This window comes from Sorex fumeus, unplaced genomic scaffold, assembly GCF_029834395.1.
Source record: "Sorex fumeus unplaced genomic scaffold, SorFum_2.1 ptg000024l, whole genome shotgun sequence".
NCBI classification, from domain to species: domain Eukaryota; kingdom Metazoa; phylum Chordata; class Mammalia; order Eulipotyphla; family Soricidae; genus Sorex; species Sorex fumeus.
Genome location: NW_026606081.1, coordinates 49,112,538 through 49,378,190, shown reverse-complemented (window position 1 = coordinate 49,378,190; position 265,653 = coordinate 49,112,538). Strand labels below are relative to the sequence as shown.

At 47.6% G+C, this 265,653-nt stretch overlaps 1 protein-coding gene and 1 long non-coding RNA gene across 6 annotated transcripts; both read right to left on the bottom strand.

Moving 5' to 3' along the window:
* Positions 1–18,053: 18,053 nt before the first annotated feature.
* On the bottom strand, positions 18,054–29,355 carry LOC130023793 (uncharacterized). Its single transcript, XR_008792489.1, has 3 exons — positions 29,229–29,355; positions 25,191–25,366; positions 18,054–18,140 (listed from the first exon to the last, which is right to left on the bottom strand). It is a non-coding gene; the product is annotated as an uncharacterized LOC130023793 (long non-coding RNA).
* A 22,173-nt stretch (positions 29,356–51,528) lies between these two features.
* On the bottom strand, positions 51,529–259,653 carry STOX2 (storkhead box 2). 5 transcript variants are annotated; one of them, XM_056114374.1, is made up of 6 exons: positions 164,423–164,561; positions 82,181–82,273; positions 81,955–82,074; positions 70,385–70,537; positions 59,028–61,296; positions 51,529–53,540 (listed from the first exon to the last, which is right to left on the bottom strand). In XM_056114374.1, the coding sequence occupies exons 3-6, from the start codon at positions 81,977–81,979 to the stop codon at positions 53,345–53,347; spliced, it is 2,643 nt and encodes an 880-aa protein (XP_055970349.1). In that variant the 5' UTR covers positions 81,980–82,074; positions 82,181–82,273; positions 164,423–164,561; the 3' UTR covers positions 51,529–53,344. The 5 variants fall into 5 exon arrangements, with proteins under 5 accessions (XP_055970349.1, XP_055970347.1, XP_055970350.1 ...); XM_056114372.1 differs by lacking the exons at positions 81,955–82,074; positions 82,181–82,273; positions 164,423–164,561 and adding exons at positions 258,590–259,017; positions 259,196–259,653; XM_056114375.1 differs by lacking the exon at positions 82,181–82,273.
* Positions 259,654–265,653: the final 6,000 nt, after the last annotated feature.

Sequence of the window (265,653 nt, the reverse complement as noted above, 5' to 3'; positions counted from 1 at the left end):
AAAAATTTCTAAGTCTACAACGGTACTTCATGGTGTTTACCTAATAAAAATTAAAAAAAGAGAGAGACTGTAGGCCTTCCCTCAGAACAGAGATTCTTCCCCCCCCAAAAAATGTGCTAAACATACTTTCATTTAAAAAGTACAGATGAAATGTTTTTTTGGGATTTATGACACAATTAATCTAGCTGAACTATACAACTCAAATGATTTTAGCATACTTACTTCATCACAATCAATTTTATATTAATTCTTTCTTCCCCACCCCCACCAAAGAACTCTATAGCCACATGTACATCGTCTGAACAGCCTCTCCCCATTTCATTCAGCATCACCCCAACTCCCTTTGCCCTCCGCAGACTAAACTACATCTTATCTTTACAGCTGTGCCTATCTGGGATATTTCATAAAACCAGAAAAACAGAGGGGACCAGGAAGATGGTTCAGTGGTCAGGGGCACAGGCTTGACGTGTGTCAAAATCCAACAAATTTTACAATCCTGGCATCACATGCACCACCCATCCAGCCACTCTAATCCTACCCCTGCATTCCCAGCATTGCTAGGTGTAGAGCTGGTGGTTTGGGGCATTGCAAGACCATCACATTCATCACATTCATCACATTGTCACCTCTACTCTCCATACCCAGTTGGGCAGGCATCACAGAAAGTAGCCACAACACCCAGGGCACTGCTTGGGACTCCCCACAAAAGAAAGAATCCAAGATTGTTTTTGTGTGTGGCTAGTTCTTTAGCTCAGCCTAGTGCTCACATGGTGGTTGTATAAACCACGACTTCACTCCTTGTATTTCCAAACAATATTCCATTTTATTTCTCCATTTTCAGCTGATGGACATATGCTTTGTTTCGGTTTGGGGACATTGTGGAAAAGGCTGCTCTGAAGGTCCAGCACACATAACTGGGGCTTGCTTCCTTTTCTCTTGGGAATGCACCTGGAGGGGAACCACTGAGCCCAATGGGAACTCTTGACTACACATTGGAGAAGCTTCCAGATTGCTTTTCAAATTGGCTGACCATTTCCCACTCACACCCACCATGTCAGAGAAGTGACCATTCAGCAACACTTCGTGTTTTCTGTCTTTTTAGATAACAGTAGATGTGGGGTGCTTCTTACTGGGGTCTTGGCTCTTATTTTCCCCTTCCACTCCCTCAACAGTTCAGTCACACCTTATTTCCTCCCCTATGACGCTCTCCAAGTGTCCCTTTACTTGATGCTGAGGATAAATGCTGTTTCCTTATACACTCCTTGACTAGGTTAGAATCCTTGGCTCTGGCAACACCAATATCTACTTCCATCCACCCAAACTCTGGCACTCACCAATAAAACTTGTAATTGTGTCATTAAGTTATTGTTAAATACTGTCATTTTTGTCACCAAAAGCTCCATTGAGAAGAGTTGTTCATATCTGGATTCACCTTGCCAACACCTATCACATTGTAAGTACTCAGGGGACATTTGTCATAGGTATGAGTGACTTTTCATTTCCTTGCTTTGCCGACCGATTTTTAGAAAATTTCCCCAGACACACTTTTCAAAATTCCCTCCTCACTATTTTACTTTCCCCACATTTAAAAAAATCTAAACACTGCGATTTACAAATCTGTCCATAACAAAACAGTTATGGGCATTCAGAATTCCAACATCAATCCTACCACCAGAGTCACCATTTTCCCCATTTTCCCAACTACCCTTCAAGCCTGTCCTCGTAGCAGGCACAAAATAATTTCATTTATATTGCTCGTTGCAACTAAGTGGCTAAGTTACTAAGAGTCATCAAAAAACTCAGTTACTTAATGTCTACAACTAAGGATCATCAAAAAATACTTCAGTAAAAGAAAATTTGTGAAGATTGCTGTATCTCCCTATGGGGGTTATTAAGTCCTTACCTGAGGGTTTACTAAGCTGTTTGTTGCTATTTGAGCCTTCTGTGTCACTGTTTTTGTTTATTGAGCTTAGTCTACTTCTATGCACTTTCCCAACAAATTTATTGTTCTCCTACCGGGATGTCAGTATTGTGGTATTTGGAGGTGGCACGTGGCCTGCTGAACTGTTTTAATATTACCACAGATCTTATTTAATCCTAGCCCTGCTTTTCCTACTAAAATAACTCACTTTGATTTCCTTTTAGTACAAAACAAATGTAGCTCACACTTACCTGTGTTTCTACCTCCGTTAATTCATACATATTCTACTTTGCATGAGTTGTTTTGCCTGCTAAATATGGATGCAATGACATTTCTCTTCTTTGTCTCATTAGATTATAGTTTCTTAGAGGTCAAGAAATTTCCTGACTTTCTATCTTTTCTGTCTCCCTCCCTCCTTCACTCACTCTCCTTCTTTCTTTCCTTCCTTCCTTCTTTCCTTCTTTTCTTCTTTCTTCCTTTGTTCCTTCCTGCTTCCCTCCATCCCTTCCTTTCTTTTTCTTCCTTCTTTCCTTCTTTCTTCTCTCCCTTACTTCTTCCTTCCCTTACTCCCGCTCTCCTTCCCTCCTTTCCTTCCCTCCTTCCTTCTTCCCTTCCTTTCTACCTCCCTCTCTTCCTTCTTCCCTCCTTCCATCTCTCTTCTCTTCCTCTTTCCCTCCCTTCCTTCCTATTTCACTCCTTCCCTCTCTTCCTTTCTTCCTTCATGCATGCCTGCCTGCCCACCGCTTATAACTTTCTTTCTTCCTTTATTCTTTCCTCCGTCTCTTTCTTTTCTTTCTTCTTTTCTCTCTGTTATCATTTGTCAATTATTTTATCACTCATTGATATTTCTGCTCACACACTCTGTCTAGCAAATGTGTGCATATACAAATAGATCAGATTCTCTGTGAAGTTTTGGTGCCTCTTTGTACTTTTATTCTTCCATTTATGACAAAATAAGCCACATGGTATTGCCACCACTTGTTTGAAAGTCTTCTCCAGTTAGGATGCCATATAAATCAAGCAATTGGTTAATCAATCAACAAAGGGTCAGTGAATGAATAAAGTGAAAAGACTAAAATCCTCTGGTTTTCAGATGTCACCTGAGTTTGCACAGAGCTCCTCATCACAGTGCTGAGTCAGAAAAACCAGGTGAAGAAAGGTATAGTAGAAAGATGCAGGTTTGACAGATGACCTACAGGGTGACCCAGAACCCAGGGGCAAGCTTTCTCTTCTAGCATTTCAACAGGCCAGCATGCTTCACCATGAGCCAGAGGAAGTGGAACAGACGTGAAGAAAGGGGTAAAAAAGATAAATTAGCTCTGTTTTCGCCATGCTTCATTTGACTTCTCAACAAGACTGGAACTCAAGCTTGTATTGTCATCTCCCCTCAGCCTGGATGAGACAGAGGGAGTTGGGTTTCAATGCCGAAGACAGAGAAACAGGAAAAACTCACATTCTCTGAGAATAATTCACCCTCCTTCGGACCCTCCTGCAGATTATTTGCAATGGATCCTGATCAGAAATATTCAGGGGTGAAGCAGCACTAAATAACCATTGGTGAGACCAATGGAGGAAATTATTTGGAAGAGTATTGATAGGAAGGCAATAGGTTTTCAGAGTCAAAAATACCCTGCTGGGCCACGAGTCATGAATTTTTGTGGAGAAGGAATTCTTTTTGTCTTAGGGAAAATCTGACTTACTCCTCAGTTAAAACTAAAGCCAAATCTAGCAATTAAATTAGCCCTAACTGGTTCACTGGAGATCAGACAACCTTGGGATCTATGAAGAGATCATTCATCACTATGTAGATATTTAAGGACAGGTTTCTTTTGGTTATAAAATGTAAGCCCATGGCTTACCAGGGAGAGCTTTCAGATGCCCAGTGTGGTGTCTAACACACAGCCCGTCTCTGAAAGATGGAGAAGCCAACAAAGCCACAGAGAAATGAGCACATCAGGGTAAAGGGACCCTAGTCGGATTCCCTCTTAGAGACCAGGAAGGTCACCCACAGAACCTGCACAGGCCCCGTGGACATGGTACAAGCATCTCTATTCCTTCCTCTGTAAATATAGAACATCCTTATCTCAGTGAGAGGCTGCTCCCCCGAGCACATGTAAGCAATGAAGTGTTAGTCATCAAATCCTTGGACTCTGGTGTGGGCGGTGGGTGGGGGAAGATGAACTTTTAAAACTTCAGAACAGTGACAGCCACCATAAAGGGAAGCATAAAAGGGGTAAACGCGAAGCAAAATTAAGTTAAATGAATTCCCCAACAACAAAAGGGCATGCTGAAAAGAACTGCAGTCAACATGCTACATGGTGAAGATCCTTAATTTTTAACCAAAGGGAAAACAACAACAACAAAAACAACAACAACATGAAACAACACCCCACCTCACCCTGTAACTCTATGGCTTAAGGGTACAGATTACCATGACACATGTTTCAGAAAACAGAAAGCTTTCTGTAACTTCATATGGGTTAATAATGATAAGGGAAGTGAAGTGAATTTTGTCTCTGCAGTCAATGAAGGTTCTTTCTATAACAGGGTTCTTTCTATAACAAGGTTCTTTCTGTAACAGGGAGATGTTGGTTGGTGGGGGTGTGCAGATGGAAAGACAAGTATTGAACAAGATATATCCCGCAGGGTTACAGGATCCCCACCATGTTCAATGAGTGTGCCTTCAGAGAACAATCTGGAATTTCCTGTAAGAATCTTGAACAATATGCCACCTAACATTCAGCATGTTTTAATTTTTTTCAAACACTTAAGGTGTTTGCCTTGCATCCCTCCTCCCACCCCATCATGACCCCCACCCCCAGCCCTGGTTCAAATCCGTAGCATCATATACAGTCCCCTGAGTACCTCCAGAGTCATCATGTTTAAGCACAGAGCTAGGGGTGAACTGTGGTCACCATACCAGGTGTGGCCCATAAACAGAAAAAAAATCGAAGAGTCAAAGTGATTAGAATGAAAAACAGCAATAGAGTGAATTTGCTAGGCTGATGCAGGCTTTTCCTTCTTAACTGCATCCTGGGGCAGTTTCATGCCTGCTGGAAGCTACCTCCCTCTAATGTTCAAGGCCTATGAAGCTTACACTTTGGACACTGCCTACTAGAGTCATTGGCCCCTGCACCCACTGTCTCCCCTCACTGTGGAGTTCCCAGAGTGGGGCTGGAGTGATTATGCTGGAGTCTTGAGTATTATGCTGGAGTCCACAATATTTGCATTTTCCCTAAGCTAATGATTATTTTATTTTCTAACATTTTTCTACACATAGATCCTTTATTACTTTTCAAACATGCTTTGTTTTGTGCATCCTAACATAACATAAGCAATATTTCCTTGATGATATGGAGTATCACGGTCCGGTCACCATCCTCCCGTTGTTCATCGATTTGCTTGAGCGGGCCCAGTAACGTCTCCATCATGAGACTTGTTGCTACTGTGTTTGGCATATCGAATATATCACGGGTAGCTTGCCAGGCTCTGCCGTGCAGGCGAGATACTCTCAGTAGCTTGTCAGGCTCTCTGAGAGAGGCAGAGGAATCAAACTCGGGTCGGCCATGTTGGCCCCTTGTTAGGCAAACACCTTACCACTGTGCTATTGCTCCAGCCCGATATGGAGTATGCTTTATTTTATTGATTTGTTTGTCTGGGGGCCACAACTGGCTGTGCCTGATTTACTCCTGGTTTTGTGCTCAGGGATCCCTCCTGATGGGGTTTGAGGAACCATTTGTAGTGCCGGGGAACAAATCCGGGTTGGCCACATACAAAGCAAGCATCCTGCCTGCTGTGCTATCTCTCTGGCTCCAAATGAAGTATGTTTTTCTGAAATTTCGCCTTCCTTATGGACTCTAAATGTCACAGAACTTGTGGGAAGAAGTAGAATAAAAGTTGGATTCTCAAAACACAAATGACCTTGCACTCAAAGTGCTGTGGAAACTATCATGGGGAACTTGAACCTCCCCCCCCCAAAAAAGGGCTGATTTCATATCCCTCCCCCAAAGAAAAAGAGCAAGGAGCAATCTAACAAAGCCATACCCAAAGAATAGTAGTTGTCAGTGGGGGTGGTAAGATTGCAGCTGTGTTCAATTTTCTTCCTTACACATTTTGTACATAGTCTATAAAGACCTATCATTGAAAAATATGGCCTTTAATTGAATGTAAATATAATCAAATAACAATGACAGAGAATAAAATTGTCATTAAAATGAACATAAATCAATATACTAAAATGTTTGGAAGGGAAATCATTCATCAGCCCAAAGATAGCAATTCAACATCTATTAGGAAGAGTTTCCTCTATAGCATACATTTTTCTCTATAAGTAGATGGATCCCTCAGGTTTTGAGGGACCGATGTCCTGGTGGTCTCATTAAGAGTGTCTCAGCCCAGAGAGGCAGATGTGTTCCACCATGCTCCCGGAGTCCACTACCCAGATCTAGGCTATGCTGTCAACACTTCTGTGGAGAAAGAGCAGATGGAAAGGACCAGACATCCACTCTCATCTCTAATGCTCATTGGTTGCTTCCAGGAATCTGGGATCAGTAGACAATATCTTTCCAGAATAGAGAGTATTCCGAGCCAAGAAGAAATGAAAAAAACAACATTCTCCCACCCAGAAGTGCCCAACACATAAAATAATCTCATCTTCTGCCCCTGAGTTGGCGCATTAAATACTTCAGGAAAAAGCTTTTAGCAGACAGTTCCCAACAGGTTTCTCAGACCACTGAAGGTCTGTGTAGTGACAAAAGTGAGGACAGCGAGGTGGCCCTGGAGCCAGAGGAATGTCATCATCTACCTTGGACTCACACTTTTCAATGCAGACTGACTACTCAGCTGCCTTGATTTCCCTCCTTCCAAAGGCAGGCAACCTCACCTGTTCTTTCTCCTTCAGGGGTGCAACGAAGGTGCATGAGAAAAGGTTTATAAATACCTTCTGAGCCTAGGAGAAGTGTGGTTGTGTAAGCTCAGGGCATGGCACGTGCCGCTGTCTCTGCAAACGTAAAAATAGAAGAAGTTCAAAAGGAGAGCCGAGTCTTAAAAACACTCCTCGCTCCCAGCAGTTTCTCAGTTGTGGTGGGTGCTATATAGGTCTCTCAATCCTACTGGCTGTGAGTGAGGTGAGGAGAAATATAGGGCAGACTCACTGCCCTCTTTTAAGGAGGCTCGTTCCATGAAGCTGGGTAAAGGCCACATGAGAACAACCCACAAGTTCAGAGAGAAACCTTCCCAGATGGGTTGAGGGTTGTTGGTCGTGTTCACAGATGGAGGGCATGTTAGATGATAGGGGTAAAAGACAGTTTTCTGTCCTTGAACCTCAGTATGTATCTCGGGTGGTTTGATAGAATCCACATTTCATTTGCGATTGGGTTGGGAAGGTAGCTGAGAGGTTTGGAAGAGGCCTGGCAGTGCTCAGATTTACTCCTGAAACTGCGCTCAGGAATGACCCCTGCTAATGCTCAGGGATCACATGCAAGGCAAGTGCCTTATCTTTTTTACTATCTCTCTAGACCCAGAACCTGCATTTCAATAAACTGCATGCATCCCAGATTTGATAATCGGTGCTTAAAATTTATATCTTAACACTAGTAGTGAATGGATACAACCTTTTCTGAAGGTAGAAATAGGTTGACTGCAGGATGGTTGGTCAAGAAAATAGGGAAACCAATTTGTGAAGAGTAGACTACACTATTACTAAATGAAGTCACTCTGCTTTTGAGACAGCAAATGGTAACTGAGGTTTTGTAGTTAATTGGGGTAGATATATGTTCTAGATTCATGCTAATCTGGTAGCCAGCCATCTGTAACTGGTCCCAAGATTTAATGTAAATATAAAATTTGCTTCAGATTTCAAACAAGTAATTTCCCCCCCTGCAAAAAAGAGATGCAAAATATTTTTTGAAATAAAAAGTATCCCAAATTTCTTTTCTTTTCTCCTTCCTTCCTTCCTTCCTTCCTTCCTTCCTTCCTTCCTTCATTTCTTCCTCACTCACTACCTCCTTCCCTTTCTTCCTTCTTTCATTCTTTTCTTTCTTTTTTTGTGAAGCAAGGTAGTTTTTATTGAAACTTATTTAGAATGGTGTGAGGGGAGAGAAAGGGAGAATGTGTTCAAGAGAGAACAAGGGTTTTTCCAGAGTGGAAATAAACAAGCAAAGAAACATTGAGACAAGCAATTGAAATTTGTGTTCAAGGGACAACATGGGCTTGAAGAGCAAACCTATTCTAAATTTCAAGAACGTGATAATTTAAACACAATAAAAATACTTTTGTTGATAAAATCATATTTTATTTTATTAATTACACATTGAAAAAATGACACAGAAGTACCTTGTTAAATGAAATCTGTTATTAAAATAATGTCTTAGAAATATTGTGTTGAGGGGCCAAAAGCATAAGAAATTACTGTTCTAGATCAATATAGTCCCTGGGTCAAAAGGAGAGAGAGAAAACAGGGGATTGCCCTGCCACAGAGGCTGGGGGGGATGGGGGTGGGAGGGATATTATTCATGGTAGTGGAAAATGGGCACTGGTGGAGGGATGGGTATCTGATCATTGTATAATCGAAACCCAAGCACAACAACTGTACCTCATGGTATTTCACTAAAAAAAAAAAAAAAAAAAAAAAAAGAAGCCTGGAAAAAAAAATTATTCTATGTAAGAGTTACTTGAAAAAGAAATCTTGGGGGTTCACAAAAGTTTGAGAATAAATTTATATCATTTATTACATAAGAAAAAAATATAGTCCCTGGGTCTTAATTTGCTGAAGTCTTTGACTTGAGAGGGGCTCCTTCTGGAGAATTCTGGGGTACCAAGAGCCCATGTTTTTTGCCTTGTAAACAGAGTGGCTATAGCATAAAGTTCCCTCCAGATAGAAAAAGAGAAGCGAGGCCGAACCACTGCCACAGTCTGTCCAAAGAACCCACCAAACACAGACTGCTATGACATAAACAGTCAAAGGATATTATTTAACTAATAACATAAAATAAAATGACTCCCTCAGCTGTGTAATTAGTGGTGTGCCAGAGGGTAGGTTTATTTCCTGGTGTCTTGTTCCACCCATTTCCCAAGGGAAAGAGAGGGGTGAAGGGTTGAAGTGATGGACTTGGTACTCTAGTGCTAAAGAAGATAAGAGCAAACTTGGTTCATCTGACCTTCGCCTGAAAATTGTGTGTTCTCAAAAGACTATCCCATCTTATCTGCAATGATTTGAAAATGCATCTCAGAAGAGCATTTATTTCACTGTTATTCAGATGCCAATAAAGATATGATTAAAGCAAAAGCAAAATTCTCTTCAAGTCACAGAACAAACAAAGATTTGTTTTTAGGTTATTTGAGAGCATGACAAATTTTACACCTAGACAAAGGTGTAAGAAAAAGACATTCTCACCTTGTTAACTAAACGAGAACTGAAAATAAAGATTCAGATGTGCTCTAACTTCTTGATTTCATTGGGTTTGGTGGCACCCTAAATTCTCAAAGTGATCCTTAAATGCTCACCAGCCTCCAACTTTCCAGAGAGCTTGTTGGGGTTCCTCAGACTTCAGTCCAAGAGACCCATAATGGCCCCATCAGATTACACTCCTTGAATTTAACAATTTGGGGGTTTGTGGTCGGGGCATCCCTTGCTATGTCTTGAATCAATGGTCACGGCAAACTGGGACCCAAAATGCAGCACATTTAGGGTCAAGGCTATGATTCACAGCAAAAACAAACCAAACCAATTGCTCACATCGCAAACTTAATAATTTATAGCCTCAGCTAGGATTTCAGAGGTGAACTCATTTGGTAGAAAGAACAGAACCAGACTAGAAACCTAATCACAAGGGAACTGTCATACCTTTTGCCCCAACTGGCCAGGTCCCCAGGACACTGGTCAGGAGAACCTTTACATCTTGGCCAACTTTCACTGAGTTCTAGTCCCTTGAAGATGGTAATCTAGTTTTAGCAGATATGCAAAGGAGATCACAGGTATGCTTCCTGGTCACAGGTAAGAGTTCAGAAGGTCTCCTACTTCCACCATTTTTTCCCATTCTTTTTGTGGATTTTCTGACAGGAAATGGAAATTTGGTGGATAATTACTAGGCATACAGATAGAGTTTCCTCATTAAAGTCTCATAAAAGCATGAAAATAAATCACCCCAGGTGGAGAAAGAAAGAAAATCTTCTGTTTAGACGTTTCTATGGCCATGGAGGCCAATTATTTCTCCTCTTCCAGTTGACAACTTTATTTCAACTCGCAAAGGGCCTTGATAGTTGGAGGAAGGAATTTAGAGACCTCACAGAACTTTTCTGATTTCAAGTTAATGACTTGGTATGTCAAGGACAGGACAAGCCTGGCAGAATAAATTATGAAGGTGCAGCTGAGGAGGCCCAGAGGAGGAAAGTCATGTAGCACATTTGCAGAGCTGATATAAACAAAAATAAATGCTATAATTTCAGGAGATCTTAGGGGCTCCTTTAACCTTTCCAGAGATCAAAGTAAAGATGCTCAGTGCCAGTGAAATTTCCATATGAGACTGCTAGAAATGAAGTTTATATCCTGTCTATATTCTCCACACCCTGTGTCCCTCTCACCCAATAGTGCTCCTTTCTTTTCTAAGCAGCTACTGCTGGCATTGGGGATGCTTATGCAATTATTCTTCTCTTAGAACTTTTCTCCAGGCATTTCCTAATGCAGCCAGGAGCTTTTCCATTTTTCTAATGTGATTTTTCTGGCCTCAAGTCCTACCTGTTCCAGAATTTATCTCCCCTGGAACTGGCCTGATCAGTCTCTATCTGGCATCAGAACAGAGATATGAGTGGATCAATATAAGCTAACAATGGACTTCAAGGTTTCACCCAGGGATCCTGAAAATGCCTGCCCTGTGACATTCAAGACCTTAGCTAAGAGAGAAGTGTCGCAGCATTAAATCTTACTAGATTGCCCTAGCAGAGCCAGGAAAAGAACTTGCTCTAAAGTTGGGGAATAAAGTCATGTGTCCCCCCCCACACACACTGAAAAGGGAAATGTTGAGATATGTGCTCTTAATTCCTTTCTTCACTGGACAAATGTCAAAGAGAGCAATGACACAAATCTGGGCATGAACACCTACCACGCACATAGACTCCACATAGGGACAATTATCATGGCTCTCCTACATAAGGAGAATTTTTTTTCTCTTCTGGAAGACCATATTACTTTCTTATCAATAAGAACAAAGTTCAGACAAGGCTATGGTACTAACTTGCCAAGGGGTTAGTTAATATCACTGTGTGTGACCCCAAAAACCAATAATAATTATGATAATAGTAATATAATAATAATAATACTCCATGATCATGAATTCTATCAAGGTCACGCTTTTTATTTGGCTGCTATTTTTCCTCTGTTACAGTGTTGAATAGTTCACTTAGCATCCTGGTAAAATATGTCCTAACAGTAAAAAGGAAAACTCACGGCCAGAAAGATAGTAGAGGCGTTAAGGCACTTGCCCTGTATCTAGCCAACCACCACATATGGCCCCCCAGAGTTCCACTGGGGGTGATTCCTGAACACAGAGCCAGATGTAAGCCTAGAACACCACCTGGCATGACTTCAAAACCAAACCAATAATAATAATATTTTTAAAGAGACAAAAAAATTAAAGCTTGAGCACAGTGATAAGTCCAAAACTGGGGGTGGGTTCTGAAGTTGGACACCTTTAGTGGTGAGGAGGCCATGAAGGGTGGACACAAGTTCCCTACTCTGACTCTCATCGCTCAGTCAGGTGAGGCACTCAGCAATAATTTGAATGTGGAGGCTCTCGTGGTTTGACACTGAGAGAAAGCCAGGGTCAAGATGTAAAGACTCCACTAGGGGAAGAAAAATATTCCTGAGCTAACTCTTGCACTATGGCTATTAGGGGGTGGTGGCGGTTTGGAGCAGGATGCTCAGGGGTGAGGGGAAGGACCACAGGCAGGAAGCCAGTTGGTCTTGGGGTGGGGGGGTGAACACTGAACAGCAGTAGCATGTCTGAGGGGAAGGAGCACAGGCCAGAAGTACAGATCTGAGGGGTAGGCACACAGGCTGTCTGAGGAGGAGGTGCACAGGCTGAGGGGGAGGAGCACAGGCCGGAAGTACAGATCTGAGGAAGAGGAACTGAGGATGGAAGTAGCGGGTCTGAAGGGGAGGAGCACAGGCTGGAAGTAGCAGGTGTGAGAGGGAGGAGCACAGACTGACTAATGAGGAGGAGCACAGGCCGGAAGTACAGATATGAGTGGGAGGGGCACAGGCTCTCTGAGGGGAAGTGTACAGGCTCTCTGAGGTGGAGTAGAATAGGTTGTCTGAAATGAGGAGCACAAGCTGGAAGTACAGATCTGACGGGGAGGAGCACCCACTGGAAGTAGCAAGTCTGAGGGGAAGGAGCACAGTTAGGAAACCAGGAGACAACGGATGGCAATGCTGATTGCCTTGACCCAACGTGCCACTAGCAGGGTCTTCCTGTCCTCCCTGCAGGGAGTTTAGCAAGGTCCAGCACAGGCCTTCAGAGCCACCAGCTACCTTTCATCACGTCTGGAAGACACTTCAGTAGCGCTAGTTGGGCTGTGGGCCATGGCTGGTTTTAGCAAAGGAGGTGGGCACGCCTGGTAGCTGGCTCTGAGGCCCCTGGTACTCTTTCTCACAGAGTCCTCCACATCAGCATTTTAGGCTGTGGTCAGAATGGGGTCCAGCTCTGCCTCTTTGCAGCACCCCGGAAGCTGCACAATGTGAGAAAGGCTGAGTGCAGAGGCTGGGGTGTACTGGAGTCAGTGGGTCCCCCTTTCTCTGCCCTCCACACTCTTTCTGAGGCCCTCTTTGCATGGTAAGGGAGGGGAGGAAAACCCACAGAAAGGGACTTGGAAGCCAGAGACAGGTGCAGAGCATGGGGGTGGTATGTTGGAGCAGGTCAGGGGAGCTAGACAGTGCTGGTCACCTGCCACAGAACCAGGGGGCAAGAGGCTGGGGCCCAGAGTGCATCCTGGCTACCCTGTGTGGGATGGCACAGGCTAATAGCCCCCAATAACTTACCTCAGAGCTCCCTCTTCTGTCCTTCCTCCTGAGCATCAGCTGGGGAAGGGGAAGATGCAATCATCATTCTCAGGCTGGGCGTAAGAAACCGAAAATGGACACAGCAGTGAAGAAACCTGGCCGGCGGGCACCACAACACCCAGAGAATTCTCCAGGCCCCATACTGAGCCAATATCACCAGGAGGTCCCAGATGGGACAGGTGCAGTCTCCCCGCCTTCTCCAGATGGAATCCCAGCAACCATGAGCTTCTACAAGCATGGCTCCGATATGTGGGCACCAGGAGTATTCTTCTGAACCATGCAGCTGCTTATGCGGCCGTACGACCTTTCCTGGTATGCACAGTGAGCAGTGGAAAGTAAATGATCTAGCATCTGTCCCTGGAAGGCAGACTTGAATGGTAGTGGGAAAATTCGAGCAAAATATAACGCACAACTGAAATGCAGAATATAATGCCCAACCAAAATGCATGTGCATTAAACAATGGCACATTGCCGCCCATGGAGGGGGAGGGTATTTGTCCTTCCACCTTTTCCCCCTGGTGGTGGTGGTGGCACGGTGGCCACCATCTTTCAGAGCCTAATGGACAGCCAGGTATGAGACTACAGTGACGAGGCATGTGGGACCTCATGGGATGGGGGTCGGAACCAGCCCTTCTCCCCACCCTGACGAGGCCCCAAGCTGCCACCCATAAATGCCTCCTTCAGCTCCTGAATGGCCATGATCCCTGAGGCACAGAAACCAATCTCAGATACCACCAGCTTTTGGCAGAAATGCATCTGGACTGTACATTAAACTATGCACTGTGCCATCCCCGGAGTGGATGGGTGTTTGTTCCTCCGCCTTTTCCCCCTGGCAGCAGCGGCATGGTGGCCACCATCTTTCAGAGCCTAACGAACAGCCAGGTATGAGACTGTAGCGATGAGGCAAGTGGGGCCTCATGAGATAGGGGGTGGAACCAGCCCTGCTTCCCACCCTGACAAAGCCCCGAGTTGCCACCCACGAATGCCTCCTCCAGCTCCTGAACGACCATGATCCCAGAGGCATACAAACCAATCTCAGAACCCAGCGGCTTTTGGCAGTAATCGCTCTATAGTTATTACTAAAATATCAGAAATCCCAAATCCCATGGCCACGATAGTGGCCGCGCAACATCATATGCCCTTCATAATCAGCAATAGAAAATAAATTATCTAATGATGTCTTTTTGCAGGTCTGATTGTTGCGGAAAATTCCAAATAATAATTGTGGTCTTTTGTTGTAATATTGAATATGATCAATGTAGAAAGAGAGTAAAGTGGAAATCTGCCACACAGGCAGGGGGAGGTGTGGGAGGGGAATATACTGAGGTTCTTGGTGGTGGAAAATGTGCACTGATGAAGGGATGGGTGTTTGATCATGGTATGACCGACCAAGAGTTAAACTGAGAGGCTTTGTGACTGTTCTCCTGGTGATTCAATCAATAAAAAAATTTAAGAAAAAAAAAAAAAGAACAGGTAACTAAGGTCCTTGTATGTATACAAACTATATTAAAAAAAAAAGAAACTGAAAATGTACCCACTTTGGTGGGGAATAAAAAAATCACCCAGAAATCAGTCATCTTAAGACGCCCACAACCCGCCCCCCAGCGCCATCTTTACAGTACACAGCAACAGAAAAGAAAGGCCGCTGGGAGGCTCCACAGCTCCCAGAGAATGCTCCAGGTCCCAAACAGAGCCGAGATCACCGGGAAGTCCCAGATGCGGTAGGTGCTGCATCCCGCCTTCTCCAGATGGAACCCCAGTGACCATGAGCCTCTACAAGCATAGCTCGGGCATGCGGGAACCAGGACTTTTACTCCATCTCCTTATACACAAAGTGATCAATGGAAAGTAAATCATCCAACGTTTCTCCCTGAAAATCAGGTTTAACTCTTTTACAAACCACAATCACGGCAGAGCCTGGCAAGCTACCCGTGATGTATTCAATATGTCAAACACGGTAACAACAAGCCTCACGAAGGAGACGTTACTGGGCCTGCTCGAGCAAATCGATGACCAACGGGAGGATCGTGACCGTGACAAATCACAGGAGAGAGAGAACAAAAGGGAATGCCCTGCCACAAAGGCAGGGTGGGATGGGGGGTGGGGGGGGAGGGATACTGGGATCCGTGGTGGTGGGAAATGGTCACTGATGGAGGAATGGGTATTCAAAATAAATAAATAAATAAAAATTAAATAAAAAGAAATCAGTCATCTTAAGAGAACACGATTGGGGATGAAACGGATAGGAATCAACAGAAATAGTGTGTGTGGCACATTTCCAGATCTCTGCTATCTTTGCCACAACAGTGAACACTGATGGAGACTATGGCAGAGGCTGGGTCTGGCACCTCCGGGCGACACTGAACAAGTAACTATTTATATTTCACCTTCTGAAATGTGCTACTGGGGAGGGGGGCGGTGGTGATGGGCAACCAAGAAAGCTGGTAGGGCCTACTTCAGACTGAAAACTGCTTCAGATGGTGCAGAAATAAGCTTTCAGCCCTTGAACAAAACTGTAGCTCAAGAAAGTTCAAGAAAGAACTTGACCTCTGCCCTTTCTCCTCAGGATGGCATAATAATGAGGATGAGGGAGCACATTTATTGCAACATTCTGGGTGAGAGGTTTGGGATGAGACCTTTCAAACCCACTAGAAAGGACACACTATGGCAGAGCTGAGAAGACCCAGAATGTTCCCAGGAGAGGAGGCCCCACCTCCGGTAGCAGCAAAGAAGGCACCAGCAGCCTGGGGTTCGGCCACACCTCTGGGGACCCAGCACAGTCAACTCCAGGAGCCTTTGTGACTCAGTTGGGTTGTCTTGAAGATTTGACTGAATTTTTCAAGAACAGTGTGGCACCCAGATAGTTGCGTAGGTCTAAGGGCAAATACCAATACTGTCAGTAGCCCTCACCCTCACACTCCCTCAATCCCCCGCTGTGGAAAACTGCTGAGAACCAGTGTCAACAGTGTTGACTTAGTGTTAACAGTGCCCACAGCTGTCAAGGACCAAACACAGCGTCTGAGCTCTTCTGAGAAACTCTCAGAACACCCGCCATTTTCTCCTGGCTCTTACTTTAGGAGCCCCAGTCTCAGTGATTCAACTCATTAGGCCAAGAACTCAGAAGACACGCAGCTGACTAGGAAAGGCTGAGGAGACTGTTGGAAAAGACATGATTGGAGCAGGTGGGGGCATTTAATGCTTTGCTTTTTGTTGGTCTCTTTTTGTTTGTTTTGTTTTGGGAGTTACACCCAGCTATGTTTGGGGATTACTCCTGACAGTGCTTGGGGGTCCTATGCAGTGCAAGGGTCAAACTGGGGTCATCTACCTACAAGGCAGGCACCTTATCCTTCAGATCTTTTGATTTTTATTTTGAACAGTTATTGGTTGGGAAAATCTCCGAGTCTGGGTGATCACAATCCTGGCCCTCTGGGTGTAGAGAAATGGGTGACGTTCCCATTTGCTTTCAGCGATGGCCCAAAGTCAGTCAGGCCTCTGGTTAGGTCCCGAGCCACTTACATGCATTCCCACGGGTGGTGATGACACTGGCAGGGGCCATGCTAGTATAACACACTAGGCCCCAAATCTCAGAAGCTTAAAGCAAGCAACAACTTGTTTCTTCCTCATATTACCTGCCCAGCACGGGCCAATGAGGGGCTTTATGTACCTTGAAATGCAGGGTGCCAGGAGGATGGCGGCACCACAATTTGTGCTGCAGCTTGTGAAATGAGCAGGACTGTGAAGGACAGACCAGAGAGCTTCCCCAGGGCTCTGACTTGCATGCTTATGGTGTGTGTGTGTGTGTGTGTGTGTGTTGTGTGTGTGTGTGTGTGTAGGTGTTGCTCATATCTCTTTGACAGATCTCAGTCACCTAGAACTAGTTGGACAGGGGGAGGGTAAGGAAAGACAGAGCCCCTGGACTTTCAGAAACACTGAACAACTCTGCCCATCTGAACTGCAATGGGAGGGAGCCATTGATTGGGTCAAGACAGCCAAGCATTTTGATTCCCATGCTTAAATACCAACAGCCTTTTCTATTTTCTCCAAAACGAAGCTAACACACCTTTGGTAGTGCTATTGGTTTGAAAAAGTGAACAAGAAAAAAGTCCAAGGGGAAGCAAGTTTCTTTTTCAGAACTTGTAAAACCATTGCAGTGCCCTGAAAACTACAAGCACCTAGCTCCTGGAATCCTGTCAGACACATGTGTTCCCGGGAACTGAAGGCATCAGTTACATAGGGATGACTACATGATAGCATGCACATGTGCATACACATACTGTCATGAGCAATACAGCCATTCTGTAAATCATTACCCAATCATTCTCTCAGCCCAGCGATCACTTTTTTTGCTTTTTGGGTCACACCTGGTGATGCACAGGGGTTACTCCTGGCTCTGCACTCAGGAATTACCCCTGACGGTGCTCAGGGGACCATATGGGATGCTGGGAATCGAACCCGGGTTGGCTGCGTGCAAGGCAAGTGCCCTATGCGCTGAGCTATTGCTCCAGCCCCCCAGCGATCACTTTTGAAGTAAAGGCCCTCCCGTTGATCGTCGATTTGCTCGAGCGGGCCCAGTAACGTCTCCATTGGAGACTTTGTTGTTACTGTGTCTGGCATATCCAATACTCTCGGTAGCTTGCCGGGCTCTCCGAGAGGGGCGGAGGAATCGAACTCGGGTCGGCCATGTTGGCCGCTTGTAAGGCGAACGCCCTACCCGCTGTGCTATCGCTCCAGCTGAATATAGAGTAGTTAGGCTTTACTTGAATTTTGTTTTGATAATTTTCTTATAGAGGTATAATAGTAGACATGCTTTGAAACAAAAATGAGCACATTCACTGGATGGTCTCAGACTTTTTTGTTTGTTTCCTCATCTTCCTCCACTCTTCTGTACAACCTGCCCTCAGCTCTAAACTCTAAACTTCACAAAGCGACACTTCCAAACACCCCGTTTGGCACAAGAAGGACTGTTGTACACAAGACACTCAAAACTCACTCTAAGTGGAGATGAATAAGCACAATTTCCCTTCCGGTAGAAGAAATCAATCAAAGCTCCGAGTGGGCTCTGCTCCTGCACCTGTCCGTCTTGTCTCCTGAGAGGGAGGATGTACTTAAGCCTCTGTTTGACAGACTCGGCCCAGTGATCACTTTTGAAGTGTCCTCTCTCATCACCTACAACGATAAACATAACTGATTTGAGAAGAATAAGAGCACAGAGTAACCAGGCATCACAATTACAAATACTCTCTTTGGTGTTTAGCCATGGCTCTTGATTTAGGATCTCCTGACCCTGCCACTCACGCCAAAGCAACTTTGGCCAAGTTCCTGAGCACCTTGATCTCTCCTGGCCTGTGGGGTGTCACGCTGTTCCCACTGCACAGGGATCCTGCCATGAGTGGACAAAGTCAGTCACTGGTGGAGTGAGCTCCCCCCATTGAGGAGTCCTCCTTCCAAACCCCACCTTGGAGGGGAGCAAAGGAAGCGTCAATGTTTCAGTGACTTCAGCATTTCAGCCCAGACAAAGGCCGTTTACCTAGTGCCCAAATGCCCGAAAGCTGAAGCATTTGCTGGCTCACACTCGCTCCTCCACAGAACAGGGAGGAGAGCACACAGATGCCCTCTGCCTTCGACATTTGGTTTGGGAGAGCCGGAAACCAGTAGCACTTGCCCAGCTACACTGTAACCCCAATTTTCAGGAGGTGAGTTTTGGTCCCTGGCATGAGTTTGCCCCCTACACTAGGATCCTATCATCTGGGGGTGAGGGGGGCTCAGTCTTTCCAAGACCCCATGGAACAGCCCAGTCTAGTGCCTCTTCTTATCCAAGCTTTCACCCCTTAACTGTCTGCTCACTGTCTTTCTCCACACCTCTCAACTCTCCGGAAGGGGCCAACAGGCACCATAGCCATGTGCAAGTATGGACTTCAAGTACACGTAGGAACTGAGCAACACCAGGATTTTTTAGTAAGCATTTTATTTTGTTTTTTAAGATATTTTATTTTTCATATAAGTTTAAGATGTTTAAGATGATTTGTTACATTCAATATTCCAACACCAATCCTTCCACCATTGCACCTTCCCACCACCACTATTTCCAATTTTCCCAACTACCCCTCAAGCCTGCCTCTATAGCAGGCCCTGAGTAATTCATTTTATATTGCTTGTTATAAATAATAATTTGCTAAAAAGTATCAAAAATGTTTTCTTAGAAGATTGTTGTATCACACCATGGAGCCCTTAAGCCCTTGCATAAGAGATTACTAACATGTTGTTACCAGTAAACCTTGTGCGTTTATATCTTGTTAATCGAGAATGGTTGCCTTCCACTTTATATCCCATCCAATCTGGTGTGCTACTCGTGGTTTATAAATGATGTATAGTTTGAGATGTTGCACAGTCACAAGTGTGACTGTGCTCCAGGAATTTAAAAATTTTGAATGGGGTGATACAATAGAAGTCAAAGTTTTAACTGGATGGGAACTTCGGGTACCCTGAATGACTCAGTTTGGTATTGGGTCCAGAAGCATCTCTGCAACTTGTTAATCTCTTTCAAGATTTTATATATGAGTCTCAGAATCATGGCCGGTTAATGAGCATATTTGGTGCTAGAGGCAGTTCATGGGAGGCTTCCGGAAGAATAGGGATATGGGAGGAGGTTGCCCATCCCTGATTCCTTGAGAGCCTGAAGATTTCAGTCACAAAAACTGCATACCTGTGTTTTTAGCAGATTAATTTCTGGATGAGGCTCATCTCGAGCAGTGGGGTCTGGCTGTGAGCATGGCAGCGACTGTGGGGTGTGAAGGTTTTCAGCTTCCAGGGTTGTGTTTGGGCGGGTGTTAATCTCACATCCTCCCCCCACCCCCCCCCCGCTCCCAGGAGTGATTCTTGAGTCTGCACTTGAGCCAGGAGTAATCCCTGAGCACCGCTGGTGGGGCCCAAATACAAAATAAAACAGAATATCCACACATTTCACCGTTCCAGCAGAGGAATATGCAGGGACAAAGCATACAATGCAATGATTTGATGTCAGGCTCCACTGCAAACACATTCCTCTCATTGGGTTCAGCAACACACTCATCAGCCTCCATGCTTGCTGTATTATTTTGGCAAGAACACTGAAGTGCATCTGGGAAAAATTTCAACACAGTATTATCGACTAGACATGATCTATTCGAGCCCAGAATATACTCATACTCTCATCAAAGTTGGGGCTTTCAGAGACCCGACATTGCCGAGTCACTTCAGACCTTATCACTGCCCGACGCCAGAACCCCCTCACCCCTCTGCCTTCGAGAGCCAAGCCAGGCTGCGTAATATAAATCAGAGTCCTTATAGGACTCCATTACCCCTTCCTCCTGCCTGCACTAGGGCTCGCTGTCCTTTGAAAAGATTCAGAAAAGGCATTTGCTTCCTGCCCCCTTCCAACCCAGTCTGCGAGTTTGTATATGTCGTGTTAAGAGTTTGTATAAGTCGTGTAAACTTCCCTTCCATAAACGAGACTGGGTTTGGAGATTAGTCATGCAATTAAAGTCAACCTGGGGCAGTTACGAGAGGAAAGAGAGGAAGGCATGACTTCCAAAAAGCAACTGAGTGGTGGGATCGGTATTCCAATATTGTAGGTCTAAAGTGCAGCTATGAATAACTTCGAAAATCATGGTGCTTTAATTAAATCTTGAAAATGTGAAAAACAGAACCAAACACAAAAGCAACTGATGATAGATGGCATTCATGGAGAGAGGACTTGACAAAGTTTGGCATGGGGCAGGCTGGCGCTTCAGAGGTAACTTGATGGGCATGACTTGACCATTGAGTAAAAATAGGATCCAGAACTGAGAAACAGGTGGGGGGGATATGGTTAAGAAAGCAGCAAATCAGGACCAGGTGGGTAGCAATCGGGGCCCAAAGGATGTTGAATGCAGAGCATTGCTCAATGCAGACGTGAGTGGCGGGCATGGTGCCCTCCAGTTGGAGGCAGGATCTCCTGAGATTGTTGACTTGCCTTGAGAGAAGTTGCAAATGGAAAAAAGGTTGGATGTGTTAGCTTTCCATCTCTGGAAAGGCCTACCTGTTGCAGAAACCCTGAAAACCAGTGTCTAAGACTCCACCTGAGAGTCTGGATTGACAGTCTGGTCCCCCTCCTCTGCTCCTTCTCTGCCTCTCAGAGGACAACATGTGCACATGCGTTTCTATTCTGTGCGCTGCCCTCAATGACCAAGCCAGACACACACTCTGAGAGGCAATTTGTAGGAAGATGAACAGCGACAACAACAACTTCTAACTCTAAGCTCCAAATGGTTCTCTTCTAACCATTGGTGCCGGCCGCTGATTTCCTTTATAGCATAAACAGTCTTAATCCGATTTAAAGCCCTGGTTTCTGCTCACTCTTGAAAAATGGTGTAGAACAAACCTCAAGACATGGTTGGCTGTTCGCTTTGGTCCTCTACTGGGGAGAGGACTCTCTGCCTATCTGCTGTGTCTTGGTGTGACCGTTAATCCCCAAATCCTGGGGCGTGGCGGGGGGGGGCGGTGTTGTGGAATGGCAGAGCCCATATTTGAACCCATGTGTGCAGAGTGGAACATTTTTCACTGGCAGCCCCCACTTGGGCCCCGCAAGAAGATAGCAATATTAATGGCCTTGCTCCTGGCTGGAAGAAGATTCACATGAACAGCGACAATGAGGATGCCAAAGCATCTTCTGGAGTCTGACACTTGTGTTGGAAGTACTGAGGTATCAGTGACACCATTAAATACCAAAGATGCCAGATACAAGTTTAGACAGGGCCAGGTTGGAAATGATTGTGAAGACTCACCGGGGAACTGTCATCACTGGAAAGAAACACACACACACACACACACACACACATACACATACAGATGGCTTAAAGGCTTGAACACATGTTCTGTAGGCAGGCGGTTCGGGTTCGATCCCCAGCACCACAGGGTGCCCTGAGCATTGCCAGGAGCCACTCCTGAGCACCACTGTGGAGCCCAAATATCTTTAAAAAAAAATTTTGTTTTTTGGCACAACCAGTGGGTGCTTAGAACTTAGTCCTGGCTCTATGCTCAGGAATCACTCCCTAATAATGGTAGAACCACTATAGAAAAGGGGTAGAGTGGGGAGGGGGGGTCAGCCACAATACAAGGCAATTGCCTTATAACTCTGTACTATATCTTACCTTCCCCATTTAAAAAAAAAATAGCAAAAATCCCTACGAAGGGCCTTGTCGTTGGTTTCCCCATGTAGAAATTAAACATAGAGTCAAAGACCTTTGTTTGTTTGGACAAAAAGACACAAAGATGAAAAAAGACACGTGGGGTTAAGAGTCTGTTGTGGGTGCTCCTGAAGAGCCACTCTTTCTAGGAAGAAAGAGAAGAAAACTCTGAATCCAGGACCTCCCTTCATTCCCACGGACAGACAAGTCACCTCTGATGAATGTTTTGTGCTACGCTGACTTCTCGTTTGAGGGTCAGGTGGCCATTTCCATTGCCCCGCCCCCTCCCTCCCCACCCCCACCCCCAAATAAATCTGAAACAGGAAATGGTACAAGAGAAAAGTGTCAGAGGAAACCGAGATTGATCCTCAGTCATACTCAAACACCCAAGAAGACTTAAGGTTCTCCTTTAAAAAAGAGAAGATGAAAAAAATCCAACAGAGATGGATTTTTTTTTTTCACTTAGAAATGACGAGAAGATGGGTTCTATTCCTTCCCCTGCTGGGTCAAGCGTAAATTCTGGGTCCCGTTCACTTCCAAGGGATGGTCTGGGTCTGCTTTAAGGTTGGAGCAATGGGACAAGGTCCCACCAGCATGACCTGAACGCCCAAGCAAAAGCTTTGGGAGTGAGAAGGAAGGTTCGCCAAAGACCAAGCGGTGCTGCTTGCTGACACGTGAGAGCCCATCAGCTCTCTGGTGCTGGGGGAAAAATATCATGTTGGGTACAGCAGTGAGAAAGCTGCGTGTTGGGTTCTGGAGCTTCTGTTCGGATGATGGCAAGTTTAGGCACGGGTGGGTGTGGTGCTGAAGGGATGGGGTGGAGGGGGATTAGAATATGATACCTCTTGGCATGGGCTCCAGAAAGCCAACGACAACAGATAGGCTGAGATGTGAAGGGCCGGGCCCAGCACAAATCTCCAGCAAGAAAGAAGGAACCGACCCCCCCCCATGCCCACCCCACTGGCTCTAGGGCCAGTGTGGGCTTTTTCTACCCCAATGAGAGCCCTGGCTCGGATTGGGGAGTGGAGGGTCACTGGGTCACGTGGAGATGGGGGTGCTGCCTCGCCAGATGCCCTACTTCCCCCCAAGAAAACCCATTCAAAACCAAATGCCCAGTTTCCCTCAACATTTCTGCAAGAAGGCCACTGAGTTTCAGGGTCAAATTACCAGCTCAAGGATCAAAATGCAGAAAGAGGGCAGGTAGGGGAAGAACAGGCAGAGCTCCTCTCTGGGGCGGCCCCAGGGGTCTGTATCCCAGAGCTCTTCTCACCATACTTTTTCCTTCCTGACCTCCAGATCGATTGATGGGTGTCTGTGAGCCCGGGCCCTCAGATGCTGAGCCACGGAGTGGGTGAGCCAAGCTTTCCAGGATGCTGTCAATGGACAGGCTCCAGTCTGGGATCAAATGGCGCCAGTCTATTCTGGAGGAAGTGATTGTTTTATTTGGAGAGGGGGCAGGGGAGAACACCTGTCAGCTGGAACCTGGGAATTGGAGGGTGTGGTTTATGAGGCAGAAAGGGGCTGGGGTCTTGCCTTGCTGGATCTTCCTTTCTCGGAGAACTGAAGCCCCCCGCCTCCAATAAATAAATAAGGTAAAAGGTAAAGGCCCTCCCGTTGTTCGTCGATTTGCTCGAGCGGGCCCTGTAACGTCTCCATTGGAGACTTTGTTGTTACTGTGTTTGGCATATCGAATACGTCACGGGGAGCTTGCCAGGCTCTGCCGTGCGGGCGAGATACTCTCGGTAGCTTGCCGGGCTTTCCGAGAGGGGCGGAGGAATCGAACTTGGGTCGGCCATGTTGGCTGCGTGCAAGGCAAACGCCCTACCATGTGCTATCGCTCCAGCCCAATAAATAAATACAATAATAAAATAGAGCTGAATGCAAAAACAAAAAACAAAACAGGGTTTTGTTTTGGGAAAAAACCAAAAGCCCTGATGTGTCCAGTTCTCATGGGTTCCGGGGAAAGTTCTAGTCCCAGGAGCTGAGACTTCACTGGTGAGTCCTACCACCTCTGACCCCTCAACACAAACACCTTCTTCCTTTCTCAACCTGATCTCTGGGTGAGGATGGAAACTTTACATATTTATTTAGTCTTAGGGCTGGGGTGATAGCACAGCGGTAGGGCATTTGCCTTGCGCGCAGCCAGGCCAGCTGAGCCGGGTTTGATTCCTCCATCCCTCTCGGAGAGCCTGGCAAGCTACCGAGAGTATCTTGTCTGTGCGGCAAAACCTGGCAAGCTACCCATGACGTATTTTATATGCCAAACAGTAACAACAAGTTAAAAAAAAAAATGGAGACGTTACTGGGCCCACTCGAACAAATCGATGAACAACGGGAGGACAGTGTTTGTTTGTTTGCTTGTTTGTTTGTTAGTTTTGGGGCCGTACATAGCAGTGTTCAAGGTATACTGTGCTCGGGGTACCCTACGAAATGATGGAGATCAAACCAGGGTCAGTCGCATGCAAGACAAGTAGCTTACCCATTGTACTCTCTCTTTGTCCCCTTTTCATCTTTATTTAAAGGACTATCCCATGTTGCCGCTTTTCTGGACCCTCAGATCCTTGCATGTCCATTCTGGGGCTCAGATCCCAGCTGACCACACACCGTCTCATTGTTCTCCAACACTGAATGAATGGCTCAGGTTTACTGTAAGGAATTAACAGACAGAAACTTGCCCCCACCTCCCTATTCCCAGGGCAGGGAAGCCTAATTGTACCACATGAGACCTACTGTTGGTGCAGTGCCTTGCTGCTCCCCAGTTTAAATCCACGGGGGCACACAGTCCATTGGGGGGTCATAAATGATATTTGATGCCACTGATGATTTTTTTAAGCCTCAGGTTAAAAGACCACAAACCAAAACCATGCCAATTGCACCTTACTCTCAAAGCGATGGAGCTTTCATTGTCTGGGCTGGCGCTCTCTCTCTCTCTCTCTCTCTCTCTCTCTCTCTCTCTCTCTCTCTCTCTCTCTGAAAGCCAACACCCATACAGGATGAAAGTGAACAGGCGGACCTTGAAAACATGAAGGTCTTGTCGCTTCAGATATGCATCAATCCAGGATGTTCCATTCTCTTGGGAGGACAGAGTATACTTCTGGCCTTGTGTACAAACCTTCTTTCAGTTATCAAACCATCAGCGCCCTTTCAGCCTCAGACACCAGACCCAGGCTGGCTATTTTTCACCAAACACTGAGAAGTGAGGAGGAAAAACCATGACCAGAAACATAAAAAACAAAATGATATGACTGTACTGAATTCAGGTCACTGACAGAGCTTCTGGATTCGTTCACTCATCCCTGACAAAGAATCACGGATTGGGTAGCAGAAGTGCAGGGAAGAGTGTTTTCCCTTCTCTGCAGGCTCCGAGTTCAAGGTGAAGCGGCCAGCAGGTTGGGTTTCCTCTGAAACTTTCTCCTTGACCTACAGATGACCGTTTCTGCCCTGGGTCTTCCTTAGTCTTCCCTGTATACATACCTGTGTCCAGTGTCTTCTGAAAAGCACCCTGACTGGCTGCCTCATTCGATCTTATTTGGCCTTAATTTCCTGTGTAAAATCCCCATCCCTAAAGAATCACATTACGAAATGTTAGGCGTTCTAATTTCAACGTGTGACTTTTTCCAGAGACACAATCCAGCCCATCATAGTTATAACAACTAGCACTATGTCCATGTTCAGTGCGGAATTCACAAATCATTTATCCACTTGAAATAGTTTATAGGTGAAAGTGTCTCACATTGTAAGAATTCTTGAGTATTTCTCATGATTGTTTAAACATTTTCCCTACTTATAAATTAGATAAACGACTTGTATACACTGCCGAAGCCATGTTTCTTTCTACACCCCTGTCCCCTCTAAGCTCTACACTGACAGCTCATTTGACCCCTGAATGTCACTCAGATGACATCTTAACCTCCACATGTACCAACCCTTCCGCTGCTCAGCTCCAAAACCATGGAGTCCAATTCTGGATCTGGTGTTTTCTCAACATCAACCTCTAAGGAGATGACCCTTTCACCTCAAAATACATTCATATCTGAGCCTCAAGTTTGTTGGTCTTTATTAAAGAACCAAGTTTTGGTTTCATGGATTGATTCTCTTATTTTTCTTTCCTCCACTCCATGTTTTCCCTCTCAACCTCATTATTCCTTCCTTCTTCTAGCTATAGTTTTGGTGCAATGTCTCAAAGTCAGTTCATTGATTTGAGATGGCTATTCTTTTTAAATGCATATCTGTGCTGCTACAGTCTACCCTGAGTACTGCTTTCATTGCATCCCATGAAATGTCATTTTCTGGGGTTTCACTTTCATTTGCTTAACATTTTTTTTCTAATTTTCTTTGTGATTTTGTCTTTCAGTGATAGGCTGCATTTATCCATTATATGTTTAATCATGCTATAACACAGGCTATATTATAGCTACAGGCTTCAATTGTATATTGTTTAATTTTAATGTATTTGTGAATTTTTAAATTTTCCTCTGTGACTGATTTCTAGTTGTAGTCTATGGTACATTGTTGTGTGGCTTTAATTATCAAATCAAAATTTCTTCACTAATTTTTAAAAATATAAATAAAACATAGTCGAGCCCTGTTTTGCGGCCTATTGTGGGAAATGTTCCACATGCACTGGAGAAGAACATGTCTCCTACAGTTGTTGGTGAAGCATCCTGTGCGTACCTGTCAGGTTGGTTAATTTACAGAATCATGTAAGAGAATTTTCAAGGCTGTAGTAACAATATCACATACCCAACAATAAAAACAGAGTCTCCTGCCCCTGCGCCTGGCTGTCCTCGCCGGGGGCCCCTTGGAGGGGAGCCGGTTGAGTTTTCCTTCCCGCCCCAACCAGGGCTCCAGCAGCCGAAGACCTTCAGAACCAGCCACCACCATGCTGAGACCACTCTCCGCACACATGAAGGTACTGGCAGAGGGACAAAGCCACGCGGGTTCTGGGGCCGAGATCTCCAAGCCTACTCGGATTGGGGCTGAGCATCCTCCACCCAGATCCTCCAAATTCCAGTAGGTGGGGGTCACACCCACCAACTGGCCCCCTGGCGCCATGTAATCCCATCAACGGCTAAGATTCAGGGACTATAAAACCCAGCTCCCGCAAGCACGTGGCTGCATTCGCGGCCGCACGACATCTTATCATCTCATTCCTACTTTAGACAAACTGGCAGGCTACCGAAAGTAACCTGCCCACATGGCAGAGTCTGGCAAACTCCCCGTGGCGTACCCAATATGCCAAATACCAGTAACAATGAAGGGGCTCATTCTCCTAACTCTGAAAGAGCCTTGAATATGGCACTTTCTAAAAAAAAATCTCAGGGCTAGGACGAAGAGACGTTATTGGGGCCTGCTCGAGGCAATCGACGAATAACAGGATGATTGTGATTGTGAACAATAAAAACACTTGTACATTTGAACTCTAGCTATCTTGAAGTGATTTTCTTTAGCCAAATTTAGGACAATCTGGACATCAAATTAAAGTAATAATCTCTAAATATTTTTGAAAAATAAGATAACATTAGATGTGGATCAATGAGAGGAGATAGATAAGATAGGTAAGTAGCAGAGGAACTTTTTAGCAGATGCTGTGCTAACTAGTATGTGGAGAGAGGGTGCTAGAGATATAAAATTGGTGTTTTAATCATCAGGGAGATGCAGATCAAAATAACAATGAAATATCATCTCACACCACAGAGACTGGCCCACATCCAAAAGAACAAATGCAACTGGTGTTGGTGTGGATGTGGCAAAAAGGGGACCCTCCTTCACTGCTGGTGGGAATGCCAACTGGTTCAGCCCTTTTGGAAAACAGTGTGGATGATTCTCCAAAAATTAGAAATTGAGCTCCCATTTGCCCCAGCAATACCACTCCTGGGAATATATCCCAGAGAGGCAAAAAAAATACAGTTGAAATGACATCTGCACTTCTATGTTCATTGCTGCACTGTTCACAATAGCCAAAATTTGGAAAAAAACCCGAGTGCCCGAGAACAGATGACTGGGTAAAGAAACTTTGGGACATCTACACAATGGAATATTATGCAGCTGTTAGAAAAGATGAAGTCATTAAATTTACATACAAGTGGTTCTACATGGAAAATATCATGCTAAGTGAAATGAGCCAGAAAAAAGAGGGACAGACATAGAAAGACTGCACTCATCTGGGGAATATAAAGTAACAGAATGGGAGTCAAACACCCAAGAATAGTTGAGATAAGTACCAGGAGGTCTGCTCCATGGCTTGGAAGCCAGAAGCACATGCTGGGGGGAAAAGCAGCTCAGATATAGAAGGGAACACCAAGTAAAGGATGTTTGGAGGACTCGCTCGGGATGTGAGATATGTGCTGAAAGTAGACTATAAACAGAACACAATGGCCACTCAATACCTCTATTGCAAACTACAACACCGTAAAGGAAAGAGTGGGCAAAGAGAATGCCCTGACACAGAGGTGGGGTGGGGGGAATGGGGTAGAGGGTGGGATCATTGGTGGTGGAGAATGGGCACTGGTAGAGGGATGGGTACTTGATCATTGTATAACTGAAACCCAAGCACGAAAGTTTGTAAGTCTACAACTGTACCTCATGGTTTTTCACTAAAAATAAATAAATAAATAAATAAATAAATAAATAAAATGAGTGTTTTTCAAATAGTACAGTGGGTAAGGCGCTTGCCTTGCACGTGGCTGACATGGCTGACCCAGGTTCAATTCCTTCGCACCTCTCAGAGAGCCCAGCAAGATAGTATCTTGCCCGCACAGCAAAATACTATCCCATGACATATTTAATATGCCAAAAACAGTAACAACAAGTCTCACAATTTGTTGTGAGACGTTACGGGTACCCGCTCGAGCAAATCAATGAACAATGGGAGGACAGTGCTACAGTACTACAGTAAAGACTATTTCAGGCAGGAATCACATATGGGGGGTAGGACTGGGGGGTGTTTATGAGAACTAAGAAATCTATATAGCTTAAATTGGCTGTGTACTAACTGTTTATGAGTAACAAGGGGAAATTTTCATTAAGCATTGAAAAAAATAGATAGCACCTTGACCGGGTGATTAAAATTAGCATCACCACTAAAGGGTGGGAGCCGTATGTCTCTAAGTGAGCTGCCTTAAAAGGACACAAATCATACATGCAGTCATCTGGGCAGTCCTAGAGAAGTTAAATCTGATCACGAGAAGACATCAGAAAATCCTGAGTGAGGGGTTGTCCATTATAAAGGGGGGCACGATATATGTTTGAAATATGTATTTCACAACAGAGATGCAAGGCTATGGAAATAGCCCAGATTTAAGCAGGTAGAAGAGAACCAGTAACTAGACTGATTATTTGATGTTGCCCGGAGACCAGGCTGTAGAAAAACATTGGTAGAGCTGTAGAGGAAATGCAGTGGGTAGGGCACTTGCCTTACGTGTGGCCAATCCAAGTTCGATTCCCAGTACCCCCTCTGGCCCCATGAGCACCACCAGAAGCGATTTATGAGCATGGAGCCAGAAGTAATCCCCAGACACCACTGGGTGTGGACAAAAAAACAAAAGAAAAAAATTTAAAAGAAACAATACAGGCTATAAAGGACATACATGGACCAACTAACAATATAGGGAAAGATTTAAAAAGATTATTTTTAGGGTTGAAAATTAATCGATGTTGGAAACAAACTCTCCCTCATCCTACTAAATCTGCACCTAAGCATTTAGGAATAAAAAGTAAATAACTTGGTCTTGGACAGATCGGAAAGTTGTATGTGTAGATGGATTCGTGCTCATGTATGTATGTATGTATATATGTGTGTGGGGTGTGTGTGTGTGTGTGTGTGTGTTGAGACCAAAGACAAAAAAAGGATCAAACATCAGTGATCCAACAGTCTGCAAAATGTGCATGGATGAGAGCCAGAGAGATAGTACAGAGACACTTGCCTCGATGTGACTGCCCCATAGCGATGGTCCAAATCCTGGAACTGTACTTAGTCCTCCAGAACTGCCAGGTGTGGTCTCTGCATACTGCTAGGTGTGCCCAATCCCTGCCAAAGTTGTACATGAATGTTGGCTGCATTAATATCATTTTTCCAACTTCCTCGTAATTTTGAAATATCCTTTAAAAGATAAGAGATATTTGTAAAAGTCTTCCAACAGATGACAGAACAATTCTACATACACACACACACACACACACACACACACACACACACACACAAACAAAGAGCTTCCTTTGAACAAAGGATAAAAAGGCAAATGGAACTAGTAAACTGGACTTAGTTTTTTGAGTTACATTATCTACTGGGAGAAATTATAGATATTTGGAGTAATAAACTTTCAGTGTACTATTTTTATCCTCAGTCAAAAAGCTATTTTTCTTTTATGGTGGCATCAGAAAAACAAAATATGTACCTTCAGGGACTCACAAAACATATATCATGTGTGTGACCTTCTTAAAAATGTATCTGAAGATGCACTGCAATTGACTGAAAGGTAATTATTATTCCAGTTCTAGCTTCAATGCACTATTGAATTTGAGAACGAGCACTAGTCGTTAAAATCAATTGATAGCATCAAATCTCAAAAAAAAAAATACCACAAAGAACATTGTAAATAAGTACAAATCAAATTTAGTTTCTTCACAGCTGGAGAAGATATACAATGCAGAATGATGTAAGAAACAGCAGGTCATATTTTTATGAACAAAGTGGTAATGGAATTATGGGCATGAGAAACCATTATTATTAGTATTGTAAACCACAGAATCTCAATCAATAACTTAACAAAGTCTGTTAAGAGGGGACCTATGAGTGGCAGTCCTGGTTCTATATGGGGGAATCAGATGGTAATCACTCACCTTGATTTTGATCATCTGTGAAAAGCAGGAGAGAAAAACAGGTGAAGACAGGTAAACGAGGAAAAACACATGTTGACAAATGAAGCAACTGCTCTCCTTGTCTGATTCTTGGGCCCAGAAAAAAGATGGCCTGGGTGGGTATGTAGAGCTGTGGGTGTTGTTTCTAGGAACTTGTGGCTGAAGAAATTCAGGGTGCTTGAAGCCCAAGATGATTCAGGAGACTGTTGGGAGTCCGTTGAACACCTTGGCAGGAGCAACAAACAGGAAGCTGAGTGACCCACAGATCACCAAGAGGGCACCGGCTCCTGGCTTGCCACTGCACCTGGGTTAGGGAACACAACTGATGCGGTTGGGGAAACAGAAGTGTGTGTGTGTGTGTGTGTGTGTGTGTGTGTGTGTGTGTTGGGGGGGCATGAAACAACCAGACATGTCGCACAGGAGGTGGCTGTTACCTGATCTACTTGGTCCTAAGATTGGAATTCCAAGAAGTGCCCAGCCATTACAGAAGGATAATCTGGAAGGTTCCATGCCTAAGAGTTCCTGAAGCATAAATAAATCACAGGAGTCCACACAACTATCCCACGTACACAGGTCACAAGGGTCACTTCCGCCTCTCCCCAGGGTTGCTGGCAGGCCTGATGAGCAGCTGACAAAGGGAGAAAAACATCCCAGCTGGACTCATCGATGGCTTTGGACCATCTGCTAGACCAGCCCAGAGGGGACTGGGAGTGTCATTTCAGTCCACTCAGGGGTGACCCTGAATTGTGTGGAAAGGAAAGCCTCCCAGTGGATAGCCCTTTGCCTGTAAGATAAGACAGCCTAGAAGAAGGCCTGCATTGACCCATGGCATCGATGATGGTTGACCAGATGGTCTGAGTGAGTGTCCTGCTTTAAAGAACCCACACCACCTGATAAAAAATATTGTTTGGTTTGAGTAAAATAGCATTAGCAAACTTTTGTGATTTTGTTAAAATAAATGTATTATTTACGTATAAGTGTACATATATATATCTACATGTAGATTTCACAGTCACATGAAATCTATCTATGCCCTAAGAGTCCCTTAATGGTTGGTTTTTATTTTCTTATGTTTTTATAGATTTTTTTCTCAACTAGTGCATATTATTTCTATAAAAGGCAGGGAGTTAAACAGTGCTTTTTGGGTTTGTTTTAAGCCTTTTGTGGTGGGCTGGCATCCCAGAGGTGCGGCTGGCATATCGTGACATTGGTTCTTCTCTGAAGCCATTTTATGGAAGCTACATTGGGGTCATCTGCGGCCACGTTTGTCCTCATCCTTTATGAGTCTGGACAGGCTTGCTCCCTACCAGAGACTGTGGGACTGGAATTCTCATAACTTGCAACTTTGTAAGTCATAATCCAAAGAGCAAATGAGAGGCTTTCTGCAGTTCTAGAGCCCATGAGACAGCTTGGTGACTCCAAGAACTCTGGCTTTTGAGGTGAGACTGACCGACTCCACTGTTCAGGCCCAGCATGACCTTGGCTGTCACAACTGACCCCCCAAACCAAAGGTCCTCTTCACCAAATAGAAAGGATGTCAACCACTTCTGGGATCAAGCTAGTGGGAGCAGGAATTAGGAGTTGGGTGCCTCAGAGCTTCTGCTGGTGGGACCAAGCTGGTGGCAGGGCCCAGGTCACTCTTCAGGGAACTGCGACCAGTTGGAGCCGACATGAAACTGGCTCCATCATGAGCTCAGAACAGCTGCTTATTTGTCTGTGCAGGACAGTCAAAGTCTCCTCTTCTGCCTCAAGACTGGCTCAATCATGAGCTGTAAGAGAAGGGCCAGCAGGGTCCTTCTAAGGCATCTCTCTTGGTGTTCCGATTCACACACAGCTCTGGCTGAGAAAGGCCCTGTCCCCTCATGCACATTCTGTCTGAGGGGAGAGCAGCGTCTGTGCAGCTTCCTCACATGAAACAGAGGGCAGGAGCACCATTTGGCTTCTCCTCTCTGCTCTTGACCTCCCCCAGGAAATGCCATGGAGTGTGTGTGTGTGTGTGTGTGTGTGTGTGTGTGTGTGTGTAAGAGAGAGAGAGAGAGAGAGAGAGAGAGAGAGAGAGAGAGAGAGAGAGAGAGAGAGAGAGAGAGAATGTTCCTCCAGCATGCCCCAGGGGAATGAGGATTGAGAGGGGATGAGAAAGGCAGGGAGAAGGATTTCCTAAATCCGTGACTGCAGGAGGGCCTGGGAGAGCCCCCTGCCCCATTCTCGGTCTTCCCTTGAAGAAAGGAGACTGGTGGGACCCAAAGTCACAGAGACACAGGCAGAGGGTACTGAAGCCCACGTCCACCGTGTGAGTCTCTTCCCAGCCTGGTCAGGCAATGAGGAATTTTGGAGAGCCTGCAATCAGCCAGGCTAGCAATTCTAGCAGGCCTTCCGGCCAGTCGCCACCACACATGTGCTTGGCACTGGGCAGATATGAGTTTGTGGCCCGAATTCCCAGTCTTGACCACTTTGTCACTCACACAGAGAGGCAGACAGATAGAGACAAAAGAGAGGGTGGGGAAGAATAAGAACAGGAGATAAAGAAGAGAAGAAGAGGAAGAGAAAAAAGAAGGAAGGAGGAAGGACAAGAGGAAATGGGGGGGAAAAGGAAGGAAGGAGGAAGAAGTGGGAAAGGAACGACGAGGGAAGGAGGAACAAAAAGTATACAATTCTTTCATTGGTTTTCCTGATACAATCTATTATTTCTGGGAATGACGGTCTTGCAGAAACATCTGGGACTCATCATGTACCTTCTGCTACAGCAGAGCAGAGACGATTTCTGGATATTAATCTAACATGGGGGCAATTCTCTAAGCCAAGCGAAGGGAGAGCGGGCCTTTCTAATTTACAGAGCCAGATGGGAGAATTTAGAGATTTGAGGGAAAGTTTTTACTGCCATGTCTAGGTGGGAGTCCTGAGGACCCTCCCATCCAGAACAGCACAGCCCTGTCTGTTCTTGGGGGAGACAAGCAAGGGGAAAAGCTCCCGTTCTTTCCTCTGTGCAATTCCTTGAAGGAAAAAGATAAAATTTCAGGACCTTTGAGACTGATCAGCAAAGGGGAAACAAGGTTGTATACACTACACTTTTACATCTGAGATCCTCTTCCGTAGTTATTAATGATTATTAATCGTGTGGAAAGGGTCCCCTGTGGGACAGGCTGACATTCAATTCACCTCTCTCAGAAACAAGTTTCAGCTTGAACGTCACAGCCTACTCTCACGGATGGATCAGTGAGAGCTCATCTTGGGGAACCTGATAGATCTTGGGAAATTTCAGAGTTATTTCTGCAAAGTGTTGATTTCCTTTCACTTCTTTTTCAAGGAAGAGAACTGAAGGAGTCAGAGGGACTCTAAGGATATACAGCCAATGAAATGCAGAAACAGAAGAACTAATAGGAATGTATGTTCCTCTGTGCTCTCTGTGTTCCTATGAGGTTCTTGTTCTTAGATGTTCCTAGAATAACTGGTTTTAAGTCAAGAATTATTTTATTCCAGTGACTTCAAAAAGGAAGTATTGGGCATTTGGTGATGGGTTCCCCAGTGTCTCACATGTGCTAAGTGTTATCCTGGAAGCTCTCTCATCTGTGATCTCCAGCACAGCAAGAGATTTCTAGTCACACAACAGTCACATGTATGCAAACATCAAAAAAGGGGTCGGGGTGACCTCCCCCATACCAATGCCAGGAAATAACACTTTTGATGAGCACTACAACCATTTTTTAAAGAAAAGGCATATTTATAAGATTTTTAAAAATCAAGACTTTGCTTATTGCCAAGAAATTCATTTGACTGTTATTTTAAATTGGAGGTGGGAAAGGTTTCTAGCTTTCATATGTTAAAAAATTGTAACTATTTATTGAGGCCAAGGGACCCCAAAAGTTTATTTTTATTGACTCTCATGACCTATATTCAGCTATTATTCTTTCACAGTGAAACTAGAACATTCTAAGTTCTAGAATTCAGTGAGAATCGAAGTATTTCCCCCTCCCCAATATTTTTTTTTATTAGAGACAATTTCTGGTTCAATGAAAGTACACTTCTTTACAATACAACATTTAAAGCTCTGGGGAGAAATATTTTTAAACTATTTATCATCCTACAGGGTTTTAATTTTCTGCTGACTGCTACAAATTGAGAAGAGAAGGCCTTGCTTTAGGGATGGGAAAGCTATTTATGAATAGTCTGTGATTTGGAGCAGCTGTTCTTCACTATATATCATCTTTTCAAAAAAAAAAAAACCATAGAACCACATTTTCACAAAAAGCTACCACTAATAAGCCAGTGCATACTAAGCAAACAACAGTAGCAGTGTTACCTTGAAAGAAAGATGTCAAATAAAAAGCTCCTCTAGGCTTAAGTATCCTTGAGTTTCATTATGATAGGAGAATAATAAATTCAAAAACCTGTTGCATCTTGGGAATCTAATGTTGCCAACAGAAAATCATACTGTCAGGTGTTTGTGTTTTATCTTGGGATAGAATGAAATACATCCTCTAGGAGAGCCTTTCTCCTGGGAATTAGAAGTGCTGTCATTCAGCCCCTTCAAACACGATTGGAATATCTGGGCTGTATTAAATATGTTTCTTCATCACACTGGAGACCAAGTCACACTTGAATTGTGCTGGAGTACTTGAAAATGAGAAAGTCAAAACAGGGTTTTGGTTTTTGGATTTTTAGCCACACCTGGTGGTACATGGGAATCACTTCTGGCTCTGCACTCAGGGAAAATTCTTGGCAAGCTGGGTGGGGGGATCATGTTCAGTGCCAGGGATGAAACCTGGGTTGGCTGCATGCAGGCAAGTGCTCTATCCGCTGTACTGTCACTCTGGCTCCAAGAGAGTTTTGAATTATAATGCATTGTTCTGGGCTGGACTTATGAAAAAGCCACACCAGCACAAACGGTTTCTTGCTCCGGAAATACTTTCACAATTGGAAATGACAGATTTATTTTCCCATGATGTCCTCCGAAAACCCTCTGTCATAATACGGTTTTATGGACACGTGCTTAGGAGATGTTTGCTGTCTTACCTGCTAGACTTGACCAGTAAGCAGAAGGACTTTGTTGACTTTTATATCGGAATCCAGGAATGCAAATGGCAGTGGAAGGAAAACAGTTGCAAAAGTACCAGAATGAACATGACCTTTAAATGTGCTGGAAAATAAATTTCACAGCTGCTGGTGGGAGTGGAACTGGACCCAACTAATTGGGAAGGGTAATTTGACAACCTATTTTAAAAACCTGAAACATGTACAGAGCTTTTGACCCAGCAATTCTAATTCCAGGAAACAGTCCTATTTCTTCAAGGATGTTCATGGCGGCCCCCAAATTCAACATCAGGAAACTGTTTAAAGAAATGTCTGACAATGAGAAACAGAAGGAAAATGATTCAAGGAAAGTGCCAGGATATAAGCATTTAGAGCTGAACTGCAGAAGAATATTGAAAGGCCCGTGAAAACGCGGTAATGTGGAGTTTATACTGTAGGGCTTGTATTTTGTTTAAGACATATAAAAATGTTAAGAGGAAACAGTCCAGTGAAATAATACTGGAGATCATTGTTGGGGGTTTGAAGACGGCTTGTTTGCATTTGCTTCTTTTCAGCTATCCCGGGTTTTTCGGATTTCCTATAATAAACATAGATTCATTTTAACACCCAAATCAGGATAGATGGGCAGTCAGAGAAGCATGGCTGTGTTTATCTGTTCGCTTTCTAAGACCAGCTCCTATTCCCTTGCCCTATCGACAGCCATACTGCACTGTGCTGAGAGCTTCCTTTGCATCAAGGTGGCCTTCAGAAAAGAGACTTTCCTACTTCCTGGCTCCTGGGACAGGCTGGAGAAAGGGCTGGCACGTTGGACATGCAAGTCTGCCTCCAGGCCAATTTTCTTGCTGCCTGTTCTTGCAAAGGGCACGGCTTTCTCGTCCACATATAAGCAAGTGGAAGCGGGCAGCTGCAGCAGATCCAGAATCGAGGGTTCAGAAGGAATCCAGAGTTGGTCTGGAGGTCTTAAGAATCTGGAGAGGCTGTAGAATTCCTAAGAAGTTTTCTATTTAAACAGGATTCTTGTCTTAGGAAGGAATTATGTTTAAGCTTTTCTTTTATTTCCCCATGCGCTTTAATAATTTTTTTTAAAAGATGCTGTTCTGCAGATTGTGAGAGGGTGGGGAGCTGGAGTCGGGGGAAGCTGGACAGAGAAGGGACCAGCCAAGGCTGGTGGGGAGGACGGGTTGAAGAGCCAGTGTCATTAGGCAGACACAAAGCACGTCCCACTCAGCTGCAGCAGGAGGGAGGCAAAAAGGTAGAGGACGCCCAGGGTCTGTCTGTCAGAATCCCAACTCCAGCCTCCGGAGGCTCTGCCCAGCTGTTCTTGGAAAATAGCAGTGGTGGTATTCAAGATCTCAGTGGGATGCTTCGCAACCCAAGACCTTACAACTTGGCAGGAATAACATTTTTGGTTTGGCTTTTTTAAAAAAATAAATAAATAAAGTCTGAGGAGAGGGTGGAAGGAGTGGGGCACAAAATAAAAGCAAGAAATGTTCCCTGGTCATTTTAAGAAATTGCCAACAAAACCCAAACTATATTTTCTCTGTATTTTTCTTTTGAAAATTGGAAAAGGGCCGGTGAATCTTCCAGAATTTTCCAGAAAGATCCAGCGCTAGGCACCACTCTGGACTTAGTGAGTGGGACTGTCAGATAAAAGGTGGAAAAGGATTCTTTGGGAAGTGATTCACACCACTGAGAATGCTCTGAGAACAATTGCTCTAGAACCTGCAGATCTTCTGACTTACTTGATCTATAGTTCCCTTTTCAGAAAAAGACAAAGAAAGTCACCCAGCAGGGTCCCAGAAGTAGGGCAGTAACTATTTGGAGCCTAAGCATCAATTAGTGTTCAAATATTACATACAGGAATATCTGTGTATCTTTTGACTTAGGTTCTTTAAGCAAATTATATATAACAGGTTTCTGAGTTTAGAACAGCACTGTTCAGAATACTGCCAAATTTAATCACTCATTGATTGAATTACTTATTGATCTGGCTTTGCAAAAACACAGTCTACAGAAATAGGGCTCTAAATCTTAAAAATGCATCCCCTGTTTGGAGATGTGTGCTGAAAGTAGATGAAGAACCAAACGTGATAGCCTCTCAGTAGTTGTACTGCAAACCATAATTCCCAAAAGGAGAAAGAGAGTATGGGAGAAAATGTCTACCATAGAGGCAGGGGGAGGTTTGGAATGGGGGTGGGAGGAGGATACTGGGGACACTGGTGGTGGAAAATGTGCACTGGTGGAGGATGGGTGTGCGATCATTATATGATTGAAACTCAAACACGAAAGCTTTGTAACTGTATCTAACAGTGATTCAATAAAACAAACAAAATGCATCACCTTTAAGACAACTATGATCCATAAACAAAAACAATAACACAAAAGACTCAACTAGCAACAAACGGCTTGCTAAACTCTCAGACAAGGACTTAATGAACCCATGGGAAGATGCAAAAATTTTTTCACAAAATTTCTTTTCCTGAAGTATTTTTTGATAATTCCACTAATCACTTAATTCTAACAAGTAATATCAAATAAATTATTTGGTGCTTACTAAGGGAGCTTGCAGGATGGAGAAAATGGGAACAGTGGTGGGGGAAGGTCACTCTGGTATGGGATTGGTGCTGGAATATTCAAAACCGGTAACAACTGTATTATGAACATTGTCAACCAGGCTGTTTAAATAAAGTTTAAAAAATGCATCCCCAAGAAGGAAAAAATGGGAAAATGCAACTTCTTTCATACTAGGCTACTACCCTTATGGAGTGATATGTGTCTATAACTTTAGGATCACCAAGTAACTAGCTTCCTGGATAGAGTTGGACATTCCAACTGAGGTGCTCAGAGGAAACGAGTTAGTTGTGCCACAATGTTTGGGAACAATGCTTAAGAACAAAATAAGGGGAACAAATTAAGAACCATCTCATACAGACCACAGAAGATTCATTTGTCTCCTTAGGTAACGAATTTTCCTCTGTGTCCAAAGGAAGCGAGACCTTACCTGCAATCCTGCTTTCCTCTTTTTCCTTTCTTGGTCCTGCCTTCCGATGAAGAAATTCTCGACCGCACTTGATTGTGATTGGAGACTGTCCTTGCTCTGGAAATCAGGAGACAGGTGGATCTGAAACTTGTAGAAGTTTATAGGGCTTTTTTTTTTTTAACACAGGGGAAGCCTACAAGGTGGGGTGTAGCCTGAGGTGTAGCGGATGCAGCATGGAGAAGGGGGAAGTAAAAGCGAGCAGAGTGGATGGGACTAGAGCATGCATCCGAGGCCTGTGAACAACCTTTCTCTGTTGATTATATTCTGGGAAGTCTTATTCCTTTATTAAAAAAATTTTTGGTCTTATTCCTTTCTAAAACACAAAAAGACTAAGACAAAGAGGAGCAAAGTCACAAAGGCAAGACTTTCAGGAAATTTAGGTTTGGAAACATCAATTCAAATTCACTGCAAGGCCCAGCCTCCCAGTGGAAACTTGACTTTGGAGGCCTTTGACTCACCCTAACCCATGACCACACCAGGGGCCCACTTCCCATCCGTCAGCATTGATGCCACAGGAGTAACTGTCTGAGCACCTCATCCAATGTGCCCATCTTCAGCACCTCAGATCAACTAATGCTTGGGAATTTTTGTTTTATTGGTCAGCCAAGATCAAGGCTTTTGTTTATATGTCTGTGTATCAATCTGTCATCTATCATTCTTCTATGATCTATCCATCTATCCAACCATCATCCATCATCACCTATTGATAATCTATTCACTCTTCCAGCCATCATCTGTTACCTATCAATAATCTATATCCATTTATCTATCCATCTGTCCACACATTTGTGTATCTAACCACCTATCCCACCATCCATCCTCTGTTAGATATTTATTATCTATGTAGCCTGCATATTTGGGGGTAACCAGAAAGTAATTTGCTAGTAGAACTCCCCAGTTAAGTTCTAAAATAACCACATTCCAGCTACAAAATAAATTAGTCAGGGCTAGGGACAGTGTTGCAGGAAGACATGAAAAAAGGTTATCAAGCCTTCAGAATCAGGGGCTCGTTTTCAGAGTGTGTGACAAGGCCAGAGGAGAGAAATGAGGACATTAAAATGAAAAATTAGCATGTCAAAATCACAGATGCCGAAAGAGAAAGAGCTGGAGTTTGGGAGGAAAGAAATGACAAGAAACAGCAAGAAAAACATGTGGTAGGATGGCCGGGGCGGGGGGAGGAACACCAAAATTAAGACAGCAAGTCCTTTTTTATATACTTTTATGGAAAGTTTGCATAAACAATAGTCAACTGTCTTCAGATTTAAGATATGGTTAAAAGGAAACACATCAAGACCACAGCCATAAATACTCCCAGCATGTTGGGAGGACTCAGCCTGCAGCTGCCCTGCCCAGGAGCACAGGCAGCTTCTTCCTCCCCCGCTGGAAGTGTCCACATATGGGATCCGACTGGGAGCTCTGCCTGGTTCACACTGACCTGCACATTCAGTGGCTTTTTACAAATTACGAATTCTTTGACTTTCAGTGGTTTTTTAGCACCTCAATGAACCCCTCTTCGTTCTTCTATGGGCTGATGGGAGAAACAGGCCAAGAGCTAGATGGGACCCCACAATCCCCACTTCAACTTTGAGTCTTCCTTTTACTTCCCGTTTCCTGATCTTCCAAGGCCAGAGCATAGTGACTGGGTTTCCATTGTCGCAGGAAGGACACTGGAACCAAGCAGTGAATGGCCATCACTGCCATCACTGCCTGTCAGAAGGTGACAGGCAGGAGCCGGGACTCACGGTTCCTGCTCCGTCATCACTTGCCCATTTTTCTTCCAAGCTCATTCGGTCCACTTAGAAATCAGGATAAGATCTGGAGTGATAGCACAGCAGGAGAGGATTTGCTATGCATGCAACTGACCCAGGTTCAATTCCCATATGGTCCCCTGAGCATCGCCAGGAGTAATTCCTGAGTGCATGAGCCAGGAGTAACCCCTGTGCATCGCTGGGTGTGATGCGAAGAGAGAGAAAAAAAAAAAAGAAAGAAATCAGATCCTGCAGAGAAATAAAGGGACCTACCTGGTTTAGTTGGGATTCTGCCCTTGGGGAAAAGTCTGGAGCTCAGATCTTCAGGTGATGGTGTGAGAACGCGTAGTTGGGCGTGAATAATAGGGTGGAAGTAATCAGAGCTGTCCCAGGAAACAAGAAAAGCAGGGAGCAGGGAGGAGTGTCAAGAGAAGCCTTTGTGGACTCAACTGCATTTGATGTGGACCTTGAAACATGGCTGCTATTAGCACATGGCAGACAGGAAGCAGGAGAACGAAGTTGTGGCTTATGGAACATCCGGTTTATGACCATTAAGTCAACAAAACACTCTTTCCAAGCACTGACACATGACAAATAGGACAGGCACACATTAAATAACACCAACAGGGACTCATTTGATTCCTCTGAACTCAAGAGTTTTTTAAAACAATCCCCCGAGGACCGAAATACCATGGCCAAATTTATAATATCCATGGTGCCACCACATCAAGTGGCCAACTGCTTAGATAGAAGTTGAAAAGGCCGTTCAGGGATTTCCACTTCCCTATTATCCCTACTTCTCACACTGATTTCATAGACTGGAGGAGATGAATTACTATCTACATAGTTTTCAACTGAATGATTAATTTTAAGTCAAGGGAGACGAGGCAGAGGGAGTCAAAGTTCTCAGTTCTGGCGGGAGGGGTTCAGCTAGGTGTGTGGTGGGGGGAGATGCTGGCACACTCTTCACTCATGGATACTTCACGATAAACTCACATTTCTCTTACTAAAGTTCCAGATAGTTACATAGGAGAACATTTATAGACACATCTATATACACTTTGACCAGCTGGCATATATGTAGCCCTGCTGTGCCGGCTGAGAAGGCCAAAATATAAATGACTCTCCATGGTCAGAGGACATACCTAGCATGGTATCTGGGTCTCGACCACCTTATTCCAGTGAAAGAAACCACTGGAGAAATGGCTGGTCCTCAGGATGGGCCAGCGAACGCAGCTCCCATCATCTTACAGTGCCAGAAAGTTACAAATAGCTCAAAGACAACTAACCAGGCCAGAGAGAAAGTACAGGCATGCAACAAATCTTGGTTCGGTCCCCAGAACCGCATATGGTCTCCAGCATGGCCAGGATTGACCCCTGAGCATAGAGCCAGGAGTACATGGTGTGTGGCCCAAACACAAAAACAAACAAACAAACAATAACCAGATAAACACACCAATGAGGAATGTCTAAAGGAGATGGTGGCCGAAAGTAAGCTGGAGCAGAAATTAGAGGAATAAATTTCATGAAAAAGTAGACAATAAATATCCAGCCATTTGTGGGACTGTGAGTCATACAACTGAACACATAAATAAAAGAGAGGGGACAAGTGTCCTTCAGAGAAGTAGAAATCACGGAGCTAGACACCTCATCCTAGAAAAGGTGGAGCAGAACTCATTGCTGGAGTGAGAGCTACACGTGGCAACTGAAGACAAACTCAAGTTTTATCTTTAAACAAAATGGGGTTGGAGCAATAGAGGGTAGGATGCTTGCCTTGTACATGCCCATCCAGGTTCAATCCTCAGCATCTCATGTTTCCCCAAACACTGCCTGAAGTAATTCCTGACTGCAGAGCCAGGAGGAACCCCTAAATATTGCTGGGCATGGCCCAGAAACCAAAAAATAAAATAAATATTAAATGGAATTGCTTTTCTCCCACTAAACTCCACAAAATAGACTAACTCTTGAAACATTCATAAAGCATTGGTGGTTTTGCCCATGGACTAAGCTAAAAGCCAGTTGTGAAAGCTGACTTCTGTTTTGCTCCTTCGCCTGACTTACCTGGAATCAGCAGAGCCCCCAACCCACTTCACTAAAGACAGCAGGGGCCTGGGAGGGGAATAAGGATACAAACAGCATATTCTGTTTGCAAGGCCAGAGCTGGGTCCTGGGAATCCTGGAAGTCTCCCAGGTGAGCCAGCTAATCTTTGACCTTTGACATGTTGTTTTATGATAAAAGTAAAGTAAAGTAAAGGCCCTCCCGTTGATCGTCGATTTGCTCGAGCGGGCCCAGTAACGTCTCCATTGGAGACTTTGTTGTTACTGTGTCTGGCATATCGAATACTCTCGGTAGCTTGCCGGGCTCTCCGATAGGGGCAGAGGAATCGAACTCGGGTCGGCCATGTTGGCCGCTTGTAAGGCGAACGCCCTACCCGCTGTGCTATCGCTCCAATTGTTAACATACAATAACTCGAGTAACACACAAAGGTAAAATTGAGAACCCCAAGTTCCCCAGTCATTTAAGATCCATTCGCCTGCCATGTCTTGTTGACCATGACAGACACTTCGAAAGTGTGTGCACAGACAGAACACAGACACTAGCTAAGCCAACAGGATGAAAATGGGGAACTGTCTTAAGAAAGAGATTTAAAGACTTGGACCATGGACCTGTCCCCTTGCGAATAAACGCTTTCATGGGGTAAATTCTCCCCACAAGATAAAGAAGGGCAGACATTGACTTGATGTGGATAGAAAAAGGGCAACCATCATTTCCCAGGCTAGCAACTCTGCAGCATGTGATTCACAGGGAGCCACCCACAGGGAAAGTGTTGAGTAGGATATCTCTTATTACTTTGTCACTTGTGAATGTAAGAATACTGCAATTTTTTGTCTATTCCATGATCAACTCTCTCTCTCTCCCCATCTCTCTTTTTTGGGACTTCAAGCAGTGCTCAGGAGGCCCTCAGAAGGCTCAGGAACTCTGCCTAGCCAGAGGATAATGCAAGGGCCTGAGGATGTGGTACCCTTGGTTTCTGTAATGCCGGGATCGTCTGGCCCAACTCTGATGATCAGTGGCCTTCAGGACTAATCCTGGAGATGGCCCTGGGGGAAGAACCAGGGTCAGCTGCTTGTAAGGCACACACCTTAACACCTTAACCTGTACTATCTCTCAGACCCCTCTTCTTTTGTCCTCTTTTAACTCTCCCTCTTACTACCCCCCCCCCCACTATCTTTCTCTCAGTTGCCTTCTTTCCCTCCCTTCCTGTATCTTTGCTGGGATATTATCAATGATCTCTCAGGCTTTCGATAAGTCAGTTGCTGGTAGATTTTTTTATACAAATAATAAGGACTATAGACTTTTAATGCAAAGGTGAGTGGAAGTGAGTCCAGGGAAAACAATGGACCCCAAGAAAGTAAGGAAATATTAATATCAATGTCAAACAACATTCATCAATAGAAGTTATCAATAGATCAAGGAGAAATTCAGACCATAGATACAACTGTGCAATACACCAAACTCTTTGATTTTAGATACTGAAAAAAAGAACAAGGGCAGCATAAACTCAAGGCAATACAAAGGCAGAATGGGTGGGGCTTCAAATAGAAATCAAAGACAGGAAGGAAGGTAATCTTAGAGGGAAAGGTTGGATGGATGTGTGGGGCTCCATAAATCTCCCTTCTGGATGTTCACCCAAATGCACCCAACCTGGCCCCTGTATAGGATGTCTCCTTCCTCTGAGCTCTACCAGAGATGCCAGTTCCGCAGACCTAGATCTTGCTGAAAAGCTGAGCATTTGCTCTTCATCAAACACCAATAGTTCAGTTTCACCTTTTGAACCCCAAACTTCCCTCTTGGACCTGTCCTCTCTTACCTAAACATGTGATCTGACAATCTCCCTCTCACACTTGGTACCATACTTCTGATCCAGTTCTTTTCATTATTGCTTTTTGGTCTGGGGGCTATACTCAAGGGTTCCTAGTGGCTGTTCCTGGTTCTGAAGGTACCCAGGGGCCCCATGTGTGGTGCCAGGGATGTGAATCAGGCTGGCTGTGTGCAAGGCACGCTTCTTAATCCCAGAACCCTCTCTCTAGCCCCCATTCTTTTAAGACAAGTCATCAAACAAACCCAAAACCAGCACCCCCAATCCCTGCCTCATCATATCTTGACATGCCTGGGAATCTCCATGGAGTGCACAGTTTCCTGTGAATACTCATCACACACACTTACTCCGTGTACTACCTGAGGAATGACTTGCTTTACAGGAAAAGTCTGGAGCTGCCAGGCCCAAAGAGGGAGAATATCAGTAAACCCAAGTATTCCCACAGCCGGGTTAAGATTTCACAGTGAAATGAATTATTAAAGGCAGGTGAATAACTTCTTTTTATTATTCGGTGGTTCTCGATTTCACAGCTGCAACAGAGGCGGCGGCAAAGTGTGAGTGTTCAGTTTTTATGGAGGAAAAAAAAAAAACAACCCAAAAAACCCAACTCCAAAACTCAAACCCCACCCTTGGAAGCTCTTAAACATAAGTTAAAACCATACCGTTTCCTTTGGAAAGAAAGGGTTTTTATGAACTGTGACCGTTCTCTCCCGGGAGCCAGAACTCTGCCTCCCGGCACATTATCAACTCAATCCACAACTTTCCTCCATGTGCCTCATTCTTGGGCTTTTACTAGAAGGTATATCCAGCAGCTTTGGGCCCCGGGACCCCAAACTAAATTACATATACTTCATACATAAACTCCATGTAAGTTCATGCAACATACAGTAGGGTTGCCGAATTCTCCTTCTCCCCAACTTCCAGCTTGAAAAAGGAAGTGTCTGTATTGAGAAAGTTTAAAAACACAGAGGAGAGCCTGTGGGCCCAGGTTGCCACTTTGGGGTCTCCACAGGACACAGCACAGTTGGGCCTGCGAGTCTGCTCTGGACGTTGTCTCAATAAGAACATCAGGCCTGGCTTTACAGCTCCTTCCTGCTTCTCACTCAATGTTTTGTTCGCTCCATTGTTCATCTCACAGTAGGTCACTGTAGCTTCAAAATAAGAAATCATTTCTCCAAGGATCAAGATCTGCCATCCAGAAGGGTCAAACGTGGACCCGATGGGCTGGAGAGGTGGCTCAGGGGAGCACACATTCCTAGCAGACAGGAAGTGCTAGATTTAATCCCCAAGGCCCAGAAAGCCACAGACAGGAACACACGAGGCCAGATTAGAAACCAATGTTCCTGCAATAAAATTTAGAGAGAGAATGGAGATTCCCAAGGCCACGAAAGCTGGAGGCACAGTAAGCTGGAGCAAATACATCAGGGAAATTTGTGAATAGCCTCTGAGTGTTTCATGGGAAGGTGATCGTGTTCGTGTGGGGACAGAAGTTGCAAAGTTATGTTTATTACAAAGCCACCGGAAAAGCTATCACATTATTTTATAATGTCATTGAGAAAACTTAGCCCCATTTACCCCTAAGCCTTGCTGTTTAAAATCTGAATCAGGGGCTGGACTGATAATACAGAGGGTAGAGTGCTTGCCTTGCATGCAGCTGATGTGGGTTCCATCCCCGGCACCCTATATTGTCCTCTGAGCTTGCTGAAAGTGCTCTCTGAGCACACAGACAGGAGTAAACACTAAGCACTACTGGGTGTGGCCCCAGTTCCCAAAATTTGAATCACCAAAAAGGTGGATTATCCCTAACTTTCTGGGTGTGGAAATGTTTATTTTCCACTGTTTGAAGAAAAAACTCATAATAACAGATTGTGCAATGAAAATGGGCTCAGGGCTCAAAGTGATAGGACAGCGGGGAGGTTGTTTGGCTTGCACATGACTGAACCAGGTTCAATCCCCAGCATCCCATGGAGTCCCCTGAGCACCACCAGGAGTAATTACTGAGTGCAGAGCCAAGAGTAACCCCTGAGCATCGCTGGGTGTGACCCAAAAAGATAAGAAAGAAAGGAAGGAAGATAGGAAGGAAGGAAAGAAGAAAGAAAGAAAGAAAGAAAGAAAGAAAGAAAGAAAGAAAGAAAGAAAGGGCTAAATAGCCATATTCATTCTAAGACCTCAATCTCACAGCCTTTACTCTCAAGTACCAAAAAGAAATTCACTTAGACATATAACGAAATGTTATTTAATATCTTAAAAAGTAACACAATCCAAAATGGATATTTCACACAACACTACATAAACAACATGAACACAATATTACCATATGGAGGGACTTTCAAATATAGACTTACAAAAATCCCTGTGCTTTTTTTCTTTTAAGTTATTATACTAAGCATGACAAGTAATCATCATTTACAATATGGTACACCGACGATAAAAACCAGGTTACAAATGTGCTGTTATAAATCAGTAACATTAGGGAAGACATTTCATGAACTGTAATTATTTCATATGAAATACTATACAATATAAACAGAACATCCATCTTGGATGGCCTTTACAGCAACCAGAGACCAAGTAATTTAAATTTTTTTTCAGTGCAAACACATTTGATTCAAGGCAGTCTTGGCTGCAAAACCCCTTTCTAACATACAGCAAATTCCACTTGCACTTCTGAATTCATTTACTCCGATGCAATAGTCACATTCAGTCACTCAGAGAAAGATACCTGCAGAATTGTGATCACTTGAAACTGATAGTTGGAAGTGAATTTTTTTCTGGAAAGTAGTATCTGTCAACCACTCGTTAGGACCTTAATTAGTAGCTGTTGTCAAGACGTCTGTGAAGGGGACCCGAGAGCAACTCGAGGCCACGGTGTGTGCCAGACCATGCACCATTGTGCCCCTCCAAGGTGGCACATCGATATCTCTGCGGGGCGGGGTTGGGGGTGGGGGAGGGAAGGGAGCACCTCAGAAGGCGAGGGGCTGCTGGGGGTGTCTATTTCATGATTCGTTTCCTGTAACTGCAGAGACAGAGGCGGGAGAGCTCAGATCTGAGATCTGCTGGCAGCCGGGCTGCCAAGATCAGCCTTAGGACAGGGAGGTAGGCGGCTGGACACAGACCAGCCGAGCGTCTAGCCTTCCACTGGGCTTCTGGAACCACTGCTGCCTCACGGGGTCCACCCTGCTAGCATCCAGGTGGGGCCTGTGTGCGTTCGCCTGGGAAGCCGGCTGAACCACAAAAGCCCCGTCCCTGCTAACGGGCATCCCTAAGAAGACCGAATCCCTCTTGAGCCTTGGAGAATGTGCCTTCTACATCCTCAAAACAAGGGCAAAAAAGGCAAAAATCGGACTCGGTTGAAGCCCCCATAAACTCTCTCTCTCTGAAATGCCCAAGACACGAGATGAACTCTAGCACGAAGGTGCCAATGCTTCTTGCAAACATGCCAGGAGATTGCTATGATGGGTGTTTCTTTTCTCTTCTTTCTTTCTTTTTAAAAAATCTCTATCACTCATGAAATGTGTCCTAGATACAAATATCTATGGCTGGATTTTATAATCCTGTAAAATCTCCTGGCAGAGGGACATGGCCTCGTAGCTGGTTCTTTCACATTACTGGGCAAAGAGCGGGCATGAGGCAACCACTTTGCTGGCCCTATTATAAGAACCTAAAGCCTAACCAGGTTCTCCACGGTTTGGAAAACCATGAGGCTTGTAGTGTTCATGTTCCCCGTGTTCTGACTTTCCCAAGCCCTGAACACGTGCAGAGGAGTCGCTCCCAAGTAGAATTCTGGGTGCCTCAACAGGAGGTAAGAGGACTGTACAGACTTCAAGAGGGGCGAGGGAAAGCTCACTCTGCAGGGGGTGGGGGGGCACATCACCCAGCAGCAAGCTGCCAGAGTGAGGCCTGGGCCGTGGAGAAGGTGCCCTTGAAGGGCCTTCCGTCTCCAACTCTGAGGAAACCCTAAGAACAAGGAGCTCCCTCAGAAATCCAGATCCTACCCAGCAGGGCTCAACAATGCACACAGGGTTCTGGGTTTCGGTTGTGCTCAGGAGCACTGTAGAGAGGTCTGGATTAAGTGGTCAGTGAGGATTTCTGCTTCAGCACCTTCTACTGTCAGAAGTAGTCGCGCTCCTGACAGGCGGTGTTTCAAGCACGGGAAATCTAAGAAACCCAACAGGAAACGTCACCAATGGCCGAATTAGAGCTGAGCTCCGCTGGCCACAGAATTTGGGTGGATTGGGCTCGGGTGTCACTGCCGGAGGGGGAGGCAGTGAGCCGTGCTGAGGGACAGCACAGACCTTCCCAATGAAAACGGGTAAAGGTGCCGAGATGCATTTGTTTTCTTTGACTTTATTAGCACACATCGGAAAAACAGTTACGTGTGTGTAGGAATTTCCCAGAGGGTCTATCTAAGAGATAGACCCGTGGTAGCTGCCACTGGCATTACTGGGTAACTTAAAGTCACTCCTTCCGCTTGTTCATGTCAAGTATGGGTATTAGAGATAGGATCTGCTTCAGGAATTGTCCATGACTCTGAATGCATTGAAAACACTCGGAGATCCCCAAATGAGCTAGCCAAGCCATGACTGGTGGCTGGTTTTCAATCAAGAACCTAATACTGCCCCTGGTACAAATGGCGAGGCTTTTGAGACTCGAGCACTGCTATAAGCAATAGGCCTCTTGCTCCAGTTACAAACTTTATTTTCAAGTACACTTTATGGTGATCAGTGGTTTATCCTGGGTAGAATTTTTACAAAGCAGTGCCAACCTACAAACAAGGAGCAATGCCTCCGTGTTCGTTGAACATGGTTTTGTTTTTCCTTTTCTCCCCATGGTGCATGCAATAGCATTTAAATGTATGTTTCTGAAATGCTGGCTGGCTTATGGAAAGGGGCGATTTGGGAACAGCTGGTGTTCTGAGCATTGTTACTTCCAAATTAACTTTCAATTTCTGCTTCCTGAACTTGGGTTGCACCAAAATTAGAGAAGCAGGGTTTTGTAATTATTACTATTTTTTTTTTGAGAATTGGGGTCCAGCTAGTTCCCCTCCGCCTCTATTATGGGTTTTCTCTATTTGGTAAACTTCCCCTTTCCAGATGCTCATTGAGGTCCCCTGAGAGGTGTCACAGAAATAAAATGGAATACCCATTACTTTCAAAGTGGTGAACGCATCACACGGTGCTTGCAACTAGAATCAAGTTTGGACTCAAGAAAGTGGTGTAAGGAAGGGGGCTGAGAGACCCAACGTGGTCTCGACCTGGCAGTCCCCATTTCTCTAGTCTTTTGGGACTGAAAACCTAGAATCTGAATCTGAGTTTCCTGAGGAGCAGCTCACTCAAGACTGTTTCCCAATTGGGCTCTTGGCTAGGGAGACCTTCTAGCAGAAATGGGGGAGACGGGGGAAGAAAATGAAGTTTGCTTTCATTTGTCATGAGATCAAGCACAATTCTGTGGGGATGAGAGGAGAGAGAGCTTGACGTCTGAAGAGAGCAGAAGGCTGGCAAAGAAAAACGATGGGAGCACCCAAGTCAGGAGTCCACATCGACACCTGCAGACACAGACACACACGCTCGAGCACACACAGGACATCATGGCCTAAATTCGGTGGAGAAAGGTTGCAACTTCGTTCTGCTGAACAATACACTGCAAGCAGGGCTGCTGCTTCATCAAATTTATGGAGGTAGTTATATGCAAAAATAAAAGTTACAGAAAGGAACAGGCTGTATCATACTAATACATAAGTGCAAAAGGCAGACAGTTGGCTGCCCCTCGGAAGTGGAATGCTCTCCACCGGCTGAGTTCTACCCGCCTTTCCCGGGGGTGGGGGGTGGGGGGGGACACTCTCCAAGCCAAGACTGGGGTCCAACCCCTTCACACAGAGCTTCCGTGTCCTTGAAGGAAAAGGGTGGTGGAAAAGCTAGGGCAGGTCCCAATGTTGGGTCGCTGAGAACCTCGCCTTCGGGACACATGTGTCACATGCTTCTGGTCACACCTCCCCTCTCCCAGGCAAGAATCTCCACGGGCCACCAGCCTAAGAACGTAAGAAGATCTGTGGGCCTCGGAGCACCTTCAAGTCCATCATTTCTATGCAAATGGCTGTTTCTTTAAGGGAGTTTTTGGATCATGGAGCCCAGGACCCCCAGAATTTGAAGAATGTCTTCTGTAAACCTAGTTTTTGGGAAATCGTGACAAATTCCTATTTCAAAGTTCACGTTTTCCTTTCCCACAGCAGCAGACTATGAGAATGGCTCACCCAGAGACTGACGTATGGTTTCTGGGTTGTAAATATTTAGGAACTGGTAAGATGATGAACATATGAGAACAGTTTTGAGGGTGGGGGAGATAATTGAGCCGGAAGCAGTGAGGAACCACCTGGTAGCCAGCTCCCTCTGGAAAGACATGGGGTTCCCAGTCTCTCTCTCCACTCTGCACCGACTGTTTCCTCTGGAGATAATTAAGCAACAAGGCCAGGAGTGTATTTCTGAGCAACTGAGGCATGCCACGAAAGTCCATTTCAGTGCTGTAGGAGTGACCAAGATTCTGGCGCTTTCACGCTAAGCACCACAAAGAAGGAAGCGGTAGTAAAACTGATGGTCCACTTGGACCCAAACCAACTTCCATTTTTCAAGACTGAACAGCACTCTGGACACGAGAACAAGAATTGCAGCCTTCCAGCAGAATGCTAGCTAGCTACGACACCCGGGCTGACACACAAGGGTCCCACTGCTTTTCTGCCAGTGGCTGAATCCCGGATGTTCAAAATATTTTTTATTTTCTTTTTCTTTTTTCGGATCTCTATGTTCTGGTATATGGCTCCAAATATCACATTCCACTGAATGAAATAAAACCACGTGTCAGGCCATTTGCTTATATTATATGCAACCCTTTTGCAAATCATTTTTCATTTTGTAGTAATTTGTTCTACTGTTCTCATAAAATGTGACCACTTTTTAACTATTTTGTTGTGGTGGTGGTTTTGGTTTTGGGGCCACACACAGCTATGCTCAGGCCTTACTCCTCGCTCTGTGCTCAGGGATCACTCCTGGCTGTGCTTCAGGACAGCCTGCAGTGCTGGAGATCAAACCTGGGTTGGTTCCATGCAAAGCAGGGCTCTTAATCCCTGCCTTTATTATCTCTCCAACCTGCAAACATGGGAACTTGAAAAAGTCTCTTTCTTATAAAGTTGAAGCTTAATTTTTTTTGTATTTTTTTTTTTTTGCTGCTGAGAATCTCTGTATCCAACGTGACTTCATAAACCAAACCAAAATGTTAACAAACCCTTTAGAAATAACTTGGGCTAAGAACTACCTATCTGATGTAAAAATCCCTCCTGAAATTGGTTACAAAGTAGTTGTAAACATTCTTCTGGCATAGTTAGGTATGCATAATTGTTATTTTGATCAATTTTAGAGGAGTGCAAGTTAGAATTATACTATTCTTGCAGAATGAGCACAATTCTGCTGTTAATTACATGGGCACATGTATATTTCTAATCAAAAATTATTTTAAAGTTTTCTCTATAGATATCTTCCCAGGAATAAAAGGCCTGAAGTTCAACTCCCTAATTTTGCTCTTTCCTAGAACCACTAAAAATTATTTCCCATAGCCTAATTTAGGCATTCTATTTAAAACTACATAAAATAGATTTATGTCCTTCCATTAGAAAGAATAACATCCTCAGCCCATACTCTTCATTTGTATCACAAAGAACATGTTGCTTTTTAACAAACTAATTATCATATTTATTATAGGAAGAGAGGATCATCCTAAATATTATAAGGAGGAAATTTCCTTCCTGACATATCTGATTGACACCTTTTAAAATTCCACTTTACCTCTCCATCTCTCAGTGGTGGGCTCCCGGCCAGGCTGGGCCTGTCTTTCCTCTGTCCACTTCAGATTCAAAGGCCTATATTCCTGTTGGTGATTATGGAAGGTTAAAAATCAGACATGTAAGCATCTGGTACACGTAAGACAAGAATCCTGAAAACAAACACTCCCATACTCCGATCGCGACCCCTTCTCACACACTTCCACGGGCTCCTGGGAAACCCGGGTCACGAGAACTCACAGTGAAAAATGACTGATGTCCCAATGACTCAGACACATAACGGGCTGGGTTCCTTCTGTCAGTTTGACATTGATTTCCCCCACAGTGGACCCTTGCATGTGACATTTTGTAGTGGCTTTCGTTATTTGTTTGGGAAGTGTCAAGGATCAGTTCTGCGGTACCGTCCAACCAGAGGTTGGTAGCAACACGCACCTGTGGCATTTGAAAAAGAAATTGGCGACAGCATGACATTGAAAATGCATATCACACATACAGTGTGTCGACTTCCCTATGTGTGCTCAGTTACAATTAGTGAAGCAAAAGTATACATATCACCCTACTGCTAGTCAGTTGCTACAGAGCCATAAATTGAAAAGCAATACTCTGAAATAAAGATTTTTGTGTTTCTGTTTTGTTTTTGCCTTAGCCTACTTAGCAGCACAGTTTAGGTGAACACGAAAACTGTGGTTGAGATGCTTGTCTTTCCAAAGATGTAAACATCAGTCCCAGTGTCGTAAACTTGGCTGGTTCGAATGAGACAGGAGATCGGAGGCAGAAGGACCATCACACGCTAGTCACAGAAGCCTGCAAGCAGTTGGAAGGTTTCTGTAATTTCTCGGCTTCGTTGGTGGGGGCGTCTGTGCTCGCTCGGAAGCTGAAGGCTGGCCCGCCTCCGCCATGGGCTGGGCTCAGGGTCGGGTTCTGGCGGCGGTTACTCTCCACGATGCTCGACGTGTTGGAAGCCAGGCTCTCCCGAGTGCTACAAGAGTAAAGAGGGTTTGTTGTGTTGGGGAGAGAAATCTTGGGAGCTCCAGTGATGGAGCTATCAGGTCTCCTCCTCGGTGGGTCCCTCTCAGGCTGACGGCTCACTCCCGCGCCTCCATGATAGGGCTCCCAACCACCCCCGAGACTGGAGGCAAGATTTCCTACGGGGACATGCTCTTCACATGCCTTCCCCTTCCTTGGTCGCAAGAACAGCATCCAGCACTGGACACTGGTCACATCCAATTCATGAACAGACTCCTTGGAAATAGACGTAAGTAAAAAATGATTTCTTTCTGCACTGGAACTGTGTGAGTCTAACTCTCCTCCAAAATGCCCAGTCATTCTACCTTTGAGTGATCTGGAGTTTGTTCTCACTCAGATTTTGATTCTGGCATACCAATAGCTAATTTCCCACCTTGGTTTCCCAGCATTCCACCCCTCTGCTTCTAATGCTCACCCTTTAATTAAAACACTCTGTATTTTCAGATAAAGAATCTACCCTCTCCCACCACCCCACTGCATCATTCATTTGCGAAGGCTATGTCTAACTTCTTCCTGCTCCCCCTGCAAGTCCCAGTTCTGATAGAAATATTTTATTTTTTAAAGACTTCTTCTAAAGTTGAGGTGGTGAAAGAGAGTCAGGCTTTCAATTTCCTTCTGCATTTTCCCAAATTAGAAATATGGGAGTTGACTCTGTTGTTCCAAAGGTTAGACCCCTTCTTCATTGCTCAGACGTGTAGGGGTGACAGGAAGAAGCTTTCATAACTAATTAATGGGAACCAGGCTGGTTTCACGTTCAAGGAGTTTAAAATGGTAGAAAGAAACTTATCCGCTTCTAAGGACACTGAAGAAACCATAATCATGCTCAGAACATCCCCCAGGGGCCCGAGCAATAGGATAGCGGGTAGGGTACTTGCCTTGCACACGGCCAGACAGGTTTGACCCATATGGTCCCCTGAGCACCACCGGGAGTAATTATTGAGTGCTGAGTCAAGAAAAACCCCTAAGCATCACCAGGTGTGGCCCAAAAACCAAGTTAAAAACAAACAACATTCATCAGATTGAATAGGTGCAAGGCTTATTAAACAGTCTCTGGAGGGAATGGGTCCCATACAACCAACTTCCTGCCGGGACTGGTGGACAGGTCTGACAATACTATAAGCCCCCAGTTCTCTGCCTCTCTCTCCTTGCCCTCCTCAACACACAGCAGTTCATTCTCAATGCCAGATCTTAGCCGTTTCCCTAACTGGTCACTTCATTCAAAGCTCCTTTAATCTTAAGTTTGCTTCACATCAAGGAGTCAAATTTTATTCACTGATTCACAGGAAATTTTCCACCAATTATGAAACAGATAACCAGACCTTTCTGGAAGCCAGAGGGCACCTCCCGAAGTTGTCTAGAAATAAGTGTAGCTCTTCCATTGTTCTTAGGGAAAAGCTGGATCTCCCCCAAGCATACTCCAGAACATCCTTCCAGGAGGGCTGGGAAAGGCCAGATTTGACCCACTTTCCTGCCTTCCTCCTCCCCTAAAGAAACACGTGTTAGCACGTGAGCAGAGGGACAGGCTCGGGACAGGAGGTAGAGGGGAGCATTCAGACAGACTCTTGGCCCTCATCTGTAAGCTGGGAGGGTTTAAGGATGGACTCTCCAATAAGCAGCCATCGTGCGAACGTGGGCACTAGAAAGTCAGCCAGCTGGCCCCTCTGGCGTCTAAGGGCCGTCACTCCTGTGGGTGGCTGTGAGGTCCTCTAGCTCATGAGCGACACCTTTTCTACAGATTGCTGCATTTTCGTGGCTAAAGAGCTCATTTTGAAAGCAGCCCTCAAGGCCCGGTTCAGGTTCCCTCCCTCGAACTAGGTGCCTGCTGGTCCCGGATACCCTAATACAAAGCTTTGCAGCTGATCATCGAGCTGGGAGCTGTGTGCACTTCCCGGGACTCTCACCTCTGTGAGCATTGCGGGCATGTTGTGTGTGTGCGGGTGCATGTGTGCATGTGTGTCTGCGTGCATGTGCATGTGTGTGCGAGAGTGTGCATGTGCATGTTTGTGTATGTGTGCATGTGTGTGTGTGTGGGCATGTGCATGTGTGTGCGTGGGGGGCATGTGCGTGTGTGTGTGTGTGTTGGCAGGGGGTCACACCCAGTAGTGCTCAGGGGTTACTTTTGGATCTGCACTCAGATGGCCCATATGGGTGCCAGGGATCAAACCCAGGTTGGCTGTATTATCGCTCCAACCCCATACTCATGTTCGCTGTACTATAAGCCTCTCGGTTCTTCCTAACATATATTGCATTAGTATTGTACTCACAGGGAGAGAATGTGCTAGTCATGGAGGGTTCTTAATGGGAAGATGCAAACATTCACGAAGCTGGTGTGTGAGTGATGAATAGTCCCCAAATCAAAAAGTTTTGTCTTGGATCTTTCTTTCTTCTTTTGTGTGAAGGATGGGCAAGGTTCAAAATAAGATTTCCAGACCAGGGATATAGCTTAGTGGTAAAGCACTTGCCTTGCAAGTGTAAGGCCCTATGTTTGACCACCGACACCAAAATGGACACCAGGGTTCATGAGGGTTGAGGGAGATTTCCAAAATGGGTGAGCAGGGGTCAAGTATATGGCAATGGATGGAAATTAAACTTTTAGTAGAGATGATAGACATATGCATATGGGTTTATTATACTTTATGGAATACAATGCATGTGAGACTGACATAATGTCATAAACCATGTTATGTCTGCAGCAGCTAGAGCAATAGTACAGTGGGTGGGGTGTCTGCCTTGCATGTGACTGACCTAGGTTTGATCCCCAGCATCCCATATTCCCCCCAACCACCTACCCCAACCCCAAGCCTGCCAAGAGTGATCCTAGAGCCCTGAGCCAGATGTAAGCCTTGAGTACTGCTGGGTGTGACCTCCCAAAACAAACAAACAAACAAACAAGCAAACAAAGATTTTCTAGGGTGATAGGACTGCTGGAGTTTAGAGGCAGAAGACCCAGAGGATCCTTCCATAGATGTGGTCTTCTCTGGGTCCACCGAGTCCTGCAGTCTTGCACCCCACCATTTCCACTGGTTTAGGGCCTCAGTTTGGAAACAAAATCAGGTTTTTCTGGCAAGGCCCTGAAGGACTGTGGCTGAGAAATCCTAGTGTGGATAAGCTCACCATTTTTGTCCGCCTGTCAGATCTCAGCAGCTCAGTGAATGATTGAAGATCTGAATAAATGGCACCCCAAAGATCTGTGGGTCCTCCCAGCCCCGGAGAAATATAATTTTGATTATGCTTTTTGGCTATGAAACTCTCCATGCTGGGGAGAAAAAGTCTAAGTCAAATCTTTCTAAAACTATCCTCAGGCTTCAGAAAAGTTGAATAACAGCTAGTGTCTAGCTAAACAATTCTCTACAAAAGGGGTCCCATGAGGAATGATTCTGGAACTTCTCTAACTGCATGGGTGACATATTCATCCCGAATAGGTTCTATGTAATAACAATAGCCAGGCCCAGAGTGGAAGGAAGAGGTCATTGTCCCCTTCAAGGTCCTTCAGTTCCACCACGACGAAGCATTTGATGCATGGCCCAGGAGGAAGGAAACATAAAGACACTTACTTCAGGAAATACTGAATTTCAATAATTCATCAATTCTCGGTGCGACAGCCCTACATCGAAGATCATCGTACACTCTGTGGAGACGCCGGTTTACCAATTATGTAATTTTTTTTCATAAACTTTCAAAACTATGCAGGGGTGAGGCCTTGAGTTGGAACGCATGAAACTCCCCTCAGTACCTTCTCAGCCCTGGAGGGCAAAGCCGGGGGCTGGAAGCTACTGGGGGAAAGTGTGAAACCAGGGGAGATCTGGAGACAGGAGTAGAGACGGGTGCAGATCAGGCTTTCCACTGTCATCATGGGTGTTCCCATGACCAGACTATAAGTCTGGAATCCACAGCCATATGGTCATGAGGAGGGAAAGGAAGAGGAAGAGAGGGCAGCAGGAAAAAACTCATCGATAACATAATTGCTTAATCGAAATTTGAATAGGGATAGAAAAACACTCAGCAAAAATGATTCCTTAGAAATGTCAGGAGTAAGTCAGCCAGTAGTTTTCAGCTGGAGCCCATAATTCCCTGAAGTTCCTTAGGGGGTCCCCCAGGGACAGATAAGAGACCTAGGGTTCTGGTCGCCTACTCACTGTACCCAGAGTGTCATCTTTGTGGCCTGCCGAGGCACTGGGCTTCCACATATATGTTAACTTGGAACAAAGGTTATAGCCCACTAATATTAGTAACAGTGATAACAACAAACAACCATAAAGAAGTAGCTTGAAAAAATAACAAAAACCTCACATGGGACATGCAGATTAATTCCCAACTCTGCTTTTGGAATATTCTGCCTCCAAAGTATTCACAGATACAGTGAAATGGTCATAAAAGAACTTATTCTGACCCTTTGTAATGAAAATAAATAAATGGCAGACACAAGCCTATCTGGGTACCAGTTAAGATTATTAAACGTGGTAAAATCCTGTGAATCACAGCAAGTGAGAAACGCCTATGTCCCAACAGCATTTCTGCGTCTCAGAGTCACCAATCTGGAGTAGAATTCAGAAGGAGAATTAGGTCCCAAGTTGGTCTTTGAGGAGAAGGAAGAGTGAAGGAGAGAAAACAGGAAGTAGTTCAGGCTGGTTTTTGCACTGGGAGCCCCTGAGCCCGTGACCTCGGGGGTGGGGAAGGCACATTCCCCGCCTGTCATCTTTGTTGGGTCACCCACGAAAAAGAAGAAACGGGTTATGGGGTTGCCATGGATCCTTATGAATTTGGCTGGGGGAGAAAGAGCAAGGCTGGTCCATGCTAGCAGAGCAAAGGGCACTAATCTCTCCAGGTGAGAATAAGGTTATATTTCTTTGGGCCCTGGAGAGGTGAAACATAGGTGAAGCAGGGGGGTGTGAGGACGAGAACGGCCAAAGCCGCACATCCGCTGGACAGGGGTTGAGGCTAGTATCTTCTCACTAGTGGGACCCTCCATCAATAATAACCTCCATCGACTCCATGCTAGAGTCAATCAAATTCCCCCTAGCATCCGCAATTCTCCCCTTCCTGCCAATGATTACTCATTCTCTTCCCAAAGTTACTATGAAAAAAAAAATGTAAGAACCAGAGCAAAAAAAAAAAAAATCCGTTCTTTGATTAACACGGTGGCACTAACAATACAGAAACCAAACGAATGGGCATGTTGTGGGTCTTAAAAGCATCTAGATGGGGCCGGGGCCACTTTGAGGGATGGGGGCCAACCCACCAGTCCAGATTGGTGACCTCTACAGCTGCAGAAACCTGGTTTCTCAATTCCTGAAAAAGAAGTCAGAAACAGAGCGTTAACCGGGAGAGCTCCCCCGCGTGTCCCCACACACACAGCCCCGAGACTGTGAGACCAGAACCACCTGGGGAAGGGGCTGGGCTTGGTGAAGAAGGCCCAGAAGTGGGCATCGGGGCTCCCTACCGTGGCGAGTTGAAGCCACTGTCCACGGTGATGCTGCTGCTGTCCATGCTGTCCAGGCGGGCTGAGTGCGTGGCCCTCTGGCTGCTGTTGCTGTCTGTTTCTTTGGGGGCCACGAGCGTGAGGTTCTTCTCAAACTTCCTCTGCAAGTCCCTCTCCTTCTCCCGCTCTAGAAGCCACTGCATGGTACCCACGGCATCTCTGTTCTTCTCCTCCTCTGCATTTTTGTTGGCCCCTTCCTCCGAGTCATCATCATCGGAGACGTTGTAATAGTCGAACGAGGCCTCCTGGTTCCCCCCGGGCTCCTGTTGGCGCTGGGAGGCCGGCCCAGCTTGCGCCCCCGTGGACCCCACCAGTGAGGCTTCCAGCTTCTCGCCCCGTCCAGACAGCGGGTCGCCCGGGGCCTTGGGGTGGGATTTGAGGAGGGACAGGCTTGACTTGTGGTAGCTGTTGACAGACAAGGTGCTGTGAAGGGGTTTGAACAGGGTGTCTTTGCTGAAAATCTCTTTCCTCTTGTCCAGGCTGCTGGACTCGGTGCCATGGTGCGGGACCAGGCGCCCATTGACCAGTCCATCAGCCCCCGTGCCCGACGCAACCGGGCCCCCTCCTGGCCCTTTGGGAGACTCCTCCTTATGTCCCACAGGCTCCCTGGAGGAGTGGGGGGTCTGCCTCTCAGACAGAGGCAGCTTTTTCACCCCTTCCGTTAAAGTCAGCGTGTCGTGGTCCTCTTTGTTCTTGCCCAGAGGGGACGGCGCCGTGAGCACGGTCTCACTGGAGGTATTGCACTGGAAGTAGTCGTCCGTGCTCGCTTTCGCGGGACAGGGGCTGAGCTCGCCATAGGAAGGCAAAGCTTCGACGGTGGGCTTGCCTGGCTCCAAGAGGCTGCAGCTTCCGGAAGGTTCCTTGCTGCCACCGACTAATTCCGGAAGACACACCTCTTTGTAGCCCGTGGACAGCACGTGCACCCTGGGGAGGGAGACCGTCTGTGCGGGCCTCAAAGTACTGTCGTCGACGTACGACTGGCCGGGGGTCGGGTCGTCCTGGCTGCAGCCTTCCGCCAGCTCTTCAGGTGTCCCCAGGGAAGACGTGCCCAGAGGCCCTTTGGAGTTGTCCATGGATCTGGATCGCTCCTTGGCTTTGCTGGACCGCTCGTTCCGCGACCTCCGGTCCTGCGTGTGGCTGTGGCTCCGGTGCACTCTGGAGTGGGCGCTGCCCCTGGAAGGTTCCGGAAACGGCATCTCCGTTCTCCTTTTGGCCAGCTCCCCGGACACGTCCCACTCGGGGGTCATGGGGAAATGGGACTCGAGGATGGTGTTGCTGTGCATGATGAAGCTGTCGCCTTTGTGCTCGATGATAAAGCAGCCCTCCCGCGGCGCCCGGGTCACCGGGTCGCAGAAGTCGTACTCGCGGTCCCCGGGGATCTCCAGGTGGGAGCCCTCGGACGGGTCCCCTTTGGACACCCGCGTCTTGCTGTGGGACCTCGACTTGCCATGCGACTTGCGGTGCGTCCGGCTCTTTTTGCTGCGGCCGCTGTGGTGGGCGGACGAGCCCGCCTTGCTGCGATGCGCCTTCTCCTCCTCCAGCTTCTTCATGAGGGCCGTGTGCCGCATGACGTTCTCCACCGTCAGGTCGGGGTTGATGCGCCGGATGATTTCCATTTCCACCTCCCGGGGGATGGTGGTGGGCGTGTCCTCATCCCGCAGGGGCCACTCCTCAGGGGGGAACTGTGCCGAGAAGTTGGCAAGCTGCTTGGTCTTGTCCTTCTTGAAACTCAGCCGGAACAACTTGAGCCCGAACTTCTTGGACTGCTTCTCGCCCTCCTTGGGTTTGGAGAGGGTCTCGGCCTTGTAGGAGAAGTTCACTGTGCTTTTGCTCTTCTCGGGGGGCGGCACCTGGCAGAGGGGCGGTGGGCCGTAGGGGTCCTTGCAGTCCTTGGCGAACTTCCTCTGCAGCGTGGAGGCGTGCATGCTGTGCGCGTCCTCTCGGCAGCAGTGACAGGAGTCGCAGTGGTTGCGGGGCAAGGTCCTCTCCCGGATGCAGCCCGAGGCCGAGGGCGTGAGGGTGCTGGGTTGTGGGGAGGTGCACTGGGAGGGGTCTGGGATCCTCTCGTCCAAATGGTACCATTTACTGTTAGTTCTTATGAGGGAGGGAGTGATGAAGTAAGTCTGCGGAGTCACGATGAAGTAGCCCTCGGGGGTCGGGTAGATCTTCCGCTCCCGCACCAGAGTGTTCAGTGTGTGTCGGAGAATCTCTTGGCTTGGGGTGGGAACACCTAAATCCCAAAAAGTCGGGGAGGCAAGAAAAAAAGAGAAGTCACAGGAAAGAAGTGGGAACGGGCTGTGGGTGGCCAGTGTTTCAGACGTTGCGGGGGAACTGAGGGTGGAGGGTCCCCACACCACCACCTCCTCCTCCCCACTCCTATCCCTACATCCCAACCCTAAACCCTCCCGGAATAGTCTGTGGAGGTGGGAAGAGGTGATAAGCCAAAAGGGTCCCCCAACTCCTCAGCAACGTGCCTGTAGAAGACAAGGACGAGCCCAGACATAGTCCCTCTCCCTGTTGCAAAGCCTGGAAGCAAACCCTACCCTAGGTATCTCATCTATGGGCGCTGCCATGTTGGATTTCCCACCTCAGGTCTGAAGCAGACCCTCCCCCAGATACCACATCTATAGGTACTTCCACGTTGAATCTCCTGCCTCGCATCTGAAGAGGACCCTCCTCCAGACAACCATATCCATGGGCGCGCCACCATGTTGAATTTCCTGCCTTAGATCTGAAGTGGACCCTTTCCCGAACAACACATCTATGGGTACTGCCACATTGAATATCCTGCCTCAGATCTGAAGAGGACCCTCCCCCATACAATACATCTATGGGTGCCGCCATGTTGACTCTCCCTTCTCAGATCAGAAGAGGACTCCCCCTCCCCCCAGACACCACATGTATGGGCACTGTCACATTAAACCTCCCGCCTCAGACCTGAGGAATCTCACTGGGCACCTCAGCCCCTCAGACAGTGTTATTTTTTTACTGTGCCCCGAAAGCAGACTCTGATTCATTTTCCAAAGCCACAGTGTTATCACATGACATGTAAGCCTTATTCATGATTTAGAGTTCTTTAGGGAAGGTGGTTCCCTGGAGCATGGGGTATTGCGGGCCAGAGCTGGGCCTCAGAAAGGTGTTGGCTGCTTCAGCAGCCACCATTACTCACCAGAGTTTTGAAAGACCCAGCAAGGGAGGGGAAAAGAGAAAGCGCTAGACAGGGTATGGTAATAAATGGGCAGAAATAGGCATTTCCCATCAAAACAACCAGGAGCTCAAGATTGAAAGTGTCCCTTTGTAATTGAAAACCCTATAATGCATCTTCCAGAGTCTTCCCTGTCTATGGAGGTGACTTTAGACACCCCTTTTGTAAGGTAGTTTTTTAGACTGTACATGTAGGTACAGTCTAAAAAGGTAGTTTTTTAGACTGTACTACGTGAAGTTTTTTAGTCTAAAAAAGTTTTTTAGTCTATAAAACTTCACAAAGTTTTTTAGGCTGCAGAAGGAACCAGATGGGACCATTGTATACAATTTCCCATCTCATTCTGGAACCACTGCCTGCAGTTACAAAGGTGACCCCCGCACAGAGAGATTCTGGTGAGAAAAATCCCACTTCTTGGCATCAGTCACAGGTCAGAGCTAGTTTTGCTCGTTTGTTATCAGAGTCCTAACAAAGACACTGGTGGGATCTCAGCTATGTGTCTGGTCTTTGAATCTAAATCCACCATATTTGTGAGACTAAAAATCCCAATTAAAAAGTATGGTATTTCTCTGTACAGTGGGTGATGCTATTTTCAAGGACTTCTGTGTGCCTGTCTATGCCTGTCTACAGAGAGACAGTGTAACTTCCTAGAGAATAGAGGTTTCTCCAGGTTGAGGTACCTTGACTATTTTCTGGGTAGTCTCCATTCAGGAAGCCCGGCAAACTGAGGGTGATAACACATCCAAGACTGATCTGAATGATGTCATTGGAAATAGGTCTCGTGGGATCAAATGCCTTCTATATAACCATGTCTGAGCCACAAAAATGGCAATTGCATCACAGAATGTAGGTGTGGGTTCTAGGGTGAGATTATAGTACTGCACTCTCCAAACCTCCAATGCCACTACTGTTGGTTAATGTTATAGGTTGAGTTATTCCCCCGCCCCTCAGGTACATTTTGGAAGTTCTAATCACCGATACCTCTGTGAGACCGAATACAGAGATCAGGTCTTCACAGAAGTAAGGAACTTAAAAATAATGTGATTGGGAAGGTTCCTAATCCCAGGTGACTGGCATATTTTTACAAGGGAGAAATTCGAATGTCAAGTCAGGCACGGACAACAAAATAGAGGGGTTGGAGCAACAGAACAGCAGGTAGAACATCTGCCTTGTATGTGGAAGACCCAGGTTCAAACCCGGGCATACCAGATTGTCCCATGAGCCCACCAGGAGTGATTCCTGAGCACAGAGCCAAGGGGAAGCCCTAAGCACTTCTGAGTATGTCCCAGAAATCAAAAGCAAAACCAACAAATAAAAAAAGACAAAGTAGAAACCCTGGCTGAATGTTCTGGATCAGGGTCTTCCTGCCAGAACCTGGTAAAGAAATAACCAACCAACTCTATTGATACCTTCATCTTCAGACTAGTAGGCTCCAGAGCTACATAACTCTGGTTCTGACAGTTAAGCCTCCTGGGCTGTGCTGTGGGTAGCCAAGAGAGAATGAACACAGCTGCGATGGCCCTCCATTTCTTGTCATCAAATGTAGCTAATCAAGTACCTTCCTTCTCAGGTTGCAGTGACTCTAAACAAGCTTAACTTCTTGAGGACAGCGCCTCACAAAGTGTGAGTGCTCTGAGCTTGAGCTTGGCTTACCAATGACTCATGGTTCTCCACAGAAACCCAGAGGACCTTCAGGGAACATGAGGTAACTGTCTAGGGCAGCTGAGCAGGTCGAGATGTTGAGGATTCCCTAACCCTTCCAAAACATGGAGGAAGGAAATAGACATACTGGAAACGGCCAACAGTTTTCCAGGGGACTGAGAGTAGGAGCAGAAAGTCAGGCACACAAGTGTTCTACCTGAGCAGTCACCCATAGTACCCATAAGTGATGACATAACTGTGTGAGGTTTCTTGAGTCAAACAGCTTCCTTTTATTCCTGTGTTCTGCTCTGGAGACTCACACGGGTTTTAATGACAATGATTTCAAGGTCAGCTTGATAACTTCTTTTAATTTCTTCTTTATTTTTATTTATTTCTTGGTTTAGGGGCCAACACCTGGTGATGCTAGGGAGTTACTCCTGGCTCGGCACTCAGGAATTACTCCTGGTGGTGATCAGGAGACCAGATGGAATGCCAAGACTGAATCTGGGTCGGCCTCCTGCCAGGCAAATGCCCTGCTTACTGTGCTCTCTCTCTCAAGTCCTTGATAACTTCTTTTTATTCTGTGACAATTTCTGCACAAAATAAGTAGTAAAGTCTGTTGAATGTGTGACACAATCTGAGCCATAGAAATGTTGTTCTTGGGAGTCAACAAGAAAATGTTTGTGTGTATAAGATACATCTTGGAAGAAGCATCTAGAAGGGTCTACATCCTACTAACCATCAGAGTCTTCTACTGAACAACTAAAGGGGGCACCCATCACATAGAAAACAGTTCCTACCGTGAAAGTCATTCACATAATGATGCCCTGGGTTGTGTAGCATGAAAATCCAGACAACAATGCTTTTTATTTTATTTTTGTGGTATTGTCACTGTATCTGTCATCCCGTTGTTCATCAATTTACTCAAGCAGGTGCCAGTAACGTCTCCATTTGTCCCAGTCCTGAGATTTTAGCAGCCTCTCCTTACTCGTGGTAGTAGGGATGGAAAGCGGGGCCTCACACACGCAGGGCAAGGGCTGTACCACAGACCTGCATCCCTATCTTTAAAACGAAGTCTGTCTTACTTCATTTAGCATAGGATCACTGATCAGAGAAAGAAGTTTCTTCCCCACAAATGGAACAGTTTATAAGACTTCGTGACCAAACCACTGACCAAGTTGCTATGATAAAGCAAAGCGAAGGTCTAATTCAAAAAAATTGCTGACACTGATATTACATTTCTATTTTATAGAAAACAGAAACTTAACTGTCTTATAGAACTTTCTGAGTGGAGCCTTCCAGTGATGGTCTCGCAAGCTTACAAAACTATAGTCAACGGTGTTTATTTATCGCTAAGAAAAATTATTTGGGGATCAGAGAGATAATACAGCAGTAAGTGCTTGCCTTGCATAGCACTTATAGCATACCCAACCTGGGTTCAATCCTTAGCATCACATAGGGTCCTCTGAATACCACCTGGAATAATCCCTGAGCATAGAGCCAGGAATAATCCTTAAGCACTTCAGGGTATGCACACCATCCCTGCCTCTAACCCCCCACACACAAAAATTTCTCTGTTCCCAAATGAAGGAATAATTATGTTTCCATAGAGAATTTACATCTAAAGTTTCCAAGTCTCAGAGTTTTCAACTATATCAATCAAATAATGTTTAATTTGAAACCACAAACTAAAATATTCCCTGTCCAACCTGCTTCCTGTACTTCTGCCAAAGCTTGAACCAAAAGTTACTGATTTTTTTAATGATTATTTATTACTCGTCTCTTGAAGGATGATGGATATTTTCAACTGTATAAAGTCCAGGGGTCCCCTGGAAATATGTAGGGCTCATCTGAAAAGAGCCAATTGTGGTGGGTATTTCTAACATTTTCCAATGCTACCACTTCTACAGCCAATTCCCAAGACATCACAAATTTGGAATTTGGAGGTTTAAAAAAAAGACCCCCAAAAGCCAAGCTTTAAAAAAAAACTACTCAAGCTCTATGAGCTGGAGCACATGCTTTGAACACGGTCTCCTGAGCACAGCCAGAAGCAACCCCTGGGCACCGAGAGGTGACCCCTTAGTACCCCCGGGTATGACACCAAACCGAATCCATCAATAAAAAAGCAAAGACCTGGCATGCCCCAGGTGCTCCATAAAGACTTGCTGAGTGGAACTCCATAACTAAACACAGAGCAAAGCCAGGCTTTTCTGCTCTGTTGTCTTCACACCACCCAAAGCAAGTACAAATTGTCCCAAACACTGCCTGAAAGTGCAGCGAAGGAGAATGACCACTGCTCCATTCTGCAAATGAGACAAGGGGCATGTTCTTCACATCCTCGTGGAAGAGCAAAAAAATCTTTTAGCAGGTAGGAGTCTCTCAGGGGTACTTGGAGGATGTGTGTGTGTGGGGGTGGGCTCTTAGGGATTCTGGACCAATTGGGTTGATGGTTCATTGTGTGGGCTTTAGAGGCAGTGCAACTGAACTCTGTGGACCAGGGAATTACCCAGGCCACACGAGAAGTGCCTGGGGAATCCAGGGTTGTGCCCAGTGATGTTTGGGGATGGGGGTAGGGGTCTCCAGGGCCATTCCCAGCAGTCATGGAGGGGAGGGCTGCTAGGAATCACACAGGGTTCAGGTCCATGCAAGGCATATGTCCACCTCAGTCCTATCTCCTGGGCTCCAGAACAGACACTTTCAATGGATTTCTTCAGATTCCTTCACCTACCATGAAGGGCAAGTGAGGGATACTTCCATGGGGACTGGGCAGGGGACAGAGTACAGTGACTGTCATCTGAATATTCTAGGGAAGTCGAACTTCAATATCCACCTCATGAGCAGACTCAGTCAAGGCTCTAAAAGTGCCCTGAACATCTGCTTCTGCACAGAAGGACCAGAGAGAGAGGGCTGGAGGGAGACACAGAGAGATAAGGGGAGAAAGAGACAGAGACAGGGACACAGAGAGACAGGCACAGAGACACAGAGACAAAGAGAGACAGAAACAGACAGAGAGAGACAGAGACAGAGAGAAACAGAGAGACGGAGACAGAGATAGACAGGGAGACAGAGACAGAGTGAGACAGAGACATAGAGATAGAGAGAGCAAGAGAGACAGAGAGTGAGAGTGAGAGAGAGGGAGACAGAGAGAGTGTGTGTATCACACTCTCCTTGACCTGAGCTTGCTCCTTAAAGCTGTGGGAAATGATTCCTGCATCATTTCCAACAGCTTTACAGTAATGGAAATTGGTATAGAAAATCTGTTTCCAGGCCAGAGAGACAGGATTAGATAAGGCCTTGCACATGACGGACCCTGGTTTCATGTCCAAGCACAGCACAGGGCAAGCATCTCCAGAAGTGACTCCTGAGTCCAGAGCCAGGAAGAAGCCCTGAGAGTTGCTGGGTGTGACCCATCTCTCCCCTCAGAAAATCTGTCTTCAAAAATTCCATCCATAAAGGATGATAAAGCTGATTAAGTTCCAGAGACCAGAGAGATAGTACAGTGGGTAGGGCTCTTGCTTTGCATATAGTTGGTCCAGATTCACTCCCCGGCACCCTATATGGTCCCATGAGCACTGCCAGGAATGATTCCTGAGTCCAGAGCTAGAAGTAACCCCTGAGCACTGCTTGGTATGTTCCCCAAACCAAAAAACAAGCCCAAACCAAACAAAAACAAACCCCCAAACAGCTTACTTTTACAATGATGTTGATGTTGATGTTGTTAAAAATGAGAGAATGAGACCCACCATGACTCATTCTCCTAAAGAGCCTTGAATATGGCACTTTCTTAAAAATCTCAGGGCTAGGATGAAGGAGACGTTACTGGGGCCTGCTCGAGGCAATCGATGAATAACAGGATGGTCGTGATCATCGTGATCGTGATCGTTGATTAAAACCTGATTAGAATATGGGGCTCCCCAGAAAGGAGAAGAGCCCAGCCTGGGCCCCTCTCAGTGCTTTGGACAAGAGTATTAAGTGGGACAGTCCTCACAGTTAACAGTATTCAGAGTAAAAAGTTTATCTTGAAATAGCACTGTAGCACTGTCCTCCCGTTGTTCATCGATTTGCTCGAGCAGGCACCAGTAACGTCTCACAACAAACTGTGAGACTTGTTATTGTTTTTGGCATACTGAATATGTCATGGGGAGCTTGCGAGGCTTTGCTATGTGGGTGAGATACTCTCAGTAGCTTGCTGGGCCCTCCGAGAGGGGCGGAGGAATCGAACCCAGATCAGCCATGTCGGCCATGTGCAAGGCAAACGCCTTACCCACTGTATTATCACTCCAGCCCATCTTGAAATGAGTAAGGTATTAAAATAGCAAATACTTTCACCTTATGGAATTTTAGCATTGTCACTGAATAATTTTTCAGGCTTTTTCCCCTGTGGAGAAGCCCATGTTCTCTCTTGAAATCATATTTCTCTCTCCCTTTATATTTCTCACATTTTTTGGATAAAAATAATTTTGTTCTATGGGGGGAAGGGGAAGAATTTTTGTGTCACATGTTAAGCAACATGTTGCAAGAACACGTTACATGTTATAGACATGTTAAATAACAAATATGTGATATGTTATAAATACATTAAATAACAAACATGTCAAATATCATAGACATATGTTAAATAACAACCATGTCACATACATGTGTTAAATAACAAACATGTCACATGCACATATTAAATAACGAACACGTCACATATCACATAAAAATGTTAAATAACGAATGTAACATGTCATATATGAGAACATGTCACACGTCACATATCACATAAAAATGTTAAATAACGAATGTAACATGTCATATATGAGAACATGTCACACGTCACATACATGTGTTAGTTAATGAACATGTCACATGTCACACACATGTTAAATAGCGAACAAGTCACATGTCATAGACATATGTTAAATAACACTATTCTAACAGAGTCCAGACTCTGAGTCCCCTGGCTAAGTTTGGATTTGGGGGAACCCCCAGAGAAGGGGGCTTAAAAACACACCAAGTGACGGCTGGGAGATGGGATAGCAGCCAGGGCAGTTCGTAGCATGCAGCTAACCTAGGTTCGATTCCCAGAACCACATGCTCCCCCAAATCTGGAGGCTCCCAAATCACGGATGGCCCAGGTAATCCCCAGCACTTCAGAGCTAAAGTAGGGTCATATCCTGGGGACTCACACTGAGTCCTGGTCCAACTGGCTGAGACCAGTGGTGGGGCTCCCAGGCCTCAGAAGCAATACTTGGGAGGCCCCCACAGACCAAAACCAGACCCGAAACCAAAGCTATAAGCATCTGGTGTTCTGCAAGGGTTTCTTAACAGCACATTAGAACCGACAGAGTCAACAGCAGATATACACTATAAGCTTCTTGGTTAAATGATAAAATATGCATGGTATCTCTCTGTTTCTCTCTCTCTATCTCCCCCTCTACCCCTCTCTCTCCCTCTCTCTCTCCCCCTCTTTCCTTTCCTCCCTCTCCCTCCCTCTCTCCCTTTCTTTCCCTCTCTCCCTCCTCCCTTTCATCTCCTCACCTCTCCTCTCCTCTCCCCCCCACCTTCTCTGCCAGGGATCAAATCCAGGCTGTCACACCTGCAAGACAAGCCCCACCACAAGGTTACATCCTTGGACCTCCAGTGTTCTCCTTTAGTGTAAATGTCACCTCGATCCAGGTGAAGGACACATCTAAACTAAACTGACAATCTGGGAATCTATAAACAAAGTGTTATGTTTGACTTGCATGCCACTGGCATGCATGTGATAGAATGTGTACACACCCTTGTACCCCCACACAACCCAGACACACCACTGCCACTATTAAAGGAAATCCAGAGATCTCACATACAATGAATTTTCTGACCCTCTTGAAAATATCCGAAGATTTGGCAACTCCACTCTGGAGGGAAGCCGAGAGTGGGCAGTTTCTAAAAATACAGATTCTTTAGCTTCTTCCTATCATTGATCACTGGAAACACCCAGCATCCAGGCTATTATAGTCTTCTTTCTATCCTATTCAAGACAATAGGAAACACTTGTTTTCTATCTTCTTTTAAAATGGTATCTTTACTAATTTTCCAAACACCCTTTCCTCCAAATCTCTTCATGCATGACGTATGTTTATTTCGAACATTATTCACCCTGGAGGGTTTCTTAGGACCAACATGCTCTCTACCTGGCCCCCCATCAAAGACAAGACTTGACTAAAGAAAACAGAGTTGCACAGACTGAAGGGACTGTTGGCACCAGACAGCCCCATGGATCTGGATTTTTCTCTGTGCCACACAAGCATTCTAGCTGAAGAAGGCAGATGAGTTTACAGTAACCTAGGTGCCTTGCCTTTTAACAGAATGAAGGGAAGTTTCTGGACAGTTTGGATCAAAAAGTCCCCACGCTGATTCTAGGTAAACTGAAAAGAGGGCATGCATTTCTGGGCCCAGAATCCCCAGTGCGCATGGCTGGCCGTCAGCACTGCCTGCCCTCCCTTACCTGGGAAACAGGTGGTCAGGTGTTCCGTGAGTGCTTCGTGGGTGACAGGTTTTCTTGCCGAGTTCATTGCTGAGATGGCCAAGCAAAGAATTTCCCCGAGTGGAATGAACTGAGATTGGCTGATGGGAGACATACTGATTGGTGAGACATCACCTGCAGAGAGACAAAACTAGGTAAGCAGCTCGTTCAAACCCCAGCTTTTGTCAGAACCTCCCCCTTCCCCACCCCACACCCCACACCCCTGCCTTATGATTACAATCAAACTTGAGACCTGAAATCTGTGACCAGAGGCAAGGTCACTGGGGGGAATGATGCCCCACAGGACAGTGGCCATGCCAATCACCTGACAAGTCACATAAGCCCCAGGGGGTGGACTGAAGCCAGGGGAGCAGCCTGGAGGCTTTGAAAGATGAGCTGTGTCTTTATTAACTCACAGCGGATGCAGTTCATGCATTTCATAAGAGCCACTCACATCACCAAGGAGGGAGGCCTGAATGGGAACCTAATTCATTCATTCAAGAGCTGCAAATGCTTCTGTGTCAGGGGCATGGAGTCTGGAGACAGAGGGAACATATTCTCCTTCCCCACGGAGCAGCACTGCCTCCAGGAGTCCCCCATGAAAATGGGGTTGGGGACAGGCAAGTCCAGAAATCCCCCAGAGCCTTCCAGAAGCCTCCAGCCCAGAGAAGAGGGAAGTCTAGTGCCTCCTGGGTGTGATGGTGGGACTAGCAGCAGAAAGTGAGAAGAAGCTGCTTGGATGCAGAGCTGGAGAGTTTCTGGGGGTTGGGAGGTGGAGGGGTGACATCAAGGTGGGAGGTCCCCTACCCAGGAGCAGGTGTTTGGGGGAGAGTAACAGAGAAGGAGGCTGGAATGGGGGGGGCGGGCAATCACGAGGATGAGCCAAGTGTCCTCGGCACTCATCCTAAAGAGATGATAAACTGAGGAGGGGAGGGGAGGGGAGGGGGGAGAGAGGAGCATGAGAAGATGGTGTCAGGCTACGTGGACAATGGCAGCAGAAGGTCGATGGTCCTGTGACCATTCCCATATATCCTGGGCCCACACAGGCAGCAGAGAATTGTAGGCGTGTGGGTAGAGCCACAAAGAGGGTTTGGGTGACACAACTGTGAACCACACAAACATCTGTCTTCCTATCTCCCATCTTCACATCACTGGGTCAAGCCCACAGTCAAGCCCTCACCCCCTTTCTTTTTCTCATGCATTCCCTGGGACTCCCACCGCTGTCTGGTGGATCCGTTGTCTGCAAGATGAATCTCTAAGGAAAAGGCATTTTCCTGAATGCCATGCTGGGGGGGGGGGGGGGGGGGAGGGAGGTTCATTCGGAACAGAAGGAGGCCAGCAGCAAGAAACAGTCAGGATGAAAATGGGATGGATCTAATTTACAATCCACACTCGCTGGGTCCAGGAGTCATAAACAGGATCAAGCAAAGCCTTCTGGGAGATTCTAGCTCACGTGTTGGGGGGGCAGAGGGGTAGAACTGCGCAGAAGCCCGAGCAGGCAAGTTTGAACTGCTGTGTTGTGGGTTGCATCTGCTCAGTTTTCAGTGACTGAGGACAGAACGCCATGAGCTGGAGCCACCCAAGTGAGGAAGTCTGCTATGGCCTACACCAGTCTCTTCAAAATCTTCAACAAAACAAATATGATTATACCCTTTTTCTGTTTTATTTTGTGTCCACACCCAGCTACGAGTGTTGCTTGCGGGTCACTCCAGGGTCACTGGCCAGGGGCCACTCCCAAAGGTGTTTACAGGACCATGTGGATCAGGTGCTCTACTAATGAGCCATATTTCTGCCTCACTCCTGGAATTGTTCTCTTAGGGGCCACAACAAGTGGGCCTCCTTTCTTAAGACTCAGAGGTTGTTCCCACTGGTACCCTAAAGACCATGCAATGCCAGGGATCAAATTCAGATCTCCTGCAAGCAAAGCAGAAGTTCCAACCGAATGAGCTATCTCTTTAGTCCATAAATCCCCCTGCCCTTTTTCTTCATTTCTTCAGTTCTAGGCATCAAACCCAGGCCTGCACACATTCAAAGCAAGTGTTCTACTGCTAAGCTACATCCCAATTCCAGCCATCCCCTTAATCCCAACAAAAAATTTTACTTTAAAGCCTAATGCCCAGGTGATGATCTGGCTGGCGGGGGGAAGACGCAATAGAAAAGGGAGTTTGGGGAAGAGTTGGATCCACCCTTCTATCCACCTTATGGTCCCCATGGGGCAGCCAAAGCCCTTCTAAAGATTCTTCCCCTCCTGTTCCACCTTTACTGGGAGAGGACAGAGGCACCTTTAGTTTCTAAAGGAAGTGGTTAGCTCAGCTAAATGGGCCTCAGAGCCACCTGGAATGACTTTACAAATGCAAAAATAAATCATGTTCTCGCACCTTTGTGCTTAAGGGGAATTTAGGAGATCAACACCTAATATTTGCCTATCTTAATGAAGGAACTCCTAGAAGGCTAAGAAGACATTAAAGTCTAAAAATTAGTTTTTGAAACTACAGGTCTGACTCCATTTTCATCTCTGCACGGGTTGTAAGAGATATCCTGAACTCACAACAGGAAAAAAAAATGACTCAGCAACATGCATACTTTAGGTCATGCTCGCTCCTCTGTATGCTTTTAGCTGAAATTATGTGTCTGGTTTAACTGCCATCTTCTAAGTTAATTTCTTTGCATTCAAGGCAGCCAACGTTGAGAGGCAGCAGACTTTAAATTGCAGTTGCTTAAGGGAAAGCTTTTGTTTTGCTATAATAAGGAATGTGGGTAATAACTTTTAACTCAGGGCACAGAATAAAATGTTATTTGGAGACCCTAAGTGACTATCACCCTGTTGGCTGATTTTTACATGAATGAGAGAAAACAATTTTCACCCCTTTCCCAGTGCCACCCTCACGGTCATCTGGTCTACCTCCATCCAAATAATTTCTGGATCATTTTCTTCCAACCTATCTCCAACACCTCTCACAGCTGCAAGTGACTGGCACCTCTCATCTGTCCACGAACTGACTTTGTACTCTTCCTTCTGCCCCACACACTCAATGATCCACAGAACCTCCAGGGTTTTTTTTTACAGAAAAATATAAAACACGACCCTTCTCCCCATCCAGGTCTCCCACAACTGCCTTCAGCACCTCACAGGAAACTAGAACTCCTGGTCAGGCCTGTCCACCTGTCTCCAGAATCATCTTGCTTTCCAACCCACACCCCCTCCTCTGCTCTTTGAACATTCCGCCCCCCAAGTCTCCCCGCCTTTGATGTCAAGTACAGCCTCTGCCTTTGTTAAGCCTTACCAGTGGGCTTGGCTATAGACCTGGCTGTCCTATAATCTCCACATAGGGGTTCTTGCATGGCTCAGTTTACTGTGGATGCCACTCCTTGGGTTCCCTAACAGAAGGAGACATTCTCTCTATACTTCTAATACCCGTCATAGGTCAGAGTTCACACCAGATACCCAATCCATATGTGTTGAATGAATGAATATCCACTGACAACATCATGAACCAAGGAATTCCTGGGGTATTTAGAAAACTGAGGATATATTTATAATTTTTGATAAATAACTGCAAAATGATCACCCCTCCAAATTAACAAGAGACCAAATACAGTCAAGCATGCAATTTCTAAGGCTCCCTCTGTTAAATTCACAAACAACAGTCTCCCACATTATAGCAGTTTCCATACAAAGAGAATTGTATATGAAGTGAGGCTTAAGATGTGTACTTAAGATCACTGTTAAAGGAATTGAAGTTAGTAGTCCTCAATATAAGAGAACACATATTTCTAGCTTACCATGAATTTATATGGCTCTTATTTCAGACTTACTTAATGAGATGACTAGTAACTATTATTTATCTATTTATTCATTTATTTTGGTTCTGAGGCCACACCCAACAATGCTCAGGAGGTACTCCTGGCTCTGTGCTCAGGAATCACTCCTGGCAGTGCTCAGGGACCCTAGGGAATGCCAGGGATTAAATCCCAGGTCAGTTGTGTGCAAGGCAAATGCCTTACTCACTATAATATCCTCCCAGCGCCAGTGACTAGTCATTCTTAAAATACACTACTAGAATCTTCTTTCAACAACTGGCCCACATTTATGGTCAAACAAGGAAACAAGAAAATATAAATACTGCTAAAATATTGTCAGTCTCTATAATCTAATGAAACTACCACATCTGGCATAAAGCATGAGTTGCAACTTGTCTAATTGACAGGGCAGATTTTTCTAGACACATGCTTAAAGACGACTCATTGAAACCCTTGTAGCTAGTTGGTGAGCTAACAAATTATTTCTAAACTGCTGTAATTTTGTCCTCTGGTTCTAAAAAGGAGTAAACAGGTTTGCTTTCAGCTTACTTTCTTATAAACATTCATTCAAGTGCCTCCTCAGGGAACATCTGTCAAATCCACAAGAATTCTGACAGAACCAAGCCCAGTGCCTCAGACAGAGTAAGCTCAGAATAAGTTTCTAAGCAAATTCAATACATTAACTAGAAGACATTAAAATAGTGCCAGTGTAGCCGACTTCTCTGATTTGAAGGGCATGTAACATTGGACTAAAACACCTCTGAGAGCATTTGGACACTATTTTCACTCAAAATCCTTGTCTACTGAGAAGCTTGAGGAGAACATTCATTTTGCCAAGGGTACTGATGGGCATGGAGAATCGAGATACTAATCTGAAGAGGAGCGGGGATGTAGAGCAGGAAGAAGCAGACTGAGCCTGGGGATCCAGGGTGGGGTATAATGTAGGAAGCTGAAGTAGATTGGGGGAGGGAGGGAAAGAAAAGAAACCAGGTCTTGATTGACTAGAAGTCTCAGAGCTTCTGAGAGCTCTGGCATGTGTTTACACAGAGAAATCACAGGACAAATGTGTGTCAGAATGTCCCTCTTGTAGGAAGAATCACCTAGTAACGCTTACAATCACCCAGGTAATTGCAAATAAGAAGAACTGGACAAAGAGGTGGAAATGAGGCATGGGCTCACTTTCTTTTTTCTTTTATTGCTGGTGGATCCTTAATTCCCACTCTAGAGATTGCTTCATCAGGCATGTTATTTGTTTTTTAACTCTTGAACTCCTTTATCCTTATTCCCACCCAGTTTTTGCAAGTTGGAGTTAGTTCAAAACCTTTTCTCTCAAATAATTTCTCTCTCTCTTTTTTAATAAAAGCATTTGAGTGCCTATTATTACCCAATGTCATTAGGCACTTGAGTTTCAAAATTGTTCCCATCTTGGTGCTATTTTTTTCCCCATCCCCACCATAAATCCTACAATAAAGCATTGTCCTTTACAACTGCCATTTCGCTTTTTTAAGTCATTGGTTTATGTTCTGTTTTCCCCAACCTTTGCACAAGAGGGGGACCACACAGCCCCTAAGACACAACTTTCATAACAATTTACATTCATCACTTCCCAGATGCTATCCATAGCTTTCCCAGAGATACCTATGAAAAGCAAACATAAGACTCTTTCCTTTCATCTTAAAGAACCCATCTTCATCTAACTGTATAAGAAAAGGAAAACCATCATTTCCTTTGGCTCAACCACATAATAAACGACGCTCCTGAAAGGACCTTTAAAATCCATCTTTTATCTCAGACTGGTTTATATAAGCCAGTCTCCTGCCCCCCTCTAAACACCACAGTCTGTTTGAATTTCCCTGTTTTCCTGTTTATTTTTAAATATTCTTTTTCATTGTAAATGTCTATTTAATCTGCACTCTGAGTTGAAGAGTTGCCTTGGAGTCTGGTCAAACTCAGGAGCCAAAACAACCTACTTAGGAAGTAGATTCTGAGATGGGACTCATTTATAAGTGGGAAATTTCCAATATTAAAAAAAAAGCATTCAGGAGATTTTAACTTAGCTTTAAGTGTCTGGTCTCATCGCCAAATACAGTAACCCACTCTACTTCTCATTTGCCAAATGAGGTTTTGGTGAAATGATTTCAAAGATCCTCCAGGCTCTCATGTTCTATGATTCTATGGCAACCAGGAGGATTCACACACACTCACATCTAGCTCTGCTTCCGGCTTGTTGAGGAAACTATTTTAATGTGCCTCCAATCTGAAAAAAAAGTCGGCTTGAATTTTTGAAAGCATAGAAAAACTGATCAGCAATTTTTTTTCCTTTGACAATCAAAGCTTCATCATTTAATCAGATTCACTCTTCTTCAGCTTTGCTGCTCGGGATAAAAGAATGTCTATTTTTGTCCTCTGTACTACCAAAATTAACACTGAAGATAAAATTATAGATGCCCATAAAAGACCACGAGCAGTAGATACTGTGACTCATAAAAACGGTTCGACATGCCCGTAAAATGTACAGTGGGTACAGTGACAATACCATCTTGGTTCTTTCAACAAATTATTCCGAGAACAACTAATGCTATGAGGTGCCAAGTTCTATCGCACATACCCTTGGGCTCCGGGAATTCATAAGCTCTCTGAGGTTAAGTGAACGCCTTCTCCTATGCACAGCATCAGAGAAACCTTGACTTTCACAAGGCAGTTCAATTCATGTCTCCATTTTATGTAAAAATGCTGTGTGGTTCCTTTTAACAGACCGTGTCCTGCAATGCCATTTTTAAAAGCTGTTCTTAACACACACACACACACACACACACACACACACACACACACACACATTCCCTTTCCTTTCCTCTACCCTCTGGGGAAGATGCCAACAAGCCTTATAGGAGCGAGCTGGCTGCTCCCAATGGTGCATGCCACACACTGTAAGCAGCTTTCTTTTGAAACCAACCAAGTGCCGGTGCCTGACATTCAAATGTTTGGATCTGAAATCTAAAAAAGAAAACCAGCATTTTTTAAAAGGGTTCTTTTACTCATTGACTTTATGTTTGGTTAAATGCCACTGGTTTCAGAAAATTTTGGCTGAGCCTTAATCCCAATAGTCAACAGAATCTGACATGAGAAAAAAAAATTGGGGTGGGGGTGAGGGGGCAGAGATATAGCTCAGTGGTGAAAGCACAGTCCTTGCATGTGTGAGGTCCGGGGTTGGATCCCTGGCACAGAAAACAAATCTTAAAACAAAAACTTTTACAAAGAATTCCATAGTGAAATTTTCGTTGAGTTTCTACTTGCTTTATTTCAACAGTTGGTGAATCTCTAAAAGAGGGTTCAGTTCCTAAAGTTACTGCTTGAAATCAAAAGATGTGCCCAAGAGCTCCCTTAAGGAACGGTGTCCATTAGCTATGACTAAGAAACCGCTGAGAGCAGAGTTCAAGATCCACCTTGGTGCATGAGGCTGCTGCAACCCAGAGCATACCCACCACAGCACCTCAATCTTTCTGCTTAGAATTCTGCCTATGAGTCAATCGACAGTGAGAAGGACACCTTGGGTCATTGACCGACCAATTCGTTCATGGGTTTAAACCAGAAACTCATCACCTCCCATATCAACCTTCTTTAGTCATATTAACTATCATTCTGATGAATCAGCTAACCATTGATTTTTAAAAAAATAGGTCATTGGGAGAGATGACAAGGCAGAAAGGGTTGAGATTGTCTAATGGCCAATGATTGTCCAATCAACACCCACCCAGGAGCTGTCCTACCACCCCAGGGGTGATTCCCAATTTGCTTACTAATCATTAAATACCTAACATGCTTTGGAACATTTCAAAATCTACAATATACCATAGCTGAGAACCTAAGGTGGGAACAAGGAGCCATCAGACCAATGACATACTTCAGAACATGGCACTTTTGCTAAGGCTCCCAACCGTGTCCCAAGTGGGGTTAGTTGGGGGCATTCTGATCATTCCATAACTCACAGCAGCTCTTCTTCACATAGCAGGCACCCCAAGGCTTGCTGAATAAACTAGGGCACTACCCATAGACAAGACCAGGCACCTTCCACCACTATGGCAATAGCTGCCACCCTGCTCTTGCTAATCCTTTAACCAGGACCAAGTACAAGGCGTTTACCACTGGGGATAAAATCAGGATGATAAAGCAGTTCTGGTACCCAACCATCCATAAAAGCATTCAGATACCTGGAATTCTGTAAAGGTGCTGGCCCCCAGGCTCTGAGGTAAGAGCAAGTCTAGCATCTCACCAAGAACACAACCCAACTCCTGGTCTCCCATATCTCTGTCTCAGGAAGAATACTAACTTCCCATCTCACACCACGTACTGTTCTCTCCTTTCTCTCTGAGAACCTCGCCTAATTCCTGAGCTACAGTGCATGCCTGATTTCCTGTGAGCACTCTTCTCAACTCTCCAATAACTCAGTCTAAGAACCCCAGAGTCATCTCTTCCACTCTTTCTAAAGTAGAACAGCTGCTTCTCAACTGCTGTCTTCTCCGCTTCATTGGTTTAGGTATTACAACTGTACTGGGACTGAGTTCTGGAAAATATAATCATAACAGAATGGGAAGGCCTAATTAAATATGGTCCAGGTATGGATGTTATTGGTCCAGGTATTGACAGTTTTCCTGTTCTGACCAAAGGATACTGCTTGCTCGTTCCCCAACATGGTAACAAACACTTTCCACCATCCCGCCAACACTCCCAATAGCCATGGATGTTGTTAAGAAAGAACTGCCTATGCTTCTAGGGACAGAAGAATCCAGAGTGTCTGAAAAGACACACAGAGAATTGTCCCCAACCCACAGTATCAAGAAGGAACATTTTCCTCTGAAGATCAAGTTCAGCATTACAGGAGGTGGAAAGGTCACTGCTTTGTAGTCAAAAGTTTAGGTTAGAAACCCACTTCTTGTTTTATTAAGCATGTGACTGGGGGACAGGTTGTTAAATTTTTTGAGACTCAACTTCTTCTTTTGTAATATGTACATAGGGTTATTAACTGCCCAGAGTTATTGAGATGAAGTGAGTTTGCACTAACCCTGAGATCTAATAAATATTTAAACAACAGAATGTAAAAGATCTTCCTCGAGCTAATGCATTCAATTAATACTGTTTTTATGAGTTTTGGGTTTCTACCAATAGAAAATCATTGGATCATAAAAAGACATTGTGTGTGTGTGTGTGTGTGTGTGTGTGTGTGTGTATGTGTGTGTGTGTAAGAAGACATAAGATTAAAGGACAGGGGTCTTTTTTACTTTGGTTCGAAGTAATTTTTCACATTTTTTTCTTTCTGCTTTTAAGTTCTGATCAGATATACTGAGCAAATGGGAGTATTTTGACTGGAAGCAGAGAAATTCGCAGACACAAAACCTATAGAATTTGGGATGGACTCTGGTAGTCGGAAGGGAAGGGTCTTAAAACAAATGAGAAACATACAGTCAAATGGGAAACATACATTATGTAGGTGCTTTGGAGAAAGAAGGATTTTGGAAGATTGGAAACAGTATGAATGGAGAGCACAGAAAACTAGCCTGTTTCAAACATTAGGCTGGGCCAATCTTTAACCTAAGCTAGTGAAAAGGAACTGACATTTATGATCTCTTGTTACTAAAGCTCAGGAAGTGGAACCCGAGAAGGAGCTCTAGCTGAGGAAAACGTCCCATAGGATTCAAAATGGGGATATTTTTACCCAAACTTCCAGAATTCAGCATAGTCTTTCATGAAGAATGACTTATCTAATAGTGCTCGTCTTTCTAATCAAATAAATCATGATTCTAGTGTGTCTTCACCTTCACACTCGTCCTGAACAATGACAAGTCTCACTGGACAGGGTAAAGCACTGCCTGAACCCACACCCCAGGGGAAGATTCACTGCATCTAGAGTTGCATGCATCGTTCCTGAGCTGAGCTGTTGGAACTGTTCAAAAACAAACATGACAGGTCGCCGTGAAGCCCTGATAAATGAAGGCTTCATATTGGGGAGGGGGGATGTTTTTGCTTTGTTGTTGTTTGGGGACCACACCCAGCTCTTCTCAGGGATTACTCCTGGCTCTGCACTCAGGAATCATTCCTAAGGGTGCTCAAGGAACCATATGGGATGCCGGGAATTGAACTGGGTCAGCCGTGTGCAAAGCAAGCACCCCACCCGCAGTACTATCGCTCCAGTCCCATAAATGAAGACTTTGGAAACTGCATCTCTTTGTAATCAACTGTTCCTTGAGCGATTTCCATGTGAGGCATGTGAGTAATAGGAAAAGGCATAAACCTCGATGCCTCTCCTCAGAGCTGACCTATAATTTGCGTGGCGTAACATGAATCTCAACTGAACATATTTAAATGACTGTTTCAATTAGACACAGAAGAGATACAAGAAAATACGTGAGTGATAAGGAAATTAATTGTCTAACAGGAATTTATTAATATGCATTTACCTTCATATTTCATTTATCTATGTATCTATGTATGTATATATGGGTCAATGTATGTACACACGTGTACTTCTATGTACTGTTCACCTAGAGAGAATAATTCAATAAAAGAGAACTAAGAAATGACCTCTGTGGAAGAAATCAGGAAAAGTTCTATATGGGAAGGAGGTTGCATAAGGTCTTTTGAATATTGAGGCCCAAACATACCACCAGTGACTCAATGAATACAAACTGCAGTGCCTGTTTCAAAGTGAGGATGAGGAGAACGGATGAGTTGTAGGACGCTCAGAGTTCTTTTCTCAATTTACCCCGCTCGCATCTTCCCTGACCAAACATCCTTTAAGCCTGACTCAACACCTTCAACTTTGCCTTGGAGATGCAAAGTCCTATGTACGTACAGAGGGCTGTCTTTGAGCACGAAGAAAAGGAAACCTACTTTCTTTCCCCAGATTCAAGCCAAGGGCTCAGCTCTGCAGGGGGACGAGAGCCAGGAGAGTTGGAGATGATTCCAACTGGCCTTCTTTTAAAACGTGCTCAGGATTATGACAAGGCACGTGAGGAACTTGACACGCTCCAAAATATCTTTAATAACAAAGTGCTAACACGGTCCATGGGATGAGGTGGTAAACCCAGGCCTGTACATCAGCCAAGTCGCTGGCAATGGAGCACGTAGTGTACATGTGAGAACCAAATTTTACCATCTCTCACTTAAACAACGAAAAGCTTTCGTAGGAAAAGCATGTGGATATTGAATGACAAGAACTCAATCGCATCGGGGTCCTGCTGGAGCCGTCAGGGAAGGTCCAGGCCTCTGTTCTCCATACCCTCAGTGGGCCCAGCACCACTTATACTGGCTGGAAAGAGGCCCAGCCGCACAGGCATGGACCTCGGGGCCTTTCTTCTTGATCATGCCCGGGAAACAGGGCAAACACACAATAATTCAGGGGCTCTATTAATCAGAAAGGGGGAATCTCCCAGCATTTACTGAGTGCCTCCATCAGAGGAGGGGGCCAGCAGATGGTGCATAGAAGCCGGAAGTGGTGCCCTGCAAACGCCCAGTTGCGATGAGCCTCTCTCTCGGGGCTGCTGTGCGGTTTGAGCACCTCTGGGGGAGGTGGTCCCCACAACATCACCCAGCTGCTCACTGGCGCCCCCCAGAGGCAAAGGGGAGGGGGGAGGTACTTCAACCACAACACCCCTGTCCCGGGGGGGCCAGTGCACCCTTACCAAAAGGGCCAAAGACATTTCACCATTATTTCTTTGCACACAACAACCCTGAAAAGAAAAGCAGGGGCGACCTACCTGACCCTTTCTGGACTGGCTCCATCCCCCAGGCAGCTTTGGCGCTAAAGCCTGGAGCATGCTAGAGGGTTGCATCCAGGGACAAAAAGGAGCCAGTAACAGAAACGGACGTCCTAGAATCTGGAATAAGAAGAAAAAGTAAACTTTGGCGTCATCACAGCGACAAGGCGCATTTCAGACTGGCGACTGCGGGCAACGTGGACGCGACGGGAATCTGGTACTTTACCTTGGTAGATCTACTTTTTAAAAATGAGTCCCAGAAGAACTCTCGGCTCTTCTTTACGGGGCTTGGCATACGGGGACGAGTTCAGTTCAAAAGCTGGCAAGAAAAAAGCACCTTTCAAAGGCTCTGCGCAGTGAACTTGGCTGCCCCCCAGCTTGGGGGTGGGGTGGGGGAGGGGGTGCTCTGTCTGGATTCTTTCATCCTATTTGCAGGAGGGGAGCGGCTGACTTCCTGTCCTGGGTCTCCCCGTGAGATCCCGGCCACCTGCTCTCAGCCACCAGCCCCCAGCCGGACCTCGGGAATCCGCAGCGTCCCTGGTCCTCAGCTGTGCTCTCTGCAGAGTGAAGTCACAGCCACGGCGCAGCCAACCTGACTCCTCATCCCTGCCCAGAATCCTTTGTGAACTGAAATGAGTCATCACTCCAAGAAAAGCTTCAGCTTCTGTTTGTGCCGGCGCCTTTGTCTGGGCAATGCGGAGGCTCTGGCTTGGGGACAGTCTGCAGGGCCCCCTCCTCCTCTCCCTGGGGCCCCGGTCCCCTGACATGCATTAGCACCAACTGGGGGTTTTCATTGTTTGTGTGTTTTTAGATTTTTTTTCATCATTAAAACAGTTTTTTTTTAAAAGAAAAAAACAAAAAGCACATACTCGGCTGCTTGAAGAAAAAACAACAACCCCAAAAAAAAAAAACGCACATTAAAATTGATCTCGTATTAGATACTCACCAGTCTGTCATGATAAACCTAACACATGCTCTTTCTCTGGCTTTCACTCTCTTTTCTGTCTGTCTGTCTGTCTGTCTGTCTGTCTGTCCCTAAGGCTGGCTCTTCGTGGTGGGAAATGATTCCTCTCCCTCCTGCATGCACCCTGGGATCAGAGTCGCCCCAGCGCGCTCTGCATGCATTCCAGGGGCCGAGCGAGTGCGTGCAAGCCCGGGTCGCCCGGCGGACACGTCCCCGCGGGCGGGCAGCAGAAGCAGCCGCCTGGCCAGCCTGTGCGGCTCTGGGCAGCAGCGGCAGCGTGAGGAATGAGGTCACTATGTCAGGAACTCATTCTTAGCGGGCGCGTGCCCGAGAGCTCTGGAGGACTCCGGGGTGGGGGTGGGGGTGGGCTCCCCAAATCTGCCTGCCCTTGAACTGCTGCCTCTGTGGCTGGGAGCGAGGCAAAAACTCTGGGGAACCTTCTAGGTAGCTATGCCCACTGCACCGAGCACTGGGTGTCCTGCATTCACAACCTCCCCCAGAGTGAATAGTACACACACACACACACACACACACACACACACACACACACACACTCACCTCACTCACACTCACACCCAGAGGAGTGGCCTCTATCCACCACCACAGAGATGCATGAGGATGCATCTTTTTTTTTTTTTTAGGTGCAGGAAACAAGACGTAAACATCTCAAAAGGAAAATGGAGGGGACCACCTCTGGGAGAGAGGGGTGCTGCTGAGATTATCGGCAATTACATGCAACCAGGGCAGATGGGGTTTAAGAGAGAGGCCAATTTTTTTTTAAATGAATTCAGTTGTGTTGGCCATCCCATTACCCAGATAAATACCAAATCAGACGTCCCGGGAAAGGAGCCTGGGGAGCTAAAGGAGATGTGGGGAGCAGAGAATGTCTGCAGGGCGCATTTTCCCACCTTCTCCCAAGCACGTGAGCACACGAGAGGTGCACTCAGCAATGGAAGCCCCAGGATGCTGGATCTCATGAGAGCAGCCCACAGCCCGGCTGAGAGCGGGCCCCAAAACCCCTGGGATGGGATCATGGCTCAGTTCTGGTTGCTGGGGATCTCAGCTCACCCAGTCTCCCAGCTCGGCTTCCCTCTGCATCTCCATGCAGTTGGGGACAGGAAGGAGGCCCCCGCTTCTGGAAGTCAACCCGTGGTCCCAACCCTGCCCCAACCCAGAAATGAAGCCTGGGCACCACCCCCTTCTTCCCGGTGGCTCCCCCACCACCTACAAAATAATCATCTCACCCCTCTTCCACCCCAAATCATCTCTTCTCCATTGCCCAGGGTGTGAGGTGTTGGCTAGCAAGCGCATTGTCCAGTTGCTTATTGGTCAACGGAGGCATCTCATTTAAAGAGGATTCAGTGAAATGCCTTCTGCTCCTCTGCCCACCTGACACTTTTCACCTTCTCTCTGTTCAGTATTTTGTTTTCTGTGTGTACCAGACATCCTGACTGGACAGGTCTGAGGCCAGCATGCACCTAGCAAGGGGCACCTGGATTAGGCCACCTTCTCTTTACTATGTGACCAGTTTAGGGGTCCCAATTCACATCTTCAACCCCAGGGAACTTCTGCAGAACATAAGCCATTAAATCTGCTTTGGCGCTGGTGAAAAACCTCCAGGATTTCAGAGCAACACTGGGTCTTGATTTTTCTCTTCCAACATCTCTCTACTCTCCTTATCTCAGAGATCACAAAAAGGTCTCACATCCGGACCGATAGAACCCCAGGGCCACAGCCAAGGGTCTCTTCCTGAGCAGCTTACCTCGAGTCAGCTCTGGGTTTGGCTGTGCGCTTAACGATAAACCTACTGAACTCAACCAGGTACAGTCTGATCCGGATTAAGTCAGACACAGAATGCACAGTTACAGCAAATGCAATTTCACATCCCCACAAAACAAAGGCATTAGAAAGTGTAAGCAGAAACAACAGTGGCTTGGGGCACTGAGATTCCGGGGGGGTCCCCAAAACAAGGTCACCTATAAGATGTCCAATCTCAATTCCTTCTACCTCAAGGAAAAGCAAGTGGATAAGAAAAACAAGTGGATGAGGCTAAGCAAGTGGATAAGAAAAGTCAAATATCTGGTGGAAAAGGGATATGAAACTGCAACCAAAAATGCCTTTAAATTTTCTCATCTCCAAACACACATTTCCTAATTAGGTGTGAGCTTGTTCACTTTATCAAAGCAAATGAGTTTTAGCTCTATAAGGAGCCAAGGAGGCAAAAATCTGAAATGAGAATCTCCCATTTAAAAAAGAGGTAGGGGGCTGGAGAGATAGCACAGCAGGTAGGACATTTGCCTTGCACGTGGCTGACCCAGGTTCGATTCCCAGCATCCCATATGGTCCCCTGAACACCGCCAGGGGTAATTCCTGAGTGCAGACCCAGGAGTGATCCCTGTGCATAGCTAGGTGTGACCCAAAAATCAATAAACAAATAAATAATAAATAAGAGGTAAACAGCCTCCCTCCAGAATACCCGGCTGGCAAAATGTCAGAGGCAGAATTTTAACCAGGGCAGGAGACTACCCAGAGATTGCGTCTTTAATCACCACATATCCTGTCTCACAACTCTCATAATCAAAAACAACCACTGGACCTTGCATAGGCAAAGCCCTGGGTGCTGTTCCTGGCAACACACACACACACACACACACACACACACACACACACATTAAAATAATAATCACCACTGGAAATAAAATTTTTCCAAACCCCTCTACCTCAATTTTCACATTCCGATGGAAGCCAGTCCACGTGGTCAGCACTGAAATCCACGGTAGGTCCCTTTAGTGGCAGCTGCTCGGCTCAGTTCTGTAACTATAGTCCCAACTGGACCCCTTCAGCCTCAGTGGGCATTCTGCTCCCAACTGACCAGGTCACAAGCAGCAACTGGCCCTCATACCCATCTCCAGAGGCTCCCTGCACTACCTACCGAGAGCCAGACGGGTTCCCCGCTGGACACCCATTAGTCTAGACTGGAAAAAAAAGGTGAGGGAGGACCCTTATCTGTAGATCCTGGTCTCTGATGGCCCAAGAATCTAGACTTAGCTCCAGACCTAATTAGCCGTCGGCCTCCTCCGCCCCCAGAGCCTCCGGCTCCCTGAGGAACATGGACAAACATTCCCTAGGAGATGGCAGGTGGATGAGGGGAGGGCAGGGGCTGAGCCTGGCACCTGACTGGCTCCATGACTGAAGATGAAATCGCAGCTCCACACCAACTCATCTAGGATCTTAGAAAATGCTTCTGTGACTCATGGTGGATGCACAGGATTATGAGTCCCAGCTCCCGATAACAGTGAGCACAGCAGACCTTTCAGGCTATTAAAAGCACAGACTGGGAAGCCTAATGGGAGAGCCCGGTAGGCCGCATAGCCATGTGAAGAGGTTTCAGATGGTGCGGATAATGCGGGCGCGGCTTTCTGGGCATCACTCGGTGGCGGTGATTCTGTACCTAGAAACTCACCCTTACGGGACTTCACAGTGCACACACCAGAGTGTCCCCTTGCACCTCCTCCAGGGGATAGTGACCACATGCCCTGATGCAACTATCTAAATCAGAAGGTCCCAAACTTATTTGACCTACTACGCCTTTTTAGAAAAAAAAATTTCCAGCACTGCTTCCCCAAAATCTACCGTCTTTAAGCAAAGTGCCCTTCAATGGCACTAGAGGCTAACTACCACCACCACTCCCCCCACTCCAAATCATTAAGATGCCTCCCAAGGGGCAGAAATGCCCTCCTGAGTAACAAGAACCAAATGTGACTCCATATTCCCATCAACCAATCTCATGGCGTTTACTCTGCATGAGCTCTTCACGAACGGGGTAAGACATGTGAAAAGGCACCCACAATGGGAGACAGTGGGACCCAGAGGGAGGAAAGGTAACAGGGTCCCCTAGGAAATCAGCAAAAAATTCAGCCATGGGCTGAGGCAGTTACTTCAAGGGAATAAGGATAAGAGGGAGAAAAGAGAAAGGCTAGAACACAAATCAGAATAGAGACTCCATAGAGATGGGGAGGGGCTTTCTTTGTGTTTACAAATGTATTCCTGGGAGGTCCAAGACAAAGTCAGGCACTAAAACAGTGCATGCAGGGTGGATGGATGCATGAGTCCAGATATACAGGGATGAACTAAGATCGAGGATGAGAAGGTGAGCCTGCCTGATGCTTGGGAGAGCACACAAAATGGGAGGAGGCAGATTCAGAACACTCTTAATTATTTTATTTATTTATTGGTAATCATCTTGTGTCATAGAATAAACCTTTCTCTTACCACTTTCTTTCCATCAAAATAACATAGGGGGGCGGTGTTACCAACAGGTTTACAATATATACATTAGTGGTTTGTCCCTTGTATAGATCTGAGTCCTATTTATTAATATGAATGGCTTATTTTAATGCTGAGAAATATACGGGTGTCACTTTAGGTTTGGCACTAGTATAAAAACTGTCATATGCACATATTCAAATTTTTTTCTGAGCATTTGTTTTCATTTTTTCAAGTAAAATCATTTGAGATTACATGCTGGATCATAGGAATTAATATATATATACATATGCTTAATTTTTGTGATTCCATAAAATAAAAAATTAAGAAAAAAACAGAACACTCTTTAATGGGAGGCATTGAATTTGTCATTTGCTGGAGCATCATTAAACCACCTCCCTAAGAAGCATTACCCCTACACTAAGCCCCATTTCCCTTAAACAGGTATTAATAAATTGATCTGTGCAATCTGAGAGAGAGAGAGAGAGAGAGAGAGAGAGAGAGAAACTGACAATACAGTCAGATGTTGCTCTCCCCAAGAACGTCTCTACCTCCCATCACCAGGCTGAAGTCTGTGATGCCAAAACCATCTTGCCTTTGCCAGAGGGTGCCAACAGAAAGAGGAAATTCCTACTCTGTAGCAATATCCCACTAACCCTTTCCTGATTCACTGCCATCCAGGTCAGCAAACATTCATCAATTACAACACGCCAGATACTCAGCTTGCTGAGTAGTTACAAGCCATTCAGCTTTGAGTCCACATCAGACTCATTCAGGACAAAGAGGAAAAGAGAACTGTGAGACCCAAGAAACGTGGTTGGTATGGACATGAAAAATATCCAGAGAGATTCTGGGCAGAACTGTAGACAAGACACGAAGAGGCTGCTGAGGACACCAAAGACAGCTGCAGAGAACGGGTAGGAGAGAGAACAGCATAGTGGGCAAGTGGCGGGGTGAAGGGGCCTATCCAGCCTCACCAAGCTGGCAGAATCTGGAAGTAGACTAGGGCAACTAGTCAAGAGAGAGTTTCTGAGATTAGTACTGAGAGGATGTTCAGCTGAGGAGAAAGGCCTACAGGTGTTTGCAGGGAAGGGATGTTATTGATGCTCAATGTTCTAGTTCCTCTGGCAAAAGGCACATTGAAAGAAAGAAGATAATGGCGGTGAACACGGAAAGACCATTGGTGAGTGACCGAATGTAGCACTGCATTGCACTGTCCTCCCGTTGTTCACTGATTTGCTCGAGTGGGCATCTGTAACGTCTCCATTGTGAGACTTGTTACTGTTTTTGGCATATCGAATATGCCATGGGGAGCTTGCCAGGCTCTGCCATGTGGGCAGGATACTCCAGTAGCTTGCCAGGCTCTCCAAGAGGGACAGGGAAATAGAACTCCGGTCAACCACATGCCAGGCAAACGCCTCACCCGCTGTGCGTGACCAAATAGCAAAGATTATTTCCATAGCTAACAGAGAAGGAGAGAAACCACAGGGATCAGCCTCAAGCTCCTGGGTATGTCAGATCAAAGGCTCTATGGGCACCATGAGAAATATCTTTCTAGAACTTTTGTGGACACCAGAATCTATCCCAAAAGACTAAGCTATGAGAAGGTGATAGTCTGACACTGAGGTTGGGAATGTCCAAGGAAATAAAGAGCAGAGTCAGGTTTCTCTCAATAGAAATTCTTGGCACCAGAAAGAGTTCAGGTTCACTTGATTGAATAAAAACTTATTTATTTTTTTTTTCAAAAGAGCCAGCGGTTGGAGCAATAATACAGCACATAAGGCGCTTGCCTTGCATGTAGCCGACCCAGATTCAATCCCCAGCACCCCATATGGTACCCCTGAACCCTGCTACCACTGATTCCTGAGTGCAGAGCTAGGAGTAAGACCTGAGCATCTCATGTACCCTCCAGCCCCCACCAAGGGACACAAATTAAAAAGTAAAACAAGTGGTTAAGAGAAAGTTCCAACATTTCTAGGCCTTTCCAGCTGAGGGTTCAAAGTTCTTGCTTCTTTGTTATGGTGACAGTAACTATTCCAATAATAGTGAGCCAGATGCAAGGAAGCATTGAGAAGGGAAGGAAATACTGAAGAAGACACAGGTTGAGTATCACAGGGAGTATAGATAATAGTATGAATGAAAAACTGGAGCGATAATAGAGGTTAAGACAGTTCCCTTGCTATCACTAAGTCAATGATGCTTGGAGGGATTGTTCAGGATGGGAGATGTGTGCTGAAAGTAGATAAAGGACCAAACATGATGGCCTCTCAGTCTCTGTACTGCGAACCATAATGCCCAAAAGTAGAGAGAGAGTATGGGGCAAACTGTCTGCCATGGAAGAGTGGGATGGGGGATACTGGGGACATTGGTGGTGGAAAATGTGCACTGGTGGAGGGATAGATGTTCAATCATTGTATGACTGAAACTCAAACATGAAAGCTTTGTAACTGTATCTCATGGTGACTCAATGATAATAATAATGAAAAAGACAGTTCCCTTGCATGCAGCCAATCCCAGTTCAATCCTAGGCATAACCAACCATCCCCCTGAGCACCATGGGACTGACCCCTGAACACAGAGCCAAGAGTAGAGCCCCTGAACAATTTCAGTGTGATCCCCAAAACTAAAAGAAAGAAAACAATAGGAACTAAAAGTCTGAAAGATGCTTAGACGTGTTGCTCACTAAAATTCTCCAAAATCCTTGAGTCAGATGAACCATCCGGGAATTAAGAACATGGAATACTGGCAACTCAGAACAGACAGAGACAGCCTCTGATATGCGACCATCGATTATAACTGACTCAGATTCCAGGCGGTGGGCCTGGACAAGCAGAAGAAAGCACTCACTCCAGACCTTTGCTTCTCACACAGAAATGCCCCACGTTACCATGTCACTTCATCCAACCACACTCAAATAAAGTGGAAACGTTCCCAGTGACACTCGGGAAGGTGCTTCCGTATGCGAGATTCCCACGAGAAGGAAGGTATCGATTCTATCTCTGCCCTCAGTTCTTTTGATCAATGGTCTTCCCCCCACCCCACCCCCCCACACACACACACCAGACAGGAAAAGATCAAAGGAAAATAAGGAATACGGAGAACATGGGAGTCTTCCGTGGGGAAAGATGGGTAAGAAACTTGATGTTTTAATATTAAGGCATGAGAAAACTATGGGAGACTAAATGAGATGCATGGCCTTCTCCCCAATAATGGCAGAGTAACAGCATCTGGTTCCATTGGCTACTCATTTCCCACCTGCTGAAGGGACACAGACCGAGTAGGCCTCAGGCACGTTCACTGCCATGTTTACCAAGATAAGGGATGTGATGGCAGGCCCCAAGAAACCTGCGTCCAGCAGCATCTCCAGTGCATCAGATTTGCTCGAAAGAGAACAATTTTCAAAACAGGCCTACACTGACCACCATCTGGCACTACTTTCCAAAATGACAAGTGAATTGACCTCTGGGGAAAGGGTCAAGATGTTTATCTGGAGGTTGGATAAATCTGCCATGTGGGGGTTCCCACCCAGGAGGAAAGTACACCCTCCATTTTAGAAGCAGAAGACACAGGAAAATACACTGGATGGGGCTGGAGCGATAGCACAGCAGGTAGGGCGTTTGCCTTGGACGCGGCCAACCTAGGTTTGATTCCCAGCATCCCATATGGTCCCCTGAGAACCTGAGCACATGAATGAGGAATAACCCCTGTGCATCGCTGGGTGTGACCCAAAAAGCAAAAAAAAAAAAAGAGGAAAAAAGGAAAGAAAGAAAATACACTGGAATATGGCGATTCACTGCATGTTTCCACAGTGATCCCCAGTGCTCTGGTCGCTCTAAAGAGGCAACATTTCTTGAATTCAACTGCTCCGTCTGGTTGGAATTAGTTAGAAGGTCAAAGAGCTGAGGAACAAAATCACTTTATCGCTGCTTGATTTAATTACGACCAAGTTGTCCTGTCTGTGCACACATTCCTCCATGGTAAGACCACATCAAAAAAAAAAAAAGAAAGAAAGAAAGAAACTATTTATGAAAGACTGCCATATTCTCTTATAGGAGACAAAACTATAGAACTAATCTCTGACCTCAAGGTGCTTCCAATTACCCGAGCCATGCAAAGTAAACACACATGAAAAGAAAGTTTCATAATACTCTTTCCCCAAAACCATGAGGAAGAGGGGAACAATTACTACAAACGAAGTCCAGACGAAGCATGCGGTAAAGAATACGGGTCAAATGTTCCCATCACCAAGTTGAATTTGGCTGCCTCACTTGTATTCAAATTTCTTTTTTTTTGTGTGTGGGGTGGGATGCTTCCCACCAGTGCTCAGGGGCCTGAAGGTTACTCGCTCCAATGTGCAGGTCTGACTGATGCTAGGGTCCAGTGCTATCGGGGACTACCAGGTTCACACCAGGATTGGGGCACAAGTGGGGTAGTATAAGGAGTCTGATGAAATCAGAGGCTCTGCATATAAGCTAGTGTTTGGGCCTCAGCACCATCCTGCTGGTTCTATATTTGGATTTCTTACAAGTCGCAGTAGAACCCAAGAGGATGGATATAAACTACCGCCAACACACATTTTAGGGTCCTTTGGAGATTCAGTGTGCTGCTTTCCTGCCATCTCAGAGTCCACTATGCTGATACTTTAAGTCCTACATCTTTTCAGCACCCAAACAGCAGCAGAAAACCGTGGTTTGGAGCACCTAATAACCTAATACAGCCAAATATGGGTTGATTATAAACACATGATCTGGGTTCTGGTTTCCTTTGCACATTCTTTGTCACCCCTGTCTACAGTGAAGTGAGGCCAGTTCTTAGTAGCAACTCCAAGATCATCAGAGAAACAACACTTTTCTTCAAATTTATTAACTCTTTTTAAACAACTCGAGAAAAGTCATTAAGACACTGATATTGGAAAATATAAACCACTCTCAGTTCCACTACAAAGAATCAAATGGATCAAAATAATAGAAAGGATCAAATGAATGAGAGGATCAAAATAACAGAATTTCTCCTCTGCCTGGGATCATGGGGATTATGCGACCAACCGTATTTGCTCTGCCCGACCCGTAGCTGTTAGCCACATGTGACTGTTTGACTTCACATTCACGTCAATGAAAGTAAATTACATTTCAGACACTCTCTATCAAGTGCTCAATCGCGGCATAGGGCCTGTACGCACTATACGATCAGAGCATGGACACAACATTTCCATCATCCCGAGGAGTTCCACTGAACAGTACTGGGCTGGCTAATCAATAAGCAATCACAAGAGCAAAAAGCACCATTTACTGGTACCCCCAAGAAAACCTATACTTATTTTAAACTTAATTTGACCCATTAACCCCTGAGCATTGTTGGTGAGTTTTAACATAGTTTTAACAAGTTTCATGAGTTTTAACATATATGTAGATTTGTTTAACCAACAAAATCAGGATAAAATGAGATACCAGACAGTTTTTTTTTGTTTGGTTGGTTTTGGGGCCACACCCAGCTTACTCGGCAGTTACTCCTGGCTCTGTGCTCAGGGGTGACTCCTGGCAGTGCTTAGAGAATCGTATAGGATGCCAGGGGTCTAACCCAAGTCTGCTACATGCAAGACAAGCGCCCTACCTGCTGTACTATCTCTTCAGCCCCAATATAAAACAACTCCAAAACCTTCCTCCTACTGCCCCTTATACATCCCTAGTCTCTGGATACAGTCCCTTTTTTTTGTTTTATTTCGTCTTTTCCAGAATGTCATACAAATGGACCATACCACTTGTAATTTTTGTGTGTGCATAAGAGAGATGTATTTATTCCATGATGTACATAAGGTGAGCTTCCTTCAGAGCATAAAGTACTGAAATTCATCCAGTATCACTGCATGCTATAGGAGCAAGATTTCAGGGCACAAGTAAGGGTGTACTTATTTACCTTTATAAATAAGGCTCTACCGTCTTCGTCCCCAACGCTCTGCTCGTCTTCTTCCCCACCCAGGTCAGTTTGCCCACCAGTATTCGAACCCGGGACTTGGCTTTCGCCTTGCAAAGCCCCAGGCGTCCTCTAGGACCCTGGGACAAAAGCGGACCTGAGCCTCTTCCTTTTCATCCCCAATGCTCAGCCTTTATTCCCCCCGCCCCAACACACACACCAGGTTCCTGTGGGGGGGGGGGGTGTATTCAAAAGTGGGTGTGGCTTCCTCAGAAGTGGGTGTGGACTATTTGAGAGGTCGCAGGTAGTTTACTCATACCAAGAAATCTAGTGTAACATCACAATTTACATACCTACACACCAACATGAAGAGACAACGCAAATCCCCATCACGTGGGGATGAAGATGAAAAGAGTCCAGAAGTCTCAGTAGGTGCTACTCACCTAAAGGACCTCTCTGACAAAGAATTCAGATATGAAGTCATGAAGATGTTCAATGATCTCAATGAAACAGACAGATATCCAGTAACATCACAGAAAAAATCAACAAATTACGGGAAGAAATGAGAGCAGAAATGTCACGAATGAAAGATTTTGTAGATGAAATATAAATAAGGGTGTACTCATTTACCTTTATAATCTACCAAACCTCTTCCAATCTGGCCAAGTTCCAATCAACCAGCCATGTGACTTCAGGAGACAGGTGTTTTTAAAAGATTTTCTGGGATGTCCTACATGGTCACTCATGTTGTCTACATATAGGGACAGTCTTATTGCAACAGATAAATCTTTTATTTCTTTTTCTTGCCTTATTTCCATACAGATGTTAAGTAGAAACCATCTAAGAGGACATCCTTACCGTATTCCCCACCTTAGGGGAAAGTGTTCAGCATTTCCTATTTAAGTAGAATATGTGTGTGGCCTGCTGGTTTTTCTAAATACTTTTTTATCAGATTAAGAAAACTGCCTTGAACTCTGCCTAACACCATGTACAAAAGTAAGATCAAAATGGATTAAAGACCTCAACATCAAACCAGAAACCATAAGGTACATCGAAGACAAAGTTGGCAAAACCCTCCATGACATTGAAGCTAATGGTATCTTCAAAGATGCCACGCCACTGACTGAGCAAGTGAAAACAGAGATAGATAAATGGGACTATCTTAAACTAAGAAGCTTCTGCACCTTCAAAGAAACAGTGACCAAAATACAAAGACAGTCTACAGAATGGGAAAGGATATTCGCCAAATACACATCTGACAAGGGGTTGATATCCAGGATATACAAAATACTGGTTAAAATCCACAAGAAGAAAACATCCAACCCCATCCAAAAATGGGGCAATGAAATGAACAGAAACTTTCTTAAAGAAGAAATCCGAATGGCAAAAAAGCACATGAGAAAATGCTCTACATCATTAATCATCAGGGAGATGCAGATCAAAATCACAATGAGATACCATCTCACACCTCAGAGACTGGCCCACATTCAAAAGAACATAAGCAACCGATGCTGGCCCGGATGTGGCGAGAAAGGGACACTCCTTCAATTTGGTGGGAATATTGACTGGTTCAGCCCTTCTGGAAAACAGTATGGACGATTCTCAAAAAATTAGAAATTGAGCTCCCATTTGACCCAGAAATACCACTCCTGGGAATATATCCCAGAGAGGCAAAAATGTATAGTCGAAGTGACATCTGCACTTGTTTGTTCATTGCAGCACTCTTTACAATAGCCAGAAACTGGAAGAAACCTGAATGCCCAAGAACAGATGACTGGTTAAAGAAACTTTGGTACATCTACACAATGGAGTACTATGTAGCTCTTAGAGAAGATGAAGTCATGAAATTTACATACAAGTGGTACAATATGGAAAGTATCATGTTAAGGGCAATGAGTCAGAAAGATAGGGATAGACATAGAAAGATTGCATTCATCTGGGGGATATAAAGTAACAAAATATGAGATTAATACCCAAGAATAGCTGAGATCAGCACCAGGAGGATTACTCCATAGCTTAGTGGCCAGTCGGGCATTCTAGAGGAAAGGGCAGCTCAGATAGAGAAGGGAACACCAAATAAAGGGTGTTTGGAGGATCCTCCCAGGAGGGGAGATGCATGTCGAAAGTAGACTATGGACTGAACATGTTTGCCACTCAATGCCTCTTTTGCAGACCACAACACCCAAAAGGAGAGAGAGAACACAGGGGATTGCCCTGCCACAGAGACAGGGGGGATGGGGGGATGGGGGTGGGGGGGATATTATCCATGGTGGTGGAAAATGGGCACTGGTGGAGGGATGGGTATCTGATCATTGTATAATCAAACCCAAGAACAAAAAATTGTAAATCTGCAACTGTACCTCATGGTGTTTCACTAATAAAAAAAGAAAAAAAAAAAGAAAACTGCCTTGTGGGGCTGGAGCAATAGTGCAGTGGGTAGGGCATTTGCCTTGCACACAGTCGACCCAGGTTCGATTCCCAGCGTCCCATATGGTCCCATGAGCACTGCCATGAGTGATTCCTAAGTGCAGAGCCAGGAGTAAGCCCTGTGCATCACTGAGTATGACCCCCCCCAAAAAAAATATCCAGGGGCTGGAGTGATAGATAGCACAGCAGGTAGGGCACACAGTCGACCCAGTCGACCCAGGTTCGATTCCCAGCGTCCCATATGGTTCCCCCGAGCACTGCCAGAAGTATTCCTGAGTAAAAGCCAGGAGTAACCCCTGTGCATCGCCAGATATGACCCAAAAAACAAACAAAAAACTGCCTTCTATTCCTAGGTTAAGAGTTTTTGTCATGAATGTGTCTTGGATTTTGTCACCTACTTTTCCTCAAAGAAGCCAAATGATATTATCACATGTTTTTTCTCTATTGAGTTAATATGATGGATGACATTGATTGATTTTCAATTCTGAATTAGCTTTGCATTCCAGGACTACCTCCTACTTAGTTTGGTATACATTTTATACTTTGCTGAATTCAAACTACCTATATTTTATCAAATATTTTTGCATTTGTATTTATACCATACATTGTTTGAGGTGTTTCATATGAATTAGGGTATGCTATGCCTTCAATTTTCTTTCTCTCAAAATAACTTTCCACTTTCCCTCTCACTTGATCTTTGGCCCATGGGTTAAGCAGAACGATGCTTCACTTCCTGGTATCTGGAGGCCTTTATCTTTCTGACATCATAACAAGGATATAATGTACGTGATTTCAACTCTTTCAATGGATCTTAGTTTTGTTTTGTACATCAGGATAGCATGCATCTTTATAGAAGTTCTCCGAGGATTGGACAAGAATCTATATTCAGATATTTTGAGCAGCAATGTATTATAAACACCAACTTGATTTAGTTGGTTAATGGTATTGTTCAGTTTTTCTTCATCCTTAATGGCTTTCTCTAGATATTCTAGTTAAAAGAGCCATGCCAAAGTCTCCAATTATCATCCCATGTCAAGTTTACAATTCACAAACATCTCCTCTCACACGGTATGACTGAAACCAAGTCATGAACAGCTCTGTAAAGATCTATCTCACAGTGATTTTTTAAAAAAAGATAATAAAATCTTTATTAAAAAAACTATAATATGGGAGATCAATACAAAGAACAGTAGAAACAAAGGCTGGGAGAATGGACCATGGTTGGAAGCCTGCCTCAAGTGCTGGGTGGAGAAGGCAGCTGGGATAGAGGAAGGGGCCACCGTGACAAAGATCATTGGAAATAATCACTTTGGATAAGAACTGCGTGCTGAAAATAGTTAAAGGAACAAACATGCAAACATGATAACCTCTCAGTACCTGTATTACAAACTATAATGCCCCAAAGGGGAGAGGGCGAAAAGAGAAAGAGAGACAGAGGGAGAGAGAGACACAGAGAGAGAGAGAGAGAGAGAGAGAGAGATGCATGTCATAGAGGCCAGCTGGGGGTGGGGGGCAGGAGGGAAACCGGACACTGGTGCTGGTAAATGTGCCCTGGTGGAGGGATGGGTGTTGGAACATTGTATGACTGAAACCTAATCATGAACAACTTTATAATTGTGCATCTCATGGTGACTCAATAAAAAATAAATTTAAAAAAATCAAAAGATTTAAATAGAAAAGAAAACATCTCCTCTCCTCTCCTCTCATTCTCATGTCATCTTTGCTGGTCGCTTCCTTGGCCGCACCAAAGGAACTCTTGCTTGCTTGGGAGTTGTTTGTCTGAACAACTTATCTGCAGCTGCTTGTCTGATTTGCCTTAACTGAGGGGCTTCTGGTGCTGCATCCATTAAATAATCACCAAGACCAATGTCATCAGGCTTCTCCCATTTTCTTTTAGATGTTTGATCATTTCAGGTTTTGTTTTCAAGTCGAGTCTTTATCCATTTGAGTTGGGCTGGAGCGACAGCACAGCGGTAGGGTGTTTGCCTTACAAGTGGCCAACATGGCCGACCTGAGTTCGATTCCTCCGCCCCTCTCGGAGAGCCTGGCAAGCTACCGAGAGTATTCGATATGCCAGACACAGTAACAACAAAGTCTCCAATGGAGACGTTACTGGGCCTGCTCGAGCAAATCGATGATCAACGGGAGGGCCTTTATCTTTTTACCTTTATCCATTTGAGTTTATTTTTGTAGTGGTACAAGAGGTATATACACTTAAAAAAAATACATCTCCTTGATGAATTTGTCAACTTATTTTAATGTAATGTATTCCTATATACCTGATCACTTTCCCTGAATTTCAGTCTGATTTTTCTAACACTGATGTGGCCACCCTAAACTTCTTTTCATTACTGTTTTCCTGGTACATCTTTTTCTCTTTTAATTTAATTTTTAATTCTCTTTAACCTACTCATATCATTATATTTTGAAATGCATTATCTGCAAAGTTTAGTTCCATGATCAGTGTCTTAGAGTCATGATTTAGGAGATAGAACAATCAAATATTTGTTGATTTAAGAGAACATTTGGGCCTTGGTTTCCTCTGCACAAACATCTACTTACTTACTCATTAACACTATTCTTCATTAAAAACAAAAAGCAAAATCATTCTGGACCAAAGAGTCAGCAAAGCTGGAAGGGCACTTGCCTTGCAAATGGCTGGCCAGGGTTTGATCCCAGCACCTCATACGGTGAGGTGAGCACAGAACCAGGAGTAAGCTGGATGTGGGCCCCACCCAAAAAGTAAACCCCCCCCCAAAAAAAAACTATTCTCAGTCATTCATTATGTATAAATCAGTAGCTTCCAACTTTTTTATTCCTCAGAGGGCAGAGATTGAAAAACCACTGATTGTCAAGTAGAAACAGCCTTTCTTGCAGACCAGCAGGAAATTTCTGTGGACTGGCTCCATTCCGAAGACCTGTGGCTGGAATCCACTGAGTTAGACTAGATTGAGTATGGTTATTTTTACATTAGGATTGAGAGCCACCATTTTATTATGTGTCTTGTGTTTCCTCGCTCATTTCATGCTTCTGTTTTCCTTCTTGCTTTCATTTGGATAATTTCAGTAGTTTCAGTGTTCTATTTGAATATATCTATTGAGTTTTCTCCATCATTTGTGTAAGAGTGTTCTCAGTCATTGCACCAGGGATTTCAGTATACAAACTTAACATCTTACAGTCTACCCAATTAATATTCCAGTGTTTCAAGTTAGTTTCATTTAGTCCCTTTACTGGCTCCCTTTGTTATAGTTCTTATATGTATATGATATGGGAATACAATAATTTCACAATTTTTTCCACTACACATATTTTAAAGAACTTAAAAGAGAAGTGATTAAGCATGTTTTAACCCATTTACCATTTTTTATATTTACCATTTTTGCTTTTCCTTCATTCCTAACGTTCCAAGTTTTCTTCTGGCATCATTTTCCTGCCCATCAGCATTTCTTTGGCAGCCTCTCTTCTGCTAGTAAATTATTTCCTTTAATTTGAAAGTATCATTATTTCACCTTCAGATCAGAAGGATGGAGCCACTGGCTACTTTAAAAATATTATTTCACACAGGGGCCCAAAAGGTAGCAGGGGCATTAGGCCCTTGTTTTCCATAGAGTCAATTCTGACACTATACAATTCCCTGAGAACTGCCAGGAGTAACCCCAGAGCACCAATATTATTCCACTTCATTTTCATTAGATGGTTTCTCATGAAAAAATATTAGGTTGATTAACCTCTTTTGCCATTACATATTAGATGCCACTTTTCTCTCTGTGTTTTACCCTTTTGTCTCTGTTTAGTTTTTAGCAGTTAATGGTGTGTCTGGCAGTGATATTTTCACCTTTTTATTTTGGAGACAGCATGAGGGATCAAACCCAGAACCTCACACATGTTAGGCATGTGCCAAAACCTACATTTTTTTTTACCAGTTTTAGGATGTTTTAGCCATTTCTTCAGATATTTTCAAACTCCATCAGAACTTTGTTGATATCAAAGTTAGCAGTTTTGAATGTTTGCCATTCATTCCTCTGGGCTGTTTTTCTTCTTTCCCCCTCTGTTGTTGAGATTTAATAATTCTATTTGTCTGTCTTCAAGTCTATTGACTTTTTATTCTGGCATATCCTTTCTGTTACTTATTTATTCAGTTATCCAATTAATTATTATCAATTATTCAATTAATTATTGCCATGTAGTACAGTTTTTAAATCTCCACTTGGTTCTGCATCAAGCTTGGATCCCCTCCCTCCCATCTTTCCATTCTTTTCGAAAGTGTTCATCGAGGGACTGGAGACATAGTTCAGAGGGTAAGGAGCTGGTATTGAATGCGGTCGATCCAGGTTCGATCCCTGGCATCCCATAATGGTCTCTGAGCACTGGCAGGAGTTATCCCTGAGCACAGAGCCAGGAGTAACCCCTGAGCATAGCCAGGTGTGCCCACCCCCCAAATGGCATTCTTCCATACTTCTTGGTCAATGACTGTAACAGGTGATGGGGCTTAAAGTTTTAGATCATTCCAACAGGTACCATATCTCTGTTGGAAAGCATTAACTGTCTTTCCCCTCATAAGTGAGATGATTCTGGCTCTTCCTATGCTGAAAAGCTTTGAGCAACTGATGTGTTGAGACAATGAACCTTAAAATCCTAAGGAAGACAGTAAATTCTTTCCAACAAGTGCTCAGCTTGGTTAGTTCAGCAGCAATTTCCAAACCACCTCTGTCTGAGTGGGCGGGGGAGGGAGGGGACACGTGACGGTTGGTATCTCAGGCTCAATCCAGATATGTACCCAGAAGTGGTCATCCAGATCTGTGTGTCATCTGCTTTGTATTCCAGGTGTCAAAACATCTGGATGGCTGCTCTGAGTCAGAGTCAAAGCACTCAGCTCAGTATTGTGCCCAGGAGTTCGTACAAGATCTGACGTGACTGCACTAGATTAGGTGCGTCCCCTCCTCTCTCTGTTCCCTCAGGCGCCTTTCACTGTCATTCTACAAGAAGTCTGGGACTTTGGTTTCCTTGTTTGACTGCACCTCTAGCAACCGGCACTCAGTCTGGTGCTTGTTGGTGGGAAGTCAGAGAGAGGGAGGGTAGGGGGAGGGAGAGACAGAAAGAGAGAAAGGGAAAGAGACAGAGGGAGGGAGGGAGAGAAAGAGAGAGGAAGAGGGAGAGGGAGACAGGAAGGGTGGGAGAGAGAAGCAATGGGAATTGAATCCACACTCTCGAGTCCACTATCCCTCTCCCCAGAGAAAATTTTAAGGCAACTGGGCAGCTTCTACTGCTACCAGACTCTACTGTGTGTCCAAAAGACTCTATGGATTGGGGAAAACGAAGGTGAAAAAAAACAAGAGTGACTCATCAGGCACTCGGCTGTAGGCGCTCTGGGTGTAGGTGGTCCCTTTGCTGTCACTGGGGCCAGAAAGCAAGCAGGGCTTAATCTCGAAGCTCTTTGATCCACATCACTGTGCCCTGCTGAGATTGGGGCAACCGCTGGGTGTTTGTCAGAAGAGGGCAGAAGGGGATGGAGCAGAAAACTCACATTCTGTCTGCGACAACTTTGGATTCAGGTCTCTGTCCCCCTCTGCCTGCTACCCTTTTCTTCCTAGGGATCCTCTAGAGCTCTTTGGTCCAAGGAGGACAGCTATGTTCAGGAAGAAGGACAGGGTGGCCTGACCTCATTCCTTCCCACTCAGAAGCAGAATCTCCTTCCTACGGTAATGTCTCTTATTCATCAGATAAACCCAGTAACAAAGAACGAATATGTGCTGTCAACACGAGAAGCAAATATGTTCAATGTTGGTGTTTGTTTTCCTTTAATAAAGACTTACTTATTGGAGGAAGGATTAGTCAAAATTTGGGAGGAAGGGAAAGTTTTACTGCAGCCTCAAAAGGATCTCATTTCAGCTCGTGCAGTTCCCACACACCTAACACCTCCTCAGATCTCTGCCCTAATGGGCAATACATATGGGCAACTAAGATTTACTTCCTCCTCCCCCCTCCCTCCCCCCACTTTTTTTGCTACGGTGTCCTCTTTGGTATAACACTGTTTTTGTTTCTTCTTATTTTTTACTGGAAAGACTTTTGTTGCCTACATGAAGCGCTGCTAAAATCTGAAGAGCCTGGGCTGGCTCTTCAAGTCCATGTTCTCCCTTGAACACGAATCTCACCAGCTTATCCCTGTTTCTTTGCTTGCCTATTTCCATTCTAGAGATCTGTGTTCTCTCTTGAACACATACTTCTCTCTTTCTCTCCCATCTCATCTTTCTAAATAAATTTTAATAAAAATATCGTTTTACACACCCAAATCTGGAAACCTTAATACAGGCCTAATTACAGTAGGCTTACAATTATGTTTAAGTTTATAGTATTGATGTACAAGGTCGTTATTGCATTAACCATCACCCCTTAACTCCCTAACCCCTCCACTGGAGTGCCCCCAATCTTCTTCCCATCTCTGTCTTTAAGTCACCTCTGGTCCAACCTTCTCTCCTGCCCACCTATCCCCCCATCATCTGCTGACCGACAGCTATGGTTTTGGTCCATACTAATTCCTCCCTTAGCCACCACCCAGGAGCTCCAGAGCCTCCAGTTTCTGAGACAGGTTTAGTAATTCCGAATAAGAAGCCAAAGTGACTGTCACACTGCTGTCCCCCTATATTCATGCTCTAGCAAGGACTAATGCGCCTTGCTTTGTCCTCAGTGTTAGGACAAGGAGAAAGGAGTGAAACTCAACTTTCATGATTCTCCACTATTACTGAATTCACTGCTTCATCTACAATTCAGAGAGAGAGAGAGAGAGAGAAGGCGTGTTCCCAATGTCACAAAGTGTCACGGAAGAGTCACGAAGTGTCCCCAATGCCTCTTTGATAAAGTAAAGTAAAAGTAAAGGCCCTCCCGTTGATCATCGATTTGCTCGAGTGGGCCCAGTAACGTCTCCATTGGAGACTTTGTTGTTACTGTGTTTGGCATATCGAATACATCACGGGTAGCTTGCCAGGCTCTGCTGTGCGGGTGAGATACTCTCGGCAGCTTGCCGGGCTCTCCGAGAGGGGCGGAGGAATTGAACTTGGGTCGGCCATGTTGGCTGCGTGCAAGGCAAACGCCCTACCGCTGTGCTATCGTGACCTGATCCTTTCACCCAAGCACCTTTGGTTCCTCTACGGTAGCATCAAACTCTTGGTAGACAAGCACGACAAGCCACTATACACTGTCAACTCAAACTCAAACCAAAAAAAGCCACCCAAGACCAGTCTCACATGCTCCATCTGCACCATTCTACTCTCATCCATGGGCCTTGAGACGTAACGGCCTTGTCGCGTGTGCGTGTGGAGGGCTGTTTCTGAGCTAACTCTGGTGCTGAAACAGCTTCATTCAGTTTGCAGCGGCTGAGTCCACAGAAGAGGTGAAACCATCTGGAGCAGCAGCTCACATGGGGGACAGTGTCCAGGACGTACTGGTAAGTCTCACCAACTGCAGAGTGCCATCTCACGGTCCCCTCCAAAGCCTGCACTGATCCATTTCACAGCACGGAGATGCTCAGTCCCGGGTGTGTGTGTGTGTGTGTGTGTGTGTGTGTGTGTGTGTGTGTGGTGGGGAATGAGAGGATCTTAATTCAGCTCCCAGTCCAGCACTTTGATGGTTGAAAGGACACAGGGAAAGAATAAGGCCGCTCAGTTCAAACTGCCTTGCGTGGATGTCCCTGCTATTTGCAGAGTGTGACCCAAACTCCACGGGACTCTCTGTAAGGAGGCCGCTGAAGGGGACTGGGAGACAGCCGTCAGGAGGGGCATATACCCCAGGGAGGGGGCTGCCACCAGCATGCTGGTTCACTTCTGCACAGTAAGGTTCCAGAATAATCCCCCTACCAAGTGAAAAAACTCTGCTTTTCATGATTTGCACTGGATTGTGGGTGTCAGTGTGAGGGCAAAGACCACGAAAGATGCTGAACCACCGCACACAACCCCACGGCCAGTGGGAAATTAGAAATCTGATTTCCCAGTGGGCTGGAGAGACAATCCAATGGGTAGGGGTGCTTGCCTTGCATGTGGTCAACCCAGGTTTCACCCCCAGCATCCCCAAATGGTCCCCTGAGCAATGCTAGGAGTAATTCTGAATACAAATCCAGGACTCACCCTGGAATATCACTAGATATGGCCCTAAAAAAAAAAGGAAAAAAATTTGATTGTTCACTAAAATGCGAGCAGAAATTCAGCTAAAATATCACATACATGCGCACACACGCGCGCGCGCGCGCACACACGCACGCGCGCACACACACACACACACACACACACACACACACCAGGGGCCAGAGAGTTAGTGCTGGGGTTATGGTGCTGGCCTTGCATAAATCAACACTGGTTGGATCTCGGTACAACAAAGCCCACTGAGCATCACTGGCTTTAGCCCTAGAGCTTCCCAAGCACCTCCAGATGTGAACCTGGAACCGCAGGTTGACACCAGTAATCCCCAACACTATGAGGACTAGTCAGTGTTGCGTTCAACCCAATCCCCAGCACATATAGCATATGATCTCCCCAAGCCCTATCAGGAGTGACTCCTGAGCTCTGAGCCAGGAATCATCCACAATATCACCAAGAACCCCCCCAAAAATTATGACATTAGATACTATTATCTCTATCTCATGGATAAAATCCAGTCGAGGTATCTTGCCCAAGGTCACAGCTAATAAGCTGCCTGAATGACACGTAATCGTAGTAACTGATATATGGAACTGAGACCAGGACAAAGTTTCAGGTGCCAACACTGATGGAGTGAAGAACGGTTTGCTCACTTTAATAGCGCTCCAAAATACTTAGCCAACCAAGTCTCCCGCTCCACCCATCTCTCACTAAAAACTTATTTACGCATTCATGGAGAAAATGGCTTTAAAATCATTTTTTGATTCTCGATTTCGGCTTTAGTGCTTAGTATCTTCTATTCCCCATGGCCATCTGTAGTACTTTTGTTTCATGAAAGTGGATGTGTGGTTTGGCCTGCGTACATAACCACCACGGAGCACAGCTTCTGCAGAAGCACGTGGCCAGGGGGCCCTGCGAGCCCCAATGCCAGGCCTCCGACTCGGGGGGCCCATTGGCCTGCCAGTCACACGCAGGAGAATGGAATGCAACTGTGGGGCTGGTTTCCAGCTTTGCATTTTCTGGTTACAAACAGTTGACGGGTGCATTTCTTGGGGGGGAAACCAGTCATGTGTAAATCATTAAAAGGAAATCTGGATTCCAAGTTCACATCTCGTGGCTGAGATCCTGCCCCGTCTCAGTGGTTTCCGCCAGTTGCTTCTTAGAAAGGAATGCTCCCAGGCTTCGCCCTCCTCTCCTCTCCTGCCCCGCGCCCAGCCCAGGCGCACATCCATTCTCCCAGCTGGGACTCTCCGATGGTGTCAGCCAGGGGCAGCAAACCTCCATCCCTGGTCTTCCAACTCTCCCCTGGCTTACAGGCACTGCTTCCTTCCCTCCGTACTACCAACATGGCCCCGTAGCCCCATAAAACCTCTTTCCTTTCCTGTTCCTATGGCTACTTCCTGTACTTCCTCATTGAGGTGATGCCTTTGACAGGCACATGTGACTTGAAATAATGGTTGATCTCCACTTTCTCCCCCCATAAACTGTTCTTCTCCCTGACTGCTGGCTGTCTTCAAGTCTGTTCCTTTGTTTCTGCTTTGCTGTTAGCTCTCTCTCTCTCTCTCCCTCTCTCTCTCTTTCTCTCCCTCCCTCTCTCTCCCTCCATCTCTCTTCTCTCTCTCTCTTTCTCTCTCTCTCTCTCTCTCTTCCTTTTGGGCATTGTGGTTCACAATACAGATACTGAAATTGAAGTGTTTTTTTTTTTAATTTTGGGTCATATGCAGCTGTTCTCAGGTCTTACTCATGGTTCTGAGCTCAGGAGAACCACATGGGGTGCTAGGATCAAAGGGAGATGCATGCTGAAAGTAGACTATAGACCGAACATGATTGCCACTCAATGCCTCTTTTGCAAACCACAGCACCCAAAAGGAGAGAGAAAACAAAAGGAAGGCGCGGGGGGGGGGGGGGGGGGGGGGATGGGGGGGAAGGGATACTGGGATCAGTGGTGGTGAAGAACGGGAACTGGTGGAGAGATGGGTACTCGATCATTGTATGACTGAAACCCAAACACAAAGATTTGTAAGTCTACAACTGTACCTCATGGTGTTTCACTAATAAAAATTAAAAAAAAAAACAGTTCAGCCACAGGTAAGACATGTGCTCTACCTGCTGTACTCTCTCTCCAGTCCCGTGGTGAAATTTTCTCACCATATCAGAAGGATACTCCTCTAGATCAGAGCTTTCTTGTAAACTTTTCACTCACAACATTTTTCTACCAAGGATTCTTTTTCTCCAATTGTGTGTATAGCAATAGAAAATGGGTATATATGTTAAATTTTGATCGTAAACCATCAAATTTCTTGTTAGTCAACTTTTTATCATTTTCCTCAACCCCCTGTCCAGTGTGTTACATGACTCCACAGTGGGCTGTGTTTCCCAGTTGAAGAATCTAGGCTCGAGCTATTCCTCTAGACTTAATTATCAGTGGGTAAGAACAAATCCTTTCCCTCCTAGTACAGCAAGAGGGGCATCTAACTGAACTTTTTTTTTTTCATTTAGACAATTGAATGCAAGCAGAAGTTAAAGAGTATGAACATTTATGAATCACATACCACTGGCAGTGGTATATGTCAAGTATGTTACGTAGGTTATCTAAACTGGCACAACCCGTGGTGGAGGGATAACCCTTATCTGATGAGTTCAGTCACCGTCATATATTCTGTCTTCCTTCAGTGAAGCGGGAAGCTCTAGAACTCAAAAGTGATTCGGTGCCAAGTCCCAATCCTGAACACCTGTCTACAAGCCATGTTCTTTCCCTGAAAGCATTCTGAAATTACAAGTGGCACAAAGATTTTTACCCAGTCTATGTCTCATCACTTAGATTTCATTCGATCCTCAGGATTTCTTTGTAGGGATTTCAAATTTCAAGGAGATTGGCATTTGTGTTGACTCAGAGAGGAACCTGGCAAAGAGGAAAAGAAGCATCCCAATGAGAGAACATTCATCCATCAACCCAGCCAGGAGCTGATGGAACCCTTCCATTTCCTGTGGCTGAGGTCAAGAATAACTTGTTCTAACTATTCCATGTAAGAACCTGCCAAATTTTTAACAACTTGTATATAGCAACTAGATAAGACAATATGTGTTAGGTGTGGGAGAAAGAGGCGCCCATTCACTGCTGGTGAGAATGTCTACTATTGTAAAGTCCATTTTTGGAAAACAATATGGACATTCCTCCAAAAAAAAACCTAGGAATTGAGTTTCCATATGACCCGGTAATACTGGTCCTGGGAAGATACCCTAGGGGCCCAAAAACACACTGCAGGAAAGACACTGCACTTCTATGTTCACTGCAGCACTATTCACAATTGCCAGCATCTGGAAACAACCCGAGTACCCAAGAACAGATGGGTGGATAAAGAAATGATGGTACATCTACACGATGGAATACTACACAACCATTAGGAAAAAAGGAAGTCATGAAATTGCCTATACATGAATGGACATGAAGAATATCATGCTGAGTGAAATGAGTTGGAAAGGAATAGACATAGAATGAATTACTACGTTCATTTGCAGGACATAAAAAACACAGTATGAGACTAATACCCAAAGACAGTAGAAACAGGGCCAGGAGGATTGACCCATGGTTGGAGTTTGTCACAAGGTGTTAGGTGAAGTTAGGACAGATAAGGGACCACTATGACTTTGATTGTTGGAAGTAATTACTCTGGACAAGAACTGAGTGTTGAAAGGAGGTAGAGGGATAGCATGATACCCTTTCAGTAACAGCACTGCCAACTTCGGTGCCCAAAAGGAGAGAGAGAGAGTGAGAGAGAGAGAGAATAAAAGTGTCTGCCACTGGAGGGAAACTGAGGACCTTGGTGGCAGGAAATGTGCACTGATGAAGGGAGGGGTGTTGGAACAACATATGTCTGAAAGTCAACCATGAACAACTTTGTAACTGTGTGTCTCTGGGTGATTCAATTAAAAAAATAAATAAACGAAGACATCTGTGTTATGACGTTACTGGGCCCGCTCGAGCAAATCGACGATCAACGGGAGGGCCTTTTCCTTACCTTTACCTATCTGTGTTATATGTTATACTGGCCTACAAACTATGAGGACAAAAGAATGACAGCACAGAAAACAATTCAGAAATGCCAATGTAAACCTGCAATAACTGATAAAGCTGGGCTTCACATTCTAGCATGGACATTTTCTCTCTTACACACCACCTGACCATATATTTAACGCACACAATGCCAGCTTCAGAAACAAAAGAGTTCGACAAATTCAAACTACACACGTGTGTAAATGACTTCAGAGTGAGGGAAATTCTAAACAACAGGATCTCGGCAGTAGTTCTCTCAAAACAACAACTGAACACTAAGTAATAAGCAAACATCATCCTCATTAACCAACACTAATAACAAAACTGAGGAGCCACGAAAACTTATTCTCTTATCTTTCCACTATTTTTTAGAGCTATCAATGCAGCTAGAAAATCCTTTCTTCGTGAACAGAATGTCCATTTCACACCAGTTCCTCTAGTAGTGATTAGACTCTGCGTGGTCTGCAACTTTGTAAAATGCTTTCTTCACAGTCCAAATAATAGAAGTTTAAAATGGGTTAATTCAATATGCAAAATGGAGTTCCCTACTACATTAAAATAAGGCTGCTTACAAAATTTCAACGGCACACTACCAATGAACTTAAATGTGATACAAATGCACCTTTTTTTTTTAATTGCTTTTGGGTATGGGGCCACATTCGGCAGTTGTTCTCAGGAGTCACTCCTGGCAGAGTACAGGAACCAGGCGGTCCTGGGGATTGGACCTGGGACTCCTTGCAAGCAAAGTGTTTGCTCCAGCCCTTTGAGTAACCTCCTCCTCCCCAAATGAAACTTAACTTTTTTTTTTCTTTTTGGGTCACACCAGGCGGTGTTCAGGATTACTCCTGGCTCTGCACTCAGGAATTGCTCCTGGTGGTGCTCAGGGGACCATATGGGATGCTGGGGATCAGACCCGGTTGACCGTGTGCAAGACAAACACCCTACCCGCTGTACTATAGCTCCAGCCCTGAGAGGACACTTCTTGGAAGTCATAATACAGACCATGAGAACCAAGGTGACAATTTTCCCTTCATATTCCCAGGTGGAAAAATTTTCCTTCAGTTGAAGACGGGTATAAACATCTGCCTGCCCCCACCTGAGGGAGGCATTGACTTTGGTGACAGGTGAGTTTGGGGAAAAGTTTAACTTGGATAAGTGACAAAAAGTTCTACTGAAAGTAACAGAGAATAATTAGGATTGGTGTCACTCCAAAGGTTTAATACTATGGTACCAGTTTCATTCTCTTCCTTTGGAAATTTTCTTTTCCCTGCAAAACGTCTGCTTCTGTTGTTCCATAAATTCCATATTCTAAATAGGGTGAGCTTGGGATATGTTTATCTAGGGTGAATTTTTATTTATTTTTGCTTAGATTCCAAAATAATTGTGGATTACAGGACATACCATGGCATAGTCATGCAAAAAAGAGTTGCCTTCCTAAGAGAGTTGAAGCTCAGGGCCAGAGAGATAGTACAGTGGGTAGGGCATTTGCCTTGCATGGGTCCAGCCCAAGTTCAATGCCTGGCATCCCATCTGGAGCCCAGAGCAATGCCTGGAGTGCTCCCTGAGCACAGAGTCTGGAGTAAGCCCTGAGCATCGCCGAGTGTGGCACAAAAACAAAAGGAAAAAGAAAAAGCTTTAAGGCTTAGGAGTTCTCAATTTTTGTTTCTTGGGCCCTACACAGAGTACTCAAAGGCTACTCCTGGCTCAGTGCTCACTCCAGGTGTTGCTCGGAGACTAGGGAGCTGGGGATTAAACTTGGTCCTTGGGCGTGTTGAAATACCTCTCTGCCCAGCTGAGCTTGCGCTCTCTCTCTCTCTCTCTCTCTCTCTCTCTCTCTCTCTCTCTCTCTGAAGTGTGAAACCTTTCTAGTCTACAAGATAAGCAAGAAAACAAACCCTGCCAAGTCTCAACTGGACTGAATTACACAGTGGCCGACCTCACTCCTACTCTGAATCTTTAATGAACCTGGAAACAGTCTGAATTAGCAAAGCATGCCTGAGATTTGAAGGACACCACGTATCCCCAGGGAAAGAAACAGCACGTGGTTGTTTTTTTTTTTCACGGAGAAAAAGTGGCCCTGTTGCCACTTTTTTAAAAATTCACCCTAGATAAACATATCCCAAGCTCACCCTATTTAGAATATGGGATTTATTGAACAAGTGGCATGGCCTTGCACCCAGGGATCACTGTGGCCAGCTTTGCTTTCAGAAAAAAGCCTCCAGGCTCCTGCTGAGATCATCCCAATTCGAGGGATGTCTGAACCTCCACTCAGGACCCCGGGATACAGTCCCCAGATTGCTGAGGAAGCACCACCCAAGGTACGAGGCCTGCCTTCGGGATTCTGGAGCGATGGCTTCCAACCTGGCTGGAGGGTGGCACGCACCAACTCCGGGTAAGGTCCTCCATTGAAAAGGCTGAAGAAGAGAAACTTTCTGGGGAGTGGAATTGGAGCATGGGACAGTCTTGAAATGAAGAAGGGGAAGGTGGTGTTTTCAGCAAGACCCAACATGGCCCCTGCCATGTGGCCTTAAGCAGCGTGACCCAGGACTACATCACTGACCTAACTGAAGCACTTAGGCCTGAGCTTCAGGAAAGGCCGGGAGCTGGCAGTGCTCACTGCCCAGTGCTCAGGGGCAGAAGCCATTTATTATCACAAGGTTTTTTTTTTCTTGTGCATTGTGTATCTCTTTCAAGGCTTACTGATTTTTATGAATTCATTGCGAGAATGACACTCAACAGGGTGGCGAGATGACAGATCAACCAGCTCCATGCTAGAGTCAGGTCAAAGTGCTCTCTGCTGGGGACACGATGAGCCCAGCGCTCCCCAAGACTGCCCCACCCAGAGAGGCCTGGGCTGCTGGTTCTGAAAGGAACCAAACGTTATCTAACTGCGAGGAGCTGACTGAGGGCTCAGGGTTCAGCTCCCGCGTCTCTGTCCCAGCCACGCCTCATTCTCTCTGTCCCACAAACTGCGTCCACAGCCCCCACCTCTGCTCTGTGCCTCAAGCTCCCCTCCCGAGCTTTCCCTGGCAGCTGTCAAAGCGTTCTGCAGCAGATAACTCAAGTACAGTCAGAAATCATGTTCGATGAATGAGAAAGCAGACCAGATCAATAGGAGGCGAATATACTGGCCAATTTCAAGGAATCTAAACAGGAACCAGCCCTCCTGACCCAGCAAATCCGAAAGTCTCTAGGAAACCCACCCCCACTTCCTATCCATTATAAAGGCTTATCAATAAGATTTGCAAAAATAAGTAATTAACGCCCAAATATGCTCCAGCAACGAACTCCACTTCCCCAGCATAATGCACCTGCAATCTCACTCAAGCCATCGACAGACAGACAGTGGCCCTGACGCCAGCCCTCGAAAGCAATGTTGGCTCCAAGCAGAGTGACTAACATGGAGGGCTCTTCTTTTTTTTTTTTTGAGCAGATGCTTAAGAGTCTGTCTGCAAGAGACACATGTGTTATCGATCACAGACCCATGCAAACGTGCACCTCGGAAAAGAACGGATCAAAGCAGCTGTGAAACTTCTTAACACGTTCTCGTCGGTCGCGAGCGCCCACGGGGATGCAAACGCTCGCCACGGCGGTCTTCTGGAGCCAGGAGCTCCTAATCCCCAAAGATTCAGAAGCATTACCTCATTGCAGCCTTGAGACAAGCTAAGCATTCACGCTCGATCTTACCCAGCATCCACCGGTTCACACAAAGACAACAGAGGCGTGACCAATCACATTGCGGCTCCCCGGCACCGTTTCAAAGCCCTCTCCCAATATTGCCCATCGACATGCTCGCTGGCAGCCCGTGGAACTTGTCGCCATGGCAACACATCCCAGCTGCTCATCGAGGCTTGTTAGATTACTTTTCCTTTTCACCACTCACTTAGCTAATTAAAAATTTAGGACTGTTTTGCATGTTGGGCCAAACGGAAACAATGCAGGGTTCTTTTCTGTCTTGTCTTTCCTTTCTCTCTCTCTCTCTCTCTTTCTTTCCTTTCTTTCTCTCCTTTTCTCTCCCCCACCCCCTCCCCACAAGGGAGCTTTTAAAAATGCTGGGAAAAGCAATTTGAAGGACACTCCCATGAAGTCCCCACAGAGCCAATCAATAGAGAGGCTGCACAGAGCCACTCCAGCCAGATGGAATTTGTCGCCAAACCTCAACTGCAGCAAAGCAAAACCCAGCCGTGAACGTCACTGAAGATGTGCTTCCTGTTTGGGAATCTAGGAGCCGACTCAGCAGAGAGAGACGCTTCAGGACGGAACATCCGCCTTCTTGCTCAACATGTCTGTAAGGATTTCATGTAGCGTGGCTCAGATTGAAAGCAGCCTTACCCAGAAACCCACCATGCAAGCAGAGATCAATCAATAAAGCAACAGGAAAAAAAAAAGATCCCGTAGAATAGAGAGAGAGAGACAGACAGACAGACAGAGAGAGAGAGAGAGAGAGAGAGAGTGTCTGTCATACAAGTAGGCTAAACTGGGGACATTGGTGGTGTCCCCAATGGGGGGAAATGTACCCTGGTGAAGGGACGGGTATTGGAACATTGTATGAATGAAACCCAATCATGAACAATTCTGTGACTCTGTTATGGTAATTCAATTTAAAAAAAAGATTCATACAGATAATCATTGACTAAAGATACTACTAGAAATTCCGAAATCCTCCACGAACAACAATAAAAATGCATACCCCCCAAACTTAAAAAAAAAAAACAACTCCAACATGGCCAGGGCAAAGAAGAGGTGCTCAGGAGATCTGGCGATCTGCCATGTTTTAAATTTGACCATCCAGAGGCACGGCCGCCAGGGCAAGGCAGAAACAACAGCTCAACAGTTGACAAGCGCAGGAAGGGAAAGGCCAGCTTTGGTTGATGAAATCTTGCAGAAGGCAATGATGCCCCACACGCAGTTCCAGGGAAGATGAAGTCCTCACACCTCACACCAACCCAAGCTGGCAACCCCACCCCCTCCCCCGCCCTGGTCGAGCCTTAGGTGTGCCTTTTGGCCCTCAGAATTCTTAGGCAACATGCTCATGTTATTTCCGCATACTCCCACCCCAATCCCAAAACACAGGTACTACCGAAGAAAGAAGACTGAGATCTGATACCAGGTTCATGGTGAATACTCAGAGATAACAAATATCAGAGTAGCTGTGAAAATCGGAATGTTCTTACAGACTTCTGTAAGAAGCAAAGCAAAGAGAAGACCTGGACCTCGAGGGTGAGCTTGGAGAGACAGTTGGCTTGGCATGCCCCGGGAAGATCCACTAATCACCCAGAACTACCCAACCCTAAGCACCCAGTCCCCCAGAACCGTCAGGTAAGGGGGTCTCTCCACTCACAGCCACATCTCTGAGTTTTCAGGGATATCAGGAAATGTCACTAAAAAGACACCCTAGAAGTAAAGCCACCTGGTGTGAAAGTGACACGACTATGTACATCGAAACTGTAAGAGGCAACGTCAGTGTGAGCCTGCCCAAACTGGCATAAAAATGTTTTAGGAAAAGTGAACCAAGGAAGTAGGAAGTGGGTGGGGTCCTTGCAGAGGGATGCTGACACTGCCCACCACCAGTGCAGAGTTGGAACGCCAAAGGCCTGGGACTCTCTTAGCAGCAGCTTTGGAAATGGCAGGGCCCAAATAATAATGTTGTAATAGTAATAATAATAAAAAATAGAGGCAAGGGCCAGTGAGATAGTACAGTACTTAAGGTGCTTGCCTTGCATGCAGTTGATTCCCAGCACAGTAGATGGTCCCCTAAGAACCACCAGGAGTGACCCTGAACACAGAGCCCGAAGTAAGCCCTGAGCACCACCAGCTGTACCCTAATCCTCTATCACCCCTGTCTCCCGACACAGAGACATGTGTAAAAGAAAATTTTCTACATGGTCTCAAGCAGTAAGCTGGGTACTAAGGCTCTGAGTATGCAGCTTCTACTGCCCTCTCTGCCCCGAGGAGCTGAGACACTGAACGAGCAGTTGAGTAGTTGATCAGCTTAAGGTTGCATATGTTTCTGCTCTATAATTTGTAAATGCAGGTTCAAAGACAGTGGCTTGCAGCCCTCCTTCCCCAGTTCAAATCCTGGCACTGCACAAGGTCCTCTGAATCAGTGGTCACTCCTGAGCAGAAATGGCCCCATGAGCACCACCTAGTGAGGCCCCAACTCACTTCCAAATGAACACCCGGGGTTGGGTTTGCCCAGAAGGACACTCTAGCAGTAGAACGCAATGCAGAATTTTGAGACATGTCTCTAAGTGTGCATGTCTCTTTATATCCTGATGCCTCACTGGGCAGTGTCTGGGCTTTCCGTGGCCACACCCAGAACTTGACCCACAGTGGATCTCTTATAGCCTATAGTGGATATTCTGTGACCCACAGTGGATCCTGGCACACAATGGATCTCCTATAGCCCAAAGTGGATCTCTTATGCCCCACACTGGATCTGCTATAGCCCATAGTGGATCTCCTGTGCCTCATAGTGGATCTCCTATCATCCACAGTGGATCTCCTGTGCCAAACAGTGGCTCTTGGCCCGGAGTGGATCTCCTATTGCCCACAGTGTATCTTGACCCTCCTGTAGCCCAAAGTAGATCTCTTATGCCTCACAGTGGCTCTCCTGTGCCCCACAGTGGATCTTGGCCCTTCTGTAGCCCACAGTGGATCTTCTGTGCCTCATAGTGGATCTCCTAGAGCCCAGAGTAGATCTCTGGGTGAATTTAGAATTTTTAGAATATTCACCCAAGAGAAAAAGTCACACACTGTAAGGGGGGCGGGGTAGGGAGGTAGCAAGTCTGAAATAACTTTGTTTATATGGTAAGACTCAGAAACCTGGAAATGTGTTCTGGGAGATGGAAGTTAGCCAGTAAGCACTGGGGAAGTCATGGGAAGACCCCCATGGTAGCCACAAGAAGCCCTGATTTCAATGTTGAGAACAGACAGAGATGCTAGCCATCCCCTCCCTAGTTCCATTCGCTGAAAATCCTTGTGCGCTGCTCTCCACATGACTTACTCTAACATACGTGGTCACACATGACCCACTCAAAGGAAACCACTAAAAGAAAAAAGGATAGGGAAGTAACTGGGTCTAGGAAAGAGAGAAAGCAGAAGTGAACCAGGTACATTGCCTCCTACCGGAAAGCAAAAAAAGGCTCCAATACTAATGGGTGTGACTTAAAGACTCAGTAACCAGAGAGCAGATCCCATGAGCAAACTCAGAACAATCTAAGCATCTCTGAGCAAGTATGTGAGACTGTAACTCACTGAATAGGGCAGGAGAGAGAGTACAGGGTAAGGTTCCAGCCTTGGAGGCAGCCAGCCCTGCTTCCAAATCCCTCTACCACATTTGCTTCCCCGAGCAGCGCCAGGTGGGGACCCAATCCCCAATACACTTAAGTTTAAAATACAATATAAACCTCACGAAATAATAAAGAATCCACCAGTCCCTCATGATACAAAAATAAAAAGTTAAAGGTGTGCAGAGGGGCTGGAAAGACAGTCCTGGAGGTAGGGTGCTGGCTTTGCACACAGCTGACCCATGTTCTATCAGCAGCATCCCTGAGGACCTCCGGGAGTAACTCCTGAGTGCAAAGCTAGGAGCAGACCTTGACCATCACCGGGTGCATCCCCAAAACAAACAAACAAACAAAGAAAAAAGAGTGTGTGGAAAAGGATAATGTTTACTCCCCCTTCCAAAAATGAACAGCCATTCATAACTTTGGAAGAAATGACAGAATCAGAATTCACTTGTGTAGCCACCATGGACATAAACGTGACTCAAACAGGAATTACTGTGGCATGAGCCCCCCACAGGGTGGGAAGATGGTTGAGGAACGAACTATTCCTACAGTCTACCATCTCACATGATCAACAAACTGTAAGTCTTCATTATAAAAGGAAAACCTGATGGAAACACCATGCTGGGACCACATCACCAAAGGTTCAGCTCTGTGTCACTTCCCAGCAGTTACTGGACAGGGCTCTGTGCAACCTTTGTCAGATTCTCACACACAACTCATGTTTGGCCTAATGGGGAAGAAAAGCATCAGAATTCAAACTGAGGGGAACTCTGAAAAAAAAAAACTGCCTTGAAACAGTCAGGAAAGTGAATGCCACTAAGACCAAAAGGGAAGTGGGGGAAATTGCAAGCTTAAAGGAGGCTGAAGCCATGCAGGCAAAAGCAACCTATGGTACATCTACACAATGGAATACTATGCACCCATTAGGAAGAATGAAGTCATGAAATTTGTTTATATATGGATGTACATGTCGAGTATCATGTTGAGTGAAATAAATCAGAAGGAGAGGAACAGATGATCTAGATCCCATAAATGCATTCATTTGTGGTACATATATATATATATATATATATATATATATATCCAGTAATAAGGATATAAGGTCCTCAGTAATAATATATATAAACTCAGTAATAATGGAATTATGTCTTTCATATATATATATATATATATATATATGGGAAAGGCCAGGGGAAACAGGGAGCAGGAGGACTGGTCAGTCGTTGGAAGCTTGCCATAAGAAATGTGGGGTGGGTGGAGGCAAGGGGCAGTTAGAATAGAGAAAGGACCAGCATGACAATAACAGTTGGCAATGATCAGTTCAGATAGGAACTTAGTGTTGAAAGTAGGTAAAGGGATATATCTGCTAACCTTTTATTATCTGTATTGCAAACCTCAAGACCCAAAAAGAAGAGAGAGAGAGAGACAGAGAAAATAAAATTTCCTGCCAAAGTGGCGGGGGGGGGGGGGGGGCGTGCAGAAAGGAAACTGGGACCGTCGGTGGTAGGAAAAGCATACTGGTGAAGGGATGGGTGTTGGAACATTATGTGACTGAAATCCAATTACGAACAACTTTGTAAATGTGTGTATCGTTGTGATTCAATTTTTAAAACAATCTTTTTTAAAAGAAAGCAAGCTCTGAACATGAATTCACACTTGAGACTTTAAAAAACAAAAACATCGTTGGTGTGGGTGTGGAGAAAAGGAGCGTTGAGCCATGGGAGCAGGGAATGAAAGCTGGTGCAGCCGCTAGAGATGCTTCCTCCATAGACAGAGACAGATCTACCCTATGGTTCAGCGATTCCACTCCTAGGGGTGGATCTGAAGAATATGAAAGTCTTTATCCAAAGGGGCACAGTCAGCCCTGTGTTCCTAGCAGTGTTTTTCAGTATATCCAAACAACCTTCATGTCCGTCCCGGATGACGGGCTAATCATGCTCTGGGATAGAAACTCAAACGAATACTCTTCTGCTACTCAGTAATAATGGGATTATGTCTTTCACGACCACAGGGCTAGAACTCGAGGTGATGACGCGACGTGAAATAAAGCCAGAAAGTGAGAGACAATTACCAGATGGTCTCTTTCATATGTGGAATATAAATAACCAAAGCAAACAAACTAACCAAACACAACAAAAATCACCCTCAGACTCTGAAAAAATATAGTGGTAACCAGGGATGGGTGGGAGGGCTGGAACGAGCAAGTAACAAAGATGGTAATGGTGAATAGCAGAACTAGGGTAGGTGCAGTGTGGCATACACACATGTTGACACATATACACATATATGTAACACCATATTCCTGAAACACAGGAGCTGGAGCGATAGCACAGCGGGTAGGGCGTTTGCCTTGCACGCAGCCAACATGGCTGACCCGAGTTCGATTCCTCCGCCCCTCTCGGAGAGCCCGGCAAGCTACCGAGAGTATCCGATATGCCAGACACAGTAACAACAAAGTCTCCAATGGAGACGTTACTGGGCCCGCTCGAGCAAATCGACGATCAACGGGAGGGCCTTTACCTTTACCTTTACCTTTTTAAATTTTTATTAGTGAAACACCATAAGGTACAATTGTAGACTTACAAATTTTTGTGCTTGGGTTTCAGTTATACAATGATCCAGTACCCATCCCTCCACCCGTGCCCATTCTCCATCATTTACATTTTTTAAAAAATTTTTGTTAGTGAAACACCGTGAGGTACAGTTGTAGATTTACAAATTTTTGTGCTTGGGTTTCAATTGTACAATGATCAAACACCCATCCCTCCACCAGTGCCCATTTTCCACCACCACGGGTCCCAGTTCCCTCCCTCCCCCCATCCCCCCATCCCACCCTGCCTCTGTGGCAGGGCATTCCCTTTTGTTCTCTCTCTCCTTTTGGGTGTTGTGGTTTGCAAAAGAGGCATTGAGTGGCAATCATGTTTGGTTTATAGTCTACTTTCAGCAGGCTTCTCCCATCCTGGGAGGATCCACCCAACACCCTTTATTTGGTGCTCCTTTCTCTATCTGAGCTCCCTTTTCCCCTAGAGTGTGTGGCTGGCCTCCAAGCCATGGAGCAAAACTCCTGGTACTAATCTTGTCCACTCTTGGCTGTTAGTCTCCTATTTTGTTACTTTATGAGGAACATTATTCTTAATTTACATAAAAATGTTAAGTGATGCGCTGATGGAGGGAAGTTGACTCCGGTGGCTGAATCAGTGATGGAACATTGATGAAACTGTTAAAAGCCCAACTATAAATAACTTTGTAACTCACAGTGCTTTAATAAAATAAAATTTGGCTGTGGCCAGAGCCTTTGTACAGTGAATAAGGCACTTGACTTTCACGTGGCCAACCCAGGTTCAAACCCTCGTGTTCATCTGGTTCCTTGAGTCAGTCAGGAATGATCCCTGAGTGCAGAGCCAGGAACCACCCTTGAGTACAGCCGGGTGTGGCCCAAAAAACCAAAGAAGCAAAAATAAAATAAAATAAAATTTTGGGGAAAAAAGTTAAACGGCTCTAAAAATGGTCAAAGTTGGGGTCGGGGAGATGTTCCAAAGGTTTAGAGCACATCCTTTACATGTGGGTTCAGCACCTGGAAACCCCAAGTGCCACTGGGAGTAGCTCCCCCAAAACTGTAACAACTGGTGTGTCAAACAAGTGTGCGAGATTCTAACAATTTCTGAGTTATATGCAGTAAAGGCATCTCCCTCACCCATAAGTGGCATTCACACAAAAGGCAGTCACGCTGAAGCAGGATGCTCTTGTACAAGCATATGTCTGGGAAGGATGGAAAGAGCAATTCCTTACTGTCACATGAAGGAAGTTGGGGGATGGGGGGAGAGCAATAATACAGTGGGTAGGCATTTGCCTTGCATGCAGCCGACTACCCCATATGGTCCCTCTGGCTGACCAGGAGTGATCCCTGAGCACAGAGCCAGAAGTAAGCCTGAGCACTACTCACTGTGGCCCCAAAACAAAAAGAAAAAAATATATAGACACACATATACGTTTTTTGAAGCTATTGAGAAAATAGGAAAACTTTAAATATGAACTGTCAACTGAATAATAGTATTATATAAGTTCAACTTTATTAGTTTAGTGATTCCACTTGCATTATTTATGAGATGATTCCTGTTTTAGAGAAATAACCCCCAAGAGCATTTTCAGGTACAGTGTCATAAATTTTGCTTTTACTTTCAAGTGGCACATAAGAGAAATGCATGTTTGATGAACGGTTGGATGGATGGATGGATGGAATGGATGGAATGAAAGGGTGAGTAAAAATATTGATGGATGAATGAATAGAAATGGGTGGGAAAATGGGTGTGTAGGTGAGTGATGATGGATGGGTACATGAGGATGGAAAGATGGAAGAACAAATGAGCAAAGGTATGGATGGATAAAATGGATGGATGAGTACATAGGTAAATGGAAGGATATATGTACAGATAGGTGGATGAATGTACGGATTTATGGGCAGATGGATGGATAACAGATAATATATAGAGGTGGATATGTAGGTGGATGGGTGGAAGGATGAATGGATAGATAGACAAAAGGGTGGATTTATGAGTGGATGAATGGATGAATAGATGGAATGATGAAAGGGTGGGTAGATGGTAGAAGACTGGAGAAAATGGGGAGATGGATGAATGATGAATGAATGATGAATGGAAAATGGACGGATGGATGGATGGATGGATGGATGGATGGATGGATGGATGGATGGACGGACAGGTGGACGGGTGGATGGATGAATGGATGGATGGATGAATGAATGGATGGGTGGTTGAATGGATGGATGGAATTCATGAAAGACTGGATGGGTAGATGGGTAAAAGATTGGTTCAGTCATGATAAACTCCAAGAGACACTGCCATAGGTGCCAAGGCTTTAAATCAAACTTTCATTCTGCTCCTTCTATCTGCTCTGTTTTTATTATGTGCTACTTTATGTGCTCTTTATAAATTTGCTTTGTCTATTCCAATTATTTTGACAATTTTAAGTCTCGAAAGTTTTTTAACAATGAAAACACTATTTCATAGAAAACTGCCCTACATTACTTTTATGAAGGGATCTCGCATCTGTTGGTGATCATATAACTGAATCAAGAAAACACTCCAATAAGGTTTTTGAGTCAAAGTAAAAACAGTAATAGGTTTTTCATCTTGAGAAGACTGTAAATCGAGGGTAATTTGTGAAATAGGGCGTTACAGATTTTAAAGTAGAAACAGTAAATCTACATCCTATGACCTCTATTGGGCTGGCTTTTTTTTAAATATTGGGGCCACCACAATGTCTGGCAATGTTGAAAATGTAAGGTTCACTGGAGCTGGGGGGTTGTGGGGGTTAAGCCAGGGACGAAACTCCGGGCCTCAACCAGGGCAGGGCAGTGTTCTCCCGTGCATCATCTCCCAGTCCTAGAACATCTTTTAAAACACAGCATTGCTGTTTAGAAATAATTTAGATTGAATTTAGGTAGCACAGCAGTAGGGCGTTTGCCTTGCATGCAGCCAGCCCGGCTGAGCCGGGTTCAATTCCTTCGCTCCTCTCGGAGAGCCCAGCAAGCTACCAAGAGTAACTCACCTGCACAGCAAAGTCTGGCAAACTACCTGTGATGTATTCAATATGCCAAACACAGTAACAAGTCTCACACTGGAGACATTACTGGGCCCGCTCGAGCAAATCAATGAACAACAGGAGGACGGTGTTTGTTTGTTTGTTTGTTTGAATTTAGTTTAGTATTATTTCACTCTAACTTTTTATTTAGAAGGGAGGTATTGGGCCCTTCCCTGGAGTGCTCTGATCTACTCAGTGCTCCCGAGTCCCTCACAGAGGTACTTGGGGAGCACTGTGTGTGCCAAGCCAGCCCTTTAACCCTCCACTCCTCCAGCTCGCTCTCTCTCCAGCCCCTAAGGTGTCCCTTTAAAAAGATGCCTATTTGAGGGCCAGAGCAATAGTACAGCGTAGAGGGCGTTTGCCCAGCACATGGCCAACCCGGGTTGGATCCCTGCATTCCCAAATGCTCCCCCCCACCCCAAGCAATGCCAGGAGTAATTCCTGAGTGCAGAACCAAGAGTGACCCCTGAGCATCACCAGGTGTGAACCCCCACCTCACCTCCCCACAAAAAAACAGATGTCTATTTGAATTCCATTTCCTGGTTAGAACATTTTTAAAAAGAAGTTTAATTTAAAAGACAAAAACAAGCCAAGTGCCCAGGATGAAACTCACTTGCCAGCCCTGCAGAAAGGTCAGTGGGCAGAGACCACCTAGGTTGGTTCCCTCCTGATCTCTGAGTCCCCGCCCCTACATCTCCAAGAACCAATGGGGAGCAGGTGAGAAATGATGAGAGGGCCAATCATTGGTGCTCACTACCCAGTACCGGGGAAGGCACTCGCCACGTGCCCTGCACCCCAGGGACGTGGGCCACATTCTCTCACAGCTGAGAATCCAGCCCTAGTAAGTTCCTAGCCAATTCAGGGGCTACCAAGGTCTGCTTCAAGGTCATCAACAGCAATGCACCGTCTAAAAGGCAAACAGGCCCCTTGTCAGGGTCCCTCCCCAGCATCCGTCCCCATGAGTTTGCCCCAGGATATGCCTTGTGAGAGCAACTTACCATAGCACAGAACCCAGCGAGAAAACAAACTCCTCATAATGCACATGCCCCATGCCAACTGCCACGTCTGTGTGTGCAAAATGCTCCTGGCACCGAGAGGGGGACGTCTGCTGGGGAAGCCCTGAGCCAGGTGGCAGGAGGGGGTGCCTGGGTGGTCCCAGCAGGGAGCAGGAGGAGAGAAAGGAGCGGGCCAGACTCTGGGGACAGAAGTGCAGCCTGCGGGGGGGGGGGGGGGGGCAGGGGGCCTGGACGGGTCTCTGGCCCCAGCAGAGAGGGGGGTACGTGGATCTCACGCGCTTGCACAGGGCAGAAACCGGAATGAGCGATGGCATGTGGGCCGACTGGGGCCAGTGGAGGCCCACGGACAGCCAGGGTGCCCAGAGAGCAGGTGACCCTGGGCATGTGGGCAGCGGGGGAGGCACAAAACAGCTGGCCCACAGGAGGTGCGATTAACACAGTGAGAAGGGCCCATTCGCACCAACTGGTCACACTGATTAGGAATTACTGGCTCTGCTTGGCATCCACGTAGCCACGGCCTTGCAACTATTCCCACACCACTAATCTCTCTCTCCCTCCTTCTCCCTCTCTCTCCCTCTTCCTATCTCTCCCTCTCCCCCTCTCCCTTTCCCTCTTTTCCTCTCTCCCTCTTTCCTCTCTCCCTCTCTTTCCTTCTCTCCCTCTCTCCTCTCTCCTTTCTCCCCTCTCTCCCTTTCTCCCTCTTTCTCACTCTATCACTCTCACACTCTTTCTCTCCCTCTTTCTCTCCCTCTCTCTCTTTCTCTCTCCCCTTCTCTTGTTCTCCCTCTCCCTCTCTTTTCTTCTCCCTTTTTCCTCTCTCCCTCTCCCTCTTTCCCTCTCCCTCTCTCCTCTCCTCTCTCCCTCTCTCTCCTCTCTCTCTTCCCTCTCTCCCTCTCTCTGTCTCTCAATATCTCACACTTCTTCTCTTCCTTTTCTTCTCTCTCCCTCTCTTTCTCCCCTCTCTCTCCCTCTTTCTCCCTCTCTCCCTCCCTCTCTTTCTCCCTCATTTTCTCCCTTTATCCCTCTCCCTCTCCCTCCCTCCCTCTCTCTCTCTCATTTTGGGGCCACATCTAACAGTAAGGGCTTACTCCTGTTTCTGTGCTCAGAGTCCTGGCATCCCTTCTGGGACCATATGTGGTGCTGGGGATCAAACTGGGGTCATCCACAAACCAGGCAAGTGCCCTGCCTGCTGTACTGCCCAGTGAGGAAGTGACCTCTGCAGCGGTCATTCTGACAATAGCTGTTCGCTTTTTCGGTTGCTGGTTGGCACTGAGCAGTGGTCAGGGCTGCTAAGGATCTCTCAGCAGTGCTCAGAAAACCATGCGATGTGGGGGATCAAGTCCTGGCCTCCCACATGTAAAGCCTGTACTCCCCACTGAGCTACTTCTCTGGTCCTAATCATCTCCTACACACACGAGACAGAACGGGGTGGGAAGGCGTGTGGATTTCCTGAGGTCACTTAGCCACTAAGTACTGCACTGAACTCAGAAACTGAAATCAAGCCAGTCACTCTGGACGCCCAAGATCTGAAGCCCTCGGCCAATCCAGCTCTTCCCTGCAACACCAAAGGGTCATTTGAAACCACGGAAAAGCGTCTGTTACCTCGAATCCAGCCACTCCATCATATTTATTTGTGTTAGAATGAGACCAGTTATCCACTTAGGAAATATTACTGCATTCTCACTAAAGTCATTTACTCCGAGTGCCCATTTACATAGAAAATATTTTAAATTGTTCCATTTAAAAATCTAGAGTCCTAAGGGAGTGAAGCAGCTACATTCAAAATGTATTATTCAGAGGAAGTACATTAAGCTTTTCATGATGGAAGTTTTCTAAAGAGCTTGAAGAAATGAATTCTCCTAGGAGGAGGGGAGAAGGGAGACAGGAAATGATGCCTTAGTGAAAAAGGAACCAAATAGAAAAGGTCCTTTCCAGGTCCCTGGTCAGCTCAGAAGCACCAGGTCCTGAAGCGTCAACAGAACCACAGACTCCACTTCCTCACCACCATCACAGTCCCCTCCAAAGCACAGCCTTTGTTTCAGGAAACCCTTTCTCCCAAGAAATGTCACAGTTCCACTTTTAAATGCAGCCGATCGGCACCCCCAGAAAATTTCTCTTTCTGCACTGACCAACTCACATACCACCAATATAACCACTGCACGGTAACACTGTAGCACTCATCCCATTGTTCATCGATTTGCTCGAGCGGACACCAATAACGTCTCCATTGTGAGACTTGCTGATACTGTTTTTGGCATATCGAATACGACATGGGGAGCTTGCCAGGCTCTGCCGTACAGGCGACATACTCTTAGTAGCTTGCCGGGCTCTCCGAGAGGGACGGAGGAATCAAACCCGGGTTGGCCGCATGCAAGGCAAACAAACGCCCTACCTGCTGTGCTATCGCTCCAGCCCAATATAACCATTATAAGATCAAAACACAGAGGCCACCTAGAAAGTACCTAGAAGGCCTAAAGGTCAAAATTACCCACAGCACGATCCTGCCATCAACTTTTCCTAATCAATTAAGAAGAAGTCAATAAGTCATTTGGTTTTTGCTGTCTCACTCGTAAATGGCGACACCCTCATTATTCCGTTCTCAGCAAGATTTTCTACTAGAATCAGATTTTCCTTCTGTCAGACTCTCCCACATTCATGCCCTGAATTCTGCAACTGGGATGCTCCAACATTTTCCCCATATGGAGAAACCTTTAAAACACAAAAGCTCTCTCCCAGCTGTAAACCACGTACCATTCCAGACTGGCATTCTAGAGAGACGTGGAACCTTTGGAGACAAAGGTCCACTGTCTCCAAACCCAGAGGCCAGCACTCTGGTGGACTGGATATTTATCTTCCCAAAACCTCCCAAACTCTTCATGCCCGTAGGTAGTGTAGCTACAAAGGACAGTTGGTATTTGAGGTGCATAACAAAAGACTTTTGCTGGAACCAGAGAGAGGACCCTTGTTTATCCCCTTCGTGCTCGTGGTTAGTATCTAACACAATGCGTGGACCTGCTAAATTTTAGAGGGACACAAGCTGCATTCATGAAAGGGAGAAAATCGATTTTAATAGAGCAGTGCTGTCATTGGCTGAGTAAGTTCTTTCAGCCTTGTAGACATTTTGGTAGTCACGAGCACAGAGAATCCATGTCGAAATGATTTCTTTTTTTTTTATAATTTACTTATTTTTTTAATTGACTTACCATGAGATACACAATTACAAAGTTGTCCATGGTTAGGCTTCAGTCATACAATGTTCCAACACCCATCTCTTCATCAGTGTACAAGTCCCACCACCAATGTTCCCAGTTTCTCTTCCACCACTTCCCACCACTCACTCTCTCTCTCTCTCTCTCTCTCTCTCTCTCTCTCTCTCTCTCTCTCTCATGATTTCTTTTAAACACACACTTCAGCAATGCCTAATGAAGAACAAGATTCTGAAGGGAACAACTGAATAATATGCACTGGAGTTGGAGAGTTGGGAAGGGTTCCATGACAAGGTCATGTGGATTCTTCCAGAGAGGCTCAGAGAATGGTCTGTTTCTCAGATGAAGAAGGTTAGGGCAGCTTCCATCATCATCTTCACACACCTGGACCAAGACAATCCCTCTGCAAAAGTGCTGAATTATCAACCAAACTCTGTGATGTCCTACACAACTTTCTAGAAAGATTCAGTTCTCTGCATCTCTCCCGTGTGTGTGTGTGTGTCTGTGTGTGTGTGTGTGTCTGTGTCTCTGTCTCTGTGTCCATGTGTCTGCGTAGTAAAGTGGAAAATTCCAAACATTCAAAAACTGGCCTAAAGCCTCAAGTATCTCTCACCCAACTCCTATAATTAGCTCATGTTCATCCCTCCTTTCAGAAGCTGAAACAGGATATCGAAGATGATATATTGCAGGTGTGATTTATTCCAGAAAAACTATGCAAAGGGAGTCCTTGGCCTTACATCAAAAACATTGTTTTCAGTTAAAATAAAATAACGTTTAGAAAGCAGGACTCCCAGTTCTACTCAGGTTTACCCCTTGAACAATCGGCCTGCTCTTAAGGAGTGTCCCTGAATTGTCAACTTCACAAACACTGGGTCATTGTCCCTGAACAGCCCCCACAGACCAGGAATGTTACTTGAGTAACTGTGTCTAATCACAAACGTTACCTTGGAAAGCTCCCCACTGCCTTTGTAAGCCTCTGAAGGATCACAGGTTTTTCTACAAGTTTTTTCTACAAGAACTTTTCTACAAGTTCTACAAGTTCTCGCTCCCCCCACCAGAATGCAGACTCCAGGCCCAGCAAGTGCAGGAACTGGTATGTGATTATCATGGAGCATTCCAAAGACAAAAGCCCACTTCTTTACGGAATGACAACACTGACTGGAGAGTAAAAGTGACTGATTCCAGGTGCTGAAGAATTGCTTTATAAGGAAACTGTTTTAAAAGTTTCTGTTTTTATTTGTAGTTGTGTGTGTGCACGTGTGGCTCCAAGATCAAATCCAGGGATCGGAGAGGCAGAGATGAGTTCCAACCTTAACCTCAAAGGTATGTTTTTTAAAACATCATATGATAGAGGCTGGAGCCATAGTACAGCGGGTGGGGTGTTTGCCTTGCACATGATCAACCTGGGTTCAATTACCGGCATCCCATATGGTCCCCCAAGCCCCACCAGTAGTGATTCCTAAGTACAGAGCCAGGAATAACCCCTGAGCATCACCGAGTGTGACCCCAAAAAGCCAAAAATAAATAAATACATAAAATAAAAATTGAAAAATCACATGACAGAAAAAAATATTCTAAATATCACCTCTCTATCCATCTAAACTAGTCTTGAGGTTCCAGAAACATCCTAATGATTTATTATTTTTTTTTAACTGAAATAGCAGTAGGTCCCTATTTGGAGGTAGTGAGGGAGGAAAAGGTGGGATTGGGGCCACACACAGCAGTGCTCAAGGGCTACTCTGTGTTCAGGGATCACTCCTGGCTCAGTGCTCAAGTATCCCTCTTGATAGTGCTCAGGGAACCATATGTGACACTAGGGATCAAACCATGGTTGGTCAATACAAGGCAAGTGTCTTCATCTGTGTGGTACATATCAAGGTGTTTTATGCTTTGAGGGGGTGGGGTTGGGTCACACACAGGGGTACCAGAGCAGTGGGGGTTCGAACGCCAGGCTCAGTGCTCACTCCCGGTGGGAATTAAGAGATCATATAGTGCCAGGGATCAAATCCAAGTTGGCCACATGCAAGGCACAAGCAATAATTCTGTACTCTCTCTCAAGACAGGCGAGGAGGAGGAGAAGGAAGAGGAGGAGGAGGAGGAGGAGGAGGAGGAGGAGGAGAAGGAGAAGAAGAAAAGAAGGAGGAGGAGAGGAGGAGGAGGAGGAGAAGAAAAGAAGGAGGAGGAGGAGAGGAGGAGGAGGAGGAGGAGAAGAAGAAGAAGAAGAAGAAGAAGAAGAAGAAGAAGAAGAAGAAGAAGAAGAAGAAGAAGAAGAAGAAGAAGAAATCTTTTTCCTTTCTTCATTATATGCATGGGTTGAATGATAGCACAGTGGGTGGGGCATTTGCCTTCACACAGCCGACCCAGGTTCAATTCCTCTGCCCCTCTCGGAGAGCCCGGCAAGCTACCGAGAGTATCCCGCCCACACAGCAGAGCCTGGCCAGCTCCCCATGGCATATTCGATATGCCAAACACAGTAACAACAAGTCTCACAATGGAGATGTTACTGGTGTCCGCTCGAGCAAATCGATGTACAACAGGACGACAGTACTACAGAGCAGTGCTACATTATATGAATAAAACATAAATTATTTTTAATGAGAAGGTATTTATGAAGAGTCAGAAAACAACAGTTTTATATATGGGTCATACAAATGACAGCCAGGTGGGGGCCAGAGCGAGAGCACAGCAGAGTGGGCGCTTGCCTTGCACGTAGCCAACCTGGGTTCAATCCCCTGCATTCCAATACAGTCCCCCATGCACCACCAGGAGTAATTTCTGAGGGTAGATCCAGGAGTGACCCCTGAGCATCACCACATGTGGCCCCAAAACAAAACAAAACCGGACAAAACAACAGAAAAAGTGAAAACCAGGATCACCCAGAGATGAGAACGATCTCCAAGTCCTAATGAGCTTCTGCAAATGTCTGCGATTCAGATCAACCCACCTGCCATAAGGGCTGAGGGGCGAACCAAGAAGGTTTCACAATTATCTGCAATTATTCTATTTTATTTTTGTATATTGCTGTTGTTCAGCAAGAGGCTTTGCACAGATGCGTATCATCACCATGTACCAAAAATGTCTTACAAATGTCTAAGCCAGAAGTAAATTGGCTGGTTGATAGATCAATAGTGAATTAGATTATACTTTGTAGATGTGTCTCCTCAGTGTCCAAGTTTATTTAACTGTTGGTTGCTGATATGTTAACAGCAAAATTACACTGATTGAGCCCAAACCAAAGATTCTGCTGCTGTCTGCACATTAGGCATGAAGGCCAATTACTTACTAATCCTTGAGGATTTTAAACACTTCTGATGCCCTGAATCCCCCTGAGGACCATCCATATTTGTAATGAGTCGAGGACAGAACCTTCAATGTGTTTAAAATCTAATAACTGAAGGGCAACCCTGAACTGTCAGATATGACGATGTGATGAAAGTCAACAGGAGAATCATCATGCCTATTGACATGCAGAAGTCTTGAATTCTCTCTCTAGTCACCATTTACAAAAAAAAATTCACCATCTATTGATTTATACTTCATCTCTGCATTCTTTCCAGCGGAGCTTTTAATGCACCACATAGCACTGCACTGTAGTACTGTCGTCCCGTTGTTCACCAATTTGCTCAAGCGGGCACCAGTAATGTCCCCACCGTGAGACTTGTTGTTACTGTTTTTGTCATATCAAATACGCCACAGCTCTGCTGTGTGGGTGGGAAACTCTCACTAGCTTGCCGGGCTCTCCGAGAGGGGTGGAGGAATCGAACCTGGGTCTGCCGCATGCAAGGCAAACGCCCTACCTGCTATGTTATTGCCCCAGCAATTTATTCATACATAAATTTATTCATACATAAATTTAATGCATCAGACATAAATTTAATAATATTATTGTTCGTTCCTTCTACCGTTCTCTGATGCCAGGACAATGACAATGACTCTTCGCCAGGACAATGACAAACATGTCAACACACCATGTGATGTCCATAAGCTTTGTTACCAGTAGGCAGAGGACCCTAGAATGCAAATATTGGGGTACCCAAGATACAAAGTTTGAATGAAGGAGGAAACTAAGGTGTAGGAAACAAGCGAGAAAAGTGACTGAAACAAGTACATGGACCAATGTAGATACTCGAAGCCTCCACCAGACATGAATCCAACCCAATCATTCACCACAATCCTTCCAGTCATTCATTTGGCTCTAGAGACTGCCACCAGTGACCAAATGCTTGCTGACAAGCTTCTCCTCTTTACATCTGACCAATGCCAAGGAAGAGAACTCAGAGCTTTTTTCCCCCTCCGCAGTGTTTTTATTTATTTTTGGTGCTAAAAATGGAACCAGGGTCTCATACTTGCAAAGGCAGTCTGTTTCCACAGAGCCAACTCCCAGCCGTTTTGAGTTTTTTGTTGTTCTTTTTTTTTAAAGGGGGGGGGCTTAGTTTATCAAACTACCTGTGGTAAAGAGTATTTTCACAAGAGATCATTTCTATCCCCTCTCCAAGTTTTATTATGTGCAGATAAAAAATAACCTTTTAATCAACCAAATCAGGACAAATAAAATAAGGAGAAAGGAAACATCCGTGTCTGTTGCCCACAGTTTGCTGAAAGTACTTTCACTGATGATCAATTTAAAGCTTCAAGATGACATTCCCCTAATTGTCTTTTGTGATCATTCTAATGGTTTCAAGGGCCAGAACAATTGTCAGTTGTGGATGCTGCATGCAGGTGGCTGTAGTTCCACTGACCCCACCCCACCCCCCCGCACCACCAGGAACAACCTTCAAGCAGTGAACCAGGAGTGACCCAGTGCACCATATGCGTGGCCCCCAAACCAAAAGCAAACTGCTGCAAGTAACAGTCTCCTCCACATCCATTGTCCAACGCACATGTGGAACAAACGCAGTGTGTCAATCCAGTTTGCGAGTGGACCGACAAGCTTCCTTCTTGCTCACTCACCCCTCAGCTAAGCTCGACATCTTGCAGGGAAGCAAAAGTGCCTCTGTGTTTTGGAGTCTGGGTCCCAGCTGAGAATCCAGCCTTGCAAAGGTAGAAGAATGGGGCGAGCAACTGCTGAAGTTGCCAGCAACTGCAGCAAGCTTGGGATGTTTCTACAGCCCGAGACCCAGGATTCTCAAGATCCATCTCTGATCTTTGCAGAGACGCCACGACGTCACCGCTTCGCTGATCTCATCCATGGATAAAACAAAGAGTTTCCAGATAAAACAAAGAGTTTCCAGATTCCACTGCCTTGGGGGCAACAGACATGAGTCTGCAAACAGGTCCAGGTGCGGGGAGGTATTTCTCTCTTGGGGTCTCGGAGGAGGAGCACAGCACTAGGAGGAAGAGCTCACCAGGAAGCGTGGAGTACCTCGAGGAAGGTGAGATGCGGATGTCTTTCCCGCACGACAAGCTTCTCCTTTCCCTCCGAGGAAGGGCTGGGCACAATATTCCAGACAGCTTCGCCAAGGTGCTCCAAACAACGAGGATTCTAGAGAAATACCTTCTTGTAATGGCAGGCTTCTAACCAGCAGGAACATCCCCCAAAATTGGGGTTTTCAAGGGCCAGAACAATTGTCTGTTGTGGACGCTGCATGCAGGTGGCCGGGGTTTCACGGTCCCCTCATGCACCGTCAGGAACAACTTTCGAGCAACGAGTCAGGAGTGGCCCCAGAGTAACATCTGGTATGGCCCCAAAACCAAATGTAAAATAAACCCGAAACTCTGAATTACATTTTTTTAATATAGTTTCTCTGAGTTCGTGATATCCCTTGCCTTATACCTGCTCCCTGCATCAGGAAGCGCTCACCTCGGGAGGACACCCAGTGCAAGCTGTCCAGTGGGGGTGGGGTCACCCCGAGAACCTCTCCTCCTGCATCTGTACGGCCCTACTCTCCCCCATGCACACAAATACAATCCTCACATCCTCTGCTGTCAAGTCCAAAGCGGTTCACCATCCAGAAGGCAACGTTTTGGCTAAGACTGCTCCTCGGATAGCAGGCGAGGCCACAGCTGACATCCGTAAACGCGCTGGGAGCTGTTTCTCTCTTGCTCCACTCTTTCCCATCACTAACTCCAAATGCAGATAAGGTGCCAGAGCACTCACTACATAGACAAGTGGCCGCAACAGCTAACAACAGTAATCCGGCGCCAAGCTGGGGAGGAACATGCATGTTCCAGCCCTGCTTCTGGGACTCCAGCCAGCAGGGGATTCTAAGCGTGGCAGCGGAGGCCAGAAGAAGGCGCAAAGGATGTGAGGAGCCCAGGGTTCGAACCTCAGCACCACCAGCCAGGAGCCAACCCCACCACTGCCCCCGACCAATACTGCCAGGTGTGGCCCCCAAAGGAATCAATATAGGAGCCAGAGAGATAGTAGAGCAGGTAGGGTGTTTGCCTTGCATCTAGCCGGCCCAGGTTTGATATCCGACACTCCATCTGGTCCCTGAGCACAGAGCTGGGGGGAGAGGGGAGGGGAGGAACCCTGAGCATCACCAGGTGCAGCCCCAAAACAAAAAACAGACAAACCTAAAGACCAGAGTTTGGAGAGAGAGCTCAGTGGTGGGGGGCACCAAGTTCAGACCCGGCACAGTCTGACTCCAGTGGTCCCCGCACCATGTCCTTGGGGACCCAGCCCCAAGCTAGCTCACCAGGTGGCTGAGCATCCCTAATTCAGGAGCCCCAGCACCACCCCAAAACTTAAGAACACAAAGATTTCCCTAATAGTCACCCTTCCCCGTCTCCTTGAATGCAAGCACTAAGGTTTGGCGGTTCTGTTTTCTTTCTTTCTTTCTTTCTGTCTGTCTTTCTTTCTTTCTTTCTTTCATGTTTGGAACCACTCTGAGTGATGCTCCTGGACTTCTGCATATTGGGGATGAATCCTGAAAAGCAGGACACAGCCCATGGAGCCATCTCTGCCGCCTCACCCCCGAATCTACACATAAAAGTGGGCAAAGAAATGGATGCCCAGGAAAGAGCAGCTTCTACGCTTCTAAGAACAGCCTGAGTCTACAGGAGGAGCGGGAGACTCAGCATCGGACAGAATTCCAAGCTCACTCAGCTGCCAAGGCTTGGGGCTCATAACCAGCCTGGCTCAACTTTCCCCAGACAACAAATGACCTATGGGAAGCCTTCTCCCTTCATGGGCAGATTCGGTCTCCCCTGTAATTCTCAGGCTGTGGGGCGAGTGGAGCTGGTCCAGCCTCCACTGGGAAGAGAACTGTGAAAGTAAACATCTGTTCTTCCCCCTTCCTCTCTACTAGCTCTGCAGGTAGCAACAGTCAGGAAAGCAGCTCTGGGCCTGGGGAAGGGGTTGGTTTGACCGCTGCAGACATGATGCCTTTGATTGTCCAATGTCAAGGTTTTAGGGGTGTTGGTGTCTCTACAGGCACAGAAACCCCCTAATTCAGTTATGCACATCCCCAAATTCACAGCCTCCTGCAGAACATCTGCCTTGTGACATTTATTTGTCACCATTTGCACCTGGAACACGGTTTTACGTATACCCACAAAACAGGGTTTTGCCTAGTTTTTGTCCACTGAAGTTCTGAAGATCAAAATAGGACAGGGAGCAAACTCTGGTTGTTTTGTTGTTGTTGTTGTTGTTTGTCTGTTTGTTTTCATTTTGGGGCCACAGCCAGTGATGTTCAGGGGTTACTCCTGGCTCTGCAGTCAGGACTCACCCCTGGCAACTTGGGGAACCATAAGGGATGCCAGGAATAGAACCCAGGAAGGCTGAACGCCAGCCAAACACCTGACCTACTGTACTATATCTCTCCAGGCCCAACTCTGCTCTGTTTGAAGAGCGGCCTTGAGTTGTCCTCTGTTCTAGAAAACGGGGCCCCCACAGCAAGAGGGATGTTGCTGTAGAGACCCCCGCATCCCTGAGGAGGAGGCACCTTTGCTGTCAGTGGGGTCTCTGAGTGAGAGCAGGGTTGCGGCTTCTCATGTCTGCTGTCTCCATGTGCATATCAATGCACACATCATTCTGATAGAAAAAGAATTATTATCATGGTACCTATTGCCCCCACCCCCAAGTGAGGGTCTGCTGAAAACGAGAGTGTTCACAACTGCTCCCCGACACCAGAGAATGTTTCCATCAAAGATTCCGGGGATTCATGCTCGGGCACTCTGTCACAAATTACTAGACAGGTCAGCAGAAGAGACAGAGATCAAAGGCCGGCGAGACACTAATGAAGACGGGTTGAATCGAAAATGACACCACACTCAAATCAAGGGAAATGAATGAAGTCATCTCTTTCCTGATCTCAGAGAAAGAGGGTGGGGTGCGGCCAGCCCGAGAGCTAGAGGTAGTTCCGGGCAAAGACCATATATGTAGCTTAATCTTGGAAGAAGTCAGAATTGGATTTGAATTTCTAATTGCTCATAGCACTAACTCCTTTTGATGAATTTTTCTTGAGCCACCCTGGTGCTCAAAGTTACTCCCAGTTCCCTGCTCGGAGGGCAGTCCCTGCAGTACTCAGTGGGTGAGCCTGGTCCCTCCAGCACACCAAGCTCAGTCCTCTGAACCAGCACTCTGGCCCTTGGTGAACCTACCATGTTATTTTCTAACCTAAACTCTTCCTTCACCATTTATTTACTCTTCATCCACTTATTTACTCTTTAAAATCATATTAGATGGAAGCATCTCCTTAAGTCATCACAGATCCTTATGGGGGAAGAAGGATAAGGACTTATTAATTAATTAATTAATTAATGACTTTCAATACATAAGAACACTACCAGTTTGAACCATCATATTTAAAAGCAGAAACTGTTAGTGATAACCAAGTCAGACATAACATATTAGGCCTGAAATTCCCTTGATATTTTTTAACATGGCATTCTATGGAATCACTCTCAATTCAATCAGGTTAAAAATACTTAAGAGGGGCCAGAGTGATAATACCACGGGTAGGGAGCTAGCCTTGCATTGTAGCTGACCCAGGTTCGATCCCTGACATCCCATATGGTCTCCCCAGGAGTAATTTATTTGTTTGTTTTGTTTTTTGGTGTTTGATTTTATTTCAATTGGATCACCGTAAGATACACAGTTCCAAAGTTGTTCATGATTGGGTTTCAGTCATACAATGTTCTGATACCCAAACCTTCACCAGTGTACATTTCCCATCTCCAGTGTCCTTAATTTCCCTCCTGACAGCACCCCCTCTCAACCCCCTACCCAGCCTGCCTCAGTGGCAGGCACTTTTCTTCTTTCTCTCTCTTTGCCAGGAGTAATTATTGACAGCAGAGCAAGGAGTAACCCCTGAGCGTTGCCAGGAATGGCCCAAATACAAACAAACCAAAAAATTGCTTAAGAGAGTCCTTCTCAATTATGTCTCTGAACAAAATCTAGAGTATAAAATTTAAATTTCATATTGCATAAAAAAAACATTGAAAATGGTGTGATGTTAGCATCTGTCCACACAAATACATGTTGTCTGTGAACCAGATTATCTGCTTTTGAGAATATCCAGGAGCTTGAGGAGAAACTTTCCTGAGAACGCACATTAGAAATTGTAAATATTAGGATTATGTCAGCACTTGCCAATAATGCATTCAGAAAGCATTGCCATGTTTACATTTTTTCATTGTCATTTAGCATGCAAATATGCTCCTTGCCAAATTCATATGGATATGTTAAGAAGAAATGGAAACATATAGGCAAGCTCTTTAGAATAAGTGCTTTATAAATACTAGGTATTTTTGAAGTAGTATTCTGCAAGAAGCTATAAATACTGTTTAAATGAGGAGTTCTCAACGTGGTACATTTCCTTAGCTCCAGCACTGCACAAACACCCACATCTTCCACGGTTCTGACAGGCAGTGTAGAAACACAAACTGCTGGAAACTAACTCCCCCGTCCCATAGCCATATTTAAGTTGGGGCCGAGAGAACGGTCCTATTTTTCTCAACGCTCCAAAAGACTAACTGAATTACTCAGGATTGACATTATCCGTAAGTGGAACAGGCCTGGTCACAATGCTGGCAAGACTCTCATCTTCTGGACAGCACACACCGAACATCTCCACTCTATTATCTGCAGAAGTAGCTCAAACTCAACACACTGAACTAGGACTTTCCAAACATATTCACTCTACTTTTTTAATCACCATGAGATACACAGTTACAGAGTCGTTCAAGATTGGGTTTCAGTCAAACAATGTTCCAACATCAGTCCCTTCACCCGTGTACATTTCCCAACACCAATGTCCCCAGTTTTCCTACCTTCCCCCTCAGCCCCCACCCCCTGCCTCCATGGCAGGCCCCTCTCTCTCTCTCTCTCTCTCTCTCTCTCTCTCTCTCTCTCTCTCTCCTCCTTCTCCTCCTCCTCCTCCTCCTCCTTCTGTGCATTATGGTTTGCAATACAAGTACTGAAAGGTTATCACGTATATCACTCTACCTCCTATCAACACTCAGTTCCTTTCCAGAGTGATCAGTTCAAGCTACCATTGTGGATTCCTGAGAACATCCCCCATGGACCTAGCCAGGAGTAGCCCCCAAACACCAACAGGTGTGCCCTCACCCCAAAGAAAGAATAAAGTAGGCATTAGAAAGAGAGAAATCCCAACAACTCAACAAATTCCCGCATTCTCCAATATGTCTACATCCTGTTTGATTTTCCTAGTAACTAAAACCTTTTAGCTACCTCTTTATATCTTAAGATTGCCCTCAAAAATAAAACTAGGAATATGATTCAGATATTCCACCTCTTGGAATATACCCCAGGGACCAAAAAACATACTGCAGAAAAGACATCTGTATTCCTAGTGACAAACTCTGGAAACCACCCAAATGCCCAAGAACAGAGGTTGGATAAAAAAGCGAGGGGACACACACACACACACACACACACACACACACACACACACACACTGGAATACTACTCAGCTCTACGAAAAGGTAGAATAATGCAGTCTGCTGCTTTGCGGTGGATGGATCTGGAGAGCATCAATCACACTGTGTGAAGTTTGTAAGTGGAAGAGGGACAGACTCTGAATGATCTCTCTCATGCGCAGGATATATAAAGAAACATAGTCGGGAAATAAAAATGTTCAAGGACAATAGGAACAGCGGGAACATGAGGATGGTCTGCAGTTGGAAGCTTGTCACTGGGGAGAGGAGTGTAGGATGGAAAAGGGACACCGTGACGATGGAGGGAAGAGGCACTCTGGAGGAGGAGAGGGTACTGCATATAAAATGATGTGCATGAAACCATATCAATAACGGTCCTGTAGACCACTGAACCTAAAATTGAAAAAAAAAGTTACAGCCATAGAGGCAAGCTGAGGGTAGGGAAGAAAACTGGGGACATCAGCGCAATTAAGTGGACACTGGTGAAAGGACTGGTGCTTTACCACAAAGAAAGCAAGCTGTGACCCTGCCTCCCCTTTCCTTAGAAACTTGGTGAATAAAGTTCATAGCACCTCCCTGCCCTGCCCCACGAGTCTGCCCGCTGCACTTCACGGCAGCAAGTAGAGGTCTGGGGCTGGTAGAATCGAGTCTAGGAAGATCCAGCGTGAAGAGAGAAATGAGAGGAACGCTGCGGACACACGCCCTTGTCTAGCAGAGAAGCAGGAAGCCAGCCAAGGCCCCGAGGACAGAGGGTCAGACCGAAGAGGACAGCCGGAAGGTGTCTCAAACAATGCTCATCAGCCAGCAATATTTTTTTTTAGATTTTCGAAGTTATTTTCAAATTCATTGCTTTCTTTTTTTTCTGATTTTTATTAGTGACTAGTTAAAGAAACTTTGGTACATTTACACAATGGAGTACTATGTAGCTGTTAGAAAAGATGAAGTCATGAAATTTACAAACAAGTGGTACAATATGGAAAGTATCATGTTAAGTGAAATGACCCAGAAAGAAAGGGATAGACATAGAAAGATTGCATTCATCTGGGGAACATAAAGTAACAAAATAGGAGACTAACACCCAAGAGTGGCCGAGATTAGTACCAGGAACTTTAGTCCATGGCTTGGAGGCCAGCCACACATGCTAGGGGAAAAGGGAGCTCAGAGAGAGAAGGGAGCACCAACCAGCAATATTGAGGCTGCAGAGGGCAGGGCACTTGCCTTGCTCACAGTTGACCCCTGTTTGATCCCCGGCACTTCATATGATCCCAGAGCACAAAGCCAGGAGTAAGCCCTCGGCACCACCAGTTGTAGGGCCAAAATTTAAAAAATAGGGGGAAAAAAAGCAGCAACCCAAAACAAATAGAAAAAAAGAGAGAGAGGGAAAAAAAAAAGAACCTGGGAAGTAACATCCCACAGCACCTGGAGCAAGTCTGAAATTTGTCCTTTTTTTTTTTCTTTTTGGGTCACACCCAGCAACGCACAGGGGTTACTCTTGGCTTTGCACTCAGGAATTACTTCTGGTGCTATTCGGGCAACTATATAGGATGCCGGGGATCAAACCCAGTTTGGTGACATGCAAGGCAAACTCCCTACCCGCTGTACTATCAGTCCAGCCCCCTGAAATTTGTCCTCTTGATGGAGTCTGTGACCTACACATCACTAGATCCGCCAGGCAATCTACTGCGCATGGCCGAAGACCAACATCGAGTCTGCATGTGCCTTAGGGAAGGGGCTGCTCACTTACCTGCCTGTGGAAAAGTGGGGGGTTTCTCCCCAGGGAGAACCAAGAACAGCCTGCTGGTGGCCCCTCACAGATGTCAAGCCCGGGAAAGTCCCAGAAAGGATCCGCAAGGTAACAATTAGCATGTCAGCAAGCACATGCACACACAGCCCTACCTCTGATCAAAAGCACCGAGTATTCGGGCCTAATTGCTGCTTCCTCATCATATGCACCAAAAAAGTCCCCAACCGCCCGCCAAGCCCGTCTATTTAAAACCCACTACTTAACACTGTTCCCTACCGGCCAGGGGCACCGGAATGAATGGCAGAGAAGCTTCTTCAAGTTCTATTTTTTTAAGGGAAAAAAAAATGTATACCAAACAAATGCCCCCCTTCCCCAAAACCGCCCCGTTTATTCACGCTGATACCTATTCTCTGTTTGCTGAGCACCAAGGATAGGCCAGGCGTGATGCTTTAGGTTTTATGTTTGTGAAGTCCTTACTCCAGGAAGTGGGTGCGATTAGAATCCGTTTCACACAGGAGAACAGACAGGACAGGACAGGCCTGGGCCCAGGTGCCAGAGAGGACTCCGCACGGAGCCTGCCTCCAAAGTCAGGCCTGGAACGGCTCACCCTGCCCAGGTCGGCTCCACTTCTCTGAGAAAAGGAGGCTAAGTGTCTGTACGTGCATGGTCAGTGGTGGGAAGTTTGCTCCAGTGTGGGGAGCACAGGGGGCCGTTGGGGTAGAGAAAGGATCAGTGTGGCAATGATAGTTGGAAACGATTGCTCGGGACAAGAATTGAGTGATGAAAGGAGATAAAGGGATATACATGATAAACTTTCAGAATCTGTATTGCAAACCACATTGCCCACAGAGAGAGAGAGAAAAAGAGAGACAGAGACAGAAACAGAGATAGGCATAGACAGAAACAGAGAGGGAGAGAGAGGACAGGGAGAGGGAGAGAGAGAGAGAGGAGGGGAGTGAGAGAGGGAGAGGGAGAGAGTGGGCGAGGGAGAGGGGAGGAGAGAGGGAGAGAGAGAAGGAGAAAGAGAGGAGAGAGTCAGAGAGAAGGAGAGAGAGAGAGGATAGAGAGAGGAGAGAGAGGAAGAGAGGAGAGAGAGGGGGAGAGAGGAAAGAGAAGGGAGAGAGGAGAGAGACAGAGACAAAGACAGAGACTCTGTGTCTGTCATAAAGGCAAAGAGGGAAGGACAGCAGGAGGGAAACTGGGGACATTGGTGGTGGGAAACTTACACTAGTGGAGGGACAGGTGTTAGAACATTTTATGACTCAAACCCAATCAAAAACAACTTTGTAACTGTGTGTCTATGCTTCAATTAAAAAACAGTAATTTTTTAATAGAGTCTGTATGTACAAAGAACCAATAACTGGCTGAAACACCGCACAGGGCCCATGAATTGGCATGTATTGCTGGGCCGAGCACTGGCCGAGCGTGGTGTCGGCATTAACACCATCTTCTTCCTTTCGGCCCAAAGCGCCTCAACCCTTGACTCCACCCTCAGCTTCCCTCCCCTGCTGCTCCTCCACGCACCCCTCCATGTACCCTCACTCCAGGGCAGACAGACACATGCCATGCCTGACACATGTCCTAGGCCTGGATTCCGTTCCCAGCGCCATGCATCCCATGACTACAGCTGGGCGGCCACCAAGAAACAGGGTTAAGAACTGCCAGGGACCCGAGAGGACCTGCGGGTGTGACTGCTGCCACAAAATAATGAAACAGATAAATACCAGCCCCTTCCTATCGCTCTGCACTCAGGAACCACTCCTGGAGGTTCTCAGGGATTCTGAGATGCTGGGGACCCAACCATGGTAGGTCGTGTGCAGGGCAAACGCCCTCCCTGCTGAACTACCTCCAGCCCCAGGAATGGTTTCTCTTAAGAAAACTTTTGCCTCTTAAAGTAGGAGGCAACCAATCTTAGAGGGAATTTTTTTACAGATATATATATACATATATATATATGTATATATATATCATCACTGTCACCACTGTCCTCCCGTTGTTCATCGATTTGCTCAAGCGGGCCCAGTAACGTCTCCATTTTGAGACTCGTTGTTACTGTGTTTGGCATATCAAATACGTCACAAGGAGCTTGCCAGGCTTTGCTGTGCGGGCGAGAAACTCTCAGGAGCTTGCCGGGCTCTCTGAGAGGGGTGGAGGAATCGAACCCAGCTCGGCCAGGCTGGCTGTGTGCAAGGCAAATGCCCTACCGCTGTGCTATCGCTCCAGCCCATACACACACACACACACACACACACACACACACATATATACACACATATGGCTCAACCTTTAACAACATGTTAGTGATCTCTTATAAAAGGGCTTAATGGCCTCTGGGTGAAATACAACAATCTCCACACTCTTTCCTCTAAGGAAACTTTTTTAGAGCATTTTCAGCGGTTTTACATAATAAATAATACAAAATAAATGATTTCGTTCTGCTTTGGAGCAGGGGTTGGGGTTCAAGATGGAAGCATCGAAAGTAGACTATAGATCAAACATGATTGCCACTCAATGCCTCTTTTGCAAATCACAGCACCCAAAAGGAGAGAGAGAACAAAAGGGAATGCCCTGCCACAGAGGCAAGGTGGGATGCAGGGGATGGGGGTGGGAAGGATATTGGGACCCGTGGTGGTGGAGAATGGGCACTGGTGGAGGGATGGGTGTTCGATCATTGTATAACTGAAACCCAAGCACAAAAATTTGTAAGTCTACAACTGTACCTCATGGTGTTTCACTAATAAAAATTTTTTTAAAAAAAGATGGAAGCATCCAAAATATGGTGGAAGGAAGGTGTAATGGTGGTGGGATTGGTGTTCGAATACTAAATGTAATCAAGTATTGAGAATTACTTTATGAAATTTTTAAAAAATTTAAAAAAAGAAGAAAACATCTGCCCCACCTGAACCCCTTAGTTTGCCTCTCACTCCTTATGTGCAGCTTCGAGTCCTTAGCACTGAATGTTGCGAATCACAGTGCTAATCCCCTACAACTGGCTGCAAAATAAAAGTCTATGACCAGCCCCTCCACTGGTCTTCAACAAATAAAAGACATCACCCTCACTAACTCTAAAACATTCTTTGGAGAACCTATAGTGAGTTACTTATTATTTCCTGTCACTTATTACGTCTGGGATACTTTTTTCTGTTTATCATTTCAACGGTTTATCTTGAATGATTTGTTTGTAAATTTTTATTACCGATCTACTTTAGATAGCTTAACATTTTTTCAGTGCTATTTTTGTTCTTTGAGACTTTATCTTAAGCACTTACTTATGTATTATTTCCCCTTGAATCTTAAAAACACATTCATTACAGGAGTTGAGACATACCTTGCGGGCAGCTAACCATAGTTTGATTCCAGATACCGAATGATTCCCACCCTTAGTATCATTTGGTATAGTTCTGGAGACCCTCGACTCCCGCTAAAATGGTTCAGATAATTCTCAGGACTCCCAGGCCCCAACATTGAACCCTTGGGACCTAACAGCCTCATGAGCAAAAAAAAAAAAATTTTTTTTACTTAGAAAACAGTATGTCTTCAAGCGTGCAGATTTACATACACTAAAATTGCACTTAAAAACTGACCAGTGGGGCTGGAGCAAAAGTACAGTGGACAAAGTGCTTCTCTTGCAGGTGGCCAGCCAGACTCAATCACCGCCAGAGTGACCCCACAAGTATAAACCCTGGGTTGAGTCCTGAGCACCTCTGGTTGTGACCTCCTCCAGCCCGTGGGGAAAAAAATTGTTAAATCTACCAAGTGAGGCCAGGAGAATAGTACAAGAGTTAAGGCCTTGCATGCAGCTGACCCCCACTTAATCCTTAGCACCATATATGTTCCCCTGAGCACAGAACCAGGAGTAAACCCTAAGCACTGCTGTGCGCTGACACACACCCTTCCTCACCCCAAAGGAACAAGAAACCAACCAACTCGGAGTTTGGGGTTAATGGGATAGGCCAGACTTATTTTAGGTCATTTTCACTTTAGTTAGCACAAATAAGTGGTATAAATAAGGTTTCAGAAGACCACATAAATTATTAAGGAAAGGAAAAATAACCTGTTTTCAAATACTAAAGGCACAATCTCTTACAGGGCAACAATTGATATGCTAATTATAAATAATTTATCCATTCATTAGATAGCCTGAGGGCAGGAAAGTAATGACTCCATTTCATTAAACATTCTATAAAATTTAAATCTTTCACTTACTTAGACAAGCCTTCCTCCTCATTATCCCAAATTAGTGCAATTCTCATCCCTGTCGTATTTATTACATTGTCGAGTGGAACATTATAAACAGAGCAAGTCCCCTCTGACAGGGGCCTAATTAGATGATCCATTTCTCCTGATGAGAGGTAGACACACACACACACACACACACACACACACACACACACACGGGGCCTTTTGGGAAAATCCGCAGGATCACCTCCTCAGACCTCAACGTTTCCTGCACCAGCTGGGCCTGCACGGCCACATGGAGAAAGTGTCAGGGGCACAAGCCTGCGACCCAGACCATGCCCCACTGCAAGACCCTCTGACCTCACACACCGTGTCTGTCTTCACCCTTTGCCGGGCCCCTCCCTCTCCCTTCCAGAGCCTCTCATGGGTCTTAGGATCTGAAAACTTTTCACCCCTTTGTTCAACCTCTTTTGAAAGTGAATTGTTGGGGGCCAGAGCAACAGTACAACTGGTAAGGTGCTTGTTTGCCTTGTATTCAATTGACCTGGCATCACAGATGGTCTCCTGAACCTGGCAGGAGTGATCCCTGAGCCCTGATCCAGGAGTAAATTCTGAGCATCACCCGGTGTGGCCCCCAAACTAACACACACACACACACACACACACACACACACACAAACAACAACAACCAAAAAATCCAATTTTTAAAAAGTAGATTAGAGAGCAAGACAGAAAAGCGTATCTCTGTTGACAGTAGAGAACTCTCCAGAAGACGCAGCAGAACCACAGATCATCTTTCCCTACACCACACCTCCGTGCCCATCAAGAACCCAAGCCCACAAGGTGCATCCAGTCCGTTTCACTAGACACTCCAACACAGAGGGAGAAGCAGCCTGGACTTCCTGATGACTCACGGTCCTACCTGGCCAGGAGCCAACCCTCACAGAATAGGGATGTCTGGTTCTCCCTCTCCTGCCCCAGAGATAAAGGAGCACGGCTTACAGAACCCAGCCCATCCGCTTAATCATCTGCTGGACACACACTCGTGGCCCCTGGCCTCAGCTGGACACTTCCCACCTGCTCGCACCCTCGCCCACTTCTCTCCTGCAGCCGAGACACAAACACGGTTGGCTTGATAACCTCTGACCCCTCGGAGTGCCATATCCACCTCCTGCCTAGCCACTGCTCCCAGCAAGCGCCTCCATCCCTTTCTACCCCGAGCCAGGATGCTCTCTCGCTAATGCAAATCCCAGCATGTCCCTCCCCTGCTTAAAATTCTTCTGTGACTCATTAGCTTCAGAATAAAACGCCCGCTCCTGCATTTGGAAGATCCTTCCGGATCGTGGCCTCCACTCGCTCTCGTCTGCATCCCTCCCCACCTCCCAGGCGCTTCCAAAGGAGCATGGTTTCCTGTCACCCCACTGCCCGGCCCCTCCCAACCCCGCCCAAGCTGGCTCCCCTGGAAGCTTGGAGGACTGACTCCGCTGTCCAAGCCTCTCCAGTCCCTCCGTTTTCTTTGCTGGTGGGTCCCCCAGGGAGTACCCCAGCAGCCCTGCTTTAGCATCCCCAGTTCTTCCTACAAACTTCACACCACCCCAAAACTTGGTCCCGTATGTCTCCAGGAAACTGTGGGCTTCCGGAAAGCAAGCAGATATCTTCATTCTCCAAAACAAGCCCCGGGGGATGCCCTCCCCTGGCTGGCGGAGAGCGGGCACCGCCACAGGCTGGCTACCGAGCCCCGCCGTGCATCAGGATCATCTTGGGAGTTTTTACGAACGCGCCAGTCTGGGCCTTCTTCCAAACCCATGCATCTGAAGGCTTGAGGAATGAGGCCAAGACGTGTATGTGCCCGATGGGCTCCCTGGATTACCACACACAGAAGCAGCTAGCTCTGTGCTGGCCCAGAGTGGGGGTCCAGGCAAGGCAGGACCACCACAGTCCCCCCACCCGGCTCTCCCACCCTCCACCCCCACCCCTTCTGCCCCGGTGATGAAGAAGCATGGCTTACAGACCTCTCACCAGCACTTCTAGGTTTGCGGTCTGAGGGGGACCTCAAATCTAGAATACTCACCGAATGCAGCCATGTTCTAAGGGCTGAATTATTCAAATCTAAAATACCCTCCAAGGGGCCAGAGCGATAGTACAGTATACAGGTAGGGTGTTTGCCTTGCACGCGGCCAACCTGGTTCCATCCCCAGCATCCAATATGGTCCCTTGAGTACTGTCAGGAATAATTCCTGAGTGCAGAGCCAGGAGTAACCCCTGAGCATCACTGGGTGTGACCCAAAAAGGAAAAAAAAAAAGAAATCTAGAGTACCCACCAAATCCAGCCATGTTCTGAGGGGGACCTCAAATCTAGAATACTCATCGAATCCAGCCATTTTTCTCTCCGTGTAGCGATAGCACTGTGTGGTAGGACGTTTGCCTTGCATGCAGCCTGCCAGGCCGACCCGCGTTCGATTCCTCCACCCCTCTCAGAGAGTCTGGTAAGCTACCGAGAGTATTCCATCCGCACGGCAAAGCCTGGCAAGCTACCCGTGACGTATTTGAGATGCCAAACACAGTAACAACAAGTCTCACAATGGAGACATTACTGGGCCCGCTCGAGCAAATCGATGAACAATGGGAGAACAGTGCTACAGTATACAAGGAACTGGAAAAGAGACTCCAATTCTAAGCAAAGCAGCATTCCCAGCGGCCCAAAGGCAGGCACCTCTCAACTGTCTAACCACAGAGGAATGGATGAAGGTCCCAGGATGGTTCAAAACTCAGCACAGCACAGACACAGCCAACAGGATAACTGTGGAATGCCTGCATTCATCCCTCACTGAGGTACTTCCCACTCACCTCACCTTCTGCTCTGGACAGTCCCTCCATGCCTACGGCCACAGAGAAGGGAAGAGCTCCTAACTTCCTATCCCACACCCTGCCTCAAAGCGTGGGCTGTCCACTGCAAGCGCACTCACATAAACAGATGCTGCCTCTGGAGTCTCAGGCGCCAGTCCAAGGCCAAGGCGCCAAGCGCCATTTTGTTGTATCATCTTTCCCTGACCTTCCGCTGAGCCAATTTACGGGGGGCCCCAGGTTCTCTCAAAGAGAAAGCCTCTCAACTCACCCTCACTTTTCTGAGGGCGATGCCCACCTCAGACCATTCCCATGCCCTCTGAGTTTCCCATCGTAGAAAGATCTACAGCCTGGTCTTCCTAAGATACAAGATTCCCACAGCCCCACTCGGTAAGTTGGCTACTACTATCAAAACACAGAAGGAGGGGCTGGAGCGATAGCACAGCAGGTAGAATGTTTGCCTTGCACACAGCTGACCTGCATTCGATACCCAGCATTCCACCCATTAGAACCCTGAGCACTGCCAGGGGTAATTCCTGAGTGCAAAGCCAGAAGTAACCCCTGAGCATCACTGGGTGTGACCCCCCCCAAAAAAAAGCATACACAGAAGGAAAGACAAGAACAAGTGTTGATAAGATGTGGAGAAGCAAAGGTCCACAGAGAGAATGGATGATGGTGAATTCATTACGAATAACCACGTGAGGCCTCACCCAGACCTTAAACCAAGACCCAACAAATCCAGCCATTTCTCCTTCTGTGAGTAAAAAGGAATGGGAAGTGGGGACTCTACTTCAGGACACCCCTACTCAGAGTGGCATCCCAACAGTGCAGAGGCGAAGAAGACCAACTGTCCAGCCACCGAGAAAATGGATGGGAACTGACCACCCAAGAGAACATGATTTGAATTTTAAAAGTATCGAATACCTGACAGGTGTGACCACACGAACAACCCTTCAAAACATCAAGCAGAGAAAGGCTGATATAAATTGTAAATTTACTTTAAAGGCTGCTGTAAATTGTAGCTAACGCCATCCTGTGAGAACCTCAGAATCCGAGTGGCAGAGACAACACAGAACACAGTTCCAGGCACAGGAATGGGCAGCTGGCATGGTTTTAGTTTATTTCTGTTTGCTTTTGTTTGGGGGTCACAGCCGGCAATGCTCAGGGGTTACTCCTGGCTCTGCACTCAGGGATTAATCCTGGCGGGGCTCAGGAGACCATGTGAGATTTCAGGGATCGTACCCAGGTTGGCAGCATGCAAGGCCAGCAAGCACCTTACCTGCTGAACTATCGCTCCGGGACTGGTGCTGGTGTTCCATGGGGAGTTTCCATTCTACAAGATGAAGACGTTCAAGGTGACGATGCACATGGGGCCACAATGTGAAGGCCCTGAATTCTGTTTAAACATTACTAAGATGGGGATCTGAGCGATAACACAGAGGGTAGGGCATTTGCCTTGCATGCGGCCAACCCAGGTTCAATCTCCAGCATCCCGTATGGTCCCCCAGGCACTGCCAGGAGTTATTTCTGAGCGCTGAGCCAGGAGTAAGCCCTGAGCATCACTGGGTGTGACCCAAAAAGAAAAAACATTACTATGATGGTTCATTTTATGTGTCTTATCACAAAAAAGGATAATACCCAAAAATACCAGAAAAACGACTGAGAATTGAGTTGATGTAGTTAAACACATTTGCACTTCAAGGACAAACTCTCACGGTGAATTTGGCAAAAGTCTCTTAGCACAGAATACTGGAATTTCTGTATATTTAATTCACTGCATATGGTTAAGCCCTTTTCTGCAAGTTTATGAATCAGATTTCTCCCGGCAAGTCATTAGAAAGTGGAAGGCAATAAGAAGTTGAATAAGTTGAATAAGTTGAATAAGTAAGCAAATATCAAGAAGTCCTAATCTTAGGAAATGGAATGCAAGGACTTTGACCTTTTTCGTTCTGCAAGCTTTATCTATTTGGGTACCTTGATTCTAAAGTTAAAACTACAGAGAACTACAAATCACATTTTTTAAAGAGTTGTCAACCTTGTGTGACATTTATTTAGAATATATAAGCCTAGTATCTAAAGAAGTGTTAACTAGCTGATTAACCATATAAAGGGAAGGGGGCTGATTTTTAAAAATAATTTTAATTGTTATTTATTGTCCAAAAGCAATGTACTCTTTAAAATATATGACATCTCATAAAGTCTCGTGACTATTTTGAAGCGCTGTGAGAAACAAGAGTTTGGCTTATTATAATACATTCAATGTCCCGTACAGCGAGGATTTAGAGTTTGAAATTCCCCTACAGAAGTTTAGGTGAATGCAGCTTTCTCAATCTCCACAATCACTGGGCTACCGACACACCAAACCACTGGAAAACTGCAAAAAGCTAAATAAAACTTTCCCCTACAAGGATCCATCCCTGAGAAACATAAGGATTACCCCCTCCCCAATTAAGGTTTATTTTCGAGGGGCAGGTTTGGGCCACCCCAGCTGTGCTCAGGGGTGATTCTCAGGAATCACTCCTGAAATGCTGCAGGGGCCATATTCAGTGTCACGGGGCTCGAACCAGGCTGGTTGCATGCAAACACCGTGACCCCAGCTCTCCAGCCAAAGGAAGATTTTTAGTTTGTTCTGTTTTTCCATTTCCCTCGACCAAGTGAAGATTTTATAACTCACATCCAATGTCCCAGCAGAGTCTCCTGCCCCCGCGCCTGGCTGTCCTCGCCGGGGCCCCTTGGAGAGGAGTGGGCTGAGTTTCCCTCCCCGCCCCAACCAGGGCTCCAGCAGCCAAAGACCTCCAGAACCAGCCACCACCATGCTGAGACGACTCTCCACACGCATGAAGGTACTGGCAGAGGAACAAAGGCATGTGGGTCCCGGGGCTGAGATCTCCAAGCCTGCTCGGATTGGGGCTGAGCATCCTCCACCCAGATCCTCCAAATTCCAGTAGGCAGGGGTCACACCCACCAATTGGCTCCCTGATACTGTGTAATCCCATCAACAGCCAAGACTCAGAGACTATAACACCCAGCTCCCGGAAGCGCACGGCCGCGAATTATCTCATTCCTACTTTGGACAAACTGGCAGGCTACCAAATGTAACCTGCCCACACGGCAGAGTCTGGCAAACTCCCTGTGCCGTACCCAATATGCCAAATACCAGTAACAATGATGGGTCTCATTCTCCTAACCCTGAAAGAGCCTTGAACATGGCACTTTTTAAAAAATCTCAGGACTTGGACAAAGGAGACGTTACTGGGGCCTGCTCGAGGCAATCGACGAGCAACAGGATGGTCGTGATCGTCATGATCCAATGTCCCGTTCACTGACTAGGGCTGACCCTACGCAGTCATTCTACCCACATCACTTCACCACTGTGAAGACAGTGCTAGTCCTTCAGGATCTGGTGCCAGGGCTATGCGCATACACAGGAAAAAACTCACTCTCAACTCACCCAACAACAGATGGCAAAAGTTAGATGCCACAAATGCTAGTGCTTTTGAAGCAAGTTTTCATAACCAGGAAAGAACATAGGAGAGAAAAGATAGAAGAAGAAGATTTGAAATGAAACCACGCATGAGGAGGAAGGGGTGGAAACAGGATTCTCTCCATTTGAGCTTCCCAACTTTGTGGTCAGGTGCCTTGGAGCGAGACGAGACCAAGGAATCAAACCATCCTAAGGCCTTCATGTCCTTCGAGGATGAGAGGTGTCCCCTACCTGCCCCAGAGTAACTACCAGCACAGTAACTCTGGTCGCTGAGGGGGCTCTCCACAGACAGATCAGGAAATCCACATGAAGGTGATTAAGAGGAGGAAAGGTAAGAAAGGGAAAATTCCTGCAGCCATTCCCCCCAGCCCTCCCCCCAAAAAAATTTGGGCATTCTCTTTGGTAAAGGCCCTCCCATTGATCATCAATTTGCTCGAGCGGGCCCAGTAACGTCTCCATTGGAGACTTTGTTGTTACTGTGTTTGGCATATCGAATACGTCACGGGGAGCTTGCCAGGCTCTGCCGTGCGGGCGAGATACTCTTGGTAGCCTCTCCGAGAGGGGTGGAGGAATCGAACTCGGGTCGGCCATGTTGGCGTGCAAGGCAAACGCCCTACCGCTGTGCTATCGCTCTCTTTGGTAAAGACTGGCAGAGCAGAAATTATCTTCAAATAACATTCGCCAACATCTGAGGTCCAGCTCATTCGCATAGGTGAGGAACTCCAAAATCTGTGTCAGGCTAACACAGACCTCTCCAGTGGGGAATCCAAGTACAAACCATTGGCGGGGGGACTGATAAAAGGCGACACTAAATGTTCACTTCAGAAGGTCATTTTATGAACACCAACCATGATTGACCAACAGTGGAATGTTGGGAGCCATGACTGTCAGCATGTGTATACATATCTGTTTGTGCCCATGTGGGTATGTAGTGCCTGCACATGCATATGTGTGGGGGTGTGCACACGTGTTTACATGTATGTGCATGTGAGTGTGTACATGTGTGCACCTATGTGCACAACATACCTTTGCTCCTTCCACTCTTCCGGTTGGGTTCTGAGGAACAAATGTGGCCATTCTGAGCAGGAAGAGCACCAAGCCCAGCTTCAACAGCCCCTGGGACTTATCCCAGGGATAAGGGAACCAGGGGACAAAGGTTTCTCTTCCTCTGCGCCCTGGGAGTCCCAGGAAGCTTCGTCATCTTCCCAGGAAGCTCATTCTCTAACCAGGATGGGGAGCCGGGCCCCTAAGCCTTTGGCGCCTACTTCTCACTACCAAGGGCAACAAAAACTTCCAGAGGCTCATCTCGGTTGCACTGGGAAGCCATTCACGCCAACAGCATTTGGGGCTCCACAAGGCACTGCCACTCAGCTGGCACCCTGACCATGGAGACCCCCCAGATGGCCCTTCCAACGAACGTTCTCGGATATTCTCCACATCTTTTCTTCCTTTAGTTTCTGGGCCACACCCACTGATGCGCAGGGCTTACATCTGGCTCTGCACTCAGAAATGATTTCTGGCAGTGCTCAGGGGATGATATGGGATGCCGGGGGGCCGAACCCCGTCAGGTGCGTGCAAGGCAAGTGCCCACCCTGAGCTATCCTATCGCTCCAGCCCCTCCCTATCCTCCACATATTACATCGCCCACATTCCAAGTTCCCCAGATGGGAAAACACAGCCTCTGTTCTTGCAAAACTACCCATTTGCCAACACAAGCCAGGACGAACCTCAGAGGGTGAGCTCAGTGAGCTCAGTAGCTGTCCTCGCCGTGGACAGCCCGCGACTTCCTTCCCTCTGGGCCCACAGGAGGTGGTTTTCTCCCCAGACCTGAACACTTAGGCATGGCATGACAGTGTTCTGGGAAGACGGAGAGTGGGAAGGGGCAAGCCAGTCGGATGCCAGCTCAGCAGAGCGGGCAGCGGCTCCCGGGCCCCCCATCCTTCCCAGTCAGCTGAGGCGGAGGTGGTTCCTCTCTGCAAGAGGATGGACCTGGTCTCCGCCTCCCTCCTGGGCTGCCATCCCAGCGGCCCCCAAGTCCTGCTGCTGAACCATCTGCTCTTCAGAATATGAAGATGGGGCTGGGGGACAGCTCACGAATTAGTATACATGCTCTGAGCAAAGGAGGGCGCAGAGTGCCCTGAGAAGCAGCCCCCCAGTCACCCTGCACCCTCCTGGAGTAGCCCCTGAGCACTCCTGGGTGTGGTCCCCAAACCAAACCAACAAGAACCCAGAAAGCCATGCACATAGGTACTCATGTTACAAGGGCCCCCAGAGGGGACAGCAACCACCATTCTCCTTTACTCAAGCCCCAGGGGGTGCTCTAAACTGAGACTCCAAATGTCCTTCGCCGAACCCAAGCACAAAAATTTGTAAGTCTACAACTGTACCTCATGGTGTTTCACTAATAAAAATTTTTTTAAATAAAATAAATAAATAATTAAAAAAGAAAAAATTTAAAAAAGAAAAAAGGAAAAGAACCTCGGGCTGAAGCCGAGGAGCCAAGGCCTTGACTGTGGACACCTCATCCTGGTGCAGAGGCCACACAGACCCACACACGGTGTGACCCTCAGCAGGCAGGGGGCTTCGACCACCCTTTCCTTTCCAACTCAAAATAGGGATCTCAAACGGTGACCCATTCCCCAGGGTACCACCGGGCCCCTGGCTTTAGAAAAAGCCCAGATCGCTGAGACGTGTCTCCCACGGGGATGCTGAATACACACGAACTCCCACTCCCCCCCCCCACGAGAAGTCAGGTGGGCGATCCAGGCCGTAAGGAGAGGCTCAAGGGGAGGGAGGTCCTGTGCCCTCCCCCCTTACCCCCAACTTAAAAGAAATAAAAACAAAGCTCAGCTAACCTGCTGGGGGAAGAGAATGGGGCTGTAGGTTTCCTTCGACGCCCACGCACCCAAAGCAGGGAACACTGTCCCTACTTTCTGACTGAATGAGTGCTCGGGCGTCATCCAAACCTAAAGAGCTACCTGCCCACCTGCCCCTGACAGGGGGTCTTGACTCTGCATCCGTTCTCCACACAAGGCATTTCAGGCTCAATCTGGCGAGTCTTATCCCCAGGGAACAAACAGAGCAAGAATCTGTTGGTTTGGGTTTGGTTTGGGGGCCACACCAGCAAATGCTCAGGGGCCACTCCTCGATCTGCACTCACGTGTCATTCCTGGCCAGCTTGGGGGACCATGTGGGACACCAGGGATAGAACCCGGGCTGGCCACGTGCAGGGCAAGTGACCTCCCCATTGTACTATCACTCCGGTCTGTATGCGTATTGATTTTAATATTGGAGCTTTGTTATCTAATCGAGTTGAACTCAACAGTGGCTTCTGTCTACATTAAAATAAAAAAGAAAAAAATCTTAAAGTGCTTAAGGACAGGCCAGCCTGCTGGCCAGGGGATCTAAAGTGACTCTCTGCATCTTGGGCCTGAGTGAATGGGTCAAGATTACCGATTCCACACAATCCCCCCAGAGGCTGCTTAGCTATGACCCTGGGACGGTGGCCTTAAACACTGTTAAAGACAGAAATGATTGGTCAGAGGTAGTACAGCCCGGAGGTCACTTGTCTTGCACACAGAGGGCCCGAGTTCCATCCCGAACACCATACTGGGTCCCCGAGCTCCACCAGGAGGGAATCCTGAGCACAGGAGTCAGCCCTGAGCACCACCAGGTGTTGCCAAAAATAAATAACTACACACACACATATGCACACACATATACATACGCACATAGACACATGCACGTACATACATGCACATGCACATGTGTGCACATACATACACATACATGCACACACATGCACATACATTCACATATACACACACATATACCATGCACACACATGCACACACATACACACATATACACACATGCACATACGCACTTACATACATACACACATGCACATACATACACACACATACACACATACACATACATATACGAGCACATATACACACGCCTATTCATATATACATGTATACACACTCGCATATACACACATACACATGCTCATACATATACACATACACACACGTATACAAGCACATACACACACGCATATGCATATATACATGTATACACACTCGCATATACACACATACACATGCTCATACATATACACATACACACACATATACAAGCACATACACACACGCATATGCATATATACATTTACACACACATACACACATACACGTGCTCATACATACACACATACACATATGCACATACATACACACATACACACATGCATATACATACACACATACACACATGCACATACATACACACATACACACGTACATGCATGCACACACACATACACACACATACATATGCACACACACACTCAGAAACATCCAGGAGCCCAGAGATGCAAAGGTCCCCCACTGCCTAGCACACACTCACTGGAACCCACTTTCTTCCTGGCTCTTGCGAGCACCAACTCGAGAGCCGGGGGCTCAAGAGGACACTCAGACGGAAAGGGATGCCTTGGCACATGAGGTCAGTCACTGGCTCGGGGACACTGAGGGTTCCCAGTTGGCTGGATGGAGGCCAGAGAACAGGAAACAGCTGCAGCAGGAGGGCAGAAGGGGCGCACTGAGAGCAGGACAGTGGCGAGCCCTGTGGATGCCCGAGCACCAAGTGCCCAGCCGCATGGTTCTATAGAGTGTTCACAGTGGCAGCCCCAAGCAAGCCTCAATACTGCCAGAGGGGGATGGAGTGACGGCACAGTGGGGAGGGCACTTGCCTTGCATGCAGCCTGTGAGGGCTGGATCCCCAGCAACCCCATGGTCCCCTGGGCCCCGTAACCTGTAAGCACGGAGCCGGGAGTCAGCCCTGCGTACTAATGTATGTGGGCGCCACATTAACACAGCAACCCCAGAAACGTGCGTCAGCCCCAGGTGTTCTCAGCGAGTACCTGCATTCCCGGGGAGCCCAGGTCATACTCCCGGAATATCCAGACCTGGATCCACGGGAGAAAGAAGCCTCAGCCTTGCACCCTGGCTCCTAAAACAGGTACAACCACTCACAGAGCTGCCCACACAAGGTCCCCCAGACCGGCTGGTCTCGAGCAAGAGACTGTGGCCTGACCTGAAGGTCAGGCGTGGGGAGCTTTGGGGGGGGTGGGGTTGGAGAGGGGCAGTTTCCCTCTAGAGGTGCTGCGGGAGTCTTCACCTCTGCCTTTCTCTGTATGTTTTGGGGTGTCTTCCACCTAGAGACCCACTTCCCCCAAATCTCTCTGTTTCCCATGGCCTCCCCCGCTGCCCCCTGCCTTTGTCTCTTCTCTTCTTTTTATAAGAACACCAGTCAGATTGGATTTGGGGGAGCCAACCCCGGGATAGCCACATTGGATCTTTATTATACCAACAAAGATCCTACTTCCTGATGACGTGATATCCGCAGGTCCCTAGAAGTGAGGACTTGAGCCTATCTTTTGGGTGGAAGCCACATTCAACCCACAGCTGGGGAAAATCAGAGAGAGCAAGGGGGTTCAGATACTGGAGGGCCCCCCAAAATGACTATTACCCAAGGTGCCTCCGTAGTAATAGGACGCTTCATTTTATCCCACGCAGAGATTATTCCAATGTTGAAAGCAGTGACTGGATTCACGACTCGCTGAGGGGAATCAACTAGATGTGACTTAAGGCAGAAAAGGGGGGGTTCACTACAAAGCAAGACGGCTGCTCCCTCCAACCCCAAGCTGCACAAACGATAAAACCAAGCTAGGTCCTGCTACCCTAATGGCCATCAGCAGCTGCCAAATCTTCTTTTTCATCTTCATAAAGAGCAAACCTGGCCAGGAGGAGTCATCCTGGATTTAAGGAGAAAGATAAATGGAAACTTTCGCTCTGTGTCTGAGTAAGTGAAGCCGTCATTTTTCAGCTGAAGAGGCCTATGACAGATACTTGGACTCGACGCTATTTACATAGCTGTTCTAGTCCTGTGCCTGCATCTTACTCTTCGCAGACCTGACTAGTGATAGCAAAAGCATACCCCTTTTATCAACAGACAATACGATAGATCTGAATCATGCAAACAAGGATAAAGCCAGTCCGAGATCTGACACACGCTTTATGTTTAGGATGTGAACAGAGGACGGCCACTAGGTGAATCTCACCTGCATGCTTCAGGTATTGTAGAAGCCCACAGAAAACTCAAAGTTCATGGAACCCAGCTGACTGCTCTCTGATGGAAGTAAGGACCGTCAGCCTCTGGTAAACCCCCAGAAACAAACCCTGATGTCAAACCCTTGACTGATGGTGCTAAAGGGATGCCCTCCAATCCAGCTGAGGCACTCATCTTTCACGAGGATGCCCACAGAAATTCTCACCATCCAACCCCCTTTCCTGCTTCCTGTCCTGCCCACCAACTCTCAGAACCTTCGCTTCTTGGCATGTCCCAGCCAGTTCCTTTCTTCTAGAAGAGTCTCCCTTTTCTCATCATGGCCATCTGCCATTCCTTGGCGGATAAAATCTTCCCAAATCACAGCAAGAATCCCAGCTGGGTTCATGAGTTCCTGAGAGGAGATGCCTAGATGAGTATTTGTTACTGTAAGTGTTCTATCTTCATTTTAGCAGGGGAGCAGAAAAACATCACTGTCAAATGAAAGTAATAGTTCCACATAAAAAGAAAAATAAAGTTTAGTTGTGAGTCCATTTGTGAGGGTGAAATTGATGCCATGACAGGCTACAGCTAACCTGAAGTTTCAACTAGGCCTCAATTTCTGTTTCCCCAAAGCAGAACTTGCAGTTTCTGGTAAACTCCCAGTTTAGTAATTTGCCTAGATAAAGGACTGGGCAGTTGGGTCTGGCTGGTCATGAGGGGTCACTGTACCCTCCTTAGAAACTGTTACTGTTACTGAGGAAACTATTGTCAAATTGCTGACCACTTTTGTAATAGGGCCAATGCTAAAAACAGACCAGTATATAAACTGCTCTTGACTCTATATAAACCACTTGTGATTTGGAATCGGGGTCCTTGTCAAGACTCCACTGCGTTGGATGAGTCTTGGGCCCTAGCTCGATCTACCAACGGCTCGAGTTAGTAATAAAGTTCCTTTGCTTTTGCATTATCATATGTGGACTTGTTCTCTCCACAGTTGGGGATCCGAAACTCGGACACAACACATTTAAATTAAAAAGTAAGTCAAATATGAACAGCCAGTAGGTATAGGAAATTAGTAGACAGGTAGGTAGAGGGGAAAGAGTACATCATAGCTCACAATGTCAATGACGGATCATCTTCCACCAGGGAGGATGGCATCGAGCACAAAGAATGGAAACAACCAGTGCTGGCAGAGATGCAGTGGGAAAGGACCCCTCATTCTCTGTGGGGAAACAGTACGGACATTCCCCGGAAACAACAGCAGAACTGACATATCCCCCAGTGGCTCCACTTCTCAGCATCTACCCCAAGAACAGAGAAACAATGATTCAAACAGCTGCCTGAGCACCTGTGTTCAAGTACGACCGGTGGGATATGGAAGCAACTCAAACATCCGGCAACAGAGGGAGGAGTGGGGAAAAAATGAATGGATGCACATAATGGAATATTCCGCAGCTGAAAGATGACATCTGACATCTGCTACCTTGGTGGGCTTCATGGACAGAAAAACAAGTCAGAGGGAGAAGGACAGGTAGCAGGTGCTCTCCCCCAAGCAAGGTCTACAGAGAGGGCAGAACACAGGGAGGGAAAGAACTGAATGATGACAGGCCGTTGGCCCTTGGCCTTGGGTCACAAAACTGAGATAATCAAGCAACTGGGGGAGTGGGCGTGGGAAAGGAAGTGAGAGTTAGAGAGACCCAAGGACAGAGGTGGAGAGGACGGGGCACAACGATTGTGGGGAAGGTACATCAATAGGGGCTGGAGCGGTAGTCCAGCGGGGAGGGCATTTGCCTTGCATGCGGCAGACCCAGGTTCGATTCTCGGTATCGCATATGGTGCCCCGAGCACTGCCACGAGTAATTCCTGAGTGCATGAACCAGAAGTAACCCCTGCACATCGCCAGGTGTGACCCAAAAAAGCAAAGAGAAAAAAAAAAAGAAGGTGCATCAATAACTTGGTACACCAAGACCATACATGTTAGCACTACTATAGCCATGTTAGACACAAAGGAAATGAAAATGAAAATAAACTCATTATAAGTGGGGCTGGAGCGATAGCACAGCAGTAGGGCGTTTGCCTTGCACGTAGCCGACATGGCCGACCCGAGTTCGATTCCTCCGCCCCTCTCAGAGAGCCCGGCAAGCTACCGAGAGTATCTCGCCCGCACGGCAGAGCCTGGCAAGCTCCCCGTGACGTATTCGATATGCCAGACACAGTAACAACAAAGTCTCCAATGGAGACGTTACTGGGCCCGCTCGAGCAAATCGACGAACAACGGGAGGGCCTTTACTTTACTTACTTTTATAAGTGGTGTAAGGAGCTGGAGGAATAGCAGAGCAGGAAGGGAGTTTGCCTTGCACACGGCCAGCCCAGGTTCGATCCCCAGCATCCCATAGGGTCGCCCCGGCACCAACAGCTGTGATTCCTGAGTACAAAGCCAGGATTAACCCCTGGGCATCACTGGAAGTGGCCCAAAATTTAAAAAAATAGAAGTGCGACAAATTAAAGAAGAAATATTAGGTAAATAACTACATGGGTGGTACATGGACAGGATTTCAAAAGCATCACCCCCGCGAGGGTGGTCCTGCTTCCTCTCACTGTCTGACCCCCACACTGGCCCCTCAGCCTCTTTGCAGCTGGATGCTTGATGTGAGGACATCCCTTCTCTCTGTCAACACGCTGTTGCCACCTCCTTTTTCCCCAAATGCTCCTTTCTGTGTTTCTCTTCCAAATGCACACACCACTCCCTAATCTGCCACCTCGGAGTCCCCTTTCACTCCTCAGATCAAGTGTCTTTTCCTCATGTCAGGGCTACAGAAGAACAAGCTGTACTTGGTCAGTTGCGTCCCCACTTCAAGTCTGGGCACACCACTTTCCCCCCTTCCCCCAACCCTCCTCATCTCTCTTCCAATCCCACCCAGGTCTGCCAGGCTCAAGCAACACAGGGGTTAACGTACTTACCCTGTACGAGGTCGACCCCAGTTCTACCCCATGATGGTCCTTCCAGCACCACCATCATCAACGGTCTCCCCAGCCCCACCAAGAATGATCCTTGAGTACACAGTCAGGAGTACGCCCTGAGCAATGCCAGGTAGGACCCCCTCCAAAACAAAGCTAATCAAACAAAGAAGTAAATGAGGGGTTTAGACAGATAGTACAAGACAGAGTGCTTGCCTTGCATGCAAGTACAACCCCCAACACCACACAGCATGGCCCCCTGAGTACCTCCAGGGGTGATCCCTGGTACAGAGCCAGGATTTATCCCTGAAAACAGCCAGGTGTGACCCAACCGTCCCCCTCCAAAGAGACTCAGCAATTCCTCCCTCCGCACAACCTCTTCTGATCAACCTCCTCCCCTGAACCACCAACAAGAACCCTCTGGATGGCCAGCTTAACTGTAGACCGTGTCCCAGCATGGACACCTTCGAACGTCCCCTCCCGAGAGATGACCCTGCCTGCAGCCACAGTGGGAGAGTCTCAGGCTTGAGACCCACAGGACTTGTGCCAAAGACAAGAGAGTGGTTCACAGGAGTACTTCAAGACCTTGTTCCCCGCAAACGGTGGAAGAGACACATTCTACTCCTTGGTCCAATCAGCGTTTCCCAAGCACTTGCTCTATGCCAAGTTCAGAAACTCCTGCAGAACAGTGCACAGGGGCTGGAGAACTAGTCCAGGGAGAAGGTGTTTGCCTGGCACACAGTCGGTCACGGTTGGATCACGGTATGGCCCCTAAGTGTGAGTGTGTCCCAAACCCTCCCCACAAGATCTGATTAATTTTTTAAAATAAAATCTGAAGTGAAACAGGGATGAGAGTGCAGGAGGTAAGCACCCCCCGGAACTGCCTCATCTTCTGGTAAAGGTGACACAGGAGGCCCGGGAGCCAAGCCCCAGAGGAGCATCCTGCAGATGCTTTCCTCTCGACCGGATATGGAGAAGAACTGAGAAGGCAGGGGGCTGGCTCTGCACGGTCCAGCAGGTCCTGCCTGGGCCCACAAACGCCAGGATCCTACTCAAAGCTGTGCGCCAGAGATAAATGCAGAGTTTGCAGGCATTAGAGGCTCCTGGAGGCGGCCACTGACCACAGCCCAGGACAGCGGGGGCAGGGGCAGGAGGAAGAAGCGGGAATGTGGGCCCTGGGGCGCACCAGGCAGATCCTGGTCTAGGAGGAAGAGGAAGGGGAGGAGGAGGAGGAGGGAGAGAGGAAGTACATCAGTCTGGGGAAGGCTGGAGTAATTGAAGACAAGGGTCCCGCAGAGGGGTGAGGCAGGAGGGGCGGTTTCTGAAGCACTGACATGGTAGAAATGAGCAGCATTCACAGGCCGGCTGCTTTGCCCGTTCCGATGTCAAATAAAAATAGTGGTGGGATTAACTGGGTCAGGAAAAGTTGATATACTTCCACAAATGAGCCGGGTCCTTTCTTGCGTGGCCGGGACTAGCATGCCGGTCTCTATTCTGAGGGACCGTTTCTCTTCTCACGACTGTCAGAGACTGGACTTGTACCTTACATCCCATTTCTGACCCTCCAAAGTCCATCCATCTCAGCTGGACTCGGCCAACTTTTGCCCCATGGCTCCATCCAGCTGGGCTGAGCGGCTCTGTGCCAAAGCACAAGCCATCAGCACTGTCCCTAGTCCTGGGAAGTGGACATGTCAGAAGGCGGGGCTGCACCAAGGGCCCTAAGTGTACAACAGGGACTTTGCATGCTGAAGACTTTGGTTCCATTTCTGCTACCTCATGGACTCCTGAGCACCAAGCCAGGAGCAACCCCGAGCACCGAGTTAGGAGCCACCCCTGAGCACTGCCAGGTATAGTCCCAAAGGCAAAACAAATAAAAGCATCCAAGCACTTAACACAGAACTACTCATCAAGAGCAGGTCTTTGCATAGAAAGATTGCATTCATCTGAGGAACATAAAGTAACAAAATAGGAGACTAACACCCAGGAGTGGCCGAGATTAGTACCAGGAATTTTGCTCCATGACTTGGAGGCCAGCCACACGTGCTAGGGGAAAAGGGAGCTCAGATAGAGAAGGGAGCACCAAATAAAGGGTATTGAGAGGATCCTCCCAGCATGGGAGAAGCATGCTGAAAGTAGACTATGGACCAAACATGATTGCCACCCATTGCCTCTGTTGCAAACCACAACACCCAAAAGGAGAGAGAGAACAAAGGGGAATGCCCTGTCACAGAGGCAGGGTGGGATGGGAAGTATGGGGAGTGGGAGGGATACAGGGACCCGTGGTGGTGGAAAATGGGCACTGGTGGAGGGATGGGTACTTGATCATTATATAAATAAAACCCAAGCACAAAAATTTGTAAGTCTACAACTGTACCTCATGATGTTTCACTAATAAAAATTAAAAAAAAAAAAAAGAGCCGGTCTTTGGAGATTTTTTTCTACCCTGTCCCCCTATACCTTCCTCCCCCTGCATGAAGAAAAGGGAGTGCTCGCATGTCGAGATAGAACATCAGGTAGGAAATGGACCTACTGTGTGCACATGACATGCTCCTGGGGATAAGGAATAAGGTTATTCTCCAGCAACAGCAACGCTGTGAGCTCCACTTGCTCAGGGAAAGGCATCAGCCAGGGCAGCTTCAAATGAAAACACAGTGGGAGATGCCGGGCTGGGCAGGACCTTCTGCCACGGAGAGGGACCAACAGCCAGGTGCTTATTAAGAGTTGCCCGTGTTTGGGGCTTGCGGGTTTCAGCCACACTCTAGGCCCCAGGAGCAGCCCTCAATGCAGCTGCAGAGAAATGTCGGGTGTGATGAGACTAGAACCCCTGTCTCCGAGCTCCACCCCCACAGTCATGCCCCGCAAGCAAGGAGAAAGACAAGGTGTGCACTGGGGTTGCTGGGCATTTGCAAATCCTTCAGTCCCCACAGTGGTGGTGCTGAGACCCACCCCCAATTCCATACCCAACTGCAGGGGGGCTGTTCTTTACAGAAGGAGCCAAGACCATGTGGGATAGGAGCAGGAGGACACCAGAGGGGGGTCCAGAAGAGTCTCCTCCATCCAGAATTTCCAGAAAGCTCTCAAGACTTTCAAACCAGCAAGACCCGAGGAACTTGAACATAATCCACCATGACCCAGAATTTGCTTTGGTGTACCTTGTAAGGAAAATGAACCAGGGAATCGGCGGGGCGGGGGGGAGTGCCAGTCAGCCCTCCCCACTGATATTACTCATTGGGGGAGCAGAGAAAATCAGGCTGACCGCATGGAAGGAGCTGGACATGGGAGACAACTCTGTTCGGTCTTCCCTCTCCAATCACAGGGAGACGTGAAATGGTCAGCTTCATTGTTTGGGGGATTTGTTTTGTTTTGTTGATTATCTGATTGGTTTGGGAGGCCACACCAGCTATGCTCAGGGCATACACCTGGTGGTGCTAGTTGGACCCCGTGTCATACCTACCTGGCAAAGACACTGACTTTCTGTACTACCTCCCCAGTCCCTGCTTTGTTCTTGAAAACAACGGTGATCAACTGGGATGTCCTGTGACTGTGTGGAGTGAGGGTCTCATTCCTAAGCAACACAGTTTTGAACACACTGAGAAAACCTTGACAGTGGATAACCACTTTCCAATCAAACGACAGAGCACCCCCTCTCCTTGGGTGTACGGGGCCAGTGAAGAGATTTAGCAACTGGCAGCCTCAATGGTATAAAGGTTAGTGGAACAGAGTTCTAATAGAGAAGGGTCCCAGAGCTTCAATCACGAAAGACTGAGGGTCTAGAATATCATCTCATAGACTAAGTGCTGAGAATTATATAGATATTTCCCATCAGTGGGCAGTTCAACTTTTGTCACGGTCACGGTCCTCCCGTTGTTCATCGATTTGCTCGAGTGGGCCCAGTAACATCTCCATCATGAGACTTGTTGTTACTGTGTTTGGCATATTGAATACATCACGGGTAGCTTGCCAGGCTCTGCCGTGCGGGCGAGATACTCTCGGTAGCTTGCCGGGCTCTCCGAGAGGGGCGGAGGAATCGAACTCGGGTCGGCCATGTTGGCCGCTTGTAAGGCAAACGCCCTACCGCTGTGCTATCACTCCAGCCCAGTTCAACTTTTATCTCTAAGTAATTCATATGTCTAGGCTGAGAAAACTAGCCCCCATCCAACTGGCCTTACCTTATATCTGCTTACAGATAATAACAAGAACAGTGCATCCTGACTGGGGCAAGAGGCTCGATGCCCATTCTGCCTTCTACCCAGAAACTACAACTGAGAAATTAACCTTCTAGATGAACACAGGAACTCAGCCCGTGGTTTGTGGGTCTGCAGCTGGTAGGGAAGCCCAGGAATACTTAGGATCATGTTCAGTCTGATTGCACGGATTATGACCTTTGATGGTCAGAAAAGCACAGATTTTAGGATGGGATATTTCCGAATTCTCTCCAAACATCTCTGAAGTTCTGTGTGTGTGTTTTCTAAGTTCTTGAGCCTAAGTGTAATCCATCCTAACAGTGTATAGAAAGGGCCAAGGCTGTTGCTGGGGGCCACCTTCCAACCCAAAATTACTTCTCGGTGGAAGAGAAGATGGAAAAGGTGCTAACTCGTTAGCAAACGAGTTGAGAATGTCTCCAACCTTGCTTAATAAACACAGCTAAGAAAAAACTTGAACCTGCCTCCAGGTTAGGTTAGGTAGAGGCAAAAAAAGAAGAACAGTCACGAAAATTCCCAGGGAGTTCTTATCCTCAAGGTTTTTAAAGGTAATTTTTCCCATAGTTTTTTTTTTCAAGGAGTATTTCTTGACACGGGGGTGGGGAGTTAAAGGGGGAAGGGGGTCGACTGCTAAAATTGTCTCAACTGATGTTAAAGCGATTCATTCCATGGGTGAAGAGGCTGACCATGCCCTTTGAACCCAACGAAGGGAAACTCTTTTTCTTACGGCAGATGAAGTATAATAATACTAATAGTTATTATGCCGAGTGGCTGGACAAACAGAAAGAAGAACTCTGAAAAGCCTGTGTGTTTCTAAGCTCTTCCATTCCACTGCGTGGGACAAAGGCCCTACTTGTGTCCAGCCACTAACTGGACAAGTGGATTTCGTTCCCGTTTCTTAAGCGAAAGATGGCCAAGTGTGGCGAATAGATCCTCTGCCCCTAGCAACACTTCTATTTGGAAAAGGGCTGTATTTAGAAAGGAAGTAGACCAAAGACCCACCTGCCCACCCAAAGAGAAAGAGTCGGAGATCCCACCCACCCCCCATTGCCCAGCGCAGGGGTCTGTGTTCTGTTTCCTGCTTCCTTCCCCCGGTGGCAGGTATTGGCTAATGTTTCAGACCAAGGCTCAAGAAGCGCTCACCCCCTCCTGGACCAAACCATCTTCCATCCAATCCCGGAGCCTCCTGAGAAGCCAGCAGGGCCCTGTGCAGTTGGAGGCCTCCCTCCAACGCTGAATGAATGACATAGATCTTCTCCCCCACCTTCTGGGTTTCTGTTCTCGGAAGCCACGGAACCTAACATTAAATCCGCCAACAAACCACCAACCAGAAACAGGTTAGTCTTCACCAGTGCCATTCTGCAGCTCAGGGCAGGAAGGAAGAGAATCCAACCCAAACCAATGCTTCCTACTGCTCAGGCCTGAGCCTTCCAGACTGTCCTGTACACACACACACACACACACACACACACACACACACACACACACAATTTATATGCGGTGCAAGGTGGGAGAGAAAGATAGGGGCATCACAGATAGCAAGAGAAAATGGGGGGAGGGGCACAAAAGATGATTTGATGAAGTTCTACCAAAGCAGATAAAAAAAAATTTTTTTAATATAGCAGGTTCCATGGGAAGGTGCCTGAAAGTATTAGTCCTGCAGATTTGTTGAAGAAGGGGTGATCACCTTCTCCCGCTGCAGGCTCAGCACTTGGGATCAGCACCTCTCATGAGGAGCAAAAGGAATCTTGGTGAGCAACCAACAAACTGGAGGAAACCAGCCCAGGTCTGGGTCTTCACACCTCTGAGCCTTCTGAGCTTGGACTTGAACGTGGGTCTGTTTCCAAACCTCCTATCACAAGACTGAAGAATACTGCAACCCCAGCAGGGAAGGGCTTCCAGGACTCAAGTATAAACTGAACTTGTCACTTCCTTCCCACATTTGGCTCTGCATGAAAGGGAAAATCAAAGGGGGCCTTATTGACAAAATAGTCAAACATCTTTGCCCCACCAGATTTGGCAATTTTTTTTTAAAAAAAGTGGTGGTTCTTTTATTTAGGGTTTATTATATTCATGCAACTGTGGTCACAAGACATTTTTAAAGTACAAGCTGCTGGCCCCAGTTTACACACACACACACACACACACACACACACACACACACACACTCACAGCAACAACAATTTGGTGTTTTAGGAGGAAAAGCAGAGAAGACTATACGAAGCCCAAACGGAAAGGTGTCTTCCCGGGCCAAGCCCGGCTGAGCACGGATTGCTGTGGTCTGCGATTCCCAACAGGAGCCAGGTCCTCCTTTCGGAAGAAAATTCATTCTTTCGGAATGAATTACAAAGAAACGCTGCCTCACCCCTACAAGTGGGCAGCAAGAAGCAGTCAAGCAGAAATGGGGGAGGGGGCAGAGGGGGGCTTTCGGGGTTTTCCTCCTCCTTCGCCATCCCCCCATCTCCCCACCCCCAGTCCTCCACCCGTGGGCGCCCAAGTCACCCGCCCCTTCCCTAGCGCCCTCCCGTTGGCTTTTCCAAACGCTCTGGGAAAAAAAAGGCGCCCCTTTGGCCGAGCCCTGCTTTCCACGCACCATCGGGGCGCCCTCCCTGCGCGGCATGCAAATACACGATTCGGCCCCATTCTTTCCATCCAGCCTTCCTTCCAGGCCCCGGGTTCCAGCCCCCGCGAGGCACGTGAGCGGCGAATCCGCATGCACACCACCACCCAGCGCATCCATCCCGCGCCCGCCGAGCGCCCCGCGCTGCCAACCCTCCAGCCGCGCGCCAACGCCTGCAGAGCGGCCGGCGGCGCGGGGGACGTGGGACCTGTTCCCTCTCCAGGAAATAAAATAAAATAAAATAATACAATGAAAGCGAGGGAGGGTGCCGTCAGAGGGGTGGAGGGGCGTTGAGATTTAAATCCCCAGGCAGCCCGGAGGAGGGGGCTGCGGGCGGAGGCGGCCGCTGCGCGCAGCTTGCAGTCCCGCCGCGCGCAGCACCCGCGCGCCCCCCACCCGCAGCCCCCCGCGATTTCACCTAACTACGAGCTCCCCGCGCGTCCCCCCCTGCTCCGGGGGTCGCCGGGGCCTGCTTTGGGGGCGGGGGGGAGCCTGCGAAGGTACAAAATGGTGGCTGCGGGCTCCGTGGGTAACTTAGCGCATCCATCAGCGGCAGCCCCCTCCCCGCGCCCGCGCCCGCCGCAGCCGGCCCGCGGGGGGCCGCGACGCCGTCACCCACCTGATGTCATGTAGCCCCGCGCGGCGGGGGCCGCGAAGGCCGCGGGGAAGCGCTTGTGCAGCCGGTAGTCCTTCTCGCTGCGGGACCTCATGCGCTCCGAGGCCCGGTCGGAGAAATCCGAGCTAGGCCAGGCGCGCCGCAGGGTGGTACTCCGGGTCTTCTTCATGGTTGGGGAGGGGGGTGCCGAGGGGGCGATGGGGTCTGGGGAGGGGAGGGGGAGGGGGTGTGGACGGGAGGGGCGGGGTGGGGGGCGACCCGCGGGGGTGCCCGAGCTCGGGGCCTCAGCGCCGCCGCGGCTGCCGCTGCTGCTTCATCCGTCTACGGCGGGCACGACCCGGGCGGACTCTGCGCGCATTTTCCCAGCCCCTCCTCGGCGGCGGCGGCGGCGGCGGCGGCGTCTACACCGCCAGCGGCGGGTCCGGCGCTCCCCACGCCCCCACACCCCCCCACGGCGAAGCCTCCGATTTTACACACGTCCCACAATGCATTACACTTCATTTGCAATCCGCCCGGCTTATAGCTTCCAGATTCCTGGGGGGGAGGAGGAGAGGCACGTTCCGGAGGGCTCCCCGCGGCCCCCCGAGGAGGCGGGGAGGGCGCGGGCGGGTGGGGTGGGGTGGGGGGCGCCGAGACTTTGCAGCTTGAAAGCGATGCGGGCGCAGACAATGGCCCGATTCAGCGCCGGAGTGCTTGGCCGACGGGGAGCGCGGCACAAAAGCCCCAAACAAACGCGGCGGCCGGGGGCCTCCGGGGCGGCCCGCGGGGCCTGGCGGGGGGTGGCGGCAGGTCCCCCGCACCCGGCGGCCGGCCGAGCGGCGAGGCGATCGCGGTGACGGTGTCCACGCCGGCCGCCCAGCACCCCCCCTCCCCCGGGCCCCCTGGGCCGCGCGGCCCGCAGTCCCCGGCGCAGGCTGGCTCCGGGGGAGGGGGTCCCCCCTGCAGTCCGCGGGGGTGTCGGTTCCAGAAGCTCGAGGCGCGGGGGGGCGGTGGCGGGGAGGGCGCCGCGGGGCGCGTGGGCCCCGGGGGTCCGAGCAGGCGCTGCAGATCCGGGGGACGAAGGCCGGGCTGCTGGGCGCCCCTGCAGCGCCTCGTCCGTCTGGCTCGTCGCAAGGCTCGGGGTGGCGTGCGTGCGTGCGCGCGTGTGTGTGTGCGCGCGGGTGTGTGTGTGTGCGCGCGGATGCGTGTGCGCGCGGGAGTGTGTGCGCGCCCCCACGCGCCCGGGCCCCCTCACGCGGGCATGCTCCTACTTACTGGCCGAGGACCAGGCCAGGCCGAGCACGGAGGCCCGAGCAGCAGCGGCTCCGCGCGCGCACATTCACATCGCGCCGCGGGGCCCGCCGGCCTCGCCCACCTGCGCCCCGGGCGCAACGCCCACGCCGGGCCGGGGACACGCGGGGCCCGCGGACAACGGCTCCGCCCGGCAGCAGCCCGCGAACCTGCATGGGGGGAGGGGGGCAGCCCCGCTGCACCGCGCACCGCACCGTTGTTTCCGGAGCCACCGATTGCCAAACCACGGCGGGGCGCGCAGGGGGTGGGGGTGGGGGCCGGCACAAGGGGGCACGCCGAGTTAGGGGTGCGCGGCGGCAGCACAGCTGCCTTTGGGGGTTGGGCTGGGGAGGGGGAGCGCGGTTTTTTGTGTTGTTGTTGTTTGGTTTTCCAACATGTTTATCAACCCGCTTGGGGTTCCCAAATGCTTGGCGGTTGCGCATCAGAAAAAGCTGATTTTTCTTTTCCAGCATTTGAATTTTGTTGGGCGATTTTTTTTTTTTTTAAGAAATCCATGATGGTGCAGTGTTCTCAATTCTTTTCAGTCCTCTGCACAGGTGCCAAGGTATAGAGACAAGGATAAGAAATGGGCCACGTTTGCTGGGTGTCAAGACAGAACCTGGCAGCTTCTATAGCTTGACAAGCTATAGGAGGCTCGACGTGTATAGAGCCATGAAGGTAATTTTGGGGGTTTTTTTTTGGTTTTTTATTTTGCTTTTTGGGTCACACCTGGCAATGCACAAGGGTTACTCCTGACTCTGCACTCAGGAGTTACTCCTGGCGGTGCTCAGGGGACCATATGGGATGCTGGGAATGGAACCCGGGTCGGCCGCGTGCAAGGCAAACGCCCTATCCGCTGTGCTATCTCTCCAGCCCTCGTCCGTCTGGCTCGTCGCGAGGCTCGGGGTGGTAATTTTAAAAAGGTAATTTTAAAAAAAAAAAAACAACTTAATGCATCAGGCAAGATCCCAGAGCACAGAGGCAGGAGTAAGCCAGGTGTGGCTCAACTAAACCCAAATAACTTAATGAATCCAGGTGATGCAGGCATATAGATACTTCCATTTAATTCAAAAGTAATAACTTAGTACATGAACCAGTGGTGTGAATGGCCATACTACTGACATAAGCTAATGGTGACAGTCATGTCCACAGGGATTCTCATTTATTCAGCAGACAATTAGGAAGAGCCCAGCAGTCCTTGTCACTGTGATGGCCCTAGGAGAACCAGTACCCACACAGGACAGCAAAGGTCCCGGGAAGAAGCAATGAAGGCACACATTGTGCTAAGTTCAAGGAGAGTATCTGACTGAGACCTTCTGGATGAGAAACCAGCCCAGGAGAACAGAGAAAGTGGTGTTTCAGACATTGGGGAGAGTGTGCAAAGGCCCTTGGGTCAGAGAGAGTCATTTGACCGGAAAGGAGTGCAGGAGAAAGGTAAAGAGGTCAAGCAAGAAAGTGACCCCGTACAGAGGGTGAACGTTTATACTTCACAGCAAGTGCAATGTGAAGCGCTGAAGGGTTTGAAGCACACAGGACTCTTTTTGTGTGTGTGTGTGTGTGTGTGTGTGTGTGTGTGTGTGAAACACCATGTGGCACATTTGTAGACTTACAATTTTTTGTGCTTGGGTTTCAGTTATACAATGATTGAGTACCCATCCCTCCACCAGTGCCCATTCTGCACCATCACTAATCCCAGTATCCCTCCCACCCCCCCCACCCCCCATCCCCCCCCCAGCCCTGTGGCAGGGTATTCCCTTTTGTTTTCTCTCTCCTTTTGGGTGCTGTGGTTTGGGAAAGAGGCATTGAGTGGCGATCATGTTCCGTCTATAGTCTACTCTCAGCACGCATCTCTCATCCTGGGAGGATCCACCCAACACCCTTTATTTGGTGCTCCCTTCTCTATCTGAGCTGCCTTTTCCCCTAGTGTGGTGCACAGGACTCTTTACAGTGTCTTTACAGAAAGGGCTGAGAAGGAGGGAAGGTTCAGAGGAAGGAGGTGGCTGGGAAATTTCTGGAAAGTAACTTTGAGTCACATTTGCCATCAAACTGGGAAATAAGAGCTGTTCACAGACCGGGATGTGAAGTGATGAATATTTGGGGCAGTCTCACACTACCACGAGGGCCTCCTAAATGCGGGCCTGGCAAGGGAGGGAGACTCAGGGACCCCTACCCCACTTGAGTACAGGCGGAGGTCATACAGACACCGAAGAATCAGGCAGTAAATAGACCGGGTTGCTGGATTGAATTAGAGAGCCGAGGAGGGTAAGCGGCAGGAGGGAAGGGCAGCTAAGTATTTTATCCATCCGAACCAGGTGGTAACACAGAGAACACTTAGGAAGGTCTGGCCTCAATCGAACAAACCCTATGCAGAGAAGCCAGTGGTGGGGGGATGGCTTCTTGAGGTATGAGAGTGTGAGCCAGGAACCCCTGTTGTTACAGATTTCGTTAAGTATCTGCCCTCCGGCCTCAGTCTCCAATCTCGAAACCTCCCTTAAACCATCGTGGACCAGAGTTTATGTCCCCAAGTCAATTCGGTGGGGTCATCACAGTCATCAGTGCTGAGAAGTTTAGAATGAGAGAATTTTGACAAAGCAGATCGATTTGAGAGGATAGGAGGGAATTCACATATCAGACAGAGACACGATTTGGATATGGCATTATAATTCTCAAACAAATGTATAACTGATTTTACACTCAGGATTTTAAAGGGAAGCTAGCAGTTTTGACTTTGAATTTCCCTGAAGGTCCTGGTTCATTCCATTTACAAAGCTGGATCAATTTAAGAGTGAGAGTGGGCCAGAGAGAGTGCAAAAGTGAAAGCACTTGTTTGTGGTGCCACCTATGCCAGCTGGGTCCCGTGTGCTACAAGAAGTCACCTGACTATGGTCAGGCATCATCCAACACCCCAACAATCTCCAGCACCAAAACACACTCACACACACACACAAACACACACACACACACACACACACACACACACAAGTGACGGGAGGTCAAGTTCTTGATGTATTTTGGCTATTTTGGTTTTCGTTTGTTTGTTTTGCTTTTTGGAGTTGCTTGTTTGTCTATTTTTGGGGGCACCCTGGGCTGGATTCAGGGCTTACTCATGGCTCTGCTCTCAGGAATCACTCCTAGAGGGCTCAGGGGAGAATTTTGGGTGCCAAGATCACATGCAAGGGAAATGCCCTCCCTGTTGTGCTATTGCTCTGTCCCAAGGCTATTTTGTTTTATTCCTCCCGGTTTGGGTTGTTCCTGTCGTGGTTCTCAGGGTCTGATGACTTGGGAACCTGACCCATTACCTGGAAGCCTCCTCAGACAGACATTCTCAGTGCTCTTAAAAACTTAACGTGTAAAAGCATACACAAACTACATGTGTTTCAAGGAATGTACAGACCATGTGGCTACGTGGAGCTCCTGGTCAAGCAAAGGGACTTCAGTCTCAAACTGGAGTTGACCCAATGTGCTTCACAGCACCTCCCTACAGTTGGTTTTTCAATCTTTTTTTTTTTAATCTTCTTTTTCTAAATTCCCAAACTTACAAATAGAACAAATCAAGCAGGGAGGCTTAAGGAAATTCTGATTTTTCCATGTCTCGAGTCAACTTTGTTTTCACGATGCATCTCTAGTAGATTGGAATGAAACATGTGTCAACAACCTTTCTGCACAAAGAGGGTCCAAAGCCCACGCAGCTACAGACCAGAGGATGCAATAGGTGGGGCGGGGAAGAAAGGAACTTCTAGAAAGTGTGGAGGCAAAGATGTCTCCGAGGGAGGCACACAAGACCTGTGTGAACAAGAAGTGGCAGCCTTGACGTTGCCACTGAGAGTAATACCCATCAGAGACTTTGACACACATGCCACGGGGGCGCCAGGCGCCTGAATTCCGAGTGTGAGGTTGTCATTTCTCAATGCCGCCTACATACAGCCAACTGAACCCAACTGAACACCTTCAGGGGTGACCACTGAAACTGCAACCCCAAGTGGGCATGATCTCCTTTTTCTGTCCCAGAACCACTTTGTAAAGCACTAGGCCTCGGTCCATGCAAAGGAAGTGGGTATGGAGGAGAACAAGGGGAAGAGTCTTCAGGCACCTCACACAAGACTCACTATCACTTTTCTGGGTCAAAAAAGCAAGTGAAAAATCATTACTATGAGAGAGAGAGAGACAGAGAGAGACAGAGAGAGAGGTAAGAGAGAGACAGAGAGTGAAAGAGAGAGAGAGGTGAGAGACCAAGGGGAGGGATGGAAGGGGTGGGGGAGGGTTGACTGGGACTCTGCCCAGTACTTTTCTGCTTATCCCTCCCCTGCGCCTCAGGGCTTGGGCGCCATGGAGGGCCAGACATCCCCGGCCCACTCACCTTCTGACCTGAATCTCATGACTGCCCAGCTTTTGCAATGACCTCCAAAACACCAGAAGCAGCTACAGCACCATAGGACTCTTCCATTTGAATCTGCTGATCCATTTGCCCTGCGGTCTATACTTCCTTTATTTCCAGTCGCTATGAAATCAATAGCATACAAGTTTGGAGGCAGGTATGGGGCGGAAGGGAGAGCTGAGCTGATTTTTCAGCTATCATCCAAAGGCTCACAGCAAAGCCTGGCAAGCTACCCGTGACGCATTCAATATGCCAAACACAGTGACAACAAAGTCTCAAAATGGAGACGTTACTGGGCCCACTCGAGAAAATTGATGAACAATGGGAGGACAGTGACAGTGACAGTGACGGTGACATCCAAAGACCACAAACATCGTAAATGAATGTGAAGGATTTTTGCTAGAAGTCAGACATTGTTGGGGGGGGGAAGGGGGGTACCTGTTTTCTGAGTTTCACTCCCTTCACTGCCAGTAAAGGAAAGTCACAATGCCCAGAAAGGTGTTGCTGCTTTGCCAGGCGTCTCTGCTCCAAACATATCTCTCCAGATTCTCCTCCCCAGAGCTAGTTCCCCGCCCCCACTGTCACTTCCATCCCACACAGACCACAGCTTCCAGACCTCCTCCAGGAAGCCTCTCCTATGCTCAGATGGGTCACATCTGTGTTTGCCCTGGATATTACCAGGCAAGCTACTTATGTACACAGGACAAGTACACGGAGAAAAGAGTGAACGCCAACCCGAGAAGAATAAAGCAAGGTGGGTAGGACCAAAGGCAGGCAGGACAACTCACCTCTGGGTGTGGGCATGAAGGTCTGAGATGGAAATCTAAGGATGCCAGTGGCTCCATGAGAGAGAGAGAGAGAGAGAGAGAGAGAGACAGACAGACAGACAGACAGACAGACAGACAGAGACAGAGAGAGGCAGAGAGAGACAGAGACAGAGTGTGTGTGTGTGTGTGTGTGTGTGTGTGTGTGTGTGTGTGTGTGTGTGTTTAGCATGAATCAACAGCAAGAAAGAATCACCTGAGCAACGACACGGTGGGGAGAAGTCAGTGAACACAGCCCCTCATAGACCTACTTGGCTGAAGGGTAGGAAGAGGTAAGAAAAGTATGAGTTGTTGGTCTAGAAAGTCTATTGAGGCCAGTGATGACACGTGGGGGCTTTAAATTCAGTTCGTCTGCAAATAATTCGAGAAGAAAAGAGGCACATGGAATACTGAGTGAATGAGAGGCAGAACGAGGCACATCAGTGTCTAATCCAAAAGGTCAGGATCGGGCAGGAGGAAAATATGGCAGTAGAGGGTGGTGGGCATGTTAGAAAAACTGGTTTCTGGTGACAGCTACACTGGGGTATAACGTTAGAAAACCAAACCAGGGGGGCAGAGCGATAATACAGCGGGGAGGATGTTTGCCTTGCACATGGCCAACCTGGTTTCGATCCCCTGCATCCCATAGGGTTCCCTGAGCACCACCAAGAGCGATTCCTGAGTGCAGAGCCAGGAGTAACTCTGAGTATCATTGGGTGTGACCCCCAAAAGGCAAATAATAAATAACAAATAAATTTCAAAAGAGAAAGAAAAATGAACTGATGTGGGCCAGGTAAGACAGAATGAGGGGCAAGCTGCTTGCTCTGACTTGACCCCATGCCACATCCGGTCCCCCTCGGTACTGCCAGGGGTCACTCGTGAGCACAGAGTCAGGAACAGGCCCTGAGTACCGCCATGGGTGGCCCAGACCTCTTCCCCAGCCCCCAATCCTCACAATGCCCCAAACACTTAAGCTCCCACTGTCGTCCATTACCATAAACTTAACCAAGTAGAGGGTAACCTGGAGAGCAGAAGGCAACCTGGGAAGGCGCCCTGGCAAGGTGCATCTGAGGGGATGCGGGGGGAGGGGGGTGAGGCCTCACAGCAAGACCAGAGCTGGAGGGTAGGAGGGTGCCAGGTCAGACCCTGCCAGAAAAGCCTGCAGATCCAGATGTGTGAGGCGGAAGGCCGCCCCCCATGTTTCTGAACTGGGGATTTCTCACTTGGCACCTGGGAAACCATCTGGATTTAGGATGCTGCCCCTGTCCTGAAAGTCGCAGCATTTATTATGCATGCTTCTTGGTTGATCCTGCATGCTTTTCCATATTTAACTGTTTCTAAATGTGACACTTAGACACATTTTCTTCTAACTAATGTAACTGGCAGTCACCCCATTGCCAGCTCTCTGCATGACCTCAGTCCTTACATGCTATCATGCCAGGCATTCTTGCCCTCACTTCCTACCGCTCAACTGCTCCTCTGCCCGTGAAACCAAGCTATTCTCTGGGACTCTTTTCCAATCACCTTTATTCCCTTTCCCCACATCTCCAGCTGTGTTCAGCTTTAAATCTCATAGGGAATGATTTCCAAAAATGTACCATCAGGGGCAAGAGGGATAGTATAGTGTGTAGGGTGGTTGCCTTGAATGCCAGACCCAGGAGAGATCCCTGGCACCCCATACAGTCCCCCGTGTACCATCAGAAGCAATGCCTAAGCACAGAGCCAGGAGTCAGCCCTGAGCATCGCCAGGTGCCACTCCCTTCCATCAGAATCACCATCGGGCCTTTTTCTGGCTCTCCAAGGCATTAGTGCCCAGAACCAAGTATCTTTCCCCCAGATACGCCATGGACATTCAAATTCAGGCTGGTCACTCTCCCAACCACTGGCTTCTTGGACTACATTATGGGACCCATTAAATGATGTTCACAGATAACTTCCCCCGCCCAAGGCATGACTATGGGATTCTCTGCCATCATCTCCTGTCCCCTCCCAGCTGTCCTGTGCCCACACTGTCCTCCGTCCACCCCGTACACCGAATGCCTGGGGCGAGGCACTGGAAAAGGTCAGAGACGGAAAAGCAAGGCCACTTACCACAGAGTCACAAAAGGCACATTAAAAATTCTCAGAAAAAGTCACTGAAACAGACATTTTTTAAAAATATAATACTAAAAATTAAATATGGAGGGGGCAGAGAAACGGTACAGTGGTCAAGGCCCCACCTTGCACAGTCAACCCATGTTTGGCCGCCAGTATGTTCCCCTGAGACCCTCGAGGCATGATCCGTGAGCACAGAGCAAGGAGTAAGCCCTGAGCTGATGCGATGCATGTGACCCAAAATCCAATAAATAAATAGATAAATGTTTAAAATATAGGTAAGCACACACCTATATGTGATCGTTATTTATTTATTTATTTTGCTTTTTGGGTCACACCCAGCGATGCACAGGGATTGCTCCTGGCTCTGAACTCAGGAATCACTCCAGGTGGTGCTCAGGGGACCATATGGGATGCTAGGAATCGAACCGGGTCGGCCACATGCAAGGCAAACACCCTACCCGCTGTGCTATCACTCCAGCCCCGTGATCATTATTTAACTGCATATTCAAAGCCCCCTTTTTTCTATTTTCTATTTTCTTTTTTCTAGGCACCAGGATTTTACAATACAGTCCATGACAGTCCTCCATGTGGACAGGAGTCCAGTGCCACACCCTCACCAGAGTGCCCACCTACCTTCACCACTGCAAAAAAAAAATTAACTAAACATGGAAGTTGTCCATCAGAAATTCATTTTAATATTAAATCATCTAGGGTAAAAAAATCAGACTGTCAAAGAATACGATGATTTTATGTTTCGATCTTAATATTAACTAGCATGGAGAATCCCTCATTCCTGAATGCCGTAGGAAATCAGAAAGAGTATCTGTACCACCTTGGTCGTTAAGATTTGAACATTGACAAAGCTGCAGCTGATTTCTGTTAAACAAGCTCTGTTCGCTACAGCAAACATCAAAACAGTGTCTAATGCTGAATGGGTCACACGTACATCACATATCCCTTTTCGTGGGGTACACAAGGCTCTCGTCAGGCTTCTGATCTCTCTTCAATAGCTAAAACAAGGACTGGATGAATATATAACAGGTAAAGCATTTGCCTTGCACACAGCTGACCAAGGGTCTATCCCCAACACCACATATGATGATCCCCTGAGCCCCTCCAGAAGTGATTGCTTGAGCACAGAGCCAGGAGTAAACCCTGAGCATCTCTGAGTTTGGCCCCAAAGCCAAATGATGATGATGATGATGATAATAGCAATAATAATAGTTAATAGCCAAAATATTCGGCTGGACACATGGCGGTGGCAGAGATGAGCCGCCCCTTCCCTTCTCCCTGCCTGCTTGGGGTCCTGGCTGTCAGACCCACGATCTGCCTCCGGGCACCATCTCAGCGCATCACCAGTCATGATCCAGAGACTCACAAATGAATCCCAAAGTGGATTAGCTCCCTACAGAGATGTCTCTGGACCCCAGTCATTTGCAATTTTAGAATTCCAGGAGCAGGTGATCGCAAAAGCGGCCGCACAACCTCTCATGATATTCATAATAAGCAATAGAAAATAAGTTATTTAGCATCTGTCAGTGGCAGGCAGGCTTGAATGGTGGTGGGAAAATTCAAAATAATGGTGGTGGGAAGGTGTAATGGTGGTGGGATTGGTGTGATCCAAAAAGAAAAAAAAATATCGGGCTGGAGAGATGGTATGGTAAGGTGCTTAAGGTGCTTGCCTTACGTGCAGCTGACCCAAATTCAGTCCCCTGAGCACCACCAGGAGTCATGCCTGAGCACAAATCCAGGAGAAACTAATGAAAAGCGTGTTTTGTTCTGTTTTCAGGAAGTCCAAAGCACCTGAATCCGACTATACACATCCAGTTCAACCTGAACTGAGACATCCCTAAGACCATGAGCTTCCCACTTGTTTTTTTTTTTTCAAGAAATGGGCCTGACCTGAGGCTTTTCCAGCACTAGAAGAGTCTAGAGACTTCGAAGCCCACTTAAAAATTAATATCTCTGTGCCGGAGAGATAGGACAGGGTTAAGGCACTTGCCTTGCACGTAGCTGACCCCATTTCAGTCCCCGGCACCCCATATAGGCCCAGGTGCTCCCTCAGAGTCAGGTATGGCCCCAAACAGTGACAGATGTGGCCCCCAAACCAAAAACCAAAGCAAATGAACAGCATGAGCCAGGCAAGCAACGTCCAACACACTCTCCCTCACGCTGCCCAGCCTCCTAGCTCCTGAGCAAACTCACCCCACTGAAGAAATGAAGCTTTTAGCTGACCTAGGAAGAAAGACACTTCTCCGGCAAGAGCAAAGTCTCAGCTTGGTTCCCCTTCACGTGGCCAGAGCTGGACTGCAGATCCAGACACGGAAGAAGTGCCAGAAATGAATGGAAATGAGGTCCCCAAGCTCACAAGCAGAGGAATGAGACAGGGCATCTGTCTGGGAAAGGGCCCACTCACTCTGGAATCATGGTTCCGCGCCCAACGATGGATGTGTGTGCAGAGCAAAGACTGAGGAACAAAACAACCCATAGACAGGAAAACTGAGAAGGGAAAGGCATTTCATGTCAGGGATTTGGTTACCCAAATTCCATTTGAGGAGTCCTTGTAAAGAGAGAACAGGCTGGAATCTGTTTTAGAACAAACATTTTCACTGTGATTTTGCAGAGCAGCAAGGAGGGTATTTATGTACCTTGGGCCTGAAATTCTAAGATCTGTCACTAAACTGTACTTCTCACCTAGCCCTGGCCATAAAGCCCATCACAGAACAGGCCTGCAGCTGGGCCCATATTCCAGGTAATTAATTCAGTCCTAGGTCAGTTCAAGTTCAAACCGCTCCATCTAAGTCCTGGTCAAGTTGTTGGCACATGATGTTCCGTGCCAGATGACAGAATCCTGGAGACGCCTCGAGTCGCAATAACCATTCTGATCGCTATTGGTCAGTGATACCCAGCTCTGGGTGTAGAAAGAGAATCAAGCCAGATTTAAAAACCTGACATTGTGGACAAAAATAGACTCTGGGAAGGTGAGTATAATAGCAGAATAAGACGTGGAGAAAGCACCCTTTCCATACCTTCCTGCCTAGACCTTAACTGGAAAGTTTCCAAACTGAAAAGTCAATACTTTAAGCAGACTTTTTCTGTGTTTCCACGACATGAATTTTCAAAATATTCAGACCCCTACTTAAATAAGGTTGTGGGGAGACCACGGAGATGATGCAGGGCAGAAGGCATCTGCCTTACACGTGGCTGACTCCCATTTGATGTCAGACACCACTCGGGGTACCCCAAGGGAGCCCGACCAGGAGTGATCCCTGAGCAACTAAATCAGGAGTAAATCCTGAGCACTACCGGGTGTGTGTGGGGTGGGGAGGGAGGATTATATAAATAAAAAGTCCCCTTTGTTAAATAAATAAAAAAATGGGGTTGGGACATCAGAAGGGGAATCCCCATGCATACCAGATAAACCCCAGGATCCCCAGAGCTTTACATCTCCATGGAGAGGACACTGTGGCCTCTTGCAGTGGAAATGAGGTGGGTGGGGATGCTTCAAAGGTTTCAGGGGGCGGCCAGTCTGAGAGTCCTGTAGGAATTGGCTGCAATCACCTGCCCATTGCAGTGCTGAGCTTCTGAACAAACCCAACCGGGCCCTGAGACACCCTCATGCTTCTGGTCCAGGTCTCCAGTGCTGAATTCTGGTATACCAGGAGGAGCGGGAAAGAAAAACCCACACACCCCTTTTTTTTCTGTCCATTTAACAAACACTCAGGATCCCGACCTGTACCTGGGCATCCTGGTCATGCAGTGGCCAAATCCCTCCTCTGTTCCCCATCCCAGGGCCTAACTTCACCCTCTTCCTTTTGAGGCTGGAAGTAGGAAACAGGAAGTCATCCTTTTCTCCTGCACAATCTGTGAGCGTGCTGCCAATTTCTGAGACCGTGAGATTCCCATCAGGCACCCCCCTGAGGTTCACGAAGGGCAGAGAAGCCACTGGCAGGTCTGTCCCTCCTTCAAATATGAAACGATGTCACTTGTAATATTTAGAGAAGATCAATGCCCCAAACTCTCTTTTGTTCCCTGAAGCACAAATAATCCAACCCATGCATCTCTGCTCTCTGCTCAACACAGATAGAAATCTTAAGTTCAATATTCAACAACAACTTGTGTTACTGGGGGAAATTTTCCACCTGAGAATCTGTATATTGTTGTTGTTTTAATCACTAAATCCAAAGTAGAAGAAAGCTACCAACAGTCAAAATGATTACTCTTCTGTGTTCTTCATCTGCCTGGAAAAGGTGTGTAAGTGTAATGCTTTGGTTGTTCACATTTTTAACTGAAAAGAAAATCCCCAAGGGAGAAATTCTGGAATCTCAGATGACCCTTGCACTATCTTTCCTGGATCTGTCTTTTTTCATCTCCCATCTCTTCCCATCTTTAGGGGGCTCAGGCCCAGGTTCATTCTAACCTAAACATTTCAGAACTGTCTTCCACTTTCCTCACCTCCAAATCCTCTTTTAGTGGCTATACTGAAAGAAGGTGGCAAAGTGATCTTTGTCCCTGACTTGGCCATACCAGACTCCTTTGAAAATGAGAACAGGCTCATTTCCTCTGCAAAAGGAGCCCAGTGTTGGGTCCATCACATCAAGACTGGTGGCTCTTGGGGCTGAGGGGTTCAGCTCAAAGGGTTGATTGCACACTTTGCACGTTAGAGGCCCTGGTTTGATCCACAACACCACAACGTGTGGTTCCCCTCCCCAGCATCACCTGAAGCAATACCCCTGAGCACAGAGTAGAAATAACCCCAAGACCTCTACCAGGTATAAACCCCCTAAAAAAACAAAGAAACAAAAAGACTAGTGGCATGCATGGCTTGCTGGTTTGTTGAATGCTTTATGTGCGGCTTCATGAGATTAGAATCAAATAGGTTAGGGGCCGCAAAGATAGTAAGGAAGCTAGGTTGCTTGCCTTGCATCTGGTTGACCAGGTTCGATTCCCGGCATCCCGTATGGCACCTGGAGCACCTCCAGGAGTAATTCCTGAGTACGGATCTAGGAATAACCCTTGAACATCAGTAGGTGTGGCCCCCAAACAAGCAAACAAACATAAAATAAATAAATAGAATGAAATCACTTGACAGCAGAAAAGAAAGCAGGGAAAGCCAAGCATCTATGCCACCAGCTCAAGGTGAATGAAACAACTGAGGCCCAGAATGACTCTCCTGAGCCCCGCAGGTTGGCTGGCAGGTAAGAGAAGCCTTGCCTGGGTCTCTAACTTCTAGCTGAGTGTCCTCTGGGGCCTGACTCGCTCCCCTCTCCCCAGCCCTCATTTCCATGGGACTTCTATCCCTGTGGGCACTAGGACAGGAACAGCATGTATCCTGGGGCATCCCGTGCAGGAATAATGGCACATCCAGAATAATTTGGGGCAGGGAGGGAACTCTAGGGACCAAGTGCATGCCTGGAGAGTACAAGGCCGTGGGTTTGCTCCCCAGCACCCCTGATACTGGTAAGACCCCACATACACACCACACATACACACTACACACACACACACACACACACACACACCTGGAAAGCAACTTGTGAGTTCTGCTGGAAGTGGCCTCAAGGGCTCCTAGACATTAATGGGGAGAATCAAAGATTATTAAAATGTGGCACTGGTAGGACTGGTCAATGGTTGGAAATTACCACCAGGGTGTGGTGGGTGGAGGGGAGTTCAGATAGGGGAAGGTCCAGTATGACAGCAATAGTTGGAAATGATCACTCTGGATAAGAACTGAGTGTTGAAAGTAGGTAAAGGGATATACATGATAACCTTTCAGCATCTGTATTGCAAACTATAATTCCTACAATGAGAGAGAGAGAGAGAGGAGAGAGAGGAGAAAGAGAGAGTGAGAGGAGAGAGAAAATGCAAGAAGAGAGGTATCTGCTATAGAGGCAGGCTGGGGTAGGGGAATCTGGGGGGATGGGAGAGAGACTGGGGACATTGGTGCTGGGAAATTACACTGGTGGAGGGATAGGTGTTAGAACATTATATGACTGAAACCCAATCATGAATAGCTCTGTAATGCTCTGTCTCACAGGGATTTAATAAATAGATCTATAGATAAAAATAATAAAGTATTTATTATTATAAATATTTTATTATTATAAATATAATATAATATATTATTATTGCTCGAGCGGGCCCAGTAACGTCTCCATTGGAGATTTTGTTGTTACTGTGTTTGGCATATTGAATACATCACGGGTGGCTTGCCAGGCTCTGCCGTGTGGGCGAGATACTCTCGGTGGGCTGGAGCAATATTATTATAAATAATAAATTATTTTAAATAAATTATTATAAAAATAATAATTATACATAAAATAATAATAAGAGGCACCAGAGAGATAGCTCAGTGGGCTGAGCACAGAAGCCCAGACCATATGGTCCTCCAGGAACCAAGCCAAAAAAGGACCCCGTGCACTGCCAGTCCTGCTCTACCACCAAAAGAAAACTCTAAAACTTAATTATTCAATAACATGAGAACTGCCTCTTGATGGTGCACAGACACAGGCTGAAAGCATGAAGTTCTTCTGCTGGAGCCAAACCCTTTCATCCCTTCTGCTCCGATGATAAACCAACGTGCAGATTTCACCACCGCAGAGAGCCAAAATCGAAAACCAAACCCCCAGCCGCAATGAGTGAAGAACAATTATTTTGTTGTTGTTCTCCAGAGAGCGGGGCTTTCATTCCAATTCTTGGGGAGGGGGGAAGGAAAACGACAACAACAAAAAGATTCAGCTTGTCCCTGAAATGCTATCCTTCGGTACCCCTAATCTCAACACAAAGGTAGGGATTAAAAGCATTGACATTAGCATTTAAGAGCCCGCAGCCCTCCTGCTTTGAAGTCTAATGATGACAACAGCTAAAATTGTTGGCGACTTTTGAGAAGCCAGAGCCCTTCAGAATCCTTTGAAATGTTAAACAGTCCCTGGATGAGCTCGTTAGGGAGGCACATTTTTCATAAAAGGTGCATAGGAAACATGCTATTTAAACTCACACTCATTCCCTCTTCTTTCAACCCCAAGCTGCATGCACACGTATGTTCCCGATTTGCTATTGTCTGCCATTCACTTTCAAACCCCAAAAACTCTTTCCTGGACTCAGCGCGGGAAGTTGCTGTGAAGACAGACCACGGGTCCTGAGGAAGTAACAAACAGCTCTCACTCCCTCAAATCACCCACCTCAAACTAGGGCCAGAGAAATCCAGGCAGAACCAGAGCAGAAGGCCGGCCTTCCAGCTTTCCATTTCTGCAAAGCCCTTAGCCCATCCTGGGCTCACTGCCCGAGTCAGAGAAAGTCCACAGGGCTTGAACTGGGAGGAACTCTGCTCCACGGATATCAGTTTCCCAAATTCCAGTGAGCCTTCTTATTAGGAAAATAAACATTGTTTAACTTAGGGCCTGACAGAAAGCACAGGTTTCCCTGGTCCTGCATATGGTGCCCTGAGTATTGCCAGGGGTGATCCCTCAGCACAAATATCCATCGGATTATTGTTACTAGGACTAAACCCTGACATCACCGGATAGAGCCGCAAAACACGAACAAATATAAAATTACAAATGAGCCTGATGGGAAAGCGGGTGAGGTCACAGGGGAAGGGACCCATTTGGAGAGTGTGGGTGGGGCTGGAAATCTGGTAGTAGATGAAGTGCGTGAAGTCAACAGGAAAGCTGTAAAATTTCATAGAAATAAGTAGATTGATAAATACCCATGTGGTAACTGTTGGTTTTGTTGGGCTAAGACAAAATTCTTGAAAGTGTAAAACCACAGAGTAACATCAGCTGGGAATTAAAATTCCTAATGAAGTTGTTGGGTTTTAATTTCTTATTAAAATTCTTACACTTAGGGCTGGAGCGATAGCACAATGGTAGGGCGTTTGCCTTGCATGCAGCCAACATGGCCGATCCGAGTTCGATTCCTCAGCCCCTCTAGGAGAGCCCGGCAAGCTACCAAGAGTATCTCACCCGCACGGCAAAGCCTGGCAAGCTACCCGTGACGTATTCGATATGCCAAACACAGTAACAACAAGTCTCATGATGGAGATGTTACTAGGCCTGTTCGAGCAAATCGATGAACGACGGGAGAACAGTGCTACAGTGCTACACTCAGGGCTGGAGCAATAGTACAATGGGTAGGGCGTTTGCCTTGCATATAGCAGACCTGGGTTCGATTCCCAGCATCCCATGTGGTCCCCAGAGCACTGCCAGGAGTAATTTCTGAGTGCAGAGTCAGGAGTCACCCCTGTACATCGCCGGATGTGACACAAAAGCCCCCCCAAAAAATATCCTTACTCTCTTGGACATGAGAGGAAGATGGTACAGCAAGTATGGCAGTTGTCTTCCGTGGATCCACTTTAATACCACACAGGGTCCCCTGAGTGACACAGCAGGAGCTGAGGTGTCCAGCCCCAGGTCACCTTAAATCTCTCCCCATGGAACAGGCAGCCAATCAGAATGTAAAATGGATAGCTGGGGGTGGGCTTTGGCTACCGGATAAAAGGAGGCCTAGAGTGCCAGCCCTCTCTCTAGTCTTCCTTTTCGGAACACGCATTCCCTTGACCCACCTCTCTCTCTCTCTCTACGGGACCCTCAGGTCAGGTGGGGCTGCAAGAGCCTGGATAGAGCTTGGTACAGGCAGGCATCTCAGGACCAGACCAGGAAGTCGATTACATGACCGGGCAGCATCAGGGACAGAACCTGGCCATAATTCATGGTAAAGGAGTGGCCTGGACAGCTGGGTAGGGACCTGGAACCATCTACCTTTTCTGTACAATAAACTTTCAGTCTTCCGAGTTTTGTATGCAACTCTTTCATACGATGCTCAAGAACCCACTGGCACTGGAAAATCTGTTTTTGCACCATGATCTCAATCAGGAACTCAAAACATCTCTGAATCTCACGGTGGTGGTCAGAATGCAAAACTATAAGCAAAACCCAAGTCTCAGGCCTTGACTCCTTCTTGCCACCAAACCAGCCATTCACTCTTCCAGGCAATGCATTAGTGACCAGGACACATTTCATTAACATGCCAGAGAGCAGTCACGGCCTCCCTGATGTCTAAGCATTCCAAGGGGACCTCTTCCACAAGGGGACCTCTTCGTCTAGCACATCTCTGGCTTAAATGCTTGGGAATTTGTGAAAACACAGACCCCGTTGGCTGGGAGAAAAGTCTGGAGTTCCCAGAATGTGGGCGCTGAGATGCTGGGCCTGCATCTTACAGGGAGGAGCTGGGTTCTGGTGCTGGTCCAGAGACCCACAGAACTGAAAACTTACAGATTGTTATTCAGCTAGACATCAGAAAACTGGCCCAACACAGGCTTCCAGAGAAGTGGTGGGAGATTTTTGGACCATGTCGTGTTTTTTAATGTTGGGAAATTTTTCCAGATTTTCACAGTGTCCAAGAACAACCAAATATACAAAGAATTTACATAACTCAACCGCCCAAACACAACAATGTAATCCAAAAATGGGCTCAAGACCTGAGCAGAGACTTCTCTGAAGAAAACAGGAAGATGGGGCCCAGCGCAGGGAAAGATGAGACCAAAACTCACACCTGCACTAATGAGAAACTTCCAGGTTAAAACCACAGTGAACTGGGCCAGAGCGATGGTACAGCAGGAAGGACATTTGCCTTGCACATGGCTGACCCAGGTTTGATCCCTGGCATCCCATATGGTTCCCCGATCACCACCATGAGTAATTCCTGAGTGCAGAGCCAGGAGGAACCCCTGAGCACAGCCGGATGTGACCCCAAAAAGCCAACTGTCACTGTCCTCCCGTTGTTCATCGATTTGCTCGAACAGGCATAGTAACATTGTGAGACTTGTTACTGTGTTTGGCATATCGAATATGTCATGGGTAGCTTGCCAGGCTTTGCCGTGCAGGCGAGATATTCTGGGTAGCCTTCCAGGCTCTCTGAGAGGGGCAGAGGAATCGAACTCGGGTCAGCCGTGTTGGCTGCATGCAAAGCAAACACCCTACCTGCTCGACAATCGATGCCATCATGGGGTGCAGCCCTGGGGTCCCCAGCCCCACCAGGGCTGCCTGATCCACACGGTGTATGTGAACCCTGACACTAACCTGGGTGTCTGGGAACCACCAGGACAGCAGTGGGGCCTCCTGGGGCCACTTGAGGAGACACTTCCTGTCCTTCAAGAAAAGTATCTGCATTGAGCCCATGTCACAATGGCCAGGAAACCCCCGATCCAGCCCATTCATTCCACGGAGAAGAGTGTGGGGGCCCACCCAGCAGGTGCATCACTGGACTCAGCCCCCAGCTGCTCAGCAGAGAAAAGAGGACACATGGAGAAGAAGGAAGGAAGCTACGGGCCACAGGGCAGAGAGGACGGAGCATCTGGGCAACCTCTTCCACTTGGAACAGCCTCCACCTCCCGGACTCCGTTATTAATAACACGCACCAGGAATACCGGTTCACCATAGCATTGGGGCTAAGTGCATGCCTGGGCATGAGGCAACTCTGGTTTAATCCCTAGACTACCTATGGCATCACGGACATCATCACCCCATGATGAGTCCATGCGTCATCTGCTCCCGCACGAACCAATGAGGGCGCTGAGTCCTGGCCAGCCGCCCCCCCGCCACGCCCTTCCACCCCCTGTCAGAGGGCATGCAGCCCAATCTCCCGGCCATGCCGGATGCTTTCTAGAAGGCTCCTGTGCAGCTTCCTGGGCATGTCCTGGGCAAAGCCAAGTTCCTGGGGCCTGACAAGGTTAGGGGAGTGCTCCAGATTGGCCTGGGGTCCCCCATAAAGTTCCCCTTAGAGACAGTTCCTAAGAGAAGGGGGGTACAGTCAGTCACTGGGTTCATGTGGCCCTAAGAAATAGAACCAGGGTCACCAGAAGGTCACTGGGGCCTCTGGGTGGACCGTGTCAAAGGCCCCCTAACTCAAACAGGAAGACCACCCCCCACCCCCAGCCCCATCCCCTCCGTCACTTAATGGAGTCCAGTCCTTCTCCTCAACCCTCTGATGATAACATGGGTTCAACCACTCTTTCCCAGAGGCCTTTGCAGCTGTGAGAGGGCCCCCGGTATGCAGGCTGTAAACGGTTTCATGGGAATGTCCGCTGCAGGGCCAGGCGAGGGAGAAAGGTCCAGGGAGATCAACGCTAAAGTACATCAACCCAGCCCTGTGCTCAAAGGAGAGTGATCTGGGATACGTGAGACTCCTGGGGATGGAGTCGGGGGTCTGGGAGAGCAGCCCGGCACCCACAATGCCTGAGTTGCAGACATCCCACTGAGAGAATGAGTCCTGGGGCCAGCACATGTGCCAGGCACCATCCTGGTTGCTCCACTTCTGCCACCTCCCATCACTAAGGGACTTCCGGCTGGGGCCCGGTCAGGCGATTTCCTCCACTCCGACCCCATCAGCACAACATCAGCAACAAGGCAAGGCAGGGGAGGAACATGGAAAAGAGTTCGGGCCTCAGGGCCACACCATCAGTAAGGAGAAGCAGAAGCACTTTTTGCCCCATCGCGAAGCCCTTGGGACTATGATGAAGCCAGCAGAGAGCCCCTCAAAGTGTGAGGGGGCTGGAAGTTCCCTTGCGTTAGGGACATGCGGGCAGGGATGGGTCCCAACAGGCACCCGTAGTTCACACTGCAAAGCTGCAATGCATGCAGAGGCTCGTGGGCACAGCGCCGGCTGAGCTACCTTGCAGGTGGGAGGCCCTGGGTTCCATTCCCAGCAAGATACACACACACACACACACACACACACACACACACACACACACACACGGAAAACTGCTGTGAGACAGAGCTCCATGCTGTTGCCAGAAATAGTTGGTCCCTGTGACCAGAGAGATCAAAATCCAGGAACTCTCTTCCCTTCTTCTAGATGCCAGTCCATGGGGTTCACTCGAGACCAGAGAATTCCAGAATTCCGAGACAGCCAGTCTTGGCTATTGTCCGTCTCCTGGAGCCGGAAGATACAGAAAGACGTTCTTGTTTAAGTAGAACAGCACGGGGAGCAAACCACTAGGGGTCCCTCCCTGCCCCCCAAAGGAAGATGACTGATTAGAGGTGACAGAGCTTCTTCCACAAAGTTACTGATAAGAAAACATCCCGCAGGAAGTTGTGGCTCCTGGTGTGAGTGAATGCACCCAGGCTGGCCTCCAGCACCCCACAAGTCTCTCCTGGCTGGGGTACCCACGTGACCAGGTCCAAGCCAGAAAGTCCCCCTTCTGCTAAGATCCATGATCCTCTGCTCTCCGTTGACCTCACAGAAACAGATTCTGGCCTTGCTTTACGGTCCTCACGGCAGTGAAAGTCGAGAGCCTGGACCTGAATGGAGCTTAGGTGCCCGAACTTGAACTTGGGCCCCGGGTGCCTGGATGTGAACTGGAGCTAGCCTACAGCAGAGAGGTCATGCTTCCTCCATGGCTAGACAAGAGTCATTCAAACGTAGTGGAGTTTCAGGATCCCTATCCAGAGGGCTCCAAGTCTTTGATAGGGAGAGAGAAAGGCCCACAAGTTCCTGCCTAGTCAAAGGTGGCGCTTTCGGAGAATCATCAACAGGAGGGTATGGAACAAATTCAGTGACTGGCTTGTGTGGACAGCTCCCAGCTCAGAAAGCCAAGCCTTGCATGGGCCTTGTTTCCACTGAGCCTTTCAACGTATCTGGGAGTTTGTCATGGAAGATGTCCTCACACCCACAGCCTCCCAGACATCAATGCCCAGGTCACTGTATATAGGAAGAAAGCGTGCAAGTCGGCGGGCAATCTCCAACAACCCCTGAGAATCCAGTCCAAAGAAACAAGCCAATGCCGCCCTGCCTTCCAATATGCACCATCCCAAACTGCTAGTGCCAGTAGGATCTGGTGGGTATGGGGAAGACTTAGGCCTCTCTTGACATTGAAAATAAAAAGACAGCTTCTGGAGCATCCTAACACTTTCCAAAGCCCACCAGTAACATTCAAGGCTTAGGCACAAACCTCCAAACGTGACTTTCTGAAAACCATGCTCTCTCACGATTGAGTCCAAGGTGCCAATAGATCTCTGTTGGCAGGAAAGCAAACAGAACCGCCCCAACAACCAGCTAATCTCCCGACGGCTGATCTGAATTCCAAAGTGTCAGATACAGAGATAATGCAGAGGGGGTGAGGTAAGGAAAAAAAACTGGATTAAAAAATCAGAATAACAAGCAGATGGCTAACAAGTGCCGGAGATCAGAGGCAACCGTGTGGAGGGGGGTTCAGTTGTTTATTCACTAGGTTCCTGGCGAACACAGACTCTTTTCCTAGCAACTGCATGCATCTAGGCCCCAGCATGCCTGTTGCTAATTTTCTAAACTTGACAATCTGCAAGAAGCCCCTGGGTTATCAGGGTCCCCCAGGCTATTTCGGGGTTCTGATATGCACAGAGACTGAGCATTCACCATTCGTGCTTGTGTGTTTAAAGTCCAGGGGCCAGAATGACAGGTAAGGCATTTGCTTTGCACGTGGCAGACCCAGGTTCAATCCCTGGCACTCCATGTGGTACTACTGGGAGCCTACCAGGAGTGAACCCTGAACTCATAGCCAGGAGTAAGCCCTGAGCACTGCCTCATGTGAACCAAAAAAAATTTTTTTTAATTTTGAACCTTTTAAAAATAAAGTCCAAACTTGCAGAGAGGCTTCCAGACTCTGTGCCAGGCTGATTCATCCAGGGCATCCCGGAGTGGGGGCACGTGAGCCCACCACCCACCCATACAGAACCCTGAAGCTGAAAACATCCACACTACACAATTGCTGCCATGCTTATGGCTAGACTCCACTGCTCAGTATCAGCCTCATCCAGAAATTAATCTGTTGAAAACCTCAGGTATGCAGGTTTTGTGACTGAAATCTTCAGGCTTCCATTGAGTCAGAAATGGGCTACCTCCCCCCATCTCCCTGTTCTTCTGGAAGCCTGGCAGGCATGCCAATGAACTGCCTCTGGTGCCAAATAAGTTCATTAACCAACCACGATCCAGAGATTCATACATAAATCTCAAAAGAGATCAACAAGCTGCAGAGAAGATTCCAGACTCTATGTCAGATTGAGCCATTCAGGGCACCTAAAGTCATCATCTAGTTAAAAATTTAACTTTGTGATGTCTCACTAATAAAAATTAAAAAAAAATAACTTCTGCTGCATGACCCCATTCAAAAACTTTGAATTCCTGGAGTGCGGAGTATGGCCACGCAAAATCTCAAACTCTATATCACTGATAAACCAGGCATAGCATACCACATTGTACAGGATGTAAAGTAGAAGGCAGTCAATCTCGATAAACAAAATATAAACACACAAGGTTTAACCTGTAACAACATGTTAGTAATCTCTTATGCAAGGGCTTAAGGGCTCCATGGTGAGATGCAAAAATATCTTCACATATTTTATTCTAAGGAAATATTTTTGATTTTTTTTTTTGCAATTTATAACAAGCAATTTAAAATAAATGATTCAGAGCCTGCTATAAAGGCAGACTTTGAAGGGTAGTTGGGAAAATTGGAAATAATGGTGGTAGGAACGTGCAATGGTGGTGGGATTGATGTTGAAATATTGAATGTAACAAATCATCATAAACAAATTTATTGAAAAAAAAGAAAATATTTTAAAAATTAAAAATAAATAAAGTCCATAGAAATTCCCTCCCTTCCCCCATCTTGATTCAGCACACAACAGAGTGATGCCAAATGTAAGTTATTTCTAATAAATAATTTCTGTTAGACACATTCGCAAGGATCCTCAAGGCATCCCATCACCCCAGGACAAATTAGAGGTGAGGTGCTTGGGGGAAGGGACGCTTGTTTTCAGCCCAAGGAGTCACACCCCATGATAACCTTCATGAAAGACCCACAAATATTCACCCCCACAGATCACCCACCCTGGGTCTGTAAGTTCTTTCCACGCTCCACCATCTTTCCATTCTAAAACTCCTATTTCTGCAATGAGTTTGGTCTCTGCTTTTTTTTCACTTTTCCTTTTTCTTTTTGGTAGTGAATGTTTCATAGGAAGAATCCATGGTTTGTCGGAGAAATTTTCCAAATGATAACTTATTACATGTGGAATTCATTTCCCAACCACCCCCCATCAAAAATAAAATAAAATAAAATAAAAAACCTGGGCCTGAAGTGGTAGTTACAAGGCACAATAATCATAAGCAGATGGAAAAATACTCGCACAAAGTAAAAAATATATAATAATAATAATAAAAATAAGCTTTATCTGTTTGGCTCCTTAAAAAAAATGTCCAATAAGGCCAAGGCAGGCCAGGCTCTGGCCCCTGATTGTCGTTAATTGTCATTATTCCCTGCGGCCGATGGCTTCTCGAGGCCCATTTTCCTAAGCAGTGGTTTTCTATTATTTTTCTGGCACAACTGCCTATCCACAAAGACCACAAGGTTCTCGTAGCAAAGCTAAAGTGACTAGGAGATTAAAAGCAATTAGTATAATTTTACTCGCTGACATGAGAACTGAAAAGGGAGCAAAAGATGCAACTGTTCAAGATTCAGAAACGCTCCCAAGCTTAGCAAGATTTGAAAACAGAGCAGAAGCAGCCATCAGAGGCACTTAGAGAGAAAGACAGACAGAGGGATAAAGAGAGAGGGGGGAAGGGGAGAGAGAGAGAGAGAGAGAGAGGAGAGAGAGAGAGAGAAAAAGAGAGAGAGAGAGAGAGAGAGAGAGAGAGAGAGAGAGAGAGAGAGAGAGACCCAGTGTGGCAATGAGAGGCTGTGAGAGCTGAGAACCAATTTCCTGCCTCCCAAAGCAGGTCCTCAGCCCTCCAAGAGAGCCAGATGATTGAAATAGAAAACTTAATCCTGGACCAAAGAAATGCATGGGGGTTAAGGTACTCAGCTTGCACAAAGATGCCCGGGTTTGAGCCCTGATACCAAATATGGTCCCCTGAGCTCAGAGCTGGGAGCAGCTCCCAGCATCAACATGCGTGGCCCCAAGCTCCATACCCAACACCCCCCCAAAAGAAATCTGGAGGCAAATCTAGAGCCTCAGATAAGAGTCCCAGGAAAAGAGATGAGGACCCCCCCCCCAACCACTTGGGTACGCCCACGAGGGAGATAGCACTGCACATCCAGCTTTCCTGGGCACGGGAACAGGAAGGGGCTGCAAAGTCATGGGCATCTCATGGTTAGATTTCCCTGCAGAAAACGGGCGCAGAAGCTGCATGCTTTCTAGGCTTCCTTAACCTTCAGGACAGAGTCATCAGAGTAAGAGCCAGAACTTTTTACATGCAATAGACTCCAATATTGGACTTGTGCAGGACCTCCTGGCTGGAGAGAAAAGTGCAACAAAGAATCCTCTCTGAACTACTTTGATCCTCTCCCCAGCAGACTTTCAGCATCCACTCTGTGGGCTCAGCATCAGTTTGACACTTTCCACCAGCCATACCTCAACACCAGTTCCCACGCTCAGCCCAAGCCCACAACTTCCTGCGGGATGTTTTCTTATCAGCAACTTTGTGGAAGAAGCTCTGTCACCTCTAATTAGTCGTCTTCCTTTGGGGGGCAGGGAGGGACCCCTAGTGGTTTGCTCCCTGTGCTGTCCTACTTAAACAAGAACGTCTTTCTGTATCTTCCGGCTCCTGGATATGGACATGAGCCAAGATTGGCTGTCTCGGAGTTCTGGAATTCTCTGGCCTCAAGTGGACCCCAAGGATTGGCATCTGGGAGAAGGAAAAAGAGTTCCTGGATTTTGATCTCTCTGGTCACAGGGACCAACTATTTCTGGCAACAGCATAGAGCTCTGTCTCACAGCAGTTTTCCGTGTGTGTGTGTGCGCGTGTGTGTGTGTGTGTGTGTGTGTGTGTGTGTGTGTGTTACTGGGAATGGAACCCAGGGCCTCCCACCTGCAAGGTAGCTCAATGTATGTAGCTCAGCCAGCGCTGTGCCCACGAGCCTCTGCATGCATTGCAGCTTTGTAGCCTGAACTACGGGTGCCTGTTGGGACACATCCCTGCCCGCATGTCCCTAACGCAAGGGAACTTCCAGAGGTCGTTGGAAACAGGATGAAAAGCTTGGAGAATCACCCAGAGAAAGAAGAGAGTTTTCCATCTAACGTTTTTCAGTCTTGGAATGATCATACAGGAAGGAATGTGTAATTGCCTTGCTTGGGGCCACTTTGTCCAATCCCGGTTTGATCCTGGCCACTATAAATGGTCCCCTGAGCACCACCAAGGATCACTCCTGAGCACAGAGCCAGGAATAGTCCCTGAGTACTGCCAGGGTGGCCCCAAATCCTAAATCAAGTTTTCAACTGCTGCACAGTTTTCTCGAGTTCTTAGAGCTCAGACGTATACACAGGTGCGCCGTGGCTGAAAGCCGGAAAAACCACAATCCGCTGTAGAATGCATTGTCCCGAGAAAGCATCCTGTCTGTAGTAATTCACCTCTCACAAAATCCTCCTTCACCCCTAGTGGAGGTGAAAGAATCGCTAATATCTAAGAGCATTGAAGTCACAGTCTGGGGGTTCCCGGGCCCCACCAAACCTCCGAAGTCCCTCTGCGTGTCTGCCACTGGGGTTTGAGTCGACCCTCATCAGGGCTGCTGGACAATGGGACCGAAAAGGTCATAACTGGTGAGGTCACAATGGGCTTTCACGGACATTCGAAGTCCTGGGCACCATTTGAAATGGTTGTGCCCTTTGTTTGTTCATTGCAGCACTCTTTACAATAGCCAGAAACTGGAAGAAACCTGAATGCCCAAGAACAGATGACTGGTTAAAGAAACTTTGGTACATCTACACAATGGAGTACTATGTAGCTGTTAGAAAAGATGAAGTCATGAAATTTACATACAAGTGGTACAACATGGAAAGTATCATGCTAAGCGAAATGAGTCAGAAAGAGAGGGATAGACATAGAAAGATTGCATTCATCTGGGGGATATAAAGTAACAAAGTATGAGATTAATACCCAAGAATAGCTGAGATCAGCACCAGGAGGATTACTCCATAGCTTAGAGGCCAGCCGGGCATTCTAGGGGAAAGGGCAGCTCAGATAGAGAAGGGAGCACCAAATAAAGGGTATTTGGAGGATCCTCCCAGGAGGGGAGATGCATGTCGAAAGTAGACTATGGACTGAACATGTTTGCCACTCAGTGCCTCTTTTGAAGACCACAACACCCAAAAGGAGAGAGAGAACACAAGGGATTGCCCTGCCACAGAGGCGGGGGGGATGGGGGAATGGGGGTGGGGGGGATATTATCCATGGTGGTGGAAAATGGGCACTGGTGGAGGGATGGGTAAAAAAAAACAAACAAACAAAAAAAAGAAACGGTTGTGCCCTTGCAAATCTGGGGTTGGAGCTGTTCTCAATCAGCTCACCCACAGTCCATAGCAAACCCCACAGCCCAAGGCACGTGGCAGCCAACCTGGGTCAACCTTGTCCTCGCTAAACCAGAACCTCTAACAGTCTGGCCATGCTAACGACTCCATTGGTCCAGCAGCAAAGGGTGCCAGAAAGGACATATTCTTTGCCGGGCTCTTCTAGGGGAGAGGAGAGATTGGAGGGAATTGGGGAGTGCAGGACAGGGGTCCACGCCAGCCTGTGCTCAGGGGCTGCTACTTTCAGCAGTGCTGGGTGGGAGGGGGGAGAGGAGCACGTGTGCTGGAGTCACCCCCAGGCCTCCTGCACACAGAGTCCCTACTCCAGTTCAGAGTGGCTGATTTTAACATTTCAAATAGATGGTGAATGTCTAATTGTCTGGGAACTCCCAAAAATCCAGTCAGGATGACACAGGGGCTGGAGGGATAGTACAATTGAGAGGGCATTTGCCTGATATGCGGCAGATCTGGGTTCAATCCTCAGCACCCCATACAGTCCCTGAGCATTGCCAGGATAACTCCTAAGTGGGTGTGTCTTTGGGGGATCAGCCAATCCCTACTTGGTATGCTTCTATTCCTTCCAGAGAGCTGCTGAATCCCTGTTCTAAACAGGTGGCCGCTGGGTGAAGTGAGTCGGAAGAGGGACGGACAGAGAATGACTCCTTTTATTGGTGAGATGTTAAATAATAGTATCCAGGGCCAGGAAAAATAGAGGTCAGGAGGATTGATCGATGGCTGGAAGCTTGCCACAAGTGTGTGGGGGGAAAAGGGCTGTTAGGACAGAGAAGCGACCAGTATGACAGTAATAGTTGTAAATGATCACTCTAGTTGGACAAGAACAGAGTGTTGAAAGTAGATAAAGGATATAGATGATAAGTTTTTGGTATCTATGTTGCAAACTATAATGCCCAAAAGGAAAGAGACAGAGACAGAGAAAGATAGAGAAGAAAAGTGCCTATTGAATATATCCTGAGGGTGCAAAAAAAAAGTACAGTAGAAATGACACCTACACCTGTATGTTCATTGCAGCACTGTTCACAATAGTCAGAATCTGGAAACAATCCAAGTGCCTGAGAACAGATGACTGGTTAAAGAAACTTTGGTACATCTACACAATGGAATACTATGCAGCTTTAAGAAAAGATGAAGTCCAGGAAATAAAAGAGGACACGAGGAAATAGAAAAATATCCCCTGTTCATGGATCGGGAGAATTAACATTGTCAAAATGGCAATACTTCCCAAAGCACTGTACAAATTCAACACAATCCCTATTAGGCTACCCATGACATTCTTCAAAGAAATGGAGCAAACACTCCTGAAATTTATATGGAACAATAAGCCCCCACGAATACCTAAAGAAATTCTTGGGAAAAAGAAAATGGGAGGAATCAACCTCCCTAACTTCAAACTCTACTACTAAAAAGCAGTAATAATTAAAATAGCATGGTACTGGAACAAAGGCAGAGCTGTAGACCAATGGAACAGGGTTGAATATACTGACATCTCCCCCCAAGTATACGACCATCTAATCTTCAATAAGGGGGCAAGAAAAGTGAAGTGGAGCAAGGAAAGCCTCTTTAACAAATTGTGCAGGCAAAACTGGACGGCTACATGCAAAAAAGTGGGCTCAGATCTCTGCCTAATGCCATGCACAAAAGTAAGATCAAAGTGGATTAAATACCTCAACATCAGACTGGAATCCATAAGGTACATTGAGGAAAAAGTTGGCAAAACCCTCCATGACAATGAAGCTAATGGTATCTTCAAAGATGTCACACCACTGGCCAAGCAAGTGAAAATAGAGATAGACAAATGGGACTATGTTAAACTAAGAAGCTTTTGCACCTCCAAAGAAACAGTGACCAAAATACAAAGACAGTCTACAGAATGGGAAAGGATATTCACCAAATACACATCTGACAAGGGGTTGATATCAAGGATATACAAAGTACTGGTTGAACTCCACAAGAAGAAAACATCCAACCCCATAAAAAATGGGGCGATGAAATGAATAGAAACTTTCTCAAAGAAGAAATCTGAATGGCTAAAAGGCACATGAGAAAATGCTCCACATCATTAATCATCAGGGAGATGCAGATCAAAACCACAATGAGATATCATTTCACACCACAGAGACTGGCCCACATCCACAAGAACAAAAGCAACTGGTGCTGGCGCGGATGTGGTGAGAAAGGGACACTTCTTCACTGCTGGTGGGAATGCCGACTGGTTCAGCCCTTCTGGAAAACAGTATGGACGATTCTCAAAAAATTAGAAATTGAGCTCCCATTTGACCCAGCAATACCACTCCTGGGAATATATCCCAGAGAGGCAAAAATGTATAGTCGAAGTGACATCTGCACTTGTTTGTTCATTGCAGCACTTTTTACAATAGCCAGAATTTGGAAAAAACCTGAGTGCCTGAGAACAGATAACTGGTTAAAGAAACTTTGGTACATTTACACAATGGAGTACTATGTAGCTGTTAGAAAAGACAAAGTCATGAAATTTACATACAAGTGGTACTATATGGAAAGTATCATGTTAAGCGAAATGACTCAGGAAGAAAGGGATAGACATAGAAAGATTGCATTCATCTGGGGAACATAAAGTAAAAAATAGGAGACTAACACCCAAGAATGGCCGAGATTAATACCAGGAATTTTACTTACATGGCTTGGAGGCCAGCCACACATGCTGGAGGGGAAAGGAGCTCAGATAGAGAAGGGAGCACCAAATAAAGGGTGTTGGGAGGATCCTCCCAGGATGGGAGAAGCATGCTGAAAGTAGACTATAGACCAAACATGATTGTTACCCATTGCCTCTTTTGCAAATCAAAACACCCAATAGTAGAGAAAGAACAAAAAGGAATTCTCTGCCACAGAGGTAGGGTGGGGTGGGGGGAATGGGGGGTGGGAGGGATACTGGAATCCGTGGTGGTGGGAAATGGGCACTGGTGGAGGGATGGGTATTTGATCATTGTATAATTGACACCCAAGCACAAAAATTTGTTAGTCTACAACTGTACCTCATGGTGTCTCACTAATAAAAATTTAAAAAAAAAGAATAGATGAAGTCATGAAATTTGCTGGATAGTTATGGAGAGTATCATGCTAGGTGAAATGAGTCAGAAAGAGAGAGTGACAGACATAGAATGACTGCACTCATTTGTGGAATATAAAATAACATAATATGAGACTGACACCCAAAGACAGTAGGCAAAAGGGTCAGGAATATTGCCCTGTAATTGGAAGCCTGCCTCGTGAGCTGGGGGAGAAGGCAGCTGGGAGAGAGAAGGGATCACTAACACAATGATGGTTGGAGCATCATTCGGGATGGGAGATGTGTGCTGAAAGTAGATAAAGAACCAAACATGATAACCTCTCAGTACCTGTATTGCAAACCATAATGCCCAAAGGTAGAGAGAGAATATGGGGGAAATTGTCTGTCATGAAGGCAGGGGGAGGGTTGGAGAGGAGGAGGGGGTGATACTGGAGACATTGGTGGTGGAGAATGTGCACTGGTGGAGGGATGGGTGTTCAATCACTGTATGACTAAAACTCAAACATGAAAGCTTTGTAACTGTATCTCATGGTGATTCGCTAATAAAAAATTTAAAAAAAAAGAAAAGTGTCTACCATGGAGATGGGATGGGGGCTGGTGCTGGAGGGAAACTGGGGGCATTGGTGGGAAATGTGCACTGGTGAAGGGATGGGTGTTGGAACAGCCTATGACTGAAACCTAATCATGGGCAATTTTGTAACTGTGTATCTCACTTGGATTCAATAACAAATAAAATAAAGAAAGAATAAATAAATAGAGGCCACCATTGGCCTCCCGTGAGCATCCTTACCCTCTGTCCTCAAGACTCAAAGCCAGAAGCAGCTATTTCAGCCGTCTGCACTTCTGCACTGTAACGGTCTCACCTCTCCTGCCCCGAAAGTTCTCAATAGCCTTTGTATTTTTCAGGAGGATTCTTGGCAAGGGTAATGTCCTGGGGGAAATGCATCCTTCCTATGGGAAACATTTTGTTCAAGTCTATTTTTTTCCCTTTCAGAAAATGATCCAGTGACCTCTTTCTATGCAGCAGTAGAAGTGGGAATGACGCAGAGAAGGGAACATCAGGCTGAGCTCCTCTGGGGCACCTGGACCCGACCTTGGACAGAAAAAGTGCCTGGGTTCCAGTCTCAGTCACAGACCTCTCTCCACAGCTGCTTCCTGCTTGGAAACTGTGAAAGTAACACCAGCTTCTGTCCCCACAGGGTACTAGGAGAACAGAATGGATCCTGCTATGTTTGTCTCGTAGGACAACTTCTGGAACATCCTAAGTCCTCTAACAGATAAATTATTTTTATCACAGAGAAAGGTGGTCTTAGCATAAGAAAAATGCTGTCAGGAAAATTCAGGATATTTTGTATGGGGCAGGGAAAAAAGCCTGAGAGCTCCAGTAATATTCACTGTTGTCATTTCAGAAATGCTAAGAATGGATTTTGAAACTTGAAGCTGAAGGGCAATGAAGGGAAGGAAAAAATGACATTGAATTTCTCACACACTCACACACACACACACACTCACACACTCACACACTCACGCTCACACTCACACACACACACACACACACACACACACATCTTTGTGGATGCCTGCGGCACTTTTGCAATAGTTCGGATCTCATTAAAAGAATGTGGTTGAGACCAGGCCCTCCCCTCACCCTCCCTCCACAAATCATACCAAATGCCCGATTAAAGCAGATGGCCCTTAAATCACACCCCCCAGAGCTCTGAAATCCAAACCAGCCCACTCCTAACCCAGAAGAGCGGCTCCTGCCAGAGTCAGAACAGGTTCTCCGAGGAAAACATTCTTTCCTCCTTCATGAGGACATGACTACACCAGCTGCCACTTAGAGAAAAGGGGGAGGGGGGCCGGGGATGAGTTTCCACAAGGAAAAGTAGTTTTGGGGGGGACAGGAGTGATTGCATAGAGAGGAGGGTTTGCCTTGCACGCAGCTTATGTGGGTTCAATCTTGGCATCCCATGGGCTCCCCCAAGCACTGTCAGAAGTGATTCCTGAGTGCAGAGCCGGGAGGAACCCCTGAGCATCATGGGATGTGACAACCCTCACTCCCCACCCCACCCCCCAAAAAAAAGCCAAAAAAAAAGCTTTTTAGGCAAGGAGCTTGATCAGGTCCCAGGACCAGGGCAAGGCAGTGGCAGGCTTATCTATTTCACACAGAACTTGACCAGAGTTTTTTTTTTTTGGCCAGAAATTGATAACCAGCAGGGATGTCTTTATTCTCCACCATTTGAATGTCATTAGACCCACAACAGCTGGAAATAACCAAGATTATCAGATCCCTCATCGTCAGCCAGATGCTCATCACTTTTGTTTGTTGCTGTTTTGTTTTGTTGTTTTGGGGTAACCTGGCGATGCTCAGGAGCTACTCCCAGCAGTGGTTCCTTTGGGGTGCTGGGGACCGAACCCAGGTCGGCCACGGGCAAGGCCTCCCCACTGTACTATGACTTTGGCCCTGGGATACTCGCTTTTCTCATCTGTACTCAGCTCCCCTCCTGTTTTTCCTTAAAAGGTTTATGTGGTCTCCTACTTCCCAGCTTCGGCTTTATTTGGTTTCTCCAAGACTGCTTGAGAGGGTAAAAACTAAAATTAAAAAGTCTTGCACGAAAGGGATAGTGCATCATGGCGAGTTTGGTAGAGTTTAGCAGCTTTGCACGTCAATACCACAAATGTTAACAAGACTGCGACCATGTCAACTAAATAATAACTAAAATTTAAAATTAAAAAAAAATCTACATAATAGTCAAAATTTTATTTCTATCTCCTGGCTCCTGCTTCCCCTGCAGTCTACCTTGGCCGCTAGTTTGATTCACATTATCATGCTCCCACTGCTTTTTTCTCTCTCCTCTCTGCCTCCTAAACAGCCTCTGACGTTTTTAGCCAAAACTGCTCGCTCCTCTTTGATGGATCTTTTTCTTTACATCCTTTAAATGCCCTGGTCTGTTTCCTGGCAACCTCATAAATAGAATGAACATCAATTAAAAATTAAAAAATTTTAATTAATAAAAAAGAGCATCAGGTGAGGAAGACGGCACCAAGGGCAAGACCACATATTCTGCTGGTAGGAGCCTCGGTCTGGTCCCGCGAGCACTGCTGGGTGAGCCCCCACCTCCTCTCCAATAATAAAAGCAAACACAAGTCTTTCTGTTCAGAGCTTTGTGCGGTGGATGTTTGGATTCTTTTCTTCAGCCACTGATCGCCTCAAGGATCTGGGTGCATGTAAAACCTCGTGTCCCCTTCTTCTTGATCAGGAAGAGAGAGTGAAAAATGAGTCGTCACAAGTCGTCACAAGGAAATATGAACACATGAACTGTCCTTTCCATTCTAAGGAATTCCCATCCTGAGCCAACTGGAGATTAAACATACACACACACACACACATACACACACACGTGCACATACACACACACAAACACACTTCAGCTTCAGGAAAGAGTCTGATCTGGGTTTGATTCTGGGTACTACGTGGTCCCCAAGCATCATCAAGTGAAGCTAGAGACCCTGCCAGAACCACCAGGGTGGCCTGAGTCATCAGCGGTCCGAGCGCCACCTCAGGTCCTTGAATTGAGCTGCTAGCCTGGTGGGCAGAGAATCACCAGGTGGGCCAGAGAGGTAGAAAAGACTGAGGGAGCGAGCATCGGCAACTCTGTGCCTCCCTCCTAAGCGACTTTCCCATGTCCATACATCCTGGACTGAAGCAGGTCTGGTTACAGATGAAGTGGGGTGATGACAGACCCTCTAAAATAGCTCCAGGGACCTTTCCTGATGTGGATTATTCCTCTGAGACAGAACTTCCGGCTCCATCCAGGACCATGAATCTCTTCTAAGGAACATTCCTGACCAACCCTGCCTAGACAACAAACCTCTAAGCTCAGAGGAAGATGGTTTGGGGGTGCATGGGAGGAGGCTGGGACACGAGCCCACCACCCTCTCAAGCCGCGAGTCCCTGAATAACTGTGTCATAGGTCGTATTCCTAGCCCCTGAATTTGGGGCTCAGCTCAAAAGTGAGTGAACGTGGATTGGGGTGCTCAGGTATATCTTCCTTGTGAGCAAAAACAGAAGAAAAAATTAAACATCCCTAAGGTCAGAGAGATAGTACAGTGGGTAAGGTGCTTGCTTTATACACAACCTACCTACCCACCGAGTTCAATCCCAGGCACCCCGTAGGGTCCCCTAAGCCCTGCCAGAAGTAATCCCTGAGCACCACCAGTCGTGACCCAAATATTGAAAAATTTTGGGGAGGGAAGTGAACATTGTGGAGGGTGTGGGGTGGGATGTTGCATGCATGAAACCTGTCTGTCAACATATAAGAATAACATGCTAAGGTGTGTCCCCCTGCTATCGCAGAGGGTCTGTGAGCCTTACTGCGTGGTAGAGCGGAGAGGACAGCAAGGAAGGCACTTGCCTTCCATGTAGCCAAGCAGGGTTCAATCCCCAGCACCCCATAGGGCCCCCCGAGCCCACGAGTAGTGATCCCCAAGTGCAGAGCCAGGAGTGAGCTCTGGCTGAAACAAGGTTAGTAGTATTTCCTGAGTGCAGAGCCAGGGGTAACCCTGGGTATCACTGGGTTTGGCAAAAATCAAACCAAAGCAGAAAAACAAGTATCCCAATTCCCTCAAAAAGATCTCGACTAGTAGGGGACGAGAGCAGGAAGAGCACAGGGAGAAAGTGCAAAGTGCAGGTGTGAGTTAAGGAGAATAATAAAGCCCTTGAACCCGACAGAGCTGCAAAGGGGTCAGCAGGCACGCTGGCTGGAGCTGAGGAGATGGAGTGTGGGGTTGAGGTCCTGGTTCAATCAGCCCCAACGTTTTCTGAAGTGCCTCTGACCTCGCACTGCTCTTAGGAAGTTGAGGGAGAGAAGCGCATGCTCAAAAACATCTGGAGAATTCTATTCTCAAGCCAGAGAGATAGCAAGGGGGCAGGGCACCAGCTTTGCATGCACAGCACTGCTGGACGTCCCTGAGCACCGCTGGGCTAGCCCTGGTGGTCCCCAGAACTGTAGAGACTAGAGCACAGCATCACCAAGGCAGAGCACTGAACTGTCTACCTGTCAGCCAAGTATCTCCTGGAGGGGACCTGAGACCCCCTGCTCACTGCCGGGGAGCCGTGATCCCTCCCCCCAATACTACTCTCTATTTCTAGAAAGAGCCTGTGGATGCCTGAGAATGAGCCCTAAGCATCTGTGCCCTCAGATTTCTCAAGTCACTTGGGGGTGAGGGAGATTAAGGTTGATTATTCTGGGACTTCCCAAGGGATACTTAGGAGTTCCCAAGAGACCCCACTGGCACTCAGCAGTGTGAGGGCCCAAGGACACCCAGCTGCTGGGACCATCAGATGCGGGGGGGGGGGGGGGTTATGTGGTGACCCCCATCCCCATGATGTCCAGAGCATCAAACCTGGGTCACTTGCATCGCCACTATACTATGTCCCGGCCCCCTTCTCAGTCTGTCTGGAGAGCAAAATTCAACCGGAGCTGAGCAGAATGTTAAACTAGAGTAACAAGGGCTGGAGTGATAGCACAGCAGGTAGAGCGTTTGCCTTGCACACGGCCCGAGCCGGGTTGATGATTCCCAGCATCCCATATGGTCCCCCCGAGCATGGCCAGGAGTAATTTCTGAGTACATGAACCAGGAGTAACCCCTGCACATTGCTGGGTGTGACCCCAAAAGCAAAAATAAATAAATAAATAGATAAATAAATAAATAAAGTAACAAGGATGTGATGAAGGCAGGGAGCTGTCTGCGAAGTGAGGAAGACCCACAGATGGGGTTGGTGTTAGGGGACAAAGGGCGGCACCAAGGAGAGAAATCCCCAGTGCTGGAGCAAAGTCGGCTGGGCACCTGCCCCCATTTGGCTTCTAGGAACAGCTATCAAAATGTTTCCTGAAAGTTCAGTCGCAGGACGTGGAGATATCCCCACATTAGAGCAAGGGGAGAAAATAATCAAAAGAAGCATCTGGGGGTATGTCCAGCTGCTGGCGATGAACACTGGACAGCATGTCTAGTGGCCGCAGTGCACATGGGGAATGATTGTCAAGTGGCCTCTTTGCCTGGAGAGAGACAGCCCTGCTCACTATCTGGAACAAAAGCCGCAGGTGAGAGCACTTCCCCGTGAGATCAACAGAGACGATGCTCCAGCTTCCAGATCTCCCCCAAGCCGGAAGTCTAAGCCAATCACCAGGAACCACTCAGGGAAACAGTTCAAAGGGCAGAGCAATTAACATGCGCGCTCAAAACAGGAGCGGATTTATGATTTTCAACATGTTGAGTATTCCCTGACCCAGGTGATTCAGCTAAGCATATGGAAGCGGTTTACTGAGGTGGTTCCTAAGCCTCTCCCCGAGAGGCGAACGGGCTCAGAAAATCTCAGAACTCTTTGGAGAGACCTAATGCAAAACAGCAGTTCGTGGGACTGCAGTTGGCCAAATCAATCCTCCAAAACTTATGAAAGGTCAGTGGATGTTTTGCATCATAAAGGGTCCCCCCACTCCCCACCCCAGGTATGGATATTATGGCTGGGTTAGTTACTTATCTGGTTCTCTGCAGAGCGTCTCTGAGCCTTTGTGGAATCACAGATCAGTCACCTGCGGAGACCTCTGCACCCCAAGTCCCCCAGGACCCCCTCACGACAACTGGGTGTGATTGATGCTAATTCACCTTGGTGACCACATGAGACCACCTGTCCCTAGCAGGAGCGAGTCCCATCTCAAGGGCAGGAAGCTCTGGGTCATGATTCTCCCAAAGGTGAGTACATGGGGCCCCCTCCAGGCGAGGGAGGAAGCCTTCAGTCCCCTCAACTCTCACCCCCCCCACACACACACCTTGACCGAGGTACCCGCTTCACCACGCAGTAAGGCTCACTAACCCTCTGCATGAGCTTGGTGGACACGCCTTAGCATGTTACTCTTATATGTTGACAGTCAGGTTTCATGCATGCAACATCCCACGCTACACCCTCCACAATGTTCGCTTCCCTCCCCAAGGACTCATTTTCCCTCATTCCCTGTCTCTGAATCCCCGCCCCCTCTGCCGCCAGCCACTCAGCGGCAAACTGCACATGGTCCTCTCCCTGTAGGAGCCCTTGTGGACAGTTGTCACTGCTTCCTTACTGCTCTTCTCTTCTGGGTTGTTTCCAGATTGGGGCTATTATGGAAAGTGCTGAATGAACATGAGCACACAACTGCCTTTCTTCCCCCAAGTGTTTTCTTGTCTTCTTGTGTTTGTTGCAGGGACTGGGAAGCAAGAGGGAGGAGCAGAGAGAGAAAGGGAATTGGTCTCCTTTTGGGTTTGGGGTTGGTTTTTTTTTGTTTTGTTTTTTCTTAATATATATATATATATTTTAATTGAATCACCGTGATATGGGCAGTTACAAAGGTTTTCTTTTTTGTTTTTTGTGGTACTCAGGGATTTAATCTGTGGCCTCAGGTACACACCGCTGGTCACTGCCTCCCTCCTCCTCCTCCTCCTCCTCCTCCCTCAGCCCCCACCCAGATGCTCTCTTGGGTCTTCATTAAAACCGAAACGGTTTCTGATGTGTGGGTGTTGGGACAGTCTCGAAGAAAGAATTAATGGGCATGTTCCCATGGCGAAGGACTGGCCAAGAACCTCTGCCCTGCTAAGCACCTCCCCCATCCCACTGATTTCTCAAAATAATCCAGGAAGTAATCCCCTCCACCCATTTCACAGACAAAGAAACTGAAGCACACAGACATTTGAGGAACTGGCTCAGGACCAGCTGGCTAATAAGAATAATTAGGATCTCCAGTTGGTTCCTTCCTCACTCCAAATTCTCGTGGCCATCTAGGCTCTCACTGACAGTCCCTTCCAAGTCAGGATGAGCATCTGGGGGTGTCCTGTCCCTGTCCCTGTCCGCATGTCCTTTTTCACCTCGAGGCCATCACAGGCCAGTGCTCACCTCATTGTAGGTGCCGAGGGCTCCCTACGGGAGGGGCGGGGAGGCAAGCACCTTCTCTGACACGGGGCTCCTGTTAGCTCTGAACTTGAAGCTGGACCAGATTCTGGTCCTCTCTCCGCGACCTTTAGAGAATCTCTGGAAGAAATGGCATTTCTGGGGCCTCATGGGGAGAAGCACGCTTGGATTCATCCTGGGTACGACTGGTACCACACTATTTCTCTGATCAGACTATGGCATGGGTCCCATTGATGGGTTCAGCATGACCGACAAAGATCTTTTGTTGTTTGTTTGCTTGTTCGTTTTTTGCGAGGGCCACACTGGCAGTGCTCTGGGCTCACTCCTGGCTCTATGCTCAGAAGCCACTCCTGAGATCCACCCAGGATGGGAGATGCATGCTGAAAGTAGACCATAGACCGAACATGATTGCCACTCAATGCCTCTTTTGCAAACCACAGCACCCAAAAGGAGAGAGAGAACAGAGGGGAATGCCCTGCACAGAGGCAGGATGGGATGGGGGGATGGGGGTTGGAGGGATACTGGGATTAGCGGTGGTGGAGGATGGGCACTGGTGGAGGGATGGGTACTCGATCATTGTATAACTGAAACCCAAGCACAAAAATGTGTAAGTCTACAACTGTACCTCATGTTGTTTCACCAATAAAAATTAAAAAAAAAGAAGTCACTCCTGCCGAGACTTGGGGGGACCATATGGGATGCTGAGGATCGAACCTGGGTTAGCTGCATGCACGGTGAGCGCCCTCCCTACTATATTATAGCTCCAGCCCCAAAGATCCAGATCCAGCTCCGGGCCCAAGTTTCCCCAGGAAGAAGTTTGGGAGGATCCTGAGGCTGGGGGGTGGGGGGGGAGGGAGACTCCCCCCCTTCCTCCCCCGCCAGGAGATGCAGACAGAGGCGAGGCCCTTTGCCTTTCCCCAGGGCACGGCTGACAGGTCCCCACCCCCCTGCGGGTCCCCTGAGGGTCATTATCCAGGTGTCAGAATGTCAGTGACAGCCACACATTATCAGACAAATAGGAAGAAATGGCTTTTGTCCTCCCTTTGAAGCTCTCCAGGTTCTTCTCTGGAGCATCCCTTGTTTCTTGCATAAATGAGGCTTTCTCATTAGCATTTCCTCACTATTCCTGATTTTTCTAATGCAAGTACAGATCCATCTTGAAATGTCCCTGTTCACCTGGATCAGGCTCTTTCACCCCCTCGCAAAGAGGCCAGAGAAGTGAAGCCAGGTGGCAGCAATGGTGGCCGTGTGGTCCAGCGAGGTCCAGCAAGCTCAGGGCATCAGGAACTGCAGGAGCTGGCAGCGGACAGGGGCTGGTGCCTCCTGGGCTGTGGCTCTTCAACTGAATAGTTTCTGCATTGTGGGGTGGAGGGGGTGAGGGTTCCTGATTTCCTTTTCTGGCAAATGAGGACATGGGAGCATGTGGGCCCCTCTTAGGTTCTGCTTGTGAAGCTGGAATCGTCTTCTTCGGCCCCTTCTTCTGGCTGCCTTCATCCATCCGAGAGCCAAGCACAGACAGATCCCAACAGTAGCTGACAGGGCTGTGAGCTGACCCAGGCAGCACGGCCGGCCAGAGGCACAAGGAACTGTCCTGGTGGCCACTCGGTCTCTGTCACCATATCGCTTTTGCCTGGCATTCATGTTTTGTTTTGGGGGTGTTTTTTTTTGCCTTTTTGGGTCACACCCAGCGATGCTCAGGGGCTACTCCTGACTCTGCACTAAGGAACTATTTCCTGGCAGTGCTCAGGGAAAAGGTCCTCCCATTGTTCGTCAATTTGCTCAAGCGGGCCCAGTAACATCTCCATTGGAGACTTTGTTGTTACTGTCTCTGGCATAGCGAATACGTCATGGGGAGCTTGCCAGGCTCTGCCGTGTGGGCGAGATAGTCTCGGTAGCTTGCCGGGCTCTCCGAGAGGGGCAGAGGAATCGAACTCGGGTCGGCCATGTTGGCTGCGTGCAAGGCAAATGCCCTACTGCTGTGCTATTGCTCCAGCCCTAACATATGGGATGCTGGGAATCAAAACCGGGTCTTCCACATGCAAGGCAAATGTTCTACTCGCTGTGCTATTGCTCCAGTCCCACCTGGCATTCGTGTTGACCAACACTAGCTGCCTGAAACCCACACGTGCCCAATCACAGTGAATCCTAACAGGTGACGTGGGCAACAAAAGCGAAATCCCAGCTCTAAAATAGACTTTCTTGTCTTGGGGGGGACATTGGCGGGGGGTGAGGGTGGACAAAAAACTCCAGCCCTTTGCACAACTCACAGATCTTTCTCAAATCCTAATGGTCCTGACGGGGATGTGTCCAGTCAACCCACTGAAGTGGGACTCACCCAAGTGAAGAACGAATGGGGCATGTACCTCCTACCCATTACGTGCCCGCCCATCCCCCTACACACACACACACACTTCCAGGGGCTGAGCACCCTCACCCGAAGTGTCACACACACACACACACACACCCCTGGGAATCGCCCAGGGAAAGACGAAGATGTGAAAGCACCTTCCCACAGAGCACGGGGCCCCCTGGCACCATCACCAAGTCCAGGCTCCACAGTAGGCCCGTCTCTGTGACACACGCCCCCAGAACACCTGAGTTTCTGAAGCCCCATTTCATCATAGGATTATGTGAAATTGTCACGGGTTGCTTCGTTCAGTCCTAAAAGCAGTTTACAACCTTTCCAAAACTTTCCCTTAGTGATTGCACCCACTTTTTATTAATATGGCCTAAAATCTGTGGTGACTTGGTGGTGGAATACGCTATAGGAACATCATGAAAGCCCAGGCGTACCCTCAGCTCCCAGATGCCTGCTCCCATGTGGGAAAGCAGGACCGGGCTGACTGTCTGCACCTCCCACCAGTGGCCACATGCCAACTCTCTGCCTGTTTGTGACTTGTGGTGTCCCTCAAAAGGCCCCACAGCCCCTGGCCCTGCCATCACTATACTATTCCCCACAGCTGGCCCCCCACTCTCCCCAGGGCTCCCACTGAGCCCCACTTTGCACAGATGTGGGTTTGGCTTCACCAGGTACCTCCAGCTCCTGCCTGGCTGTGCCTGTCTATATGGTCCCTCTAATGCCCTCCCTGTCTCTATGGTCACCTCCAATGCCCTCCTTGTCTCTATGGTCCCTCAAATGCACTTCCTCTCTCACACACCTTAGTCTGTCTGGGCCCTCGGTTCCCATGGCTCTATGACCCCTCCCCATTATATTGTCTGTTTACACAGCTGGACCAGCCCTCGCCCAGCTCTTAGGGTCATGTGTGCATCTATAGCCCTAGGACACTGGTAAGCCCTGGAGACCAAGCGTGAGATGCTAGGAGGCCCGTGGACATCCCCCAACTTTCGTCCCTCCCTGCCCAGCACCGCTTCCCCAGAGTTGGAGAGGACAGTGTGTGAAGCACCACACACTGTGAAGATCTGAAGATCTTCCCTGCAGCTAACAGAAGAAAACAAGGACAGACAGAGTCAGAAAAACCCTCAGTGCTAGAGGAGAGTGTGTCCGTGTGCATGCAAGTGTGTGTCTGTGAGTGTGTGCAAGTGTGCACCTGTGTGTGAATGTGCTTGAGAATGCAGGTGTGAGTGTGTGCAAGTATGAGTGTATGTGCATGTACATATGTGTATGTGAGACTGAATACGTATGAGTGGGCACAAGTGTGTGTAGTATGAGTGTATATGTGAGTATATGTGCATGCACACATTTATATGAGTGTGAAGATGTAAGTGTGCACATGTGTGTATGTGAATGTGAGTGTGAGTCTGAATGTATGTATGCATGTGTATGTATGTGAGTGTGGCTATACTTGTTTGGGATATGTACGTATCGGAGTGTATGTGTGTATGAATATGCATGTGATTGTGTGTGCGTGTATCTGGGTGAGTGGAGGTAGAACCCGCTGGTGTTTTTCCCACACTAGAGCACTTATGAGAGAGGCTTTAGGTGGGGGCCGTGTGCGGCCCAGGGCTCGAGACCCTGCCTGGCATCTGTGAGAACTCTCGCCAAAGTGGGTGACAGTGACCCCTTGGAGGAAATGCTTAACCCTTCAGGGACCAGGAGTGGCCCAGGTGCCATGCAGGGGGTCACTGAGTGATTCTTTTCCTGCAAAGGGGGCAGTTGGTCAGAGAAGGGGGTGAGACCTCTGGTATGGACTCTGCCTGGTGCTGATGCTGGACAGTGGGGTTCGCATCCCCCAAAGGTGCCAGATTAATGATACGGGGTTGGCATGAATTCTCTAGCAGTTGGGAGGGAACGACTGAAATGTGGGGACCCTTCCACACATGTGGATAGGCGTATCTGCCAAGGAGATGCAACACAGGACACAGAGCTTCCCAGAAACACCCCCCCAGTAGGGGGTGGGGGGCAGTAGGGGCAGAGTGGAAAAGAGCAGTCAGGACCCCAGGAAGGCAGCCGGGGCAAGGAGAAGAACCCCCTGACGAGGTAAGACTCCTTCAGGAAGGATGTGAGAACAGACGCAGGCCCTGTGGAAGCAGGTGGCTGTGTGACAGCCCTTCAGGGCAGCGAGCAGGAGACAGGCATCTGCAGGGAGGAGTTGGGGAGCCTGTGAGAAGCTCCACCCAAGCCAGTCTAGTCAGGACCACTCCTGGGCCCTCCTCTCCTTTGAACACCAGGCCCGGGGCCCTTCCCGAGGCCTGTTCCACAGTTGAGTCCAGCTGAGGGGCCACAAGACAACCTCGGCTTCCCCAGAGGCAGGTCTGGATCTCAGATGGCCCCTCACCATCGTCCCTGCACACCCACAAGAGCCAAAAACCCCTTTCCCCCGAGGGGGGCTCTGGTGCCTCCTTCAAGGCCCTGATCCCAAGGCCCTGCCCAGGGTCTGCAGCCAGCGGCCTTGGCTGTGCTTTGAGTTGGGGCCTGACTCCCTCTGCCGGGCGGCTGGAGTGGGGCTGGGGGGCAGCCAAGCCAGACAGAGACCACAGGGCGGAAGCCGGTGGAGTCCAGGCAGGCCTGCCCCATTCAGCTGAGCCACCCCCGCCTGACCCCCGTGCCAACAGCATTCCCAGGACTGCCGAGGGACCCAGAACTCCAATCCAGCTGGCACCGGCGGGCGGGAAAATGCCAAATAATATCACCTAATAGGCAGGCAGGATGATGGGGAAGAGCACACAAATATCACAAACACGCACACACACACATATACACACACATGCGCACACACATGTAAACACACATGTGCACGCACACACATGCACACACATGTACATACACATGCACACACCCATGTACACACCTGTGCACACAGGCAGGACAGCAGGGAAGATTATACAAATACCTCTCTCGTACACACACACACATGCATACACACATGCGCGTGCACGCACACACACACCTGCACACATACATGCACACACATGCACACACAGGCAGGACAGCGGGAAAGAGTATACAAATATCTCTCTCACATATATGCACACACATGCAAATACAGGCAGGACAGCAGGGAACAGCGCACAAATATCTCTCTCTCACATACACACACACACACACACACACACACACACACACGCTCCCGACACATCTTCATTCCAGCCATCCGCCTGCTCTGCAGAAACCCTCGCACACATGAAATCTGCAACAGAGAAACAGTGGTCAAGTCCTCAGGTCCCAAAGCTCGGGGATCCAGTCAGACATCCCAGGAGTGGGTTGGAAGCAGAGACGTCTAAATGTTACCTAACTTTTCCCCCACCATAAGATCCCACCAGAAATCAGAACTCTTCATTTCTCTACAGGCAGCACCCCTCCATCCCAAACAAAAAAAAACCCACCAAGGCAAGCAACAAGCAAGCAAACAAACAAAACAACTTTTGCTGGAAATTATGCCAACGCAGTTAACACACGGGGTTCCATTTAATGAAAGGAAGCAACAATTCTATCATAGAGGATCCAAGAGTCCAGAAAGCGCCCTGGCCCTCATCACACAATTCCTCCCCCAAGATGAACCTGCCAAGGAACCGTGTCATTCAGTAAGGAAATGGTCCACACACCCCAAGAACGTCTGCAACGGGAGAGACCCAGACACAAGGTGCAACAGGCTTCAGGCCTAAACGTTTCCACTATGGTGACAGGCCAAAGTTGGCCAGGTCTAGGGGTCAATCCCTGAGCGCCAAATGCTCTGCGTTGGATTTGTTGGCACACTTCAGGTTACTAACAGGCAGGAAAAGAGGGGGACAGTCCTGGCTAAATATTAAGATCTTGGGGTTTATAATGCACAAAAGGAAAAGGAGAAAGAGAGAGAGAGAGAGAGAGAGAGAGAGAGAGAGAGAGAGAGAGAGAGAGAGAGCGCAAGTATAGTGTCTCCCATAAAAGGAGTCTGGGGGGAGGTTGGGGAATGGTGGGAGGGAAACAGGAGACACTGGTGGAGGGATGGGTGCTGGACCATTGTATGACTGAAACCCAATTGTGAACAGTTTTGTAATGGTCTATCTCATGGATATTCAATTTAATTTTTTTTTTAATTTTTAAAAAGGTAATGTGGAGTTCATGCTCAACTCAATCAGCTTAATCAGTGGCTGAATAAATAACAGTACTACTACATTAAAAAAAAAAGAGAGAGAGTTCAGGGTTTGTGGGCATGGAGAAAGAGGCATGGAGGCATTCGTCATACACACAGTCAAGCTGAGTTTGACCCTCAGCACCCCCTAGGGTCCCCCAAGCACTGCCAGGAGTGAGCCCCCTAAGCACTGCTGGATCTGGTCCCCCTTCCCTAACCTCCCACCTTTCTTTTTTTTAAGATTTCAGGCCTTGTCATGAAAGAACAAATCTACCCATGAAACATTTCACATCCCAGAGACTAGTTTAAGTATTAAAGATCTAGGATTTAAATGTTGCCGAACTAGCTAAGAACTGCCAAGTGTTATACCAAATTCATATGCACATTTTAAAAATACTGCCTGTTTATAAACAATCTTCCATATGCGTTGGATAGAAAAGAACCAAATGACAATTAATTGGCTGACTTCTGCAATCTGTCATTAATTGCTATTTTCAAGCTAAAATGATGCCATCAAATTTGATTTTCAGTGCTCTCTAGCAAATCCATTTAAAACAGAGATATTATTTTGCAAAAGGAGACGTCAAACAATTCACCTCAAGGCTCCATTCATGTAAGAATTGACTTTTCCCTATAGGGAAACGTTTGAGATTAATAGGTCTCTCAGTTAATACTTGTTGTTTTTTTGTTATCTATTTATTTTTTGTCGTGGGGCCCAACCCAGCAGGTCTGAGGACTTACTCCTTGCTCAGTGCTCAGGGCTTACTCTTGGCTCTGTGCTCAGAGCTTACTCCTGACTCTGTGCTCAAGGCTTCCTCTTGGCTCTGTGCTCAGGGATCACTCCTAGCCCTGTGATCATGGATCACTTCTACCTTTGTGCTCAGAGATTGCTCCTGGCTCTGTGCTCAAAGATCACTTCCAGGGACAGGCATCGGGCCACAGGCCGTTCTGGGGATTGAATGGGGGCTTAGATTCATAGAAGGTAACTGCTTTATCCTTCAGCCGCTCCTCGCTGTTTTAAAACATGCATTTACTCTTTGTATAAACAGTTCAGCTCAACCCCTCCCTCCAGAAAATTCTGAATTTCAAGGGCTAAGTTTATAAGTTCATGCCTAAAGATTTCTGAAAGAAATACATATGCGTATATAAATTCTGGCTCAACACACACACACAGGCATACACAATCTAAAACGTTTGTGTTTTACGTTTAGTCTCTTCATAAATCCCCATAGTGGGAGCTCTTAACTCTTGGCCCAAATGACGTGGAATAATCGAGCACGTGTCCCCTCCCACTGCAAAACAACCCACAGTTCTTTCATGCTGGTTCATTTGAGATATCCTCTTTGCGGGTGATAGAGAAGTTCAAGCTAAGTGACCTCTGGGTTGGATGATTCATTAACCAAAACACTCAAAGGTGATTTAGGATGACCCCTCTGTAGATTTTCGGCACGTGGCATGAGAACAATCCGAAACTGAAGTGTCATTTTACAAGTCGTGCCACATTTAGGGGGTGCAGGGTGAACCAGGACAGGAAGAGGTTGGGGTGGGGAGGAGGGAAGATAGGCTGAGAGCCACACCACCCCCAGGGTCCAGGATTGAAGCAAATGAACTAAGAAGTCCTCTGTCACTTGGAAAAAGAGACCAATCACGTACCACTTTCCATGAATAGTCGCAGTTAAAATTCCCACCAGTTTCTGGGTCCACTGCATCTAACCACACGGCCCCCCGCCCATCAACTCACGCTGCAGTGGGGTCTGGCTCTCCACCTCCGCCAGACGGCAATGAGCTGAGATTGTCTCCGGTCCCGACAGCTGCCTGGATTCTCCTGCTTGATTTTGGTGCCAGCCTCGCCGTACTCCCTCCGTCCCGTGTTAGCTCAGGTGAGCAGAAGCCACTGTCAACATTTTACGACACTGGGCATCCCGGGAATCCAGAGGGCCGTGCCCGGGCCAGTTTCCAGCCCTCCGTTCTCTCTGCTCCCTTCCCAATGGGTGCTGGGCACTCCTGAAGGGGCCTTGAAGGGGCCCGTCTCCAGGCTGTGTGCAAAAAAAAAAAAAAAAAAAAAAAAAAAAAAAACACGCAAAAGTGGCTGCTTCCTCCCTCGGGCGGGCCAGGCTGCTCTGCCCTCCTTCCCCCGAGCTCCTGTGGTGCTCGCTTTCCCACGCTCTCCCGGACAGGCGCAGGGCCAGTCTGGACAAGTCAGATAACACTCAGGCAGGAGATTAAAAGACCACACTAGGTCATTAAGTACCCATGGGGCTGGCCCTGCAGGCCCCCTGCCGGGTCCCCTGGAAAAACCAGCAGAAAGACTTGAGCACCAAGACAACATTGCACTGGCCCAGCCTGGGAGCTACCTGTCCTGTATTCCAGAAAGCACAGCTTCCCCTTCAAGGCCGGGACGAGGAGGGAACGGCTGGCTCGCCTTGCTCTTCCTCTAGAATTCTGTGTCGTGGAAGGCACTCCTGGAGGTCCAGGTCTCGTTCCTTTGCTCAGAGCAGATCCAGTGGACGATGTTCCCCAACAGACTTTCACCCTGAGATGAGACCTGTCTCCTCCATCTGAGGCTTAGAAGTCAAGTTCTGCCTTGTTTAGAACTTGAACGCCCGTTCTAGAAAATTCTCCATATCTACCAACCCAGGTTCAGTTCAGTCATTCTGTTAAGAGCAGGCTCCTGGGGCTGGAATGATAGTACCGGGGGACCTGTGTTTGCCTTGCACATGGCCGACCGGTGTTCTATACCCAGCATCCCAGAGGGTCCCCCGAGCACTGCCAGGAGTATTTCCTGAGCACAGAGCTGGGAGTAACCCCTGAGCATCTCTGGATGTGACCCAAAAAGCAAAAAAACATTAAAATAATTATTAAAAAATTAACAGACCTCTTCCTCCTACGGACCACTGATGCCAAGACACCTCCACACCACACTTAGAAAGCCACGTGGTCTTTAGCCGGGTCTGCGTCCTTTCCCCTGATACATAAGAAACCTTTACAGCTCCGCTTCTGGCTGAAAACAGGGAAAAAAGAAACAAGAAAAAGTTCTTTCATGGCTAGAACTTCCCAGGTACAGGGCGTTGGCCGGATGATTCCATCTAGACGTGGGTGAAGGAAGATAACATCTGCCCTTCTCGCAATCACTGCTCAGTTGAAGGGTGAAGAGAAAACATCTTTAGACGCCCTGTGAAAAAACTCCACTGCAGAACACCGTGGAGGCCGGGCCAGCATGCAGGAGAGCGTCCCCAGCTGGCCAGAAGTCAGAGTTCTGACCCCCAGTGCTGAAGCCACCCCTGAGCACTGCTAGATATGCCCACCCCCCCCAAAAAAATAACCAATACATAACCCAGGGACTAGACACCAGCCTTGCACACAGCTGACCTGGGCTCCGTTTCGAGCACCACACGGGGTCCGCCGAGCACCACCAGGAGTAACTTCTTCACACAGAGCCAAGAATAGTCCCCAAGCACTGCCCAAAGTGGCCCAGTGAAAAATAACAAAAGTGTGTATCATTCATAAATAAATATTATAAATGGGAACCATAAAAAGTAAAAAGCCCCAATCCTAGTCTGGGTGTGAGGAAGTGGTCATCTCATTTGGTGTGTCCTGGAAGAATCAGAAGACCCAGAGAGGGGGGTGGGGGGAGAGTCAGTCCACGGGCAGGACACTTACTTCCCTTTGGTGCTGCTGACCTGGTTCAATCCCCAGCATCATGGAGCACTGTCAGGGATCACGCCTGAGCACAGAGCCAGGAAGAACAACTGAGCACCACCAGGTGTGGCCCAAACCTCCCCCACATCAAAAAAAAAGGGGGAGGGGGAGGGGAGGATGAGAACTAAAAACATTTTTAGGCACAAGGGGAAAAAAATGCAGATATTTGAGGAAATGTAGTTTAACAGACAATAATGGGAGGGCAATAAGTAAGCAGAAAGATGACAGCTCTGGGGAATGAAATCCGGGCGTCACATGGAAAGGAAGCCGGGGAGGGTCTTCTGACCCTCTGGCCTTCTCTCGCGGGTCAGTAGTGGAACCAGGCGTTGGAATTGTCTCCTCTCCATCTCTCCCTTCCTCCTTCTCAGTTCCCACCCTGGGCTCCCGCTGTGCCCTGGCCAACCTCAGGAAATCAGAGGCTCTCAGCCCCGGCTCACACGGCAAGTGCTGGTGCCGCTTCATTCGTCCTCCACAAAACACATCCCAAGACCCATGGACAGGGGATCAGCTACCTTGGGGCCGCCCGCACCCACAGGGAAACGATGCTCCATCCAGGAAAGCACAACTGTGTCGTTTGTGCCACCTGGATGTAACTGGAGGGGCGGGAGCTTGGAAAGGAGCCGGAAAGTAAAGGACACGGCCCAGTGGTGTCACTAGCCCCGGATGACACAGAACGCAAAGAACTGGCAGTAGGCAACAGTGCTCCCTGACTTGGAGGCACCGTGACTCTCTCAGGCCATGGAGGGAAGGGTTGAGGAGGGATGAACGGGCAGAGGCAACGGGGGAGCAGAGAAAGACAGACATATCCAAAGCATGAAGCCCTGACGTTCTGTCCTGCTGCAAGCGAATGATCCACCCAGTGATCTGTAAGTCCCCAACAGAGCTTAACGCCTGACTCAAAACACAATCTTCCCCTTGCCAAGTCCCTAACAGGGTTATTTCCAAGATATATTTTATGCCTGCATGCCTTAAGAAACTACAGTCTTGGGGCCGGAGCCATAGTCCAGTGGGTAAGGAGCTTGCCTTGCCAGGTTCAATCCCTGGCATCCCATATGGTCCCCTCAGCACCGCCAGGAGTAATTCCGGAGTGCCAGGAGTAACCCCTGAGCATCCCCGAGTGTGACCCAGAAAAACAAAAGGAAAGAAATTACAGTCTTTCTTGTCTGTCCCCAAATAGAGACATCTGATCCCCACCAGCGTAAACTTCAATTCTGTTAAGCACTCCCTTCTGGAGCTGGGCTGGGGGCTGGGGGGGGGGGGGGGGGGGGGGGGTGCGGGCTTCACAGGGAAGTTTAACCCTGGGTGGTGAGCGATGTCCCCACCCAAAGTCCCAGCCTGAATTAGAGGGGCCCCTCATGCCTCCTGTTGGCCTGCGCCCAAACCCCAAGTACCAGGTCTTCGCCTCCAAGCCCGGTTCCCAGGATGACCCAAAGCAGTAACTGCCAGGGACTTCTGCTGCTCCTGGGGCTGGAACCCTCACCGAGTTCCCCAGACCGCTTTGAGACGCATTTCCAGAACCTGCTGGTTCAAGCCTGGTGGGGTCCACTACCCTCTGCCACGCTGGGTTCATACGCATTGAAAGGTCTAGAGCGGGTCTCAGTCCCTGCCGGAAAGTGCTCGTCAGCCCCCGCTGAAAGTGGAACCCCCTCCAGGCAGGAGGCAGCCCAAAGGGCAGCCACACCTCTATCTGTCTGCCTGGTTGTGCCAATGCGGGTTCCAGGCTCTCGCCCAGCTCCACAGACGGCAGATGTGGGCTGACTCGGGCTCTGTGCTCATGCTCCAACTCTCACCCCAGCTCCAAGCCTCCTTCTGAGCCCCACCTCTGTCAGTTCTGTAAGTCTGGGCATGGACAGACAAACGGAACAGCCTCTCTCCCACACCGTCCCCGCCTGCACTTCCCACAGTGTCTCCTTCTTTCGCCCAGGGCCACCTCTGTCCATTGCTCCCCTGCCAGTCAGCCACCCCCTCCTTTCTCCCCGGTTTACACAAGCCTGATCCTTTGATCTCTCCTGCGCCCTCCTCCACCCTAAGGGAAGGAGCCCTAGATGTCACAGTCATCTCCTTTCTTTAGGCCAGTGATTGCTTGGGGTGGACACATGACCTAGTCATAGAAGTTAGCTTCGATATAAGACATCTTCTGAAGTGAGTTTTCTGTCTCCACTACAAATTACCATGGAAACACTTTTGGTCGTTCTCTGACTAGAATGAATAAGAGATGGCTGGAGCTGCTGCAGTCATGTTGAGGCCAAGAGGCAACGACAGAAAGTCCAGGTGACTCTTTTCTATGGACCATGATGGGGACTCGCAGGATCTGAGTTCCTAATGGCACCAGTGGTCACTCCTCTAGACCTCCCTGGCCCATCCAAGCCTCAACTCTCATTACTCCAGTCTGATCTATTGCTCTCTGCACCAGTACTCATAAGTCTACACCAGTACTCATCAAGTACTCACCAGTGCTCATCAAGGCAACCAAACAGTTACACCAGTGGGACAGACACACAAGAAACAGAACTGTTGTTTGAGTGCTTAAAGTTGGGCTGGTCACTATGCCCCACATTCCCCATCTTCTCTCTCTCTCTCTCTCTCTCTGTGTTTGTGTCTGTCTGTCTGTCTCTCTCTCCCTGTCTCTGTCTCTCTCTCCCTCTCCCTCTCTCTCTCCCGCTCTCCCTTTTTCTTTTATTTTTTTAATAATTTTTTATTAATGAATCACCATGAGGTACGGTTACCGACGTACAAACTTTCATGCTTGTGCTTCAGTCATACAATGATCGAGTACCCATCCCTCCACCAGTGCCCATTCTTCACCACCAATGATCCCAGTATCCCTCCCACCACCCCCACGTCGTCTCCCCCACCCAATCCTGCCTCTATGGCAGGGCATTCCCTTTTGCTGTCTCTCTCCTTTTGGGTGTTGTGGTTTGTAATAGAGGTATTAAATGGCCATCATGTTCAGCCTATAATCTACTTTCCGCCCGCATCTCCCATCCGGAGCGAACCTTCCTGGCACCTTTTACTTGGTGGTCCGTTCTCTATCTGAGCTGCCTTTTCCCCCAGCATGTGTCTCTCTCCTTTTTTCTTTCCCTCTCTCTGCCTTCGTCTCTCTCTCTCTCTCTCCCTCCCTCTCTCTCTCTTTCTATCACTCTATATCTGTCTCTCTCTTCTCTGTGTGTTTGTCTATCTCTCTATGTGTGTCTGTCTCTCTCCCTCTCTCTGTCTCTTTGTCTGCCTGTCTCTCTCTCTTCCCTGCCTCCCTCTCTTTCTGTCTCTCTGTCCATCTCTCTCCTCTCTCTCTCTGTGTGTCTATTTCTCTCTGTCTGTCTCTCTCTTCTGTGTGTGTCTATCTCTGTGTCTGTGTCTGTCAGTCTCTCTCTCCCTCTCTGAGTGTCTGTTCATCTGTCTGTTCGTCTGTCTGTCTGTCTCTCTCTCTCACTCCCTTCGAACTCATTTCTGCCTCAAAGAGCAGGGTAACACTCGCACTTCATGCTGACATATGTTTCCCCTTACATACACAGTATCTGTAAAGCACATGTGTCGTGAGTGACATCAGTGAAAATCTCAGAGTGGGGAATTCCACGGGCCAATCCTTCCACAAAACAGCTCATAAAGTGGCCAGTGCTGTCAGAACCGACTTTCTCTGAAGTCTGGAAACTCATTAAAGGTTTATGGCAACCAGGTGAACACAGACTCATGAAAACGGTCACTTTAGCAGGGAGCCCTAGTGACATTCCCCCCGCCCTCCTCCCCCTGGCCCGGTCCCAGGCCCACCCTGCCCTCTCCAGCTCAACGGTGGTCCTCATGATGACAACCGACTTCTGTGGCCCAGCACCAGAGGGAGAAGGATGTGTGTTTCTGCCCCACAACACTCGTTTCCTGTGGCTCTGGGAAGGATGGAGTGAAGAACTTCCCTGACTTCCCCGAGCTCAGAAAGGCTCCTGGGGGAGGGCTGAGTGCCCAAGATGCAGGGAAGCCAGACGCATCACTGACTGGCAACTTTGGGGGACAAAGGCAGACGTATCTGGGAGACTGGGAGCATCAGGGAGGTGAGCCTTGGAAACATGCTTCCGATGCAGTCGACGCTCAGCCAAGTCCTACCAAGGCCCCCGGAACTCACCAACCTTCAGACCCCTCCCCTGCAGGAAGGGAGAGCAGGGGCAGAGATGAAGCCAGATGCCGCGTGTCGAAGGTACACACGTCCCCACACACGGCGAGGGGCCCTGGTCGCTGCCTCTGAGCTCTCCTCTGCCGATTTTCCTCTTTCTCCTCCTTCCTGTTGCTTAAGGGGTTTAAGAAAGTTTCTTTCAGGCTGGAGGGATTGCACAGCGGGTAGGGCATTTGCCTTGCACGAGGCCAACCCAGGTTCGAGTCCCGGCATCCCATATGCTCCCCGGAGCACTGCCAGGAGGAATTCCTGAGTGAAGAGCCAGGATAGAGCCACAGAGGCAGCAGGGGGAGAGGCGGGTAGCGGGAGGGAAACTGGGGTCACTGGTGGTGGAAAATGGACACTGGTGGAGGGATGGGTGTTGGATCATTGTATGACTAAAACACGATCATGAACAGCTTTCTAACTATGTAACTCACAGTGATTCAATAATCAATCAATCAGTCAAAGTATCTTCAGGGGCTGCAGCGATAGTGTAGGAGTGGGGTGTTTGCCCTGCACACAGGTGGGTTCTTGCCTTGGGTTCGATCCCAGGCCCCACAGATACCGCAGAGACTCCCCAAGTACCACACTAGAAGACACCTGTGAGCACAGAGTCAGGAATAAGTCCTGAGCACCGCCAGGTGTGCCCCCTCCAAAAAGAAAATAAACAAAGAGAACGAAAACTCTCGGCAGAGAGATGGTGCAGTGGAGAGAGCTCTTCCTTGCATGCAGCTGACCTGGTTTAATCCCTGGCATCCCATATGGTCTCCTAAGCCTGGCAGAGTGATCTCTGAGTGCAGAGCAAGGAGTAAACCCCATAATAAGGAGTGGCAACCCCCCAAAGAAAATTTACTAAAAAGGAGGAACAAAAAGGTACACATGAGACAAGTTTATTTTTAATTTTTAGAAAAAAGAAAAGAATTGCTTGGTGTGGCCTAAAAAACAAAAGGAGGGGAATAGGGTGAGGAGGAGGAGGAGGAGGAGGAGGAGGAGAAAGGAGGAGAAGGAGAAGTAAAAGGAGAGGGAGGAGGAGGAGGAGAGGAGGAGGAGGAGGAGGAGGAGGAGGAGGGGAGGAGGAGGATGAGGAGGAGGAGGAGGAGAGGAGGAGGAGGAGGAGGAGGAGGAGGAGGAGGAGAAGGAGGAGAAGGAGAAGGAGAAGGAGAAGGAGAAGGAGAAAGAGAAGGAGAAGGAGGAGAAGAAGAAATCTGTCACACTGCTACATAAGGAGTAATCAAAGACGTCTGGGACTATACTACAATAGACACTTCACAAAATCAATTTAGAATATTCTTGAAACAAGCCACAGAAACCCTCCCAAAGCAAAAGCAAGCAGCCTTGGGAAGAAGTGAGAATGTGGTTTCCAGAAGTTGTGCTGCCGTCTTCAAGAGTATCTGGGTTTCTTCTTTTTGGTTGTGTTTGTTTATTTGTTTGTTTGTTTGTTTTTGCCACCCCGGCAGTGCTGGGGCTACTCCTGGCTCGGTGCTCTTTGGCCCACTGGGTGTGCTCAGGGACCATATGTGAGACCCAAACAAGGAACGGGATGTAGGTCCTGGTTCTGGCACTGAGCTGCGGTAAGCATCACTGTGTCTGTCTCCAAATGAATGCCCTTGTGTGCGGGGTGCCTGCAGAGGATCCCGAGAAGCAGGACGGTGGCAGACGGGAGCCCCCTCCCGCTCCTCAGAACACCCACACTGTCCCCATAGAGGCCGGCCAGGTGACATTGTCACCAACGGTGAATGGAGGGTCCCTCTCTGCCACCTGCCTCCCCAACACTTACTTACTGCCATTCTCACAGGTGTGAGACTCGAGCTTCCCGGTGCCAAGTGACAGTGAGCACTCCTTACCGAGCAGCACTGCCTGGCAGAAACAAACGGAGGCTCCAGGCATCTCAGGTGAGACCCTCGGTGCTCTCCTGCCAGAAATACTCCAGGAAGTCCATCAGGCAGAAATGAATGGACACAGGCTGCCACTAGAGTCAACACTGGCAAAGGTCACCACAGCGGTCAGGAGGTGCGTCAGCAAGAAGGAAGACATTGGGACGACTCGTTTCCCAGAAAGTCCGACTTGAGACTGTCCTAAATCTCCCAGGGGCACAGGGGCATGGCCCAGGATGGGCAGGTGAGAAGCAGCTCCTGGGCTGTCGGCCGTGGGTGCGTGCCTCCCACACAAGGTGCCCTGCAGAAGACTGTCACTCAGTCGCACCTGCCCCACTGCCCGTGTGACCCACTTGCTCCTCAAGGGTGGCTGGGTGTCCAGCAGCCCTCAGGAGGCCACCACTTACTCAACAGGTCTATGGTTATTCCTCTAACAAATAACATTCACATCTTTGGTGTGACATCAGTGACCTGAAGTAATGTGTCACACCTCTCCCTCTCTTTCTTAACTTCTCTCTCAAGCTCTCACTCTCTCCCTTCCCTCCATCCCTCTCACCCTCTCCCTCTCTCTCTCTCACCCTCCCTCTCCCTCTCTCCCTCTCTCTGTCTTTCTCTCCCTTCCTCTTTCCCTCTCTCCATCTCTCTCTCCCTTTATCTTCCTCTCACACCTTCTCCTTCTCTCTCTCTCCTTCTCTCTCTCTCTCTCTCTCTCTCTCTCTCTCTCTCTCTCTCTCTCTCTCTCTCTCCCCCTCCCTCCCTCCCTCACATAAAACCACAGGTGGGAGGGAAGCTGGGACACTGGTGGAAAGAAGGGCCCCTGATGTTGGGATTGCTGTTGGAATGCTGCCTGAATTAACTCTACTGACAACAACTTTGTAAATCACAATATCTTAATTTTTTTTCTTTTTGGGTCACACCCGGCGATGCACAGGGGTTAACTCCTGGCTCTGCACTCAGGAATTACTCCTGGCGGTGCTCAGAGGACCATATGGGATGCTGGGAATCGAACCCAGATCGGCCACATGCAAGGCAAACGCCCTACCTGCTGTGCCATCACTCCAGCCCTGACAATATTTTAATTTTTAAAAATAATTTGTTTTTAAGAAAGTAAAGGCAAACCGTTAACGGATCCTTTCTCTGAGACCCCTAACCCCTCCTCGAGCTGGCCTCCATCTGACTCTAGTCCCTCTGTCTGGAAGCAACAGCCCACAGACACCCTTCCTGGTGACGCCGGTGAGCCATCCCCCCCCCCCCGCCCCCAAAGCTGCCCGTACTTCTCTGGCTGTCTGCACCACTGCCTGCTCTGTACGTACAGATCAGGGCATTTCTGACTGCTCTTCTTAGATTTCCAGAAGGCCCGCTGGGTGGCCCTAAAGGGTCACCTCGATGGGAAACAGGGACTGGATGGCAGCCAGCAGTGGGGCAACACTCTGTTTCTATCTTTTAGTTTCATCGTTTAAGAAAAATGAACCAGGGATGGAGCGATAGTACAGCAGGTAAGGTGTTTGCCTTGGATGCAGCCGGCTTGGATTCAATCCCCGGCATCCTGTATGGCCCCCTGAGCAATGCCAGGAGTGATTCCTGAGTGCAGAGCCAGGAGTAACCCCTGAACATTGCCGGGTGTGATCCCCCCCCCAAAAAAAGTCAAAAAACAAAAAAGAAAGAAAAATGGGCCACCATCTGCTCCCAGAAACTCCTGGGAGCATTTAATGGTGTTAACTATAATCTGGAAAATTCTCCAAGCCATGAGGCAACATTTCTTTCTGGGGTCAGAGTCCAGATTTTAGTCACATTTGTGTGTCTGACGATATACTTAAGACACAGAAGGGGAGGTATGTTCAACCAATTTTTGTGGAATGAACAAACAGGCTAATTCTGGTGAGACGAAGCAGAATAATTAAAAATAATTGACAGACATTTTTATTGTCATCTTGGCATCTTATCCACAATCTCTACCAGAGGTAAGAGATACAAGAAATTCTTTTTTAATTGATGCAATTAAATGACTCACCTCAAGTTTTAACACAAGCAATGGCTTATTGTGCTACTTTGGTATCCCTGAAGGGGAAAATTCTCTGCAGACAGAACTACTTTTCACAATTCGGACATCAAACTGTCAAACAAAAGTGAGGGAAGTAAAAGTAATTCAGTCGAGTATAACAAAAGAATACTCAGTATTTACTTGTTAAAAAGAGAACATTTCAATTCAAAAAGAATGAGTCCAACTGTTGATTGTGTAGGAAAATAAAGCAATTCACTTACCTACAAATGTCAGGAGGGAAATGACTACACAGATTTCTTTTGTCCTGGACCATTAACTGTTGCTCTACTAATGAAATTTCTCACCCCCAAAATATTTAAATGGCCCACAGGATCTTACCAAGATGGTATTAAATTGGGAGAAAAAAAATGACTACCATTCGATTTTTTTTTTTTTTGCATTTTGGGTCACACCCGGCAATGCACAAGGGTTACTCATGGCTCTGCACTCGGAGCGGTGCTCAGGGGACCATATGATATGCTGGGAATCCAACTTGGATCGACCGCATGCAAGGCAAACATCCTACCCACTGTACTATCGCTCCAACATGGCAGAGCCTGGCAAGCTACCCATGGCATATTCAATATGCCAAAAACAGTAACAATAATGGGTCTCATTCCCCTGACTCTGAAAGATTCTCCAATATGGCAGTTTCATTGGGAAAAATGAGTAAGGAGAGGCTGCTAAAATCTCAGGGCTGGGACGAATGCAGATGTTACTGGTGCCCGCCCGAGTAAACTGATGAACAACAGGATGACAGTGATACAGTGATACCATTCAAATGATCAATTATAGCATTTCTCTTTCTCAGAGATTTCCATTCCAGGATATCAACTAATACAACTCATGAAATTGAATTATCATTTTTAATTCAAATAATTATTTTTAATATTTATGAATTAAATCCAGCGTCAATTTGCTCGAGCGGGCCCAGTAACGTCTCCATTGGAGACTTTGTTGTTACTGTGTCTGGCATATCGAATACTCTCGGTAGCTTGCCAAGCTCTCCGAGAGGGGCAGAGGAATCGAACTCGGGTCGGCCATCTTGGCCGCTTGTAAGGCGAACGCCCTACCCGCTGTGCTATCGCTCCCAGATTTAAACCAATCATTATAATCATTATTTTAAAATAGCAGACATTTAAAATAAAAAATGGGTATAAATGGAATTTGTTAAAACTAGATATGATTATGTTTTTAAATATAATTTCTTCTCCAAGATGTATACCTAGTCCATATAAAATATTAATTTATGCATATACAGAAGTTATCTGAATAAAAACAAAATTACTAAACGATAAGTCAGCTTTAATAATAATTATTAGAAAATACCTTGACGTATAAATAGAATATGAAAATCAATGGATTGTGGAATTATCATTTTTTTCTGTTTCAAATTTCCTCTCTTGTTATTGCCTTTATAATAACTAAAACTCAAAGGAGACAAGAAAATCTAGGGGGTGGAGTTGGAAGCCAGAAAGGAAAGAAAAACCTTTGAAGCATTTGAGTTAGCATATTCCAGCTCCAATTCTGAATACAAATCATATGAATATATTTGTGGCACACCTTTAAGAAAATTACTTTTCTTCTTCTAACAGTATAAACAGTTTTTACAGTTTATTTGCACTGTTCTCTAAATTGTCTCTAAAATTTAAATTTAAGAGGTGTGAAAATAACCGACAAGTCATGTTCTGTATTTTTAATTTGGAACAGAAAAATTCCTTAGCACCAACTTTGGAAACAACTGAGAATTCTTGGGTTTGAAGCAAAGTTCCAAATAAAACATATGGTAAGGAATCTTTTCTTCTCTCCTGTTATATTGGTGCATTTCGTTTAAGGGAAGAAGTAAATGTTTCTGCTTTTAAAAATAATACTCTCGATAGCATTTGCTTTTTGGAAATAAGAGCAACATCGGTACGTTTGGACATACGGATTTGATTTTCTTCGATATTTATTTGTTAACTTTATTTCATTGGACAAGACACTTGCTAAGCGTCTTTCTCTATTATGTGCTTATGAGCTAATATGCACCAACTTTATGTACTCTGGCCAGCCTCCATCCTTAAGAAATTGGGGAAACGAGTATAATTCAGCCAGCAGACCACAATATTAAAGCCCCACAGTGTTTCTGTTGGATCATGTTTAGTAATCTTTGATACATCTCTCCTCAAATAGCAATTTGCAAAGAAATCACTAACATCATCACAATTCATATTTTTAAATCCAAAAGCTCCCAACCCCTTCCTCATGTACAAACCCCACAGATGTTCATTGTTGCGACGGATCATCTACTTTGCCAATTTATATACCTGCTATGACTGTAGGCTGACAAATTCTCTTTGTTCTCCACCTGAAATAATATGTTTTTAAACTATCTGAGAATAGATCTGAAAGTAGTCTCCTGGAATACTGAGAGAAAGTTCTGGAATGCAACTAAATTGTGTTCACTGATGAATATTGATGTTGAGCTGGAAATCCCATTAGTGTTTGCTTTTTTATTATTAAAAAGATTTATTTGGGGTTTCGTTACACCTGGTGGCAATCAGAATTTACTCCTGGTAACTCCCAGTGGGTCCTGAGATATGGCAGGCGGGGATCAAACCTAGGTTGGTCATGCATTAAGTAAGTGCCCTACCCACTGAACTATCTCTCTGGACCCTCTGATTTTTTTCCTTTAGCATCTTCATGCTAAGGGGGGCTGGAGCGATAGCACAGAGGTAGGGCGTTTTCCTTGCATGCAGCCAACATGGCCAACCCGAGTTCGATTCCTCCGCCCCTCTCGGAGAGCCCGGCAAGCTACCGAGAGTATCTCGCCCGCTCAGCAGAGCCTGGCAAGCTCCCCGTGACGTATTCGATATGCCAAACACAGTAACAACAAGTCTCATGATGGAGACGTTACTGGGTCCGCTTGAGCAAATCGATGAACAACGGGAGGACCGTGACCGTGACCGTGAGCATCTTCATGATCCATAACTTTGGCATATTTAAAAGACCACCAAAACTTGCACCAAATGCCCCTTCTTTCTCATGAGGATGTCTACTCTGCCAGTGAGTCTTGGATTCCAGGTCGATGAAAATTCGATAGAACAAGAACTTATTTTTTTTTTAATTTTCGTGTCACACCCAGTGATGCTCAGGGGTTACTTCTAGCTCTGCGCTCAGGAATCACGCCTGGTGATGCTCGGGGGACCATATGGGATGCTGGGGATCAAACCCAGGGTTGGCCGCATGCAAGCCAAATGCCTTCTCCGCTGTACTATCACTCCGGCCCCAAGAACTTTTTTTTTTTACTGTAGTTTAGGTAACTGGCTACAAATGCGTTAGCCTTCCTGGTTTGACAGAAAAAGTTCCTGCATCTTCACCGCCACCCCCATGCTCTAGTGCTCCCCCCCCAAGCCCCCCACCCACTACTGTCTGACATCGCACTCATCCTCTCTCCTCCCTCTGGCCCACTGGTCATCTCAGTTTAATCACCAGGGCCAAAGGCTTGTGTCACCCTCCAAGACTGCCTATTCCTCTTGCTGTGTGTACACCACAGAAGAGACGCACTACCGGGTAATTTGTCCTCACTCTGACTCGCTTCGTTTAACACGATGCCCTCCGGTCCCATCCAAGCTACAGTGGGTCCACCTTTCTGTGCAGCTGAACATTCCATCATGCACATAGTTGACTATAGCTTCTTTGTCCACTCATCTGTTACCGACCAGTGGCTTTTCCTACCTTCTTGCTTTGGTCCTGAGCACTGCCATGAACATTGGTGCACATCTATCTCTTCCAGTGAATGCTTTTGTGTTTGGGAGGTAGATGCCAAGAACTAAATTCATTAGGTCCTGCCTGGAGCTAGGCTGACTTTTGGAGGCGTCTCTGTGCTATTTCCCAGAGGTCCAATCAGAGCCACCCCCAGCGAAAGAGGTTTCCTTTACCCTGCTTCCACGCCAACCCTATTGTGCTACCCACAGAAGCAGTAGGAACTTTCTCAAACCTGTTCCCTGTGCATCTCAGTTGAAATCGTGATACCCATAGGGCAGCCGATCAACGTACAGGCTTGTGGGTTACATCAGCAGAACTTTTTCATGGAAAGATTCGCTCTCAAATGCCAAGAATGACTAACCAAAATACTAGTGATTTGACAGTCCTCAAGAACAGAAATATTTCTCCTGATCGCTTGCCAAAGTTGAGGTGTTGCCAATACCATCTGATAAGGGGTTGATATCAAGGATATACAAGGCACTGGTTGAACTCTACAAGAAGAAAACATCCAATCCCATCAGAAAATGGGGTGATGAAATGAACAGAAACTTTCTCAAAGAAAAAATCCAAATGGCCAAAAGGCACATGAAAAAATGCTCTTCATCACTAATCATCAGGGAGATGCAGATCAAAACAACAATGCATACCACAGAGACTGGCACACATCCAAAAGAACAAAAGAAACCGGTGTTGGCATGGATATGGGGATAAAGGGACTCTTCCTTCCCTGCTGGTGGGAATGCCAACTGGTTCAGCCCTTTTGGAAAACAGTATGAACATTTCTCAAAAAATTAAAATTGAGCTCCCATTTGACTCAGCAATACCACTTCTGGGAATATATCCCAGAGATGTATATAAAATAAAATTATATTGTATGTGTATGATATAAAATTATATCAAAATTATAGTAGAAATGACATCTGCACTTGTATATTCATTGCAGCACAGTTTACAATAGCCAGAATCTGGGAAAAACAAACTTTGGTACAATGGAATACTATGCAGCTGTTAGAAAAGATGAAGTCATGAAATTTGATTAGAAGTGGATCAACATGGAGAGTATCATGCTAGGCGAAATGAGTCAGAAAGAGAGGGACAGACATAAGTACTGCATTCATTTGTGGAATATAAAGTAACAGAATGGGAGACTAACATTCAAGAATAGTGGAGATAAGGACCAGGAGGATTGCTCCATGGCTTGGAAGCCAGCCTCACATGCTGGGGGAAAAGGCAGCTCAGATAGAGAAGGGACCACCAAGTAAAGAATGCTTAAGGGCCCACTCGGGATGGGAGACATGTGCTGAAGGTAGACTATAGACCAAACATGATGGCCACTTATTGCCTGTATTGCAAACCATAACACCCAAAAGGAGAGAGAGTGTAAAAGAGACTGCGCCTGCCACAGAGGAGGGGGTGGGGGGATAGGGTAGGGGTGGTGGGAGGGATACTGGGGACATTGGTGTGGAGAATGGGCACTGGTGGAGGGATGGGTACTTGATCATTGTATGACTGAAACGTAAGCATGAACGTTTGTAAGTCGGTAACTGTACCTCACAGTGATTCATTTAAAAAAAAAATGTTGAGGTCTTGCCCAAACCCAGAGGCATTCTCCGAGCTGGGGAGAGCATTGTTTGGTGCACAGGTCAGTGGGAAGGACGAGGATGCAGTCGGCAAACGATGGTCCAACCACACTTGGTGCCCACCTGTTCCCTGTGGGGTGCTCGCTGAGGCAGCTCCTCCCTGGGATGGACCCCATCGAACTCCGCTTGGTCTTGGCAGAAATAGACCCGACGCCTGGGCATCTCCATAAGCCTCACTATTTATAGCGAGGCTCCCTCTTCCTCCCCAGCGCCTGTGTCATTAGCTTCTATAAATACCAGCGCAGCTCCTGATCCCTAAGTCCCCGCTCGCCTGTGCTCTCAGCAATGCCCACCGTAGAGCCATCGACACTTGCCAACTCCAGGCAGCTTCCCGGGGCCTCGAGCCTTCCCCGGAGATGCAACACAGCAAGATCAACTAGGATGGCAGGAGAGAAGCTGCGGGCGGAAAGGGTGAACCAGCCAGCAAGAGATGTTCCAGACCAGGGCTTTTCAGCCTGGACTAGAGGTGACCAGGACACGTGACTCATAACCCAGGGTCCAGCTCATCTTCGCACGAGCCTGGACTGAGGCAGATCTACAGCGGTCCCCATGCGGGTCCTGGTCTCTGCTCGGGCACAAGACTGGCATGGGGGCAACTCTGGCCCAGGGCTCTGACTGTGTTGCAGGAACAGCTAACAGCAATGACAAGATACACAGACGCCACCCAACAGCCAGGCAGCTGCTCTCGATGGCCATCGGCGGGGCAGTCCTGCTGGGGCCTGGGGAGGAGGAGCCTGGGACAGGCATGAGGCCCTGAGTTAGATCCCCAGCACCGTCCTGCATGTCAAGATGAGCTGCAACCCTGGCCAGTGAGATCAAATCCCCCGACAGAGTGTGGGAAGGGAAGGAAACTGTCCCCATCTCATCTACAGGGTCATTCCATTTCAACGTCTAGGGGTCTCTGTGCATTTTTATCTCTCTGGGTTAGCTGCAAACTCAAGTTCCAAAGGCCATGCGGGCACAGGATTTACAGGGCACCAGGAACCACATGGCTGGGACCGGAAACCCTTCAGCACTTCGGGCCTACAATGTCTGCCGGGGAACAGGTGTGGGCAGACAGCAGGTGTGGCTCAGGAAACCCAGAGTGGGGGTCAGGGAGCACTGGCTTCCTTCTCACCATCACCCCGGGCACATTCAATGAAGTACGTAAAATTACAAAGCAATTTGATCTACAGAGGCACACACCTAGTTGGCAGGCGGCGGCCAACTCCCAAACCTGAAAGCAACTCTGACAGGGGGGTGAGAAAAACTTGCGACTTAACTTTTACAAGCAATGAGTCATGAGCTGCTACTCCGGGAGGTTATCCCAGGGGACTAGAGAGCATGGAGAGTGTTGGCTATCAACCCTAAGCGTTTTAGGCTTCACCAGTGAATTGCCCCTTTCCTCCTCCCAGAGAAGCTTACCAGACCCTTGCTAACATCCCTACCTTGGTTAAAGTCTTATCTTCAACCTTTCCTTTGTGTTGGATACTAGGCTTCATCACTGAGTCGCCCCCTTTCTTCCTCCCAGGGAAGTTTAACATGATCTTTAACCTTGGAGGGGGAGACTCAGGTTGTGCAGGAAAGCAATTGTCTACACTCCAAAACAGGGGAGAAGTGAGTTGAGTCAGGTTGAATGGAACTAGTAAAGGAATCCAGGCCAGGGAGCATCCTGTCTGAGGAAGGAGGTGGTGGGGAGGGTCACGTGGGGTGTCCACGGCGTGCCTACCTCAAAAACTCTTCCCACCGGGAGAGTTAGTGGGAATGACGGTGAATCGGGAATCGCCCTGTGTTTGGTATTAATGAGCGTATGTTATAATGAGGACAAAAAGGATCAAGCAGCTTCATATCTGCTGCTGCTCACAGGGTTCACATGAGGAAATTAATTGCATCAGCCACACACGGGCTGTGTGTGCCGTAAAACTTTCACTGGGAGCAAAGCCACCATCCAAAAGCCCAGTCAAATGTCCTCCCCTAAATGACTCTTGAAATTGTTTCTGTGGGAGAATTAAATTCCTAATATGTTTCTTCCCTTCCCTGCCCTTTTTTCTTCTTGCTGCTTCATTTGCTTTTCTTTCTTTCTTTCTTTCTTTCTTTCATTCTTTCTTTTTAATTTAATTCCCAAATGTTTCTACTTTGTGATTACTTGTCCACATCTTGATTGAGACTGGCAAATATCAAGTCAACCCTGTCTTCATTTTTATTGCTCCTCAACAGAGAATATTGAAAGCAGAGTTGTTCTCTGGTATATCTTCTGGAACGTCTTAGCAAGTTTTTTTTTCCCATTGTATTTATTTATTGGCTTTTGGGCCACACCCAGCAGTGCTCAGGATTATTCCTGGCTCTTTGCTTAGGGGTCACTCCTGGCAGGGCTCAGGGGACCATATGCAGTGCTGGGGATCAAACTCAGGTCAACCATATGGAAGGCAAAATCCCTCCACACTATTCTCTCTCTCCAGCCCTGTGAATTTTTATTTTCAAAATTCCACTCCTGCACTAAAAAGAGAATGCCCTGACAATAAATCTGCTGAAAAGCCCAGGTATGCTGGGCCCCATGACTGAGACCTCCAAGCCTGCTCAGATAGAGACTGGGCCTCTTCCCCCCAACTTCCCAGTTTTCCAGTAGCCTGGCAGTCACACCCACAAACTACCCCTGGTGCCATGTAATCTCATCAATGGCCAAGATCCAGAGACTATAAACCAAAGCTCCCGGAAGAGAGCACCACAGAATTTCCTGACCCTGCACCTGGCTGTCTTCACCGGGGTACCTCAGAGTGGGGCTAGTTGAGTTTCGCTTCCCGCTCCAAGCAGAATTCCAGCAGCCAAAAACTTCCAGAACCCAACAGCTGCCTTGCTCAAGGTCACAGTCCACATGCTCAGACAAGCCTCACCCAAGTGGGATCTGGCAGAAAAACCCCATGGGCCCCGTGACTGAAATCTCCAAGCCTGCTCAGATCAGTACTAGGCCTCCTCCCCCCAGCTCCCCAGTTTTCCAGTAGCTTGGCAGTCACACCCACAAACTGCCCTCAGCACCATGCAATTTCATCAACGGCCAAGACCCAGAGACTATAAACCAAAACTCCCAGAAGAGAGCGCCGCAGAATTTCCTGGAGTGCATTTGCAGCCATGCGGCCTCTTATAGTCTAGCCCACTTATGTACCAAAAGTAGCACACGTTTGTTTGGTTTTAACATATTCTTGTATTCTCTTATATATGGACTTAAATTGCTCCAGAATGAAATACAACAACATATAACAACCTTCACACACTTCCCTCTTATTGTGGTTGGAAAGGTGCTCGGTGGTGGGATTGGTGTTTGAATATTAACTGCAATGAACTATTGTGAACTACTTTATGAATATAAAATATTTTAAAAAAAAACTTGCAAAAATAAATAAATAAAAATAGAATGCCCTGAGAATGAATCTGCTGACTCAGGTATGCAAGTTTTGTGACCGAAATCTACAGGCTCTCATGGAGTTGGGAATGGGCAAGCTCCCCCATCTCCCTGTTCTTCCAGGAGCCTGGCAGTCACGCACATGAACTGCTTCTGGCACCATATAAGCACATTAATGGCCATGATCCAAAGACTCACAAATAAATCTTGGAAGAGAGCAACAAGCTGCAGAGATTACCCCTCTGGACACCAAAGTCACCATCCAGTTAAAAATTTAACTCCAGGGCTAGAGCAATAACAGAGCGGGTAGGGCATTTGCCTTGCACGCGCCTGACCCGGGTTCGATTCCCAGCATCTCATATGGTCCCCCAAGCACCGCCAGGAGTAATTCCTGAGTTCAGAGCCAGGAGTAACCCCTAGGCATTGCTGGGTGTGACCCAAAAAGCAAAAAAACAAAAATAAAAACAAAAAAAATTTAACTCCAGCTGTATCACCCTATTTAAAATTTTAGAATTCCTGGACATCTCCTACTCTATGCCTCTGATGTACCAGAATAGTACCCCACATTTGATGGGGTATAAAGTAGAAGACAACTGATCTTGATAAATAAATATATATGTGTATATATGTATAATATACATATATACATTAGCACACAAGGCTCAACCTGTAACAACATGTGATACAACAACAATATGATACAACAATAACAACAGCCCTCTCATACAAGGGCTTAATGACTCCAATTTCACACACTTTCCTCTAAGGAAAGTTTTGGGATCATTTTTAGGAGAGTATTTATAATAAGCAATACAAGATAAATTATTTAGGAACTGCTTTAAGGGCAGGTTTGGGCGGTGGTGGGAAAATTAGGATTATTGGTGGTGAGAAGATGTAATGGTGGTGGGGATTGGTGTTGGAATGTTGGATGTAATAAATTATTGTGAACAACTTTATAAAAATAAAATAAAATTAATTTAAAATTAATCTTAAAAGAATGCCCCTCACGTCATAGCATCCGTGCAGTCCCCCAGCACCTGTCCAGAGCTCCATGCCAGTCACATCTCCATGAGGGCATTTCATGCTGCCCTAAATGTCTCAAAAGCACACCCGGGCAACTTTGGGATGAACCTCACTCTAGAACCAGAAGACGGACGTTCTGGTGATTTCACTGCTGAAGATCCTTCCAGCCCTGCAATCATCCCTGAGAACCAACGGCCAGCACATTCCTACGCACTTTTGTAGACAAGTCAAACTGACTAAGACCAAGTCTTGGTGCATGGATAAGGGACCCTGGTGAGTGTTAAATATGTATATTAGACCAGCCCCATTAGACTGGAATGTCCACAGAAATTGCTATCTGTATTATGATCATTTTTAAAAGATTTCTAAGATGCCACATGGAAAAAAATGACAATTTAATGCACTCAAAATATAGCAAATACTGCTGCTACACACACACACACACACACACACACACACAAAACTCTCCAGCTGTAATGAGAGAGGAGAGCGCCCCCTGCTGTACACAGTAGTGAGGACCAACACAGCCCCCTCCAGCTGCTTTTTCTCGCTAGCCCCCTGGTGGTGAGTCTAAACCTGAGCCAGCCGGCCGCAGAGGCTGCCAAAATTTACCAGCAAAACTCACCCTGCAAATGACAAGAACTGGCAGTCAATGTCCAAGGACAGAAAAAAAAAAATGAGATCTAAAATAAAACCCAACTAACACCCAAGAATAGCCGAGATAAGTACCAGGAGGTTTACTCCATGGCTTGGAGGCCAGCCACACATGCTAGAGGAAAGGGCAGCTCAGATAGAGAAGGGAGCACCAAGTAAAGGGTGTTGGATGGATCCTCCCAGGATGGGAGATGCACGCTGAGAGTAGACTATAGACCAAACATGATTGCCACTCAATGCCTCTTTTGCAAACCACAGCACCCAAAAGGAGAGAGAGAACAAAAGGGAATGCCCTGCCACAGAGGCAGGGTGGGATGGGGGGGATGGGGGGGTGGGAAGAATACTGGGATCCGTGGTGGTGGGAAATGGGCACTGGTGGAGGGATGGGTACTTGATCATTGTATAATTGAAACCCAAGCACAAAAATTTGTAAGTCTACAACTGTACCTCGTGGTGTTTCACTAATAAAAACTTTAAAAATAATAATAAAATAAAATAAAGCCCAACTTTTCCAAAGAGATTATAAATCACTAAGTCACCCACCTATTCTCAAACAATTCAGCGCTGTATCCACATTGCCTGCTTCTAAAGATAAGGGCTTAGGACATCCCCTCCTAGGAACCAAATCTAGGGACATTACTTGATTCCAAAAGATGAAACTTCCAGATTTTTTTTACAATCAAACTGAAAAATTATATGCTTATTTTCAGCATTTCCTATTCCGTCCCTCCCCTCCCTCTTTCCTTCCCTTCTCTCTCCTCCCTCCCTCCCTCCTTCTTTTTCTTTCCATCTCTTTTTCTCTCCCTCTCTCTCTCCCTTATTCTCTCTCCCTTTTTCTTTCCCTCTCTCTCTCTCACTCTCTTTCCATCTTTCTCTCGCCCTTTCCCTCTCTCTCTCTCCCTCTCTCTTTCTCCCTCTCTGTCTCTTCCTCTCCCTCTCTCTGTCTCTCCCTCTCTCTGTGTCTCTTCCTTTATCTCCTCTCTCTATCCTCCCTCTCTCTTTCTCTCTGTTTCTCTCCTCTCTCTCCCTCTCTGCCTCTCCCTCTGTCTCCTGTCTATCTCTGTCTCTCCACCTCTGTCCCTCTCTTTCTTGTCTCCCTCTCTATCTCTGCCTCTCTCTTTCTCTCCCCCCCCTCTCTCTCGAAACTTCAGATCCATACAAGTCTCTTTTGAGTTTTTCTTTAAGACACAAAATTAAAAAAAAAAAAACACCTTAGTTTTCACCCAAACTAGTCACAGAGCCCCTCTCAGAACCATCTGGATACCCTACACACTTCTTCAGACTTAAATGTCATATAAACTCTTAGCTCCTGAAATTTGGGATGGGTGGTTTCATCCTATATAACTTGTGAGAAACAAAATGACACACTCATGCACAATTCTTTCCAATAGGTTAGGACCCATCTGCAGCAATAATCAATTAATACATGACTTCAATGGAAAGAATACGACATAAAGTCAAAACAAAAGGTGCGGGTTCTATCTGCATCTGGATCCCATGAGCTGTGTGCGGGTCAGATACTGACACCTGAACCTGCCCTGTGTAAATAAGCTGACAGTCAAAGGACATGGACCTGGACATTCCTGGCCTCTCTGGTGCTCGCATTTCTGTTTCCTTTGTTCGTGGTGCCCTCCAGTGGCATTAAGGTAAAGTAAGCGTTGTCGTTTTTAAATTGGTTTTTTACATGGATGTCCGAGAGTTCAGCTCAGTGGTACTCGAGCCCCTTAACTCAGCGTGATGTGAGTTTGCTGTGGCAATATGACCAAGCCATGATGCCCAGACATCTGATCAGACACTGGGACTGTGATTTTACAGAAACGCTCGGTGTTGGTTCAGAAGACTTGGAGTAGAGCCGTTAACCTCCATAATATGATGAACATTATCTAATCAAAAGCCTTACAAGCCGAGGACTCCCCTGAGGATGGCCAGAAGTGACCCCAGAGCACCTCGGGGTAGGGTCCCCTGAACAAAAACAAGGACTAAGGTCCCCGAGGAAGAAGGAATTCTGCTTCCAGACCATTCCCAACTCAAGACCTCCATCATCAGCTCTTGCCTGGGTCCAGCCTGCTGGTCGACTCTGCCTGTTCCCACATGGAGGAAGTTCGTAAAAATAAACATGTGTGTGGCTGTGTGCATCCCTGCGTGGACATCTATATGCACACATACACATGCCCACACACCCACTGCTTCTGATTTCCCGAGGTACAGACTCGTCTGGTCAGTAAAACTCTCAAGGGTTACCCAGAAAATGCTCGCGGACCTCCCTCGCCAAAGCCAAGTTTCTGCAAGTGTTGAGACACGTTGATGACAAGAATGTGTGACTCATTCCTGCGGGGAAGGTTAAGAGCCACTTGGAAACGGGCAAACGGTGCCAATTCCTGGCCCACCCTCTCCCCTGCCCGTCATTACCAACCTCACTCTGTTCTGACCACCGACAGCTGGAACTCAGAGCACTGGTTTGATCCACAATGCTGGTTGGGAAGAGACAAGTCTCTCACGCACCCCCATTTCCTCCTAAATCTTCTGCCTGAGCCATCTGGCCACTCAGGACAAGCTCCCCCAAATGTTCGCATCTTTCCGACAGTCATTTCGAAGTGAATCACAGATTTGCTGATGAAGACCGAGACCACTGGGCCATCCCAGTGTCACTTAAATAATCTAAAATGCTCGCTAAAGCTCAGACAGAGGAGGGAATACCAAGTAAAGGGTGTTAGGAGGATTCTCCCAGGATGGGAGATGCAAGCTGAAAGTAAACTATAGACTGAACATGTTTGCCACTCAATGCCTCTTTTGCAAACCTTAGCAACCAAAAGGAGAGAGAGGACAAAAGGGAATGCCCTGCCACAGAGGCGGAATGGGATAGGGGTATGTGAGGGGTGGGAGGGTGACTGGGATCATTGGTGGTGGAGAATGGGCACTGGTGGAGGGATGGGTACTCGATCATTGTATGACTGAAACCCAAGTACAAAAACTTGGAAGATCAACAACTGTACCTTCTGGTGATTCACTAATAAATTTTTTTAATTTAAATAAATAAATAAAATGCTTGCCAAGGGGCTGGAGTGGTAGCACAGCAGGGAGGGCGTTTGCCTTGCATAGGGCTGACCTGGATTCAATTTCCAGCACCCCATATGGTCCCCCGAGCAACGCAGGAGTAATTCCTAAGTGCAGAGCCAGGAGGAACCCCTATACATTGCCAGGTGTGACTCAAAAAGAAAAATAAATCAACAAAGAAATAAATAAATAAAATTCTCACCAAGTAACCTGAGGGTAATGACGTGAGACCGACACAAATCTACCTTTTCCAGGCCTTCAAATATGCTAATCATTTCTCAAGGTCCCAAGGGCAGCATGATTTGCCAACATCAGAAGATGGAAAGGACCCAGGTGTCCACACGCAACTAACCACAGAGAGGGCCGGCCCCATCTACTTGGGGAGGCTGCCACAGCACGGAACGGAGACACACAGTTCAGTCTCAGCAGTGGGATGAGCCACAAAACCGGCAGACACTGGAGGGTAAATGTGGCCTGACGCCACTGGTGAGTCCCCTAACCCATACACTGCATGTCCACTCTGTTCGGTGGACTCAGGAGGGCGCAGAAGAAGGACGTGCTCTTGCTGACAAGTACAGTTGTTGCTGGGGTGATGAGCAGTTGAGTCACACAGGAAGGTCAGGATGAACATCACGGTCTGCCTCAACTCTGTGAGGTGAGTCTGCGCTGTTAGAGGCTCTTCCGGGGGTCTGCTCTGCTCTCAGTTCCTCCTGTTGCTGAAGTCCATCATCTTCACACTTGGCTCTGTCTGTCTCTGGCCCCGTGCCAGGCTGCGGCCGGAAATCAGGCGGGCAGAGAACACGTGACTGTTTATGAATCGCTCATCTCTGGGGACGTGAGCCATGCTGTTGGGGCCATTGTACAGATAGGAAAACAGAAGGAAAGAATAAACCGGCTGGTCCAAGAGGCTCTGCGGTGTGACAGGGAGGAAGAGCATCCAAGCTTGAGTCTCTTGCAACCCATCTGGAACATTCTTTCTCCATTCTTTCTCCCTGCTTTGTCAAACAGCTGTGTGTCCAAAATGTAAGTGTGGAGAGAAATGCAAAGGTTCTTTCTGCCCACCACACTTTCTTTCTTTTCTTTCTTTCTTTCTTTCTTTCTTTCTTTCTTTCTTTCCTTTCTTTCTTTCTTTCTTTCTTTCTTTCTTTCTTTCGTCTTTTTGGGTCACACCCAGCTATGCTCAGGGGTTACTCTGGGTTCTGCACTCAGGAATTACTCTTGGCAATGCTCAGGGGACCATATGGGGTGCCAGGAATCGAACCTGGGTCGATTCAAATGCTCTAACGCTGTCCTATCGCTCCAGCCCTGCTCACCAAACTTTCACGAGCTCTCACTCCACCACCACTTGGCATCTGTCTGTGCCTGGATGTGGCAGGTAATGCCTGGACAGGAATTTCATCAAGACACTTGCTGGAGTTTCTAAAGGGTGCGTTGCAGAGAAGAGTGCAATATACCTTCACAAAGTCTCTGGGGGAGAATCCAGGATGGGAACTTAACTGGGCACCCCAATTTCAAGAGTGATCCAGCTCACTCCACCCACTCTATCCCCCAGAATTCCCACCTTACTGATCTCACCAACTCCGGTTTTATCACCCACCCTACCTGCTTCAGCACCCAATTCCATCCGCTTCATGACCACCCAATTCCACCCTCTTCATCAACACTCAATACCACCAGTTTTATCAACGCCCAACTACACAGTTTCGTCCATGCCACGGTGGAATCCAGCACTGCTTAATGACTCTGTACCTTGATTTTCTGCTAGAAACCACAAATAAAATTCTGGTAAGTCACATTCTAAACACAGACTCATGGGGAAGGCTTCTATGAAATCAGAAAGACCCCTTGATCCTGACCCTACCCATGTGAATGTACAGTAGCTGCGCAAAAGGAAGTTTAGCTACGTTTGGAAAAATTGACCCAAAACTATGCTCATCATCATTAAAACTTACTGAATCATATCTGTCTCGGGGAAGAAATCTGAGTCAAAAAACCACCCTGAGGGCCAGAGCGATAGTACAGTGGGTAGGGCGTTTGCCTTGCACACGGCAGACCCAGGTTCGATCCCCAGCATCCCATATGGTCCCCTGAGTACCGCCAGGAGTAATTCCTGAGTCCAGTGCCAGGAGTAACCCCTGAGCATTGCTGGGTGTGACCCAAAAAGAAAAAAAATTAAATAAATAAATAAACTCAAATGGGGTAAATGTCTTAACACACACACACACACACGCACGCACACACACACACACACACACACACCCTAAGGAAGCTAAATTCACTAACAAGTTAGCAAAATATTTTTAAGTGCGGACTGATCTCCCAGTCCTTTAAGAATGACAGGAGGCAGCATGGTGCAACAGAGAGCTTTGGATTCTTTGAAACTGAAGTGACCAGTCTGCAGAGGTAACAGAACTGAACGTGTGAGTGGCTGAGAAATAGTTCAAGGGTAGAATGTCGGGCATGTGAAGGTCATGGGCAAAGTCCTGAGTTAGATCCCTGGTACCACATGGACTCCCAAGCACCACAGATCGTGGCCCTTGTTGTTATAAGAGAGAAAAGATGCAACCCCTAAAATGTGTATTCAGGGGCTGGAGAGATAGCCCAGCGGGTAGGGTGTTTGCCTTGCACGCAGCCGACCCAGGTTCTATTCCCAGCATCCCATATGATCCCCTGAGCACTGCCAGGAGTGATTCCTGAGTGCAGAGCCAGGAGTAACCCCTGTGCATCGCCGGGTGTGATCCAGAAAGCAAAAAAAATAAAATAAATAAAATGTGTATTCAGACAACATGTAACTGGCCTCTTCCGCTCCAGAGAGAAAAGATTCCGAGATAAAGAGTAAGGGGAATCAAAGTGTGATACGAACAAGAGCCTGAAGACGACTAAAAGGGTTCTGGAGCTTCTTCAGTGCACAAATCTCTCCCCGCCTTGAGGTTTTGGGGCCACACCCACAGTGCTCAGGGGCTACTCCTGGCTCAGTGCTCAGGAAACCAGATGCTGCTTCAAGGGTCAAACCAGAGTCAGTCACAATGAAGGTAAGAGCCTTAACTTCCATTCTATGTTCCAGCCCAAAACTTATATGTGCCTTAGACAAAGCCAGTAGAGATTTCTCTAGAAGGTGACGATGACGGGTGATAACTAAGTGCTAACCCAGGCAGAATGATGATTGAGCCCCCGCTTTAGAAATCAGAAAGCTCCAGAATTGTCAGAGCTGGGGTAAGAACAGATCCTGGGCCACTAGGGAGGAGGGAGAAGAGCAAAAACAGGGGGAAATGAGAGTCCGGGGGAGGGACCACGCACAGAAGTAACTGAGAACAAGCTGAGCAGAATTTATCCGACATTCTGGTTGGTTGTGCTGCATGGGGGCCACACAGCAGACAACTTTCCTTCCACGACAGACGAGGCCGTCCCCTCCCCATCACTGGCATCCAATATTCACGTCCCCTCCCCATCACTGGCATCCAAGATTCACAAAACAGTGACATAATTCTCGTTTTTTTCCCACCGGGCTTGTCAGAGACCAGTGCTGGTGAGTCCTTCCTTTCCTGCATTTTCAGCCGTGCTCCAGTCACCTGTTTCCTGACAGGACCGTCCCTCTGGCACGGCCCGTCCCTTCGGGAAAGGGTCCAAGTTCCAAGCAGAAGCAGAGGCAGCAGCGAATGCCAGCTCAGCGCCTCCTTCCTGCCCATCTTTTCCAAACATTGATCTAATCCGCTGCAGGTGTGGTTTTGGCGGCACAGTCCTGGCCTGCTCCTCCAGCTCCTCATGCCCTCTGCTCTCTGCAGACCCGGAGACCCCCACCCCATCATTAAATTAGCACTGTAGCACTGTCCTCCCGTTGCTCATCGATTTGCTCCAGCGGGCACCAGTAACGTCTCCATTGTGAGACTTGTTGTTACTGTGTTTGGCATATTGAATACATCACAGGGAGCTTGCCAGGCTCTACCATGAGGTTAGGATACTCTCGGTAGCTTGCCGGGCTCTCCGAGAGGGGCAGAGGAATCGAACCTGGGTCAGCCGCATGCAAGGCAAACATACTACCTGCTGAGCTATGGCTCCAGCCCATTATTTTTATTTTTAATTTTATGATGGGAGCGACTCCTCCCATCATTAAATTTAAAATAAAAAACACTCATCCCCCTCCAAGCACCCACTGAGACCAGAAGTTCTGTTCTTGGGAATTTTCCACTCCAAGGGGATTTTCTTGTTACTTGTTTGGGGGCCACACCCAGCAGTGCTCAGGGCTTGCTCCTGGCTCTGTGCTCAGGGACCCCTCCTGGAGGGCTCATGGGACCATAGGGGATGTCAGGGATCAAGCCCTGGTTGGCTGCCTGCGAGGCAAGCGCCATCCTCACTGTACTATCACTCAGTTCCCACCTTTCCACTACTAGGGCCTGGCCCGAATCACCCCCAGTTTCCTCTGGAGGCCAGTCCAGACTGATCAGAACTTGAGAGGGTCCGACTGTGGCAGGAGAACAATTCAATTCTGCGCCGCCAACCGAACACTTTCTTTTCTCCGAGTGCAGACGTGCCTGTTCCCACAACCACTGATGGGCCGTGCCCAACCTCTTAGTCAACAGTGCCCGAGGCCTGGGACCCCCCCCCCAAACCTCCCCCCTGGGTGGATGGTGGATCAGGTGACACTGAAACCAGAACAAACGTCCTATTCTTGGAGGAGGACCTTAATTATGGCTTGTCCGTTCTGAGGGAAGCACATTTTCATTGCAAGGGGCCACTGGCCTGGGATGAAAGGTGTGCTTTCCACCCAGCTGCACCCGGCCCCGCGCCCCAGCACGCCCCGTCACCTCCCACCCCCTCCCCCATGCTACACCCAAGAATGCACGGAGGACCCTTGCTGAGAAGACCGGGTCACGGTGAGGCCAGGAGTCCTCAAGCCCTCATGAGCAGCCCTCCCCACCTCACTCAGAACTGCAACCGGCCACTGATTCTCCCCTCCATGCTACTGCCCCGGAACCTAAGACTCAACAAAGCAGCATCCCCTCGAAGGTTTCCAGAACCTTCTTCCTCCAAGTGAGCCTCTAACACGCCACCCCTGCTCGCCTGCGACCAATGAGCAGGACATCCTTCTTCTGTCTGGGGGCCACATGCAGCAGCACCCCGGGAGCTGGAACCCAGATCTCCCGCATTCAAAAACTCAAGTTCAGCCTGCTGATCTCTCTCTCCAGCCCTTTTCATCACAGCCAAAACATGACGCTCTATTTTCTAGCATCTGGAGACAAAAAAGATGGTCCAGTGGGCAAGGCGCTTGGTTGGTACATGGCAGACCAGGGCTACACCCCAGAGGGTCCCCCAAACACCACCAGTAGTGATCCCTGAACACAGAACCAGGGATGAGCCCTGAGCCCCACCACCCATGGACCCCGAAGTGGTAGAGAAATGGAAACAATATGAAATCCATTTTCTAGCATGTGCAAGTCGGCATAAAAGTGCATCAGAAGTGGGGGATGGGAGGATGACTCAGAGGGCTGGGGCCCAGGGCATGCCCAGGTGTGGCCCAGAATCAAACCGCCCAAGTGACTAGACGTGTGTCTTAGTAATGCAGCACTTTTTTGCATGTGTGAAGCCCTGGGTTCGATTCCCAGCACTCCCCTTTCAAACAGAAAATCATAAAATTCCATTTAAAAAGCACGTGACTCTGGGCCGGAGCGATAGCACAGCGGGTAGGGCATTTGCCTTGCACGCAGTCGACCTGGGTTCAATCCCCGGCATCCCATATGGTCCCCCAACCTCCTCCAGGAATAATTCCTGAGTGCAGAGCTAGGAATAACCCCTGAGCATCGCTGGGTGTGACCCAAAAAGCAAAAAAAAAAAAAAAAAAAGCATGTGACTCAAACGTGTGTGTGGGGGGGTGGTGGCTGAGGGTAGGTAAGATAGAGAAGAAACCACTATGACAATAATAGCTGGGAATGATCACGCTGGACAAGATCTGAGGGCTACAAGTATGTAAGAGATACTTTTTTTTCTTTAACCACTTTTTTTAAATTTTATTTTTGCTTTTCAAATCATACCCAGCAATGCACAGGGGTTACTCCTGGCTTTGCACCCAGAAATTACTCCTGGCGGTGCTCAGGGAATCATATGGGATGGGATGCTGGGAACTGAACCTGGGTCAGCCACATGCAAGGCAAATGCCCTACTCACTGTACTATAGCTCCAGCCCCAGAGATATTCTTGATAGCCTTTCAGTATCAATATTGCAAATCACGATGAGAGAGAGAGAGAGAGAGAGAGAGAGAGAGAGAGAGAGAAGAAAAGTGCCTGCCATAGATGCAGGCTGGGGGTGGTGGTGATGGGCGGGAAACTGGGGATACTGGTGCTGGGAAATGTACACTGGTGGAGGTATGGGTGCTGGAACACTGTATGACTGTAATCCAATCATAAACAGCTTTGAAAAAATTAAAAATTAATAAATCAATCAATAAAAAGTAAGTGACAGGTGACCCCACTTATGAGGAGTGGAGATGAGATTCATTCTTCTTACCCAGACACCGGAAACAGCAGCCCATCACCTGTGGCCACACAGACAATGCAGGAAGAACAGGCTCCATCACGCCCACCCGCACCCTGGCCAGGAAGCTAGCTGGGCCCAGAGAGGAGGGTGATAGGATGGGATGGAACTCTATCTCCTCTATTTACCTCGTTTCCAATAAGGAAGCCATTTTTATTTAATTTAATTTTTTGGTTTGGGGTCACATCCCGCGGTGCTCAGGGCTTCCTCCTGTTTCTTAACTAAGGAGCCAGTTCTGGTGGGTTTGAGATCCTGGCACTTCTGGTATGCCAGGGAATAAACTCAGTTTGACCCCGTGCAAAGCAAACACTCTGCCTGCTGTACTATCTCTCCAACCCAGGAAGCCATTTTGAGAAAAAAAATAGATTCTTTATCATCAAACATGCATTTTTCAAATTGCCTTCTAAGTCTTGGAAAGTTCTTTGAACTCTGAATCAAAGGTGATAGAGAAGTTCTGTTCAGAAAGTGAACTGTACTAAGACTCAAGCAGAAAAGAAGCCAATCGCTTTCTCTAGTCCTTCACAAGCAGATCCAGTTACGTGCTGGATCTTCTTAGTTGTAAGTCAAAGAATCCCAAAATGACAGAGAATCGATGGACTCATCCACCTGCAAACTCCAGGAAGAAGCTGGAGAGGCAGACTCCGGCAGCTCAGCAGGAAGTGGCCAGTGCAAACTGGTATTTAGACCTGTGACTTCCAGCTTAATAGCAACAGAGAAACCCACAGGGGAATAAGGTGCCACACACCAGCTTCTAGCTCACAAAGAGGTCCAAGCTGTCTCGAAGTTTCCAGGCCTAGACTGGCAGTGGACTCGAGGTTGGAATGGTCTTGAATGAAGAGGAAGAAAGGTCCTTTATAAAGTAGTGATGGAGCAACGAGTTTAATGGAAAGGAATGGACTCATGCTTCTTTCACTTGTTTTTCTTTCTTCTTCCCCCTTATTTTTTTGGGGGGGGTCTCTCAAGCACAGTGTCAGGGAGCCGGGACCCCCTCCTGACGATTCTTGGTCACCCCAAAATCAGCGATTCAACACAAGGATCCATGAATGCATTGCTGCTAGGCTCTGTGATGTTGGGAAAAACCAGAGACACCCCAGAGATGCTAGGGGGTCTCCAGAGCCCTCCTGAAAATCCTAAGGGTTAAGGGTCATAAGGGGCCGCTGACTGAACCAAATTGGGGTACAAGCAAGACTTAGGCCTGACCCCCCTACCAGTTCCCCGGCCCTCACAATTTTCTTTTCTCTCACTCCTGGTCTGACTCACAGCCTAGACACAGTTCCAAGAGATCCTGAATAGAGAGGTATAGTTCAAATATTTCACTTGTGTGTCTAAGGTTAAACTTCAAAACACAGAACTGAATGCCTCCACAGAACTCCAATACCCTCATGATTCAGTTTTGCCAATATCTTGTAAGGCGTATGAAAAACTATTCAGACACAAAGTCAAAAGTCATTCCTCCAAAGAAAATAAGGGTTTTTTTTTAAAAAAAAAAAGAAAGAAAAAGAAAAAAGAGGGAAGGTGAGAATATCAATCACCTCTTTGGATAAAAAAAGAATCAAGTTTTGTTCCTAAAGACTCATTTCATGTTTTGTTTGGTTTTGGTTTTGGTTTTTTGTTTGTTTGTTTGGCTGGTTGGTTGGTTGGTTTTTGGGCTATACCCAGAAGAGCTTGGGGCTTATTTCTGCCTCTGCAGTTAGGGTTCATTCCTGGCGAAGTTCAGGGACCAAATGGGATGGTAGGAATTGAACCCAGGTCAGATGCATGTAAGGCAAACTCCCTACCCTCTGTACTAGAACTTAGGCCCCTCTAAAGTCTCATTTCTTAATGCTAGTTGGCAAAATGTCTGTGGATGAAATTAGCCAGCTTTAGAAATGCTATTATAAACCCGCTGAAATAAGCAAATTGCTCGTCTAATCTTCTGGCTGGCACCAAAGCTGAGTGGCAGCTTTCTCATGCCTGTTCCAACTGAAACCTACCCACGAAAACTCCTCTATCCCAGCACCAGGTCCCAGGAGCGAAACTTCACAGTGTTAAAGTGTAATATTTGTTACACCGAGAACAAAATTCAAACTCAAGGTAAATCACAAGACTTTACTTTGAAGTAGCCAAGGTTCTCCCATCAAAGGGAGGAAGAATTTCAAAGCAAACAGAAGGGACTCACAGGATTTCGTTTTTTTCTGTTCTCGAAAGGTTTGCTCATTTGGCAAGACATTTTCCAGCAGATTAGACCCAGACCGAACAATAAAAGCATCTTTAAAGAGGAAAATCTGTCATCGCTGGGATTAAGCCACTGAAATGAGTGGATTTGTCCCCACCACATTTATTTACTTTGCACAGAGCAATGCCGTAGCTAAGAATGCCCCAAATTGCTAACAATGTTTTAAAGGGAGAGAAAAACAACATCAGACTATTCACTGCCTGTGAAAAGAAAAAAAAAATCAAAAGAAAGGGTAGAAATGGAGAATGGAATGCAGAAAATACATGCAGAAGAAAGAGCACAGAGTTAGATTTGGGTTCTAGTTACGTACCCCCAGCCTTACCCAAAACCTCCTTGGGCTCTTTATTTTCTTCGCCTTCCCTATCTCTGTTGGGACCACAACTCATCCATCACCCCCCCCCCGCCCAAGCTCATAACATGGGGAGCAGAGGAGTGAGCCAGTCCCCTGGTATTCACCGAGGCCAGCCCAGGCCAGCTGACAGTTCCTGGGATGAATGTTTCACCATTCCCACCTGACAGTGGCCAAATGCAGCCCCGTGATGCATACCTGCTCAGGTAAGCTTTCATAAGCGCATGTTTCCAGACAGTGTTTTAAAAATCATTATTCAAAACAGGCTCTACTAGGTTCCCATCCGGATCTGAACCCAGAAGCTGTGAAAAGTGTTTAGCACCAGCAGAGAAAGCGAGATGCCCCGTGAAGAGCAAGTTTCTGAGGAGGGCAGCCTAGGGACGCGGCTTCTTCAGAGCCACCACTTCCGGGGGAGGAGGGTGTGTAGACACAAGGGACCTGCCACCCAGAGTGGAGCCCAGGAGCAGGAGGGACAGCTGAGTGTTACCTTCTGAGCCCGCCATGTGTCCATGACCACAGAAGCACCGGAAGTATTGGGGGAAAAAATGCCCTCCGACTCAGCCAAGTGAGGTTGATCCTTTTGCCCCCGTTTCCCCGAGATCAACATTTTTCACAATAATAAAAATTAGATTTTGTTTTCTTTTTCTTTTAGCTGGAGGGGAAGCTCCTGGTTATGGTGATGACTGGACAGACGCTCGAGGAACCATGGAGGCCTGGGATCACCTGGAGTCACCTGCAAGCAAGGCAGTACCTGAGCTCCTAGACCATCTCCGTGGCCCTTCTTCTTCTCTCTCTTTTCTCAGAACTTTATTTATTTACTTTTGGTTTGGGGGCCACGCCCAGCCGTGCTCAGGGCTTACTCTTGACCCTGAACTCAGGGAATCACTCCTTGTAGGGCTTGGGGACCCTATGGGGTGTCCAGAACCAAATCCGGGTCAGCTGCATGCAAGGCAAATTTTCTCCCCTCTGTCCTATCACTCTGGGACCCTTCTCTCTCTCTTTTTTTAAGTGCTCAAAGAGTACAGGAATTTGTGTAGCGCTCTGAAGCTACAAAATAAAGACTTTAATATCATGTCTTTAAAACTTTAAGACTCTAAAACTTTCTCTCAATAAAAAATACATTTTAAATAAAATTCAAACAACAAACAAACAAACACTCTCCTCCCGTTGTTCATCGATTTTTGCTCGAGCGGACCCAGTAACGTCTCCATTTTGAGACCTGTTACTGTGTTTGGCATATGAGCTTGCCAGGCTTTGCCATGTGGGAGAGATACTCTCGGTAGCTTGCCGGGATCTCCGAGAGGGGTGGAGGAATCGAACCCTGCTTGGCCGGGCAGGCTGTGCGCAAGGCAAACACCCTACCACTGTGCTATCACTCCAGCAGAATAAAATTCAAAATTTAGAAAAAAAAGTTAGAGTTCACAGAGTGTTTTCAAATGACAGACAGCCTTGCTGTGCTCATATACGGGTCAAACGCTTCCATCACTGGCCCATAAGACTCAATCCCCGCCCGAACCCCACCATCGGGAACTGGACAGGGTCTGTCTACACAGAGTGGGCAGGGCCCAGGAACCAAGACCTGAGCAGCAGGCTCCCATTGTCATTCATTTCCCAGGTCTTGGAGAACATTCTGGAATATTCTAGATGACTAGAAAGGAAGGCCTCTTTGGGTTCACTTATGCCTCAAAGAGTCAGTCTCCTGAAGATGGACGTAGGAAGAGAGGATTCTTACAAGATGATGAGAGCAACAGTGAAAGAAGAACCGGGCTGAAGATACACTGAAGCATCTGAGGGGCTCAGGCCAGGCAGGCTCCGGCCACACAGGTCAGTCAGTGAGAAGAAACACCCTCAAGAGGCTCTCAGGAGAGAGGGGCCCTGGGTGGGAGACCCCACACGGTCACCCTCTACACATATAAAATCAGAGAAGCCCCTTCCCACCCCGATTTCTTGAAACGGGGAGGTGAGAAGCTGCCGCCCCCATCCCTGTGAGAACACAGAGAACAACACTCGTGTGGAGGCTGCCTCAGAGTGAAACACGGCAGCTGAGGCAGAATCCACGGCAGGATTCCAACTCCTTCCTGGGGCCCTGTGGGGCCTTCCCTCTCTGAATGGACAGGTCTCATCCAGCCCCCTGTGGTGGAGTTCAGACAGGGGTCGAGCCTCACAGGCCAGTGTGGGAAGCGTTTTACCCACACAGGAGGGCAGCAAGGATGCCGTCATCAGGGTCTGGAGGGAAACCCAGGACCATCTGAGGAGACAACACTAGGGTCCAGGGGCAGAGGTGGGGCCACTCTTCTGGGATAAGTGAGACCCCCAAATCCATCCAGTTCCCTGTGGAGTGAGGGGGGCTGTGGGGAGACAGTGGAAGAATCAAGTCCTCAGGTCCTGTCAGCATGTCTGTTCTGTGACCAAGCCCTCCTGAGACCTCCATGTACCACCCATTCCCTATCCCTGAGCCCATGTGGGCAAAGTTTGATGGGCACAAGGCATGGGGGGTGCCTTTGGACACAGGCGACAGGCCCGAGAGGAACCCCAGGAGCTATGGAATGAGGCGGGTGGTGGGGTGAGGCCCTGCCAACACCCCATCTCCCAGGGACGCGCCTCAGGTCCACCCGGGGGGCTCAGAGCACAGATGCCAAGAGTGCATGAGGTGGTGACCTTCTCGCCAAAGTCGGGGTGCCCCTCACTGTTCCTCAGAAGGGGGGAGCAGGGAGAGAGGATCGCCACGTTCAAAAGCCTCCCCCTCCCGGGGGAAGCTGCCGGCACAGGTCCCCCCCCCCCCATTAGGGAGAGAGGAAAATGAAGCCATTATCTGCATTCCGCCATATGGTTCCCCGTGGGCGCCCGGCCAGGGGCACCGCTCCAGCCTCCGATTCAAAGGCGCCCCCGTTCCGCTCCATGGGATTAGCAGAGAGAGTGGCGCCCAGGAGCCAAGCAGGGCGGGGAACAAGAAAAAGATTCCCCGGCTTCATTTTCCTTTTCATCTTGTCGTTTCGGGATTCCTTTGAGCCCCTCGCACACCCCCGTGGGAGGCAGCCAGGTCCTGCCCAGCGCCTTGGTTCTGCCACTCCATCAGCCCACGGGGAAACCAGGCTTGGGGGGTGGGACTGGGTCGTCCCGGACCCCCGTCTGGCCGATGCTCAAATAACAGTTAAGAAACAGCCAACAGAAACGGCTGTGGAAGTGTTGGTGACTTTGTTTGCTACCCAGTCGACGGCAAGGTCAGCCCAAGTCCATCCGGAGTCCTTTGGTCCACGCCCGGGCTGGCCATTCGACAAAGGCTCTATGCCCCTTTCTGAGGGGCAGGTGAGGACCGTGGTCCATCCCCAACACCCAATAGCGGGGGTTAGAGGGTAAAAGACAGGACGGGAGATGGGTGAGTACAGGCAGGTGATGAGTTACCAGGCCCAGAAAATCAAAAGAAGTTGATTCTCGGTCATCAGAGCAGGAGGCTAGGGCCCACCTCGAGATTTCCAGTCACAGAAATGAAGCAGAATCAGTTTAGCCACAATGTTGATGGGATTTTGCATCTATTCCGATACTTATCACTGTTATCCACATTCTCCACCAGTGCCAATCTCCACTGTAAGGAAAATCTCTCTTCCAGAATATTCTAGAACAAATCTCTGGCCCTCTTTAAGTGCATAACCTTGCCACTTTCTGGGTGCAGTTTGCATTGGGGAATTATACGGGGTATGGGGGAGGGTATTTGGGGAGATCAGCCACAATGTTAAAGGTGATGAATCAGATGCAGAAAGAACGTCATTCCTGCCTGATGATTTGCACTGCAACTTTCAGTTAAAGAAACAGATTGCCCACTTGAGGTCAATATAAAAACCTAATTTTTATTCCCCAGAGAATATTAAATATTTTCAAAGAAAACATTTTGAGTAACTTTGAAATGGAACTATGTTTTCTTCACCCCTTAATACTTCTCCAGAGTGTGGGGGGATGCTGGTAGCCAGGGTCTCGGTGTGACGACCTCAGAGGTGAAGAGCAAGTGTCATCATAGCTCATGCGTGAAAACAAAAGAAATGGTGGTAGCTGCAGACTGCTGTTTCGACACAAATACGCAGCTCTCCCCGGAGACCTGCAAACAGCCCGGCCCCTTTCACTCATTTCCTTCCAACTCTCTTTCCAAACCACTGTGACAAAGGTCCGAATGAACATCCTACTGTGCCCGTTGCATTGTGGGAGCGCCCCCCCCCCCCAATACACACACACACACACACACACACACGGCAGTGATGCAACCTCAGAAAGGACAGGCCACTGGAGGCACATCATTGGCTTCCCAAAACAAAGAGGTACTGGACTTAGTCCTTCTGAATGTCCACCCCACACGGCAAGTACTTTCTCCTCTCTCTTCCACTTACCAATAAACTTTTCTACTTTCAAAAAAAAAAAACAAGCGGTGGGCGGGGGAGACTTTGAATCTCCTTTTAACTAACTATATTAGCTGTCAATTGGTCTATATGCCTTGAAATGCTGAAATCTCAATTTATGTGTATTCTGGGTTTCCTTACTTTTCTCCCAAACAGGCATTTCTCCAAATGATGCAAAGAAAATAGTTTTTTCAGGGCTGGGGGAAAAAATACCTTTTCAGTGGGTAGGGTACTTGCCTTGCACTCACCAAACCCAGTTTCAACCCCCAGCTTCCCCTATGGTCCCCTGGGCACCACCACAAATGATCCCTGAACAGGACTTGCCCAAGTACGGCTCTGGAGTTTTTTTATTTACAAATCTGGGTAGCCACCTCCCCTGCAGTAACGCCTCAGAAGGAGGATCCTGAAGTCAGGGTTCCCAGGTCTATAAACCTTTGACTTACAAAGGCTTAGGCAGCATTAGCTGGGGGTTGGCAGCCTCTTTGAGGCGCGGTTAGCCACCAAGTTAAAAAGATTGAGATCTGCCCACAGATTCACGGGTACTTTCCTCGGAAAACCAAAACCCACATTTTCTGATTCAGCTTCACGAGAGTTGGAGTTTTATTCCCCTTTGATTCAGTTTGTGAGCATCTAGGCAGGCTGACATCTCTTCTATGAGTAGTGCTCCCTCTCTGAGGAAAGAGAAGCTTCTAGCATGGCTGACGCCCCCACCCAGCTCCCCAGTCTGTGGCCAGGACTGGAGGCCCACTCAGGTCAATCTCTTTCCAGAGAAGACCAAAGGCCCCAACGTGAAAATTCCTCTCTCCTCTCTCTTCCCCCCCAAAGATAGGAAACAGCTGGTTCTCCTGAGAATGTCTTTTTTTTTTCTTTTTGGGTCAGACCCAGCAATGCACAGGAGTTACTCCTGGCTCTGCACTCAGGAATTACTCCTGGTGGTGCTGGGGGACCATATGGGTTGCTGGGAATCGAACTTGGGTCAGCTGCATGCAAGGCAAACGTCCTACCTGCTATGCTATCATTCCAGACCCCAGAGAATGTCTTTAATGAAGATCTTTGTACTCGTCCATTAAAGGTAAGTTCCCAGAGACAGTCCAGCGGTTAAGGCACTGGCCTGGCATGCAGCTGATCCTGGCACGACATGTTCCCCAGGCACCATCAGAAACAATTCCTGAGCACTGAGCCAGGAGTACCCCCTGAGCACCTCCAGGTGTGAACCAACACCCCAAAATATGTGTTTGTTTTTTTAAAACTAATATAAAACTTTCACAACTCTTGTGTCTTCTGGTAATATGTTCCTGTTCTATTCCATGTCATGCGTAGACAAGAAGTGAATTTTGCAGAATGGAGATGGAGGAGGACGTTTTGGGCAAGTTTGCAATGGAGATTTTCATGGCTGAGGCTAAATGACACCACTCGAAGTTTCTAAATATACACGTGATGGAACGGAAGAGAGGGCACAGGAATATGGCACTTGCTTTGTGTGCCAGAAATCCTGGTTTGATCCCTGACAACTCCTGTGGATCCCCAAGCATGGCTGGGAGGGACCCACTGAGCACAGATCCAGGAGCAGCACCTGAGCACTAGAAGGTGTGTGCCAAATCCTCCCCCACCCCCCCCACCCCCGCAAAAAACACATGGACGAAGATGGGGCCGGGAAATAGTATAGCAGCTAGGCAATCTTGTGTCCCACACGGGGCCAATTCCTGACACCACATGGTCCCCTGAGCAGCCCTTGGAACCCCCAGTTCGCCGCTGGACAGGAGATCCCCTGCAGTACCCAGCACTTCTGGGCTTTATCAGCACCGCTTGCTCTGGCCCTGCGCTGAACCCAAGACCCAGCTGGCCAAGAACTGCCCGTGATGCCCCTAATAAATTAATTTTTTAAATAATCAATCCATTAACAATATATACATAATGCAACTGGACAGGACAGGACATTCCCGAATCTGCCTGTAACGTGAACATGAAACTATCAGTTGGGATCCAGAATGATAGAGCGACAGGAGGGAACTGACTTGCACACAGAGTCCAGTCAGGAGTCATTCCTGAGCACAGAGCCAGGAGTCAGCCCTGAGCACTGCTGGGTGGGGTCCAAAACCAAAACAAAACAAGAACAAAATTATCTGTCATCTGCGGACATAGATGTCATCTGTCATCTATGTCTTCTTGTCTGTCTATCTATCTCTCTCTCTCCCTCTCTTTCTCTATCACTCTCTCAGTTTATGTCTGTCTCTGTCTCTGTCTGTCTCTGTCTGTCTCTCTCTCTCTGTCTCTCTCTCTCTCTGTCTCTCCCACCCCACTCCCCTTGGGGTATTTTGGTTTGCAATGCAGGTACTGAGAGGCTACCACGTTTGTTCCTTTACCTGCTTCCAGCACGCAGTTCCGATCCAGAGTGTCCATTTCCAGCTACCTTTGTCACAGCGGGCCCTTCTCTACCCAGCTGCCTTCTCCCCAGCCCTCGAGGCCGTCTCCAACCGTGGAGCATCTCATTTTAGAGCCTCCTCTGCCCTCCCCTCCCACAGACTCTCCTCAGCCTGGCATTTGCCAGTCCGTGGGGCTCAGAGCAACCCTCACAGAGACCAGCTGCAAAGGGGCCTGTGTCCCCTCCTGCTGCCCCCTGTCCAGCCCGGCGTTCTCTGTTCTCCTGGATCACCCTTTCCTCTCTGGCTCCAGAAAACGGTTTCCCCTTTCCTGGACGACTCACCTGTGACCCGTTTTCTCTTCTGCTCCATGAGAGCTAAAGAGACCAATTTTCCTGCGGTTCCTCCTGATTATCCCAGGGATTTTTCCCTTTTTAATTGAGATCTAATTAGCGTCTGGCATCTAATGTGTTCAGTTTTGTTTTAATCCTAATCCCAGGCTGGTTTTCTAAAGCAGTGCTGTTCAAGTGTATTCCACAGTCTTAACTCACCAAGAAGTCTCACCAGATATCATCTTTGGTGTCATCTGCTAAGACCATGCCTCTTGGACACATAATTTCATTAGGGTTTCTTGTTTGTTTGTTTCGGTTTAGTTTGGGGGATGGGGGTCACAGGGCTTTCTCCTGGCTAGAAATGACTTCTTAAAAGAAGCAGCATTTAGGGGCTGAAGGAATACAGCTTCTAGGGCACTGGCCTTGCATGCAACTGACCCAAGCTTTGATCCCTGGTACCTCTATATGACCCTTGAGCACCGCCAGGAATAATCTCTGAGCATCGCTGGGTGTGGCAAAGGAGATTCCTTAAATAAAAATTGTTTTTAATTCAACTTTTTCTTAACTCTTTATACTCAGAGTAACATCATCTCTCACTAAGGAAAACCTGAAAGGGAAGGGTGGGATCAAGCCCCCCTCGTTGTCTTGTGTCCCAAATATAACCCCTGCTGATAGTCAAAATATTAATACTGAATCATTGTATAATTGAAACCCAAGCACAAAAATTTGTAAGTCTACAACTGTACCTCATGGTGTTTCACTAATAAAAATTAAATATATATATAAATACTGTATTTTAAAAAACAAAGATGGAGTTTACAGAGGGTCCCAAATGCCTCATACCGTGGCCTTAGCCCCCCACTGTGGTGTATCTAAGAGAGGTTCGTGCTGATTCTGGGCGGGGAGATCAGTAGCAGAATTCTGCCATGTAGGAGACCCAAGGTTAGATCCACAGTCCCCAAAACAAAACAATCATGAAGCCAACAACTTCCTACATCGACTTCTATTTTGGACTACGCTCTTAGATATAGTTCTTAAAAGGGCAGAGAAACAATCTCGGACTCTGTGAAATAAGTAGATGGCATATTGAGACATCTTCCAAAGAAGATTTAAAAACTTTTGTTTGCAGGACCAGAGTGATAATTTTAATTCTGCATGCACGGGAGTTGAGAAACACAGAGGGGAGGGCACTTGCCTTGCACACAGCCGACCTGGGTTCAATCCCCAGCATCCCTGAGTGCAGAGCCAAGAACAAGCCCTGAGCATTGCCAGGTGTGACCCAAAAGCCAAAAAAAAAAAAATTAAATTAAAATTAAAAACAACTCTTGTTTCCAATTTGGAAAAATAGGGTTTTTTTCCATTTCAATACTGACAATGTATTAGGGGGTCAGCTTGAACTTATCTTGACCAGCATTGACTGTGTGTGGGGGGGGTCCCTAATGTTAAGATGCATTAAATGTTAAGATGCATTAAATAGTCCATTGAGATACATCAAATCCTTCGAGATTTATTTGAGCAATCCAATCCCATCAAGCAGCCCCCAAATCTAGAAGATGGGGTGTTGCCTGGAAATAGAAAAATCAAGAAAGGGAAGGAATTACTTAATTGTTCATCGTGGTAAATATTTACCTTATTTGGGAAAAAGTTTGTTATTCGGCTGCTATCATAGTTGCTTTTACATTTAGTTTTCTCGGATTTGAGAGAATCTATATTAGCTATAAACAATTCATTTTTCTTGTATTTCATTTTTTTTTCGATTCAAGAAAAATCCAGTTGACTCTGGCTTTAGTTTGCTCACACTGGCCAGCAAAGGCACTGAAGTTACCCTGTTTAACGGCTCCTCGCGGAGTTCTGCGTGCACAAGAGCTGTGATGGGACCATGGAGCCAATGAGATAGTACAGTGGGTAAGGCACTTGTCTTGCACACGGCTGACCCAGTTTCAACCCCCGGCACCTCACATGGTCCCCTGAACACTGCCAGGAGTGAGGAGTAACTCCTGGGTATTGCCGGACACGGCCCAAAAGCCAAAATATACACATACATATATACATGCCCAAAATACACACATACATATATACGTGTGTGTGTGTGTGTGTGTGTGTGTGTGTGTGTGTGTGTGTACACATGCCTGGCAGCCCATTAGCATCACCTCTAGAAACTTCAGCTATACTGAGTTAATCCACAGAGAATCAAACTTGACAGATAAACTCGAGTTTGGGGTCTGCATCCTCAAAGGGATTACAATCCAGAGGGAAAGACCCACTCAAAGCGAGAGAAGACCCAGCAAAGGAACTAACTGATCGTCTTAAACGCTGAGAAGGCAGGATCTGAACCCACGTCCTCTTCTGGACAGAGCCGAGGTGCTGAGATCTGAGAGGAAAGGATAAAGGGGCATTTCTTCAACTCCTAAGTAGCCCGGGGGCACTGCCAGGTGTGGTCTCTGCACCAAAAAGAAAATGTTTGCTCTGCCCCTCTTTCTGGAAAGGCAAATGGATAAGCCTGTACCCAAGGTACAAGTCCCTGAATGTCTCCACAAGTGGGGTGAAGCAAAGAAATAACTCCAGCTCCGTGACTCATTAAGTCCCAAATTGCACAAAACTAAATTACATCCTGTTGTTGACTGTGTGTGACAACGACAAATTTAGCATATTCACCCCCAGCATCAACCAGGAAAGCAATCCTGTGCAATCAGTACCACCACCACCCCCCCCCTCGCTTCCTCCTGTCAGCTTGGAACCCACAAGCATGGGCCTGAAACCCTGAGCCAGGACTGGAGGGAGAAAGGGTGGGAGAGGAAGGGAGGGAGGGAGGAGGGAGGGAGAGAAGGAAGGAGGAAAGGAGGGCAAGAGGAGGGAGGAAGAAAGAGAGAGAGAAGAGGGAGAGAGGGAGGGGGGAGAGAGGGAGGGAGGGAGGGAGGGAGAGAGAGAGGGAGGAGAGAAGGAGGGCTGAGGGAGGAAGGGAGGAAGTCAGGCTCAATATATCCAGCTTCTGAATGCCTTTCCCACAGAAAGGGAATTCCAAAAACTTGGCCTCATGAAGTCCACAGAAGGGACTGGAAGTGATATGGGTGTTTAGGAAAAGTTTCACAGGAACACTTTACCTTAGGATGACAATATATATATATATATATATATATATATATATATATATATATATGTGGTACTACTATATATATATAGTATATATTACATATATTATATCCCATCCACACACATGAAGGTACTGGCAGAGGAACAAAGGCATGCGGGTCCCGGGGCTGAGATCTCCAAGCTTGCTCGGATCAGGACTGCGCATCCTCCACCCAGATCCTCCATCTTCCAGTAGGCAGGGGTCACACCCACCAACTGCTCCCCCACCCTCCCATCCCCCCGAGCCATGTAATCCCATCAACAGCCAAGACCCAGAGACTACAAAACCCAGCTCTCAGAAGCGACATCTTATTATCTCATTCTTACTTTGAACAACCTGGCAGGCTACCGAGTGTAATGTGCCCACATGGCACACTCTGGCAAACTCCCCGTGGTGTACCCAATATGCCAAATACCAGTAACAATGATGGGTCTCATTCTCCTAACCCTGAAAGAGCCTTGAATATGGCACTTTAAAATCTCAGGGCTAGGAGAAAGGAGACATTACTGGTGCCTGCTTGAGGCAATCGACAAACAACAGGATGATCGTGATGGTGAATATATATACAGTATGAGCGATAGCACAGCGGTAGGGCGTTTGCCTTGTGCACAGTCGGGTTCTATTCCTCTGCCCCTCTCAGAGAGCCCAACATGCAACCGAGAGTATCTCGCCCGCACGGCAAAGCCTGGCAAGCTACCCATGATATATTCAATATGCCAAACACCATAACAACAAGTCTCACAATGGAGATGTTACTGGACCCACTCGAGCAAATCTACGAACAATGGGAGGACAGTGACAGTGACAGGATATAGGGTAGGGCGTTTGCCTTGCATTCGGCCAACAGGGCCAACCCGGGTTCAATTCCTCTGCCCCTCTCGGAGAGCCCAGCAAGCTACTGAGAGTATCTTGCCCGCACGGCAGAGCCTGGCAAGCTACCCGTGATGTATTCGATATGCCAAACACAGTAACAATCATCACAGTGGAGACGTTACTGGACCCACTCAAGCAAATTGATGAACAATGGGAGGACAGTGCTACATTCATATATATATATATATATTTCATAAAAATAATGGTATGGCCAACTAGAAAATAATGACTCAAAGTGCACCCCCCTTCACTGTTTCAACTTAACCCTGAGACTGTAACAGGAGAGGAATGGGGCGGGAGAAATACCGCAGGAGGTCAGAACCTGCCTGGGCGGCGTATGGCCAGGCGCATTCAAACCCCTGCACATCACATGTCCCCCACAGCTCCACCAGGGGTCACTCAGGAGCACAGAGCCAGGAATAGCCCCTGAGCACCACCGAGTGTGGCCCACAGCCAACACCACCCAAAAGGGGGTGGTAAGAGTATAAGAGTGACCCTGGGTGTTCTACACGCTGCAACTCACTGCGCCAAGCAGACAGCCCACGCCTTCTCACTGGTTACCATGACAAACCTTGGTAGATGCTCAGTGGGGCTCAACTTAAGTGACTTAAAATGAAGAGCACAATCAGGGGGTGGGATGGAGCAGGGGTTGGACCACCCTTGGGGTGCTCTGGGGTTTCTCTTGGTTTACTCAGGAATTACTCCCAACAGTGCTTGGGGGACTACGCAGTGCCAGGAATGGAACCAGAGTCACTTGCGTGTAAAACAACAACTTAGCCCCTAGACTAAGGCTCCGGCCCCAGAGCAGTTTTATTACTTTTTAAATAGGTTTTTTTTTTCATTGAATCTTTGTGAAATAGACCCTTACAAAGCTGTTCATAATTAGGTTTCAGGCATACAGTGTTCCAACACCCGTTCCTCCAACTAGAAAATAACTGTGGCCAGGCGCATTCAAATATACGCATTTAGTGTACATTTCCCAGCACCAGTGTCCCCAGGTTCCCTCTCATCACCCACCCACCCCCACTCAGCCTGCCTCTATGGGAGGCACTTTTCTTCTCTATTTCTCTCTCTCTCTCATCCTTCAGAGCAATTTTAAAACACTTTTCTGCATTTAAAACCGTTTTAAAACATGTTTCCTGCACATACAAACACATACCCCCTGGAAGGATCACAGAAAACCAAGTTTGGGGGCTGGAGCAATAGTATAGAGGGTAAGGCACTGGCCTTGCACTTCATCCCCGGCATCCCACAGGGTCCCCCGAGCACCATCAGGAGTAATTCCTGAGTGCAGAGCCAAGAATAAGCCCTGAGCAATGCCAGGTGTGACCCCAAAACAAAAAGCCAAGTCTGAGCTTTGTTCCCTACACATGTAAAGTGGAGTATTTCCTCAGATGGGTTGAACAGTCTACTGCACTCTTCCTTGGAGATGCGCCCTTGCCAGCTCCTGATTGAACGGGGTTTTCTCTTGGTGCCCCAGTTCCCACCTGGCACTGAACAGCTGGTAATAGCCACCACTGTCCTATGATGGCTGACAATACTTCCTCCTAGGGTACCTTAGAATGACACTTCTTATGATGGTACCACCTACAACAATACTTCCTATGATGATACTCCTCAGGATGATACTTCCTATGATGGTACTACCTACAACAATACTCTGTGATGGTACTCCTCAGGATGATACTTCCTATGACGATGTTACTTACAATGATACTTCCACTGATGGTTCTCCTTACAATGGCACTTCCGGTGATGGCTCTGGCACCCACCAAGGTCCCTGGCCAGCTCACCATAACCATCAATCAACAGTTATTTGGAATCTTTCAAATCACCAAAACAGTTGTCACATGAATTTAGAAACTCTGAAGAGATGACAGAAAGGGGAACACAGGAGTCTATTTACAAAGCACAGCAGACTGACATGACATCAGGAGTTTCGAACGAGTAGGAGGGAAATGATCAGGGACAGAGAAATAAGATTGGCTTGGGAGGGAGTGGTAGGACAGTGGGTAGGGAGCTTGCCTTCATCCCCAGCATCCCACGGGTCCCTGAGTCCTGTGGGGAGTCGTTCCTGAGTGCAGAGAGCAGGAGTAAGGTCTGCTGTGGCAAAAGAAAGATTAGCTAGGGGCTGGAGCAATAGTACAGCGGGTAGGGCACACAGCAAAAAGGGCATTTGCTTTGCACAACTACATTCCATTCCCAGCATCCCATATGGTCCCCTGAGCACCACCAGGAGTAATTCCTGAGTGCAGAGCCAGCAGTAACCCCTGTGCATCACCAGGTGTGACCCAAAAAGAAAAAAAAAAGAAGAAAAGAAAGATTAGCGATTGTTTTTGCATTACTTTTGCTTATGGCTGAAACATTCCCAGCTAAAAAGTGAAAACCAAATTCGGTTTTCCACAGAAAGTCAGTTTTAAGAAAGGAGCAGGGGGGGGAGGGATATTATCCTGGTGGTGAAAAATGGGCACTGGTGGAGGGATGGGTATTTGATCGTGGTATGACCGAGATCCAAGCACAAAAATTTGTAAATCTACAACTGTACCTCATGGTGTTTCACTAATAAAAAAGAAAAAATATATTAAAAAAAAAAAAAAGAAAGGAGCAATGTAGGCAGCCTAGCAAAACGGCCACAAACCCTCTCCCTCTCCACCCGGAGCAGAGCAAGGGTGCCGGAGCCTTCACCTCGGCCCCTGAACTAAGCCGCTTAATTACAGGGAGTCCGCGGAGGTTTTTGTTAAAGTGAAAAGGGGGGAAATAATAATCAGGCACTTCTTGAAATTCAACACAGGTTAGAAAACCCGAGACACAAGCTCAATTCTACTCAGTTAAGTACGAGCTCTGTACAGATTTCTGCTGTGCAAAGCAGACGCGACACAAGTGAAACTGCTGTTTGGCACCTGCACTGAGGCTAACGCCTAACCCGGTAGAAGCTGATCCTAGCAACCCCGAGCAAGGAAAACCAGCGGGCTTTCCGCGGCTTTCAGCGTCTGAACTTTTGACCTCCTCCCCAAATGTCGCGAAGGAATTCCTTCACCCTGGCACTGGAAAGAAAAGCCCTTTTCTTCTTGCACTCATTCCGTAAAACGCAGATCTTGACGACGTAATCTGTGCCCAAAGTTAAAAAAAACAAAAAAGTAAACCACTAAAATGGATCGTCGAAACGCACAAAAAGGATTTTTGCAAAGAAAATAAAGCAATGCGAACCCACGGGCCCAGCTGCCGTGGGAGCGTGGCCACTGTCTGTCTGTCCTTCCCCGCCACCGTTTGGCTCTTGCACGTTTGGCTTTTGCCTTCCTACTGCAAAGCCGCCAAGTCCCCCCAGAAGAGCGCACACAGGAGAGGGACGATAAACACCAAATCCGTGGGCTGGGAACTAACCTGCGCGTAAATTTCCACCGTCGCCCGCAGTGACCCGACGCGTCCGTAGAGGCAGAAGTGGTGAGGGGCACGCGGGGATGCGGGGAGGGGAGCAGGGTGAGTGGAAATGCGCGGGGGTGAGGGAAAGCGCGCGGGGGTGCAAGGAGGCGCGCGGGGTGCAGGGAGGGGCGCGTGGGGTGTGGGGAAACGCGGGGGGGGTGTGCGGGGAGGCCCACGGGGTGCGGGGAGGCGCGATGGGGCGCGAGGAGGTGCGCGGGGTCGCGAGGAGACGCGCGGGGGTGCGAGGTGAGTGGAAACGCGCGGGGTGCGGGGAGGCGCGCGGGGTTGCGGGGAAGCGCGCGGGGGTGTGGGAGGCGCGCGGGGTGCGGGGAAGCGCGCTGGGTACGGGAGGGGCGCGGGGATGCGGAGAGGCTCGAGGGGGGAAGAGCGTGGGGTGGGGGGGAGGCGCGCGGGGGTGCGGGGAGGCGCGCGGGGTTGCAGGAAGCGCGCGGGGGGGTGCGGGGGGAAGGGCGTGGGGTCGTGGGGAGGCGCGCGAGGTGCGGGAGACGTGCGGGGGTGCGGGGAGGCGCGCACAGGGAAGGGCGTGGGGTCCGGGGGAGGAGCGCGGGGGGGAGGACGTGGGGGGCGCGCACCTGAGCCGGCCGCGCACAAGGCGCTCCCTCTGCGCGCCCCTCTTGTCGGCACCCACGCCCGAGTCTCCGGAGCGCGGAAAAGCGCCTGCACCGCGTCCCGCGAGCCTCGGGCGCCGCCGCCGCGCGCGCCCCCTACCTGGCGGCCACGTCCAGGCGCCGCCCTGCCGGGGCACCCCGCCAGGGAGGCTCCCGCGGGCCGCGGGCAGCGGGGGAGGCGGGTGGGCAAAGGGGAGAAGCCCCGGGGGTGGGTGCCAGCCAGGTCCCCGAGCTCGACGCCTCCCGCGGCCGGGCTGCGCGGGTTAGGAGCGGGGCGGCCGTGTCCACTGTCCACCTCGGGGCGCCCGCGGCGGCGCTGGACTCACCAAGGCAGCGGATGTGGAAGCCCGAGGGCGGCCGCAGCGCCCGGCGCGTCCAGCCCTCGCGCAGCGCCTCCAGATGCTCTTCCTTGCCCTGGATCAGCAGGACCTGCTCGTCGATCCAGCCCAGGAAGAAGGTCTCGGCCACCGCCGCCGTGACCCTCTTGTTCCAGAAGTGCTGCATGTTCTCGGCCTTGAAGTCGGCGAAGATCTCGTAGCCGATGTGGTGCCGGGACAGCTGCCGGGGCTGCGCGGGGGGCGCGGGCTGCGCGGACCCCGACGCGTCCCCCGCCGGGCGCTCGGCCGGGCCCAGGACGATGGCCAGAGAGTGGGGCGCGATCTGCAGAAACTTCTCCATCGTTCCGGGCGCGCCGAGACCCCCCCGCGCTCACCGCTGGCGCCCGCTGCTGCCGGGAGCTGCCGCCGGGATGTCGCTGCACGAGAGGGGAGCGTTAGGGTCCCCCCAGCCAGGCCTGCGTGGACCGCGCCCCCCACCCCCGTACTTCTTACACCGCGGTCGTGCCCTTCCCCGGTCCCCCTGGGGGTGCGATGGGCGGACACCCGGGGGCGAGAGATGCGGAGCTCCCCGCGCCCCGACTTCGCGCGCGTTACCTGCAGCTCGGGGCCCCCCTCCGGGCACCGCTCATTTTCCGGCGTTTGCTCCCGCGCCTCCCTCGGCGCCGGCGGCCCCGGGTAGGGGCGGAGACGCGGCGGGAGGCGGGCGGTTCGCGCCGCGGCCGCGGCCGGGGAAGCCCCTGGGCTGCGCTGGGCCGCGCGGGGACCCCGGGAAGTCACACGTGGCAGGCGGCCGAGGGGGGCGAGCGTTGGGGGTGGCGCCAGGGGGCCCCCAGGGAGCCCCGCGGGCCGGAGGGACGCGTGGCGACACTTGGCGGCTCCGTCCGCGCGCGCTGCGCGTGTCGCTCCTCCCCACGCTCCACCCAGGCCCACCTCCTCCTGGAACAAGTGGATCCGCCGCCGAGGGCTGGCGCTGGCCTTGCAAGTGGCGTTGGAATCCCGACTTAGTCAAGCACGGGAAATGGTCGCTCCCTGCTCCCCTGCTCCCTGACGCCTGCTTCCTCCGGGGAGTCCCAGTCCCCTCCGTGTCGTACCCACCCGGACACAGGCCACAATGATACTGGGTTTAACTTATTTTTGTTTTCATTACATCATCCAGTGGGCTGGAGCGATAGCACAGTGGGTAGGGCATTTGCCTTGCACGCAGCTGACCCGGCCAACCCGAGTTCGATTCCTCCGCCCCTCTTGGAGAGCCCGGCAAGCTACCTAGAGTATCTTGCCCGCACAGCAAAGCCTGGCAAGCTACCCGTGAGGTATTCCATATGCCAAACACAGTAACAACAAAGTCTCACAATGGAGACGTTACTGGGCCCACTCTAGCAATCAATGAACAACGGGAGGAGAGTGCTACATCATTCAGTCTGTGTCTGCTCTTGGTGGCTTTGCAGAGGATGGAGACAAGGTTTCATGGATTCACAGAACACAGCCAAGTTTGATCCCTACACACGGGCTCATCTGCGGGTTATCTGCCACTTAGGTGGCCATTTCTCTGGGTCTCGAGGTGGAGTTGGCGGGTTGGTGCAATTCTCCTCTCCTCTTGCTTTGGTTGTGCTGTCATTGTCATAGGGGCTCCAGACACACATTATTTGGGATGGCGCTTACACATCTGGCTCACCTTGGCCATGAATGCTCCTGGCATGGCGAAAGTCACTGCCGGCTTGGCTGAGGCACTTATTGGTCCACCTGTGGCCGGGTTTCCTCCCCGCCCCTTCCCATAGTTCTGATTTCTTATCCAGGGTGCAGGTGCTGCCGCCGCCTTGGACAGTGGCAAGCCTTGAGCTGGGAGGGATATTGTCCAGACCAGACCTGACCATGTCTGCTGGGGGCATCTGCTGCTTGTCTCAGAGGGTGACTACAGGTCCGGGTTTTAATCCTGCTGAAGCAAGTTTCCCCGCCCACTTCCCTTCAGCAAACTGGGAATCAAGTCCCGCTCAGTGGAGTCGATGGACTAGGGAGAGACTCAAGATGGGGCCTCGGAGCACTTGACTTGCCTCTGTGAGACGCTGGGCTCCACCCCTGGCTCTGCCCAATTACACCAAGTCTCAAGCAAGGATGTGGATGCAAAGTGACCCCAATGGTAAAGCTGGAGGCGTGAGAGCGGGTGGCACCACCGGCATAGACCCCTCAGAGGGTCAAGGCCTGGGTTTGGCAGGACAGAGATGGCTGGGCCTGGTGCAAGGTGGAGGCCTGGGGACCCTGGAATGCACCAGGTCCACCAGGTCTCAGGGTACTCTCAGGCCTCCTCTGTCCCACCTGGCTGTTAGCGCCTGCTGTTCCAGTTCCATCGAGTTGCCGCCAACTTCCCTTCTTAGGAAGTTACACACTTGGAGAAAAGTCACAAAACTTTTGTGAGAACCCAGTTCTCACAGGGGCAGAGAGCACTCACCTGTCTAGCCAGACACACCCCAGTTGATAATATTGCACTATACTTGCTTTATTCTACACACACACACACACACACACACACACACACACATACACACGGGTTTCCCCCCCCCCCCCCCCACTATCCGGAAGTAGCCTGTTCCTTTCAAAGCTTTTGTAATCCCAATGGTATAAAGCAACAGCATTTGGGCTATACTATTAAGTTATAAGGATTTGGGGCTTTAGGGGCTACACCTGGTGGTGCTCAAAGGCTATCCCTGGCTCTGTGACCCCTAGCAGTGCTCAGGGTGGGCTCCATGTGGTGCCAGGGATTAAACCAGGGTTTGGGGCCGGAGCAATAGTACAGCATGGAGGGTACTTGCCTTGCACACAGCCGACCCGGGTTCAATCCCCGGCATTCCCTATGATGCCCCAAGCATCCTAGGAGTGACTCCTGAGTGCAGAGCCAGGAGAAAGCCCTGAGCAACACTGGGTGTGCCCCCCCCAAAAAAAATTATGTGTGTGGATCTACCTCACACAAGGCCAGAGCCCTACCAACTGTCCTATCTCTCCAGCCCCCATAGGGATACAGCCTCAGATCCCTCAAAATAAGGCCTCCACAGCCACTCCTGCCATAGAGTACCAAATGCCCTGACTAGAGGGAATTATGCAGCGCTGATTGAAAGTCCTAAAAAATCTTACCATATATATGTAATATATATATGTATATAGTAAAAGTAAGTAAAGGCCCTCCCGTTGATCGTCGATTTGCTCGAGCGGGCCCAGTAACGTCTCCATTGGAGACTTTGTTGTTACTGTGTCTGGCATATCAGATACTCTCGGTAGCTTGCCAGGCTCAATAGCACAGCGGGTAGGGCGTTCGCCTTACAAGTGGCCAACATGGCCGACCCGAGTTCGATTCCTCCGCCCCTCTTGGAGAGCCCGGCAAGCTACCGAGAGTATTCGATATGCCAGACACAGTAACAATAAAGTCTCCAATGGAGATGTTACTGGGCCCGCTCGAGCATATATGTATATATATTATATATATATACATGGACTGGAGCAATAACACAGCAGGTAGAGCATTTGCCTTGCATGCAGCCAACATGGCTGACCCAAGTTCGATTCCTCTGCCCCTCTAGGAGAGCCCGGCAAGCTACAGAGAGTATCTCACCTTCACGGCAAAGCCTGGCAAGCTACCCATGGCGTATTCAATATGCCAAACAAAGTAGCAACATATCTCACAGTGTTACTGGGCCCGCTGGAGCAAAGTCTGGCAAGCTACGCATGACGTATTCGATATGCCAAACACAGTAACAAGTCTCATAATGTTACCGGACCCGCTCGAGCAAATTGAACAACGGGAGGACAGTAACAGTGACAGTGACATATATACATATAAAATCCTATAATCAGAGACTGAAGAATATGCTGTAAGGACCAAGCACATGCTTTGCATGAGGGAGTCCCAGATTCCATCCCCAGCATCCCATGGTCTCCTGGGTACCACCAGGTGTGGCTCAAAAACAAACCCTGACAGTGATGTCACCTTGGCGAAGCATCCACCTGTGGCTCTGGTGGCTGACCATCATCCTGGACTTCCCAAGGTCTGCTTCTGTTATGATCTGAGTCTCCCAGAGACGAGCTCCGGGCCAGAGCACCGGCCAATAACACAGGTGGCGGCTGTCAGATTTCGGGATGCCAAAACCCTGTCTCCCTGGCAACCCCTGACTCCCCAGTTATGAAGCTCCTCAAGGGTTCCACCATCATATTTTATTGTCTATTTTATTTTAAATAGGAGCCACATCCAGCAATATTGAGGGGAGGGCAAGGAGTTCCTGGGTGTGGAACTCGAGACTTTCAATGTGCAAGTTATCTCCTCTTTCCCTCCTGTTGTCTTCTGGCCCCTCCACTGGCTCTTTTTTTTTTTTTTTTTTTTGCTTCTTGTTCCCGGAGCGAACAGATGCCATTTGGGCTACACTAGCACGCGACAGGGACAAATGGAGACTTACTGGCGCCCGCTCGAGCAAATCGTCGACTAATGGGATGTTAAGTGATCAAGTGATTAAGTGATTTTGGGTCACACCCGGCGATGCACAGGAGTTACTCCTGGCTCATGCACTCAGGAATTACTCTTGGCAGTAGTCGGGGGACCATATGAGATGCTGGGAAGCAAACCTGGGTCGGTTGTGTGCAAGGCAAACGCCCTACCCGCTGTGCTATCACTCCAGCCCCTCCACCCTTCTCTTTATATCTATATATATAGATATATATATTTATTTATAAAGTAGTTCACAGTATTTTATTACATTTAATATCCAAACACCAATCCCACCACCATGACACCTTCCCACCACCGTATTTTAGATGTTTCCATCCCAAACCCCAATCCCTGCTCCAAAGCAGAACCAAAATTATATATTTTGTATTGTTTGTTTTCAAAAACCGCTGAAAATGCTACAAAACAGTATCCTTAGAGGACAGAGTGTAGAGATTGTTGTGTTTCACCCAGGGGCCATTAAGACCTTCTATAAGAGATCGATAACATGTTGTTAAAGATCGAGCTTTTAACATGTGCTTTATATGTGTTACATGTATATATACTGAAGTATATATATATGTATATGTATATATATATATATTTCCCTCTAAGATTGGTTGCCTCCTACTTTGAACCCTATCAAATGTGGTGTGGTAATCTTGGTCGACACTTTCTTGATGTCTGCAGCTGCCTCCCAATTTCTCTCCCACGTGTTGATGCTTCAAATTGCAAAGGCAATGCCTGATGTGGGCCCCCTCACCCTTGGTCCTCAAGTAGCTCCATTTGTCCCAGAATCTCCCAGCTCCATCACTATTCCTTGCATAAAACCCCACCCCCATCCCAAGAACAAGCCACAATTTGCAAGGGTGCTCCCACCGTCCCCGCAGAAAACTAAGTGAAATATCACCTTCCACCTCGGTATTCTGCAACCTTCTCCACCAGCTTTCTTCCTCCTGAGCCACTTCCAGACACCTCCTGTCCAACATCAGGTTCTACTTTCTACTGGAAACACGGAGTTACCTGTTCGAGTGACCTTCCCAGGATGAAGAACATTTCCTAGACCCCAGCCAGGGAATAGTGGGGATCAGAGAGTTGCCTCCGAAGCATCACCAGAAGCTGGGACAAAACCAGTCTTTCCATTCTCTGCTGCTCCTCTCTCGGGATCAAGATCTGAGGGTTAAATCAAGACACTCAAGCTTTCTCCACCTCCTGAAGAGCCTCTTCCCAGATTGGACTGGGGAGCTGAGGTTCCCCAGACAACTAGACAAGTCTGATCAAGAGACTTTTGACACATCAACCTCCAGGACGGCTGGTTCCCTGGGGCGACTTACTCAGGACTTACAAATGTGCAAAGGTGTCTAGCTCTTTTCCAAATACTTGCATGTGGATGTCATCATGCCCATTTCACAGATGTGAAAGTGAAGGTGACCAGGATGTACATCATGGTGATGGCAGGAGCGGAGTGCCTCTACAGTACAGACGCAGGAGCTGGGTTTGCAGGAAACCTGAAGGGGGAGCTAGCTATTGACTCCAGGCCAGAGCGGGAGGCCAACCTGCCCATGTCGCAGTCATGGGGACCACGTGCTGTGTGTCCTCCCTGTCACCGAGGCGCTGTGCATGCCCACAGGAAGGAAGGGACCAGCATTCTTGGCCAGAAACAGTTTCCTTCCTGAGGCTCAGCCTCCGAGACCTTTCTCCTGACCCCCAGGAGCGGCCAGATTTCCTGGTGAGTGTCCAGGGGTAAGTCCTTACCCTGTGTCACATGCCTCTCTCTTTAAAGAGCTCCCGGGGGACAGGCAGGGGTGAGGGGGCAAAGGGCCCAAGCGCATGCTTTGTAAACAGGAGACCAAATTTCCATCCCTGGCACCTCCAGGACCCAGGTGGGTCCACTCAAAACCAATAAATTAAAAATTTCCTAAAAGGGGAGGGGGGGCTGGACAGACAGTGCAGGGGTGAGGCTCTGGCACCTTGCCGGATCCCATTCAAATCCAAGCACAACATATATTCATCTGAGCACCACCAAGGGTTATTCCTGAGCACCAATGAGGCAGCCCAAACTTCTCCCAAAAAAGTACCTGAAGAGGAGAACCAAAGAGGGCTCAATTTTTCCCGAGAAGAGAGTTAGGGTCACAGATGTGGAGCTTTTTGCCCGTCCCAGCACTGACAGCTGACCAAGGACCAGTCGTAAGTGGACACTTGGGCGTTCACCAAAGCCTCTAAAGGAACACAGAGCCAGTGAGAGAAATACCACCGCTTCCTTCAGAAGAACTTCTTATGACAACAGACTTGAGAACGTTCCAGAAGAACAGTGAAGCTCTGTTTGACTGCCTGTTCAAAGAAGAAACCCTACAACCAGTGACAGACTCCCTGGGGGAGCACTCCCTTCCCAAGATTGAAGTTCAAGGTGGAGCAGGGTTTGATGCAGGACAGAATATCTGGTGGATATTGGGGAGCCAGGAGTAACCCCTGAGCATCACTGGGTATGGCCAAGAAAGAATAGGGAAGGGGAGGGGAGGGAAGGGGAGAAGAGGGGAGACGAGAGGAGAGGATCCTGTGCATATAATTCTTTGGGGGTTGAGGTGGGGGA

Coding starts and splice junctions, on each gene's coding strand:
- STOX2 (XM_056114371.1), bottom strand. CDS start 258,941: ATGGAGAAGTTTCTGCAGATCGCGCCCCACTCTCTGGCCATCGTCCTG. Junction 61,297..70,384: donor CCTGACCACCTGTTTCCCAG/GTAAGGGAGGGC, acceptor TTTGGGATTTAG/GTGTTCCCACCCCAAGCCAA. Junction 53,541..59,027: donor AGTGGCTTCAACTCGCCACG/GTAGGGAGCCCC, acceptor TTACTCTTGTAG/CACTCGGGAGAGCCTGGCTT.